Raw genomic sequence first — 264,048 nt, forward strand, 5'->3', positions numbered from 1 at the left:
CCTTGTGGCTAAGTTTGCCATTCATGGCTAGTCCCATTTTACAGATGGAAGAGGTAAGGCCCTGAGTGGTCAAAAAACTTGCAGTATGACCCAGTTGGCTGAGTCAGGACTTTAACCCAGACTGTTGGAGCCAGGGTCAGTCCTCTCACACTTGTGCCTTCCATTAACATCCATGGCCTTTAGACAGAGCAGGCTCCTGTTGTCCTCAGCTTCCCTGTGGCTGTACCCGACCTTCTACTCGTATTTACATCACCAAATCCCTGTTCCAATTACGACTGCTGTATAACTATACCGAAATTTAGTAGCATACAACAAAAGTGATCTTATTATATTTCACAGATTCCATGGGTCAGGAATTCAGTCAAGGCTTGACTGGGTGATTCTTCTGTTCTACGTGGTGTCAACTGAGGTTACTCAATGATATGCAGCTGGCAGATGGCCGATCCAGAGGCTGAAAGATGGCTCCATTCATGTGCCTGGTGCCTTGGTGGGGATGGCTGGTGGATGGGGCTCTGCTGGGACTTCTGACCACAGCGCCTCCACGTGGCTGTTCCAGCATGGTACCTCAGGGTATGAGACCTCTTCAATGGTAGCAGGCTCCTGACAGTAAGCATCCCCAAAAGAACCAGGCAGAGCTACCTGGTTTTCCTGGTCCAGGCTATAAGTCACTGAGTGTCACCTCTGTTATACTTTATAGAACAAACCAGTCACCAGCCCACCTAGTTTGGTGGGGAGGGGATATAGACATGCCCCTCACCAAAAGAAGTGTCAAAAATTGTGTGGTCGTTTTTCTTTAACTGCCACAACCCCTGAGGTAACTGTAAAGTTCAAGAGCACAACAATTTTATAAGATGGATTTATCCCGGAAGGGGCTGCTGCTTCTCAAAAGCTAGCCTCCCACCTAAATCCCACGGATCCTCAAAACCCAATTCTTTCATCTGCATTCTGTGCAAATAAGCCTCATTTGTCTTCGTGACCCGTGAGCATGCAGACCTAGAAAGACTTTTTTTTTTTTTTTTGGAATTCTGATTGGGAATTCTTCCAGGTCAGAACCAGCAATTCTTTAATTCTCCGACCGCCCAAAACAAGGCCTGTCTTACCAATCTGCATGCATCCACCATCACTGGGGACCTCATTGCCTGAGGCAAAGGTCCCCAACCTTTTTGGCACCAGGGAACTGTTTCGTGGAAGACAATTTTTCCATGGGGAGAATTGATTGTTTCAGGATGAAACAGTTCCACTCATCAGGCATTAGCTTCTCATAAGGAGCGCACAACCTAGATCCCTGACATGACTGAAGTTCACAACAGAGTGTGAGCTCCTGAGAGACTCGAATGCCACGGCTGATCTGACAGGAGGCAGAGGTCAGGCGGTAACGCTCTCTCGCCTGCTGCTCACCTCCCACCGTGCGGCGCAGTTCCCAGCAGGCCACGGGCTGGTACTGGTCCACGGCCCTGGGCTTGTGGAACCCTGGTAAGCCATCTAAAGTCAGGCAGAGAATCAAGCAGTGACCTAAGCTCACAACTCAGCCGCGGCACTTCTTCCTCACCTGGAATTCTGCCTCTTCACAAAAGCCCCATGACTGCTATTAGGTGGAGGTGCTTGTCATGCCTGAGATCCATCCTCTCCCCGTTCAGCCTCCAAGCCCTGATCCTCCCCTGAGGCGCCTCCATGCCCCAAGCTCAGGTCACGTGTTTCCAGTTGAACGGCCCCTCCTCCTGCCGCAGGGCAGTCACATGATCCAGGTGCCACCAATCAGAACCTCCCATTCCCCTGGTCTCCATGATTGGCTCAGAGATGGGCACATGACCTGGGCCAAGCCAATGGGACTCCTATTCAGGCCTTTTGTTGGAACTTCGGCAAAAAATCAGACTGAAGCCTACACAGGAGAAAGAAGGAAGGAGAGATTGTAAAAGAATAGGAGACAGCATTTATTGAGCACCTGCTATGTGCCCAGCACTGTTTTATTGGCAACATAGTTATTTCACTAGCATCACAGCCCCATGAAATACATAGTATTCTCTTTCTCTTTTCTTTTTTTTTTTTTTTTGGAAACGGAGTCTCACTGTGTCACCCAGGCTGGAGTGCAATGGCACAATCTTGGCTCACTGCAACCTCTGCCTCCTGAGTTCAAGCGATTCTCCTGCCTCAGCCTCTGAGTAGTTGGGATTACAGGTGCCCACCACCATGCCTGGCTAATGTTTGTATTTTTAGTAGAGATGGGGTTTCAGCATGTTGGTCAGGCTGGTCTCGCACTCCTGACCTCAGGTGATCCACCCACCTCGGCCTCCCAAAGTGCTGGGTTTACAGGCATGAGCCACCATGCCCAGCTGAGATGCATAGTATTATTAATCCCCACATTTCTAAATGGGAGAAAGGAGGTTCAAAGAGGTTAAGTGACTTGTCTGTGGTCACACAGGAAGAGGCAGAGCCATCACTCACATTCAGGCACTTGGTTCCAGAATAGTGTTCCAGATTTAACAAACCTTCAGGATACCTGGTTATGTTTTAGTTTCTGATTAGCAATAAATACTTTTTGGTATAAACGCATCCTATGCAATATTTGGGACGTTCTTACACTGAAAAAACTAGCTATTCATTGTTTTTCTGAAACTTACATTTAACTGGGTGTCCTGTATTTTATCCAGCAACCCAATTCCAGAGCCCATGGTCTTAACCACTATGCCCTACTGCCCATACAGATGCCATGAGAGACGTTGAATCCTGATTACATTGACCCAGCCCTGGATCCTGCTGTGCCTGAAGCCAGTAATGAGAGATGGCTTTCTGTCACTTGCATCTGAAGAGTTCTGACTGACATAGGGCTATGCCGAATTCAAATGAGCACTTTATTGAGCCCTACTGTGTAGTTGGGACCAAGGGGTGGGAGATACAGAGAAGGTAAAGGAGGAAGATTGCCATCCTCAAGGACTGGAGTGGGGCTGAGAAGACAGAACTCACATATCTGGAGGTGCTAAGTAGAGTGTGCCGCACACTGAGGCCTGAGCCACTGGCCGAGTGTGTTAGTGCTCTACTGCTGCATGGTAAATTATCACACACTTAGCAGTGGAAAACAGACCGAGACTCTGTTGTGCTGGGGTGGGAGCAGGAGACAGGCACAGGGAGGCTACAGAGAGAAAGAAAGGGCAAGGGAGGAAAGGAGAGAGGGGGCCAGCACCTGTGAAAAGAGGAAACGAAACAGGGCTGGTTGCTGCCTCCTGCTTCTTAAAGGAAACCACCTGCCCATTCAGGGCCCACCTCCCCAGCCCTCAGTCCTGTTACTGTGTGCAGTGGGTTCCACACCTGAAGGGGCTATATGACCCAGGCCTAATCAATCAGCATATTCCCTCCTCCTGGCCAGTGATTGGCTCAGGTTTGGTCATATGATCCAAATAGCCAATAAGCTTCAAGATGGGGACTCAAGTTGAAACTACTGGGGCGGAAATCTTTCTTTCCCTCTTAACACTGTGAGGACATAAGCCTGGAGCTGAAAGAATCCGTCTTGCCATCATAAGAGGAGAGTCCATCTGAGAATGTCAACACAGAGGAAGCACTGATAATGTCATCAGAGCGTCTGGATCCAGCCATACCTGAAGCTAATCCTAGCATTGGCGTTTTCAAAATGGTGAGCCAATTACCCCTTTTCTGCTTGAGCCAGTTGGTGTTGGGGTTTCTGTTACTAGTAGCCAGCAAAATATTTAGTCATGATTGAAAAAAAAAAAAAAAAAAAGGTGGATGCCAAAAACAAGGGGACCAGGCCCTGCAGGTAAATAGTGAGCAGGGTTGGTGAGACTGATAAGCACAGAGCCTGCAAAATGGAAACTGGGTCCAAGCCTCGTGGTGCCACTTGACAACCACTCCCTTTTACTCTCCCAAAAACCCAACATGACTTGTGATCTCAGTGTTTGAGCCAGGGAAAGAAAGAAAGAAGTAGGAGGGAGTCCCAAGATGAAATCGTTTGGAAATAGTCCCAGAGCATAATGAACTGACTAACACCTGTTTCTCCCCTGGAAGTCATCTAATGAAATTATTAGACCATCAATTTACCACCGTGATGGCCAAGAGTGCTCTCTAATGGGATAAACCATGACAACAAAGCCAGAATTCCACTTGGAATATGCCTTACACACCTTTATTTTATTTTGTTTTTTGTTTTTTGTTTTTTCTTCACTGCAACCTCCACCTCCCGGGTTCAAGCGATTCTCCTGCCTCAGACTCCTGAGTAGCTGGGATTACAGGTGTGCACCACCATGCCCAACTAATTTTTGTGGGTTTTCTTTTCTTTTTTTTTTTTTTTGTATTTTTAGTAGAGGTGGGGTTTTGCCATGTTAGCCAGGCTGGTCTCAAACTCCTGACCTCAGGTGATCTGCCTGCCTCAGCCTCCCAAAGTGCTGGGATTACAGGTGTGAGCCGCCATGCCTCGTCATTAAACACCTTCTTTAACAGGCCTTTACTTATGATTCTCTTTAAAGTTTGGACACAAATTGGCAGGAAGCTTTTAGAAATCATTTGCACTAATCTAAAAGGCAGTCATGGCTCAGAGAAAAAGAATCTCAGCTCCTCAAAGCCCGCTTAAGCTTCTGAGGCCTAATCAGACAGGCTCCTGATCATCTTTGCTGTGTGTTCACTGCCTGTCTGCTGGATGGTCAGAACCCTTCTCGTGTTTTGTGCACACATGGTGCTCAGGCACAGTGAGAGGAGAGCAAGAAGGGAAGGAGGAAGCTGGTGAGCCAACGTCCTGTAGTCATTGGGCTTTCACCAGCCAGCGCCCAATGCAGACCCACCTGCTGCCCCTACTGAGCCCAGCAAAAGGAACTGCCCTCGGCATGATCTTCCAAATGCTCATCCAATGATGTCACTGCTCTGGGCGCCCTTAGAATGTGGTCCATGCCCAGCACTGCGATCCCATCTGCTTTCCCACTCTCTTGCCCCCTGTATTAGTCAGAGTTCCCTAGAGGGACAGAACTAAGAGGATAGATACATATAAAGGGGAGTTTATCTTAAAGTATTAACTTACACGATCACAAGTTTCTACAATAGGCTGTCTGCAAGCTTAAGGAGCAAGGGGAGCTAGTCCGAGTCTCAAAACTGAAGAACTTGGAGCGTGATGTTCGAGGGCAAGAAGCATCCAGCACGGGAGAAAGATGTAGGCTGCGAGGCTAGGCCGATCTCACCTTTTCACGTTTTTCTGCCTGGCAACTGATTAGATGGTGCCCACCAGAATAAGGGTGGGTCTGCCTTCCCCAGCCCGCTGACTCAAATGTTCATCTCCTTTGGCGACACCCTCACAGACACACCCAGGATCAATACTTTGCCTCCTTCAATCCAATCAAGTTGACACTCAGTAGTAACTATCACACCCCCGTATTCTTGAAATAGCCTTTCTTGTTCCTGTAGTTCAGTTCATTCCCTTCTCAGGACCTCTGGCTGGCTGGTCATCCTACGATCTTCACATGGCAGTGTCAGGCCTCCCAGGCTACGGCTTCAGTGTCACCTAAAGGAGGCCCCCGACCACTGTGGCTAAAGAGCATCCTGTCCCATCAGAGCTCCTCTTGTTTCCTGTTGGCTGTCTGTCCGCCTCCACGAGGCATACTCTCTGTGGTGCAAAGAGCTCAACTACCCTGGTGATCACTGGATCCAAGGAGAAGCACAGATATAGCTGTCGGACACCTGAGTTAGCACCTGGTCCCCGGGCTCTGCAGAACACTGAAGAAAAGCCACTGGATTGGGACACGGAGCTGTCACTGAACTGAAAACCACTGAGGGCACAGGCTGAGGTCCGGTGGCCACGAGCAGCTGCAGTTGGTCAGTGTTCTCTGAGAACAGGGAAATCGCCCTGCTTGCCTGCCCGTGTGGATGGGCACTGGGCTTTCGGGATTCAACTTGGACTAGAATAGAAACTACGTTCTGACATCCTCACAGCTCTGTTCTTTGGGGTTTGGAGATTTGGGGTTTGTTTTCTGAGACAGGGTCTTGCTCTGTCACCCAGGCTGGAGTACAGTGCTGCAATCGCAGCTCACTGTGGCCTCAACCTCCCAGGCTCAAGGGATCCTCCTGTCTTAGCCTCCTGAGTAGTTAGAACCACAGGTGCACGCCACCACACCCAGCTAATTTTTAAAAAATTGTTTGTAGTCAGAATCTCACCATGTTGCCCAAGCTGGTCTCAAACTCCTGGACTCAAGCAACCCTCCTGCCTTGGCCTCCTCCCAAAGCGCTAGGATTAGAGGCGTGAGCCACCATGCCTGGCTCTTTCGGGTTTTGATAGGCATGCATTCTCAGCTTTAAAGGCACATACACACACTCATATTCACACACATATGTTCACACACATATACACATACATTCACATACACACATAAGGCTAAAGTTGTAAAAACCGACACGTTTGCCTCACAAACCTCACAGTCCACCCTTCAAAATACAGAGCTGCAAACACAAGCAGCATCGCCTCTGCACACGTGTACACGCATGCTCCACCCCAGCCGATTTTCCAGCTCCTGGGCAGCAGGACCCAGCGGGGTAACCCCCATGCCAGCTCAAGCGAAGCAGCAGCCGCCCAGGAGTTGGGCACAGAAGCAGCCAGATTCCTTCATTCCTGTGGGAGGGACTGCAACTGTCCCCCATCACCATTCCCCACCCTTCCTTGTCACAGAGCCATCTCTACCCACCACTAGAGTTCTGGGAGGGCACCCATCACCCTGCTGGGCAGCACATCTCCCCGCCTCCTACACAGCTGATTGCAGTCGGGTGACAAGGTTGTGGCCAAGGGGGTGAGGGTTAAGGTTAGGTCACCTCTTCCATGACCATGAGCCAGCATCTTCCAAGTGGACAAGACCTGCACACCAGTGGGGAAAGCAACCATTTGGAAGCCCAGGCCCTTGGGTGACCTTGCAAAACAAAGCCACCTGCCCACCCCGGCCCACCCAGTCACCTCAGAGTGGTGACAGGAGAGAAGACACGTTCCTGATTGAGCCAGATTTGGGGGCACCTGTTAGAGCAGCCCAGCTTGAACCTAGTGACAGATTATCCCCCATAAATCCGCACGTGACATTCCCTCTGAAAGCCTGAGCCTATCACGGGATAGGATGTGGCTGGGTCCTCAAGGCAGTTTTGTTCCCCATGAGCCCTTCTCCTGGGCATTTGCAGACTCGAGGGAAGGGCTCTTCTGCTCACCTGCAGCCATGGTGACAGGGGTGTTACGACGTCAGGAAGATGCCTTTCCTAAGGAGTGTGGGTTTCAGGCCGTCTGTTTGAGAAACAGGTAAGTGAGCCAACCGAGGCCCTATCCTAGCGGGCTCAGATGCCACTGCGGGGACAGGTCAGTGGCTGCCTGCAGCTGGAGTTGATCAGTTCAGCTCCAGTAGAGAATCCTCCCAGGCGAGAAGGTGGAGCTGGGCAGCCCGAGCGTGAGAAGGAGACCTCCAGCCTGGAGAAGGTTCCTGGAGGTGGGCAGGAAGGGCCTGGAGGAAGACCAGCTGCTCAGAGACCTGCTGGCCGTGGGAGACAGCAGAATCCTGGCAGCCCCAGCCGGGCCGCGTGGCAGATCCTGATGCCTTTAGAAGCTCCTGATGGGACAGGCCTGGTGGGGAGCTGGAAGAAGACGAGAAGGCACAGTGCAGCCCACGGCCATCTCAAAGATGAAAAGGCAGCTGGCCGGCAGGTGGTGGGTTTTTGAGAGTGATGCTCAGGCCAAGGAACGTCAAAAGCAGCCTCAGCACCACGTGCACTCAACTGGCTGTTGTTCCAGACCATCTGTTTCTCATTAATGAAGTTGTCCGGCAGGGCTTATTAATAAGGATGCGTGGGCTTATTCAGCCTGGGCCGTCTTGCTGGAACTAAAGAGCATACTGATTAAGGGGTAATGACTCCTCAGGCACTGTCAACATGAAGGGAATCTCCAAGCACCCAGTGAGAGGAGAGGACTTTGCAGGCCCCAGGCCCGACCTGAACCCTAAGGCCCACGGGCCACTCACAGGGGAGGACAATCCCAGCCCAAGTGCCATCAACCAGGGTTCCCTGCTGCTCCCAACAACCACCATCCACTTCTTCCTTGGCCAACAGGACCAGACTGTGTTTGCAAAGTGAGGTCAGCAGAATAGCAGCCCCTGAAGATACCCACATCCTAATCCCTGGAACCTATGAATGGGTTAGGTTACACGGCGCTGTGGGTTAGGTTACACGGCGCTGTGGGTTAGGTTACACGGCGCTGTGGGTTAGGTTACACGGCGCTGTGCGTTAGGTTACGTGGTGCTGTGAGTTGGATGTGGCTTGTCCATGCCAAAACTTATGTTGACATTGATACCCAATGTAGCAGTGTTGGGAGGGGTCAAATCCCTCCTGAATACATTAATGCCCTCTGTAGGGGGTGAGTTTTTGCAGTCACTTGTGCCTCGTGAGAACGGATTAGTTCCCAAGGGCGCGGTTGTTGAAGGGTCTGGTTTCCTCTCTCACCACGTGATCTCTGCATGCACCTGCTCCCCCTCCATGTTCTTCCCTGAGTGGAAGCAGAGTGAGGCCCTCACCAGATGCAGCTGCCCACTCTTGGACTTTTCAGCCACCAGAATCATGAACCAAATGAACCCCTTAATAATTAACTTATAAATCACCCAGCTTCAAGTGTTCTGTTACAGCAAAACAAAATGGACTAAGACGTGGTGAGAGGGAATGAGGGCTGCAGATGAAATTACGGTTGTTAATCAGCACATTTTTTTTTTTTTTTTTTGAGACAGAGTCTTGCTCTGTCGCCCAGGCTGGAGTACAGTGGCCGGATCTCAGCTCACTGTAAGCTCCACCTCCCCAGTTTACGCCATTCTCCTGCCTCAGCCTCCGGAGTAGCTGGGACTACAGGCGCCCGCCACCTCGCCCCGCTAGTTTTTTGTATTTTTTAGTAGAGACGGGGTTTCACCGTGTTAGCCAGGATGGTCTCGATCTCCTGACCTCGTGATCCGCCCGCCTCGGCCTCCCAAAGTGCTGGGATTACAGGCTTGAGCCACCGCGCCCGGCCTAATCAGCACATATTAAAATAAGGAGATTATCCTGACTTCCTCAAGTGGGCCTGCTGCAACCACAGGGCGTTCTTAAATGTGAACGTGGCAGGTGGGAGTGTCAGCGTCAGAGAGCTGCAGCGGAAGGAGGGTGTGAGCGGCCACTGCTGAAGACAACAGGACACCACCAGACAAGAAACACAGTGGCCTCTAGAAGCAGGAGAAGGCAAGGAAATGGATTCTCCCCTGCAGATTCCTGAAGGAACGCAGCCCTGCTGTCACCCTGATTTCAGCCCAGTGACACCCACAGCTGACTTCTGACCTCCAGGACTGTAATTGGGACTGTGTTAAGCCACTGCCTTTGTGGAAATTTGTTACAGCAGCTGTCAAACTGTCAGAAAGGGAACAGGTCCTGTTTGAAATACTCAAGACCCCCAGATGCCCTTGTAGCAAAGGCAGCCTCGTGTCCCCATGCTGGCTGGTGAGCCCCAGCAGATACTGCTGGCTTTCCAGAAAAGCCATCATTTTGTGGATAAAAAGGGACACACTCCAGAGATGCAGCTTTTTGCCTTTACCCAGCCCCCTTCTCACTCCCACCTTCTTCCTGCCTAGAGCACAGATGAAAGACTAGAGGTGGGGCAGCCACCCAGGGCCAAGATGATGACTGCCACATCCTGAGGACAGCAGAGTGCAACAGACAGGAGCCAGGACTGCTGCACTGTGGAGTCGCTGCCTGGCCCCCAGGAGAATGGACTGCCTCCAACTTCCTGTGACGTGAGAGCCGAAAACGCTGCTGGGCCAAGCCTGGATTCCATGGCATGCAGCCACACAACCAAGTGACATGCAGCTCTTGCGATGACAAGAAAGGAGCTGACGCCCAGAAACCTGGCTGGCGCGGGGTGTTGGGGAGTCTCAGGGTGGAGGGGGCCCAGGGTGCTGGCTTCACATGGAGCAGCGCTCGGCCAGTTGGTCACAAGGGAATGTGGGTAAGTACCAGGGCCCTGGGAAGTGCCCCCAACAATTCGAACCACACAACGCCAGGGCACAGCTGTTGGCGGGCGCACAAGCACCACCAGCCTCACACACGCAGATGCAGTCTCCCCCTTCGGAGAGAACTTTACACAAGCACACTGCACACGCATTGGGGGTGCACGCGCACACCTGTATATATTTATTGCATAAAATTCATCATAGCACTTTACCCCGTATTTTTATAATCCAAAAGGAAAACGATTCAAGAAAGGATTTCATTGTGCTCAGTTTCAAAATATACAAAAATGAACATCAGATTACAGATATAAGTTCATATGCTGAACTGAATGATACATACCAACTGCCTGGCTATGGAAACCCGTGACTCGACTTAGGGGTGGGGTGCTGATGACATGATCTCGACAGGAACCCCCTAGCGACTCTCAGGCGGAGGCAGCGCAGGGATACGGTTCCTGGTGAGGAGGACCCTCGGTGACCGCGCTGCCTGGGCTCACGGCTGGAGGGCGCACCCATGAGGAACACGGGTGGACACCCGCTGCTTCACACGCCTAAGTCACATTAGAAACATGTAACGCCATTCAGAGTCTGTGCAATAAAGAGATCCTGCATGAAATCCACTCGTTCCTTGGAGGGAAGCTGGCCCGGAAGTGCGCTCTAGTTGCACGGTCCTCCAGGGCCTACATTCCATCCATGACACAGACACACGAGCACCCAGACCGCTGGTCCTAACAGCAGCTGTGAAAAGTTGTGTCAAGTCACAGGGGTTCCTTTGTAACAGCTAAAACTCAAAAGTATGCTGGACCCTGAGGGAAAACAGGAGAGCCTGAGACGGGAAGGGAAGAAAGGGATTTGCACCCTCACAGAGCAAAATGGGACGACGGGAGGGGGAGGTCGAAGCCAAGACCTTGGCTCAGGAGTGTGTCTGTCCTCAGCACCAACCAGCCCCACCGTTCCCACTGCACTGTGTGTGCAAAGACACACACTCGCCACGGTGCCACATGTGCAGCCCAGACACTCCCTGTCTCTGAAGGCCAGAATCCCGCTCCAGCGCGTGGAAGATCCAGGTACCCACCAGATTTAACGACAAAACAGAGAAACGATCCCTCCCCAAGCCTACGGAACACTTGGTGCAAACAGCCTTTTACAACAGCTGTAGGTTTCTATGTAATTTCTTGAGCACACACAAGTAACAGTACACACAGGTACAGCTGAGTGACACGCCAGCCAGTCCGACTCAGAAGCCCTGCAGCTCAGGGATGTCCCGGTACAGATCCAGGGTCTCAGGGTTCGAGAAAGCACCTCCTTGCTCCACAGCTTTTCCAGCGATGATCTGTTTGACGGCAACTTCCACTTTCTTGCCATTGAGCGTATACTGAGAGGGAAAGGTAGAAAAACAAGAAACGGCATTTAAACCTGAAGCGGGGAGAATCCACAGCCCTGGGTATATCCAGGCCCCAAAGGCCCAGCTCCACCTGGAGCGCCAAGAGCAAATGGGTCTCAGCTCCAAGATGCCCCTCCTCCCACCAGGTCTGCAAACATGCACCGGAGTACGCTGAACTGACCACTGTCCCCTCTGTGTGTGGGGGATAAAACCTGTTCTGAAAGGCAATTTTTTTTTTTTTTTTTTGAGACGGAGTCTCGCTCTGTCGCCCAGGCTGGAGTGCAGTGGCCGGATCTCAGCTCACTGCAAGCTCCGCCTCCCGGGTTTACGCCATTCTCTCGCCTCAGCCTCCCGAGTAGCTGGGACTACAGGCGCCGCCACCTCGCCCCGCTAATTTTTTGTATTTTTTTTTTTAGTAGAGACGGGGTTTCACCGTGTTAGCCAGGATGGTCTCGATCTCCTGACCTCGTGATCCGCCCGTCTCGGCCTCCCAAAGTGCTGAAAGGCGATTTTGAGGCCCGGTGCTGAAACCCAACGCTAACCCCCTCCAAACCCCGCCCCCCGCCCCCACGCTGCCACTGGCATGGCTGTTGAGAAAGTGAGGCTATTTCAAAGATGCCCAGAGGTCACCACGAGCATGTTCATTTTTCTAACGCTGCACACTCCACTGGACCCCGTTGGGACCCGCCACGTGTCACATCCAAGATGGCCTCGAGAGGGCCCTCCAGACACCCCACTGACCGCAGCAGTGAATATTCCAGATGGGAATATACAAAGAGAGTGTCTCTCAGGGTTCAGGGTCTGCCTGACCAGGATAAAAATGCAGGCATAGATCATTCCTAAATCCCAGCAGGCACCCTGGGCAAGAAAGTTCTCAGGGAAGACGTGGCTTCTGCCACCCCATCTGGGCGATGCTGGGTGAATTCCTGCACCTGAGTTCATTTCCTTGAAGGAAACGGGGGGTGCCAGCACTGAGGCTGCAGGGCTGTGAGTCAGGGTGAATCAGTCAGGGCACGCACAGCTTCACAAGCGCCTAGCTACTATGTTTTATGATTTTACTTTTATTTATACTTTTTCATACTTCTCTATATATTTTATCACATGTTATTCTATGATAAAGACCAGTTATTGCCATGACTTCAGAAGTGGCCCAGCTTCCTAGAACTAGAGGCAAGAGCGTCCTCACAGTACCAAGGACTCCTCCTCCTCGGAGCCAGCCAGCTGCACGGGACGGTGCATTCCTTTTTCTCACAGTCGGGCCCTTTCCAAACACTCAGAGCTCCCTCTAAGATTCATGGCACATGTATTTCACCTTGAATCCAAATGAGCCCTTGGCAGTGTTGGTGTGTTGTGGGCTAGGAAACTTCAGGAGCAACAGAGCCCAGTAACGCTCCCCTGCCCGAGCCCTCGATCACTGGCGCATTTTTTTTTTTGACCTGAGATATAATTAAAATTCATTCACTTGAAAAATTCAGTCGACGTGTGAACTAATTAAGGATCTAAGAGTCGACTTCCTTCCGAGGGCCTGCCTGTCACTTCATGTGGTGTCGCTGGCCCTCCCACCGTGAGACGCAAACGTCTCGCCTGCTCTGTGCCCCGCTACACTTCACGCAGGGGTCCACGTGCAGCTCACAGGAGCTAATACCGCCACCTTCCACCCACTGGCCAAATACAGCAGCATCCTCTTAAAAGAAATCCTGCTACTGTTTCCTCTGGGGAGAGGGGAAAGGTAGAGGAAAGGGAAAGAGAAAGGAAGAAGCTGCCGTCCCCCTGCCCCCCAACCAGCTCCTGCACGAGGCCTCCCCAGGTAGACAGGAGCCCAGCAGCCTCCTGTCAGGAAGAGCCAGACATCCCAGCCATGACCCAAGCAAAGGCCAGCTGAACTTGGGACAGCCATGGCTGTCTGAGGGCTACAGGTGGGAAGCCCTCAAATGCCAGGAGTCCATTCCACTTGGCCATGACCCTCCCAGGGTCCCCAGGTCTTTATTCTGGGTGAGCAGAAGGCGGAGCTGACTATGGACACCACTTCCTTGGGCAGGACCCCTCATCTCTCTGGGTTTCCTCATCTGTAAGATGGGTGTGAGGAAGACAAGCTTGTCCCACCTCACTAGGCTCAGAGGACCAGCTCCCCACGCCCCATTCACTCACCAGACACCAAAAGCACCTGCCGTTTGCCAGGCAGTCAGCTGAGCTCCGAAGAAAAGGAGGTAAACCCACAAGGTTCCTGTCCTCAAGTGGCCTCTGCTCCACACAGAAAGATGTGAACATACACAAGAACTCACCCTCAGTCACCCCATGGCAAACACTGTCAAAGCTAAAGATGGAGGCCAGGACATTGTTCAAACAGGAAATGCAGGGAAAGCCTCTCTGACTTTTGCACAAGAGAGCAACTGAGATCAGGTGTGTGGAAGGGCTTTGCAGGGCATGCAGACCTATTCTGAATGAAGGCTGATGGGGAGCGGAGGTAGCACAGAAACCGAGGCATGGGGACTGCGTTCTGGGCACCCTGTGGCCCACGGCACCCACCAGGGAGGCTCTGTTGTCAACCCATCTTAGAGATGGGGAAACTGAGGCTTGGATGCTGAGTTGCCCAAAGTCATGCCTCAGGGGCAGAGGGGGGGCCAGGGCTAAGTGACAGAGCCCCTATGCATAAAGACCCTCAGAGGACCCGCTGTGAAGGCTGGCAGCAAGGACTGCGCCGGCCAGAGCCTCCCTAGTCCCCCAGGGCCGCTCACTCCATTAGTGCCGCATCACCACCCTGAGCTGTGGCGGGCAGGTGAGGGGCTCCTCTCCTCATGTCACAGGCCAGAGACAGGACCGGTCTTACTCAACACGAGGAGTGGGGCTGGCTCTGGGCCCAGATCTCTCCTGAGCACTCGCCAGGAACCCCTTAAATGCTGAAAATGACACTGGCTTCCCAGGGAACAGAAGCGGCAGTGTCTCTCCACGCAGAGACAGAGATGGGCCGCCACTTATTCCCACCGCTCGGATGCGCCTCAGGCTTAGGCTATTCTCGGGGTGGTGAGGGGAGGGTAGCCCACTCCCCACAAGCACCATGTGAAGGGTCAGACCTGCAACAGGCTCTCCTGCCTCAGCAAGGCCCTGGGACTTTGCAGATGAGACCTCAGTTGTCCTCTTCTGACCCTGAAGTGGGTCCAGTTCCCGAATGGGCAGGCTGGGGCCACGCCATGTCACCTCCCTGTGGATGCTGGGCCCCTCCCTAGCTCAGCAACAAAAGAGGTAAATCCTCTCCTAAGCCTGCCACGAGGGCTTGAAGATAAAAGGGCTTTCCAAAATCTGGAGGAACCCTCCCAAAGACTTCCCAAATGGACCCAGGAGAAGCCCCTATCTGGGGAGAAAAAGGGACCAGAACCCCGCTGGGAGCCCTGGCCGCAGGCCCACAAAAGCCAGGACGACCAGGGAAAGAAACGTGCTGAGTTTTCGCGCTTCAGAATAAATCGTTCCACTACCCTCGTGATCAGATATGGTTTGGTAATAACTGTTCTGGCAGCAAAAGACCCAAGTTCTTTTTCAATAATATAAAGCCAAGGGGACAAATTCAAATTCCAGTTCCCTAAAATGTTCCAGATGAGACAGCACTGATTCACCAAAGGAAAACCTTAGACCCACATCAGGAAAAGACAATAAGGGTCACTGATTCAAGAAGTACCTTCTTGGAGAGCACCAGCGTCCCCACAGAGAGCCACCAAGAGTCACCAACCAAAAAAAAAGAAAAAAAGATGAAAAAAGAGAGAAAGAAAAAGCCCCAAGCTGCAGGGCTTTTCCCACACAAAACCAGAACGCAAAGGAAACGTGTGGACACCACAAAAGGGAACCAACACTGCAGATGTGGACAGGCGCCAGCAGGAGGAGGAACAGGGTCCCGAGTGGGAGTCAGTGCAGATGTGGACAGGTGCTGGGAGGAGGAGGTATAAGGGTCCCGAGTGGGAGTCAGCGCAGATGTGGACAGGTGCCAGGAGGAACAGGGTCCCGAGTGGGAGTCAGCGCAGATGTGGACAGGCGCCGGGAGGAGGAGGAATAAGGGTCCCGAGTGGGAGTCAGCGCAGATGTGGACAGGCGCCAGGAGGAAGAGGAACAGGGTCCCGAGTGGGAGTCAGTGCAGATGTGGACAGGCGCCGGGAGGAGGAACAGGGATCCCGAGTGGGAGTCAGTGCAGATGTGGACAGGCGCCGGGAGGACGAGGAACAGGGTCCCGAGTGGGAGTCAGCACAGATGTGGACAGGCGCCGGGAGGAGGAGGAACAGGGTCCCGAGTGGGAGTCAGCGCAGATGTGGACAGGCGCCAGGAGGAGGAGGAACAAGGTCCCGAGTGGGAGTCAGCGCAGATGTGGACAGGCGCCGGGAGGAAGAGGAACAGGGTCCCGAGTGGGAGTCAGCGCAGATGTGGACAGTCGCTGGGAGGAGAAAGAACAGAGTCTCGAGTGGGAGTCAGCCTTCCAGGGATGGTCAGGGATTGCACGCCGTGGCTGTGCTACAAGCGCTCTTCCCAGCCCCCACTCCTGGACAGGTTGTTTTGAAGATGCTGAAATAACTTTTAAGGCGAAGAGAATGATCTATGGGTTTCAAAGTCAACGGCATCGCATATTTCAACATTCTCCAGGAAGCAGCGTCTCCTGGTAAACCCTGTCTCTGGTGATACCTCACAGACTCAGCCCTACTCTGGGCAACAACAAAGTCAGCTTCCCCTGGGAACCCAGTGAGTGTCTGCTCCCATCTTCTCCTTCATGAACAGCCATTCCGTAGGCTTCAAATACAGCCTGCCACTGTCTGTTTAAATTGTTGTGTGCATACACACACACACACACACACACACACATACACACACAGAACAGCTTCTGTCAGCTTGCAGGGCACCCGTTTTGTAAGCAATGCAAATGAAAGCTGTGATCCACTCTGGGTGAACCTCCTCCTCCATGACTTAGAATCGAAGCAGAGTGTACTGGGGCCAGGGGCTGGGGGATGACGACACAGCCTTCAGAAGACCTGCCTCTAAAAAGAGTCAAGTCTTGTATGTACCGGAAGAACTTAAAAGGCAAGAGCAACGCTTCCCAGCAGCACTTTAAAAAATTAAAATTGGCTGGGTAGAGTGGCACATGCCTGTAATCCCAGAGCTTTGGGAGGCTGAGGTGGGCGGATCACTTGAGGTAAGGAGTTTGAAACTAGCCTGTCCAACATGGCAAAACCTCCTCTCTACTAAGAATACAAAAATTAGCCAGCCATGCTGGCATGCGACTGCAGTCCCCGGTACCAGCTACTCAGGAGGCTGAGGCAGGAGAACTGCTTGAACCTGGGAAGCAGAGGTTGCAGTGAGCTGAGATTGAGCCATTGCATTCCAGCCTGGGTGACAGAGACTCAGTTTCAAAAAAATAAAATAAAAAATAAAAAGTTAAAATTAATGTTCTCATTAAAAATTTTGAGAATACACTAAAACCACAGGTTAGCAGGGAGAAGCCAGTTGGACCTGCAGGGCTGGGCCCCCTAACCCTCCGAACATGGGTACTTAGCAGAAGCTGCTTTAAATGCAGTCTTAGGAAGGGTAGGAAAAAGGATGGCAGGGAGAGGATGGCGTTGCTAGGCAACGTGGACAAACGATATATAAAGCACCAGCAAGCTGCTCAGATGTAAGCTCCCCTCAACGTGTGGGCTCGTGGGGCGATGGCTGCGGTCTCCTCGCTGGCGGGAGATGGCCATACCGGGATGCCCTTGGTTTCCAGGATGAGGCTGGGCACGTGTCGCGCAGACAAGCCCACGCGGATGGCGTCACGGATCCTCTTAACCAAGTCAGGCTGGAAGGCGTGCCCGGAAGCCATCTTCAGGAAGAGGATCACCCTCTCCTCCCTGTACTTGTTATACTGGGGGACACACAGGCTGTCCTCCACCTCCTCGAAGGATTCCACTGTGGAGACAGGGGAGGGGCGCACGTTCACACAGGGGGCCCCTCAGTGCGGGGTCGAGCCTCACAACAACCTGGCCGAGCAGGAGGGGCAAGCTGGGTGTCCCAGGCCCACCAGGGATGCCTGTGTTCTCCCAGCCCACCCAGGAGGAGTGTCCTGGAGGGACATTTGCTGAGGAAGCCATTTCACAAGTGGAAGAAAACCCATCACTGGGGAGGCAGACACAGCTTCAGCTTTGGCAGGATGGGTGATGTTCTACCAGGAGGCCAGATGTGGGCCTTACTTAATGAGAAGTTAATGCAAGATAAAAAAGAGGACCGGGCTTGGTGGCTCACGCCTGTAATCCCAGCACTCTGGGAGGCTGATGTGGGAGGATCACTTAAGTTCAGGAGATTGAGACCAGCCTGGACAACATAGGGAGACTTTGTCTCTACAAAAAATTAAAAACTAAGTTAGGCATGGTGGCACATGCCTGTAGACATAGCTACTTGGGAAGCTGAGGCAGGAGGATCGCCTGAGCCCAGGAGGTCGAGGCTGCAGTGAGCTATGGTTGCGCCACTGCCCCCCAGCCTGGACAACAGAGTGAGACCCTGTTGGCCTCCCAAAAATGGAGGCAGGTAGCCGGGCACATTGGCTCACACCTATAATTCCAGCACTTTGGGAGGCCGAAGTGGGTTGATTACTTGAGCTCAGGAGTAGACCAGCCTGGCCAACAGGGCAAAACCTCATCTCTACAAAAAATACAAAAATTAGCTGGGCATAGTGGTGCACGCCTGTAGACCCAGCTACTCGGGAGGCCAAGGTAAGAGGATTGCTTGAGCCCAGGAGGCGGAGGCTGCAGTGAGCTGAGATCACGCCACTGCACTCCAGCCTGTGTAAGAGAGTAAGACTCTGTCTCAAAAAAAAAAAAAAAAATTGAAGAAAAAAAAACTGGAGACACTCAGGGAGGGGAAGCACGTACCAATGTTATAGATTTCCGAGCTGCCGAACCGCACCCCATTGGGGTTGAGTGTGCCGTCACTGGAAAGAGACAAGAGGTCAGGGCCACACTGCAGCTCTGGAGTGAGGCAAGTCCCAGGGGTCCCATGGGAGGGCGGTCACCCCCTCTCCATTCCACATGGACACGTCATGGACACTCCCCTCCCCAGCTCCTTGCCCTGCCACCCGGCTCTTTCTCCCTCTCAGGTTAAAGCTCGACATCGAGGGAGGCACCTCTGTGCAGGAACATCTGTCACCTTGCTCCCTTCCCACCTGCACACGTGTCCCCCATTGCGGGTGTGGACACTGCTGTGCCTTTGCTGTGGGACCCCCACCCTGACACCCCCTACCTGAGAACCGCATCACAGGGCAGGGAAACGTGGATCATGCCCAGACCTAGCCCTTGGGAAGGAAGCTGGCACAGGGATGCCCCACCCCAGGAATGACACAGGAAGGGTCCAAGATGGGGGACAGTCAGCCACGTCGCAGACTGAGCAGAAAATGCTTCCTCGGAGGTGGTCTTCAGGCCCAGGGGCAGTGTGTGCTTGGGCACAGGGGTGGGGAAACATGGCGCACCAGCCAGTGGGTGTGAGAGGTGTGGACACCCTGATGCTGGAGTGGAGTGGGGTGCCCAGGAAGGCACTGACTTCTACAGAAAGCACCTCCTCCTCCACCCCCATGCCTCCAGAAGGTGAGGCTGCAGGGAAGAGAGGCCGACTCCGCAGCCCTTACCTCCGGCCAAGCATGATGATGCCCCCAGTCTTGGGGTTGATTCTGCAGTAGTCGCCATGAGCCCAGATACCTGCAAGGACAGCAGAGGTGCCCGGTCACCCCGAGAAGAAGGGGCCGTGACAGGCTGCGTGGACAGACTCTGGGTGCGGGTCCACAGACATAACTGGGGCCCAGAGGCAGGTCTGGCGTGGGGCTGGGGGCAGAAGGAAGCCAGACTGTTCCTGCTTCAAGGAACATGCCCTCTGGGGGACTGCTGCCTGGGCAGCTCTGACACAGCTGGCAAGGAGTAACGCAGCTCCTTGGGCACCAGCAAGGACCCGGGAATTCACAGAGGGCGGGACCAAGCTCAGCCAGGCCACTGGGGGTCAACAGGAGTGTCTGGAGACAACCCTGAGTGTAGCACAGGAAAGAATGAGCCACGTCTTGGGAAGCAAGAGTGGCCAGGGGCAGCGGCGGGCACAGAGTGTGCAGAGGTTGGGGCCAGATCTTGGAATGGAATACACAAGCCCATGACCAGGAAGGAGGCTACTGCACCAGTCCCAGTCACGCAGGCTTGAACCAAAGCATCAGCCACATGTGCAGAGAGCTGATTAGCAGGTAAAACCCAGGGGATGAAGGCGGGGGAAGAGGAAAGAGCCAGGGGTGACAGCAACACAGTGTCAGCAGGCCACATGAGTGGCCACGTGTGCAGCTGTTCAGAGAAGGCTCGCGCGCTGGGGTGGCGCCGTGAAGCTGATCGACCAAAGGGATCAAACCCCAGCTTTGGATGCAGCATCTGAGGAGAGAGGTTCCTTTGCCACATCCTCTACCCAGGCGCCAAACAGTGAAGAGAAGCCACGCATCTGAGAGTCACCAAGGGAGCAGTTAACCAGCTGGGGGCCTCCTGCTGCCGACACCCACGCCCAGCCCTTGATCAGCCACACTGAGGGGAACTGGCTGGCCGTAATCAAAAGTGCATCTCTGCCGCTTTGCAATGCCGGAAGTCATCTGCCTCAGCAGCAGGCTGGCCTCCTGCAATAACGCCCCAGAGATTTCCTGCGATCTGGGAAGGGAAAACAGTAAAGCGGCCAACTTCCGTGTCTTCACTGATGGGTGGCAGCCTCAAAAGGCATCTCACTCCCAAATCTCGACGTGTCTTCACTGACGAGCCGCAACCTCAGAAGGCATCTCCTCCCCTCCAAATCTCGAGACACTTCTCCAGCACTTCTCCACTCTGAGGCAAGCGCTAACCCAAACAGCTTATGACTCAACAGCTACCTAGTCTATTCACGCGTTCATGTGACATCATGGAGACACTGCCACAAGCCACAACCAAGCCTTCTACGGGAACGAAGGCCAAGGGGACTGTGCACGGTCCCTGGGAGGCAGCCGAAGAGAATGAAATGAGACCTAAGCTAGTTATTCCGATGCAAAAAAAGAGAATTGCAGGCCTTCAGGTCTTTCCTCCCACCTCCCCAAGCTAGAGAACGAAACCAATTCTTCTCATTGGACTTTTAAAAGATTCACATACACAAATAAGGAAAAACAAAAACAAACCCACTCCTAGGCTTGCAATTGATATGCCGGGTTCTGCAGGAACACATCTGCATGGCTACTCAGCAAACTGAGTTTATGAGCGGCAGCCCTGGAAGATGAGAGCTGCAAGCCTGTGCTGCTCACCTGGGAATCCTGCCTCACCCTGGAACTTTGGTGCCAGCAGCAACATATAGTCTTGTTTGCCTGGAGTCAGATCTCCCTTGAACTGGATGGGAAATTTCTGGGTTTTAGGGCCATTTGTAGTACTGTGCCCTAATTACTGAGACCCCGGAAATGCAGAGAAAAAGGAAGATGTAAATCCACCCTGAAGAAAAGTTCTTTTGTGGAAACTTCGCCCACTTTGATCCCTTGCAAAGCCTACCTGAGAGGAGGAATCCACTAGTGGCTGGCTCCAGGGCACCACAAAGGAAGTGGCGTGATGGCAAAATAAAGCTACAGAAGCAATGTCTTCCTTTCTACAGCGGACTGAACAGATTTAGATCATTCTCATTCTTCAAGGCACTGACTTCAGCTCTGAGTCTCCTGGGAGCTGAGGAGAAAGTGGAAATACGGTGGGAACAGGTGACTGCCGATAACAGACCAGGCCTGTTTGGAATGTGGCATCTGCAACGACCTAAATCTTAAGTCTCCTTTTACTTTCTTTTAAAATATTAAGTTTTTAAAAGTAACAAAAAGTGGCTAGGCATGGTGGCTCATGCCTATTAATCCCAGCACTTTGGGAGGCCGAGGTGGATGGATCACAAGATCAGGAGTTCGAGACCAGCCTGGCTAACATAGTGAAACCCCATCTCTACTAAAAATACAAAAATTAGCCAGGTGTGGTGGCGTGCACCTGTAATCCCAGCTACTCAGGAGGCTGAAGCAGGAGAAGCCGAGATCGTGCCACTGCACCCCAGCCCTGGGCAACAGAGTGAGACGCTGTCTCAAAAAAATAAAAAGCCATAAAGAAAACCAAAATGGACTCATCATCTCACCACTCATATAAGCCCTTATTCACACCCATTATTCATTTATTCACACAATCACACATATATACTTCCCTTTTAAAATTTACACAAGGCTGGGTGTGGTGGCTCATGCTAGTAATCCCGGCACTTGAGGAGGCCGAGGCGGGAAGATTGCTTGAGCTCCAGAGTTCGAGACCAGCCTGGGCAAAATAGAGAGACCTCATCTCTACAAAAAATACAAAAATTAACCAGGCATGGTAGCACACACCTGTAGTCCCAGCTACTTAGGAGGCTGAGGCAGGAGGACCCTTTGAGCCCTGGAGATCAAGGCTGCAGTGAGCCGAGATCACACCACTGCACTCCAGCCTGGGGCCAGACGGAGACCCTGTCTCTAAAATAAATAAATAAATAAATAAAAATAAAAATTTACACCAAAGGGATGCTATGTCCTCTGTTCTTAAACTCTCATTTTCACTTACTAAGTTCCTGGGTATCTTTCCATACCAGCACATGGCCTGTTTACATTTTCACCTGGCATCATTTTTTAAGGTAACAATGTCCATAAACTTACTCCCAGTTGTGGAAAGGAAGGCTTGCTTTTGTTGCTTGGTTTTGCCATCACGCCATTTCCTATACAGCCCAGGACTCTCTCAACGCTGGTGCTTGAGGAATGGTCTAAATGTAGCCTGTGTTCACCCTGTCCATGATAAACAGCTTCAGATCTCATTATCTGATCTGCCTTTGTCTTTCCATATTTATTCATCTCTCTCACCTACATCTAGGAAGTATCAGAGGAAGCGACCTGTAAAACTGACTTCATGATAGGATTATTTAAAGAGAAGCAAAATCTTACTCTAAAGGTAAGAGGACTACAAAAACAAAGCAATGATTTCAGCTCTGAGTTTCCTGGCAGCCAAGGCAAAAATGGAAATACAACACATCACAAAGTACTTGTCTTCTCCAAGAATGTCAGTTTCAAAGAGATTATCCTGAAATTAATCCTGAGAGACATCTATCACATGAACCCTTGCACATGTGACAAAAAAAAAAATGACAGAAAAGAGTTTTCAAAGAGCAATGTTACAGAAGATGAAGGGCAGTCATTTCTTAGATGGATCCTCAAGCTGAGATTCTAATCCTTTTGGCCTCTCCTCCCAAGGCAGGAGCTCCTGCCCTCCTCTTTAGGGTCATCTGAAGAGTGTTTCTCTACATCCACTCTTGCTTTTCTGCATTCGTCTGTCTACACAGCTGCTCACAGCAGGAGCCAAGGTGGGGCACAGGTGCAGCAGGTATGCAGTGGAGGCTGAGCCACCCCTGGGGGGATGCCCCACGCTGCTGCAGAAAGGCGCTATTCCAGGCACAATGGCTTTTACGGTGACACGAAAACACGCAAGGCAGGAAGGATCCCTGGCAAATCCTACCACTTGCCGCTTTCTGATTCTCCATACGTGGTCTGTGCTAAACCAGATTACCTTTTGAGAGACTACAGAAAGCAAGTACTGAGTATAAATAACTCTGGAACAGAAGGCTTGCTAAACGATGAATTATACAGCAGCAATAACTCGAGACTGCTTATGAAATAAGATTACAGGAAGGCAGGAATCAGTGCTTTAAATAAAAGACTTCCCTGCTTTGGGGCAAGGCACCACTCAAAAGATGACACCCAAGGGTGTCAGTCTATGTGAGAGTGACATGTCGGGTTGTAAATCCTTCCACCGCAAAAGCGCTCTTCCTCTAGCATCTCCATGAGGACTGGATGATGGTGAGAGACATGAAGGAAGAGACCCGAGCCAGACACCACTTCCACATGCCATTCCTCTTGAACAGGCAAGCATCACCCTGTTTCAGCGAATGGGCCCTGCACCCTCCACCCTCCCACATGCAAACCAGAGGCTCGCGCCAGCTCCCAGCAGCAGGGGCTGGAGCCAAGAGGCTCTGGGCAGAGGTAGCTGAGATTCAACTAAACCAGATTACAGTTGCACACGATAGCTTCAAGCTGAAGACAACAAGATATTGACCAAAAATTCATTATCGCCCCACTGGCAGAATGAGCTATAAGCAGCTTCTCCAAGCCCTGGTGGTGGGGGAAGGAAGACGGGAGGGGCAGGATGGGAGGGGAGGGACAAGGGTACAGAATTAGACATAGAAGGCCCAGGCAAGGCAGAGGCTAGGCAGCTCTTTCTGCATCTCTCCAACCGACCTGGGAATTTGGAGAAATACGCCTTCCTGTACTTGTTGCCATTCTCATCATTCCAGAAGTGTGTGGGCTGGCAAGGGATCGGCTTAGTACACACCAGCTCGCCGCTCTCTCCCCAGACCGCCTTTCCTGGTATGGGAGAATTAAAAATAAGCCCAACGCACACCACAGCCACACACCCTGGCTTGTCTCTCTCTCTTTCTTAAGCTATTTCTTATTATGCAATACTTCAGACAATTACAAAGGTACAGAGATGGTCCACACCCACACACCTGTCATGGTAGCCTAATAATGCATTCCTCCCAGATGGAGTCCCCTCCCTGTGTGCTCCCCAAAATTGCTATCTGGGATGTAGTGATTTGTTATTCCCATGTGTGTTAACATTTCGGCTCCATCCACACGCATCCCTGAATAGCATATGTCATCACTCTGCATGCCTCTGAACACATGCACACTGTCCTTCTGTGTCCCGCGTCTTCCTGTGCTCACTCAGCATGACATCTGGGTGGCTCGTTCGGGCTACTAGGACTCGCTGTGGTTCATTCATATTCACCACTTAGTCCTTCTCCACCTGTGATCACAGAGTTTCTTCCTCCCAAGGATGGACATTTCTATTGTTCCCAATTTTGTTTTCTGTTACGAATCATGGGGCTACAAACATTCTTGCATGTATCACAAGTAAGTCTTCCAGGAGTGGAATTCCCAGATCACAGGGCACGTATCCATCTTCAGCTTCACTGACTACTCCCACATTGCTCTGCAGAGCAGCTGCACTGAGCCCTGCTCACCCCTCCTAGCACAGCTGGATTTCTAGCTGCCAGGCCCGGAACACCGGGAGACTATTCCTTTAATGACCAGGTTCTCAGAAGCTCAGAGCTGGCGGCTGCCTGTGTATCCAGCACCAGGGTTCAGATGCAGGGCAGTGACCACCCACCTGCCCGCCATTCCTGAGCGCACAGGTCTCCACCTGTCCTCCAGCTCGACCCTGATCTCTCAGGGACTGGGGATCAGGAGCCCGGTGGGTGTTAAGCCAAGCTGCGGGGAAAGGACATCACAATGCAAGTGACGGGCCTCCCCTCCGAGGGCTGTTTTGGAGAACTCTCACCAAGCAAAGTGACACATCCGAGTGCTCCCAAGCTCCCAACTCATGCCTAATCACAGAAAGATAAACAGTTGGCGGAGCCATCACCTTCCTCGTTCCACGCCTCCACGGCCATGCCCAGGTTCCGGGCCTGAATCTCCCCTTTATACACAGGAAGAGAAAAATTGTGGCCCATGAAGCAGGAGATGATGTCGGTGCCTCCTGTAAGCAATGGCAAAGAGAGATTCAAACTTCAGAAGCCCAAGACAAATTGCATTAAATTAGTGAGCAACAAAGGAGAAAGTGCCAAGACGACAAGTATCTAGTCTCCCAGACACACACTGCGACATCCAGACAGGTGGGGCTTCTTTGCAGGGAGCAGTGGGAGGCGCGATACGGAATTTGGAATGAACCCCCCACATCTGGTATTTGACGTTTTGGCCGAGCCTTCCTGCTAGAGGATCCGCGAAGCGAATGACCTCCTGTGGTCATGCTGAAATTCAAGACTCAGGATGGTAGGAAATGGAAGCTTTGCCTGTGATAGCCACCTGGCAGGCACTGCCTAGGCAGACCCATGACATGGGAAGGCTTGAGTGCCATGGTTTACGTGGACTTAATGGTTGGAAAAACAGAAATGTGGCCGGGCGCAGTGGCTCACGCCTATAATCCTAGCACATTAGGAGGCCAAGGTGGGCGGATTGCGTGAGCTCAGGAGTTCGAGACAAGCCTGGGTGACATGGCGAGACCCCATCTCTACTAAAAATACAAAAAATTAGCCGGGCGTGGTGGCGCGTGCCTGTAAATCCACCTACTCAGGAGACTGAGGCACAAGAATCACTGGAACCCATGAGGCAGAGGTTGCAGTGAGCCAAGACTGTACCACTGCACTTCAGCCTGGGCGACAGAGCAAGATTCTGTCTCAAAAAAAAAAAGAAAGAAAAAAGAAAAAAAAGTTCCCAGCTCCAAGACCGTGGAGTGTGATTTTCTTTCTTTCTTCAGGCAGTGAATAAAATGTGATGTCTTCTCTGCCATTTCATGTCACTGACTGACGTGTCCCAAGAAAATGAGTGAGTCCCGTTCGTTTCTGCCACCATCGAGATCTGAGCAGGGCTCCTGACCTCCTGCTGCTCTCCCCGCTGGTGGGAATGTCTCAGACCCCCCATCTCAGGCTGAGGAACCAACGGTGGGGAGGAAGGTTGGGGGGTCGGCCTCAGGCTTCAGGCAAATGGCATCTCTTCAAGAGGTGCTTTGAGAGTATGTTTTTAAATCACAAGGAGAAAAATCAGAACTACAAATGTGTAAAACAAAAAAAATAAAAGTGACCCAGGCCAGGCACGGTGGCTCATGCCTGTAATCCCATCACTTTGGGAGGCCAAGGTGGGAGGATCACTTGAGCTTAAGAGTTCAAGAACAGCCCGGGCAACATGGTGGAACCCCATCTCTACAAAAAATAAAAAACACAGCTGAGCATGGTGGCATACACCTATGTTCCTAGCTATTCAGGAGGCTGAGGTGGGAGGATCACTTAAGCCTGGGAGGTGGAGGCTGCAGTGAGCCATGATCACGTCACTGTGCACTCCAGCCTGGGCAACAAAGCAAAACCCTGTCTTTAAAAAAAAAAAAACAAAAAGTGACTCAAAGATTTCTATGGGCAGCAAAGGAATCAACTCTTAAGTCACGTGAAGGGGGATTGAGGTGTGTACTCTAAACTACATCTGTGTAAAAAGGGGGTGCTCTCACCCCATTTACACACACTCGCAAACACACACTCAAGCACACACGCTCACCTACGCACAGAACATCTCTGAAGGAAATGACATCGGCTTCCCTGGGGAAGGAGGACGGCAGCAATGAGGGTACCTTTGTGAACTCTGAATTTTTTTTACCACGTGTAGGAACCATGTTCTAAAGCACGACTTTATGTTAAGAAAAAAGTTATGAGAAAAATGCACTTGGGGGCCAGACACAGTGGCTCACGCTTATAATCCCAGCACTTTGGGAGGCCAAGGTGGGTGGATCACCTGAGGTCAGGAGTTCGAGACCAGCCTGACCAACATGGTGAAACCCCATTTCTATTAAAAATATAGAAAAATTAGCTGAGCATGGTGGCACATGCCTGTAATCCCAGCTACGTGGGAGGTTGGGGCATGAGAACTGCTTGAACCCAGGGGGTAGAGGTTGCAGTGAGCTGAGATCGCACCCACTGCACTTCAACCTGGCTGACAGCGCTAGACTCTGTCTCAAAAAAAAAAAAATTTTTTTTTCACTTGGAATCTACATATAATACACCCATATTATACACCCGAGTGTGCATGTACACATCCATATATTCCTGTTTTTCACCTGCAAAAATGACCGCACCTTGTAATTCTGCAATCTGATTTTTTCACTCATCATGACCATGTTTCAATGTCCATCAGTGTATTTCTTCACTTCTAATGGCTGCATAAATTAAGAATGTGCCCTAAATTATTCAATCAATTTCCTTCTGCTGGGCATACAGGTAGCGTCTATTTTTTACTTATATAAACAATGTTGCAATATTTGTCCTTCCATACATTGGATTCTCACTATTTGCGGATTCTGTTTTTGGGAATTTGCCTACTCACTAAAATGTACGTGTAGCCTCCAGATCTATCATCTGGAGCTTCTGCAGTCACTCTCAGACACTGCAGAGCAGTGAAAACCCGAAGTCACCCAGGCACATTCCCACCGAGGTCACACGAGGCGATACAGCCTCCCTGCTTCGCTCTCACACGCAGGAGACCGGGGCAGGGTGGCTTAGGGTGCCCTGTTCCCGGGCTTGGCATCCCAGCTCTAGCATCTGACAGTGGGGTGGCCTTGGGCAAGTCACTGAATGCTTCTGAACTGCATTTTCTCTTTCCCAAGATAAAAAATATAGAACCTACCAAGATGTCTTGTTTTGGATTTTAAGACTATAATCGATGTGAGAGGTGTGTGTATATAAATGTATTTCCCCCAGGAGCAAGGGTTCCGTATGGGCTGACTCAGAGTTCACAGTGACTTCGCGGAGCATCACTGCCTCAGATAATGAGAAGGCACTGTGTGTACTGGCTGCCCAGCGGACCGTGTCCTTGGGATGAATCCAAGCACTGGGCAGAGGTGTGCATACTTATGGGGCCGACAGGGATGGCTGGAAGAACCGTCCCCCCGGGGCCGTACCTGAGATGGAGCCCAGGAGGATGCTGCTCTTGATGCACCTGTAGACATACTCGTAGCTCTGGGCTTTCAGTGGGGAGCCAGTGGACAGGATCGTGTGGAGCATCTGAAGACTGTGGGTTCCACTGGGGCGAAGAATCACCAAAAGATTAAAACTGGCCGGGCGCGGTGGCTCAAGCCTGTCATCCCAGCACTTTGGGAGGCCGAGACGGGTGGATCACGAGGTCAGGAGATCGAGACCATCCTGGCTAACACCGTGAAACCCCGTCTCTACTAAAAAATACAAAAAACTAGCCGGGCGAGGTGGCGGGCGCCTGTAGTCCCAGCTACTCGGGAGGCTGAGGCAGGAGAATGGCGTAAACCCGGGAGGCGGAGCTTGCAGTGAGCTGAGATCCGGCCACTGCACTCCAGCCTGGGCGATAGAGGGAGACTCCGTCTCAAAAAAAAAAAAAAAAAAAAAGATTAAAACTAAACCCAGTGCCTGAAGCCTCACGTGCAAGCAGGAAATAGGATGGATTTAATTTCCTTGATTGGCAGTACGGGGAATGAATATTAAAGAGGCACACTCACCCGGCTTCATGGCCTTCTCTTCCAGCACCGACAGCCACTTGGCCCCGGTTACCAGGACAGTGATGCTAGGGTGCAGGCGGGAAAGAAAACACCAGAAACTCTTCAAGGTTCTCGTACCAAAGCTTTCTAAAGTTAGTGATTTATTTCTGAAAAGTTTGCAAAACCCAAGAGAGAGCAGTTTTCTGGGTTGAACTCATACTTCGTGTTTACTCAAGTCTGAGTCACAGCACCTGCCTTGCTCACAGGCGCACCTGACTGCTCTTTATGCTGATTCCAGCACGCAGGGCCAGGTCCCTTTACCACGAGGCTTCACATACAACAGCAGCTCACCTGAACCCATTATCTTCCCAGCTGCAGAGTATTTTATCTTGGGGGACCAAAGGAGGCCATAAAATCAAGTCCCCTCAAATTCTATCCTCACACATTCATTCACCAATGAAGAGAGGGCTACAGAATTATTATAATTTTTTTTTTTTTAGACGGAACCTCCTTCTGTTGCCTAGGCTGGAGTGCAGTGGTGCAATCACAGCTCACTGCAGCGTCCAACTCCTGGGCTCAAGTGACTCTCCCACCTCAGCCTCCCAAGTAGCTAGAGCTACCAGTGTACGCCACCACGCCCAGCTAAGAGACAGGGTCTTGCTATGTTGCCAGGCTGGTCTTGAACTCCTGGGCTCAAGCGATCCTCCTGCTTTGGCCTCCCAAAGTGCTGGGACAAATTTTTTATTTGTTAAAACATGTGCCATACTTGAAACTCCACCCATCCCCTTTTCTTAAACAAGTTCACATGTTTATGAAACTCAGAAAAGTGCAGCTCTTCTTGAATGTTCAGAATCCACAGTTCTATGCATTTGTGCTCACAGAACGACACACGCTGCTGAATATACATCACTGCATTTTCAAGGGTAGCCCTAACATGCTATTTCCTTCCTCAGCTTTTCTTCCAGTCAGGTGGCCCTTCACATGTAAACTCAGTCGGCCCAACTAAAGAACATTGTTCTCTTCGGTGCCTAGAGGAGGCTGTGAGATTCAGACTCTTCTGGGTCACTCTGGGCAGTAGAACCTCACTCCTGCACATCCGGTGGAGAGACTCATCCCAAGGAAGACTGTCATGGCACTTGCTGTCTGAAGCCACGAGGCAACATGGCACAGAACATCCCGGATTTCAGGGCTGGCTGGGCTGGGCGTGGCTAAGGCAATGGCAGGGTGGGTCTCCCTCCACTCAAGGAGGCAGGTTACCATGGTCCTTCCACCTCCCACACCTTCATTCTCTTACTTCCCCAGACCCACCCTGCCACCAACAAAGCCACCACTGTACCCTAGAGATGGCTGGAGTTTTGGGGGAGGGAGACTAGCTCCTCCCACCGTCCCCCATGCTTCTTTCATAAACTCAGAGTTTGATTAACTACTTCAACATCACAGCCAAGGATTAAGGTGTCACTTCCTTTGCAAGTATCACTAACAGAGGATGGAGACCTCATGACTCTAATGGTGATCACCCGGCCCTGAGCAGCAGTGACTGCCTCCAGCTACAGGTACAAAGCTCTCCAATCAACAGGCACGCCCGAACAACACAGGGGTTTTGTGCAATCCCCCCACTGCCCACCTCCAGAAAACTCGAAGGCTCTCTGTGATTTTAAAGTGCATCTAGGTGCAGGCAAGACTCTGCAAACCCTGATCTTGGTGAGGCTCCGCCAGCACTCAGAGGTGGTGCTCTCCGGCCTGTGAGTCACAGCCCTGCTTGTCTGAAGAAACAGCAAAGTCCTCCATCTATCTACAGGGTGCACGTAAAACGGTTAGGAAATTCAATCCCATTCAGCTCTTGGAAGCACAGGAGCCCACCTGCAGGCACTCATGCCACGTCTTATTTCTAGCAAGTACTGTAGGGGTCGCTGCACAAAAGCATGAGACAGCGTCAGGGCTCTAAACCGTTGGGACCCAGTGCCCACAACTGCCCGGAGCCCTGCGCGGAGCCAAGTGTGGATCAGCCCACAGGCAGCCCCTCCAGGGTTGCCACTGCGCCTGTGGGCTCAGCAATCTCAGTCTCTCAGCTTCTACCCCTGCCCCTGCCCCTGCCCCTGCCCCTGCCCTGGCAATGCTCTCTTGGCTCAGGCACTACACTGCCCTTTTTTGTTGGTTTGTTTTGTTTCTGAGACGGAGTCTCTCTCTGTCACACAGGCTGGAGTATAGTGGGGCGATCTCAGCTCACTGCAACATCTGCCTCCAGGGTTCAAGTGATCCTCCTGCCTCAGCCTCCCAAGTAGCTGGGATTACAGGCCTGCACCACCACACCTGGCTAATTTTTTTTTTTTTGAGACAGAGTCTCGCTCTGTCGCCCAGGCTGGAGTGCAGTGGCCGGATCTCAGCTCACGGCAAGCGCCGCCTCCCGGGTTTACGCCATTCTCCTGCCTCAGCCTCCCGAGTAGCTGGGACTACAGGCACCAGCCACCTCACCCGGCTAGCTTTTTTTGTATTTTTTTAGTAGAGACGGGGTTTCACGGTGTTAGCCAGGATGGTCTCGAACTCCTGACCTCGTGATCCACCCGTCTCGGCCTCCCAAAGTGCTGGGATTACAGGCTTGAGCCACCGCGCCTGGCCATATTTTTTGTATTTTTAGTAGAGATGGGGTTTCACCATGTTGGCCAGGCTGGTCTCGAACTCCTGACATCATGATCCGCCCACCTCAGCCTTCCAAAGTGCTGGGATTACAGGCGTGAGCCACCGCACCCGGCCTACACTGCCCTTTTAATAACATGAACCAGATCAGTGTTCTCATGATTCAGTGTCCACTGCTGTTCCATTCCACTCGGGGAAAAACTCACCCTTCAAGCAGCCCCAAAAGTCCCCGCCCCTCCGACCCCCGCTCCTGCCCCCAGCCCCGCATCAACCCTTCACACTCAGGCCACAGGAGGCCCCTTCCAGCTTCCACAACACGTGGATCTTAGGCCCACCTCCTGGTGGTTCCCTCTGCCTGAAGCACACGTCCCCAGTTCTGCAAAAGTAGTTCCTGAACGTTCCAGCCTCAGCCCAAATGTCAAGACCTCTTGAGGACTCCCTGACCCCAGGTCTCTGACAGCACTCCTCAGAGCCCGAGGTTGGCCTCTTTTTACCTTCCCCCTCCCAGTACCAGCCCCATGAGGACAGAGCGTGCTGGCCCCTGGTCGCTGCTGTGTAGCCCCCAGGACCCAGCAGGGAGCTTGGTTCACAGCACGCAGTCCAGCACACACTGGGTGCAGATCCTGGCAAAGTGCTGTCCAACCCATGCACTTCCTTAGAAGGACAAGCCTGCTCACCCACAAGGCCCCGCCCTCTAGAACCACCTTAGACAATGGCCCCATTCAGAGACAGGCAAAACTGGGCAACCCAGACAACGTGCACGCCTGCCCCGCAACTAGCAAACTGGACAAAGTCCCCAGGGTCCTGGACCTAATTCTATCCAGAATAGCCCCCTCACTAGAACCCAGAAACACATCCCTGTGAAGAAGAAAATTCATCTTTTAAAATTATCTTGTCTGTGCCTACAAAATAAATGCTCTTTGATCAAAGGTGTCAATAAGTCTGGGAGCTGACATGCCAGTAATCAATAGAGATCTCAACCCACATTTACTAACAGACGTGGGTTTTAAGCAGAGGCACTGAGACAGCACCACGAGGACTGTGCCTGCCCTGCGCACCTCTTGCCACAAAACAGGGTTTGCCATGACTGCTTTCATCTGCTGCACAGCATTCAGTTTCCAGGAGGTGGACAGAACCGAGCTGAAGTGTCCTTCCCTCCCAGCACCAGCTCCCTCTCACTGCTGGTGGCGACCAGTGCAGTGGTTTAAGGCCCGCATCCTTCTGAGAGCCCCTCACCCGCAGCCCCTGCCCAGGTGCCGAGTCACACCTGCCTCGCCAAACTGCACAGGAAGCTCTCTCAGGCAAGGCAAAGGCCACTTCCAGAGGGAGCCCTGTGACAGCATGACCACACCTCAGTCAGCCTCAGTGCTCTGGCCAACCTAGGGCCCGTGATTATGGCACGGAACCAGCCACCATGCTGTGAACACTCACACATGTACACGTGCGCACAGGCACATGCACACATACACAAGGCACACATGCATCCACACATACAGCAAACATTCACAGCTGCGTGCATACACACACCCACCTATACATGCACACACATCCATGCACTCACTCGCACTCTCACATGTATGTGTACACACTCATGCACATATGCACTCCCACACTCCCTTTCACATGATCATGCTACATGCACACGCACACACACTTTCACATACACTTCTGCACACACGCAGACTCACACTCATGCACACACAGAGCAGGGTCTCCCTGGGACGCTTCATCCCTGGATCTCATTAGCACCGGGCCCCAATGATGTACATTTCTCTCTCCACCCCTCCTCCAGTAACCCCCGACCCAGTGCATGCCTCCCCAACACACCAATAAAAGTTTCTCCACCTGGAGCCCGGCTTAAGGGTAAAAGGGTAAAGATTCTAAAGCCATCTGAAGTTCCCAGGGATTTGATTAACCTTTTGCTAGAAACAATCTCATTAGGAAATAGCCTTCCTCACTAAGATTGTAAGCCAAATGTCAGGATTTAAATATTACCCAGACCAAGTTATAATTAAAATGTTAATGGCCAAGGATTCTAAAAACATGAGTGGCTCCTGTTCGCCCCATGAACAGATTCAGACACAGAGTAATTAGGACACTTCAGAGCATGGTTGTTTCTGGGCCCCTGGAGCTCTGGCGACTTCTATATTCTTATCTCTAGAAACTGTCATTAGGCCAAGGGTGACCAAGACCACTGTGGCCAGAACACGCTAGCCAGTTGTGATTAATTCATCAGCGAAGCGCTGAAGAGACTGGATCTCCTGATGCCTTCTAATCATGATGATGATGGGGGCGGGGGGCGGCAGCAGGGACCACTGCACCTATCCCCATTTGCATAATTCTCAGGCACCAGGAGGGTACCCAGTGTGTCTCTCCTAACTGGCTCCTGCCACTGCTCATGGGATTCCTGTCTACTGTCCAGCCAGGGCCACAGGAAAGAAGTGATCACCTCCAGGGGCCCCAGGAAGCACTCAGTGCAGTTATGACAAGGCGACCCTAGAAGACAGGTGGCTGCCAGCCCCAAGGGATGGCAGAGCTCTCCTTCTGCCAGTGGGTTCAGGAGAAAGGCGGCAGGAAATCCAAACACCACGCAGCCCCCCAGGCACAGGTTCTGCACCCACCCCTCACAAACTTATCCACACACCTCCCCTGTGCATTCAGCCTTCACCTCACTTCATCTCTGCTATGTTTTAGCTGTCCCCACCCAAATCTCATCTTGAACTGTAGCTCCTATAATCCCTGCGTGTGGTAGGAGGGACCTAGTGGGAGGTAACTGAATCATGGGGGCAGGTTTTTCCCGAGCTGCTCTCTTGATAGTGAATAAGTCTCACGAGATCTGATGGTTTTATAAAGGACAGTTCTCCTGCACACGCTCTGTTGCCTGTTGCCATGTAAGACATGCCTTTGCTCCTCATTCACTTTCCATCACGATTGTGAGGCCTCCCCAGCCACATGAAACTCTGGGTCCATTCAACCTCTTTTTCTTTATAAATCACCCACTGTCGGGTATTTCTTCATAGTAGTACGAAAATGGATGAATACAATCTCACTCCTGAGTCTGCAGAACCTGTGTGAAAAAGGACTCTAAGCGACCCTCAGTTTTCCTCCTTTTGCTGGGAAATGCCACAACTAGAGAAATAAGATCAATGCACAGCCCGATGACTGCAGCTGACAACACCATACTGTGTAAGTGCTAGAACTTTGATAAGAAAGTCCATTTCAGGTGCTCTCCTTGCTAAAAACAAAAAGGTAACTGTGTGAGGAGATGCAAATGCGAATTTGCCTGACTGCAGTACTCATTTCACTACGTGTATACACAGCAAAATACCATGCTGCGTGCCTTACGATACATACAATTTTTACTAAAAAGTAATCTTAAAAATAAAAATAGATTCTTAAAAGAAATGAGATCGCATGCTGCCCATAGGATTCTTCTCAGCCCTCACTCTGAAGGGAAGAGCCCTGGCCCTTGGCATCCCTCCCTTCTTAACAGTTTCACCTTCTGCTTCTGGCACCTCCCACACCCTCCTCTTGGAGAGGGGGCGTCCACAAAGGCAGAGCATTCTGGAGACTGCCCCGAAGGCAGGCACGACTCTGCATCTGATCCCAAGGAGCCTTCCTGGTGCTGCCTGTCCGTTGCTTTGAGCACGGCATCTTGGTACCTACCCTATCCTGTCCACCAGGTCCCAGAGCACGTTGGGCGTGGGCACCAGCGGGGAGCCATCATACAAGACCATGGCCGCTCCTGTGGCCAGAATGGACACCATCCAGTTCCACATCATCCAGCCGGCCTGCAAAGACAGGAGGGGTGCGGCTTCAGTGGGCGCTAGGCTGCTCCCCCAGCGCTGCCCGCTCAGCTTCCTATGTCCCTGGGAAACCACCTAAGATGGAGCCACAGGTTGGCGCTAACTGCCCATTTCAAACGCAGGACATTCTGGCCCAGCAACTCCACGTCTAAGAATGGATCGCACAGACATATTCACACATGTGCATGAAGACACGTCACAGAATGTCTGCTGCACCCTTACTGGTGACAGAGACAAAGCAATGTAGGTGTTATCAACACAAGAAAGGTCACAGGAGGTGCACACTTGCTACTGACACTCCTACACAGTCACCGAAGCCACATGAGACGTTCTGAACAGCACCTGCCCCCAGCAGTATGACGGCAGCCATTGCGCAGCCATGAAACAGAATGAGGTCCAGACTGACCCGGAACCATCCCCAAGACACTGTTCATCCATGATGAATGGTGCCAGGAACCTGCCTCCTGCCTGCCACAGCCTAGTGCTGTCCCCAATCATGTGGGCTATAGTGACCCAAAACCAATGTCCCCCAGAAGGCCCCCCCACACCGACTTCCCATGCACAAAGGCAGACGGCACAAGGACACAGCCAAAGGTCTCCATTTAGTTGAGTTGCTTTCTTCCTTTTTTTTTTTTGCCCCGAGACAAAGTCTCACTCTGTCACCTAGGCTGGAGTGCAGTGGCACAATCAGAGCTCACTACAGCCTCGACCTCCTAACCTCAGGTGATCCTCCTGCCTCAGCCTCCCATGTAGCTGGGACCACAGATGTGAGCCACCACACCCAGCTAATTTTTTTATTTTTTGTAGATGAGGTCTCACTTTGTTGTCCAGGCTAGTCTTGAACTCCTGGCCTCAAGGGATCCTCCTGCCTCAGCCTCACAAAGTGCCGGGATTACAGGCATGAGCCACTGCGCCTGGCCATTGAGCTGCTTTCTGAATAGGTCTTAATGTACTTGTTCAGTTTCTTTTATTAAGGAACTGTTCCCCAAAGAGGAAACCAGTGCCTGGAAGCCCCAAGCATTCCTGGCCACCTCATTGTCCAACAAAGCTGCTAAGAGTTGAGTCAAGGCCTGTTGGCCTTGTAATCCCAGCATTTTGCAGGGCAAGGTGGGAAGATCACTTGAGCTCAGGAGGTTGAGACCAGCCTGGGTAACTCAGTGAGACCTGGTCTCTATGGAAAAACAATTTTTTTTTTTTTTTTTTGAGATGGAGTCTCACTCTGTCACCTAGGCTGGAGTGCAGTGGCACAATCTCAGCTCACTGCAATCTCTGCCTCCTGGGTTCAAGCGATCCTCCCACCCCAGCCTCCCAAGTAGCTGGGATTACAGGTGTCCACCACTACACCTAGCTAACTTTTTTGTATTTTTAGTAGAGACAGGGTTTTACCATGTTGGCCAGGCTGGTCCTGAACTCCTGACCTCAAGTGATCTACCTACCTCATCCTCCCAAAGTGTTGGGATTACAGGCATGAGCCACCGTGCCTGGCCTCTAGAAAAAAAAATTTTTTTTAATTAGCCAGGCATGGTGGAGTGCACCTGTGGTCTCAGCTACTTGGAGGCTGAGGTGGGAGGATTACTTGAGCCCAGGAGTTTGAGGCTGCAGTGAGCCATGATCACCACTGCACACTAGCCTGAGCAACAGACTGAGACTCTGTCGAAATAAAAAAAGAAAGGCAAAGGGAAAATGGGAAAGGAAGGGAGGGGAAGGGAGGGGTAGGGAGGGGAAGGGAGGGGAAAGAAAGGGAAGGAAGGGGAAGGAAGGGAGGGGAAGGAAGGGAGGAAGGGAGGGTGGGTCACCGTACAGGCTGGGCCCAGGGCTGCAGGACATGAAACAACTGCCACCGAGGCTGCTGTTAGAACCCAGGTGGGGAAGCCGGGCGTGGTGGGGAGGCCGGGCGTGGTGGGGAGGCCGGGCGCGGTGGCTCACGCCTGTAAACCCAGCACTTTGGGAGGCCGAGGTGGGCAGATCGTGAGGTCAGGAAATCGAGACCATCCTGGCTAACACGGTGAAACCCCATCTCTACTAAAACTACAAAAAACTAGCTGGGCATGGTGGCGCACGCCTGTAGTCCCAGCTACTCAAGGCTGAGACAGAAGAATCGCTTGAACCCGGGAGGCGGAGATTTCAGTGAGCTGAGATCGAGCCACTGCACTCCAGCCTGGGCAATAAAGCTAGACTTCGTCTCAAAAACAAACAAACAAACAAACTCGGCACAGAAGCACCACTCAGGACCTGTAGCTAGATCATTCTGGAAGCTCTTGATGTGTTCAGTTCTCCTCTGGGGTAAAATACACTTGCTTTAACTTGTCCTAACCTTTTGTTTTTCAGTGCTCAGCAAGGGCAGGAAGCCCTCCAACACCTTGAGTTGAGTTCTGGTTTCATGGCATGGATTCCAAGCTGCGGAGGCAGGGTGGGTGGAAGAGCAGGCCCAACTCGACACCGTGTGCTGGGGAAACCCTCACCACGGTCCAGCACAGGCCGGCGCCCAGGGAAGCCTTTACCATGTGTCATGGGCTGGTGTCCGGGGAAGCCCCTACTGTGGTCCAGCACAGGCCAGCACCTCGGGGAAGCCCTTACCGTGGTGTAGCACAGGAGGATGTCACTGCTGGTCATGTTGCCGTGCAGCAGATGCTCTTTCAGATGCTGGATGAGGGTGCCCTGCAGGGGAGACACGAGGAGTGGGTGCTCTCTGTTAGGCGTACAGTACCAGGAACCTGGTACCTGGCCCACGCGCCGCTCAGATGCTGCCAGGAAGAAGCCCCAGCAGATTCCCATTTTCCTTCCTGGGAGAAGCAGACTTTGGAGGCTCCCCGCTCTCCCCTGTGATGAGCCACGCCCCCATATCCCTCTGCCCCGAGAGCTGAGCGTGGCTGGTAGTCTGGAGAGGAAAACCCTGACAATCCTGTCTGCCCTCAAGCTCTCAGTGCCCAAGACATCAAGGGTACCACGGAGGCCCACCCGTTTCAGGCAGAACAGAAGTGACCCTTACTGAGAAAAGAGTCAACGAGCAAAAGACCAGGGCCTAACCCTTGCAGGACAGGTGCTAGCCCAGCCTCATGGGGAACAGGGAACATGGGGTGAGGGGGATGTGGTGGGGGTGGTGCGCCGGCAACAGAGCAAGACTGTAGCTGGGACTCACATTGAAGATCGGGGTTCAGGAATGCCTCAGCTGAGCGGACAGCACAAGACCCTGCTTCTGGCTAAAACACCCAAGCAGACTCGCTCCCTCCCACCCACTATACACTATTACCTTCAATTTTGGTGCTTAATAGGCAATATATTTGCACGGTCCAGAACTCTGAGGCAGATACTATGAAAAGCTGTCCTCTCTCCCTGTCCTATACCCAGTTCTCCCCAGAGGCAGCCAGTCCTAGCAGTTTCCTGTGAATGTCTTTCTTGCTGATGCCAGTACATATTTATTAAGGCCATTTTGTTCATTGTGACCCAGTGTCCCACACTTTGCCTTTTCCACCCAACAGCATACCTGGGACATCTTCCTTGGCATGCCAGGAGCTCCCTCATGTCTGTTTACAACTATATGATCTTCCACTGCCCAGAACACACTTGTTCCAAGCAACTCTGTGTGTCCAGCAGGGGCAGGGAGGAGAGGAAGCCTCCCATCGCCAGACACAACAAAGACAGCAGACAGAGCCAGCAGCCCCTGCACCCGTCACTCCACACTCCCAGCCTCGGTTTGCCTATCTTTCCAGTGGATCTTGTACAAGATCCTGAGGACAGACGGGATGCTGCCCCTTCAGTGACCACTGCCCTTCAGTCTGGTCCACAGATGTGAGCCTCTGGCTCACGACAAAGGTGCTTCTGGTTGTGAAGGGCCTAGAAGGCTGAAGCAAGGACTTGTGTATTAAAACCCAGTCATGAAGGCCCTCATCATACCCAAGGGAAAAGCTTCCAAAAGCCAGTTGCAGGAGACGATCCCTTTAAGAGCTCAACAGGAACAATCCTATCCAACACAGGCTCCCATTCAGGAGCCAAAATTCCTATTCCAGAGTCCATCCCAAACAGGCAACCGCCACCTGGCCCACAAACAGCTGCAACTGAAGCCTCCAGAGACTGCCAGGCAGACGGGTAGATGCTGTCTGATATGGTTTGGCTCCATGTCCCCATCCAAATCTCAACTTGAATTGTATTCCCATAATTCCCACATGTTGTGGGAGGGACAAGGTGGGAGATAATTGAATCATGGGGGCAGTTTCTCCCATACTATTCTCAGTAGTGAATCAGTCTCATGAGATCTGATGGTCTGATAAGGGGAAACCCATTTCATTTGGTTCTCATTCTCTCTCTTTGCCTGCTGTCATCCATGTAAGATGTGACTTGCTCCTCCTCGCCTTCTGCCATGATTGTGAGGGCTCCCCAGCCACGTGGAACTGTTAAGTCTATTAAACCTTTCTTTTGTAAATTGCCCAGTCGCAGTATGTCTTTTTTTTTAGACAGAGTCTTGCTCTGTCACCACGCTGGCGTGCGGCAGTGCAATCTCAGCTCACTGCAACCTCCACCTCCCAGGTTCAAGTGATTCTCCAGCCTCAGCCTCCCGAGTAGCTGGGACTACAGACGCACACCACCAGGCCCAGCTAATTTTTTATTTCCAGTAGAGACGGGGTTTCACCATGTTGGCCAGGCTGGTCTTGATCTCTTGACCTCGTGATCTGCCCACCTTGGCCTCCCAAAGTGCTGGGATTATAAGCGTGAGCCACCATGCCCAGCCCTCAGTATGTCTTCATCAGCAGCATGAAAACAGACTAACACACTGCCCTTTTCTGCAGTCCCCCGAGACTGCCTCTAGGCTCTGGAAGCTGAGCCGCAGGGTGGAGTTTAACAAGAATCCCCAGTGAGGGTCAAGAGACAGCCTCCTCTTCCCTTCCCCAGGCACTCAAAAGCTTCTTAGAAAGTTCCATGGCACTCTGTTCTCATGGACAGTGGGTAGGCAATAATTTGGGGATGACAAACTTTTCAGGAACTGTCTCCATGAACTAAATCTTTCCACAAATCCACTTAAAGGACAGGGAACTCTGATTCTAAGAGCCTATGGCAAATCCCTCTCCCATTTTCTTTTTCACTTGAAATCAGCATTTAACTCTGCAGCTTCACCCACGTGGTCTGCTGAGAGTACAGCGGAGCTACAAGCCTGCATTCGTTCAGTGGTTCATTAGCCTCATTCTCTCAGATGGCACAAAACGAACAATGGGCCCTAATCCTCTCCCAATAATTTCTCTGTGTGAATCTTAACAAGTTACATCCATCGTTTTTCCCTTAATTCTTAAATATTTATGGTCAAGTCTGAATGCTTTCCCTGAGGGTAAGGCAGCATAAACGGCATGGTTTCCTGAGTCTCAGCGCCAGAGAGTAATTTCATGTGAAGGAAGAGAATGGGGAACCGCGTTCTGACACCCTTCATGGACTTAGGAAACACAAACCAACAAACCAGTAACATAACCCCCACCCCATTAAATCACGAAGATTATGAGCCCCTAGGACTCTGGCCTATGTTGCCTCACTGTTTTCAAGTTTGTGGTCAAGATAACTCTAGAAAACGAGCAACATGCTTAGTCACTTCTCCAGAGATGCAAGAGCCCAGTGAAGATGGAGTACATATAATTTTTCCTGATTTTTCCACACACTAAATATATCAGGCATGATCATTTTATGAGCAAGCTATATTATATCTAATACATTTTATGCCCCTCTTAAAAAAAATGACACACACTATGCAAAGAGCACTAAAAATAAAAGTACAGTTACACATTTCCATTTATCCTAAAATGTCTTGTTTGGCCACATACACCCGTCCCCGCCCTTGTCTGCAAGATTTCTAAAAATGCTCATCTCGGTGGCTTATTAACAGACCTGCACCCAGGTGCACGAGGGCTGCCCTTTCACAGGGAAAATGCGATTCCAGCTACACCTTAGACTGTGAACACACCCCAGCTGGCTTTCATAAAATCAGATTATTTGAGTGACAGGACAGCTCTTGGCCTACAAAGAGGCAACTTGGTTGAGCCAGTGTAACTGCCAGAAATAAGGCCTTTGCCCCCACCACTAACATCAGACCCTTGCTCCCACTCCCGGGTTTCTTGAGAATTAACCTGTGTGGACAGGCTCTTGGACCTTCGGATCTATTTCACAGCCTGCAACAAGACCTTCAGTGAATCCAGATCTAGGTGATGATGAAGCCACATTGACTCCTTTCCACATTCTGATGAAAAGACTCTGTAAAAAGCCTAATAGGGCTTTCAAATGATTCCAGTGTAAATGTTTCCTTTTTACAGAAGGGATTCGAACTGCTTCTAGGTAGAGGGAACATCTGTAAAAGCTAAATGAGCTAGAATAAAGGAACTTGTATATTTCCTTTTCAAACGCCACTGTCTAATCAAGCAAAGGTTTCTCCACTTGGAGAATTCTCTTCTTCTGAGTTTGCGGGGAAAAGTGGTGATCAGAAGGTTTGACCAAGATATGGTAGATTTTTCTCCTCCCTGTGGACTGAGCCAATTGAGAGGGAAATGGGGAAATGAGCTACGGGGAGAGCTGAAGAGCTGGCCCAGAGGAGAGCTAGAACAGCGTGAGGGTGACAGCCACAGCATGGAGCAAGCATCCTGACTCTCACAGACCGCCCCAGGAGAAGTCTGAGTGCAAGGTAAGGATTCAACAAGAAGCTCTCTTATCAAGCCCAGGGGCAGAGGAGGATCAGAGAAAGAAAGACGTGATAGCAGTTATTAGAAAAGAACTACATTCAGCTGGGCACAGTGGCTCACACCTGTAAATCCGGCACTTTGGGAGGCCGAGGAGGGCGGATCACAAGGTCAGGAGTTGGAGACCAGCCTGGCCAACATAGTGAAACCCTGTCTCTACTAAAAATACAAAAAAAAAACTTAGCCAGCCATGGTGGTGGGCACCTGTCATCCTAGCTACTCAGGACACTCAGGTAGGAGAATCACTTGAACCCGGGGGCAGAGGGTGCAGTGAGCCAAGATTGTGCCACTTCACTCCAGCCCAGGTGACAATGCTGGGACTCCATCTCAAAAAAAAAAAAAAAAAGCAAAGCACCACATTGACCCAGGCATGTCATTTCTGAAGACTGGCCTAGTGAAATCACAAACATGAAATACACTGACGTTGTGTCCCCCCACCCCCCGATAGATGCACGGAGAAGAAAACAACACCCATCTCCAGGGTGTTCCCACCAAAGCTGCACAACCTGGACCTAACCACGAGGACACACCAGTCAGACCCAAAGAGAGCCATTCTGCCAAACCAGGAGCCTGGGCTCTTCGAAAATGTCAGTGTCACGAAAGACGAAGAAGGCCGAGGAACTGCTTCAGACCCAAGGACATGCAGGAGACCTGACGACTGACGTGCCACCACCTGAGCTGCTAGCACACCACTGGGAAACTGGCGACCTGAGTGTGGACCACAGATTAGGGGACGGCACTGCACCAACGTCAACCTTCCTGAATTTGATGAGCATGCTACCCTTCTGTAAGAGAACGTTCTTGTTCTTGGGAGATACGTGCTGAAATATTACAGAGTGAAAGATCATTATGGCTCCAACGTACTCCAACTGGTTCAGCAAAAAGCAAACTAACAACGTGTGTATATATGCTGAGAGAGAGAAAGAAGGCAAAAGAAGCTGTCAGGACATGTTAAAAATTGATGTTGACATCAGGCACAGTGGCTCATGCCTATAATTCCAGCACTCAAGAGGCCAAGGCGAGAGGATCGCTTGAGCCCAAGAGTTCATGACCAGCCTGGAGAACATAGCAAGACCCCATTTCCACAAAAATAAAAAAGTAGCATGTGCCTGTAGTCCTATGTACTTGGAAGACTGAGGTGGGAGATTGCTTGGGCCCAGGAGGTAGAGGCTGCAGTGAGCCATGATCACACCACTGCACTCCAGTCTGGGCAACAAAGTGAGAAACTGTCTCAAAAAAAAAAAAAAAAAATGACATTGAAAATGTTAAAAACAGAATGTTAACAATGGAAGAATCCAGCTGAAGGGTACCATGGAGCTTACTATTCTTGCAACTTTTCTTTTTCTTTTTTTTTTTTTGAGACGGAGTCTCGCTCTGTCGCCCAGGCTGGAGTGCAATGGCCGGATCTCAGCTCACTGCAAGCCCCGCCTCCTGTGTTTACGCCATTCTCCTGCCTCAGCCTCCCGAGTAGCTGGGACTACAGGAGCCCGCCACGTCGCCCGGCTAGTTTTTTGTATTTTTTAGTAGAGACGGGGTTTCACCGTGTTAGCCAGGATGGTCTCGATCTCCTGACCTCGTGATCCGCCCGTCTCGGCCTCCCAAAGTGCTGGGATTACAGGCTTGAGCCACCGCGCCCGGCCATATTCTTGCAACTTTTCTATAGGTTCTCTAGGTATTTTATTTTTTTCAAAAATAAAAGGTTTGTTTGAGCCTGGTGGCTCACATCTGTAATCCCAGCACTTTCAGAGGCCAAAGCAAGTGGATTACATGAGCCCAGGGGTTTGAGACCAGCCTGGGTAACATGGCAAAACCCGATATCTACCAAAAAAAAAAAAAAAAAAAAAAACAAGTAGGGCACAGTGGCACATGCCTATAGTCCCAGCTGCGTGGGAGGCTGGGTGGGGAGGATTGCTTAAGCCCAGGAGGTGGAGGTTGCAATGAGCCAAGATCGCACCACTGCACTCCAGTCTGGGTGACAGATCAAGACTCCATCTCAGAAAAGTAAATAAACAAATAAATAAAAGGTTAAAAGTCACTAACCTATACGTATAAATTCTATTGCATAGTATTAACATATTATTTCAGGTGCTTTAATAAAGTTAGACTTTTGGTGAAATAAGAAATATTAAAAGCATGTGTCATGGGCTGAACTATGGACCCCCAAAATTCATATATTGAAGCTCTAATCCCCCGTATCTCAGAATGCGACTAAATGGGCCTTTAAAAGGTGACGGAATTTAAATGAGGCTGTCAGAGCAGGCCCAGATCCGATCTGACTGGGGTCCTCAGGAGAAGAAGCTTGGACACATAGAGGGGATGCCAGGGGTGTCACGTGAAAGACCACATGAGGACACAAGCCAAGGAGCGAGGCCTCAGACAAGAACACCCTGCGGCACCTTGGTGTCGAAGCCACACAGCCTGTGGCACTTGGTTACGGCAGCCCCGACAGACTCACAGCACAGGCAGGCTCTTTCTCAGTTAATTAGACGCTAATAACCACATAATAACCTAGTAACCTAGCCTTCCAATCACCTAACCAGTGGCTTTCAAATATTTCACCACAACCCACGGTCAGATGTAAGTTTTACAAGGCCCCCAGCACGTGCACACATCCACTCCACATAATGACAGCTTCACAAAACAACACCCATACCTCTTATGAGCCTATTCTCTGCTAACACGTTATTTTACTTTTATTTTTTGAGACAGGGTCTGGCTTTGTTGCCAGCTGGAGTGCAGTGGCACGATCTCAGCTCATTGCAACTCTGCCTCCTGGGTTCAGGCAATTGTCCCACTTCAGCCTCTCGAGTAGCTCAGACTACAGGCATGTGCCACCATGTCCAGCTCATTTTTGTATTTTTTAGTAGAAATGGGGTTTTGCCATATTGGCCAGGATGGTCTCAAACTCCTGGGCTCAAAGCAATCTGCCCGCCTCAGGTTCTCAAAGTGCTGGGGTTATAGGCGTGGGCCACTGCGCCTGGCACTGTGCTAATGTTATCTATTCTTGTCTATTCTGATTTGTTCTTTTTAAAATAGGTGGCAGGGCCCACCTATTGAGTTCATAATCCCCCAGCTGGTCTGGACCTGCAGGTTGAAATGTAGCTGGTTCAGCCAGCGCACCCCCCCGCCCCCAAGGCACGCCGCACTGTACAGTGACCTCCAAGCCTGTCACCATGGTGGTAGGTGCCATCCCAGTCCCTGAAGTGGCAGCTCTCCACTGCCCTGGGCCCAGTGCTGGATCTCCGCGCAGCACCCCACTTGGAGAGAAGCTGCACGTTGGACTCTCCGGGGATGGGGTGCAGCCTGACAACCCCAACGCTGCCGTCATCAGCTGGGAGACCCTGTTGGAGCAAACAGACAACAGGAGGCCCCTGCAGAGCTTTCCCCAGAGACCTACCCCAGCGGAATGCACCATGCATTTGGGTGCGCCCGTGGTGCCCGATGAAAACATGATGAACAGTGGGTGGCTGAAGGGCAGCTGCTCGAACTCCAGCTGCGGGGCCTGCTCGCTGGTGCCGGTGGCAAGAAAGTCGTCCAGAAACATGCTGTGGGCCGAAATGCAGGGAAACACACCATGAGCGTCCCAGGATGCTGGGCCGGACCCGCTGATTCCACCCACGCACTGCCCTCTGTTGCTACCCCAGAAAAGCCAGGATTCCAGGGGGATGGTGGCCTGATTTGGAAACTTTCTGGGACCAGCAGAGGAAGTCACATCTCAGAGATTCAAGCTAATTGAAGGAAAACTCATCGAACGAGTAAAGGTTTCAAGGTGCTTAATCAGCACTGCTGACAGGGCCAAGGGCTGTCTTTTAGAGAATCTTTTGTTTTCATAACCACCACGGAGAAGGATCACTTACAATGAACAAGCCATGTGTGTACCAACACTGCTGAAGGAGGCTTTGGAAATGGCCTTGAAGTCTTCTGAGCCCATGTCCTTTGTTTGCTGTTCATCACCTGATTGGCAAATGCTTTGTTTCCAATGATCGACCAAAAGGAAGCACTTACCAAGTGGGTCTGAATCAAGATGCTTCCCCCGTGGGGAGAAGGGAGAGGAGGAGATGCCAGATTAATGAGCCCTTCCTACAGATGTGGGGCCAATTTCCTAAACCACAGCTCAATGACAGAGAACCGCTCAGCAAATACCATGTGTTATCACTCACTTACTAGATCCTGAGGTTTACAATAGCAAGATACAAATATCTATCCAAAAACAAATAACATTCATCCCAGCTATTGACTGTCACCCAGGAAGTGTGCCTGGGCTTACCCCCAAAGCTGACATGCAGCATTGTTGTAGGTGGCCAAGAACCACCAAAGGGGGACACAAACAGGAGATTGGTTTTCTGCACTAGAAACAGCTGCAGAAGCCACAAGCCATCTTGGGAAAAGGTGGTTTTCTATTTTGAGATGCGCAGCACCACCCATCTGAAAACACTGGCTCTATACTCAAATGACAAATGGAACTGTCTTTCAGGGAAGGAGGTGGGAATCAGTGAAACGCAGCCTGCAACCATTTGCTAGGGACAGTTACTCTGAAATACAAATGCCATACATACTAAAATGAAGAATTTTGCTGTGCATCCTTAAAAGATAAAGGTTTCTCCTGGGGTTTAAAAAGGGCATCCAAAGTAATTCAACTCTAAGCAAGAAACAAACAAAGCCGTCTGCTCCAGCGTGTCAGGAAAACTATTCACTGAGGAACTTTACGGCCAATGAAAACTTGATCCCACCTCTACCTCCTGTAAGAATCCCATTATAAAGTGCCCAATCGAATCAGACACTTCACAGGGAGAAAAGCCTTTTCTTTCAAATGGCCCATAAATCACAGTACACAATGATTACCTTTGTTAAAGCTCTTCTAAGAATGAAAAGCCCACAGGGTGGCTCCCCCGACCCCCGTCAATTCTCCACAGATGGACACGTACCCTATTCTGCTTTATCTGTGGCATCCACAATCAAAGGATGGACTGCAGTGGGAGTCCAGCCCCTGGGGTATCAAGAGGGGGCTTCTGCCTTGTATCGGACTAAATGAAGTGGCTAACACGATTCTGCTGGATGCCTTCATTTTATATCAACTGCTGATGAATATTATTCAGAAAAAAATAAAAGCCGGGCCAACCAGGGGGCTGGTAAACCCCGTCTGGTTTTCCTCCTAGCCTCCATGCGTCATGGCCTGCATCCATACAGCTGGGGCGCTAAATCCGAGGTTGCATGAAATAAAGCTGGGCTCTGGCACCTGACTGTAATTTATTAAGGTGGGCAGGGTCCCACAGTCCACAGGGACAGGCACCTGGGCCTGCCTGTGAAGGATCCGCCCATCCTGACTCAGGTGCTTCAGGGGACATAGCCCACTGCAGCTGCACAATGACAGGCGGGATCACTCAGAGCTGACTGTGCACGCTTTGCAGAGCAGCGGCTGATTTAATCCTCCCAGCCAGCCTGAGAGGATGGTGCTGACAGAGTGTGGATGTTAGTAGTCCCCACCCTCATCTCATGTTGAAATGTAATCCTCAATCTGCAGGTGAGGCCTGGTGGGAGGTGTTTGCATCATGAGGGTGGATGCCTCGTCAATGGCACGGACTATCCCCTTGGTGATGAGTGGGTTCTCACTCTGAGTTCACACAAGACCTGGTCATTGAAAAGTGTGTGGCACCCCACCCACCGCCCCCTCCACTCCTGCTTTCCCATGTAAAGTGCCCGCTCCACTTCCCTTCCGCCATGTCACAAGCTCCATATGGCCTCCCCAGAAGCAAATGCCGGCACTATGCCTCTCGCACAGCCTATAGAACCGTGAGCCAATTAAACCTCTGTTTTTATAAATTACCCAGTCTCAGGTATTTCTTTATAGCAAGGCAAGAACGACTTAAAACAGGTACCATCTCATCTCCATTTTACAGATGGAGACACAAGGCTCAGAGAGATTACTTGCACAGGGTCACACAGCTGAGAACTGAACCTGACAAGTCGGATCTGAAGACCATGGCCCTCACCAAGCCATGGTCTTGTTTTCATAACCACCACGGAGAAGGATCACTTACAATGAACAAGCCATGTGTGTACCAACACTGCTGAAGGAGGCTTTGGAAATGGCCTTGAAGTCTTCTGAGCCCATGTCCTTTGTTTGCTGTTCATCACCTGATTGGCAAATGCTTTGTTTGCCTGCAGCACCCTTCAGGCTCCAGAATGTGCCCTGCACACACAGCTGTCCCTAGACCCTGCTCATACCTCAAAGCCACCCCCAGATGTCACCTCCCCAGATCCTCCAGAGAAACCACGAGGCCCTGCTGTCAACGCCTGGGCACATCTTGTCCCTCCCACACTCCCAGTGGTCACAGCTCATCCTTCCTGCACATGGGTCTTGCCTCTCCAACTAGACTGCAACTCCTGGAGGACAGGACACATGCTTTGTACCTCCCCCAGGAACACCCTGACAGATGGTAATAAGCCATGCACCAACTACCACTTGCTGGAACAAAAAGGCCTCCGCCATCTCCTCCTCTCTGCCACCTCTGGTCCCCGTGGCTGGCATGAAGACACTCTGCCATGTCTACGCAGCCCCTCCTCACCAGGCCTCAAGGAGCCACGTACGAGGTGCCCTCCAGTGGCCCAGGCCCGAGGTTCAAGGGAAAGCTTACCCCGTGGGGGTAAATGCCTGAGCTCAGAACCCTCTCCCCACAACTGTTTCAAGAAAAATTAAAGGAAGGTAACTCTAAGAACTTTGGGACAAATTCAACTTTGACTACACCATAATCCATTTCCTTAATCTCTATTCAAAATTATGATTCTTACAATTCTATTTGATACACAAAACATGTGGTTTATTCTTTTATAAATGTCAGAAAAGCCAAGGAAGAAAGATGTCATGAGCAATGGGGAACACATGCATGTCCTAAAAGGTGAAAAATACCTGTATCAGTGTTCACGTAAGCATAGCCATACATACACATGTACACATCCCTGTGCACCTGTGCGCATATGTACATGTGTAAATGCACATACATGTGTACACATGTGGATATGCATGTGCCTGTGTCGTGTGCATGCGTGTGCAGTGCATGCACCCACATGTACACATACATGTACACATGATTTCCGGTGCAGAATTTCTGTGGCCAATCTGGGAAGGTGGGCTTGGCCCCATCAGAGCCCCCTATACGAGGGACACCAGATCGGAAGAGTGAGGGTTCCTGGGACCTCTCTCTTCCGCCACTTATTCACTGTGTGGCCTTGGGGGATTTCCTCTGGGGCCTCAGGTGCCTCATCTACAAAATGACGCTTTTAACTAAAACTTCCTCCACTTCTAAAATTCTGAGTGACCCCAAGTGGAAGATCCAGGAGTCTACTTCCCCGCGGGAGCTCCAGTGGGTTCCACACAGACCTGTGGGTCAGAATACGGTACATTACCTGTTTGGAATCTTTGAAAGGTCTATCTTCTCTCTGGAGGACACGTAAGGAATCACTACCACTTTCTTCAAGTCTGGTAGGCCTGGAAGGAGCAGGAGGAGAAAACACAAGGTTACAGGACAAAGATGCTTGGCTGCTGATTTTTTTTCCCCCCCACAAAATACAACACCATCTGGGGCAGAGAATATAACACAATCTGGGGCAGAGACTACCCAGGCTGACTCCTGGCAGATTCTGATGCACCGGCACACACACCCGGCCATGCCGGCTGGGAGCTGGAAGGGCCACATACCTTTAACCACCTGCTGCAGCTTTTCCATGTGGTTGTGCTCTTTGCCATTATACACAACAGCCTCCACAGAGAAGATGAGCTTCGGCTGAATTTGAGAAAACCGGTCCAGCACGCCCTGAAAGCAGGAGGAGAAAGTCATCATTGATCATTCAAAAGGCAAAACCCAGCAGGCATGGTGGTGGGTGCCTGTAGTCCCAGCTACTCTGGAGGCTGAGGTGGGAGGATTGCTTGAGCCCAGGAGTTCAAGGTTGGAGTGAGCTACGCTTGCACCACTGCATTCCAGCCTGGGCACAGAGTGAGACCCTGTCTCTAAAAAAACAAAATGGCAAAAACCTTCAGTAGCCAATAGGACCACTGCATTTCACAGGCGAGAAAGGGCAACATCATCAGGTTGCATGGCCAGGTCCCTGTGTCCGCAGCACCCGCAGCCAATAAAGAAAGTTGATGAGGCTGGGCGCGCTGGCTCACACCTGTAATCCAAGCACTCTGAGAGGCCGAGGCAGGTGGATCACTTGAGGTCAGGAGTTCAAGACCAACCTGGCCAATGTGGTGAAACCCCATCTCTACTAAAAATACAAAACTTAGCCAGGCATGGTGGCACACGCCTGTGGCCCCAGCTACTTGTGAGGCTGAGGCAGAAGAATCGCTTGAACCTAGGAGATGGAGGTTGCAGTGAGCCGAGATCATGCCATTGCACTCCAGCCTGGGAACAGAGCGAGACTCTGTTTAAAAAAAAAAAAAAAAGGCAGGCACGGTGGCTCACGCCTGTAATCCCAGCACTTTGGGAGGCCAAGGCGGGCGGATCATGAGGTCAGGAGTTGGAGACCAGCCTGACCAACATGGTGAAACTCCATCTCTACTAAAAATACAAAATTACCCAGGCATGGTGGTGCACGCCTATAGTCCCAGCTACTCAGGAGGCTAAGGCAGGAGAATCGCTTGAACCCGGGAGGCAGAGTTTGCAGTGAACCGAGATAGTGCCACTGCACTCCACCCTGGGCAACAAAGCGAGACTCCATCTCAAAAAAAAAGTTGATCAAAGCACATCTTATATCTGAGAACAACCACCATGCCAAGGAAGGCATCAATATCAAGAAATACCAGAAGTATTTACAGACATATACTGAAATAGGAAGAGTATAGAGTGTGTATTTGCGCTACCAAAAAGATTCCCACTTCACAGAAAGAGCCTGTTAGCACAGCTCCTCTAGTGTATACAAAAGAAGATTCATCTTCCAAACAGGCAACAACAGCAAAGCAAAGTGGTCCCATATTTTTGTTCTCGGAATCTTCAATTAAAGAGGAACCCGAATCCTCCAAGCAGTGCATTTATGCCAACCAATGGCATAAGCCTACGCGTGCACACGCTAGTTAACGAGCCCCATCTTAAAAGGCAGGATCGCCACACCCATGTCTCCGGTCTGCACTGCACGTGGAGTCTGCAGTCCAGCCAAGGGCACTGCTTTCCTGAAAGACGGGATTCCTCCCATGCAGGCATGGCCTTGTTCCTAGAACTCATAATATTCACTGATACTCCTTGAGTGTTAGTCCAGATGATTAGTTAGTAACAGATTAAAGCACTCTCAGACAAGGCTTCTATTCACTTCCCTCCCAGCCATCCTCAAGGTTACACTGTCTTAAGAGACTGCCATCCACAAACACGGGTAGGCATCGCCCAGATGGCTGCTATTCCCTCACACATAAGCCTGATACAAGCAGTTCAAGACCAACACCTGGGCTGCCCCCCAGGGCACACACGGTGGCCCCAGAACCTCTGAGTAAGGACTTCACAGGACAGGGCTATCCACCTGGTAGCACCACCTACAGTGGGACTATTAAGTTAATTATGCTCATTAGGAGAACTAATTAATGGGTCAGGAGCGGCAGGCATTTGTTTTCAGAGCTGCCCCATGACTCTTAGCAGGGAAGCAGGGAAGCAGAAGCGCTGACTCTGCGGGAGTCTAAGGGGCAGGGTGTTGGGGGAGGGAGGCTGGACAGCTCAAAGTGTGGTCCCCAGGGCAGCCAGCGTCAGCCTCACCTGGAGCCCCAGACCTAATGAACTGGAAACTCTGCAGGGGGCCCAGCAATCTCTTCTCACCAGCCGTCCAGATGATCCTGAGGTGGGATAAGATTTGAGAATCTCTGGGCAAAGAGTTCTAGGATTGAAAGTTTATTCAACACTGTCCAGTTTCCCAAACTAGAAGCTAAATTAACAGAGAAGAGTAGGGAGTAGAAAGTATTTATTTATTCCATGTGCTACGTGCCAGGCACCGTGCCAGGGAACCAGACAGACATGGCTCCCACTCCCCGGAACATACGATCTATCAGAAACACAACAGGAAAACAATTGCAAATGTTATTGTTTTCCATTTCCAATGTTTTCAGTAAACTACACTCAAAATTAGGTAGCCAGGGAAAGAAAAAGAGAGAAGGAATTAAAGCCATAGGAAAAACTAATGATGGACTTGATCAGCAAAATCAAAAATCATTTTTCCAAAACAACCAGTAACGTAAGCCTCTTAGCAGGCACGGTAGCTCGCGCCTGTAATCCCAACACTTTGGGAGACGAGCTTGGACAGCTACAAAAAATTTTTTTTATTAAATTAGCAGGGCACCTGTAATCCCAGCTACGTGGGAGGCTGAGGTGGGAGGATTGCTTGAGCCCAGGAGTTCGAGGCTGCAGTGAACTATGTTCACACCACTGTACTCCAGCCTGGGCAACAGAGAAAGATCCTGTCTTAAAACAAAATAAAAGTAAGCTTCTTGAAACATATGATCAAGAAAAAGCCTAGTATTTTGGCCAGGCACAGTGGCTCATGCCTGTAATCCCAGCACTTTGGGAGGCCAAGGCAGGCAGATCACTTGAGATCAGGAGTTTGAGACCAGCCTAGCCAAAACTGAGAAACTCCATCTCTACTAAAAATATAAAAATTAGCCGGACATGGTGGCCCATGCCTATAATCCCAGCTACTCAGAAGGCTGAGGCAAGAGAATTGCTTGAGCCTGGGAGGCAGAGGTTGCAGTGAGCTGAGATCACACCACTAACTACACTCTGGCTTAGGTGACAGAGCAAGACTCCATCTCAAACAAACAAAAAGAATCTAACATTTCCAGTTACCCCTTGCAGAACACTTACTGTGTGTCAGGTGCTGCCCTAAGCGCTGGACCGATACTTGCTCATTTACTGCTCAGACTAACCTTGGACATAGGTGCCCTTATCACCCTCATATTGCAGATGAATAAACTGAAGCATGTGGCCTCTCAAAATTAGAAATCACACTTGACTACAGAAAAGATTCATGAGCCAGAAAGCAATGTTTAATAGATTTTGAAATCCAGATAGAATGGATGACTTCTCAAGAAAATATAAATTATCAAAATTTATTCAAAAAGCAGCACGACAGCTGAAGTGACAAAGATCTGCCTCCTCCAGGGACTCCAGGGTGGGCAGCTCTGCAGGCGAGCACCAAGTCTCCATAAGCTACAGCATCCCTTCTGTGTAAGCCATTACAGAAGGCAGAGAAAGACAGGAAACACACAAACCAAAAGAGGGAGAGATTACAGACCAACAGTATCAACTACAGCAAGAGACTAACGGAGGGGGAAATCGCAGGATTATCTTGGAAGCTTCTGATAAAAGGCAACGTGCTTTCCACCCATGCTTTAATCAGCTGGAAACTGAAGGAAACTTCCTCATTGACAACAGGGATCTGGCAGACACCTGACGGCACATATCGCACTTGGTAAAAGATGAGATGTCCAGTGAGAAAAGAACATGCAAGACACCCACCCCTAGCCCACCTGTACCTGTGCCAAACAACCCCACCTACGTCCCGGGGTGAGAACTAGAAATAGTTTGCCCCCTGCACACAACGGGAACAGTTGCACACAAAATCTGTGAAAATCTCCAGAAAAATCACTAGAACAAATCAAAGTTAGGCAAGATGGCCACATTTAACTCAATCCAGCAAAATAAACAGTGGTGTTAAACCCCAGCAATACAGTTTGAAAAGGTAATGAGGGTCAGGCGCAGTGGAAAGCCAAGGTGGGTGAATCCACTTGAGGATCAGGAGTTCAAGACCAGCCTGGCCAACATAGTGAAACCCCATCTATACTGAAAATACAAAAATTGGCCAGGTGTGGTGGTGCACGCCTGTAGTCTCAGCTACTTGGAAGGCTGAGGCAGGAGAATGACTTAAACCTGGGAGGCAGAGGTTGCAGTGAGCTGAGAGCACGCCACTGCACTCCAGCCTGGGTGACAGAGTGAGACTGTCTCAGGGAGAAAAAAAAAAAAAGGTAATGAGAAAAACAGAACGAAAGAATATAAGAAAGTCACTGAAGGATTTTTTTTTTTTTTTTTTTTTTTTTTTTTTTTTGGAGACTGTCACCCTGGCTAGAGTACAGTAGACAGATCACAGCTCACTCAGACTCAACCTCCCAGGCTCAGGATCAGGCTGTGCATCACCACACCCAGCTAATTTATTTCTTTTTTGTAGAGATGGAGTCTCGCCATGTTGCCCAGGCTGGTCTCAAACTCCCGAACTCAAGTGATCCTATCAGGCTCAGCCTCCCAAAGTGCTGGGATTACAGGTGTGAGCTACCAGGCCCGGCCCTTTAAAGAATATTTAATCTGGCCGGACGCAGTGGCTCATGCCTATAATCCCAGCACTTTGGGAGGCCGAGGCGGGCAGATCACGAGGTCAGAAGATCGAGACCATCCTGGCTAACACGGTGAAACCCCGTCTCTACTAAAAAATACAAAAAAAAATTAGCCGGGCACGGTGGCGGGCGCCTGTAGTCCCAGCTAACTCGGGAGGCTGAGGCAGGAGAATGGTGTGAACCCAGGAGGCAGAGCTTGCAGTGAGCTGAGATTGTGCCACTGCACTCCAGCCTGGGCGACAGAGCCAGACTCGGCCTCAAAAAAAAAAAAAGAATATTTAATCTGGGAGAGAGACAGAAGCAAACACTGGTTCGGAGCCACTTGTTGAAGGGTGTATACTGGATAGTAGAAAGGTGATTAAAGTTAAAAAAGAAAGAAAAGAAAAAGATAAAAAGGTGTATAGTGGAGAGAAGCAGAAACGAGACTGGTCTGAAGCTACTGCGACGGCAGGCGTGAGCGATGGCAGTGCCTAGCCGGGGTCACGGAGGAACTGAGGAACCGCTCAAATGTATGAAGGAGGACAGTGGAGAGAACCGCTCAATCAAATGTATGAAGGAGGACAGTGGAGAGGCGGCAAGAACAGCCGACGGTAGGGAAGGGAGTGAAAGGGTGTGGGGCACAGCTCGGGCTCCTGGCTTGGCGGGGATTACTGAGATGGGGCTCCCCCTGGGGACTTGTGAGCTCATCTGGGGCTCCCTGAGTCTTGAGAACTTCTGGCAGCCCCCACCATTGCCGACTGGACAGGAGGAAGGAAGGCTGCAAGTGCTCTCAGGATGCACAGTCACGACAAGAACAAGGAGTCTTCCTCCAGCCGAACACGTTGGCCACTGCAGAAGGCACAGGAGGAGGCGCAGACCAAGTCAAGCCTCTCTCTCTACTCCCGCCACTTCCTCTGCCCCTCAGCAAAGCTCAAGGCAGGCAGGTGGGCAGCAAGGGAATGAATGTGACGTTATTACAGAGACGCCCTTGGAGCCGCCCCAGTGCACCTTTTTTTGTTTTGTTTTGTTTTGTTTTTAAGTGAAACATTGGCCAACTTCAGCATCAGTTTAAAAAAAGTGCATGGGACATGCAATTAACAGGGACTTGGCCCCTGGCCTCACGACATTAGGCCTTTGGTCATCATCCACCTCCTCCCTCCTCCATTTCAAGGGTACCCCCAGTACCCCATCCTCGGTGACACTCTTGGTGGACAAAGACTATTTCCTACTTCTTCTTCTACTGCTCTAAACTGCTACACAGAGGTGGCTGCAGAAAGCCCCAAAATGGTGCCCCCCAGGAGCCCAGCAGCACCCGGGCGAGTCTGCAGGCAGGTGGCACCCCAGTCCCACTAGCATTTACTCCACAGGCCACAGGGCTGGCCCTCCTTGGGTCTGATGCTAACATACACCCTGCCCAAAACCACCAGAAGGCGAGTGATAATGTCCAGAAATGGCCCTTCCTGACACTAAGCCCTCCTGAGAATGCTACCCCTTCCTCCTCCCCAGCCACCTCTGATGGGCACGAGACCGGGACAGAAGCATCTGGGAGAGAAGCCTCCACCCCCTAGACCAGCACCTGGGCACTGGCACTGGAACAAGGCATCCAAACAGAAGCTCACCCCCAGCCAGGTGAGCCCCTCTTCCCCATTCTCAGTACCCAGATGCATCCCCCGAGAGCAAGTGCCTGCTCTTCCTGGAAAGATACCACATCCTGGCTAGATGTGCATGCACCTAAGTGCATGCAGAGCCATTTCTCAGACTCTTTCATGTCCTGCTGGGACTTGGGTGTCCCTCTGTTTACTTCTGAGGCTAGCTCTATGCAAATATCAAGGTAACACATTCAACCTACTCTAAGTCCATGGTCCTTACTCCTCCCTTTCCTGGCCACATGGCCCTGGACAAGGCATCCCTGCACCTGGCTCCCTCCAGCCCCAGTCACCCCTTATGCAAAGTGAGTCCCAACACTCCTGACACCCAAGCTCCCTCACCCACAGGTATGGGGCCTGTCCAGACCTTTGCTGTAGCGAACACACAACCCACGAATGGCATGTCTACACTGGCGCCCTCTCTGTGCCCAGGATTCTAAGATGGACTGAGAATCCTTGGTTTCGTGGGGAATAAATGATTGCCAGTATAACATATTGAGCATTTACTGAATGCTTACTATGTGCCAGGCCCCAGTTTGAGCTCGTTAGAGGCACTCACTGCCCTTCACAGCCTTAAGAGAGGGGCAATAAGGCCAGGCGCGGTGGCTCAAGCCTGTAATCCCAGCACTTTGGGAGGCCGAGACGGGTGGATCACGAGGTCAGGAGATCGAGACCATCCTGGCTAACACGGTGAAACCCCGTCTCTACTAAAAAATACAAAAAATTAGCCAGGCGTGGTGGCGGGTGCCTGTAGTCCCAGCTGCTCAGGAAGCTGAGGCACGAGAATGGCGTGGATCCAGGAGGCGGAGCTTACAGTGAGCCGAGATCACGCCACTGCACTCCAGCCTGGGCGAAAGAACGAGACTCCATCTCAAAAAAAAAAAAAAAAGAATAATCAGGTCCCACAGGGTAGGTGGGAGGGAGAAGAGGCTGTTCTGAATAGAGGACACAGAGATCAACACCGAGGAGCAGGTGGAGTGGGGCCCAGAGGAAGACCAGCCAGGAAGCCCAAGGCCAGGAAAGAAACAGAGGGAGCCAGCCTGGGAGAGCCCCGGAGGGCAGCAGAAAATGTCCACAAGGAAGCTGGGATCTCAGAGAACTAGCCCAGTACAGGGAAACCAGGATCTCAGGGTGAAAGGACTGAGCCTGCCAGTGATCTGGGGCTCAAATGCCACAGGACCCCAGGCACAGTGACAGTGATCAGGCTACAAAGACAAGTGTTTCCAAATCAGAGGTCTGGCCCCTAGCCCCATGAAATGACTCAGGAATCACAGCCTCCCTGAGGCTGTGTCCTCTGACACAGCTGAAGTTTTCCTGGCTGGACCAGCAGGGGTCAAGATCTTGAGCATCCAAAACCAGCTGTCAGCCTGTCCTGGCCCAGGAGAGCTGCTCGAGGATGGCTTTCATGTTGCAACAAAACAAACACACCTATGAACATGTGTCTGACCCGAATACGGTGCTTAGCAACCAATCAAGCATTGAAACCAACAGCCGGTGTTGAATCACGCTGACAGCCACCCAGAGCGAGCAAGAATGGCTGTCCTATTTACACACACACGCGCGCGCGCGCGCGCGCGCGGCCACCTGATGGCACTTCAGGAGGACAAGGCCTGCAGGCTACAGGCCAGGATCTCTGGTGTGTGGGGATCAGAGGGTGGCCTTCCCTGACATCTCTGAAAATGGCAAAGGCTCAAAGGTAAACAGTGAAACAAAAAACCCAAAGCCATCGAAAGACTCAGGACCTAGAGATCTTGCTGGGGTGGGAAAGGTTGGGAACGCTGACAACAGAGCACTTCCCCAACCTGGCGATGCCCTCTGAGCCCAAAAGCATTAGTAAGGCAAACCGAGATGCCCAGGCAGATAGCAGAGAGCGGGCAGAGGGAGGTGGGCAGTGGTGGGAGAGAGCCCGGAATGGGTGGAAATAAAGCACAGGGAGTGACGGAGGCCGGAAATTCGTTCCCCCAATGTCATCGAGGAAAGATGATGCCCCAGCACTCCCTGGACAGCCCACTGCGGCCTGTGGCTCTGCAGCAGACCATAGCCAGCCGGGGAGCTCTCAGCGGACAGGCGCCTGAACCCACGAGTCCAACGGTGCGACTCCAGCAACAGAGACTAGAAGTCAACGCAGGATTTGTAGGAGAGTGGCAATTTCCCTTTACAATATTCTCTGAGATTCAAAGAAACATAATTTCAAAGCAAGAGAAAACATGATTCCAAAGGGAAGACATTCACGTTTCATTGCAGTTTCTGAAGAGTGCCCCTTACTGAAAACGGGGCACCGTCTGAATTTTAACATGGTGACGCTGGAAATTAAAAATGGGACCTCCTTTTTAAGTAAACCGATGCAGGGAACTGTCCACGAGCCCAGAACCCATCAGCCTCGGCTCAGTTCCAGCCCCACCTCGTCAGCAACTCCAGGAATTCATCCCTGTTAGTTTTAGCCCCTGAACAAGGATGGTAAACAGAAAGTGAGCAGAGGCTTTGGCACGATTGACCTGTGCCAGGTCCTTACTCAGCTCCAACAGTGGGTGTCCAGGTGTCTGTGGGACCCAGCGCTGTGCCACATGGCATCCACGCAGGGCCTCCCACGCTGGGTGCGTGCGGCCAGGAGTGCTGCCCAATAATGCCTGCCATGAAGCCGCCAAATGCCGACAGACTCCCTGCCAACCGGCGGGATCTTGGTTCGAGTGCGAGTAACGCATGTCATACACACCCCCGTCTCCGGCAGGATGGAGACTATACCTCGGACACTAGCAAAATGAGGGACAGAGAGAAGCATCTCAGCAGGAGGGCGGGTGGCCTTGTTTTCTAACCTGAGAGGTAGCCGCGACGCCTGGGACTATTCTCTTCCCAGAGGCTGCGGGAGCCACGGGGTGAGCAGAGCCATGCTGCCATCTAGTGCGCCCAGCAGCTTGGCCAACACTTCCCGCTCCAGAGGCGGCTCAGGGAGGCTGTGATTCCAGAAAACCCTGGACCAACCCCAGCCAGGAAGCAGTGTCCCAGAGACCATGTTTGCTACAGAGCCATGCATCCCTCCTGGGCCCTGCCAGGATGGGCAGATCCTGCTGGACTGGAGTCTGCAGGGAGTGACACGCAAAGGACAACGACCCAGCAAGGCTGGATGCAGCTGTGAGACAGGCTGGGGTCCAGCCCCGCCACCGCAGCCACGCAGAGTCAGAGGCTCTCCCTCCCTCCGCCCCCTGGCCTCAGACACACCACCAAAGACACCATTCCAGGAGCTCTGCTATCACCTCTCCAGGGGGCTACATTCCAGCCCTGGGAGGCCATGATCACTCCCCTGCCACACATGGCTCTCCCAGCCTCTCACAACCCATTTACAAAACGTCAGTCATCATTTAACTAAAAACACACCCATCTCCCAACTAGTTAACAGTAGCTAACACTTACTGGGCTGGCCTGGAGGGTTACACCCTGTCCCCAGCTCCACACAAACGTGGCCCCTGCCATCTGCACGGGCTCCCTGCACTTGCACTAACATTGCTGCCGTTCACCCTCTGGGGACACCAGGGCGCTTGCCCAAGGACACTGATCAAGGAAGCTGCGTGGAGCAGAGGCAGCCAGCCTGCCCGGCCTTGAGCACACCTGGCCATCTGCCATCTCACCCTGGGGCCCTTCCCTCTGCCCTGGATAGCCTGGTTCAAGGTCAGCTGAGGGGTCTGAGTGTCCAGAAACCCCACCCCTCCAGACCCTCCCACAAGGACACCACTGGCCCCAGCAGCCTAGGCAGCCCCCACAGAGGGCCCTGGGGACAGGAGAGACCACAGGTTGAGTTTCTGTCTCAGGTCAGTCCCTGCTGACCTGGGGAGGTCCTGGGGTGAGATGGCCTGGGAAAGAACACAGGAAAGTTCTAGAAGGCAAGGCAATGCCATCCAGCCAGAGTCCGGATCTACAAGGTGGCCACGCCCTCCCTGAACCCAGCAGGGCTCCATGCTCAGCCCGGCTGGTGCCACAGCCTGACGCATGGCCGGCCAGTCTCACTCCTCCAGGCCTGTGTCTGATCTCTCCTTCCATGGTGTGGAGAAAGGAGACTCCTCCTGCAAAATCTTACTGGAAAAGCAAGCCTCTAAGTGGACATGATTTCTAAGCTCACACCCAAAAGCCTCCCCTGTGGACAAGCACAGACACCAAGTCCAGGCGCTGGGCTTTAAAGGGCCAGCAGCCATACTTGCAGCTGGTGCTGCTGACTGACGCAGAGCACAGGGCCTGGCCCAGAACAGAGGCAGCTGGCACCAGGAGAAGCAGTCAGGGACCCGGATGCTGCACGTCCTGTAACAGAGTCTCATGGCTCCTGAAGGTCCCTGACGTCCAAGGCTCTGCAGCCAGGAGAGGGCCCTGGCTGGGGAGTGGGGGCCCCAGGAAGACCCACTCTGCGGCTACTTCATTTGCTCTGTGGAGGGATTTAGAGGCCGAGGGGGCCACAGTGGGGATCAGCACATGCTTCCGGCCCTGCCTGGGCCACTCTGGGCAGCTGGACACACCCTGGGGCGGTTTGGGGACAGAGAGGCTGCCCTCCCAGAGTGCACACCCACACGGCACGAGCACAGGTCCAGAGGAAGGGGCTGGAAACAGCAGAAAGCAACACAAGGAGGTCCCGGGGAACACCTGCAAGCAAGACTTTGAGAACAAAAATCTAAAAAACTGTCCTCAGAGGACACACACTTAGCAAACCTCACGTGGTCACTAAGTCCCAGGTGAGGAAGACAGGGCTAGACCTCACTAGCCCTTAACAACACTGGCTGCTGCATAAGCCACCTGCCCAGGTCTTCCATGAGCACGGTGGGGAGCGGGCACACGTCAGGACTGCCTGAAAGGAAGAACGAGACACGTCTTTCTGGCTTCTTTCCCCACAGAGGCCGCTGCAACGCTACCTCCTCCTGCTAGGCTCACGCTGCTATCTGGCTCCCCTGGGAATTCAGCCCCTACAGCCCCTACCCAGGAAGCTCACAGGGCAAGGGGTGCCCCCTCTGCCACAGACCCTGACTCACATTCACACCAAAGTCTGGGGACGTGGAGCTCCAGATGGCGCCAATGCTTGCTGCAGCCAGCATGGCCTCAACAGCGTGCTCACTGTTGGGTAAATAACCTGTGGAGAAAACACAGGAAGAAGCCTTGGGTTCAGGGTATATGGGAGGCAGCAGACATCCAAAAGGTTGCTCTGAGAGCCAGGGTCAGAGTGGGAAGGGGGCTGGCTTTGAACTGCCTGAGGATCCTGACCACCATCCCCCACCCAGCTAAATCGCCTGCTGCCAGCCTGTCCACTCCCCACCATCCCCCTGCAATCCATTCTCCATGCTCTGATGACAGTGACCCTGTGGCCTCTCCTCCCTCTGCTCCCCCTCTCTCCCTGGGATCTGGTCACAGCAGCCTTCTTCCGACTCCTCAGTTGTCCTAATCGCCTCCTGCCTCAGGGCCTTTGCACAGCTGTCTGATCTGCTGAACACTCCTCCATGCACACCAGCAGTCTCCACTCAGTGTGCGCTCATCCTGCAGCTCTTCACTCAATTGAAACTTCCTCAGACCAGCCTTCTCCAAGGCCGTCTTGCCCCCAACCTGGTGAACTCAGGTCCCCCAACTAGTAACCTTCAAAGCACACTGTATTTCTCCTTCACCAAACTTAGCATAACTGCAAATGAATAATCACCTGTGTAACTGGTTGTTTAGTATCTGGTTCTCACATGAGGGCTGGGACTTTGTGTGTCTTGTTCTTTTCTTTACCAAATGCCTTTCACCATGCCCTGCACATCAAGGGTCCTCAGATATTTGCTGGCTGGCAGATGGATGGATGGACAGATGGATGGATGGATGGAAAGAAGAAAGGATGCATGGATGGATGGATGGATGATGCATGATGAATGGAGGATGGATGGATGAATGAATGGATGGATGACAGATGGAGAATGGATAAATGGATGGACAGATGGATGATGGGTGAATGGGTAGGTAGAGAGAAGAATGTATAGTTGGATGGATGGATAGTTGGATGGATGATGTATGAGGGATGATGAATGGAAGATGAATGGATGAATGGGTAGATAATGGGTGGAGGAGAGATGAGTGGATGGAGAGACGTATGACAGGTGAATGGGTAGGTAGAGAGAAGAATGTATAGACAGTTGGATGGATGCATGGATGGATAGTTGGATAGATGGACAGATGGATGGATAAGTGATGGATGATAAATGGAAGATGGATGGATGAATGGGTAGATAATGGGTGGATAGATGAGTGGATGGATAGATGGATGATGGATGGATGGGTAGGTGGAGAGAAGAATGTATAGACGGATGGATGGATACTTGGATGGATGATGTATGAGGGATGATGAATGGAGGATGGGTGGATGAATGGACAGATGACGAGTGGAGGATAGATATATGGATGGATAGATGGATAATGGGTAAATGGGTAGATGGAGAGAAGAATGTATAGATGGATGGATGGATGGATAGATGGATGGTTAGATAAATGATGGAGGAGGAATGACAAATGGAAGACAGATGGATGAATGCGTAGATGATGGGTGGAGGATAGATGAATGGATGGATAGATGGATGGATGACGGATGGATGGGTAGGTGGAGAGAAGGATGGATAGATGGATGGGCAGATGGATGGGTTGATGGAGAGCTGCACAGACAGGTGGACTGGTGGATCGTTGGTTGGATGGATAGAGAGGAGAGGGAATGAAGAACACAAGCAGTACTGTCAAGAGCCATATTCAAGCCCATAGAGGGCAGAGTCCTCAGGCCCTCCACCACCTAGCTGGCTGGCTTTTGTGACAACAGAGGCAGGGAATCCTCATGGCCACAGAAACTATGATCAATTGACCAGCTCACTCTACACATTCCAGAGGAAAGGACCTGTACAGTCAGGCAGAAGGCAGTCCCGAGACAAAGGGCCACGGCCAAGGCCTCATCAGAGCAAGGTGCAGCTGCCCAGGTGCGCCCGCAGCGGTCCCTGGTCGGCTGGCTCCCTTTGTCCCGCCTTCTCCCCCTGCAGTGGGTATTTCTGTTTGTCTACATTCACATGCGTCTCCCCTGCTGGGCCATAAGCATCCAAGGGGCAGGGGTCACACCACCATGGGGTTCCACCCACATCTGGCAGATGGATGGCGTTTACTGAGTTTGCCACAAAGATGAGACTTGGCTGTGAGTGTAAACTGAAGCATCTCAAGACTGTCACCCCCAGGGGCAGGGCAGGCCTCGGTGCCCAGGGGAGGCTGCTTAACCAGCTGACTCCGTGTGGCTGACAAGTGAGGAGGAGCTGGCCCTTCTCCCATGGCACATCAGACCCCAACCCTGGGGACCACTTCACAGACAAAGGAAAACGGACCTAGGCACAGCTTTAACTCCATCTTTCCAAGACTCTAAAGCATCCAACCCCATTTAATCCACAGAATCATTTTCTAGTGTTTTCTGGGAAACTCAAAGTCCCAAATCCTAGTAACTGTGATCAGGTCAAATTGGTATCCAACTGAGACCCATGAAACGGCTGGGGCACAAGGGACCAGCTCAACTCTGAAAAGTCCAGGGTGTCGCGGCCAGGTGTCTCCTCAAAGAAAGCACAGCCCAGAGGAACCCTGACTGTCCCCAATATAACCTGCTCTGTCTCTCCTTCACTCAGAAATGTTTGCTTCAAAAGCAGATTTTTGTTGTTGTTGTTGTTGAGATGGAGTCTCGCTCTGTTGCCCAGGCTGGAGTGCAGTGGCCGGATCTCGGCTCACTGCAAGCTCCGCCTCCCGGGTTTACGCCATTCTCCTGCCTCAGCCTCCCGAGTAGCTGGGACTACAGGCACCCGCCACCTTGCCCGACTAGTTTTTTTGTATTTTTTTAGTAGAGACGGGGTTTCACCGTGTTAGCCAGGATGGTCTCGATCTCCTGACCTCGTGATCCGCCCGTCTCGGCCTCCCAAAGTGCTGGGATTACAGATGTGAGCCACCGCGCCCGGCCCAAAAGAAGATTTCTTTAAATGAGAATTGGAAGGAAAAAAAAAAAAAAACTGGAGTTAGAACATTTTGCATTCCTTTGCAAGACCTTAAAAGTGTACAGATGGCTGGGCGCGGTGGCTCAAGCCTGTAATCCCAGCACTTTGGGAGGCCGAGGCGGGCGGATCACGAGGTCAGGAGATCGAGACCATCCTGGCTAACACGGTGAAACCCCGTCTCTACTAAAAAATACAAAAAAAAACTAGGCGGGCGAGGTGGCGGGCGCCTGTAGTCCCAGCTACTCGGGAGGCTGAGGCAGGAGAATGGCGTAAACCCGGGAGGCGGAGCTTGCAGTGAGCTGAGATCCGGCCACTGCACTCCAGCCCGGGCGACAGTGCGAGACTCCGTCTCAAAAAAAAAAAAAAGTGTACAGATTAAATCAGACCAAGAATAACCCAAAAAGTGAGGTTTCAGCCTCAAAAATGCCTGCTTTGTGACTAGACACAGCGGCTCACGCCTGTAATCCCAACACTTTAGGAGGCCAAGGCAGGAGGATCTCTTGAGCCCAGAAGTTTGAGACCAGCCTGGACAACATAGTGAGACCCTGTCTCTACGACAAATACAAAAATTAGCCAGGCATGGTGGCATGTGCCTCTAGTCCCAGCTACGCAGGAGGCTGAGGTGGGAGGAGCCCTTGAGACCAGGAGTTCAAGGCTGCAGTGAACCATGATCATGCCACTGCAGTCCAGCCTGGGCAACAGAGTGAGACCCTGTCTCAAAAAGAACAAAAAAAAAACAAGCCTGCTCTGATGATCAGCCCAATACCCATAATCATTCATTCAATAAACATTTCTTAGATGCTGCTGGGTGCCAGGCACTCTCTATGAAGTAAGATACAGCAGTGAGGAGAAAACAGAGCCCCTGCCCTCTAGTACCAAGGACACATGCACACAAACACACCAAGATCCCTGCAGTTTCAGGTGAGCCATGGGACTACGATGAAAGCAGGTGCAGGAAGAGTGGGATGCATTTTTCGAAGGCTGACCAGGAACGGCCTCTGAGGAGGTAACGTTTGAGCGGCAACCCCGACGAACCAGGGTAAACCCTGAGGATAGGCCAAAGGAGAACAGGCCGCCGCGGGCTGAGACAGGAGGCAGCTGGCATGCCCATCACTGGATTCCTTTCTAGTCAGCTATCAAAGGCTAAGCACTAACTCCATGCCCAGTCCTGTTACTCAAGGGGGAGGCGGGGCAGGGTAGTGGGGCCCGGCGCACAGGATTCTTGGTCCAGCCGCTTACTGCACTTATAGACAACAAGGCTGCCCAGCTCCTCCCGCCTCTTTGCAAACAAGCTGAACAGCAGTCTGCAGTAAGTTCCCTCGGGAGAGGCACACCTATGCCAAACACCAAGGCTCCAAAGCCCAAGCCCCTCCCCAGTGGCTTTTCCTGCCACCCAACTCCTGTGGTCCTTGTCCCATGATACGGAGGGGAAAGGGAGGGAGGTCGGGAGCCCCAACCACCAGGGCTGCACTGGAAGATAAATCTCCTTTGTCTACACCTGCTCATCCCCATGTACACACCTACCTGCATCTCAATTAACTAACAAGTTGCTTGGGGTAAAGAACGGGTCCATGCACAGGCCTTTACATTTTTTCCAGAAGTCAAGGTGAAAGGAAAATTGTAAGAAAAATACCTAAGTAGGACTGGGCGTGGTGGCTCACGCCTGTAATCGCAGCACTTTGGGAGGCCAGCAGGCGGATCACAAGGTCAGGAGATCGAGACCATCCTGGCTAACACAATGAAATCCCATCTCTACTAAAAATACCAAAAAAAAAAAAATTAGCCGGGCATGGTGGCGGGCACCTGTAATCCCAGCTACTCGGGAGGCTAAGACAGGAGAATGGCATGAACCCGGGAGGCGGAGGTTGCAGTGAGCCGAGATCGCGCCACGGCACTCCAGCCTGGGTGACAGAGCGAGACTCCATCTCAGAAAAAAAAAAAAAGAAAAGAAAAATACCTAAGTAGTTCTCGGTGGGAAATTCTCAGTTGCTATCCCAGGGAACAAAGGAGGGCCCCAGCCCAGAGCAGGAAGACAAGCCACACCTCAAGGTCTACAGATTCCAGCCCCTGCTCCTTCTAGAACAATCCCCGATTGGGGCCTGCTTTTCAGTCCTACTTCCCTTGCTTTATGGCTCAAGGCAGGAAGGGCGGTCAGAACGGACCAGCACCTCAGGAAACTAGGCAGAGCAGAAGAAGGTTGACGAGGCCTTTGGGATCAGACCGGGGCACCTGCTCCACCTCCTGCCCTCCATGTTCCACCCCACAGAGCTCATATAGACGCCTCCTGCTCGCTGCCTCCAGGCCTTTCACAGGCCATTTCTGCTGCCCGGACTGCCCTTTCCTGCCCTGCCCCACTGCAGGGCTAACTCCTAAATGCGGCTTCATTCCTCCAGCAAGCCCATATTGAACGCGCCTTCATTCCTCCAGCAAGCCCACATTGAATGCACTCCCTTGATGTTCTTGGAATTGTTTCAGGCTCTGGGACAAAGCAGGGAACAAAGCAAAGCAAATTCCTGACTTCGCAGAGCAGCATATTCTTTCAGCAATTTTCCTTCGTCTCTTTTTTTGCCTTGCATTTAGAGTCCAAGTCCCACGAGGTTCCATGTAACACAACATGACTCCACCTCATTCAAAAGTTGTCTTGACCTTCACACCACCCATTCTAGCTTGGTCTCCTCCCTCAAACCATCACCAGCACCCAAAATACTTACCAACGACCCGATCTCCTTTCTTCACACCCATTTTCCTCATTGCTGCTGCAAACAAAGCCACTTCTTGCCTCAGCTCTTCAAAAGTCACCTTCACAATTTCCTCTTTGCCTTCCCCTGGAAAGAGAAAAAGAGTAAATTGTACACAGACCACCGCAAAAAGAAAAGTTGCAAGCCAGACACTGAATGAAAAATCCCACCTATTTCAATGCAGGTTATTAATCCACACCCAGGGAAAACAGACGCAAGGAACACAAGCAAGATACAGGTCAACTTAACTTCACGCAGAAGAAAGGCTGTGTGAGAGCCAGCCGAGTAAATACACTAACACCATGCGCTGCACAAAGATTCTCTATTGGGCTGGGTGCAGGGGCTCATGCCTATGATCTCAGCACTTTGGGAGGCTGAGGTGGCAGGATTGCCTGAGCCGGGGAGTTTAAGACCAGCCCTGACAACAGAGTGAGACCTCCATCTCTACTGAAAATGTAAAAATGAGCCAGGCATGGTGGCACGCGTCGGTAGTCCCAGCTACTCGGGAGGCTGAGGTGAAGGATCACATGAGTCATGATTACACCACTGACCTCCAGTCTGGGCGACAGTGCAAGAACCTGTCTCTAAATAAATAAGATTTTCTACTGGGAATGCTTTTATTAACGGAAGAATCCTTTGATTATAATTGTAGGTTGTTTTTTTTTTAATAATTACAGATTCACACGAAGTTTCAAAGAAAGTACAGAGAGGTCCCATGACCCCTCACTCAGCTTCCCCAGTGGTTATATCCTCCATAGCTAGAGTACAACAGCAAAGACAGGAAACAGAAATGGATGCAACATGCGTGTGGTTCCACAAAAGAGACGTGGATACATCGTGCATGTGTGTGGTTCCACAAAACAGACGTGGATAGGCCGGGCACGGTGGCTCAAGCCTGTAATCCCAGCACTTTGGGAGGCTGAGACGGGCGGATCACGAGGTCAGGAGATCGAGACCATCCTGGCTAACACGGTGAAACTCCGTCTCTACTAAAAAATACAAAAAAAAAAATAGCCGGGCGAGGTGGCGGGCGCCTGTAGTCCCAGCTACTCGGGAGGCTGAGGCAGGAGAATGGCGTGAACCAGGGAGACGGAGCTTGCAGTGAGCTGAGATCCGGCCACTGCACTCCAGCCTGGGCGACAGAGCAAGACTACGTCTCAAAAAAAAAAACAAAAACAAAAAGAAAAAACAGACGTGGATGCAACGTGCATGTGTGTGGTTCCACAAAATAGACATGGATGTAACATGCATGTGTGTGGTTCCAGGAAACAGACATGGATGTAACATGCATGTGTGTGGTTTCACAAAACACATGTGGATGCAATGTGCATGTGTGTGTTTCCAGGAAACAGACGTGGATGCAACATACATGTGCATGGTTCCACGAAATAGATGTGGATGCAACGTACATGTGCGTGGTTACACGAAATAGATGTGGATGCAGTGTGCATGTGTGTGGTTTCACGAAACAGATGTGGATGCAATGTGCATGTGTGTGGTTCCAGGAAATAGACATGGATGCAAAATGCATGTGCGAGGTTCTTTGTCACCTTACGGAATTTCCTGCAACCACCACAATTGAGACATAGGACATTTCCACCACCCCAAGCCCTTCCCTCCTGTTGCCCCTGTATAGTCATCCCTGACCCCTACACCACCCTCACCCCGGGCAATCACTTACATATTCTCTAGTTCTATAATTCTATCATTTCAAGAATGTTATATAGGCTGACAGAGGGGCTCATGTCTATCATCCCTGCTCTCTGAGAGGTTAAGGCAGGAAGATCACATGAGGTTAGGAGTTCAAGACCAGCCTGGGTAAGATAGTGAGACTCTACAAAAAAATGTTAAAACTAAGGCTAGGCAGGGTAGCGAATGCCTGTTAATGCCAGCACTTTGGGAAGCCAAGCTGGGCAGGTTGCTTGAGTTCAGGAGTTCGAGACCAGCCTGGGCAACATAGTAAAACCTCGTCTCTACAAAAAATTTTTTAAAATATTAGCCGAGCATAGTGGTGCACACCTGTAGTCCTAGCTACTCAGGATACTGAAGTGGGAGGATCACCTGAGCTCAGGAGGTTGAGGCTGCCATGAGCTGAGATCATACCACTGCACTCCAACCTGGGCGACAGAGTAAGACCCTGTCTTGGAAAAAAAAAAAAAAAAATTAAAACTAGCCAGGCGTGGTGGTGTACACCTGTAGCCCTAGCTACTTGGGAGGTTGAGATGGGAGGATCACTTGAGCCCAGAAGTTTAAGGCTGCAGTGATCTATGTTCGTACCACTGCACTCCAGCCTGAGCAACAGAGTGAGACCCTGTCAAAAAGAAATAAAAGAAAGGAAAGAAAGGAAAGGAGGGAAGGAAGGGAGGGAGAAATGTTACATGAAACACAGAAAGTGATCTTTTTTTTTTTTTTTGTCTATTTGCCTAGAGTTGTAGGTGTGTGCCCTTTATCCTTTCTTTGCTGCCCTGGGGTAGCCTTTTCGTTACCTCTCCCACATTCGCAGCCCAGAAAACTTTCTATCGTGTGAAAATACTTGGTAAGCTGATAGCTACTCTTCAAAAGCGAAATGTGCTGCGCAGGCAGCTGTTCTAACAATCTCAACACGGATGGGCTAATGCATGTCATTTGCTCCACTCGCTGGAGCATGAAGGCAATTGTGCACATACATGTATCTTTTTAAATAGGGCATTGCATGGCCTCGACGGGGATTACCCACAGGAGAGATGAGTTCTGCTGAGAACGCCTGAGCATAGAGCAGAGCTCTGTGAGCACCTGTACCCAGCTGGGTGAGTAAGGAACAAGTCAGGAAAACATGCAGAAAACAAACACAATGATCTTAAAGCCCCCGAGCCAATAATCGGCTGCTCAGACCCCTGCTTAAGTAAGGGATGCGATTTATAAACTAACTGTGATCACTGGCTTGAGGGTCCTTATTCCCATTGCAATTATAAGGAAGGAAAGAGTTCATTAAAAGAAAGGGCTCTGCCAGGCATGGTGGCTTGCACCTGTAATCTCAACACTTTTGGAGGCTGAGGCAGGCGGATGACTTGAGGTCAGGAGTTAAAGACCAGCCTGGCCAACATGAGGAGAAACCCCATCTCGACTAAAACTAGAAAAATTAGCCGGTGTGGTGGCGTATGCGTGCAACCCTAGCTACTGGGGAGGCTAAGGTGGAAGGATCACTTGAACTGGGGAGGTGGAGATTGCAGTGAACCATGATCATGATACTGCACTCCAGCCTGGGTGACAGAGCAAGACTTCATCTTAAAAAAAAATAAAATAAAATAAAAAGGCCGTGTGCAGTGGCTTACACCTGTAATCCCAGCACTTTGGGAGGCCAAGGTGGGCGGATCACAAGGTCAGGAGATCAAAACCATCCTGGCTAACATGGTGAAACCCCATCTCTACTAAAAATACAAAAAATTAGCCAGGCGTGGTGGCGGGCACCTGTAGTTCCAGCTACTTGGGAGGCTGAGGCAGGAGAATGGTGTGAACCCAGGAGGCAGAGCTTGCAGTGAGCCAAGATCGTGCCACTGCACTCCAGCCTGGGAGACAGAGCGAGACTCCGTCTCAAAATAAATAAATAAATAAATAAATAACAACTTAAAAATAATTTAAAAAGGAAGGGGGCTCAAATATTTAAAAGGGAAGAGATGGTGGAAGTGAAGAGGAAAGACGCTAAGGTAAAAAGGGGTGGGGGTGTGAAACGGACACAGAATTATAACCCTGCCTCCCTAACCCACCCTCAAGACAGGGCTGGGTTTAAAAAAATAAAAGGCAACTGGCTGGGTTCAGCCAATACTGTATATAACTGAGAGGGAGAGAGACACCCCACCCAGTTCAGTCTCCACTCAGACACCTGTATTACAAGTTCTGGGAAGACTGGCTTATTTCATCACTGGGAATCAAGTCTATTTTTAGTTTTTTAGTGTGGGGTTTACATTTTTAGTTTTGGGTTTTGGGGCTTTTTCTTAAGAAGATTCACATTTGACTGTTCCCACTTTCCAGGAGAAACCAGGACCTCATGAAGCGTCTGAGACATTGGGTTAAAGCACACGCATTTAAAAGGACCAGGACAAGAAAAGAGACGCAGCGTCCTCGTTCTCCTCCTCAGGATTACGAAAGAGGTGACTGGGCTGGCACCCTAGGGAGGTTCCCACGTGCACTGCAGTGCCTGGGGCAGGCCAGGCTCATAGAAGCCTCTTAGGGATCAGTGAAATATGGTCTGTCCGTACTGTGGAAGATTATTAGGACATGAAAGGAATGAAATACTAATCCACGCTACAATGTGGATGAACCTTGGTAACACTGTGCTGAGCGAAAGCAGCCAATCACAAAAGGCCACGTATTGTATGATCCAATTATACAAAATGTCCAGAACACAGGGAAACCCATGAAAGAAAGCGGAGAGATGGGTGCCAGGAGCTGGCGGAGGCAGGAACAGGGAGTGACTGCTAAATGATACGGGGTTTCCTTTTGGAAAATGGAAATGTTCTGGAACTAAGGGTGGTGGCTGCACAACCTCTTGAAAATGCTAAAAACCACTGAGCTGTGTGCTTCAAAAGGGTATTTCTGTGGTATATGAATTATATGCCAATTGGAAGAAAAGAGCTGGCTGGGCATGGTGGCTAATGCCTGTAATCCTAGCACTTTGGGAGACCAAAGCGGGTGGATTGCTTGAGCCCAGGAGTTTGAGACCAGCCTGAGCAACATGGCAAAGCTTCATTTCTACAAAAAATCTTTTTTTTTTTTTTTTTTTTGAGACGGAGTCTTGCTCTGTCACCCAGGCTGGAGTGCAGTGGCCGGATCTCAGCTCACTGCAAGCTCCGCCTCCCGGGTTCACGCCATTCTCCTGCCTCAGCCTCCGGAGTAGCTGGGACTACAGGCGCCCGCCACCTCGCCCGGCTAATTTTTTGTATTTTTAGTAGAGACGGGGTTTCACCGTGTTAGCCAGGATGGTCTCGATCTCCTGACCTCGTGATCCGCCCGTCTCGGCCTCCCAAAGTGCTGGGATTACAGGCTTGAGCCACCGCGCCCGGCCCAAAAAATCTTAAAAAAAAAAAAAATTAGCCAGACACAGTGGTGCATGCCTGTGATCCCATCTACTCGGGAGGATCACTTGAGCCTGGGAAGTCGAGGCTGCAGTGAGCCACGATCGTGCCACTGCACTCCAGCCTAGGCAAGAGAGTAAGACCCTGTCTCAAAAGAAAAAAGAAAAAAAGGAAAAAAAAAATCTCTAACTCCCACCATTCCCCTTCCCAGAGCCTGGGTCCACTGACTCTCCCACCCGGGTCTGCCCCAGACTAATGTCTGAAGATTCCCATGGACAGGCTGAGGGCCTGCCTAGTTACACAGCCAGCACACTCCTGAAATAGTGGTGTAAACCAAGTCTTCTGAAACAGTGAGGGAACTCATTCGACTTAAAGAATTTAAAGAAATCCTGGAGGCAATGTTCTCACTCATCCATCTTTATGAAGCTGGGACTTAATATCACAGTTTTCCTGAAAGCCTGGTACCACTGGTGGACACATCCACAAGCCCCAGAATCTTGCCTCTAAGCCACCTCTGCCACTGTCAGAGGAGTGACCCTGGGGACACAGAGATGGAGCACGGAGCAGTCTCCAAAGTCTCGTTTCCCATGATGCAACCCCTTCCCATTCTCCACCCAGCAGCCAGGTCACCACAGGATCACCCAGCCCTTGCTCACAACCCTGAGGATGGCCCACTCCCTCTCACACCTCCCCACACTCCTGGACCCACAACCGAGGCCCCCCAGCTCAGCCTTCCTGGCTGTTCCCCACAGCCATAGAGCCTCCTCCAGCCCAGGGCCTTCTTCTGGTTGTTCCCTGTGCCTGGGAACATGACTTCTGCAGAGGTAGGAGGAGGAGATTCCAGGTACAGGGGTCAGCCAGAGGAAGGCTTCTTCTTCTTCTTCAAGTTCCGTCAACTCCTTCAAACAGGCTTTCCCTGGTAGCCCTGTCTAAAACAGCCCTGCACCCCACCCCATCATACCTTTTCCATCACGATGCTTATTCTTCCAAGCATATGTTTTCTTATTTATGGCTAAACCACCATGCTTTCCCCTCAGAACATGGGCCCCTCCCAGGGCAGGGAGCTTGTCTATCTTATTCAAGGTGCTGTCTTCCCAGCACCTTTCACAGAGGCTTTTTTTTTTTTTTTTTTTTTGAGATGGAGTCTCGCTCTGTCACCCAGGCTGGAGTGCAATGTCACAATCTCAGCTCACTGCAACCCCCGCCTCCCGGATTCAAGTGATTCTCCTGCCTCAGCCTCCCGAGTAGCTGGGACTATGGGTGCCCACCACCATACCTGGCTAATTTTTTGTATTTTTAGTAGAAACGGGGTTTCACTATGTTGGCCAGGCTGGTCTTGAACTCCTGACTTCAGGTGATCCGCCCGCCTTGGCCTCCCAAAGTGCTGGGATTACAGACGTGAGCCACTGCGCCCAGCCCTCAGGAGGCATTTAATACAGATTTGAGGAACGAATGGATGAACAGACAGGTAGGCACCCAAAGGGCAAGGGAGAGCCAGTCGGAGCCCTGACCCCAGACCACCCATCTACTCTGCCCTGTGTCAAGGCTGAGAACCAAGGAAGACAGCAGTGGAACACTGACCAGCCCAAATGGTATGTCAAGACTTTGCTCCATGGCTCTTCACCAGGAATGTGCATCAGAAGTACCCATGGGCTTTGAAAATACATGGAGGCCTGGGCCCCAACCCTGGAAGATGTGTTCCAGTAGGTCTCGGTGGGAACTGGACTGCCAGGATCTTTAACAACTGCACAGCGTCTTTTGGTCCTTCCCACAATGGCAGAAGGGAGGCCCTGCTCTGTAGCCTGGGCAGGGCCACTCACTGCCTGTTTCCAGTGGTTTAGTTTTTTATGCTGATCTAGGGAGTGAGGGAAGTTTCTTGGAAATTTAAGAAAACGGAAATTCATTTTCTGATGAGTATTTTACACCACGGTGAATTAATCTTTCTCTGGCTTCTAATAAAAATTGCCAACTCAGGCCAGGCATAGTGGCTGATACCTGTAATCCCAGCACTTTGGGAGGCTGAGGCGGGCGGATCACCTGAGGTCAGGAGTTCGAGACCAGCCTGGCCAACATGGTGAAACCCTGTCTCTACTAAAAATACAAAAATTAGCCGGGCCTAGTGGCGGGCACCAGTAATCCCAGCTACTCGGGAAGCTGAGGCAGAAGAATCACCTGAACCCAGGAAGCAGAGGTTGCAGCAAACCTAGATCACTGCACTCCAGCCTGGGCAACAGAGGAAGACTCCATCTCAAAAAAAAAAAAAAAAATTGCCAACTCGGAGACTCATTTTGGCATTTAATACAGATTGTCAACTGTTTCTGTGTACGTTGGCCTTATTTCCATGATTAGAATGTAATATTCTGGAGGCAGAACACGACTTCAGTTTATTTTTGAGTCTTACATCGCAAGATGTCTTAGACACAATGAGTGTTCAATAAGCTCTTGCTGAACATACAATTTAAAAATAATAATAGGCCAGGCGCGGTGGCTCAAGCCTGTAATCCCAGCACTTTGGGAGGCCGAGACGGGCGGATCATGAGGTCAGGAGATCGAGACCATCCTGGCTAACACGGTGAAACCCCGTCTCTACTAAAAAATACAAAAATCTAGCGGGGCGAGGTGGCAGGCGCCTGTAGTCCCAGCTACTCGGGAGGCTGAGGCAGGAGAATGGCGTGAACCCAGGAGGCGGAGCTTGCAGTGAGCCGAGATCCGGCCACCGCACTCCAGCCTGGGCGACAGAGCGAGACTCCGTCTCAAAAAATAAACAAATAAATAAAAATAAAAATACTAATAAATTGTTAAAAGCTGCACAGGAGCCGAGTACAGTGGCTCATGTCTGAAATGCCGACAGTCTGGGAAACCAAGATGAGAGCACTGCTTGAGCCCAAGATTTCAAAACCTGCCTGGGCAACATAGCAAGACCCTGGAAAAAAAAAAAAAAAAACAGAAAATCTGCCATGCATAGTGGTGTGTGTCTATAGTCCCAGCTACTCAGGAAGCTGAGGTGGGAGGATTGCTTGAGCCCGGGAGACTGAGGCTGCAGGGAGCCATCCATGATCATGCCAATGCACTCCAGCCTGGGCCACCACGCCGGGCCTCAACTTTATTTTAAAAGGAAAAGCCAATGGGAAGAGATTCTAGTTACAGTTTCATCACTAACTTTCTCTGTGACACAAGCTAGTTACTTGAGTATCTCCATTTTGCCCATAAAGCATGACCACACACTGGCCCTCTCCCCTCCCCAGCAAAAATAAAGTCAAGAGAAATCTTAATTATGTCAGAAAGGTGCCAAAATATGGTTTGGAAATCCTGTCTCTCCAACTATGTGGCACCGCATGCACGCACCCATCTAGAACTTCCACAGAGGAAACCTCGGGTCTCACCATCAGGACTCACTTGCAACGTAAAGGGCAACTCTGTCATTCTCTTTGTGCTGCAGGAGGTTTTCTGCATAGTTAAGCCGACTGCCTTTGAACCACTCGGGGACATCTGCGATTCCTTTCGATGTGTCCACAACCTGTAGAGAACAACACACCAAGACACACACAACATGAGTCCTACGCCACAAATCAGCAAAAGCGATTCTGCTTCCCGGGAAGCCAGCTCACTCATGGCCCAGAGCATTTTTAAATCATTTTATGGACTGAACTCTGAACTGGCTTAAAGGCTAGAAACTGAAAGTAGGGATTAATGCCAAGGGAAAACAACCATCCCCAGTAATGTATGTGTTCCACAAATATTCATTAAGCATCTACACAATGAGAGATCCTGAAGACAAAGACGCCGCCCAACACATCAGGCTCTGCCCAGACACACGGAAACCAGGAGAGCAAGCTCCGGGACCGGCTGCCCCTTGCCCACAACTTTTGGGAGTTTCAGCCTTTGCTTCCTTCCTTGGGGTGCTGGAACCTTGATTTTTATTGTCAAAGTCCCAAAAGATCAACATTTCAAAATGGTTTGCCCCAAACAGACAATAAATTTGACTTTGAACGGCAGGACTCCCTTTTCTCAGATATTTATTGATTTACAGTGTAAAGAGTTAAAAAGTTTTTTCTAAACTGCAGGTTAAAAAAATAACAAAACTCCAGCAGAGTGCAGTGGCTCATGCCTGTAATTCCAGCATTTTGGGAGGCTGAGGCAGGCAGATCACCTGAGGTCAGGAGTTTAAGACCAGCCTGGCCAACATGGTGAAACCCCGCCTCTACTAAAAATACAAAAATTAGCCAGGCGTGATGGCGGGCGCCTGTAATTCCAGCTACTTGGAGGCTGAGGCAAGAGAATCACCTGAACCCGGGAGGTGGAGGTTGCAGTGAGCCGAGATGCACTCCAGCCTGGGTGACAATGCAAGACTCGGTCTCAAAAAGAAAGAAAGAAAGAGAGAGAGAGAGAGAGAGAAGAAAGGAAGGAAGGAAGGAAGGAAGGAAGAGCCAGGCGTGGTGGCTCAAGCCTGTAATCCCAGCACTTTGGGAGGCCGAGACGGGCGGATCACGAGGTCAGGAGATTGAGACCATCCTGGCTAACACGGTGAAACCCCGTCTCTACTAAAAAATACAAAAAACTAGCCAGGGCCGGGCGCGGTGGCTCAAGCCTGTAATCCTAGCACTTTGGGAGGCCGAGACGGGCGGATCACGAGGTCAGGAGATTGAGACCATCCTGACTAACACGGTGAAACCCCGTCTCTACTAAAAACTACAAAAAACTAGCCGGGCGAGGTGGCGGCGCCTGTAGTCCCAGCTACTCGGGAGGCTGAGGCAGGAGAATGGCGTGAACCCGGGAGGCGGAGCTTGCAGTGAGCTGAGATCCGGCCACAGCACTCCAGCCTGGGTGACAGCGCGAGACTCCGTCTCAAAAAAAAAAAAAAAAAAAAACTAGCCGGGCGAGGTGGCGGGCGCCTGTAGTCCCAGCTACTCCGGAGGCTGAGGCAAGAGAATGGCGGGAACTCGGGAGGCGGAGCTTGCAGTGAGCTGAGATCTGGCCACTGCACTCCAGCCTGGGCGACAGAGCGAGACTCTGTCTCAGAAAAAAAAAAAAAAAGAAAGAAGAGAAAGAAGAGAAAGAAGAGAGAGAGAGAGAGACAGAAAGAAAGAAAGAAAGAAAGAAAGAAAGAAAGAAAGAAAGAAAGAAAGAAAGAAACTCCTAATAGTTTAAAAAACTATGGTCGGGCGCAGTGGCTCAAGCCTGTAATACCAGCACTTTGGGAGGCTGAGGTGGGCGGATCACAAGGTCAGGAGATTGAGACCAGCCTGGTCAACAGGCTGGACATGGTGGTGCGTGCCTGTAATCCCAGCTACTTGGGAGGGTGAGGCAGGAGAATTGCTAGAACCCGGGAGGCAGAGGTTGTACTAAGCTAAGATGGCCCCACTGCACTCCAGCCTGGGCAATAGAGCGAGACTCCATCTCAAAAAAAAAAAAAAAAAAACCTACAACAATGTAAATGTACTTAACATCACTGAAGTGTACAGTTTAAAATAGTTAAGATGGTTACATAAAAGTTTATGACATATGTACTTCAACATAATTAAATCTTTTTTTTTGAGAGTGTCTGTCTCTGTTGCCAAGGCTGGAGTGTGGCGCAATCACAGCTCATCACAGCCTCGACCTCCTGACTCAACCGATCCTCCCACCTCAGCCTCCTGAGTAGGTGGGACCACAGGCATACACCACCTTGCCCAGTTAATTTATTTTTCTGGAGACAGGATCTCGCTATATTGCCTAGCCTGCACTCAAACTCCTGGGCTCAAGGGATCCTCCCATCTTAGTCTGTCAGCTGCTGGGATTACAGGTGTGAACCACTGCATCCAGTCCCAAATATTCAAAAATTAAAAACAAACGAAAAAACTACTATTTAGGATCACTCAAGTTCCCAGGACAGGGCCTGGGGTCCCCACCCAACAGAGGATGAACGGGCTGTAAAGTTCTCAACGAGGTCTGTGATAATTTCATGCCAGTTCTCTAGGGCAATGACTTTTTCCTATCCGCATGAGGTTGTAAAAAGATACGATTCAGTATTCTCCAAAATTAGCATTTCACTTTGAAGCACGACCACAAAAAGAGATCACGTCCATGGAAAATCTCTTACTTACCTCATCATATGTGTGTGAGAAGACAATTCCACTGAACTTCCAGAACTCTGCCCAGAAGTCTGAATACGACTCAACGGACCAATGGTACAAGTCATCATAATTCTCTAAAAATGAAATAGCTCAGATTAACCTTAAAAGGGAAATCTTGGCGATGGACACACGTCAGGAGCCTCGGGCGTGTCCAAGTGAGCCAAATTAATCTGAGGAGAAATGGTCTGCGGGAGGAAGGAGCTTAATTTGTATTGATGCAAACCCAATCCCTCTAGTCCCCAAAAAGAACAAAAGCTGAGGCGGTGATGTTTTGATTCATCTTCAGTGATTTTATATCTTAACCACCATGCCTAAGAACACAGATTCTAGAGCCCGAATGCCCGGGTTCAAATCCTGATTCGGCCACTTATTTAGCTTTGTGACCTCAGGGGATAATGAATAGTCCCCCTCCAGCCACAGGGCTGTTGTGAGGATTTAAATGAGCACAGGTAGAAAGTCCTTAGAGCAGGGCCTTGGAAATTACCACAGTGGCATTAGGAGTTCGCCATTATTATACCACACAACCTTAGGAAATTTATAGTCAATACACTGGAAAACCCAGAAGTTCAAAACTGGTAGTCTGTTGATGACTTCTCAAGGCCAGTATAATGTTGGGGGGTGTTATTACTTATTTTGATTTTTGAATATGCAATATGTTCACAAGACTCAAAATTACAAAAGTGGAAAAAGTTATATGGAGGCCGGGCGCAGTGGCTCACGCCTGTAATCCCAGCACTTTGGGAGGCCGAGGCAGGTGGATCACGAGGTCAGGAGCTCAAGATCAGCCAGGCCAAGATAGTGAAACCCTGTCTCTACTAAAAATACAAAAAAAACTAGCTGAGCATGGTGGCGGGCGCCTGTAATCCCAGCTACTTGGGAGGCAGAGGCAGAGAATTGCTTAAACCTGGGAGGCGGGAGGATGAAGTGAGCCAAGATCGCACCACTGCACTCCAGTCTGAGCGACACAGCGAAACTCCATTTCCAAAAAAAAAAGTTGCCGGGCATGGTGGCTCATACCTGTAATCCCAGCACTTTGGGAGGCCGAGGCAGGCAGATCACCTGAGGTCAGGAGTTCAAGACCAGCCTGACCAACATGCAGGAACCCTGTCTCTACTAAAAATGCAAAATTAGCTGGGCATGGTGGCACATGCCTGTAATCCCACCTACTAGGGAGGCTGGGGCAGGAGATTCGCTTGAACCTGGGAGGTGGAGGTTGTGGTGAGCCGAGATCACACCATTGCACTCCAGCCTGGGCAACAAGAGCAAAACTCCATCTCAAAAAAAAAAAAAAAAGTTATATGGTAAAAGGTCTCCCTCCTTTTATTCCACAACAATCCTACTTTTTATGCCCAGGGGAGTTCCCCCTTGCAGATTCCACTCAGTTATACTCAAAACAGCTTTTCCCCACCATCAAGACATGAGCTGGAAACTTAATACAAAGAGATGTATTTAACTCCTAAACGAAATGTGACTTCACTGCAAAACTGACCCCAGCCTAGCTGAGGACTTTTTACCCACTCAACTGCATAGGATCCAAGTGGACTGGCCACAGTGAGCCAATCAGTCCTTAGAGATAGCAGAAATTTATCCTATCAGGGACCAAGGGAAGTCATACAGTGCTTCTGTTTCAAAGCACAACCTTGCTGGGGCTCCAGGAAGGCAGAGACTGGCAGGGATATAACAACATGTCAGGAAGATGGCCAACGAGGTATCACAAATGGGGAAAAAGGCAGAATACAACCACTGAGCTGAATTCTCTCACCGACATCAGTCAAGTCAAACGTGCCCATCCTCACTGTTCCCAGCCCCGGGGGGAAGAGAGAAGAGACACGATGCTTCCTTCAGCAGTGTCCCCTCTGACTGTGGTGGCCAGGAATGGTCCTCAGTTATGCTGGACTCAGAGGGATGACAAGAACTGGGGCAGAGACAGCTGAGGATCACTTTAGCCCAGAAGCTTGAAGCTGCAGTGAGCTATGATCCTGCCACTGCACTCCAGCCTGGGTGGGTGACAGAGTGAGACCCCATTTAAAAAAAAAAAAAAGTGAGGAGCGGTGGCTCATGCCTGTAATCCCAGTCCTTTAGGAGGCCGAGGTGGGTGGATCGTTTGAGGTAAGGAGTTTGAGACCAGCCGGACCAACATGTCGAAACCCCATCTCTACTAAATACAAAAAATTAGCTGGGTGTAGTGGCACATGCCTGTAATCCCAGCTACCCGGGAGGCTGAGGCAGGAGAATCTCTTGAACTCAGGAGGTAGAGGTTGCAGTGAGCCAAGATCATGCCACTGCACTCCAGCCTGGGCAACAAGAGCGAAACTCAGTCAACAGCAGCAGCAACAACAACAACAACAAAGCCTATCACAAAAGGTCATCAGGCCGGGCGCGGTGGCTCAAGCCTGTCATCCCAGCACTTTGGGAGGCCGAGACGGGCGGATCACGAGGTCAGGAGATCGAGACCATCCTGGCTAACACGGTGAAACCCCGTCTCTACTAAAAATACAAAAAACTAGCCAGGCGACGTGGCGGGCGCCTATAGTCCCAGCTACTTGGGAGGCTGAGGCAGGAGAATGGCGTAAACCTGGGGGGCGGAGCTTGCAGTGAGCTGAGATCCGGCCACTGCACTCCAGCCTGGGCAACAGAGCGAGACTCCGTCTCAGGAAAAAAAAAAAAGTTCATTCACCAACAGCATCGCTAAGGAAGTCAGACGCCACCAGCCCCATGAATCTGGAAGGATGCAGCCACAATGGCATCTTGACACCACAAGGACCCTGGGAGACGACAGCAAAAGTGGCCGACTTCACGTGGAAACTTTCCCACTGTCAGCAACTCAGCCCTCTCATCAAATGTGACTCTTGAGACACTCTCTTCTGCTCCCACGCTCCCCGCCTCTACGGGGAGGACGCTGCAACCACAAGCCCAGGTCTGATTTAGCCTGTGCGAGCTGTTCACACTTAGAAGCCTGTTCTTGCTTTTTGATGGACTACTTCGTGAATTTGCATCTCCACCTTGTGCAAGGATCATGCTCATTTTTCTACGTAGTATATGTGCTGCCAAAGCAAGCACATCAATCCATTTTTAAATGAAATTCCGGCTTCTCCTGAGAAAATTGAGTCCCTGACTGCGGTCGTCAGCCAATAATTGTCACCTCCAGGCATTCATGGCCCTCCATGGTCCCCTTCCCAACCTGAGAGGGCTGATCTGTGTCACCAACAGGGTACTGTGGAAGTCGTCAAATGTGACTTCCAAGGCCAGGTTGTAAGGGTCACTGCAGCCATGTGGCTCTCTTGGGTCACCTGCTCCGGGAGAAGCCAGTGAGGATGCTCACGCAGTCCTAGATGGCATATGGCAGACGCCTCCTGCACTACCTTGCTGCCACCACCAGCACTAACTTACCGCCATGTGAGTGACCTCTCGGGGATGGGTGCATTCCCACTGCTGCTCCTCAGGGATCCTGAGCCAGAACCACCCAAATAGCCACTCCCCAATCCTGACCCACAGAAACTGAGAGGTAATAAAGGTTTATTCTTGTTTTAAGTCACCAACTTTTGGGCTGATTTGTCACCAGCAACGGGTAACAAATGCATTGTCCACACCAAACAGTGACAATCGGCTAGAACTGGGAACAGCTGCCTCATCAGGCCCTCGGGCAAATGCCAGAGGCAATAACTAACCAGATGGCAGACTACAGCTCCACCGCCTACAGCTACAAAGTCTTAACTGAGACTTCGTGCCTTGGTTTGTTCAGCTGTGAAATGGGGCTACTACTACCCCCCACTTGGTAGGATTACCAAGAGGATTACATTAGCTGATACATATCAGGTGCCAGATGGAGCCTGGCATAGAGAGAGAGCTCACTAAATAGTAACTATTATTATATTGGGCACCTGTCTGGTCCCTACAGGCTTCTGAATTTTCAACCCTTCTTCCTCTCCACCTAGGAGAATCTTGGCCAGTCTATACCTTCAAATCTTAGCTGAAGATTTTATCTGCCTTTTTTTAATTATTCATTTTTTTAGAGACAGGGTCTTACTCTTCTGCCCAAGCTGGAGTGCAGTGGCATGATCATAGCTCACTGCATCCTCTAAGTCCTGGACTCAAGCAATCCTCCTGCCCCTGCTGCCCAAGTCACTGAGATGACAGGCTATCTGCCCTTCTAAACCGCATTCTCTGCTAAACCCAGCACACTGCTGTTGTGCTGGACCCCTATTAACTCCAATAGATGGCACCAGATTCCAGAGATCTGGAAGCAGTGAGCCAGACACAGGGTTTATTGGAAACTTACCTACAGGGATGGTTTGGGGGCAGCAGGCTGGACGGAGAACCACAAGTGCTTGTAAAATGCACGCAGTTTATACAGCACCTTCACTTAGCACGCTCCCCTAGCAACTTCCACCTGGCAACCTTCACTTATTCCAAAATAAAGGACCTCAGTCCCCCTGTAGAGCTTGCGTTCCATGGGGTGGGCCAGAGGTTCAGATGTTCCTTATAGACAAGGAATAAATCCGGGTTGGCCACTCTCAGATTCCTTCACTTGGAACTCTGAACATACATTCTTCTGAAGTTACAGCCATCAGGTGCATCTGCCATACAACAGTGCCGTACTCAGAATGTCAACACTAATGCCCCATTCGTGGAATGCCCAGTGTCCACTAACTTGTGGCACTATCTTCACGTGAGCTCTCTCCCCTAGCACCTGGAGCTATTTGAGAACAGGGCCCAAGCCTTCTATTTGTTGGCAAACTCCATCCCAGCCGCTTGCACAGAGAGCCGACATGCAGCTTGTGGTACACAGAAGGACACTTGGCATAGTCCTCCAAAAGAGCATGCCTTTGAAACTGGTGCCACCTCTCTGCCCCCTAATTACAGAGGGCTAGTACATGCAGCATGTCTGCCAGAGCTTGCTAGAGGCCTGGAATCACAGGCACATATGCCAGGCTGGAGCTGCACCCGACCCCAAGGAAGCCTGCATCAGAGGACCCCAGAGCCCCATGTGGGTGTGCAGGGAGTGCACAGGTGGGTTCGGCTGGAAGCAGTGACAGGAACCAACCAAGCTGCGGCTCTGGTAGTGGAAAAGACGGTAGGTAACCCTACCAGAGCCTCCCAAACTGCAGGGATAGAAACTTCCTGCCAACCTTGGTCTGGGAAGACTGGCTCACGGAGAGGCGGCCGGAGTGGGGAACGCCCCTCCCTTCCTCCCTGAAGGCTGAAGGGCTGGAGCAATGCCGCTGAGGATGTGTGCCTTGCTCTCTACTGACATCCAGTCCAAAGCATGGCCCCATACTGTACACAGGCTACAAGTGAGCCCCTGCTGGGACACAGAGAAGAGGATGCAAGTTCACGAGCACTGTCTTTAAGCAATAAGAATGCTCACAAATACACAAAACGGCAGGGCAGAATGAAAGCCCAAATTACATGTGCTTGGAGAGAAGAGGGAAGGCAGAAATATTCAAAGAGAATAATCAAAAAAAAGATTGAATTTGAGCTGGATCTTCAAGCGAAGCCCAAAGCGTCCGGGGCCAGGAATAAGAAAGGGGAGAGAGGTGGAAATCACCGTCAAGAGTGGTAAGAGGAGAAAAGGACAAAACCCGAGCTCTAAACGCCCTCCTCCAGACTAAAGGGAGGGGCCTCGCTCAGCTCGGACAATGCTCCGGACAATGCTGCCACGTTGGGAATGCAGACCCACCATGACAGGCCTTGGAATTCTCAGAAGTTGGAAAGCTTGCTTTTCATATGTGGTCTCCCAACTTTTATTTATTTGAAACAGAGTCTTACTCTGTCACCCAGGCTGCAGTGCAGTGGCGAGATCTCGGGCTCACTGCAACCTCCACCTCCTGGGCTCCAGCGACCCTGCCTTAGTGTCCAGAGTAGCTGGGATTACAGGCGCATGCCACAATGCCCAGATAATTTTTTGTATTTTTTGTAGAGATGGGGGTTTCACCATGTTGCCCAGGCTGGTCTCGAACTCCTAGGCTCAAAAGATCCACCCAGGCCGGGCGTGGCAGCTCACACCTGTAATCCCAGCACTTTGGGAGGCTGAGGTGGGTGGATCACGAGGTCAGGAGATCGAGACTATCCTGGCTAACACGGTGAAACTCCATCTCTACTAAAAATACAAAAAATTAGCCAGCGTGATGGTGGGCACCTATAGTCCCAGCTACTCAGGAGGCTGAGGCAGGAGAATGCTGGAAGGATGGCATGAACCCGGGAGGCGGAGCTTGCAGTGAGCGGAGATGGCACCACTGCACTCCAGCTGGGTGACAGAGCAAGACTCCGTCACAAAAAAAAAAAGAAAAAAAGATCCACCCACCTCAGCCTCCCCAAGTGCTAGGACTACAGGTGTGAGCCACCACGCCCAGCCCTCTCTCCTAACTTTTAAATGCAGGCAACTCAATAGTGTGTCTGCAGATGAGACCTGGCCCATGGGCCACCAGTCTGAGAGCCTTGAAGGACGGAAAGGAGCTCCACAGCCGTGCTTGGGCCCTCCCAGCACTTGCTCATGTTTACTCCACAACCCCGGGGGCCCAGGGCAGAGCTGAGCACTGGACATGACCATCTCCTGTCACCCGCACACCCACTCAATGACTCAGGTCCCGTTATGCCCATTTTACAGATGAAGAAACGAGGCATGGGGAGATCCAATGACTTCCTCCTGATCACAAAGCTGGTAAGTGGTAGAGCTAGTTCAAAATCCAGGTAGTCGGCCAGGCGCGGTGGCTCACACCTGTAATCCCAGCACTTTGGGAGACTGAGGCAGGTGGATCGCCTGAGGTCAGGAGTTCTAGACCAGCCTGGCCAACATGGTGAAACCCCGTCTCTACTAAAAATACAAAAGGCCGGGCGCGGTGGCTCAAGCCTGTAATCCCAGCACTTTGGGAGGCCGAGACGGGCGGATCACGAGGTCAGGAGATCGAGACCATCCTGGCTAACACGGTGAAACCCCGTCTCTACTAAAAAATACAAAAAACTAGCCGGGCGAGGTGGCAGGCGCCTGTAGTCCCAGCTACTCCGGAGGCTGAGGCAGGAGAATGGCGTGAACCCGGGAGGTGGAGCTTGCAGTGAGCTGAGATCCGGCCACTGCACTCCAGCCCGGGCGACAGAGCGAAACTCCATCTCAAAAAAAAAAAATTTAAAAAATAAATAAATAAAAATAAAAAAATTAGCCAGGCGTAGTGGCAGGCACCTGTAATCCCAGCTACTCAGGAGGCTGAGGCAGGAGAATTGCTTGAACCCAGGAGGCAGAGGTTGAAGTGAGCCGAGATTGCGACATCGCACTCCAGCCTGGGGCAGAAGAAATCTTTTTTCTTAAAAAAAAAAAAAAAGAGGCCGGGTGCGGTGGCTCAAGCCTGTAATCCCAGCACTTTGGGAGGCCGAGATGGGCGGATCACGAGGTCAGGAGATCGAGACCATCCTGGCTAACACAGTGAAACCCCGTCTCTACTAAAAAAATACAAAAAAAAAACTAGCCGGGCGAGGTGGCAGGCGCCTGTAGTCCCAGCTACTTGGGAGGCTGAGGCGAGAGAATGGCGTAAACCCGGGAGGCGGAGCTTGCAGTGAGCTGAGATCTGGCCACTGCACTCCAGCCTGGGCGACAGAGCGAGACTCCGTCTCAAAAAAAAAAAAAAGAAAAAAGAAATCCAAGTAGATTACAAATCCCTTCTCTTCAACACTTCCCATGGAGGAAGGTGGTTTCACCCATCTAACAGGGCTGCCCGTATCTGAAATTATTTCAGAACATCAGGGCTGGACAGGCACCAGACCAGCATTCTGTTATTGCTGGCAGAGGAAACAGATGGAATCAAGGCAAGGTGACACAGAGGAAGAACGTAATCCCACATGGCAGCCTCCTGCTTCTTCCAGGGGTCTCCAGGCTGCCCTAATCCAACACACAGTCATTTACCAACTGCTGGCGGGGGGAAGCCCCCAGGGCAACAGACTACACCTGTCTCCAAGGGAGAGCAAGGGAAGGAGAGAAACGGCTCAGGCTCAGCTTCGGTTAGCTTAGGAAACGACTCTGTGGAAGCTCCCCGCTGCTGTGGGGCCTGGAAGCTGCCAGGCAGCAGTCTGCAATTCTGTGGTCAACGAGGAACCACTGAGAATTTCTGAGCCAAGGAGTGACAAAGTAAGACCTGTGTGCTTCAAGATGACTCTGGTAACGCAAGCAGGATGCAAATGGGTGGAAAAGCAAGAAGCAGGAAAACCAACCACTGTTTGGAGAGGAGGAAAGGAGGCCCCAGAACCCCTGGCACTGGGCTGCAAAAGAGGAGATGTGAGAAAGCCATGGGGCTGTGGCAGAAGACTTCTGGTGTGGGCCAGGTGACTGGGGTGTCCATTCCTGCGAGCCTGAGCAAGAACAGGGATGCCACTGACAGAAACAAGGGAGTCCCTGCGCTGGCGGAGGGGTGAGGGGAGACCATGAGTTAAAAATCCCCTAGGGAGGCTGGTTGCGGTTGCTTATGCCTGTAATCCCAGCACTTTGGGAGGCCGAGGCGGTCAGATCACCTGAGGTCAGGAGTTCGAGACCAGCCTGACCAACATGGAGAAACCCCATCTCTACTAAAAATACAAAATTAGCCAGGCGTGGTGGCGCATGCCTGTCATCCCGGCTACTCGGGAGGCTGAGGCAGGAGAATCGCTTGAACCCGGGAGGTGGAGGTTGCAGTGAGCCGAGATCACGCCATTGCATTCCAGCCTGGGCAACAAGAGCAAAACTCCTCCTCAAAAAAAAAAAAAAAAATCCCCTACGAACACCCAGGGGAGACGGGGGTGGAGGGGTAGAGCTGGTAGTTGGGCAAGCCAGCTAGAGCTCAGGAAGAGCACCCGGAACAGTCACCCCAGGGAGAAGGGGCCTCTGCCCCACCCACACCCAGAGAGGTGGTTTCTGAAGCTCAAGGTGATGGGTGGAAAGAGAGTCTTTTACTAGGTTCTGTTTGGGGGCTGGGAGTGTAGACACGTGGACAGGGCCTCCTCCCTGGCCATCCTTCTAGGTGCTGGCCTCTAGCAGGGGCAGCTGGAGATGGGGGAGGTCGGGGGGCAGAGTGCACGGCACTGAGGACTGGCAAGGGACCCCCACAAACAGAGGAAGACTCCAAGTCAAAAGGCCCTATGTCCGGGTGAAGCCCCCACAGGCTGGAGGTCAAGACTCCAGTGAGCACCTCACAGGTAGGAAAGCCTAGCAGGGGACCACCCAGTCAACAGGCAGCTGGCCCTCGCGAGGGGTGACACTCCCGGGGAGAGGGTGACCCCTACATGCAGAGGAGACGCTGCACAGTCAGGAAGTGCCAGGAGGTGCTGTGGAGGGGTGATGTTCCCCAAGAGAGGGGGGAACCCCGCAGCCATAAGGCCTGCCGGCCATCAAGTGGCTCCTCTACCCTAGAAGCATGAAACTAGCCACCGGGAGACCACCCAACCACCCTGCACGGCCCCCGCCCATCCCCCGCAGGCCCGGCCGCGCGCCCGGCTCTCACCCAGCGCCAGGCCGCACCCGGCGCCCACAGCCGCCCGGAAGCGGTCCATCTGCGTGTTCTTCTTACTGTCAGGCTCCCACATCACCTGGCACTCCAGAATCTCTTCCCGCCCGGCGCGCTCCTCCTTGGACATGGCGGTGGCGGGTGGCCGGGACTGCGATGAGGGCTGGGGACCAGGGGCCGGGGACCTGGGTCCGGAGGAGGCGACGGTCTGGAGGGCCTGGCGGGCTGAGACGGCGACGGCGGCGGCGGAAAGCAACCGACTGAACTGCAGCCGCCGCCTCCGCGGGCCACTTGGCCCAGGCCCCGCCTCGCAGACCCCGCCCCGAATCCCCGCCCCTTTCCAGGCCCCGCCCCCCCGCCTGTAACCCTCCGCTGAGTGCAGCGCCACGCAAAGGAGTGCTCGCAGCCGCCGACTCGGGCGCCCGCGGTCCGGGGTCGTCGGGGTGAGGGGCGCGCACCCCCGTCCTCACCTGGGCCAAGGGAGCTGCCTTGGCCCCAGCTCCCCGACCTCATCTGGAGCTGGAGGACGTTAGGGCAGCCGCAGAAGCCAGGCGTCCGAGTCTGCTGGTTCCTACACGTGTACATCATTCATTCGCTATTTCTTCCTGCAGGTCCTTACTGAGCGCCTGCAGCATTCCGGGCACTTTGGGAGTTTTGCGGATACGGCAACGAACAAAGCAAAATTTTTGCCCTCTGTCAACAGGAGAGGAGGGGTACAGATGTGAGGAGGCCGGGAGACGATTAACAAATAAATACATCGTGTATTTACACCAGATAATGTCATAGTATAATACAATAATATACATAGTATGCCAATGGGTATCAAAATACACATTTGTGAAAGGAAAATAAATCGTGGGGCCCCACTACTAATCTACAGGGAAAGGTCTACCTGGGAACTGCCTAGGACCAACCCGCCTCCCATTCTATCAGTCACCCCCGGGCTGAGATAAATGCATACCTGATTGCCTCCTTTGAGAGGCTAATTAAAAACTCAAAAGAATGCAACCATTTGTCTCTTATCTACCTACGACCTGGAAGGTCCCCTCCCGCCTTTGTTTTTTTGTTTTTTTTTTCAACTTTTTTTTTTTTTTTTTTTTGAGTCTCACTCAGTCGCCCAGGCTGGAGTGCAGTGGCCCAATCTCAGCTCACTGTAACCTCTGCTTCCCGGGTTCAAGCGATTCTCCTCTCTCAGCCTCTTGAGTAGCTGGGATTACAGGCACCCGCCATCATGCCCAGCTACTTTTTGTTTTTTGGTTTTTGGTTTGTTTGTTTGTTTTTTTTTTTTTTTGAGACGGAGTCTCGCTCTGTCACCCTAGCTGGAGTGCACTGGCCAGATCTCAGCTCACTGCAAGCTCCGCCTCCCGGGTTCACGCCATTCTCCTGCCTCAGCCTCCCAAGTACCTGGGACTACAGGCGCCCGCCACCTCGCCCGGCTAGTTTTTTTTTTGTTTTTTTTGTTTTTTTTTTTTGTATTTTTTAGTAGAGACGGGGTTTCACCGTGTTAGCCAGGATGGTCTCGATCTCCTGACTTTGTGATCCGCCCGCCTCGGCCTCCCAAAGTGCTGGGATTACAGGCTTGAGCCACCGCGCCCGGCCTGTTTTTTTTTTGAGACGGAGTTTCGCTCTTGTTACCCAGGCTGGAGTGCAATTGCGAGATCTCGGCACACCGCAACCTCGGCCTCCCGGGTTAAAGCAATACTCCTGCCTCAGCCTCTCCAGTAGCTGGGATTACGGGCATGCGCCACCACGCCTGGCTAATTTTGTATTTATAGTAGAAATGGGGTTTCTCCATGTTGGTCAGGCTGATCTCCAACTCCCAGCCCCCAGGTGATCCCCCGGCCTCAGCCTCCCAAAGTGCTGGAATTACAGGAGTGAGCTACCGAACCCGGCTAATTTTTGCATTTTTGTAGAGATGGGATTTCACCATGTTGACCAGGCTGGGATTTCACCATGTTGGTCAGGCCTGAAGTCCTGACCTCAGGTGATCCGCCTGCCTTAGCCTCCCAAAGCGCTGGGATTACAGAAGTGAGCCTAGGTCTGAGAGCACCCCCTCCAGAGACTCCCTGATCTCCCAAAATTTGGTGGAGATCTAAAGTTTATTTTGCTGTACAACTCCTCTTTTCTTTGCAGTTTTACTTGCTTCCAACAAGGAAGGCAAGATTTCCTGTTTCCATGACAATGGAAGGCAGGTAACTCCTTTTTGGAGTTTGAGCTCACTTCCAACAGGGAAGATGAGGCCTTTTTTCCTGCTTCTAGGATGGTAGAGAGCAGTCTGCAGCCTAAGACCCATCCCCAGGTAAGTAACTGAATTGGGGTTTGTCTTGGCTAAAGTTATGGTTAACAACCAGCTGGTCTTAATGTCAGAGGCATTTGAACCAGAGCAACTCCATCTTGAGTAGGGACTGGGTAAAATGAGACTGAGATCTACTGGACTCCATTCCCAGATAGTTAAAGCATTCTAAGCCACATGATGAGATGGGAGGTCGGCACAAAATACAAGTCATAAACACCTTGCTGATAAAACAGTTTGCAATAAAAAAGCTGGCTAAAACCCTCCAAAACCAAGGTGGTGATGAAAGTGACCTCTACCTGACCTCACTACTACACTCCCATCAGTGCCCTGACAGTTTACAAATGCCATGGCAACATCCGGAAGTTACTCTATATGGTGTAAAAAGGGGAGGCATGAATAGGCCACCCCTTGTTTAGCATATCATCAAGAAATAACTATGAAAATGGGCAACCAGCAGCCCTCAGGGCTGCTCTATGGACAGAGCATTCTTTTATTCCTCTACTTTCCTAATAAACTTGCTTTTGCTTTAGTCTACAGACTCGCCTTGAATTCTTTCTTTCTTTTTTTTTGAGGCGGAGTCTCGCTCTGTCGCCCAGACTGGAGTGCAGTGGCGCAATCTCTGCTCACTGCAAGCTCCACCTCCCGGGTTCACGCCATTCTCCTGCCTCAGTCTCCCGAGTAGCTGGGACTACAGGCGCCCGCCACCTCGCCCGGCTAGTTTTTTGTATTTTTAGTGGAGATGGGGTTTCACCATGTTAGCCAGGATGGTCTCGATCTCCTGACCTCGTGATCCGCCCGTCTCGGCCTCCCAAAGTACTGGGATTACAGGCTTGAGCCACCGCGCCCGGCCGAATTCTTTCTTGCATGAGATCCAAAAACCCTCTCTTGGGGTCTGGGTCGGGACCACTTTCCTCTAACATTAATTTATCCTTACCATTAGAGTGCGTTCAGTGATCATATACGTTATGCCATTTTTTGTTTGCCTTAAATGCTTTTTTTGTTGTTTGTTTGTCTCTGTTTTTGTTGTTATTTTGGTCTTTTTCCCATTGGGTTTGATCAACTATCTGACTTGATCAAATCAAAAGGAAAGTTCCAAATTGCGGGGAATAAGGACTCTAAAGTGGCTAAATTCACACACACACACACACACACACACACACACACACACAGCCTGGTAGGGGAGGAAAACAACCAGCAAAAGAAAAAAGTTAAAAGAGGAAAGATGTTTGATTTTAACTACTAAAGGGGCTTTATTTACATAATAAGGCCACCTTTTTGCTAGCCAGGCCAAAGTGAAAGCAATGGCTGTTGCCCCAAGCTGCAGTTCCATAGCTAAGGCTCTGCCTGCTTTTTCCAACCACGACAGCCTAGATTTGGTTCCTAAATCAAGCCCTTTCTGGTTTGATTCTTGGTACTTCTGAAATAGCAGCAACTTCTCCTAAAAGAAATATAGTAATGAGATTTTAAAAGATTGTTTTAAAGGAGCTCAGTGGTTAAAAGTCAGCTTAATTAAAAGTTAACATCCAAGATGTGTGTGTGCATGTGCACATGTTTGTATTTAAAAGGCTGTCATGTTTTTGTTTTTGTTTTTGTTTTTCTCTCCTAGGACCCGATGCTTTTTTTTTGAGCAAAGGTTTTGTTTTGTTTTGTTTTCCTCAGTTGACTGAATTCTGTTTTCTTCATTAACAGCTATTGCAACAGATGCTACTCTGGGGTTTTGAAGAGTGTAGTTTAGATACTTAGAAATGTCTTTGTTGTCCAGGCACAGTGGCTCACACCTGTAATCCCAGCACTTTGGGAGGCTGAGGCGGATGGATCACGAGGTCAGAAGATCGAGACCATCCTGGCTAACACGGTGAAACCCCGTCTCTACTAAAAATACAAAATATTAGCCAGGCGTGGTGGTGGGCGCCTGTAGTCCCAGCTACTCAGGAGGCTGAGGCAGGAGAATGGCATAAACCCGGGAGGTGGAGCTTGCAGTGAGCCGAGATTGCGCTATTGCGCTACTGCACTCCAGCCTGGGTGAAAGAATGAGACTCCATCTCAAAAAAAAAAAAAAAAAAAAATTAAGTGCACTGTAAAAGCATCATATTGTCTAACTTCAAAATAATTCTCCCTTTTTGGAGACCCAGGATTCAGTGTGGGCTCTGCCCAGAGCTCAGAGATCCAGTTAAGAGGTAGGTAGTCCTAGTCAGGCACAGTGGCTCACGCCTGTGATCCCAGCACTTTGGGAGGCCAAGGCAGGCAGATCACCTGAGGTCAGGAGTTCGAGACCAGCCTGACCAACAATGAGAAACCCCGTTTCTACTAAAAATACAAAATTAGCTGGGCGTGGCGGCACATGCCTGTAATCCCAGCTACTCAGGAGGCTAAGGCAGAAGAATCACTTGAACACAGGAGGTGGAGGTTGTGTTGAGCTGAGATCGCACCATTGCACTCCAGCCTGGGCAACAAGAGGGAAATTCTGTCTTAAAAAAAAAAAAAAAAAAAAAAAAGAAGAAGAAGAAAAAGAAGAAGTCTGAAGTAATCTGTAATCTGTAATCTTTTTAACTTTTTGCTTAAAACATTGCTGATCTTTTTGTTTTTCTGAGTGAAGAAAACTTTTAAGCTATTTACAGCTTTTAATAATTGAGTATAGTATACTCCTATGAACAAAATTTGGAGCAAATTTGTTTCTCTCTACCTGATTTCTACAAAATTTTGGAAACTATTTGTGAGTATTCTTAACTTACAACAACACAGTTAATCGCATAAACACAATAAGAACCTGTTTTCATTTGTAACAGGACACAGTTGGAGAAACAAGGCTTTGACTGAAATGACGTGCTTTCCTTTAAGGGATCAACTTGACTTATGGAGCCAATAAAAGCCCCTTGGGAAAAGCTGGCCTCATACCTTTGCCTACACAGTCCCTGTACAGGATTCCTGACCTGTGGTAAGTAAAGAATGTCACTTTCTGACAGGTCCAGGAGCCCCAAGTTTATCTTGGAGCCTCAAGAGGAGAGGGATTCAACCACCTCATAGGTATTTGATGGTACAAATCCATGCCTGGACTCAGTTTTAAAAGGTCTCATCTGAGATTCCTTCTATGGAACAAAGTTCCATCAAAGCCAATTTAAAAGCCTATGTTAAAAAAAAATTATTCTTGCAGCATTGTATACAAATAATCAGGCCAAGTATAATAAAGCAAATAAGTCCTACCATTATTTGTCCTTAGTAAAAATGGGAAACTGGAGAGAGAAAAATTATGTTTCAAAAACTATAATACACCTGTTGTTAGATTCTAGTCTTGCCTAATGTTTTTCAATTTTTTTTTTTTTTTTTTTTTTTGAGACAGAGTCTTGCTCTGTCACCCAGGCTGGAGTGCGGTGGCCGGATCTCAGCTCACTGCAAGCTCCGCCTCCCGGGTTCACGCCATTCTCCTGCCTCAGCTTCCCGAGTAGCTGGGACTATAGGTGCCCGCCACCTCGCCCGGCTAGTTTTTTGTATTTTTAGTAGAGACGGGGTTTCACCGTGTTAGCCAGGATGGTCTCGATCTCCTGACCTCGCGATCTGCCCATCTCGGCCTCCCAAAGTGCTGGCATTACAGGCTTGAGCCACCGCGCCCGGCCTCAGTTTTTATTATTGTCTACAGTTTGGACCAAATTCTAGTTTTTCTTGACTACAAGCCTACAAAATAACATTTTCAATCTTTTTTTCTTCTTTTTTCCCATTTTTCCTAATTTGGAGTCACCAAAAACTAAGTTATGCTTTCATAAAGCCCTGCAAACTGAAGCTAGACAACTTAAACATCAGAAGAAAATAACAGCAACCTATTTACATACATAAGACATTTTCATACCTGCCTACTGATATACAGACTTCAGGGTAATGTGGCCTATATCGATTTTCCAGGATTATTCTTTGGTTTGTTATTGCTCTTCTCCCTTCCTTCCCCTATTTTCTCTTCAAAGGACATGAGACTTCACAACCTGCTAAAAATGAGCCTTCTTGGCCAGGCGCAGTGGCTCAAGCCTGTAATCCCAGCACTTTGGGAGGCCGAGACGGGTGGATCACGAGGTCAGCAGATCGAGACTATCCTGGCTAACACGGTGAAACCCCGTCTCTACTAAAAAATACAAAAAACTAGCCGGGCGAGGTGGCGGGCGCCTGTAGTCCCAGCTACTCGGGAGGCTGAGGCAGGAGAATGGCGTAAACCCGGGAGGCGGAGCTTGCAGTGAGCTGAGATCCGGCCACTGCACTCCAGTCTGGGCGACAGAGCAAGACTCCGTCTCAAAAAAAAAAAAAAAAAAAAAAAAAATGAGCCTTCTTAATAACTTGGGACCTACCTATCTAGGAGTAAACCATTCTAGTCATGAATTATCAGATGAAACCTGAGAGCAGAGACTCATTTTCTTCTAAAAATGCTCTCTCCAAAAGATTTTTAAAAAGAAAAGGGAAAATGTGACAGAAAAATAAATCTTGGGGTCCCCAAATCACTAAGCTAAAGGGAAAAGTCAAGCTGGGAACTGCTTAGGGCCAACCTGCCTCTCATTCTATTCAAAGTCACCCCACTGTTCACTGAGATAGATACATATCCGATTGCCTTCTTTGGAGAGGCTAGTCAGAAACTCAAAAGATTGCAAGAATTTGTCTCTTATCTACCTGTGACCCGGAAGGCCCCCTCTGGGCTTCAAGTCTTCCCACCTTTGCTTCCAGTTGTCCCACCTTTCCAGACAGAACCGGTGTTTTTGCATATGCTGACTGATGTCTCATGTCTCTCTAGAATGTATAAAACCAAACTGTGCTCTGACCACCTTGGGCACATGTTGTCAGGGCCTCCTGAGTCTGTGTCATGGGCACACATACTTAACCTTCGCAAAATTAACTTTCTAAATCAATTGAGACCTAAGATTTTCTGGGTTCACACATTATAGATAAATACATACTGTATATAATATTTGCATAATAAAAGATATTACGCTGGACACAGTGACTCACACCTGTAATCCTAGCCCTTTGGAAGGTCAAGGCAGGCAGATCACTTGAGATCAGGAGTTCAAAACCAGCCTGGCCAACATGGTGAAACCTCATCTCTATTAAAAATACAAAAAAATTAGCTGGGTGTGGTGGCACATGCCTGTAATCCCACCTACTTGGGAGGCTAAGGCAGGAGAATTGCTTGAACCCAGGAGGCAGAGGTTGCAGTGAGCCAAGATCATGCCACTGCACTCCAGCCTGGGCAATAGAGCGAGACTCTGTCTCAAAAAAAAAAAAAAAAAAAAAAAAAAACCAGAAACAAAAAATCAAACAGGTGTTAAGTGCTATGGAGAGAAAGTGAGGGAGACGCACAGAATGTGGGAGGAGGGGTGTTTCTCTTTAAATAGGGTTGTCGGCCGGGCGCGGTGGCTCAAGCCTGTAATCCCAGCACTTTGGGAGGCCGAGATGGGCGGATCACGAGGTCAGGAGATCGAGACCATCCTGGCTAATACGGTGAAACCCCGTCTCTACTAAAAAATACAAAAAACTAGCCGGGCGACGAGGCGGGCGCCTGTAGTCCCAGCTACTCGGGAGGCTGAGACAGGAGAATGGCATAAACCCGGGAGGCGGAGCTTGCAGTGAGCTGAGAGCCGGCCACTGCACTCCAGCCTGGGTGGCAGAGCAAGACTCCGTCTCAAAAAAATAAAAAATAAATAAATAAATAAATAAATAAATAAATAAATAGGGTTGTCAGGGAAGGTCCCCTTGAAAAGATGACTTCTACCAGTGACCTGAAGAAGGTGACAGGAGTGAGCAATTCAGTCTCCAGGCAGGGGGAACAGCCAGGGCTCAGACCTTGAGGCAGGAGAGTACTGGGGGTGCTTAGAGAACTTTGTAAGGAGGACACGGTTTTTGATGGGAGAGACCTGGGGTAGAAGATTAAGTCAGCAGAGGAAGGGGTGACAGCTCAGTTAGGTCCTGGAGCCCAGTGGAGACTTTGGCTTTTACCCTGGGTTAAGGTGAGACCACTGGAAGGTTTGGAGCGGAGAGGGACCTGCTGTGACTGTGGCTGTGATAGGAATGCCCCTGATGCTGAGTTGAGAATAGTCTTCAGGGGCAAAGTCAGGAGAAGTTATGCAAAAGATGATGGTGGCTGGACCAGGGTGGAGATGGAGAGAAGAAATGGACTTCAGGTATATTTTGGAGGTTTATTGATCACATCCCTACTGTGGGCTCCGTGTTAGAGACCATCCCACATTGTTTGTCTTCTTTTATCTCGCCACCCAATCAACTTCCCCAAAAATAGTTTTTTGCAGTGTTGGAGCTTAATTTGTTTTTACGTTTTAGAGACAGACGAGGTTTTGCTGTATTGCCCAGGCTGGAGTGCAGTGGCGCAATCATAGCTCACTACAACCTCGAACTCCTGGGCTGAAGCCGTCTTCCTGCCTCAGCCTTTGGAGTGGCTGGGATTACAGGATCGTGCCACCATGCCTGACCAGTATTGGAATTTTATGAAGTAACCTCCCACTTCCACCACCTAATTTTAAACAGCTTCCATCTCCTGATCACCACATATAAACAGAGATGCAAACCTAAAACAGGGTGCTTGCTATATAAACATGACTTCCAGGCCCCTCCCTGGCCTCCAAATTCGGGGCCACCACTGGCTGTTTGTCACCATGTTATTGCATTTGCGAGACATGAGTCCACATTTCCACCCAGAGGGAGATTCATCTTTGAGAGATCTACGTATTTGTGTTCATTCCTTTAACACCAGAATGCAGATTCCACAGGGGCAGGAGCCTTGTCTCGCTAGCGCACCACGCAGTCCCCAATGCCTGATCCACAGGAGGATTTCAAGAAACATTCATTCCCTCAGCGCGTGCCTAGCGGTTCCCCGCTGTGAGTTGGGCAAGGGGGACCCAGCTGTGTGAAGCACAGACCCAGCCCTCACGCATGTGGAAATCCACTTTGACCAGTGGGTTGACCAGTTTTCATGGGACAGGGAGAAGCCTGGATTTATATATCTGACAGCCACTTGATTCATTCCTAATTCCTCCAGCTTGGCCCACCCAACCAGACGCAGCACCTGTGAGGTAGCACAAGGCAGAGGTGAGCCACAGCCAGAATGACTGCAGACTTAGCCCTCACCCCCTGTGACACACTTCCAGACTCACACGGGCCTTTAGAGGTGTCTTTTTAAGCCCTACCTTGCTTCCTCTCCCATGTCCCTTTTTTTTTTTTTTTTTTTTTTGAGACAGAGTCTGGCTTTGTCTCCCAGGCTGGCATACAGTGGCGCAATCTCGGCTCACTGCAAACTCCGCATACTGGCATATATTGAAAGGGGATTCATGTAAAAGGCATGAGTATTTGGAAACAGCAAAGATATTTCCCAAAAAGGCCCAAATGGATAGTCTGGAAGAGGAATGGCACCCACAGTTGAGAGAGAAACCAGAAGTACCCGAGGATAGTCCATGTGCTCTGGACTTTTCTCCTCCCTTCGCAAAGCTTGATATCTCTTTGCACACATAAAAACAAAAGCCAAAGTGCTAAGAAGAAGCTGGAAAAATACAAAATTTCTATCTTAGGGAGAGAGTCAGTAAAGAAAATCAACATGGCGGGCACTGATGGCTGCCTGCTCAGTAAGAATCTCCCTGTCTTGCTTGCCAAAGAATCCCAACTTTGGAGTCCCTCCTAACAGGACTGTGTGCAGCCTCAGGGTCTGTATCCTGACTTAAGTTGAATTCTACACATTTTCATCACAGGCTTAAATGGTCATGAAAAATGAGCACTTTATATCAAAATAAGAGGTGGATTGGCTGTAATTGGAATAAATATGCCGTGATGTGATTGAATAAAATAAAATTTGTATGTACTGTATTGAAGAATGCACACCACATCAGAAAGAAGCCAATTTTTTTTTTTTTTTTTTTTTTGAGATGGGCAGATCACTTGAGGTCAGGAGTTTGAGACTGGCCTGACCAACATGATGAAACTCCGTCTCTACTAAAAATACAAAAATTAGCCAGGCGTGTTGGCTCGTGTCTGTAGTTCCAGCTACTCGGGAGGCAGAGACAGGAGAATCACTTGAACCTGGGAGGTGAAGGTTGCTGTGAGCCGAGATCATGCCATTGCACTCCAGCCTGGGCAACAAGAGCCAAACTCCATCTCAAAGAAAAAGACCCGTGCAAAGCTTCCTACTATGGCTTCCAGGGGGATCCGGGTGAGTGCTGCCAGCTTGGCCAATGAAACTCTGGAAATATCAGACAACGTGGGAGATTGGCCTCGGGGCGTCTACCACTTTGCCACTGATAGAAATGACTTCCGGAGGAACTTGATCCTCGATTTGGGACTCTTTGCTGCAGGAGTTTGGCTGGCCAGGGATTTAAGTGACATTGACCACATGGCACATCAGCCAGGGGTGTAGCCAGGTAGACAAATGGAATCCTGTGCTGATCCCGAATCTTCCAAAAACAGCCTACAATCTGTGGCCACCACAAGATGTGCCCTGATGGCAGCTGAAATTTGATTCAGATGGCCACTTTCCTTTTCCCTTTCCCTGCCTAGTTTCCTTCTGTCCCTTGAGTCCATGCAGAATTTCATTCTCTGGTCAGCAGAGAGGCTTAAGCTGAAGTATTGCCTCTGTTCTGTAAAGTTCTGTACATAGTTCCTAAGCTTCTGCAGGGGTTGATCCTTGCTCTTGGACTGAGAAATAACAATGCTGTTTTAACAAACACTTGAGATAAATATTGCACACAGTCATTTTATTATTTTAATAAGAAACTTTTGCTTACAAAAACAAGGTGTGAAAAGTCAAGATTCACAAAAATCGTAAAAACATGATTTATATTTCACACTTGAGAGACAAAAACAAGCCCCAAACATGGAAAAAAAAAAAAAAAGGTCAGCCTGGCCAACACAGTGAAACCCTGTCTCTACTAAAAATACGAAAATTAGCTGGGCCCGGTGGCGGGCGCCTGTAATCCCAGCTATTCAGGAGGCTGAGGCAGGACAATCGCTTGACCTGGGAGGCAGAGGGTGCAGTGAGCCAAGATTGCAGCTTTGCACTCCAGTCTGCACAACAAGAGCAAAACTCAGTCTCACCAAAAAAAGAAAAAAAAAGGAAAAAAAGTGGTCAAGGAAGGACCTCCCTAACGAAGTAACATGAGCTGACACCTCAATGAAGGGGCACATCCAGCCCACTGCTGATCTTCAGGAAAAGCCTTCCAGAGGGCATAGCAAACGCAAAGTTCCTGAGGCCTGCTTGGCACAGGCTTAATGACAGTGGCCATATGGGGCCTTGGGAGGCCATGGGATAAATACTTTGGGTTTTATTCAAAGTGTGATGAGAAGCCACTTGGAAGCTTTTGAGCGGGGAAGTGACATGACGTATATTTTGTTTTGTTTTGTTTTGTTTTGTTTTGTTTTGTTTTTTGAGACGGAGTCTTGCTCTGTCGCCCAGGCTGGAGTGCAGTGGCCGGATCTCAGCTCACTGCAAGCTCCGCCTCCCAGGTTTACGCCATTCTCCTGCCTCAGCCTCCCAAGTAGCTGGGACTACAGGCACCGCCACCTCGCCCGGCTAGTTTTTGTATTTTTTAGTAGAGACGGGGTTTCACTGTGTTCACCAGGATGGTCTCGAACTCCTGACCTCGTGATCCGCCCGTCTCGGCCTCCCAAAGTGCTGGGATTACAGGCTTGAGCCACCGCGCCCGGCCATGACGTATATTTTGAAAGGATTATTCATCTGTTGTGTGGCCATAGAGTGTGGTTGGGTTTGAGGGGTGAATGGAACAGTATAAAAAATAAATTTATGGGCTGGGCACAGTGGCTTATGCCTGTAATCCCAGCATGTTGGGAGACCGAGGCGGGCGGATCACAAGGTCAGGAGCTCAAGATCAGCCTAGCCAACATGGCAAAACCCAGTCTCTACTAAAAATACAAAAATCAGCCAGGCGTGGTGACAGTTGCCTGTAATCCCAGCTACTGGGAGGCTGAGGCAAGAGAATCACTTGAACCCGGGAGGCGCAGGTTGCAGTGAGCTGAGATCGTGCCATTGCACTCCAGCCTGGGCGATAAGAGCAAGACTCCATCTCAAAAAAAAAAAAAAAAATGTATGGCCAGGTGCAGTGGCACATGCCTGTAATCAGTGAGCCGAGATCCCACCATTGCACTCCACACTGGGCAACAAGGGTAAAACTCTATCTCAAAAAATTAATAAATAAATGTATATATTTACAACAGTGGCATATAGAGCTATAGATATAGCACTAGTTTCTCATAGGGCAAATAAAGGGACTGAATTTAGGGAGGGATTTCCAAGACACTAGTCATCCCCCATTAAGCTGGGCAGTGACTACTTGGTGTGCATTTATTATTTCATAAACTGTACATACATGTTATGTTCAGATAGCCCTATATCCCATAATGTAAATATATACATTTATTTTATATAAATATAAATCTGTGAATACCTCTACATACATAGAACTATTTTGGAAGGGAGAACCATCAGGATATGCTGCTGGATTCGATGAGTACTTGGAGTCAGACTAGATATGAACAAGTTCAAGCCTCTGATTTTACCCAAGTCATAACCAAAGCAACAGTGCAATGAGACAGAGGGAAAGACTGGAGGAACAGAGGGACAGGAAGCCACAGTATCTGCACAGACAGCAGCTGCCGACACAGTGGCCCCCTGAAGTCAGGCCAGAAGAGAGGGAAAGTGGTGATTCCAACTGCAGACGCAGCCAGGTCCCCTGAGTCCATCAGGCCCAAAGGGTTGCTTGAGGATTTCTTTTTCTGGCCTCCATGGTGTGGTTGCATCAACACTCCCCACATGGCCATGGGGCTGTGGATATTGAGTGGGTGCCAATTACTAAGTACAAGATGTGCCAGAGTTGATGTCTCAAGGTTGAGGTTCCCCACCTCTGCTCCAGCCCCGCAGAGGAGAAAATATGACCACACAACTTCAAACCCTCAACAGGAATAAAGAAAAGAAAATGATGGAATTGGCTGCATGCGGTGGCTCACGCCTGTAATCCCAGTGCTTTGGGAGGCAGAGCCTGGCAGATGACTTGAGCCCAGGAGTTCAAGACCAGACTGGGCAACATGGCAAAACCTGATCTCTACTAAAAAATTCAAAAATCAGTCAGGTGTGGTGGTGGGCACCTGTAATCCCAGCTACTCAAGAGGCTGAGGCAGGATAATTGCTTGAACCCAGGAAGCAGTTGCAGTGAGCCAAGATCGTGCACTTGCACTCAGCCTGGGCAACAAAACTGAAACTCCGTCTCAAAAAAAAAAAAGAATCCATACGTATTAGAAAAACATAAAGACAAACAAATAAATGCTTAACCATATTCAGGGAAATGGTTTCTTCTAGGGCAAATAAAAGAGCTGAATTTAGGGAGGGATTTCCAAGATACTTAATAGGTCATGCCCCATTAAGCGGTGTGGTGAGTACGTGGTCCACATTTATTATTCTGTAAACTGCACATGTATGTTATATTCAGTCTTTTTGTATGCTTTGTTCATCTCACAATTTAAAACAATAGGCCAGGCACAGTGGCTCATGCCTGTAATCCCAACACTTTGGAAGGCCGAGGCAGGCAGATCACTTGAGGTCAGGAGTTCGAGACCAGCCTGGCCAATATGGTGAAACCCCATCTCTACTAAAAATGCAAAAATTAGTGGAGTGTGGTGGCGGATGCCTGTAATCCCAGCTACTCAGGAGGCTGAGGCAGGAGAATTGCTTGAACCCAAGACACAGAGGCTGCAGTGAGCCGAGAACGCACACCACTGCACTCCAGCCTGGGCAACAGCGAGACTCTATCTCAAAAAAAAAAAAAAAAGATTAAAAAAAAAAAACAATTAATAAAAGCAGGGACCCAAGACTCTGGGTGAGTCTTACTTCACTAAGCCTAGGGTGAAAAATTGTCAACTGAAGTCCTCCAACATGGGAATGGCAAAGTATAGCATAATCCATACTGTACAATACTATGCACATCCACTAAAAACAATAACATTCACTTACAAACATTACAGTTCTCAAAGAGATTTTTTTTTTAATAGAGATAGGGGGCTGGGTGCAGTGGCTCACCCCTGTAATCCCAGCAATTTGGGAGGCTGAGGCAGGAGGATTGCTTGAGCCCAGGAGTTCAAGACAAGCCTGGGCAACATAGTGGGACTTTGTCTCAATAAAAAATAAAAAATTAGCCAGGTGTAGTGACATGTGCCTGTGGTCCTAGCTACTCAGGAGGCTGAGGTGGGAGGATCACTTGAGCCCAGGAGGTGGAGGCTGCAGTGAGCTATGATTATGCCACTGTACTCCAGCCTGGGTGACGCAGCAAGACCCTGTCTTGAAAAATATATAAATACATAAATAGAGACAGGGTCTCCCTATGTTGTCCAGAATGGTCTCAAACTCCTGGGCTCAAGTGATCCTCCTGCCTCAACCTCTCAAAGTGCTGGGATTACAGGTATGAGCCACCGTGCTCAGCCTCAAAGAGACTGTTGAAGAAGACAGAATAAATTGCAGAATGATATGTACAGTTGTAGAAAAATACATACAAGAAAACATTCGTGTTTAACAATTTCTCTGTTGACATATATATATATATATATATTTTTTTTTTTTTTTTTTTTTTTTGAGAGATGTGGTCTCGCTCTGTCGCCCAGGCTGGAGTGCAATGGCATGATCTCGGCTCACTGCAAGCTCTGTCTCCCAGTTTCATGCCATTCTCCTGCTTCAGTCTCCCGAGTAGCTGGGACTACAGGTGCCCACCACCACGCCTGGCTAATTTTTGTATTTTTAGTAGATATGTGGTTTCACTATGTTAGCCAGGATGGTCTCGATCCCCTGACCTCGTGATTTGACAGCCTTGGCCTCCCAAAGTGCTGGGATTACAGGTGTGAGCCACCGCGCCTGGCCTGACATATATATTTTTTTTCCATACATTAATGTATATGTGTAAAAAAAGAACTGGAAAGGGCTGGGCATGGTGGCTCAGGTCTGTAATCCCAGCACTTTGGGAGGCCAAGGTGGGAGGTCAGGAGTTCAAGACCAGCCTGATCAACATGGCAAAACCCAGTCTCTACTAAAAACACAAAAATTAGCTGGATGTGGTAGTACACACCTGTATTCCCAGCTACTCAGGAGGCTGAGGCAGAAGAATCACTTTTACTTGTGAGGCGGAGGTTGCAGTGAGCTGAGATCACACCACTGCATTGCAGCCTGGGCAACAGAGTGAGACTCCATCTCAAAAAAAAAAAAAAAGTCTATTATCTTTTATGTCAGAAAAAATTCGGATGATTGTATTCTTATTCATTGCATCTAAATCAAGAAGATTAAGTCATAAAATGCCATTTTTGGTAAGTTGGTAAATCTTGAAAATTCTGCTAAATCACTGAATTGATTATTTGGCAAATTGACTTTCAATGAATTGATTTTCGATGAATCGGCCCACTTCTGCTGGGATCACCTGACCCTGACTCAGCCAGTCAACAATAATTAAATGTTCCTCCCCCTCCACCCCCAGGCACTGTAAACACGATCTTGTTTTGCTTCTTTCAAGTGCAAGGCCAAATCATCCTGATTATTCATTTCAATGAAATTAATACAACGAAATTCATGAAAGCAGGGACCTTTCTCCTTGTATTCACATGTGGCAGGCACGCAATAGATATTTGTTACATGAATGCATCTTATGCTACAGCTCACAGGTATCTGCCACTGAGGGCTCATAGGAAATACTAGGAAGACACAGCTACATTTCTGTTACTCTCTGTATGACATCCTGTAATTCAACATCACCAACAACCAGGTGATATACCCTAAGAGGGGGTTTAGGCAGTACTAAAACGTATTAGCCTAAAGCTAATAGTGAAACAAAGGATCTCCCTAAACAGAAACTTCATTTAATCCTATAGAGACTCAGACCAGTCAAACAAGTCATCTGAAGCTTGCTAAGCTCTGCTCTCTTGCTTCTAATAGGGCAAGAAAAGGTGGCCAGATGAGGTGACACTCCAACTTCTGGCTTCTTTCTCCTCTTATGTAAGTGTGAAGTTCTCTCTTCAGTAGCCAGGCTTCCAGAGAAAAGGATCCTGAAAAAATACAAAGTCCCTAGTGTATTCAGCTGGCACATACAGTGAAGGGAGGGGGGATAGATGTTGTAATAAGATGCAAAGAAATCTTACTTGCGCGCACACACAAACGTCCCTTTCCTTTTTTGTACCACCTCTTATGCAGATAGTTAAAGGCCTCGAGAAGGCTGCTCCTAGATTAGGAGTCTTTCCCCGTCCCCATGTCATAGTACGTGGTTACAATTCAGAGGAGCGCCCAGATTCTCCACTCCATCACCCCATTGCACTTTCATCATCTGAAATGAAGCCCTTTATGTGCCTCCAAGAGCAAAGGCCCTAACAGCCGGGCTCTGGTCCCCGTGGTTCCCTTGGGGGTTCCCCAGCGCCTAGCACGAGGCGGGGCACTCTAGAGCACCAGCTCCAGAAACATTTCCAAAAAGATCGAAGGTGTTAAGGCTGCAGAATTTGCAGGTCTCTTCTGTCTATACTGTAAGTCGATATTGCGCATTTCTTTTGGACATTTTGGGCACTTTAAGCCTTTATTTTATTTTTATTAGTCTTCGTTTATTTATTTTATTTGTTTTCATGATTCGTTTGGTGGTGTTCCTTTTTAATTTTTAAATTTATTGATTTATTCTTTAGGGTGTCACGCAAAAGTCTGAATTTGCAGGAGCGGTCCTTAGTAGTAGGGGAAGACTCCTGGCAAAGCTGCCCGGCCTCGCTAGGTTCTCCTCCATTTGCCAGCACACGAGTCCTCTACGCCTCGCCCAAGTCAACCTCCCGGGCCTCCTGCGCGTCCCCGCCCCATCCCCTCCCAGGACCCTCCCTTCCGGCGACTCAACGCCCCGGCGGCGGAGGGATCTTGGACACACTCACGCGCCACACGCAGCCCGCGCGCTGATTGGCTGGCAGAGTACTGGGCCCACATCGGCCCAGACCTCCGCGTCGCGCAAGAGCGGCCTGAGCGCCAACCAATCGCGACGCGTTCCGGTTCATAGGCCACACCTCTCAGCCAGTCCTGAGGGAGAGCCGGAAAAGGGCGTGACCAATCGGAGCTGAGCAACGGGGCGGAGTCACCCTCCGACCAAAGCCGAGGTCGGGCGCTGTCACCTTGACAACCTGACCGGCCCCGGCGAGTCCGTCCTGCCTCACCGGCTCTGTTCCCCAACCTGAAACCACCGAGACTCCAGGACGTCACGACCTCTAGCTTGACGTCTGCGCTGCCAAAGAGGGGTTGTGCCTAAAGTGCCTGGGGGATGTTTATTCTTCCGTGTGTGTATTCAAATACGCAGATCAGCTCCTAGGATGAGTGCGTTGGGGAATGGGAGGGAACCGCACTAAGCCCAGTGGGAGAAAGTGAGCACGTTTGCAAGCTGAGTTAGTAATTAATGCCCTGATATAATAAAAGGGCCACAGAATAGTGGCTGGGGCTGCTTTTGATAGCTAGGATGGTCTGAGTTAAATTTGGGCTCTCTTGGCCCGGTGCGGTGGCTCACCTGAGGTCAGGAGTTCGAGACCAGCCTGGCCAACACGGTGAAACCCGTCTTTACTGAAAATACAAAAAATTAGCCGGGCGTGGTGTCGGGCACCTGTAATCCCAGCTACTCGAGAGGCTAAGGCAGGAGGAGAATCGCTTGAACCCGGGAGGCGGAGGTTGTAGTGAGCGGAGATCGTGCCATTGCACTCCAGCCTAGGCAACAAAAGTCGAAACTCTATCTCGAAAAATAAATAAATAAATAAATACAAAATTGGGATCTCTTACATATACCTTGTGGTCGGTAGCAGGTGGCATTTCCCCACCATCCCCTCTACTTGGCTATAGGGTGAGCAGAGGCAGGGAATGCCAGGCTGAATCCCCATAAATACAGAAGGGAGATATTTTTGTAGGGCAAGGACTAAATGCCATGTCTTCCTCCCTCTCCCTTTTCCAATGGGTCCAAACCAAATTTCTTATTACCCCTCCTGAACACAAAATGGATACGGGTAACTATCAGCTTTCCTCTTTAGGGCAGGGCCTGGATATATCCGTTGTGATTTGCCTGTTACTTAGGTTGGGCCACCTTGCGGTGAGATCTGATGAGCTGAGGAACCTTAGGAACAGACATGGTGACTCGTCAGATCTCATGACACCCATGAGCCAGGCAGGCATTTCGAGGCGGCATTGCATCTTGGAGCGTTTACATCCCTTCACTACAGTGTGCCCCAACTCCCCTGGGATAAAACCACAGAAAAATGACCACTTTTCCTTGTAGAAATTTAGTCTTTCAATCTGTCCAGAGCACTTCTTCTCTAAGCACCCAACCCAACTCAACCATCCACCCAAACTCAGAAGTTTAAAAAGAGGGCTGGGCCTCTAAAATTCTTTTTTTGTTGTTGTTTTTTAACTATAAGAAAAAAAGTAGGCCAGGCACAGTAGCTCATGCCTATAATTCCAGCACTTTGGGAGGCCGAGGTGTGCAGGTCACCTGAGGTCAGGAGTTCAACATCAGCCTGGCCAACATGGTGAAACGCCGTCTTTACTAAAAGTACAAAAATTAGCCAGATGTGGTGGCATGCGCCTATAATCCCAGCTACTCGGCAGGCTGAAGCAGGAGAATCACTTGAACCCAGAAGGCGGAGGTTGCAGTGAGTCAAGAGTGCGCCACTGCACTGCAGCCTGGGCAACAAAGCAAGACTCAGTCTCCAAAAAAAAAAAGTAAATATCAAGGTTGTATAAAAAGGACTGGGTGCGGTGACTCACGCCTGTAATCCCAGCACTTTGGGAGGCTGAGGCAGGTGGATCATGAGGTCAGGAGATCGAGACCATCCTGGCTGACACGGTGAAACCCCGTCTCTACCAAAAATACAAAAATTAGCCGGGCGTGGTGGCGGGTGCCTGTAGTCCTAGCTACTCGGGAGGCTGAGACAGGAGACTGGTGTGAACCTGGGAGGTGGAGCTTGCAGTGAGCCGAGATAGCACCACTGCACTCCAGCCTGGGCAACAGGGCGAGACTTTGTCTCAAAAAATAATAATAATAATAAATAAAATAAATGTAAAAACACGCATGTATGACTGATAATGCTAAAGTCAAATGATGGAGGAAAAGGATACTATAATCATATAACTCTAGAAAGGAAAAGGTAATTTAGCCTGAGCTCACAGCTTCCAGCTCTGGTAGGGCTTCATACAGATCCATTTCCTTTTCTATTATTTTTCCCCAGTTCTGTTCTTTTAAACATTTTCTTTTCCTTTTTTTTTTTTTTCAAGACGGAGTCTCACTCTGTTGCCCAGGCTGGAGAGCAGTGGTGTGATCTCAGCTCACTGCAACCTCTGCCTCCCAAGTTCAAGCTATTCTTTTGCCTCAGCTTCCCAAGTAGATGGGACTACAGGCATGCGCCATGAGACCCGGTTAATTTTTGTATTTTGAATACAAAACAGGGTTTCACTATGTTGGCCAGTCTGGTCTCAAACTCCTGACCTCGTGATCCGCCCACCTAGGCCTCCCAAAGTGCTGGGATTACAGGCGTGAGCCACTGCATCCGGCCTCTTTTAAACATTTTCTGAACTACAGATATGTATAGCATATTTATGTGTCAGTTATATATAGATTCTCAGCTTTCTAAAATCAGTTTTTTGTGTTTTGTTGTTTTTTTTTTTTGAGATGGACTCTTGCTCTTACCGCCCAGGCTGGAGTGCAATGGCGCAATCTTGGCTCACTACAACCTCCGCCTCCTGGGATCAAGTGATTCTCCTGCCTCAGCCTCCCGAGTAGCTGGGATTACAGGCACCTGCCACCACACCCAGCTAATTTTTGTATTTTTAGTAGAGACGGGGTTTCACCATGTTGGCCAGGCTGGTCTCAATTTCCTGACCTCATGATCCGCCCAACTCGGCTCCCAAAGTTCTGGGATTACAGGTGAGCCACCAAGTTCGGCAAATCAGATCTTTTTTTTTTTTTTTTTTTTTTTTGAGAGGGTCTCGCTCTGTCGCCCAGGCTGGAGTGCAGTGGCCGGATCTCGGCTCCTGCAAGCTCCGCCTCCGGGTTTACGCCATCCTGCCTCAGCCTCCCGAGTAGCTGGGACTACAGGCGCCCGCCATCTCGCCCGGCTAGTTTTGTATTTTTAGTAGAGACGGGGTTTCACCGTGTAGGCCAGGATGGTCTCGATCTCCTGACCTCGTGATCCACCCGCTCGGCCTCCCAAAGTGCTGGGATTACAGGCTTGAGCCACAGCGCCGGCCCAAATCAGATCTTTTTAATGATGGTATTATTTTTCAACCGACCCTTAAACAGAGACCTGCAACCACTGAACTAAAACCCTTTGACAAAATTTTTGATGCAGAAAAATAAATGTAAGAAAGATAATTTATTGTTATAATGTAGGGCAAATTGTAGGCACTCAATATTTAGTTATTGACAGATGCATTTTTCCATATAAGTCTGACAGGTCACAAGGGTTGGGAGGCAGTGAGGGAGAAAACATCATCTCAGCATTGATTGGGGGCTTTCTGACTTTTATCTGGACGTAAACAGGTTTGATCACTTCATCCCTCCTAAAGGTTCCATTTCTTAGTCAAAGTGGTTGACCCTTAGATGCTAATTTTACACTCTTATGTGATAAGTTCTTTGCAGTGGTGTTTTTAGCTAGTTCTGCTAATTTTCAATTTCACAGGCTGCATTTTGCATTTTCCCAAACCTTATGTTTTATGATTTAATCAATATCCAATCCATAGCCACCCTTTGATATTAAAGTCAGGTATAGATATAAGAATTAGAGGCCGGGCGCAGTGGCTCAAGCCTGTAATCCCAGCACTTTGGGAGGCCGAGACGGGCGGATCATGAAGTCAGGAGATCGAGACCATCCTGGCTAACACGGTGAAACCCCGTCTCTACTAAAAAATACAAAAAACTAGCCGGGCGAGGTGGCGGGCGCCCGTAGTCCCAGCTACTCAGGAGGCTGAGCCAGAAGAATGGCGTAAACCTGGGAGGCAGAGCTTGTAGTGAGCTGAGATCTGGCCACTGCACTCCAGCCTGGGCGGCAGAGCGAGACTCTGTCTCAAAAAAAAAAAAAGATATAAGAATTAGAAAAATGTTTAATTCACCAGTGATTGGAAGTAACTGGCATTATGTCTTTAGTAATTATAAGGATGAATGGCTAAGGATGACTGTTTTGAATATTAAATACAATAAGTTGAAACTTTATTATAAAATATCTTGTCTGGCCAGGTGCAGTGTGGCTCACACCTGTAATCCCCAGAGCTTTGGGAGGCTGAGGTCGGAGGATCACTTGAGCCCAGGAGTTCAAGATCAGCCTGAGTGACATAGCAAGACTCTGTCTCTGAAATAAATTTTAAAGTATATTTTAAAATTATCTTCCTGGGCCAGGTGTGGTGGCTCATACCTGTAATCCCACCACTTTGGGAGACCGAGGCAGACAGATCACTTGAGGCCAGGAGTTCAAGACTAGCCTGGCGAACATGGCGAAACCCCATCTCTACTAAAAATACAAAAAATTAAGTGGGTGTGGTGGCACACGCCTGTATCCCAGCTACTTGGGATGCTGAGGTGGAAGAATAGCTTGAACCCAGGAGGCAGAGTTTACAGTGCACCAAGATCACAGCACTGCACTCCAGTCTGGGCAGCAGAACAAGACCCTGTCTCAAAAAAAAAAAAAAAAAAAAAAACTTGGCCGGGCACAGTGGCTCACGCCTGTAATCTCAGCACTTTGGGAGGCTGAAGTGGGGGCGGATCATGAAGTCAGGAGTTCGAGACCAGCCTGACCAACATGGCGAAACCCCATCTCTGGCATGGTGGTGTGCGCCTGTAATCCCAGCTACTCAGGAGACTGAGGCAGGAGAATCACTTGAACCCGGGAGGCAGGGGTTGCAGTGAGCCAAGACTGCACCACTGCACTCCAGCCTGGGCGATAGAGCGAGACTCCATCTCAAAAAAAAACAAAACAAAAAAAACAACCAAAACAAAAACAAAAAAGACCCTGTCTCAAAAGAGTTCTAATCCCAGAATCGTCAATATGTGTTCAAGACTTGTAAACTTGCCTGTTGTGAGAAAATAATCTTTCTTTCCTTTTTTTTTTTTTTTTTTTGAGACAGAGTCTTGCTATGTCACCCAGGCTGGAGTGCAATGGTGTGATCACAGCTCATTGCAGCCTCTGCCTTCTGGGATCAAGGGTTCCTCCCACCTCAGCCTCTCAAGTAGCTGGGACCACAGGTGTGCACCACCATGCCTGGCTAATTTTTATCTTTTTATTTTTTGAGATGGAACCTTGCTCTGTTTCTTCTTTTTTTTTTTTTAGATGGAGTCTCGCTCTGCCACCCAGGCTGGAGGTGCAGTGGCACGATCTCGGCTCACTGCAAGCTCCACCTGCCGGGTTCACGCCATTCTCCTGCCTCAGCCTCCTGGGACTACAGGCGCCCACCACCACGCCCAGTTAATTTTTTCGTATTTTTAGTAGAGACAGGGTTTCACTGTGTTAGCCAGGATAGTTTCGATCTCCTGACCTCGTGATCTGCCCACCTCAGCCTCCCAAAGTGCTGGGATTACAGGCGTGAGCCACTGCACCCGGCCAAGACTCGCTCTTTCACCCAGGCTGCAGTGCAGTGTTGTGATCTTGGCTCATTACAGCCTCCACCTCATGGGTTCCAGCAATTCTCCTGCCTCAGCCTCCAGGTAGCTGGGATTACAGGCATGCGCAACCACGACTGACTAATTTTTGTATTTTTAGTAGAGAAGGGGATTTTACCATTTTGACCAAACTGGTCTCAAACTCCTGACCTCAGGTGATCGGCCCACCTCAACCTCCCAAAGTGCTGGGATTACAGGGGTGAGCCATCACGCCCAGCCATGCCTAGCTAATTAAAAAAAAAAAAAAATTTGGCAGAGATGAGGTCTCATTATCTTGCCCAGGCTGGTCTCGAACTCCTGGGCCTTGGCCTTCCAAAGTGCTGGGATTACAGGCATAAACCACTATGCCTGGCCAGAAAATAATCTTTAAAAAGTGTTTAAAGCCCCTCAGTCATAGCAGGAACTGTGCAGCAGTTCTGTGGGACAAGAAAACAAAGCCTGACTTGTTAGCACACCTCGAGATTCTGGGGTAGACATTGAGCTGCAGACGTTCAGCCAGCATTACTGCATGAGCCTGCACGCTTAGCCTCAGGAGAACACACACAATCTTCCTGCCATGCACACCATGAAGAGCCCCAAATCCCTGAGCCTGAAAGGACTTAGGCCCACCTAAAACAACTGCAGGATTAAATAATACCACACATTCTTATTTCACTGTGGCTACTAATGCTTCCCCTCACTGCCTCATAGCTGAAACACACAGCAAGTGGTTTTTTTTTTAACCCATCAAGCTCATCTACCAGACCAATGATATAAATGTGCATCTTCATTCAGTCACCATACAATTGATTTCAAATTTTCTGCATTAATAGAAGATGGATACAATGATTCCATATTTAACAGGCAGGGCACAGTGGCTTACACCTGCAATTCCAGAACTTTGGGAGACCAAGGCAGGAGGATCTCTTGAGGCCAGGAGTTCAAGGCTGCAGCGAGCTATTTATGTGCTACTGGGCTGGGCATGGTGGCTCACGCCTATAATCCTAGCACTTTGGGAGGCCAAGATGGGCGGATCACTTGAGGTCAGGAGTTTGAAACCAGCCTGGCCAACACAGTGAAACCCTATCTCTAATAAAAATACAAAAAAAATTAGCTGGGCGTGGTGATGGGTGCCTGTAATCCCAGCTACTTGGAAGGCTGAGGCAGGAGAATCGCTTGAACCCAGGAGGCAGAGGTTGCAGTGAGCCGAGATGGCGCCACTGCACTCCAGTCTGGGAAACAGAGTGAGTGAGACTCCATCTCAAAAAAAAAAAAAAAGGACTATTGCACTTAAGCCTGGGCAACAGAGCAAAATCCCATTTCTAAAAAAGAAAAAGAAATGAAATTCACAACCTAGTTCCTAAAGAATTAGAGGCAAAAATGAACATTGAATGTTTCACAATTTGCACTAAGTCCAACAACTTGCATAATAGTCGTAGAAACACAATGGGAACTAAAGGGTAAATAAGGTAATTTGGGAAGTGCAGCTGTTGATCACAACAAATTTACCAAGTGGGAAGAGGGTAAAGATGGAAAAACTCCCTATCAGGTACTGTGCTTATCACACAGGTGATGAAATAATCTCTACACAAAACCCCCAAGACACACAATTTACCTACATAACAAACCTGCACATGTATCCCTGAACCTAAAATAAAAGTTTAAAAAAAAACAATTTACCAACATCTTTAATGTCTCTCAATAAGGGAATGGTTAACTAAATTCTGGCATATCTGAAAAATAGGATATTATGTAGCCATTCAGAGAAACTAGGGTCTAGAGAAGTGCAGATGCTATTTGCATTTTTTTTTTTTTTTGAGATGGAGTCTCGATCTGTCACCCAGGCTGGAGTGCAGTGACACGATCTCGGCTCACTGCAAGTTCTGCCTCCTGGGTTCATGCCATTCTCCTGCCTCAGCCTCCCGAGTAGCTGGAACTACAGGCTCCTGCCACCACGCCTGGCTAATTTTTTGTATTTTTAGTAGAGACAAGGTTTCACCATGTTAGCCAGGATGGTCTCGATCTCCTGACCTCGTGATCCGTCCGCCTTGGCCTCCCAAAGTGCTGGGATTACAGGCATGAGACACCGCACCTGGCCAGCTATTTGCATTTTTAAAGTGATACACACAAAGGCGGGATGCTCACGCCTGCAATCCCATCTCTTTGCGAGGTCGAGGCAGGAGGATTGCTTTAGTCCAGGAATTCAAGACCAGCCTAGGCGACATAGTGAGACCCCTGTCTCTACAAAAAAGTTAAAACATTAGCCAGGTGTGACAGTGCACACCTGTAGTCCCACTCAGGAGACTAAGGTGGGAGGATTGTTGGAGCCCAAGAAGTCGAGGCCACAGTGAGCCATGATCACGCCACTGTACACTAGTCAAACATAGCCGGACTCTGTTCCAAAAAAAAAAAAAAAAAAAAAAGAGATACATACGTATTTGCTCATGGAGTCATCAAATATCCCTAACAGGGGCCACAAGATACTGGTAACAGGAGTTGCCTTAGGGCAGCAGAATGTATTGGTTGGGCACCAGGCAGGAGCTCCGTATTCATTCAACACCCAGATGTGGCTTTGAATTGTGTACTATGTGGTGAATTGCCTTTGCCAGCAGGGCTTCAGGACATGTGTCCTGAAACTTACTGAGGACCCCAGAGCTTTTGTTTCTGTGGGTTATATCTATCCATTAAAATTAGTAGCACAACTAGAAATAATTACCGAATTGTAAGTAAAACTAAGAAACCAAAAAATATGTATGTGTTAATTCAAAATAAAAAGGATAGGCCAGGCATGGTGGCTCACGCTTGTAATCCCAACACTTTGGGAGGCTGAGGCAGGTGGATCACCTGAGGTCAAGAGCTCAAGATCAGCCCAGCCAACATGAAGAAACCCACCTATACTAAAAATACAAAAATTAGCCTAGTGTGGTGGCACATGCCTGTAATCCCGGTTACTCGGGAGGCTGAGGCAGGAGAATCACTTGAATCCGGGAGGCAGAGGTTGCAGTGAGCCAAGATCACACCACTGCACTCCAGCCTGGACAACCCCACGAAACTCTGTTTCAAAAAATATATATAAAATAAAATAAATAAATAAATACATAAAATGAAATAACAAGGATAAACCCATTGCATGTGACCATAAACAACGTATTTGTTATGAAAAATAACTGTACTTTGAGGCGGGGCCTGGTGGCTCACACCTGTAATCCTAGCACTTTGGGAGGCCGAGGTAGGGGGGATCACCTGAAGTCGGGGGTTCGAGACCAGTCTGACCAACATGGAGAAACCCTGTCTCTACTAAAAATACAAAATTAGCCAGGCGTGGTGGCGCATGCCTGTAATCCCAGCTACTCAGGAGGCTGAGGCAGCAGAATAGCTTGAACCCACGAGGCAGAGGTTGCAGTGAGCCAAGATCATACCATTGCACTCCAGCCTGGGCAAAAAGAGCAAAACTTTGTCTCAAAAAAACAAACAAACAAAAAAACAAAAACAAAAAATAAAACCCACTATACTTTGAAAAAAAGTTAGGGTTAATGAGAATGGCATAGTCCTTTTTTTTTTTTTTTTTTGAGATGGAGTCTTGCTCTATCACTAGGCTGGAGTGCAGTGGCACAATCTCAGCTCACTGCTATCTCCAACTCCTGGGTTCAAGCGATTCTCCTGCCTCAGCCTCCTGAGCAGCTGGAACTATAGGCGTGCGCCACCACACCCAGCTAATTTTTGTATTTTCAGTAGAGATGGGGTTTCAGCATGTTGGCCAGGATGATCTCGATCTCTTGACCTTGTGATCCGCCTGCCTTGGCCTCCCAAAGTGCTGGGATTACAGGCATGAGCCACTGCACCCAGCCATTGTCCTACATTTTTGCAAATCTCTGATATGTAGCTAAAGAGAAGACAGCTGGACCCCCATCTCCGCTTTTGCGGGTTTTACATTCATTCTGTTGTGAGAGCACACATCTCATGGCCTCTAGAAAATTCCATTGTACATTCGTGAGAGAATGAAAGTGAAAAATATAAATAACCTGTTATGAATAGTATTTTATGTAACCAGAGGAACCCAGACCACACTTTGAGAACCACACACCTATGCAAATGAATGAGTGAAAAGATGAATGAATAAACGAACCCTTTTAAGCTTAACTCCATGTCTTCATGATTTTCCTATACTTAAAAAAAAAAAAAATTGGAATAACATTTAAATGATTTTCCACAACTCACACAGGGTGTGCAATATGAAGAAAGGATCTAAAAACAGAGGAGCAATTTTTCAGCCTTTCAAAATCGAAGTTGATGAGAGGAGAATTAGTCTACTTGTTTTATCTCATCCCAAGATGAGTAGCAAGAACAGTTTAACCCTGCCTGGTATGAGATCCTCAAGCCTCGTCAAACATAGCCTCTTTGCAGAGGGCAACTCGAGACCCCTGCAGGCCAAAAAGTGTCCAGAAAAGATCAATTCTAGCAAAGGTTCCCCTGAGATTGGTTTAACTGACTGAGAATGACCAAAGGCATGCATTTGAAAAAAAAACTATTAAAAGATAACTCTGTAAATCTTCACAATACAGAGGGAACCCCTGGACCTTGCACTCTCTGTGCAGTGCAGCAGAAAACAGAATTTGGAGTCAGAGTTGCTGGGTTTCAGTCCTGACTTCCATGATTCCTTATTAGCTGTTCCATTTTGGGCAGGTCACTTAACCTCTCTGAGCTTTATACAAAACAGAAATTTGGTTTTGGGTTTTTTTGTTTGTTTGTTTGTTTCTGAGATGGAATTGTGGAATTGTGCTCTGTCGCCCAGACTGGAGTGCAGTGGCACAATCTCAGCTCACTGCAACCTCCATCTCCCAGGTTCAAGTGATTCTCCTGCCGCAGCCTCCCAAGTAGCTGGGATTACAGGCGCCGGCCACTATGCCTGGCTAATTTTTCTATTTTTAGTAGAGATAGGGTTTTGTCATTTTGGCCAGGCTGGTCTCGAACCCCTGATCTCAGGTGATTTGCCCGCCTTGGCCTCCCAAAGTGCTGGGATTACAGGCATGAACCAAGGTCTGGCCTTGGATTTTATTCTATTCTATTTTATTTATTTTTATCTTTTGAGACGAAGTTTCGCTCTTGTTGCCCAGGCTGGAGTGCAATGGTGCGATCTCGGCTCACCGCAACCTCTGCCTCCCGGGTTCAAATGAGTCTCCTGCCTCAGATTTCCAAGTAGCTGGAATTACAGGCACGCACCACCACGCCCAGTTAATTTTGTATTCTTAGAAGAGATGGGGCTTCTCCACGTTGGTCAGGCTAGTCTCGAACTCCCGATTTCAGGTGATCCACCTGCCTTGGCCTCCCAAAGTGCTGGGATTATAGGTGTGAGCCAAGGCCTGGCCTTGGATTTTATTCTATTCTATTTTATTTATTTTTATTTTTACTTTTTGAGACAAAGTTTCGCTCTTGTCGCCCAGGCTGGAGTGCAATGGTGCGATCTCAACTCACCATAACCTCTGCCTCCCTGGTTCAAACAATTCTCCTGCCTCAGCTTCCCGAGTAGCCGGAATTACAGGCACGCACCACCATGCCCAGATAATTTTGTATTTTTAGTAGAGACGGGGTTTCTCCATGTTGGTCACGCTGGTCTCGAACTCCCGATCTCAGGTGATCCGCCTGCCTTGGCCTCCCAAAGTGCTGGGATTACAGGCGTGAACCACCACGCCTGGTGGATTTTATTTTTAATTCAAAATTAAGTATTTTGAAAGCCACAAGCATCTTAGTTTTAAGTTTGAGAATTCATTTCTTTTAGAATAGGTTTAATATAGTGTCAAACATCGGATGCTTTATTTTGAGCTTATAATTACTGCCATTTGAAGAAAAGGCATCCCACATCCCCTTCCCTTGTTTTTTGATGGAACGGAACTGTGAACTATTTTTTTTTTTTTTTTGAGATGGAGTCTCACTCTGTCACCCAGGCTAGAGCACAGTGGCACAACCTTGGCTCACTGCAAACTCTGCTCCCCCAGGCACAAGTGATCTTCTCCCCTCAGCCTCCCAAGTAGCTAGGAACACAGACGCACACCACCACGCCTGGCTAATTTTTGGTGTGTTGCCCAGGCTGGTCTTGAACTCCTGAGATCAAGTGATCCACTTGCCTTGGCCTCCCAAAGTGCTGGGATTACATGCATGAGCCACCGTGCCTAGCTAGAATTGTGAACTTCTACTGCTTAAGATCAGGGAGAAGTGATGCCACACTTCTGATTAGAAGCCTAAAAACCAGCACTTTTAGAAATTCCAAATGCACATACACACGTGTACTTACACTTTCTCACATAAATGCATGCTTGACACAAGTGTATACATGCACCAGTTTCTCTCTCTTTTTTTTTTTTGAGACGGAGTATTGCTCTGTTGCCCAGGCTGGAGTGCAGTGGTTTGATCTCGGCTCACTGCAACCTCCGCCTCCCGGGTTCAAGCGATTCTTCTGCCTCAGCCCCCCAAGTAGCTGGGACTACAGGCGCATGCTACCACAACCGGGTAATTTTTACATTTTTAGTAGAGATGGGGGTTTCACCATATTGGCCTGGCTGGTCTCGAACTCCTGACCTCGTGATCTGCCCGCCTCGGCCTCCCAAAGTGCTGGGATTATAGGCATGAACCACCGTGCCGGGCCACATGCACCAGTTTCTTTCCACTAATTAGATCATTTCCTGACGGATGGGACCTCCTCCAGGGGATTAAGGGAACATTTCATCTACTAAAGCTATGCCTAAATTAGTGTGTCCACAGGTGGCCCATCTGCTATCTGGGGGTGATTTAGGGACTAGATCAAATAAAGCCTTTTTGGCAGGGTGTGGTGGCTCATGCCTGTAATCCCAGCACTTTGGGAGGCCAAGGCAGATGGATCACCTGAGGTCAGGAGTTCAAGACCAGCCTGACCAACCAACATGGTGAAACCCTGTCTCTACTAAATACAAACAATTAGCTGGGCATGTGGCACATGCCTGTAATCCTAGCTACTCAGGAGGCTGAGGCCAGAGAATCACTTGAACCCAGGAAGCAGGGGTTGCAGTGAGCAAAGATTGTGCCATTGCACTCCAGCCTGGGCAACGACAGCGAAACTCTGTCTCAAAAAAACAAACAAAGCCTTTTGTCATTTGAATTTTTTCATATGAAGGCAACCATATGTCTTAGTAAGGTCAGGATGCTGTAATACAATACTATAGAGTAAATATTTATTTCACACAGTTCTGGAGGCTGAGAAGTTCAAGAGCAAGATACTGGCAAACTCAGTATTTGGCGATAGCCTTCTCCCTAGTTAAAAAACAGCCACCTTCTTATGTCTTCACATGGTGTAGTCAAGGGGTGTCTGGTCTTTTCCTCTCGTATAAGGCCACTAGTCCCATTATGGGGGTCCACCTTCAGGACCTCAACTAGACTAATCACCTCCCAAAGACTCTCTCAACTAGACTAATCACCTCCCAAAGACCCTCTCAATTAGACTAATCACCTCCCAAAGACGCTCTCAATTAGACTAATCACCTCCCAAAGACTCTTTCGTCTAGACTAATCACCTCCCAAAGACCCTCTCATCTAGACTAATCACCTCCCAAAGACTCTCTCATCTAGACTAATCACCTCCCAAAGACCCTCTCATCTAGACTAATCACCTCCCAAAGACTCTCTCATCTAGACTAATCACCTCCCAAAGACCCCATCTCCAAATACCATCACATTGGGAATTAGGGATTTAACATTTACATTTTGAGGGGCCACACACATTCATTCTGCAGCACTGTGACCAGCGCACAGAACCATTATACTACAAGGGACTTGCATGATGTTGAGTACTCAATCTCCCAATAGTCCCCTTTGTTAACATTGTGCTACCTGTTGTTTCACGGCCTGCGGTGGTTAAGATATATATAGATCATATTTGGAACTAATCCTAGCATTATCTACATTGAAGCCACCAATGTAATCAATGATGAGCAGTTACTAAATAAAAAATATAGATTGCCCGCCAAAAGAGTGAAACCCTGTCTCTACTAAAAAAAAAAAAAAAAAAAAAAAATAGACTGAGTGCGGTGGCTCATGACTGTAATCCCAGCATTTTGGGAGGCCAAGGTGGGGGATCACAAGGTCAGGAGTTTGAGTCCAGTCTGACCAACATGGTGAAATCCCTGTCTCTACCAAAAATACAGAAGTTAGCCAGGTGTGGTGGTGCATGCCTGTAATCCCAGCTACTTGGGAGGCTGAGGCAGGAGAATCACTTGAACCTGGGAGGCGGAGGTTACAGTGAACAGAGATCGTGCCATTGCACTCCAGCCTGGGCGATAAGAGCGAAACTCCATCTCAAAACAAAAAACAAAACACACATAAAAAAACTATAGATTACTTATTTCGTTAATTTTTTTTTTTTTTTTTTTTTTTTTTTTGAGGCGGAGTCTCGCTCTGTCGCCCATACTGGAGCACAGTGGCTGGATCTCAGCTCACTGCAAGCTCCGCCTCCGGGTTCACGCCATTCTCCTGCCTCAGCCTCCCGAGTAGCTGGGACTACAGGTGCCCGCCACCGCGCCCGGCTAGTTCTTTGTATTTTTTAGTAGAGACGGGGTTCCATGTTAGCCAGGATGGTCTCGATCTCCTGACCTCGTGATCCGCCCGTCTCGGCCTCCCAAAGTGCTGGGATTACAGGCTTGAGCCACCGCGCCCGGCCAATTTTTTGTTAATCATCATCGAAGATTTGACCATCGACCATTGACTTGGTTTGCCTTTCTTTGGGGCTTTAGAACAGGTGCTTTGGATATATACATGTTATCATTTTTCAGTGGTTATTTTGCTACTGTGAAGATCAAGTGTTGACTAATGTATGTAATTCATAAGAAGATTTCCACAGCTGTTTATTGAAATTCTGTTTACACTTGTCAGAAATAAGTATTTCTTTGTTTAATGAAAGATGGCTAGCTTTCGGTTGAGACCACACCTGACAGGCTGGACATGGTGGTTCACGTCTGTAATCCCAGTACTCTGGGAGGCTGAGGCAGGAGACTAGCGGCAACATAGCGAAATCCTGTCTCTGTCTTTTAAAAAATAAAAATGAGCCGGGCGCGGTGGCTCAAGCCTGTAATCCCAGCACTTTGGGAGGCCGAGACGGGCGGATCACAAGGTCAGGAGATCGAGACCACCCTGGCTAACACGGTGAAACCCCGTCTCTACTAAAAGAATACAAAAAACTAGCCGGGTGACGAGGCGGGCGCCTGTAGTCCCAGCTACTTGGGAGGCGGAGGCAGGAGAATGGCGTAAACCCGGGAGGCAGAGCTTGCAGTGAGCTGAGATCCGGCCACTGCACTCCAGCCTGGGCGACAGAGCCAGACTCCGTCTCAAAAAAAAAAATAAATAAATAAATAAATAAATAAATAAAAATAAAAATGAAAAATGGAAAAAAAGTAAAAAAGAAAAAAAGACGCCCAGCATGGTGGCTCACATCTGTAATCCCTAGGAGGCCAAGATGGGAGGATCACTTGAGTCCAGCAGTTGAAGACCAGCCTGGGCAACATAGTGAGACCCCATCTCTACAAAAAAATTAGAAAATTAGCCTGGTGTGATAGCACACACCTGTAATCCCATTTATGTGGGATACTGAGGTGGGAGGACTGTCTGAGCCTGGGAGGTCAAGGCTAAAGTGAGCTGTGATTGCACCACTGCACTCCAACCTGGGCAAGATCCGGTTTCAAAAAAATTCATATAGGCCGGGCGTGGTGGCTCAGCCTGTAATCCCAGCACTTTGGGAGGCCGAGACAGGCGGATCACGAGGTCAGGAGATCGAGACCATCCTGGCTAACACGGTGAAACCCCGTCTCTACTAAAAATACAAAAAAAACTAGCCGGGCGAGGTGGCGGGCGCCTGTAGTCCCAGCTACTCGGGAGGCTGAGGCAGGAGAATGGCGTAAACCTGGGAGACGGAGCTTGCAGTGAGCTGAGATCCGGCCACTGCACTCCAGTCCGGGCGACAAAGCGAGACTCCGCCTCAAAAAAAAAAAAAAAAAAATTCATATAAGAAGAGAAAAGAAAAAAAGACGATACCTATTAGTAAGTGAATATATGTTTTGGGTGAAAACAGCTGATCGTACCAACTATTGGTGAGGCTATGGAGGAACTGGAATTCTCACGCACAGTGGGTAGGAATGTAAAATGCTACAACCACTTTGGAAAACAAGGTGTTAAAAAATTAAACCTATATCTACAATATAATCCAACCATTCTGGTCCTAAGTATTTACCTGGGAGAAGTGAAAATTATGTTAATACTAAGTCCTATACGTAAGTGTTCATAGTTGCTTTATTTGTAATAGCCCTAAATAGGACACAACCAAAAAGTCCATCAACAGGTGAACAGCAAATTGTGGTACATCTATACAATGGAATACTATGCAGCAATAAAAAGGAGCAAACTATTGATAAGGGCAACAACTGGGATGGATTTCAAAATAATTATATTAAGTGAAAGAAGCTGGGGGGGTGGACATGGGGAGACACATGCTGTTTCATCCCATTTATATAAAATGCTAGAAAATGCAAACTAGGGCCAGGTGTGGTGGCTCATGCCTGTAGCCCCAGCACTTTGGGAGGCTGAGGTGGGCGGATCACAAAGTCAGGAGTTTAAGACTAGCCTGGCCAATATGGTGAAACCCTGTCTCTACTAAAAATACAAAAATTAGCTGGGTGTGGTGGCAGGCGCCTGTAGTCCCAGCTACTTGGGAGGCTGAGGCAGTATTGCTTGAACCTGGAGGTGGAGGTTGCAGTGAGCCAAGATTGCACCACTGCACTCCAGCCTGGGTGACAGGGCGAGACTCCATCTCAAAAAAAAAAAAAAAAGCAAACCAATGTCTAGTGACAGAGAGCAGCTCAAAGGTTGCCCAGGGATGGAGAGCAGTGAGAGGGACCCCAAAGGGCCCTGAGGTGATGGACATGTTTGCTATTTTGATGTGGCAAGCCTGATGTACATGGTGTACACATATTTCAAACGTTACCCAAGTTACACTCAAACGTGCAGTTGATTGTACGTCAGTTTTACATTGATAAAGCTGTTTTTTTGTTTTTTTTCTTTTTCTTTTTCTTTTTTTTTTTTTTTTTTTTGAGACGGAGTCTCGCTCTGTCGCCTAGGCTGGAGTGCAGTGGCCGGATCTCAGCTCACTGCAAACTCCGCCTCCCGGGTTTACGCCATTCTCTCGCCTCAGCCTCCCGAGTAGCTGGGACTACAGGCGCCCGCCATCTCGCCCGGCTAATTTTTTGTATTATTTTTTTTAGTAGAGACGGGGTTTCACCGTGTTAGCCAGGATGGTCTCGATCTCCTGACCTCGTGATCCGCCCGTCTCGGCCTCCCAAAGTGCTGGGATTACAGGCTTGAGCCACCGCGCCCGGCCTTCTTTTTCTTTCAGGAAAAAAAAAGGGGGGCTGGGAGCAGTGACTCACGCCTGTAATACCAACACTTTGGGAGGCTGAGGCAGGCAGATTACCTGAGGTTGGTAGTTCAAGACCAGCCTGACCAAGGTTGACAAACCCCATCTCTACTAAAAATACAAAATTAGCTGGGCATGGTGGCACATGCCTGTAATCCCAGCTACTTGGGAGGCTAAGGCAGGAGAATTGCTTGAACCCAGGAAGCCGAGGTTGCAGTGAGCTAAGATGGCACCGTTGTACTCCAGCCTGGGCAACAAGAGTGAAACTCTGCCTCAAACAAAACAAAACAAAAGAAAAACAGCCTGGGTGGTGGCTCACGCCTGTAATCCCAGCACTTTGGGAGGCCGAGGCGGGCAGATCATTCAAGGTCAGGGGCTCAAGACCAGCCTGGCCAACATTGTGAAAACCCATCTCTACCAAAACATACAAAAATTAGCTGGGCATGGCGGTGCATGCCTGTAATCTCAGCTACTAGGGAGGCTGAGGTGGCAGGGTTGCTTGAACCATGGAGATGGAGGTTGCAGTGAGGCGAGATCTCACTACTGCACTCTAGCCTGGGCAACAGAGTGAGACTCTGTCTCAAAATAAAATAAAATAAAATAAATACCCAGAAAAACAAAACAGTACAGGGGGCCTTAGTTAGAAATAGGAGTGTAAACCAAAAAGTGACTGGGGCAGGTCTCAATGGATTAGTGACTTATATTGCCAAGGGTGAGGCCGGGCCCAAGGAAAAGAAACACAAGTCACAGTAGGATCTGTGGCCTGTGCTGTCTCCGAAAAGGGTTTTGAGGACTTCAGTATTGTAAAGGGAGTGAGCAAGCAGGCGGGGAAGGACGGAGGAAAAATGTGGAGAATGGTAGGCAATGAGGCAGGGCTCAGAGTCTCGCTTGGCTTTGATGAGCACTCATGAATCTACATTTTACGTATTTATGTATGTTTTCATTTTTTTTTTTTTTTTTTTGAGATGGAGTCTGGCTCTGCCGCCCAGGCTGGAGTGCAGTGGCCGGCTCTCAGCTCACTGCAAGCTCCGCCTCCCGGGTTCACGCCATTCTCCTGTCTCAGCCTCCCGAGTAGCTGGGACTACAGGCGCCCGCCTCGTCTCCCGGCTAGTTTTTTGTATTTTTTAGTAGAGACGGGGTTTCACCGTATTAGCCAGGATGGTCTCGATCTCCTGACCTCGTGATCCGCCCGTCTCGGCCTCCCAAAGTGCTGGGATTACAGGCTTGAGCCACCGCGCCCGGCTGTTTTCATTTTTATTTATTTTTCTGAGACAGAGTCTCACTCTGTCGCCCAGGCTGGAGTGCAGTGGCGCCATCTCGGCTCACTGCAACCTCTGCCTCCTGAGCTCAAGGGATCCTTCTGCCTTAGCCTCCCAAAGTGCTGGGATTACAGGCGTGAGCCACTACAGCCAGCCCAAATCTACACTTTACACAAGATAAAGTAGGCAGCTATCTGTTTGGGACAAAGGAAGGAAGTTTGGGTTTGTTTTTTGTTTTGTTTTGTGACTCAGTTCCCAAGATTAACTTTGCCCTTGGCATAGTGAGTTTGAGGTCCTAAGATTCTATTTTTCCTTCATAGATGCAAAGGGGCTGGTAGCAATACTGCCAGCTGCCCCAAGGCTGCAGTGGGACTGGCAGAGGGCAGAAGGGTGGTGGGAGATGGTGAGGCTGTAGCTGGCCAGGCTTGGGCAGAGTTTCCGGCACCCTCTAGGGCTGAGGAACGCTGCCCTCAGCGACTTCTGCTGTGAGGTCTCATTCCTCTTGTCCTTGGCATTCCTCTTGATCCCCACCCTATAACCCACTCCCCTCCTCCTCCTCCGCCAACGGTGTTTAATTCGAATCTTGCTTTCAATGCGTTCTTACCAAATGATTACTTTTTGAGACAGGATCTCACTCTGTTGCCCAGGCTGGAATGCAGTGGGGCAATCATGGCTCACTGCAGCCTCAACCTCCTGGGCTCAAGGGATCCTCCCACGTCAGCCTTCTGAGTAGCTGGGACTACAGTCACAGGCACACGCCACGGCGCCCAACTAATTTATTTATTTTTCGTAGAAGCAGGGTCTCACTATGTTGCCCAGGCTGATCTCAAACTCCTGAACTCGAGTGATTCACCCGCCTTGACCTCCCAAAGTGCTGGGATGACAGGCGTGAACCACTGCACCCGGCCAAAAAATAATAATTTTGTTTGTTTTTGAGATGGAGTCTCACTCTGTCACCTAGGCTGGAGTGCAGTGGCGTGATTTCAGCTCACCGCAACTTCCGCCTTCTGGGTTCAAGCAATTCTCCTGCCTCAGCCTCCCAAGTAGCTGGGACTACATGCGTAGGCCACCATGCCTGGCTAACTGTATTTTTAGTAGAGATGGGGTTTCACTGTGTTAGCCAGGATGGTCTAGATCTCCTGACCTCGTGATCCGCCCGCCTCGGCCTCCCAAAGTGCTGGGATTACAGGCTTGAGCCACCGCGCCCAGCCTAAAATGATTACTTTAATAGCAGGTATTGACTTTACTCAAATGAGCTGTCCCCCTCATTCTGGTTTGCTTCTCACCCCACGCCGTTACTGTCACTACTACCTACTGCACGTCCTCCAGTGCCTCACTGCCTCCGCTCACCCGCCTGCTTTCCCAGTGACAGGCCACGCAGGCTGCCCCTGGATAACTTCACAATAACTAGCCTCAAATTGTCCCGGTATCGACCTATGTGAGACTGTCTTTGCATAAAAACCAGGAGCAGTACTCACGGGTCAGAAGTGTATTTAACTTGATTATACTACTGTTACATTTGCTCCTAAATGTTTACTGAGAATAGGATTTTTAGGGCTGGGCATGATGGCTCACGCCTGTTACCCAGCACTTTGGGAAGCCGAAACAGGCGCGTCACTGAGGTCAGGAGCTGGAGACCAGCCTGGCCAACATGGTGAAACCCCATCTCTACTAAAAATACAAAAATACAAAAAAAAAAACAAAACAAAAACAAAAATCTCTACCAAAAATACATGCTTGCTTGAGCCCAGGAGATGGAGGTTGCAGTGAGCTGAGATCTTGACACTGCACTCCAGCCTGGGTGAGACTGTATCAAAAAAAAAAAAAAAAAAGAAAAGGATTTTTAGGACCCGAGAAAGCAGCATGGGTACACGGGGTGGGGTGGAGGGGCGCACATCATTGTGCTAGGACTGTCAGATTTGGTAACTAAAAATACAGGAAACATGCTTACATTTGAATTTCAGATGAGCAGCCAACACTTCTACAGTATACTAAAACACCACTGGTTGCTTATCTGAAATTAAAATTTAACTGGGCATCCTGTATTTTATCTTGTAACCCTACCTCCAGCTGAACACATAAATTCAAAGTTTTATGACCCTTCTCAGATTGAGAAGAGAACCATAGAATCCTGGTTACATATCAAAACTGGGGAAACTCCACAGATGTTTGGTTAGAAGTGATGAAATATATTTTAAAAGTCCATACAACAAAATTACAATAAACATTTATTAAGCTGTAATTTTCACAATATTTTAATTCTGTTCTGAGATCTACAAATATCTCTACATAACACCAAAGCCAGTGATTTAATAAATAAGAGGAATGTATATATCGCTTTGCAAAAAAATATGCCTGATACATTTATCTCTATATATTTGTAGAATCAATTTCCCAAGGCTTATGAAACTAAAGTGCACACACACACACACACCATGTACACACACACACTATTTAAATCAAATTGATTTATATTAAGTGCCAAATTAAATGCTGTACAAAATTTATAACCAGATACACGAAATATGAAGTCGATCGTGATTCCACTGTTGATAATGGATACTATACCTCACAAGTGTGATTTCCAGTTAAGAAGAGGGAAACAATTGCTTCATTGGATTTTTAGTGTGTGCTAATTACCATCACCATCACAAGTTAATCAGTTTAATTACACGGTATTCAGAGATTAAACACATGCAGATATTAAATGGACACTACAATAAAACCTTTAAATCTGCAGAAAGACATTAGAACACATGGTCAATAACACCACTCGCTGCCACAGCTTTTCAGAAGACAAGGCAAATGGCAATCAGCGTTTTAAGCCACAAGAGAAAAACTGGTACTGGTGCACCTCCTACATATCAAGGAAAAGCAAAACACAGAATAATTTAATATGCTGAATAAAATTTGTTTACACCAGATACTATACATCATACTGATGATTGTCCAGTATGAATTTTAAGGGTATTGTGTTAGATTCTGCAAAATATATTCCTATTATTCACAAGTGAGGAGTCAAAGTCCAAGTATTCAAATAGCCATAAACAAAAATGTTGCAGAATGTATAGATCATTAAAAATAAAAAGTCAGGAATGGGGCAGCTGACCCCTTAGGAGCCTCAGGAATTCCTTTAACGCTAGATAGATGGCAAGAGCCGGCTTTTTGGTTAAGTCGGCCAGTTCGAAACCTGCTGGGGAGAGGTTATCAGGTGTCAGCTTGTAAGGCAGATGTCATTCATCAAAAGCATCTTAGGAAGTAGCGGTGATTGCAAAAATGAAGCAATTCAGGATTTCCACTAGTGACAAATTGCATTAACCATGTCTAGGCCATTTGACAGCTGTTCATTCTTAACTGCTCCATAAGCCTGCTGAATCACAGGGCCAGATGAGTGAGTAAGCTGCTCCCATCCTCTCTGCAAGGCAGCCCTCCCGGGCGTGTAAAAAGTCTTATTACAGTCTTCCTAATCACTGACCCAAACCTTTGTGTTCTTACTCAGTTCCCCAGAGGGGACCACACCACTTGGTTACCACCATCACAGTCATAAAGACATAGTCCCAGTTCCCTGACATCGCTGCCTCCCGACTCCTGCATGAGACAGGCTCTCATTTCTGGGGAAAGTGTATTAAACACCTTTCAAAGGCATTCATCTCCCCTTTGTGAATTAAGACACAGGCACGATTCACAAGGCCTGCTTCCCAGAAATTCTACTGCTGTGCTCTGTTACCGGAAATGATATGGGGGCTGAAACCCAAAGCAAAAGAAACCAAAGGGCGGGTAATGCCGATTGGTTTTGGAAAGTAAGTGTGTGTGTGTGTGTGTGTGTGTGTGTGTGTGTACGTGTATATATAAATATATATACACACACATTTTTTTTTTGAGACAGGGTCTCCCTCTGTCGCCTCGACTGGAGTACAGAGGTGTGATCTCAGCTCACTTCAACCTCTGCCTCCTGGGTTCATGCAATTCTCCCACCTCAGCCTCCTGAGTAGCTGGGACTACAGGAACCTGCCACCACACCCGGCTATTTTTTTTTTTTTTTTTTTTGGTAGAGACGGGATTTCACTATGTTGGCCAGGCTGGTCTCGAACTCCCGACCACAAGTGATCCACTGCCTTGGCCTCCCAAAGTGCTGGGATTACAGGCTTGAGCCACTGTACCTAGCCTGGAAAGTATATTTATGGAAGGTTTACACTCCACAAAAGCATCTTTGCTACGGTGTCAAGGAAGAGATCACTAAACCAACCCCAACACACCCATACAATTCCAGCAATCTAGAGATGGCTGGTCCTTTTCCTTTTCTGGATAATTTTCTGTTCTCAGTAAAACAAGTATTTATTATGATACTGAAACACTGGGACATTAACACTGATTAAGATCTTTTAAACACTGAGTCTTAATTATAACAGAACCAGTTTTCATGAGAATGCTTTTACATCACATTCAGTGAAGTGTTGCACTAATATATTCTACAGCCCTGAAGATATAAAAAAGGTTTTTCTCCAGGTATGAGATATGGTACAAAAATACATTTTTCCACATACAAAAGAGAGAAAAAAACAAAGAGATGAGGCAGGTGGCGAGGGGAGGCCCAATCCCAATACCCTACAAGCTTCCATGGAATGGAGAAGGAACCAAAAATCCCCAATTATTTTGGGGTAAGATGTGCCCCCAAAAAGGTAAAATATATGCAATAAAACCCAGGTTTATTTCAAATCTAGCATTTAGGATTTCTATCAGAATTTCAAATAAGGTTCTACCCTGAGGTGACACCTACTAACTGTAGGTTCTTTCATTAAAAATGAAGACATCTTTCACCAGAATGTATCAAGCTATAAAATTGGCTTCAGAGCCTACACTTAGCCAAAGTGGGAAAAAATAGTGCATATTTTCGACAGCAATTCTGAATTGATGCTTGAGGTCTCAATCCACCAGCACCCAGATAACATGTTACCTCCCTCAGTTGAATACAAGTTAAGATGATGATCTTATCGAGATCTCAATAGAGCACAGTGCCCTTCATGTTTCGGGTAAGACGGTGGAAGGAGGAATGAAGCGGGTATTACGCCCAGCCCAGTGACAGCTTAAGCCTTAACATGCGGGCATCTCACAATGACCACAAACAAGGGAGAGGCCAAGGCAGGGCCCGCGATCATTGGCTTTGTGCATAGAACGCCAGTTTTCCATGGGCCAATATGAGCAAAACTGTTTTAGTACCTAAACGTGATATAGCCAAATGCACAAAAGGAAAGAAGATGGAGATGACCTCCCAAGTTATTTACACCCTGTGCTAAAATAGATTCATCTACAAGTATCTAAATGACAAAACTAGAATGATTTCAACCCAGTAATCCTGTGTTCCAATGTGCATAGATAGAGATTTGATCCAGGCCGGGCGCGATGGCTCACGTCTGTAATCCCAGCACTTTGGGAGGATGAGGCAGGCAGATCACAAAGTCAGGAGATCAAGACCATCCTGGCTAACAAGGTGAAACCCCGTATTTTTTAAAAATACAAAAAATTAGCCGGGTGCAGTGGCGGGCGCCTTTAATCCCAGCTACTCAAGAGGCTGAGGCAGGAGAATGGCGTGAACCTGGGAGGCGGAGCTTGCAGATCACACCACTGCACTCTAGCCTGGGTGACAGAGCGAGACTCCATCTCAAAAAAAAAAAAAAAAAAAAAAAGATTTGATCCAGCAAATAATTTTTTTGAGATGGAGTCTCGCTCTGTTGCTGAGGCTGGAGTGTGGTGGCATGATCTCGCTCATTGCAACCTCTGCCTCCCAGGTTCAAGCGATTCTCCAGCCTCAGCCTCTCAAGTAGCTGGGATCACAGGCACCCACCACTAGGCTCGGCTAATTTTTGTATTTTTAGTAGAGACAGGGTTTCACTATGTTGGCCAGGCTGGTCTCGAACTCCTTACCTCCGGTGATCCGCCCGCCTTGGCCTCCCAAAGTGCTGGGATTACAGGGGTGAGCCACCATGCCCAGCCTGTTCCAGCAAATCTTAAATACCCATGCACATTGAATAGACATGCACCTGAAACAGGTACACGTTTCAGAAAGTGAATGGAACTCTCCAGGAGAGTTTGGGTCCCATCATGTGTACCTTAAAAACAGAAGTCTCATCAACATCCACAAAAACATCTGTATCTGTTTTCCAGATTCTTGCACCAAAAATAAAACTTCACAGGAACACTACACAAGAAGTGGTAGACCGCTAAATCTTCTCCAAACTGAGACCTGGACCATAAGGTCTTCGTTCTAGCAGGTCTGGCAGGGGTATCTACCAACCTGCACGCAGGGCACTGTGAGTGGGTTGCCAGGGCACATCTGTGGCCAGGTAAGGGCCACAGAGATAGTCATGATCCCCAGCAGCTTCAAAGCTGCAAAATGCTGGGCTTTTATTTTTTTTTTTAAGATGGAGTCTTGCTCTATTGCCTAGGCTGGAGTGCAGTGGCGTGATCTCAGCTCGCCGCAACCTCCGCCTCCCAGGTTCAAGCAATTCTCCTGCCTCAGCCTCCTGAGTAGCTGGGCTACAGGCACACACCACCACGCCGTTAATTTTTGTATTTTCAGTAGAGACAGGGTTTCACCATGTTGGCCAAGCTGGTCTCCAACTCCTGACCTCAGGTGATCCACACTCCTTGGCCTCCCAAAGTGCTGGGATTACAGGCGTCAGCCACTGCGCTTGGCCTAGGGCTTTTTTAAAAAACAAGTTCTAGCAAAGGGGCATTTCTACCAGCCCCTGAGCCACACCTTCTGAAACTCCCTTGCCCAGGATCCCCACAGCTGTCCACATCACATGTCCCACTCTGCCCACAGAGACTGCCTAAGAGGAGGACACAACAGATTTCAGATAAAAAGCACCTGTGTATCATAAATATTTCAGGAAAAATAATTCAGATCTTTTCAAAGGCTTGCTTATTGCTGCTAATTGTTCCTGAGACTCTTCCTAAGCAGCAATACACTTGAGAATGTTATTAGCTGCTACTGCTCGTTTTCCTTCTAATGTCCTGAGGAAACCAAAAGCAAAATGAAACAAAAAACTCCTCAAGGCTATAGCTTTTGTATACAGGTCTAGTGAGCAAACTGCAAATTGAGACAAGGAATAGATTCTGGAGCAATCTCCAATCCGTACACAGGTACTTCCTGGCATCAAATCCCCAGGACATTTCTTGGCCCCTAATTGCATTTTCCTTTTCAAAATGTTGAGGTTAAAATACATACAACCACAGAGGAGAGAAAATCTCAGGTCTAGAAATGGCGATGTCTTCATCTAGAAACAGGACTTGGCAGGGGTCTCTAGGATCCAACAGAGGTTGAGTTGCATCCTGCAGCCCAACTGTCCACATTTAGAAGTGACAACATTCATGAACTAAGTCAACATCCACCACAAATAACATGAAATAAAGCTCACAGTTGGGGAACATGAAAATAACGCACACAGAACTCACCCACCAATCCCCTAAGCTGCGAAAACAAACGCTTGCATTTCAACTTTTCTCAAATGTCAAATTAGCATATTCTTCCCCTCCATGTAAAGTTTTAATAAACTTGACTCAATCTGCCTTTATTAAAAAACCTTACAAAAGATGTATTTAAATGCTTGAAAAAATTAACTGTATGCTCTATGCACAGATAAATTTCTTACTGTACAGCTAAATATGGTTATATCCTTTGTTTAAAAAATATTTTTTTTCCCACTGATGACACTTCGTGTGTAGTTCCACGTCAATGATCTTTCCGCTCCTCTGGGAATGTGTCCTAAGAGCTGCCGGGTGGGTGGAAATAGCCTTACACAGCGCCACTTTCTTGCTCAGTCGTGTTTATTAAGATTGTTTGGGGTTTGGCTTTTTTTTCCTCCGTTTCCGTTTTCTGAGACAGCGTGCTGGTAACTGTGGACCCGCCCGGCCGGCTGACCTTCACTTGTCCTTGGAGCGGTCCAGGCTCTCGAGCACCCGGTTGAGACGGATGTTGAGCAGTCTGACCTGCTTCTCCAGGTGCTCCAGCTTCTCCTCCACGCTGGGGTTGCTGGGGTTGCTGGGGCCGCTGGGGCTGCTTCGCCAGTAGAAGCCCATGGGCCCAGTCATGAAGTAGACAGCCACCACGAAGCACAGCGGCAGCACGGCGTTCTCGGGCTCGCCCTCGTACTTGTGCAGGATGTACACGCAGGACATGGAAAACAGGACGACCCGCACAATCCAGAAGAAGCGGCCGAACACCACGTGCAGGACGCTGAAGGTGAAGCCCAGGGTCAGGGACAAGAACCAGTAGGCCAGGAGGACGACGCCGACCAGCAGGAGCGCGCGGGCCGGGCTGCTGGACACCGAGGCTGGGCTGAAATACTGGGACAGGTTGGAGACTGCAGGACAGAAAAGAGCAACAGGGCTGGTTACACAGGGGCCAGGGGTTTCTTGACAAGCTGGAGCTGGGTAGCTTAGCTGGCCTGCTGGGCTTAAAAGGCCTTTGCAACAACCCAAGGAACTCAAGGAAGTTCCTCTGTGAATAGTCACACTAAGCTCCGTGAAGACACACAGGGAAGCCTCTTTTTTTTTGAGACCGAGTCTTGCTCTGTTGCCCAGGCTGGAGTGCAATGGTGTAATCTCGGCTCACCGCAACCTCTGCCTCCTAGGTTCAAGCGATTCTCCTGTCTCAGCCTCCCGAGTAGCTGGGATTACAGGCATGCGCCACCACACCTGGCTAATTTTGTATTTTTAGTAGAGACGGGGTTTCTCCATGTTAGTCAGGCTGGTCTCGAACTCCTGACCTCAGGTGATCCACCCGCCTCGGCCTCCCAAAGTGCTAGGATTACAGGAGTGAGCCACCGCGCCCGGCCAGGGAAGCCCTTTAAGACGGCCTGCCATACTGAGTTTTAAAAATCCTCTCCATACACTGGTTTCTCTTCAACTCATATACATCTTTCACCTTTAGCCTGGGCAACATAGTGAGACCCTGGTATGGACTGGCTCTGTGCTCCCACACAAATCTCATCTTGAATTATAATTGTCATGTGTGAAGGAAGGAACCTCGTGGGGGGGTGACTGGGTCATGGGGGTGGTTTCCCCATGCTGTTTGTGATCGTGGGCGGGGGGTCTCATGAGATCTGATGGTATAAAAGTGTTTGGCAGCTGCCCCCTTTGCTCTCTCTCTCTCTCTCTCCTGCCGCCTTGTGAAGACGGTGCTTGCTTCTCCTTTGCCTTCTGCCATGATTATGTTTCCTGAGCTATGCAGAACTGTGAGTCAATTAAACCTCTTTTATTTCTATATTACCCACTCTCAGGTTTTTTGTTTGTTTGTTTGAGGCTGGAGTGCAGTGGCACAATCTTGGCTCATTGCAACCTCTGCCTCCCAGGTTCAAGCAATTCTCCTGCCTCAGTCTCCCAAGTAGCTGGACTTACAGGCACATGCCACCATACCCAGCTGATTTTTGTATTATTAGTAGAGATGAGGGTTCACTATGTTGGCCAGGCTGGTCTTGAACTCCTGACCTCAAGTGATCCACCTCCTCAGCCTCCCAAAGTGCTGGGATTACAGGCCTGAGCCACTGTGCCTGGCCTTGGGTATGTTTTTATAGCAGTGTGAAAACAGACTAATACAGACCCAATCTCTAGTGAACACAAATTTTTAAAAATTTAGACAGGCGTGATAGCACACTACTGAGTAGTCCCAGCTACTCAGGAGGCTGAGGTGGGAGGATCACTTGAGGCTGGGAGGTCAAGGCTGCAGTGAGCCAAAATGTGCCACTGCACTCCAGCCTGTTTGACAGAATAAGACTTTGTCTCAAAAAACAACTTTTGCCTTTTACTGAAATACCTCTGGCAGTGGGGCATAGCCTGCAAATGGTCCTTCAGTTTCCATAGTAACAAATGCCCTTCAGGCTGAGCACACAACCACCTAGGATTAAAGCATTTCCTAGCCTCTCTTGCAGCTACATAAGCAAGCTTTGGTCAAGGAGAGGTAAGTGGAAGTCTTTTGCAGTAGCTTCAGAGGGTTTTCCCTTAAAGTAGCAGGAATATGTCCTTTACCTCTTCTGCCTGCTGGAACATGGATACAATGGCTGGAATTGGAGCAGCCACTTTGGAACATGAGGTCGGGGAAGGCACTCAAGGAGGAACAATACAATGGAAGGTACTTTGGTCCAGAGCACCACATGCATCAGAGCCATCAAACCCGCCTCACCACCTCCCTGAGAACTTTTATATAAGAGGGAAATAAGCATCCATCTTGGTTAAGCCAATATTATGTTGGATTTCTGTTTCAGCCAAACCTGATCCTAACTGGTACCCACACATGAAGTTCCATCTCAAGAATGCAGTGAAATGTAAGAGTAGCATCTTCGGCCGGGCGCAGTGGCTCAAGCCTGTAATCCCAGCACTTTGGGAGGCCGAGACGGGCGGATCACAAGGTCAGGAGATCGAGACCATCCTGGCTAACACAGTGAAACCCCGTCTCTACTAAAAAAATACAAAAAAACTAGCCGGGCGAGGTGGCGGGCGCCTGTAGTCCCAGCTACTTGGGAGGCTGAGGCAGGAGAATGGCGTGAACCCGGAAGGCGGAGCTTGTAGTGAGCTGAGATCCGGCCACTGCACTCCAGCCTGGGCGACAGAGTGAGACTCCATCTCAAAAAAAAAAAAAAAAAAAAAAGAGTAGCATCTTCTGTGTGCCTGACTTAAGGAAATTCAAACAAAAAAGTTAAAAGAACAGAATATTCCTTTTGAAACCAACTAGGTTGAACAATTATTAAAAATGCTGTACGTTGCATTCTCCATTTACATACATTTTGGATTAACCCATTTGAAAGATGTACACATATTTCATCATGCATCGTCTAAGAATAAAGACATCATTCATCTCAAAACCATGATACTATCATCATTCTAAGAATATTAACAATTCCAGGCCGGGCGCGGTGGCTCATGCCAGCATTTGAGAGACCGAGGTGGGTGGATCACCTGAGATCAGGAGTTTGAGACTAGCCTGGCCAACATGGTGAAATCCCATCTCTACTAAAAACACAAAAATTAGCCAGGTGTGGTGGCACACGCCTGTAATCCTGGCTACTCAGGAGGCTGAGGCACGAGAATTGCTTGAACCCAGGAGGCAGAGGTTGCAGTGAGCCTAGATGGCGCCACTGCACTCCAGCCTGAGACAGAGTGAGGCTCTGTCTCAAAAAAAAAAATTAATTAATTAATTAACAATTACATATACTATCACTTGAATTTCCCAGTTATCCATGAATAGCTGTTCCCTCCCGACCCTCACCAGGACCCAGCAACAGTTCATGTTCTGCATTCGCCATCACTTTAGTCTGTTAATCCAGAAGAGATCCAAGACATTTTAGAAACACTGAAATTCTGGTCTAATTTTTCCAGGATGGTTTTCTTGCAGGAGGTCCCACATGCTGCAATTGTCTGTTTCCTCACAGTGTTGTTTAACAAGTCCAAGGAGAGCTATATCCTAAGCGTAATTTACACAAGCAGCTCTCAAACTTGTGTGATTCCTCCAGGAATCCCCTGGAGGGCTTAGGAAAATAGGTTGCTGGGCCCCACCCCTAGATCTGATTCAGTAGGTCCTGGATGGGTCGAAGAATCTGCAGCTTTTTTTGTTTTAGACAGGGTCTTGTTCTGTCACCCAGGCTGGAGTGTGACGGTGTGATCTCAGTTCACTGCAGTCTTGACCTTTCGGGCTCAAGCGATCCTCCCACCTCAGACTCCTGAGTAGCTAGGACTACAGGCGTGCGCCAACACAGCTGCCTAATTTTTGTTTTTTTTTTTTTTTTAGATGGAATCTCGCTCTGTCTCCCAGGCTGGAGTGCACTGGCCGGATCTCAGCTCACTGCAAGCTCCACCTCCTGGGTTTACGCCATTCTCCTGCCTCAGCCTCCCGGGTAGCTGGGACTACAGGCGCCCACCACCTCACCCGGCTAGTTTTTTGTATTTTTTAGTAGAGACGGGGTTTCACCGTGTTAGCCAGGATGGTCTCGATCTCCTGACCTCGTGATCCGCCCGTCTCGGCCTCCCAAAGTGCTGGGATTACAGGCTTGAGCCACCGCGCCCGGCCTAATACTTGTATTTTTTTATAGAGACAGTGACATGGTTTGGCTCTGTGTTCTCACCCAAATCTAATTTCAAACTGTAGTCCCCATGTGTGCGGGGAGGGACTTGGTAGGAGGTGATTGGATCATGGGGGTGGTTTCCTCCATGCTGTTCTCATGAAAGTGAGTCTCACGAGATGATGGTTTAAGTGTTTGGCAGTTTATCCCTTGCTCTTGCTTCCTCTCTCTCCTGCCGCCACGTAAGACGTGCCTTGCTTCCCCTTTGACTTCCGCCATGATTACAAGTTTCCTAAGGCCTCCCCAGCCATGTGGAACTGTGAGTCAATTAAACCTCTTTTATTTATAAATTACCCAGCCTCAGGCATTTCCTTATAGCAGTGTGGAAAGCAGCAAATACAGATAGGATCTCGCTATGTTGCCCAGGCTGGTCTTGAACTCCTGAGCTCAAACAACCTGCCTGCCTTGGCTTCCCAAAGTGATGGGATTACAGGCGTGAGGCACCATGCCCAGCCAAATCTGCACCTCTTACAGGTTTGCCAGGGAGGCTCCTGCTGCTGCTGATCTAAGGGTCACTTTGAGATCCACCAACTTAGGCGCGATGAACTCTATGCATTTGGGGACAGAGAGGACCAAGGGGAGAAGTGTGACACAACGATCTGGAGTGGGCAAGCGCAAATCCAGAGCAGGCCTGAGATGGAAAGCCTTGACCATGGAGCTCCTCCGGTCAATAACGACACCTACGGCGTGAATGTCTCATGGTTTCCCAGAATGATCAGACTCTGCACGGCTGGCCAGTGTCTAGAGTCCAACACTAAATAGCAGCCGTCTCTGGGACTAAAGGTTTGGGATCACCAGGACTCCCCAGAAGCCAGGGTGTGTTTCCTATACTGTGCCTTCCTGAGGCATCATGAGCATTTTGACTAAATGTGGTTGACTTGGGAGCTGACTTTCACACCTGTCCCCTGCAGACTGGAGGCTAAACCAGTGTTTCCCAAACCTCTCAGTCTCAAGACCTGTTTGCACTCTTCAGTATTATTGAAGCGTCCCCAGAGCTTTTGTTTATGTGGGTTCTACCTAACTGATATATTTACCATAGCAGAAAATTAGGTAGTTTTTAATTAGTTGTTAATTGTCTTTTAAATTTTATTTATTTTTCATTTACTTATTTGAGACAGAGTCTTGCTCTGTAGCCCAGGCTACACTGCAGTAGCATGATCTCAGCTCATTGCAACCTCTATCTCCTGGGCTCAAGCAGTTCTCTCACCTCAGCCTCCTGAGTAGCTGAGACTACAAGCATGCACCACCAAGCTAATGTTTTGATTTTTTGTAGAGACAGGGTCTCGCTATGTTGCCGAGGATGGTCTCAAACTCCTGGGCTTAAGCAATCTGTCTGCCTCAACCTCCCAAAGTGCTGGGATTACCAGCATGAGCCACTGTGCCCAGCCATTAATAATTTAAAAACATTGCTATCATTAACTCATCTTCAAATAACCCATTATAGATGCTAGGCTTTGAGTGTTTGCATCCCCCACAAAATTCCTATGTTGAAATCCTAACCCCAAAAGTGATGGTCTTAGGAGGTGGAGTCCTGGGGAGGTGATCAGGTCATGGGGGTGGAGCTCCCATGAATGAGTTTAGTGCCCTTATAAAGAGGTCCCAGATAACTGCTTTGTTCCTTCCACGTGAGACACAGTGAGGCATCGTCTACAAGAAAGGGCTCTCCTCACAGCCTGAATCTGCCAGCACCTTCCTCCTGGACTTCCCGCCTCCAAACTGTGAGAAATGAAAATGTCTGTTAGGCCAGGCACGGTGGCTCATGCCTGTAATCCCAGCTCTTTGGGAGGCCAAGGTGGGCAGATCATCTGAGGTCAGGAGTTTGAGACCAGCCTGACCAATATGGCAAAACCTCATCTCTACTAAAAAAACAAAAAAATTAGCCGGGCGTGGTGGCACATGCCTGTAATCCCAGCTACTCAGGAGGCTGAGGCAGGAGAATCACTGGAATCCGGGAGGCCGAGGTTGCAGTGAGCCGAGATTGCGCCACAGCACTCCAGCCTGTGGAACCGAGATTCCATCTCCAAAAAAAAAAAAAAAAAACTCGTTGTTAAGCCACACAGTCTATGGAATTTTGTTACAGCAGTCTGAACTGACTGAGACAATAGGTTAACACAAAATATTTTTCACGAAAAGCAACTGTTTCGAAAGCAGAACAAACCACAGTGAGAATAGTGGCAGTGTCCTGAATGTTTGTCCGTCTCTTTCCTATCCAGCTATTTAGAGGAGACCTGGTCCCCAAATCTGTTTTTGAGTTCAAAGGGACAGAACACCAGCCACGAATATGAGCCACGTTTGTCACCGACACTTTTCAAGTACTCACAGCAAAAAAGGCAAAAAAAAAAAAAAAAAGGTGGAATTAATATTGATATTTTGTTTAATCCAATATACCTAAAATGTCATCATCTTAACATAGCATCAATATATATGGAAGTATTAAAGTGCCCGCTAAATCCCTGACCTCAGAGACATGTTACTGGAGAAGAGCGGAACTGTCAAGTCACCCCTCCTAACCAAAAGGGTCTCAGGGACCTCCTGGGGTTCCTCAGCACATACTTTGAGAAGCATCATCATGTCATCAAGGGGCCAAGATAGGTGATCAGCCGGGAAAGATGCCCGGAGAGGAGAATGCCACCCCTGCCTTCCACCCCTCGGTGACTTCAGTGAAAGCTGTCCTTTCAACCAAGCAAGGGTGGTCCAAGGCAATGTCACTCCCCGAAGCCCTCAAAATCCTAAAGAGAACACGAGTAGCCCTGCATGTTCTGCCTCATGGCCAAGGGGTACCATCTGACTTCCCTAGCGCTGCCATGGCCAAGTAGCTAAAAAAAGAACAGAAGGCCGGGTGCAGTGGCTCACGTCTGTAATCTCAACACTTTGGGAGTCCAAGGTGGGTGGATCACCTGAGATCAGGAGTTCGAGACCAGCCTGGCCAACATGGTGAACCCCCACCTCTACCGAAAATACAAAAATTAGCCCAGTGTGGTGGTAGGTGCCTGTAATTCCAGCTACTTAGGAGGCTGAGGCCGGAGAATTGCTTGAACCTGGGAGGCAGAGGTTGCAGTGAGCTGAGATTGTACCACAGCACTCCAGTCTGGGGAACAGAGCAAGACTCCGTCTCAAAACAACAACAACGGCCGGGCGCGGTGGCTCAAGCCTGTAATCCCAGCACTTTGGGAGGCCGAGACGGGTGGATCACGAGGTCAGGAGATCGAGACCATCCTGGCTAACACGGTGAAACCCCGTCTCTACTAAAAATACAAAAAACTAGCCGGGCGAGGTGGCGGGCGCCTGTAGTCCCAGCTACTGGGGAGGCTGAGGCAGGAGAATGGCGTGAACCCAGGAGGCGGAGCTTGCAGTGAGCTGAGATCCGGCCACTGCACTCCAGCCCGGGCGACAGAGCAAGACTCGGTCTCAAAAAAAAAAAAAAAAAAAAAAAAAAAAACAACAACAACAACAACAACAACAACAACAAAATTAGCCAGATTTGGTGCATGAGCCTGTAATCCCAGCCACTCAGGAGGCTGGGGGAATAGAATCGCCTGAACCCAGGAGACGGAGGCCGCAGTGAGCCAAGACAGCGCCACTGCACTCCAGCCTGGACAACAGGGCAAGACTCCATCTCAAAAAAAAAGAACAGAAGTTTATTCTCTCAGTTTGTTTGGAGGCTGGAAGTCTACGAACAACGTGTCAGCAGGGCTGGCTCCGTCAGAGGCTCGAGGGCGAATCTGCCCAGGCCCCTCCTAGTGACTGCAGGTTGCTGGTGATCCTTGGCACTCCGTGACTGCCAGACATACTCCTCTCTCTACTCCGCCTTCACACGGCCTTCTCCCTGCGTGTGTCTGTGTCTAAATTTCCCCTTCATATAAGGACACCGGTCACACTGGATCTGGGACCCACCCTACTCCAGAGTATGACCTCATCTTAACAAACGACACCCACAATGACCCCATCTCCAAATAGCGTCCCATTCTGAGGTTCTGGGGGTTAGGACTTCAACAGATGAATATGGGGGGACACAATTCAACTCCTAACAGGCACCGTTCAAGCAAAGTGAATGTTTTGGTGGCCGACTTGTTCCTCAGCGTGGGCCAGGTTTACACCCGCACACCTGTCAAGTCCTGATGGCTGCGGCAGGGGAAGCTGGCTCTGGGTGCAGCTGGCCAGCCGGCCCTCAGTGTGGACAAGTGAAATTGGCAGGTCCCAGAAATGCACAATGATGTACATTTTGGAGGAGGGCCCCTTTGTAAGCCCCCAAGTGTTGACCATGGGCTGGGCGCCATCCAACCACCCTACACACACAGTCATCTAGTCTTCATGACTTGCAGATAGGGTAAACAGCATTTTCCACACACGGACTCCTTGCCCAGGGTCCCACAGCTAGGACAGGGCAGAGCTGGGATTTGGAACCAGGGGATCCAGTTTCTGGAGCCACACAGTCCCTGCCCTGTGCTGATGCATCACTGAAGCACGGTTCATCTTTTCCCCACTTTATTGGAAACTTTGTTGGAAGTGGCCTCAGCGGCTTCAGAGGAGTAAGCAACACGACAAAGACATGAACCTTAAATCCATCCTTCCAACTCCTGGACACATGCTTTGTGCCAGCAGATCTAGAATGGGGACAAAGGCTGTGCCATCTATCGTGTGCTGAGCCCTTGAAATGTGACAAGTCAGAACTGACGTGCGCTCTAAATGTCAAATAGAGACTGAGTCTCAAAGGCCTTAGTTACCCCAAAAAATGTGAGACACCTCGTAATTTTCTATTAATTATAAGTTGGGATGTTTTTAATATATTTGGTTAACTAAAATATCTTATTAAAATTAATTTCACCTGGGCATGGTGGCGCATGCCTGTAATGCCAGCACTCTGGGAGGCCAAGGCAGGCAGATCACTGGAGCTCAGGAGTTCAAGGCCACCCTGGGCAACATGGCAAAACCCCATCTCTACAAAAAATACAAACATTAGGTGGGGCACGGTGGCTCACGCCTGTAATCCCAGCACTTTGGGAGGCCGAGGCAGGTGGATCATGAGGTCAGGAGTTCGAGACTACCCTGGCCAAGATGGGGAAACCCCATCTCTACTAAAAAAAATTTAAAAATTAGCCAGGCACGGTGGCAGGAGCCTCTAATCCCAGCTACTTGAGAGGCTGAGGCACAAGAATGGCTTGAACCCAGGAGGTGGAGGTTGCAGTGGTGAGCCGAGATCGGCCACTGCATTCAAGGTGTCATGCCAGAGCAATACTCCATATCAAAAAAAAATAATAATAATAATAATACAAACATTAGCCAGACATGGTGGCGCACACCTGTGGTCCCAGCTAGTTGGGAAGCTGAGGTAGGAGAATCACCTGAGCCTGGGGTGGTGGAGGCTGCAGTGAGCTGGGATTGTGCCACTGCACTCTAGCCTGGGCAACAGGGCGAGACTCTATCTCAAAAAAAAAAAAAAAAAAGAGGCTGGGAGCAGTGGCTCATGCCTGTAATCCCAGCACTTTAGGAGGCCGAGGCAGGTGGATCACGAGGTCAGGAGCTCAAGACCAGCCTGGCCAACATAGTGAAACCCTGTCTCTACTAAAAATACAAAAAAATTAGCCAGGCGTGGTGGTGCACGCCTGTAATCCCAGCTACTCAGGAGGCTGGGGCAGGAGAATGGGGCGAGGTGGCACACGCCTGTAGTCCCAGCTACTCGGGAGGCTGGGGCAGGAGACTGGCATGAACCCGGGAGGTGGAGGTTGCAGTGAGCTGAGATCATGCCACTGCACTCCAGCTTGGGCAACAGAGTAAGACTTCGTCCCTCCTGCCCCCACCACCCCCCAAAAAAAAAGAAAAGAAAGAAAAATTAATTTCACCGTTTCTTTTTACCCTTTTGACCTGGTTACTAGAAAACTTCACGTCACCTGGGAGGCTCACATTCTTTTTCTATTAGACCACTCGGGGCTACGGAGTTCCCATTTTAACCAGAGACTAAAAAAAAAAACCACACTGAAGAAAGAAATTATATTGTGCTCACAGAAACCTTTTTTACCAGAATATCCAACGTTGGTGTGTGGCTTCCTGTAAAGCATTTTGCACTCAAACTTCTACGCATAAGACACGAATTCCAAAGGCCTTTGCATGCCTTGAACTTACGCATCAAACAGAACTAGAAAAGCTTCAACACGGAAGCAAGCTCGTTTCGCCTCCGGAACGCGCCAGCTGCTCTCCTGATGAATGCGGGCATTCAGGGCTTATGGATCCGCTGCGGATGCCTCTATTCTGGGCTTCTTCCATATGATTAGGAGGCTGTTCCTACTCTGTAGTTTTTCATTCCAAGCTGCGTGCGATTTTCTGCAATCAGGTTTGTTTCTCCAGGGTTCAATGGGTGGTGATGAAAACACGGAGAGTTTGACAATCCGGGCAGGTGGTGAATATGGAAGCTAAGAGGATTGCACGCAGTGGCTGCATCTGGGGGAGGGTGCGTTAACTCTGCCAAGTCCCAGGAGGGGCCATGAGTGGCCCCGGGGGACTGCCAGGTGCACAGTGTCCTCTGGCTATGCTGACGCCTCCAATTCTTTGAGCAGTGAGGTGACTGAGTTGGCATAAGGCCTCTTAAAGGCTGAACTCCGAGATGTTTGTGAATGGCCTGGGGTGTCAACAGGGTATGAACCAGTGTGCCCATCATGGCCAGTGGACCTCACTCCCCCATCTCTGATCAGTAAAATGGGGGTGTCAAGGACCGATGGGCAGTGCTGAGAGATTCCACATGTAACAGGGCTATGGTATAGTAGTTTCCCGTGGCTCCTGCAACAAACCACTACAAACTGGGCGGTTTACAACAGAAATTCATCCACTTGCGGTTCTGGAGGCCGGAAGTCTGAATCAAGGTCTCGGCGGGGCCACACTCCCTCTGAAAGCTTGAGGGAAGATCCTTCCTCGCCTCTTCTAGCTTCTGGTAGCCCCAGGTGTTCCTTGGCTTATGGCTCCGTCCCTTCAGTCCCTGTTTCTCACTTCCCAGGGCCATCTTCTCCCTATGTTTCTTGGTGCTTCTGTGTCCAAATTCCCCACTTCTTATAAGCACATCAATCATTAAATTGAGGGTCCACTCTAATCCAAGACGATCTCATTTAACTTGATCACATCTGCAGACCCCATTCCCAAACAAGGGCTCACTCACAGGTCCAGGGCTAGGACTGGAATACATATTCTTACTCTCGGGGAGCACATTTCAGCCCACATGACTGGCTAAGCAGCGGGCCCCACAGCCCTCCTGCTCTTATTTACCAAGAGTGGGCTGGGTGTGGTGGCTCACGCCTATAATCCCAGCACTTTGGGAGGCTGAAGCAGGAGAACGGTTTGAGCCCAAGAGTTTGAGAACAGCCTGGGCAACATGGTAAGACCCTGTCTCTACAGAAAATGTAAAAATTAGCCAGGCCTGGTGGCATGGGCCTGTGGTTCCAGCTACTCAGGAGGCTGAGGTGGGAGGATCACAAGCCCAGGAAGTTGAGGCTGTAGTGAGGCATGATTGAGCCACTACACTCCAGCCTGGGCAATAGAGTGAGATCCTAAACAAAAACAAGCAAAGGCCGGGCGCGGTGGCTCACGCCTGTAATCCCAGCACTTTGGGAGGCCGAGGCGGGTGGATCACGAGGTCAGGAGATCGAGACCATCTTGGCTAACATGGTGAAACCCCCTCTCTGCTAAAAATACAAAAAATTAGCCTGGCGTGGTGGTGGGTGCCTGTAGTCCCAGCTACTCGGGAGGCTGAGGCGTGAACCCAGGAGGCGGAGCTTGCAGTGAGCCAAGATAGCGCCACTGCACTCCAGCCTGGGCGACAGAGGGAGACTCCGTCTCAAAACAAACAAACAAACAAAAAGGGCCTCTTTGTGCCAGGTGCAGAGCTGGGGCCAGAGTGCAGCCCGGAGACGCCAGGCCTAGGCTGTTGACACAAATGATGTGGTTTATGACAACACTTGCATTCCCTCTGGGAGTCTAGAATTTTGACACATGTCAAGCAGAGGGTGATGACACGACCAGCCCCCAGTAAAAAGCCCGGGCACGGAGTCCTCGGTGGGCACCCTCTGCTGGGGGAATTAAGTGCGTCCCGTGTGACTCCCCAGGGAGAGGACTTTGAAGCTTGAGCCTGGCCTCTCCAGGACTTCACGCGCCTTTTCCCTTTGCTGATGGTGCTTGCGTCCTTCCGTCACAATAAATCACAGCCGTGAGGACAGCTATATGCTGAGTCCTGCCAGTGCTCCTAGGGAACTGGTGATCCTGTAAGTGGTCTTAGGAACCCTGCCACATGCAGCAACTGCAGACCTTCCCGTGAGACAGGTGGCAGCTGGGACCAGGGCGGTGGGGCTGGAAAGAGGCCAGCTGGGGGATTTCCTCTGGAAAGGCCCAGGGGAAGAGCGGCCTCCACCTTGTGGACGGAAGGAGAGCAGTGGAGCGGGGGCAGCTAGGAGATCCCTCCTTATCTGGCACACCACAGGGCATGGCAGAGAAAACGGGGAGGTGACTTCATCCTGAGAGCATGGGATGCCTCTGGAGCTCTTGAGGTGGTAAGGGACAAGGTCTCCTCTGGGTATAAAAGTTGCACACCCTGGGCGCTCTGCCCGAGTTAGCTCCTGTCACCCCCCGATGGAATGCAGGTGGAGGTGGGGCAAAGCCGCCTGGGAAGGGAGGTGTAAGGCTGGGGGCGGCACAGGCTGCAGGCCTGGACTAGAGGTGCCCCACTCAGTTACCAGGACCGTTGCTGCCTTGCCATCCGCCAAGACCAGTATCGGTGCCCAAACCCGCATGTAGAAAGGGAGGGGCTGTGCCCTGCCAATGTTCTCTTCCTGGCTATAAATGTGTGACTAGCATTGCACTATCAAACTGCACTACCCTCCTCCCCAGCCCACAAAAGCAGGGGAGCTCCCCTGGCAATTCTTGCCCCATGCGGTGGGTATGGCAGATGGGCTGGTGCAGCATCGGATGACACCTGCCCCCAGCCTGCCTTCCTGGATGGCAGAAGCTGGAGAGCTAAGAACCGCATTAGCCTGCCTCCCTCGCAGCTAGGGACTGCACAGAAAGTAAGTTCCGCCTTGCAGTTCCCCCATACACACACGACTTTGAAAATTAAGTGAAGTGTTGCAGCTGATATGCACGGTTCCAGAAACGGCAAGGGTCCCTGCACCTACATGCAAAGTCTAGTTGTTGTGGTGGCAGCAGTGGCTTCCTGGTCCTCAAATTATGCTACAGTTGTGTGACCTGGAACTCAATGGTCTCAACAGCTGCAACCCTGAACGGCCAGTTCGGCAGTGTCTGAGGCCATGCATCTCTCCCTCAGTCTTTCTGAAGATTCTTTTGAGTGTCTCTGTCTCCATGAAATCCCCTTCTGCCTAAATAACTAGTCATTTATTGCACGGATCCCAGTGAGCCAGAGCACTATACCTCTGGTCCATGTGTTTTGCCTAGGGACACATAAGTTGGCACTACCCAGTCAGTCGCACCTTACCCTAAATGGCATCTGGGAAATCTCAGCTTTGATGGGCCATGTGTTTTTTATTTTTATTATTATTTTAGAGGAGTCTTGCTCTGTCGTCCAATCTGGAGTACAGTGGCATGATCATAGCTCACTGCAGCCTCAAACTCCTGATCTCAGGCAATCCTCCTGCCTCAGCCTCCCGAGTGGCTGGGGACTACAGGTGCACACCACCACACCCAGCAATTTTTTGGTACTTTTTTTGTGGAGATGGGATCTCACCACATTGCCCAGGCTGGTCTTGAATTCTTGGGTTCAAGCAACCGTCCCACGTTGGTCTCCCAAAGCACTGGCGTTACAGGCATGAGCCGTGTGCCTGGCCTCTATATAAGACTATTAAAATAAAAAATGTTCACTCCTATCCTCACTGACCAGCCCTCCGCAACCTTCTCATGTATTACTCACGGTGAGTACCAGTTCCACGCTACCAGAACCACCAAAATAGAATGCCACTTTACGCGAATGCCACCCCCACACCTACCATCAAGTCCAAGAACATCCAAGAGCTCGGTCCACACTTTCCACAGTGTCTCCACGAACATATCCACTCCCAACACGAACCTCTCGGTCAGCCTGGCCAAGAACTGCAGAAACAAGAAAACAGTCATCACCCAATTTCTACTCACCACTCCGCTGTTTTCCTCCATCCGTCAAGCAGTGAACCGGGGAGCCCGGGAGTTTATACCTGGGAAGGGAAAAACCGCAAGTCCATGATGAATGCCACACACGCGGTCTACTGGCCCAGGGGAGTGACTTGAACTGGATACTGATGACAGCCCAACTGAGAAAATTGGTGAAAATGACCCCTTCCTTGGAAGGGCTGAACAAGGCACCTATGTAGGCTGGGACTCTGCAGGGCCACGTTACGCCACTTGCCATTGCTCTTGATGTCTTTCATGCTCCCTCTTGGGTCAGGGTCTCTGCTTTCTTCTGCCTGATTTCTCTCTTTTTTTGGGATGGAGTCTCGCTCTGTCACCCAGGTTGGAGTGCAGATCTCAGCTCACTGTAAGCTCCGCCTCCCGGATTCACGCCATTCTCCTGCCTCAGCCTCCTGAGTAGCTGGGACTACAGGCACCCGTCACCTCGCCCAGCTGCTTTTTTGTATTTTTTAGTAGAGACGGGGTTTCACCATGTTAGCCAGGATGGTCTCGATCTCCTGATCTCGTGATCCGCCCGTCTTGGCCTCCCAAAGCGCTGGGATTACAGACTTGAGCCACCACGCCTGGCCTTCTGCCTGATTTCTCTAAAGAGACAGAGTCTCGCTGTTGCCCAAGCTGGGGTGCAGTGGTGCAATGATAGCTCGCTGCAGCCTCAAACTCCCAGGCTCAAGCAATCCCGCCTCAGCTTCCCAAGTAGCTAGGGCTACAGGTGCAGCCACCACACCAGGCTTTATTATTATTATCGTTATTATTATTATTATTTTGCAGAGATGGGGTCTTGCTATATTGCCCAGGCTGGTCTCAAACTCTAAGCCTCAAGCGATCCTCCTGCCTGGCCCTCCCAAATTCCTGGGATTACAGGCGTGAAACACTGCACTGCACCCTGCAGATTTCTCATTTTTAAAGAGTGGAAGTTTCTGCTCCTAAGAAGCTGGTAATGATAGAGCCCCATGCTCTACCCAACTCCAAGGACCCTGGGCCTCTGAGGTCTTCATTTGCCCTCCGGTGACACAGGGCTAAAGAAACATGAATACAAGGCACAGCCTCATTTTAACTTTTTTTAAAAAAAAATAAGTGATATTGTATACATGTAGCATAAAACTTAAGCCTACCAACAGGTATTCAGTGGACAGTAAGCCTTCCCTCTCATTTCCTGCCAACCTGAATCCCCCTCCAGAGGAACCACTATGACCACTCCCTTGTGAACCCTTCCTTAGATGTGCCAGGTGAATAATGGCACGGACATATTCTTTCCACAATGGCAGCACAGGTGTACAGCTGAGCTGCTTTTCTCGTGCAACACTCTTATCTTGGAGGTCACTCACACTCAGAACACACAGAGCTGCCTCACCCTTTTTAAAAGATGGCACACCTGGAGCCAGGCCCCTACTCAGGGACACCTATGTGGTTTCCAGCCTTTGCTATTACAGGGGAAAAAACAGCGAGCCCACGATGAATGCCACCCAAGTGGTCTACTGGCCCAGGGGATGAACTTGAACTTGATACAAGTTGATGACAGCCCAACAACTGAGCAAAACTGAGTAAAACACACCTCTTCCCTTGTAAGGGCTGACCAAGGTATCTATGGGGGCTGGGATTCTGCAGGGCTGCAGCACAGAGTGCTGCCATAACAGAACCCACCCACATGGGCCACTTGGCTCATGTGTGAAGGGTAAATGCCTCTGTGAATTGGCGACAGATTTTTTTTTTTTTTTTTTTTAGACAGGGTCTTGCTCTGTCACCCAGGCTGGAGTGCAGTGGTATGATCTCGGCTCACTGCAGTCTCCACCTCCCAAGTTCACGCAATCCTCCCACCTCAGCCTCCCAAGTAGCTGGGACTACAGGCTTGCACCACCACACTCAGCTAAAATTTTTGTATTTTTAGTAGAGACAGGGTTTCACCATGTTGGCCAGGCTAGTCTTGAACTCCTGACCTCAGGTAATCTGCCCACCTCGGCCTCCCAAAGTGCTGGGATTATAGGTGTTGAGTCACCACACCCGGGCAGCTACAGTAGTTTTATTTTATTTTATTTTGAGTCTCACTTTGTCGCCAGGCTGGAGTGCAGTGGCACGATCTCAGCACACTGCAACCCCCGCCTCCTGGGTTCAAGCGATTCTCCTGCCTCAGCCTCTCCAGTAGCTGGGACTACAGGCATGCACCACCATACCCAGCTAATTTTGTATTTTTAGTAGAGATGGGGTTTCCCCCATGTTGGCCAGGATGGTCTCGATCTCTTGACCTCGTGATCCACCTGCCTCAGCTTCCCAAAGTGCTGGGATTACAGGCATGAGCCACCATGCCCAGCTAGCTACAGCATTTTAAACTGGATATCCTGACTGGATGGTTCCTACAGGACAGAGGAGATAAGAGCAGGGCTGAATCAGGAACTAGGAGAGTAGAAAATACCAATAACCTCAGAGGTAGCATTGTGGTTGAGAAAGCACAATCCAGGCTGTCGACTGCCTGGGTTCAAATCCCAGCTCTGCCTCTTACTAGCTGGGTTTCCATGAGCGTATTATATATATTCATAAGCTGTCTGGGGCTTCAGGGTTTCCACTAACAATGGAGATAACAGTACCTATTTCATCTGGTTATTGTGAGCTTTACATGGGATATTCACGTGAAATGCTTTGAGCACATGGTAAGTGTTCAAGACTCCTGTCGACATCCAATATTCTTCTTTTTTTGAGACATGGTCTCAGTCTGTCACCCAGGCTGGAGTGCACTGGCGCAATCTCAGCTTAAGGCAAACTCTGTCTCCTGAGTTCAAGCAATTCTCCTGCTTCAGCCTCCTGAGTAGCTGGAATTACAGGTGCCTGCCACCACACCTGGCTAATTTTTGTATTTTTAGTAGCGATGGGGTTTCACCATGTTGACCAGGCTGGTCTCGAACTCTTGACCTCAAGTGATACACCTGCCTAGGCCTCCCAAAGTGCTGGGACTACAAGCATGAGCCACCGTGCCCGGCCAATGTCCAATATATTTTTTTTTTTTGAGACGGAGTCTTGCTCTGTTGCCCAGGCTGGAGTGCAGTGGCCGGACCTCAGCTCACTGCAAGCTCCGCCTCCCGGGTTTACGCCATTCTCCTGCCTCAGCCTCCGGAGTAGCTGGGACTACAGGCGCCCGCCAACTCGCCCGGCTAGTTTTTTGTATTTTTTTAGTAGAGACGGGGTTTCACCGTGTTAGCCAGGATGGTCTCGATCTCCTGACCTCATGATCCGCCCGTCTCGGCCTCCCAAAGTGCTGGGATTACAGGCTTGAGCCACCGCGCCCGGCCCAATGTCCAATATTCTAACAGAAGCATTGACTTCACAATGTCCTATGAGGACACCAACATTTTAGCCCTAAAAAATAGTATAGAGGCTGGGCATGGTGGCTCACACCTATAATCCCAGCACTTTGGGAGGCTGAGGTGGGAAGATTGCTTTAGCCCAGGAGTTTGAGACCAGCCTGGGCAACAAAATGAGACCCTATCTCTAATTTACCTTAAGAAAAAATTTTAGACTGAGCGTGGTGGCTCACGCCTGTAATCTCAGCACTTTGGGAAGCCGAGGTGAGTAGATCACCCGAAGCCAGAAGTTCAAGACCAGCCTGGCCAATGTGGTGAAACCTTGTCTCTACTAAAAACAAAAAAAATTAGCTGGGCATGGTGGTGCATGCCTGTAATGCCAGCTACTTGGGAGGCTGATGCAGGAGAATTGCTTGAACCTGGGAGGCAGAGGTTGCAATGAGTCGAGATCGTGCCACTGCACTCCAGCCTGGGCAACAGAGGGAGACAGCATCTCAAAAAACAAAAAGAAGATGGTCGAGCACAGTGGCTCACGCCTGTAATCCCTGCACTTTGGGAGACCGAGGCAGGTGGATCACCTGAGGTCAGGAGTTCGAGCCCAGTCTGATTAACATGGTGAAACCCTTTCTCTAGTAAAAATACAAAAAAAATTAGCTGGGTGTAGTGGTGAGCATCTGTAATCCCAGCTACTTGGGAGGCTGAGGCAGGAGAATCGCTTGAATCTGGGAGGTGGAGGTTGCTATGAGTTGAGATCACGCCATTGCACTCCAATCTGGGCAACAGAGCGAGACTCTGTCTCAAAAAAAAAAAAAAAAAGGCCGGGTGTGGTGGCTCAAGCCTGTAATCTCAGCACTTTGGGAGGCCGAGACGGGCGGATCACGAGGTCAGGAGATCGAGACCATCCTGGCTAACACAGTGAAACCCCGTCTCTACTAAAAAATACAAAAAACTAGCCGGGCGAGGTGGCGGGCGCCTGTAGTCCCAGCTACTCGGGAGGCTGAGGCAGGAGAATGGCATAAAACCCGGGAGGCGGAGTTTGCAGTGAGCTGCGATCCGGCCACTGCACTCCAGCCTGGGTGACAGAGCAAGACTCCGTCTCAAAAAAAAAAAAAAAAAAAAAAAAAAAGATTTTCATAGGAGCGTGAACACTATGTGAACTGCATGCTCCTTGTGAGAACCTAATGCCTGACAATCTGTCACTGCCCCCCATCACTCCCAGACGGAACAGATGGAACCGTCTAGTTACAGGAAAACAAGCTCAGTGCTCCCACTGATTCTACATTATGGTGAGTTGTATAATTATTTCATTCTATATTACAATGTAATGATAATAGAAATAAAGTACACAATAAACATAATGTGCTTGAATCATCCCGAAACCATCCCCCCACCCAGTCCATGGAAAAACTGTCTTCACAAAACCGGTCCCTGCTGCCAAAAAGGTTGAGGATCGCTGCATTAGAGAGAAGAGGAGGGTGACTGCCCCTCCCTTGGGTGGGGGTAGGTGGGGGGATCTGGGAGGAGGGCCTACAGAAGACCAGCATAAATCAGAACCACAACCACGAAGAGGTCTTCCAGAGATTCCACGTCACGGCACACATCCCAGCTCAGTGGTTCTCAGAGTGTGGTGGTGCCCGGACTAGCAGCAGCATCACCCAGGAGCTTGCCAGAAATGCAGACTCTCAGGGCCCCACCCAGATCCACTGCCTCAGACTCTCCAGGGATGGAGCCCAGCAATCCGTTTCCACAGGCCTCCTGGTGATGCTGATGCACACTCCAGGTTGAGGACTTTGACTGAGAGAGGCAGTTGCACATGTTCCTTCAGAGCACCACTGCACTACAAAGCTGCAGGCAGGCCAGACATACGTGGACAATGGAAGAGACACATAAGACAGTGATCTGCTCATAGAATGGAGTCCGTATCCACAGCAACAAAAACAAAGGATGGACATATTCAGCAACATCAAGAAATAGCAGAAAGTAACAATAATGAGTAAATAGATTACAGAATGTATGCCCCCCCTTTTTTTTTTGAAGACAGGGTCTTGCCCTGTTGCCCAGCCTGGAGTACAGTGGGGTTAATTATGGCTCACTGCAGTTTCAAACTCCTGGGCTCAAGCAATCCTCCCACCTCAGCCTCCCATGTAGCTAGGACCACAGGCAGCTGCTACCATGCCCAGCTTTTCCTGTCACAATTTTTTTCTTTTTCCTGAGACAGAGTCTTGCTTTGTCACCTGGGCTACAGGGCATTAGTGCCATCTCAGCTCACTGCAACCTCCCCCTCCCAGGTTCAAGCGATTATCCTGCCCCAGCCTCCTGAGTAACTGGAATTACAGACACGCGCCACCAAGACTGGCTAGCTTTTGTAAAATAGTAGAGACAGGGTTTTGCCCTGTTGGCCAGGCTGGTTTTGAACTCCTAACCTTAGGTGATCTGCCTGCCTCAGTCTCCCAAAGTGCTGGAATTACAGGTGTGAGCCACCGCGCTCAACCTACAATTCTTTTTTTTTTTTTTGAGACAGAGTCTTGCTCTGTCGCCCAGGCTGGAGCGCAGTGGCCGGATCTCAGCTCGCTGCAAGCTCCACTTCCCGGGTTCCTGCTATTTTCCTGCCTCAGCCTCCCGAGTAGCTGGGACTACAGGCACCCGCCACCTCATCCAGCTAGTTTTTTGTATTTTTTAGTAGAGACGGGGTTTCATCGTGTTAGCCAGGATGGTCTCGATCTCCTGACCTCGTGATCCGCCCGTCTCGGCCTCCCAAAGTGCTGGGATTACAGGCTTGAGCCACTGCGCCTGGGCTACAATTCTTTAAAGTATGTGTGACTTGTATATGTTTGTCAATATACAGCAATTTTTTTTTGTGGGGGGGTGGGAGACAGAGTCTCACTCTGTCAGCCAGGCTAGAGTACAGTGGTATGACCTCGGCTCACTGCAACCTCTGCCTTGTGGATTCAAGCAATTCTCCTGCCTCAGCCTCTCAAGTAGCCGGGATTACAGGCATGTGCCACCATACTCGGCTAATTTTTATATTTTTAGTAGAGACAGGGTTTTGTCATGTTGGCCAAGCTGATCTCAAACTCCTGACCTCAGATGATCCATCCACCTTCCCAAAGTGCTGGGATTACAAGCGTGACCCACCGCGCCCAGACAGTATATAGCAATTTCTATAATTTGTTCAAATGGAGGGAAAAAGAAAGGCTTTTGTGAGAAAAGAATAGCAGGCCGGGCCGGGCGCGGTGGCTCAAGCCTGTAATCCCAGCACTTTGGGAGGCCGAGGCGGGCGGATCACGAGGTCAGGAGATCGAGACCATCCTGGCTAACACGGTGAAACCCCGTCTCTACTAAAAAATTCAAAAAAATTAACTGGGAGTGGTAGTGGGCGCCTATAGTCCCAGCTACTCGGGAGGCTGAGGCAGGAGAATGGCATGAACCCAGGAGGCAGAGCTTGCAGTGAGCCGAGATTGCGCCACTGCACTCCAACCTGGGTGACAGAGCGAGACTCCATCTCAAAAAAAAAAAAAGAAGAGAATACAGGCCTTTAAAATGCCACCAAGTGCCCAGGAAAGGGTGCGTGGAAGCAGTTATTTTGGGAGGAAGGGACATTCCTGTTCATACTGTTGAACCTTTCTGTGCCTCAGTTTTCTCCGCTGTGGGAGAAATGGGACTAAGAGCGGATTCAAGAGCAGAACCTGTAAAGACCTCAGCACAGCGCCCAGCACACGGCAGGTGCCCAGTGTGTCGGAGCGGCTGAGGTACTTGTTGGATTCATGGGCTGCAGGGTGGCAACCTGGAACTCCCTGCAAGCCAAGCAGTCACCTCCCATGTAACACAAGCTGACAGGCAGGTGCTCTGAAACCTGCCATGCCTGAGAAGCTGGCGTGCCCGAGCAGCTCCTGGAAGTGCTAAGAAAGGTGCAGGTCAGAGGTTCTTTCTCACGGTGGAAAGAACAGCACCTGTCCCCTCCTGAAAACTTGCCCTGGGCAGGAGAGGGTGAATTCAGGGAGGATCCCATCACCTGCCGTTTAACCATCTGGCTGGAGAAGTCGCTGTTCCCTGTGGGGCCGGCTCCGCCTGCTCTGGTGTGTAACACCCTGACCCACTTTGTGTGGATGGAGACACAGAAGCCCTCGGGGGAATGACAGGGGCTGAACTGTGTCCCCCGAAAGGCTTATGTGGAAGCCCTAAACCCCAGGATCTCAGAATGGGACTGTATTTGGAGACAGGGTCTTTACGGAAGTGATTGAGTTGAAATGAGATCTTAAAGGTGGGCCCTAATCCGATTTGATTGCTGTCCTTACGCAAGTAGGAGAGTAGGACCCAGATGTAGAGAGGAAAGACCACTTGAAGACACAGGGAGAGGGCAGCCATCTGCAAGCCAAGACAAGGGCCTCAGGAGAAAGCAACCCTGGCACCTCGAGCTCAGATTTCCAGCCTTCAGAATGGGAGAAAATGTATGTCTGCTGTTTAGGCGACTGGGTTGCACTGTACACAAACACTGGAGCTTACAGAGAAGCCCAAAGCCTGGAGGCGGTTCCATCAGAAATCGGGTGAAAATGCAAGCCTGAATTGTATCAGGCCTCTAGATTTTTTTTTTTTTTTTTTGAAACAGTCTTGCTCTGTCACCCAGGCTGGAGTGCAGTGGTGCGATCTCGGCTCACTGCAGCCTCCACTCCCTACCCCACGTGTTCAAGCAATTCTTGTGCCTCAGCCTCCTGAGTAGCTGGGATTACAGGCATAAGCCACTATACCTGGCTAACTTTTTGTACTTTTAGTAGAGATGGGGTTTCAACCATGTCGGCCAGACTGGTCTTGAACTCCTGACCTCAAGTGATCTGCCTGCCTCAGCCTCCCAAAGTACTAGGATTACAGACATGAGTCACCGTCCCTGGTCAGGCCTGTAGATCTAACCACTGGTTCTTGGGGATCTGGAACATGGGGCACAGGGAAATACCACCATGAAGATGCACCCGGCCAGATGCAGATGGCGGAGATGCTATGGGGTTAGACCCAGTTTCTCCACAGAATAAGATGGCATCCAAGAAAAAGCATGAGGTGGGGGCGTTAAAATTAAAAGCGATGTAAATCATGATGATTCACTGTACCATGGAAGTGATGGGATGATAACAGTCCTTAATTCTGTGTCTTCCTTCCCAAAACCCATCACCCAGTCTCATTATGAGAAAAACATCAGCCAAATTCCAATAGGGAGCATCCTACAAAATCCCTGACCGGCTGGGTGCAGTGGCTCACGCCTGTAATCCCAGCACTTTGGGAGGCCATGGCAGGCAGATCACTTGAGTTCAGGAGTTCAAGAGCAGCCTGGCCAACATGGTGAAACCTCTTGTCTCTACTAAAAACACAAAAATTAGCTGGGCATGATGGCGTGCAACTGTGGTCCCAGTTACTCAGGAGCTGAGGCAGGAGAACTGCCTGAACCTGGGAGGCAGAGGTTGCAGTGAGCAGAGATCACACCACTTCACTCCAGCCTGGGTGACAGAGGAAGATTCCGTCTGAAGAGAAGAGAAGAGAAGAGAAGAGAAGAGAAGAAACTCCTGATCAATGCTCCTGAAAACTGTCAAGGTCATCAGAAATAAGTAGAGCCTGAGAAACTCCCAGCCGAGAGGACCTCGGGAGACCTGAGGACCAAATGTTGGGTGGGATCCCAGATGGGATCCTGGGACAGAAAAGGGTGGTAGGAAAAACTACGGAAGTCTGAATTACAGACGTCAGCGAATAATTGATGTAACAATATTGGTTCATTAATAGAACATCAATATACAACTTTAATAATGGGGGAAATGGGGTGAGAGGTATATGGTGACTCCCTGTATTATCTTCACAATTTTTCCATAACTCTAAAAGAACAGACTATTTTTTAAACTCTACTCATAAAAAGAATAACATTAATTTTTTTTAAAAAAGGTTTAGGGCTGGGCATGATGGCTAACGCCTGTAATCCCAACATTTTGGGAGGCCAAGGCCAGAGGATCATTTGAGTCTGGGAGTTAGAGACTGGCCTGGGCAACATGGCGAGACACCATCTCTATAAAAAATTTAAAAGTTAGCTGGGCATGATGGCATGTACCTGTGGTTCCAGCTACTCAGCAGGAGGTTGGGGGAATCGTTGAACCTAGGAGGTTGAGGCTGCAGTGAGCTGTTCATGCCACTGCACTCCAGCCTGGGTGACAAAGCAAGACCTTGTCTCAAAAAAATAAAAATAAAAAATTAAAATTTAAAAAAGAGACTTAAAAGATACTTCATGTGTAGACTTTGTTTAGATCCAAAAGTGTTTTATAAAAAGACATTTTGGGTCAGGGAAATCAGAAAATGGACCTGCATTAGATGTTAAGGAATTATTATAAGCTGTGATGATGGTATTGTGGGGTTTGTTTGTTTTGTTTTGTTTTGTCTGGAGACAGAGAGATGTCTCGCTCTGTCACCCAAGCTGGAGTGCAATGGTGCGATCTAGCTCACTGCAACCTCCGCCTCCCGGGCTCAAGCGATTCTCCTGCCTCAGTCTCCTGAGTAGCTGGGATTACAGGTGAGTGCCACCACGCCCAGCTAATTTTTATATTTTTAGTAGAGACGGGGTTTCACCATGTTGGCCAAGCTAGTCTTAAACTTCTGACCTCTAGTGATCTGCCTGTCTTGGCCTCCCAAAGTGCTGGGATTACAGGCATGAGCCACCATGCCTGGCCGGTATTGTGGTTTTGATTTTCACAAAATTTTTATTGTTAAAGATGCTAACTGAAATATGCAAAGGTGAACTAATATCTTGGATCAGCTTTAAAATATTATTCCAGGCACCCCCCAAAAAAATTTAGGAAGGAAAGAAGTAACCAGAATGGCAGAAAGTTGCTACATGGGAAGACCTGGGTGAACGAGGGTTCACTCTACTCTCCCTACCTTTGGGTATGTTGGGCAGTTTTCAGAATGTAAAGTTGAACTCTGAGGACAAGGTGAGCAAACTGTGGATGCCTGAGGCCTCAGACAAACAAGGCCCAGCCATCGCCTCTGTGGGAGGGAACAAGATTGATTCAAGCCTGGGATTTCATCAGCCTTCTTCTTACAGCAGTCGGGTGGGGACATCCAACACCCGGGGACATCCAACACTGGGGTTGGGTGATAGTGGCCTTCCTGCATCCTCATCTCGCTTTACCTCCATCACCCTCAGGCACATACAAATGGGTCCTGTGGAAAATCAGGCCATGAGGGCAAAGGCATCTTGATAAGCAAGCCAGGGAGAGGGGGTGGGAGATTCTGCCATTCAGAGGTTCCCAAGCATCTGAAGAACACACAGAAATGCAAAGGCCAGATGAATGGAAAATGCTGGAACATACATACACACCACGTATGAACCACAGAGGGGAAAGGGTACCCCCAGCATGGCGAGCCTGCCCAGCCTCAACCCAGGGATCAAACTCAGCATCAACCAACAAGAAAGTGATGGCACAAACAGACACCACGAGCCGCGATGTGGTGCTGCCTCAGCAAGGACACATGGCGCCTTCTGTAGAATTCTTGCCATGAAAGCTAAGTCTGAGCCTAACCCGGAGGAAATAATCAGATAATACACACTGTGGGACATTTCAAAAGACAGTTCTGGACCGGGCGCGGTGGCTCATGCCTGTAATCCCAGCACTCTGGGAGGCCAAGGCAGGTGCATCACGAGGTCAGGAGATAGAGACCATCCTGGCTAACATGGTGAAACCCCGTCTCTACTAAAAATACAAAAAATTAGCCAGGCATGGTGGCGGGCGCCTGTAATCCCAGCTACTCGGGAGGCTGAGGCAGGAGAATGGCGTGAACCTGGGAGGTGGAGCTTGCAGTGAGCTGAGACTGCACCACTGCACTCGAGCCAGGGCGACAGAGCGAGACCCCATCTCAAACAAACAAACAAACAAAAAAAAAACCAGTTCTGGTCTGTCAAAACCACAGCGATACTACTTTACCTCTGCCAAGATGGCTAGAATCAAAAAGGTAGACCATAGCAAGTGCTGACAAGGATGTGGGGAAACGAGGCCCCTCCTACCTTGCTGGTAGGCAGGTAAAATGGTACATCTGCCTTGGAAATGGGTGACGGTTCCCCAAAGTGTTAAACAAAAAGTTCCTGTATGACCCAGCAACTGTACTCCTAGGTATGCAACACAAAATACTGGAAACATATGTCCACACAAATATTTGCACATGGATGTTCAGAGCAGCATCATTCACAACAGACAAAAAGTGACATAAACCCAAATGCCCATCAATTAATGATCGGGTAAATAAAAAGCCATAAAGAGGAATAAAGTACTGATCCTGCAATATGGATGAACCTTGAAAACATTAGGCTAAGTGAAAGAATTCAGACACAAAAGGCCAGATTGTACAGGACTCCATATATGAAAAGCCCACAGGAGTCTCAGTCACAGAGACAGAAAGCAGACTGGCAGTTGCTTAAGGCTGGGAGTTGGGGCAAAGGAAGAAAGTAGGGACTGCTAATGGGTACAGAGTTTCTTTTTGGGGTGATGCAAATGTTCTAAAATTGACTGTAGTGACAGCTGTACAGTGCTGTGAATATACTAAAAACCGCTGAGCTTTCAATGAATAAGTTGTATGGGATATGAATTACAGCTCAAAAAAAAAAAAAAAAAGACATTCAGTCTGTAGTCTTCAAAAATGTCGATGCTGTAAAAGTCCCTTACTGGGCCAGAGGCAGTGGCTCATGCCTATAATCCCAGCACTTTGGGAGGCCAAGGCGGGAGGACTGCATGAGCCCAGGAGTTAAGAGACCAGCCTAGGCAACACAGGGATTTCGAGGAGAAATCCTGTCTCTATGAAAAATACAAAATAAATAAATAAATAAATAAATAGGCATGGTGGCACACACTTGTAATCCCAGCTACTCAGGAGGTTAAGGTGGCAGGATCGCTGGAACCCAGGAAGCAGATGTTGCACTAAGCTGAGACTGTGCCACTGCACTCCATTCTGGGCTACAGAGTGAGAGCCTATCTAAAAACAAATTTGTAATTAAGTCCCTTCCTCCACCAAAAGTGAGGGAACTCTGACAGACTAGAGACATGAACACCAATGCATGAGCAGTCCTGAACTGGGGTGTGGATTTTTTTTTTTTTTTTTTTTTTTTTTTTTGAGACAGAGTCTTGCTCTGTCACCCAGGCTGGAGTGCAGTGGCGCAATCTCGGCTCACTGCAAGCTCCGCCTCCCGGGTTCCCGCCATTCTCCTGCCTCAGCCTCCGAGTAGCTGGGACTACAGGCGCCGCCACCACACCCGGCTAGTTTTTTCGTATTTTTAGTAGAGACGGGGTTTCACCGTGTTAGCCAGGAGGGTCTCGATCTCCTGACCTCGTGATCCACCCGCCTCGGCCTCCCAAAGTGCTGGAATTACAGGCTTGAGCCACCGCGCCCGGCCGGGGTGTGGATTTTTTATGCGCTATAAAGACAATTTGAATATGGACTGTATATTACAAAACACTGTACTATATTTAAGTTTCTTGGCTGAGACAATGGGATTGTGGTTCTGTAGGAAAAAGTATTAAGATGTCTGCAACTAACTTTCAAATGATCCTGCCAAAAACCAAAAATAAATGTGTGTGCGTGTGTGTATGCGTCTATGAGATGTGTTTGTAGAGAAAAAAGTTTGGGGGGAAATGTAAGAACTGGTGACTTTAGGGGAGACGTTTGCAGCTATTCCTTGTTCTGTTATTTCAGCATTTTGGTACTTTGAAAAATTTTGAACATAAAAAATTAGAGGAAACATTATCTTGACTGTGGTAATTTTTCACAAGTACGTATGTCAAAAGGTGTCAGCTTGTACACTTTAAATACGCAGTCTATTGAGGTGTAGTGTAATTATACCTCAAAAAAGCTGTTAAAATGTTGGTAGGGGAAAAAGGACTGGAAAGTGTCAAAGTTATTTTGCTCAAAATACTTTCCTGCAAACAGCAAAAAATGCAAGCCTCTTTATAAAAAAAAAAAAAAAACAAACAAACAAAAAAACAAAAGAACCCAACAGCTTAACAGAAGAATGGCAAAAAAAATTAGGGCAGTTCCCAGAAAACATCGAAGGATTCTGAATAAGGGAAAAGACCATCTGTCTCATACATAATAAAGCCAAAAGGTTTAATGAGGCCGGGTGCGGTGGCTCATGCCTGTAATCCGAGCACTTTGGGAGGCCAAGTCGGGTAGATCAGAAGGTCGCGAGTTCAAGACCAGCCTGGCCAACATGGTGAAAAATGCTCTCTACTAAAACTACAGAAATTAGCCGGGCGTGGTGGTGCACATCTGTAATCCCAGCTACTTGGGAGGATGAGGCAGGAGAATCACTTCAACACGGGAGGCAGAGGTTGTAGTGAGCTGAGGTCACACCACTGCACTCCAGCCTGGGCAACAGAGCAAGGCTCCGTCTCAAAAAAAAAAAAAAAAAAAAAACAACAACAGGTTTAATGAGCCACTTCATTGGAAAGGGCTTGGGAACTGGCCTTCACACATGTCTGGTGAGAGTGGAAACTGCTATCACGCGTTGAAGGACCATTTAGTAGTATCTTTGCAATATGAACAATGCATATAGAGCCCTTACTATGCAAGGGCTCAAGCAAACAGACTTAATTCACATGGGTAGACATCAACACAGTAGCGACCTTAGGGGGTTAGTAACCGCGTGGGAGCAGAAAGGGACTTCTGGAGGCCGGAACAATCCACTTTTAGATCTGCTAGTCAAGGAGTGTGTTCAGTGTGTGACGATTCATGATGCTATAGACTGATGTAAACAAAAAAAGTACATCAATGACATTTCAATTAAAAATGTAAAAGAGGCTCACGCCTGTAATCCCGGCACTTTGGGAGGCCGAGGCAGGTGGATCACTTGAGGTCAGGAGTTCGACACCAGCCTGACTAACATGGAGAAACCCTGTCTCTACTAAAAATTCAAAAGTAGCTGGGTGTGGAGGTGCACACCTGTCATCGCAGCTACTCAGGAGGCTGAGGAAGGAGAATTACTTGAAGCCAGGAGTCAGAGGTCGCAGTGAGCCGAGATCGTGCCATTGCACTCCAGCCTGGGCAACAAGAGTGAAACTCCATCTCAAAAAAAAAAAAAAAGTAAAAGAGCAGGGAGGACTAGCTCACCCCTGTAATCCCAGCACTTCGGGAGGCTGAGGTTGGGAGGACTACTTGAAGTGAGGAGTTCAAGGCTTCAGTGAGCTATGATTTTACCACTGCATTCCAGCCTGGGTGACAGAGCATGGACCTGTCTCTTATAAAACAAACAAACAAAAAAAACTTCTTTTTAAATGTACAGACCCTTTGACTCAGCAATTCCATTTCTAACAATTTACAGATGAACTTGTCTATGTGCACACAAAACAATACATATAGAAAGACCTAAACTGCAGCCATGTTTGGAGTGGCCTGAGACAGGACCAAATGTTAGCCACCAGGGGCAGGTTCAACGATGGCACATCCTTACAGTAATGTGTTCTTTGCAGCCCTTCACAAGGAGGAAGCAAAGTTTAGGTACTGATAAGGTCTGATCTTCCTGTTTTTTTTTTTTTTTTTTTTTTTGAGACAGAGTCTTGCTCTGTTGCCCAGGCTGGAGCGCAGTGGCATGATCTCCACTCACTGTAACCTCCACCTCCCAGGTTCAAGCGATTCTCCTGTCTCAGCCTCCCGAGTAGGTGGGACTACAGGCACATGCCACCATGCCTGGCTAATTTTTTTATTTTTAGTAGAGACAGGGTTTCACTATGGTGGCCAGGTTGGTCTTGAACTCTTGATCTCAGGTGATCTACCCACCTCGGCCTCCCAAAGTGCTGGGATTATAGGCGTGAGCCACTGTACGCAGTCCTCCAAATTTATTCATTTTTAAAAACAGGGGCTGGCGCAGTGGCTCACGCCTGTAATGCCAGCACTTTGGGAGGCTGAGGCAGGTAGATCACTGGAGGCCAGGAGTTAGAGACCAACCTGGGCAATATAGTGAAACCCCACCTCTACAAAAAATAAAAAACTTAGCAGGGCATGGTGGTGCACACCTGTAATCCCAGCTACTCGGGAGGTTGACGCAGGAGAACTGCTTGAACCCGGGAGGTGGAAGTTGCAGTGAGCCGAGATCTCGCCATCGCACTCCAGCCTGGGAGAAGAAGCAGGACTGCATCTCAAAAAAAAAAAAAAAAAAAAAAAGAAGCAAAGCAACTGGCCCAGGGTCACACAGCGAGTGAGAAACAGCTGGGATTCAAACTCATGTGTGTTCCCATGACATCCAAACAGGATGGTCACAGGTTTATTTCAGACAAGTCCTAGATTAGAATATGGGGGCCCAGGCACGGTGGCTCACGCCTGTAATCACAGCACTTTGGGAGGCCGAGGCGTGGATTATGAGGTCAGGAGTTCAAAACCAGCCTGGCCAACATGGTGAAAACCCCATCTCTACTAAAAACACAAAAATTAGCCAGGTGTGGTGGCACGCACACCTGTAATCCCAGCTACTCAGGAGGCTGAGGCAGTAGAACTGCTTGAACCTGGGAGGCAGAGGTTGCCATGAGCCAAGACTGCGCCACTGCATTGCAGCCTGGGCGATAAAGTAAGACTCCATCTCGGGAAAAAAAAAAAAAAGAATATATATATATATTTTTAAATACCATCAAACTTCACAACCCACAAAGCAGGTTTGGCTTTAATTAGTAAACCCAGGCATGCTGAAAACTACAGTTGCTAGCAGACCCAGTTTTCCTTTATTTAAAATTTACAAAACAGGCTGGGCATCGTGGCTTACACCTGTAATCCCAGCACTTCTGAGAGGCTGAGGCGGGCGGATCACTTGAGGTCAGGAGTTTGAGACCAGCCTGGCCAACATGGTGAAACCCTGTCTCTACCAAAAACATAAAAAATTAGCCAGATGTGGTGGTGCTCACTTGTAATCCTGGCTACTCAGGAGGCTGAGGCAGGAGAATCGCTTGAACCCAGGAGGCAGAGGTTGCAGTGAGCCAAGATTGTGCCAATGCACTCCAGCCTGGGTGACAGAATAAGACTCTGCCTCAAAAAATTAATTAATTAAATATAAAAAAAAAACATAAAATTAACAAAACAATATCCCCAAGCCTGGCCAATCTGGGCTACAGTCAGGGGGAAATAAAGTAAGTCAGGCCAGGTGCAATGGCTCACGCCTGTAATCCCAGCACTTTGGAAGGCCAAGGCAGGAGGATGACTCGAGGTCAGGAGTTCGAGACCAGCCTGGTCAACATGGTGAAACCTCATCTCTACTAAAAATACAAAACTTAGCCAGGCATGGTGGCGGGTGCCTGTAATCCCAATTACTTGGGAGTGTGAGGGGGGAGGATCACTTGAACCTGGGAGGTGGAGGTTGTAGTGAGACGAGGTCATGACACTGCACTCCAGCCTGAGCAACATTGGAGCCAGACCTCTGTCTCAAAAAAAAAACAAAAAACGGCCGGGTGTGGTGCCTCACGCCTGTAATCCCAACACTTTGGGAGGCCGAGGGGGGTGAATCACAAGGTCAGGGGATCGAGATCATCCTGGCTAACATGGTGAAACCCCGACTCTACTAAAAATGCAAAAAAATTAGCCGGGCATGGTGGTGGGCGCCTGTAGTCCCAGCTGCTCGGGAGGCTGAGGCAGGAGAATGGCGTGAACCCGGGAGGCGGAGCTTGCAGTGAGCCGAGATCACACCACTGCACTCCAGCCTGGGCAACAAAGCAAGACTCCGTCTCAAAAAAAAAAAAAAAAAAAAAAACAAGTCAGGTCAGCTTCTGAATGCTGCACTGACTCGGGGAACAGGGAAGGAGTCACAAGGCAGGAAAACAGGCGAGAGATACTAATGTGGGCTCCATGTCCACTCTGCCTAGGTTCACATTCTGGCTCTGCCACTCATCTGACCTGAAACCAGCCACTTCACTGCTGCGTCTCAGTTTCCTCATCTGTCAAATGGGAACAGTAATACTACCTACTGCACCAGATCATTCTAAGGATTATATAAGGTTATTCTATCTATAAAAGCACTTAGTAATCATTAGCATCTCCATTAAAGGTACAAACCCTGGTTTACTCCAGGAAGAGCTCTGATCCCCAGATTCACAGATGCTCTGCCAGAATAGACTGTCTTATTTAAGTCTTAAATATCCACTTATATTTCATGTTTGTTAGCCTTAGATTGTCACATGGAACTGCCATCAGTTGAGACATGGGGATCCTGTGGTCACCCTGCGTGAAAAAGACAGGTTTCTTTTTGCTCTAAAACAAGTGATTTCTGCCTTCAAATGGCTCCGGAACAGCATCAAGAGGAAGTAAGTGAGGCTCCCTGCGCTCACACCCCAGATCCCGCCCCCGCCAGACTCCAGGGCAACCTTTTCACATTCAGACGTTCAACCCTGCTTCCTTGCCACTCCTTGGTCACCTATAAAGCGTTCTCTCCCCTACACGTATGAAGACACAGACCCACCTGTGCAAGAGGTGCCCCTGCCCATAGGAGAGGTAAGTCAAAAGTTACCGTTTTCCTAACAAATTAACCTTTCATTTTATCCAGTAAGAACATCCAGTCAATCTTATTTGGGCCTTAATGTTCCTTTCTATTCCCCACTCCCTCTCAATGAGCAGAAAACTTTAATTTTTTAGCCATGATTCTGGGCCAGGAAGGTACCAACTATTCATAATGACAAGCTTGCAATGAAGGGGAATGATTACTATCCCTATTTAACAAATAAGGAAACTGAGGCTCAAAGAAGTAAAGTCACTTCCCCAAAGCCATCCTAACTGGTAGAGCTCCAACTTGGACCCAAGCTTCTGTGACTCCAAAACCCCAGGAAGGCTGGCAGCAAGCAAGACCTCCCTCCTCCCCAGGGAACAGCAAAGGAACCGCAATGCCACACACAACTGTCCCCAGGAACTTCCTCCTTCTCAGGAGCTCGTCGGCAGACTTTGGCCCGGAATGGCACCCCTATCCCACCTAGCTCCAGAGAGCAGGAATTGGGGAAAACTCCCTGTGCTCCTCCTGGGACTCAACACCCTTCCCAGGAGGCTGCAGGATCCTGGACCTCCCCAAACTAAACCAAAGGCTCCACGCGAAAAGCCCCGCACACAGTAGGTACTCGGGTTTCCCAAAGCAACCGAGCAAATCGTATTGCTTCCTTCTTTTTCTGTAACGTAAAAACAACTCCAAGTATCTTCAAAGCAGGAGAAGGAGTGGGGCAGAAGGTCCCAGGGGAAGTGGGTCGGGATGCGAGGCTAAGACAAACCCTGGGTAGCTGGGGAGGGCGCAGCCGCGTGGAGACCGAGAGCGCCAGCGCGCTGCCTGGCTCACAGTAGGAGCCATTCAAACGCGGTGAATGAATGAATGAGACGCGCGGCGGGCGTCAGCGCAGCCGGGAGAGACTCTGGCCGCGCCGACCGCGGGGGCAAGGTCCAAGGAGAAGCGCGGCGCAGAGAGGGCGGCCCGAGGCCCGGCCGCCCAGACCTACACTGGTCAGGCCCGGCGGGGACCGCAGGAGGCAGGCCCCGAGGCGCAGGCCGGACCCCCTTCCCGCGCGCCGGCCGGGCGGGCAGCCCCGGAGGCCGCGCTCCTCCCAGGCCGGCCCCGGCAGCCAGGTGCGCGGCGGCCGGGGCAAGGTGACCGCGGGCGCGGGCTCGGCGCCCACCTTCTGAGCGGCGCGCACGTTGTCCTCGCCGAACAGGCTGCTGACGCTCTGCGAGAAGGTGTTGACCGTGCGGCGGTAGCTGTTCTTCTCCGCGCCGCCGCGGCCCCGCGCCCCCTGCGCGCCCGGGGCCAGCAGCCCGAGCAGCAGCACCAGCAGCAGCAGCAGGAGCCCGGCCCGGGCCAGGGGCCCGCCTGAGGCGCGCGCGCCCATGCTCGGCCGGCGGGGTGCGGGGTCGCGGTGCGGGGTGATGGCCGTGCGCTGGGCCGCCGCGGGCTCCAGCTAGGGCAGGGTTGGCGCGCTCGGGGGCCGCGCGCCGCGCCTTTACCCACCGCCGCCGCCGCTGCTGCGCCACCCGCCCCGCCCCGCGCGCAAAGGCTCGACGGCCCAGCCCACGCCGCGCCCCGCCCCCTGCGCGGGACCAACGCGACCCGGCCCTGGGGCCCCGCGCCCGCCTCCCGGAAGCCTGCCCCGACCGGGTACGGCTTCTCATCAATTAAAACAAAAATTATCTTTTAACTTCTCCGTGGGAAAGCAACCCGTGCCTGTAAAACTTGCAACAGCTTCAACCAGGGAAGTGACCGCAACTGATTGGAAAACATGAAATAGACATATATGTAATCTCCCTGAATTTATTATAATGGTACCCCAAAATTGGCCCTCGTGGACGTCAGCTCATTCATTCTGAAAATTTTAAATAACAAGAAAGCATCAGGCATCCTCCTGCTCTTCCTGAATGAACTGTATTTCAGAGTCCCAAAATAGTAGGGGAGGGAAACTTTCTTTTAGCACAGTCCAGCTAATACATGAGGATGAATGAGAGAATCCGAAAATTATTTGGCACCCCTCAATGGAATGATAGATTCACGCGACGATCATGAGAAATGGGTAAAACCAAGAGGCGAGGGTTTGGCGGGGAACTTGAAAATGGAGGGGCCAAGCCGCGAAGTCCCGGCCCCGCCAATCAATCTTAGTGCCAGGAAGTACCAGCGCCACCTGCGATGGATTCTTGCCAAGACAAGTTGAGCATGAACCTGATGGGGCCTCTAGATCAAACCTACAGTTTACAGGAAATATGGCAGATAAGGAAAACTTAGAAGCAGCAGAAGCAACCAACCAACTCCAGTATGTGGGGCATTCTACGAGACAAACGACCCAGTTCGTTCAATAAATAAGCGGTATAAAAGGTGAGCGGAGAGGAGGGTAATTGGTTTTAAAGACTTAAGAGCCATAATAACCCATGCAACGCAAGGACCCTGTTTGCATCCTAAATCAAACAAATCAAGTCTAACCAACTTTCTTTTTAGACAACCAAGAAAATAAAACTCAATTTTTGCCAATCCAAAGAATAAAAAATGCTCTTATTTTTGAATTTGCATTTTCTGGATTCCTAGTAAGGTTTTCATAGATTTATTGGCCATTTGAATTACTTCTCTTTGAATTACGTATTCATATCCTTTGCAAATTTTTTCTGTGTTGTTTATCTTTTTAAAAACTTTTTTGTAGGCCGGGTGCGGTGGTTAACGTCTGTAATTCCGGCAGTTTGGGAGGCTGAGGCGGGCGATCTGAGGTCGGGAGTTCGAGACCAGCTTGACCAACATGGAGAAACCCCTGTCTCCACTAAGAATACAAAATGAGGCCAGGCGTGGTGGCTCACACTTGTAATTCCAGCACTTTGGGAGGCCAAGGCGGGTGGATCACAAGGTCAGGAGATCGAGACCATCCTGGCTAACATGCTGAAACCACGTCTCTACTAAAAATACAAAAAATTAGCCGGGCGTGGTAGCAGGCGCCTGTAGTCCTAGCTACATGGGATGCTGAGGCAGAAGAATGGCGTGAACCAGGAAGGCAGAGGTTGCAGTGAGCCGAGATCGTGCCACTGCACTCCAGCCTGGGCAACAGAGTGAGACTCCGTCTCAAAACAAAATAAAACAAATATATATATATATATAAAATGAGCCAGGTATGGTGGCGCCTGCTTGTAATCCCAGCTACTCGGGAGGCTGAGGCAGGAGAATCGCCTGAACCTGGGAGATGGAAGTTGCAGTGAGCCGAGACTGAGCCACTGCACTCCAGCCTGGGCAACAAGAGTGAAACTCTGTCTCAAAAACAAAACAAAAAAACCAACTTTTTTTATGCTGGATGTAGTGGCGCATGCCTGTTTTGGGAGGCCAAGGCAGGAGGATTGCTTGAACACAGGAGTTCGAGACCAGCCTGGCCAACATAGTGAGACCTATCTCTACAAAAAATAACAATAAACTTTTTAATTAAGGTATAATATACAGAAAAATACACAATCATATAAATTTTTATGAATTTTCACAAGCTGAATACACAAGGTAACTAGCACCCAGATGGATAAATGAAACATTACCAGTTTCCCCCAAAGCCTCCCTTTGTCCTCTCCCATTCACTAGGCTCTTCTTAAAATTTAGGGGATTCATGTGTTTGAAGTTTATGTAAGTGGAACCACACAGTACGACTCTGGGGGTTGGCTTCTTTTGTTCAACTTTATTTTTTATTTATTTTTTATTTTCTGAGACGGAGTCTTTACTCTATTGCCCAGCTGGAGTGCATTGGCATGATCTTGGCTTACTGCAATCTCTGCCTCCAGGTTCAAGCGATTCTCCTGCCTCAGACTTCCGCATAGCTGGGACTATAGGCATGTGCCACCACACCCGGCTAATGTTTGTATTTTTAGTGGAGACGGGTTTTGCCATGTTGGCTAGGCTGGTCTCAAACTTCTGACCTCAGGTGATCCGCCTGCCTTGGCCTCCCAAAGTGCTGGGATTACAGGCGTGAGCCACCACGCCTGGCTTTTGTTCAACTTTATATTTGTGAGATCCATCCATTCTGTTATGTACCTGCCTTCTTCTTGCTGTCTAGGATGGTCTATACCATCTGGAAGGTAATTCATTGATATATTACATTTTAGAAGGAAATACAGGCAAGTGTACTAATACCTACTTAACATTTTTTAAACGTTTCCTAAACTTTTAATTTATTTAAATAAACACATTTAAAAAAAGAAACTTTAGATCACTGTCATCCTAAGCAACAAAATCCATGAAAACACAGATTTGAGCCTGGTGCGGTGGCTCAGGTCCGTAATCTCATCGTTTTGAGAGGCCAAGGTGGGGGGATCACTTGATGTCAGGAGTTTGAGACCATTCTGGCCAACATGATGAAACCCCATCTCTACTAAAAATACAAAAATTAGATGGGCATGGTGGTGGGTGCCTGTAATCCCAGCTACTTGGAAGGCTGAGACAGGAGAATCGCTTGAACTCGAGAGGTGGAGGCTGCAGTGAGCCGAGATTGCTCCACTACACTCCAGCGTGGGCGTCAGAGGGAGACCTCTGTCTCAAAAAAACAAAAACAAGAAAACAAACAAAAACCCCACAGATTTGATACACTAATTATGATTTTTTAAAATGTCGTTAAGGCCTTCATGGTGGCTTATGCTTGTAATTCCAGCACTTTGGGAGGACAAGTGGATCCCTGGAGTCCAGGATTTTGAGACCAGTCTAGGCAACATAGGAAGACACCATCTCTATAAAAAATAGAAAAATTAGCCGGTCGTGGTAGTGTATCCCTGTAGTCCTAACTACTCAGGAGGCTGAGGTGGGAGGAGAGGTCAAGGCTGCAGTGAGTAGTGCTTGTACCACTGCACTCTGGCCTGGGCCACAGGGAGAGATCTTATCTCTTAAAAAAAAAAGGAGAGAGACCTTATCTCAAAAATAATAATAACAATAATGCATTGTTTCCCAGTGTGTTACAATATAATGTCTAATAGACAACTTTAATTTTTTTTTTTTTTGAGACAGAGTCTAGCTCTGTTGCCCAGTGCAATCTCGGCTCACTGCCAACCTCCACCTCCTGGGTTCAATCAGTTCTCTGCCTCAGCCTCCCGAGTAGCTGGGATTACAGACGCCTGCCACCACGCCTAGCTAATTTTTTTTTTTGTATTTTTAGTAGAGACGGCCGGGGCGGGGGGGTGTTCACCATCTTGGCCAGGCTGGTCTTGAACTCCTGACCTCGTAATCTATTCGTCTCGGCCTCCCAAAGTGCTGAGATTACAGGCGTGAGCCACCGCGCCCGTAGAGGCCTCCTTTTAGATCTTCCATCTGTCCCTGGGATGGAAATATTTGGTGCCTTTTTAAAACTACACGACTAATATGATTCTTGTAGGAATATCAGAAAATGCAGATGCGCAAACCAGGGTTGGGGGGAAGAAGTTTGGAGTATTGGGGGCGGGGTATATTTTAAAAAGTGGCAAAACACTTCCACTCCCAAGCAGCCAAATTAGTATCAGTAGATATAATTCATATTTCAACCCAGACTACCGCAAGCGAGAACAGCCCGGACTTAAATTTGGGCCTGGGCGGGGACCTCAGGCCCCGCCCACTTCTCTAAATAGCCCCGCCCCATGCCCGGCCCGGCTCCGCCTCTTCTCTCGCATGATTTCTTTTCCAACCCTGCCACTCATCGGCCAAGTCAGTTACAGCTCTCGCGATAACGTAACCCGGAAGTCTCACAGCCGGAGTTGGTGGTCCGGGACTCACGTGGGCTGGGTTTCGGGTGCTTTGGTGGTCCGGCCCGCTGGAGCGCTCACCCGGGCTTAGTCGCCATGGGGAAGCTGCGCCGGCGGTACAACATCAAGGGGCGCCAGCAGGCGGGTCCCGGCCCCTCGAAGGGCTCCCCCGAGCCGCCCCCCGTGCAGCTGGAACTAGAGGGTAAGACAACCCCGGACGGGGGCTGGATTTCGGGGATTTCCCAGGGCGGCCTGTGCCCTGCCTTCAGGACTCTGGGGTGGGGATCCCAGAGGGGTGGGATGGATCATCTGGAATAGGGGGAATGGGTCCCCCCATTCCAGATGATCCAAAGGAGAGGGGCTTAGTGACAGCCTAGTTTTAACAGTGTGTGGGGAATACCCGTGGTTTCTCTCGCCCTCAAATAGTAACATGGAGAATTTGGCAAGAAAAGTAAGAGTAGTTCCTTCGCTTCCCGTGACTTCGATTATAATCTCTTTATAATCTTCAGCGACCCCCAGATGTGTATTTTCAGCCCAGTCTTGTCTGCTCAGCTCCTGGCTGGCTGACATTTCTCTCAGACCCCTTTTTAGTAGTAGCCCTTATTACATGCCAGCCACTATTCTCGGCACTAGAGACATAACAGAAAGGTAGATTTTTAGAAAATCCCTGAGTTTACCTGCTGTATAGGAGGAGACAGGCAAAGAATAAACATATAGAAAATTCTGTGGATACCGTGAGCACATTAAACAGAAGAGGTCATTGGGTGGGTTGCAGCATCCCACAGAGTTGCTGGAGAAGACATCACTCTGTTAGAGTCAAGATCTGAAGGAGGCCTGAGTGACTGTCTGGAGATGAGAGAAAAAGCAGGGGGCCAGGGCAGGTCAGGCCTGGACTGGGGTCTTGGCGAGAACTGGGGCTTTTTCTCTATGGGAGAGGGCAGCCATGAGGGCAGAGGAGGACAGATGAGGGCTTATGTTTTAACAGCATCACTTTGGCTGCTGTGTTGAGAAAAACCAGTAGAGGTCAAAGGTAGAACCAGGATGGGGAGGAGGTGGAGGTGATGCTTGGACCAGGGGGCAGCAGTAGGAAGGTGAGAAATGGGTGGATTCAAGATGTGTTTTGAAGGCCAAGCAGGCAGTATCTGCTGGCTGACAGGGCTTGTGGACAAAAACAATGGCGGTGACAAAGAATGACTCCCAGGGGTTGAGTGGGTAGCTTGTGGGGAGGACCAAGAGCTCAGCTTTGGATGTGAGTAGTTTGGGGCCTGCTAGATATCCAGGCAGGGAGAGTAGGCGGGCAGCTGTTGACTCCGATACTCAAGAGATGCAAGTTCAGGTGGAGGTGTCCATTTTGGAATCAGACGTGTATATAGATACTTATTTAGTCAGAAGACTGAGGGTGTGAGTCCAGCCCTGGAGGAGAGGGAGATAAGGAGGCTGCGAGGGAGATGGAGTGGCCCGAAGGTGTGTGATGAGCTGCCAGAGTGTGATTGCCCTGGGACCAGGGAGGAGGACTCTCCCTGTGGGTCAGGTGCTGCTTCGGAATTGGGGAAGGGCGGAAGAACCACTGGATTTAACACCGGAAGGGCACTGAACACCTCAGTAGGGGTGCTTTTGGAGGAGGCTTGTGGTGAAGCAATTGTGTGGGTTCAAGGATGTCCCGTAGGCCCCTGAAACTAAACATGTTCCAAAATTGAACTCATCCAGCCACTTGTGTTAAGACCCCAAGGGCCAGGCTGATTTGGCCATTAAGAAAGATTCTAGAAACAGAAGGAGGGGTCACCAGGGGTGCTGGAGGAGTCTGCTTCCTTCCACCACCAATCAGCATTCTCTTCCACACATGTGTTGGACCTGGAAGGCAGTGAGGGTATAGGGAAGAATGTCAGAGTGGGAATCTGATAGTCTGAGTTCAGTCCTTGGAAGTTGCACAGATAGGCCGGGCATGGTGGCTCACACCTGTAATCCCAGCGTGTTGAGAGGCCGAGGCAGGCAGATCACTTGAGGTCAGGAGGTTGAGACCAACCTGACCGACATAGTGAAATCCCGTCTCTACTGAAATACAAAAACTAGCCAGATGTGTTGGTGGGCACCCGTAGTCCCAGCTACTCGGGAGGCTGAGGCAGGAGAATGGCTTGAACCCGGAGACAGAGGTTGCAGTGAACCAAGATTGTGCCACTGTACTCTAGCCTGGGTGAGAGAGTGAGACTCCATCTCAAAAAAAACAGAAGTTCCACAGACAGGCTGGGAGTTGAGGCAGATCCCCTAACATCTCTGTGCCTTCGTTTTGACGTCTGCAGAATGGGACCAGTAGCACACGTTTAAGCATCCTTAATCCAAAATACTCCAGAATTCTAAAGTTTTTGAGTGTCAACATGACATTTAAAGGAAATGCTCATTGGAGCTTCCAGATTTCAAATTTTTAGATTAGGGATGCTCAACCAGTAAATAGAATACAGATATTCCTAAATCTAAAACACATCTGGTCCCTACATTTCTGGGAAGGGATATTTAACCTGTGGTAGCTGTCCTACCTCCTGTCAGAGTTTTGGGGGTGGTAATTTGGGAAAATATGTTGGTGACCAAAACGAGAATGGTTTGAAAAGTAAAGAAAGGTTACAGGCCGGGCGCGGTGGCTCAAGCCTGTAATCCCAGCACTTTGGGAGGCCGAGACGGGCGGATCACGAGGTCAGGAGATCGAGACCATCCTGGCTAATACGGTGAAACCCTGTCTCTACTTAAAAAAATACAAAAAACTAGCCGGGCGACGAGGCGGGCGCCTGTAGTCCCAGCTACTCGGGAGGCTGAGGCAGGAGAATGGCGTCAACCCGGGAGGCGGAGCTTGCAGTGAGCTGAGATCCGGCCACTGCACTCCAGCCTGGGTGGCAGAGCAAGACTCCGTCTCAAAAAAAAAAAAAAAAAAAGAAAGGTTACAGAGGCGGGGTGTGTCCCGGGACAGGGGACAACTGTTATGATGGCAGTGACAATTCAGGATGGCACCTCAAAGACAGCTGTAGACACTGGACTGACACTTGGAACTGGACCATCTGAGCAGAGGGGCTGAGGTCTCTCAGACCCAGAGATTTGGGGAAAGTTGTTTCTCACATCAGAACAGGACATTTCCATGTATCCCTGCCTTTCTCAGGGCCTAGAGGAATCTCATAAGAACATGACTCAGATTGCCTTCTTTTATTTATTTATTTAAGATGGAGTCTTGCTCTGTCGCCAGGCTAGAGTGCAGTGGCGTAATCTCTTGACTTCAGGTGATCTGCCTGCCTCGGCCTCTCAAAGTGCTGGGATTACAGGCGTGAGCCACCGCACCCAGCCCACTGTACTTAATTAGGGTCACAAAACCTGTCCTCTTTGTAACATAAAGACATAGAAACCAAACAGTTAATCAAAGAATCAGATCCTCCCCACACAGGAACACCAGAGAGCAAACCCCAGCATCAGACGTCAGGCAGACACGGGTATTTGCCAAGGTTTGTCCTACCTAAGATTCTGCAATTGGTGGAGTTGAAGAGTGATATGATAACTGAATTTTTCTAAATTTGTCTAGATTGTATACGTTCAAACTATTATGTTTAGAAATAGATATGATGGAAACGTAGCCTAGTCCACTATACACTCTTTCTTTTTTTTTTTTTTTTGAAATAGAGCCTTATTCTGTCGCCCAGGCTGGAGTACAGTGGCATGATCTCTGCCCACTGCAACCTCCATCTCCCGGGTTCAAGCAGTTCTCGTGCCTCAGCCTCCCGTGTAGCTAGGATTATAGGTGCATGCCATCACACCTGTCTAGTTTTTGTATTTTTTGTAGAGACGGGGTTTTGCCATGTTGGCCAGGCTGGTCCCCAGCTCCTGGCCTCACTTCCCAAAGTGTTGGGATTGCAGGCGTGTGCCATCGCGCCCGGCCCCACTGTACACTCTTAAGAGAATATCAGGCCGGGCGTGGTGGCTCACGCCTGTAATCCCAGCACTTAGGGAGGCTGAGGTGGGTGGATCACTTGAGGTCAGAAGTTTGAGACCGCCTGGCTAACATGGTAAAACCCAATCTCTACTAAAAATACAAAAATTAGCTGAGCGTGGTGGTACATGCCTGTAATCTCACCTGCTCAGGAGGCTGAGGCAAGAAAATTGCTGGAACCTGGGAGGCAGAGGTTGCAGTGAGCTGAGATCGCACAACTGCACCCTAGTCTGGGTCACAAAGCGAGACTCTTTCTCAAAAAACAAAAAGATAGGCCGGGCGCAGTGGCTCAAGCCTGTAATCCCAGCACTTTGGGAGGCCGAGACGGGCGGATCATGAGGTCAGGAGATCGAGACCATCCTGGCTAACACGGTGAAACCCCGTCTCTACTAAAAACTACAAAAAACTAGCCGGGCGACGTGGCGGCGCCTGTAGTCCCAGCTACCCGGGAGGCTGAGACAGGAGAATGGCGTGAACCCAGGAGGCGGAGCTTGCAATGAGCTGAGATCTGGCCACAGCACTCCAGCCTGGGCGACAGAGCGAGACTCCGTCTCAAAAAAAAAAAAAAACAAAAACAAGAAACAAAAAGATAACATCATAGTATTGTTTTTCTTTTTTTGGGGGGAGGGCATTTTTTTTTTTTTTTTTTTTTTTGGAGACGGAGTCTCGCTCTGTCGCCCGGACTGGAGTGCAGTGGCCAGATCTCAGCTCACTGCAAGCTCCGCCTCCCGGGTTTACGCCATTCTCCTGCCTCAGCCTCCCGAGTAGCTGGGACTACAGGCGCCAGCCACCTCGCCCGGCTAGTTTTTTTTGTATTTTTAGTAGAGACGGGGTTTCAGCGTATTAGCCAGGATGGTCTCGATCTCCTGACCTCGTGATCCGCCCGTCTCGGCCTCCCAAAGTGCTGGGATTACAGGCTTGAGCCACCGCACAGAGTCTTGCTCTGTCGTCCAGGCTGGAGTGCAGTGGTGTGATCTCGGCTCACTGCAACCTCCACCTCCCAGATTCAAGAGATTCTCCTGCCTCAGCCTCCCAAATAGCTGGGATTACAGGTGCCCACCACCACGCCTGGCTAATTTTATATTTTTAGTAGAGACAGGGTTTCGCCATGTAGGCCAGGCTGGTCTGGAACTCATGACTTCAAGTGAGCCACCTGCCTCAGCCTCCTGAAGTGCTGGGATTACAGGTATGAGCCCCTGCGCCCAGCCTTGAGAACATCATAGTATTGTTATGAAAATAGATTTGACCTCACAGACTCCCCTGTTCCTGTGTCCAGGCTCTGGAGGCCCCCATGCAGGTCAGGGGGACTGTGGGAGGCAGGACCAGAGCCACCTCAAGGAGAATGGGGCCTTAATAATTGCGCTCTTTCAGACAAGGACACTTTGAAGGGAGTTGATGCAAGCAACGCGCTCGTTCTACCGGGGAAGAAGAAAAAGAAGACCAAAGCCCCTCCTCTGTCGAAGAAGGAGAAGAAGCCTCTGACCAAGAAGGAAAGGAAAGTGCTGCAGAAAATCTTAGAACAGAAGGAGAAAAAGAGCCAGGTACGCCCCACTCGGACAGAGTCTGCATGTGGCTACCCGGAATAGAGATGGGGGGTCTCTCTCCTCCTGAGGGGGTGTCTGTGGCGCAACTGATAGAACTTTCTGGAATGAGGAAAATTCCAGTGCATGCTCCAGTGCAGTAGCGACTAACCACATATTGCTGTTGAGCACTTGAAATGCAGCTACTATGGCAGAGGAACTGAACTGAACTATTCTGGAGATTGTCCAACTTTTTTCCTTAATTGTTTTTTCTTCTTTTTTTTAAAATTTACATTTAATTTTTTTTTCCTTTTTTGTTTTGTTCCCCCACCCCCCACACCTTTTCTGGCTCTACCAAACCTTAAATTTTTATTTTATTTTATTTTATTTTATTTTATGTTGAGATGGAGTCTTGGTCTGTTGCCCAGGCCGGAGTGCAGTGGTGCAGTCTTGGCTCACTGCAAGCTCTGCCTCCTGGGTTCAAGCGATTCTCCTGTCTCAGCCTCCTGTGTAGCTGAGATTACAGGTACATGCCACCATATCAGGCTTTTTTTTTTTTTTGTATTTTTAGTAGAGACGTGGTTTCAGCGTGTTAGCCAGGATGGTCTGGATCTCCTGACCTCGTGATCCGCCGTCTTGGCCTCCCAAAGTGTTGGGATTACAGGCGTGAGCCACCGCGCCCGGCCAACCTTAAATTTTTCATAGAGGAAAAAAGTTTGTCATGGGAAATTCAGACATATGCAAGAGTAAAGAGAACAGTATGATGAACTCCCATGTGCCCATCGCCAGCTCCAACATTGATCAGCCCCTGGTCAATCTTGGATTATCTCCACTGCTGGTCACTTTCCCACCCCTGGGTCATTTTGAAGCAAATCCCACGTACAATGAATCTGTGCTAGTTTCCTGGGGATGTCATACAAATGACCGCAAACTGAGGGGCTTAGGACAGTATAAATTTGTTCCTTCCCAGCTCGGGAGGCCAGAAGTCCGAGATGAAGGCATCGCCAGGGCTGTGCTCCTCACTGGGCTCAGGGGAGGGTAGTTCCTGGCCTCTTCCCGCTCCTGGCAGCTCCAGGCATTCCCTTGGTTTGTGGCTGCGTCACTCCAATCTCTGCCTCCGTGTTCCCTCAGCCTTTCCTCCGTGTGTCTCTTCGAAGGGTGCTTCTCATTGGATTTAGGTCGCACTCAGATACTCAGGATCATCTCGTCTCGAGATCCTTCACGTAGTTAACGTAATTACATCTACAAAACCTTTTTTCCAAATAGGGTCATGTTCGCAAGTTCCAGGATACAAACGCATCTTTGAGGGAGGCCGCCATTTAACCCACTATACATAGCATTTTATCCATAAATATTTCAATTTGTATCTCTATAAGTAGAGACTTTTAAAAATGACCAGAATACCATTAGCACTTCTAATCTTTTTTTTTTTTTTTTCTGAGACGGACTCTCGCTCTCTGTCATCCAGGCTGGATTATAGCGGCACAATCTCGGCTCACTGCCAGCTCTGCCTCCCAGCTTCATGCCATTCTGCCTCAGCCTTCCGAGGAGCTGGGACTACAGGCGCCCGCCACCACACCCAGCTAATTTTTTGTATTTTTATCAGAGACGTGGTTTCACCGTGTTAGCCAGGATGGTCTCGATCTCCTGACCTCGTGATCCACCCTCCTTGGCCTCCCAAAGTGCTGGAATTACAGGCGTAAGCCACCGCGCCCGGCCAACCTAATCTTTTATTTTAATATCAAACATCTAGCAAATGGTTAAATTTCCTGTTGTTTCGTGGATACTCCTCACCCATCTCTTGTTTTTTTTCCCATTGTAGTTTATTTGTTGTTTGTCTTACGGAATTTCCTACCTTCTGGATTTTAAATATTTTATTTTATTTTATTATTATTTTTTAAGACAGAGTTTCACTCTTGTTGCCCAGGCTGGAGTGCAATGGCGCAATCTCGGCTCACTGTGACCTCCGCCTCCCAGGTTCAAGGGATTCTCCTGCCTCAGCCTCCCGAGTAGCTGGGATTACAGACAAGCGCCACCATACCCGGCTAATTTTGTACTTTTAGTAGAGATGGGGTTTCTCCGCGTTGGTCAGGCTGGTCTTAAACTCCCAACCTCAAGTGATCCACCTGCCTCAGCCTCCCAGAGTGCTGCAATTATAGGTGTGAGCCACTACACCCAGCCTTAAAATTTTATTTTAAACATGCTCCTGTGCCGTCTCAGTTTTTTGTACATTAGTATTTGGATCTGTAGCAGTGACTCTCATCTGGGACAGTTTAGCGCCCTCCACCAGCCCCGGGGACATTTGGCATTGTCTTGAGACATTTTGGGCTGTGACAACTTGGGAGTGCTGCTGGCATCTGGCAGGTGGAGCCATGGGATGCTGTTAACAGCCTCCAATGCACAGAAAAACAAAAGCTTATTTGGCCTAACTGTCAATAGTGCTGAGATTGAGGAACCCCGACCTGGAGGCTTCATGAGAATCCAGTTTGACTTTTGGTGAGGCCCCTGCACGCAGGAGCTATGTCTTTATATCAGGAGGCTTGAGGGTCTCTCTCTAGCAGCCGTGAATGGGCAGTCCCTGGAGCCTTAGTAGGGGGAAGACTCACTAACCTGCGAGCGTGTTCTTTTTATTTTTTGGAGACAAGGTCTTGCTCTGTTGCCCAGGCTGGAGTGCAGTGGTATGATCTTAGCTCACTGCAACCTCTGCCTCCCAGGTTCAAGCGATTGTCCTGCCTCAGCCTCCCGGTTACCTGGTACCACAAGCATGCGCCATCACGCCTGGCTAATTTTTGTATTTTTAGTAGAGACATGGTTTCACCATGTTGGTCAGGTTGGTCTTGAACTCCTGACCTCAGGTGATCTGCCTGCCTCGGCCTCCTAAAGTGCTGAGTTTGCAGGCATGAGCCACTGTGCCTGGTCGGCATGTCCTTTTTAAATCCTATTTAGGATGCTTTCCCACTGTGCTATGCCTTGCTCTGTGTGTGTGTGGTGTGTGTGTGTGTAATACACACATAGAAGTGTGTATAAAACCTATATATACAATTACAAGAACAATAAAGGAAAAACTCATGAAACCCTCACCCAACTGAAAGAAGCCAACTGGGTACATCCCCTGCACACAGCATTGCTCAGGGTAGCTCAGGGACCAGTTCACACAAAGCCGCCTCCTTCCTCAGAGCTGCTAGGGAGCATTGCTGTACCTGACTGAGCTGTGCTTTATTCGTCTCCTGTTGATGGGCATCTGGTGGGCCATAATCTTCTACTGTGATACCCTGCTGCAAAGGACCTCATTTATACAACCCCAGATTCTGTAAAAGGGGTTTAAAAAGCCATGCCAAGCTTGCTGTGTCTGTTGATGGAGGAACACCATGCAGCAGTAGAATTACAATTTGACCTCTGATTTTGAAGACTCCAGTTGTTAATGATGCTGAAATTTTATTAGAGTCTCACTTCCCTTCTTAGGAGAGGGTCATGATGGCAAATACATAACCTATTCATTTCTTTTCCCAGCGAGCAGAGATGCTACAGAAGCTGAGTGAGGTCCAGGCTTCCGAAGCCGAGATGAGACTCTTTTATACCACCTCCAAGCTGGGCACTGGGGACCGCATGTACCACACCAAACAGTGAGTTGGCCAGTCCTTTCCTAACCCTGCCCTCCCTCCAGGGCCCCCTAGGGAGGGTGCACAGGTGATGGGGTCCTCTGGGGGTGGAGCATTTGAGAAAATACCTTTGTAGTGGCCTGAGTGGCTGATCATTGATTGTCATCCTAAATGCCTCTAGTGGGTAAAGGCCATAGATGCTGCTAAACCTTCTGCGACACACAGGACAGCAAAGTCTCTTGTTCCAGTGATGTTGGTGTTTTCCTGCAACGTAGAGTCCCATGTTACAGCTCCTCCAGCTTTTGTACAGCTGATTAGGCCAGAAATTGCCATTAGGTGGTCAAGGGCTGGATTTGGCCCATCAGTGGGTTTTGTTCGGTTTGTGTTGTGTGGTTTTTGTTTTTGTTTTTTGTTTTTTTTTTTGAGACGGAGTTTCGCTCTTGTTGCCCAGGCTGGAGAGCAATGGCGCAATCTCAGCTCACCGCAACCTCCGCCTCCCAGGTTCAAGCGATTCTCCTGCCTCAGCCTCCCGAATAGCTGGGATTACAGGCATGTGCCACCACACCCGGCTAATTTTGTATTTTTAGTAGAGACGGGGTTTCTCCATGTTGGCCAGGCTGGTCTCGAACTCCCAACCTCGGGTGATCTGCCCGCCTTGGCCTCCCAAAGTGCTGGGATTACAGGCGTGAGCCACCGTGCTGGCCGGTTTGTGTCGTGTTTTAAGGCATGAGTGCTGTTTGCCAATATGTTAGCTTCCCGGTGCTGCCATAACAAATTACTGCAAACAACGGTGGCTTAGAACAACCAAGCCGGAAGGGCGCCGTGGCTCACACCTGTAATCCTAGCACTTTGGGAGGCCAAGGCAGGCGGATCACCTGAGGTCAGGAGTTTGAGACCAGCATGGCCAACATGGTGAAACCCCGTCACCACTAAAAATACAAAAATTAGCTGGTCATGGTGGCTCATGCCTATGGTCCCAGCTACTCTGGCAGCTGAGGTGGGAGGATCACCTGAGCCTGGGAGGTTGAAGCGGCAGCGAGCCGTGATTGCACCACTGCACTCTGTCCTGGGTGACAAAGCGAATTCATGTTCCCACCTGGTCTTGACTACTTGGACGATCCGGCCACACCAGCAGTGTCCCCACCAAGCTGCTGACCCTTAAATGGCCCGTGTGCCCCTCCCACCCAGTCCCACCAGGCTCTGTGGTCTCACTCAGCCTGTGCTGCTCGTTTACATGAGGCCTGGCCTGTGCCTGTGAGCACTGTTCAGTTAGTGACTGTTTATCGAGTGCAGACTGTCCCAGGCTCTCTGCTAGGTCCTGGGGGTAGAGCAGTGCACAGAAATAAAGTCCTTTCTCTTAAGGAGCTTCCTAGGGTCATGGGGGGAGGTGTAATCATGGGAAGTCATCTGGTGAGTGCATCTGTGTCCCATGCTGGGAAGCACTGAACAGAAAATGAAGCAGGGAAGAGCGAGGTGGAGGGAGAAGGGAGAGGTGTGGGGTCTGTGTGTGGTCAGGGAGTCTCCCTGACAGCTGGCGCTTAAGCAGAGGCTTAAGTGGAGTGAGAGGAGCTATCTGTGGGAAGGGCATTTCAGGGAGTGGAACAGCAGGTGCAAAGGCCCTGAGGCAGAGAGGTGTGTGGCCCTGGAGTCCTGACCTCTGGGGATTGAGGTGGGGCCTCTGTGTCTGAAATCTCTGCTGTCTCAACAGGAAGCCTGATGAGGTGGTGGCCCCGGGCCAGGAGAAGATCAGCAGCCTCAGTGGTGCCCACCGGAAGCGTCGCCGCCAGCCCTCAGCTGAGGAGGAGGAGGAGGAAGGGGAGTCGGAGGAGTCGGAGCTGGAGGGGGAGTCAGAGCTGGACGAGGACCCAGCTGCTGAGCTGGCTGAGGCTGGTGCGGGGACCACCGTGGCACCTCTGCCGCCAACTCCAGCACCCAGCAGTCAGCCCGCGCCGGCTGGGATGCCTGTTCCTCCTCCTCCAGCTGCAGTACCCCCACCCAGGGCCCTGGCCAAGCCTGCTGTCTTCATCCCTGTGAACCGCTCCCCGGAATGCAGGTTTGCTACTCTGTGCAGAGGTTTGATCTCAGCTGACTGCAACCTCCGCCTCCTAGGCTCAAGTGATCCTCCTGCCTCACCCTCCCAAGGAGCCTGGGACTATGGACACGCGCTACTGTGCTTGGCTAACTTTGTATTTTTTTGTAGAGACAGGGTTTTGCCATGTTGCACAGGCTGGTCTTGAACTCCCATGCTCAGGCAGTCTGCCCACTTTGGCCTCCTAACGGGCTGGGATTACAGGCATGAGCACCACGCCCGACCTTCACCACTGTTTTAAACGTTTTTGTCCCTCTCCTATGAGCGCATGTGCAGAAGTTTCTTTTGAGCAGTATTTGCAGATGACGTCATAGCCATCTTTGGGTCATGAATTGAGTAGCTTTTAATCTTTTCTTTTCTTTTCTTTTCTTTTTTTTTTGAGACAGTGTCTTGTTCTGTCTGCCAGGCTGGAGTGCAGTGATGTGATCATAGTTCACTGCAGCCTCTACCTCGTGGGCTCAAGCAGTCCTCCCACCTCAGCCTCCTGAGTAGCTAGCACTACAGATATGTGCCATCATGCCTGGCTAACTTTTTTATTTTTATTTTTTTGTAGAGACAGAGTCTGGCTATGTTGCCCAGTCTGGTCTTGAATTTCTGGCCTCAAGCGATCCTCTGCCTTGGCCTCTCAAGTCGCTGGGATTACAGGTGTGAGCCATCATGCCTGGCCTCATATTTAAAAAAAAAAAAACAAATGGAGGCCAGGCGCAATGGCCCACACCTGTAATCCCAGCACTTTGAGGCCGAGGCAGGTGGATCACCTAAGGTCAGGAGTTTGACACCAGCCTGGCCAACGTGGTGAAACCCTGTCTACTAAAAATACAAAAATTAGCCTGGCATGGTGGTGGATGCCTGTAATCCCAGCTACTCGGGAGGCTGAGGCAGGAGAATCACTTGAACCCGGGAGGTGGAGGTTGCAGTGAGCCAAGATCACACTATTGCACTCTACCCTGGGCAACAAGAGTGAAACTCCGTCTCAAAAAGTAAATAAATACAACAAGTGGAATAGAATAGAATAGAAATAGAACAAAATTAAGAATATGAGCTTGTTGGCCAGGCATAGTGGCTCACGCCTGTAATCCCAGCACTTTGGAAGGTGAAAGCGGGCAGATCACCTGAGGTCAGGAGTTCAAGACCAGCCTGGCCAACATGGTGAAACCCCATCTCTACTAAGAGTAAACTACAAAAATTAGCCGGGCATAGTGGCATGTGCCTGTAATCCCAACTACTCAGGAGGCTGAGGCAGGAGAATCACTTGAACCCGGGAGGTGGAGGTTGCAGTGAGCCAAGATCACACTATTGCACTCTACCCTGGGCAACAAGAGTGAAACTCCGTCTCAAAAAGTAAATAAATACAACAAGTGGAATAGAATAGAATAGAAATAGAACAAAATTAAGAATATGAGCTTGTTGGCCAGGCATAGTGGCTCACGCCTGTAATCCCAGCACTTTGGAAGGTGAAAGCGGGCAGATCACCTGAGGTCAGGAGTTCAAGACCAGCCTGGCCAACATGGTGAAACCCCATCTCTACTAAAACTACAAAAATTAGCCGGGCATAGTGGCATGTGCCTGTAATCCCAACTACTCAGGAGGCTGAGGCAGGAGAATCACTTGAACCTGGGAGGCAGAGGTTGCAGTGAGCTGAGATCGCGCCACTGCATACGCATTAGGGTGAGCCATGTTTCACAGAACTGTTCTTTCCATATACGATACACATATGTGTCTGTTTGCGTACTGAGTCATGATATAAAATGTGTTTCTTTTCATGAGTCATAGGAAAAAATGTAGCAAGCACCTGCTCTGGAATATGTGCCTAGGAGAGGAACTGCAGGGCCACACATCCTTGACTTTGAGAAAATTTGCACCAGATTGTTTATCAAAGTGACCGTGCCATTAATTGAGACTCCCGCCAGCAACAGCTGAGGGTTCCCATATCTCTGAGAGACTGCTCTGCCCCAACCAAGCTGTGTCTGGTTCACACCATTCTCCTGCCTCAGCCTCCCGAGTAGCTGGGATTACAGGCACCCACCACCATGCCCGGCAAATTTTTTTATATTTTTAGTAGAAACGGGGTTTCACCACGTTAGCCAGGATGGTTTCTATCTCCTGACCTCGTAATCTGCCCACTTCGGCCTCCCAAAGTGCTGGGATTACAGGTGTGAGCCACCGCGCCCGGCCAGGAGACAGGATTTCACCATGTTGGTCAGGCCAGTCTCGAAGGATGTGATGATGTCAGGCCTGGTATCCCGAAGGATGTGGTCCCTGTCTCTGTCTCTGCTGGACCATGGCTCTTGGTCCCCTCCCCAGCTGTCAAGGCCTCCTTCCCCAGCAAGCACATCTGTTCAGCACCCACGTGCCTGGAGGTCACATCAGTGTCTGTAGTCTTGCTGCTGCCTAAGTGCTGACTTGCTCTCCTTCCAGGAAGAACGGCTGAAGCTCCCAATTCTCTCTGAAGAACAAGTGATCATGGAGGCTGTGGCCGAGCACCCCATTGTCATCGTGTGTGGTGAGACTGGCAGCGGGAAGACCACACAGGTGCCTCAGTTTCTCTATGAAGCAGGCTACAGCAGGTAGGGGCTGGACACAGGGTTCTCTCTAGGTCCCTCAGTGACACTGGAGATGCCCCAAAAGGTTGATAAGAGCCTGGGCTCCCTGGGATCTGATCCTGGATCTGCCCTGTGCATGCTGTGTGATTTCAGACAAGCTACTTAACCTCTCTGGGCCCCAGCTGTGAGATGGGAATAAAGGCACCTACTTCACAAGGTTGTCATGTGGATTAAGTGAGTGAACTTGGGTAGCACACTTCATCCCTGGCACATAGAGCTATGTGCTTACTATTTTCTTTTTTCCTTTTTTTTTTTTGAGACAGTGTCTCACCGTGTCACCCAGGCTGGAGTACAGTGGCACGATCTCAGCTCACTGCAAACTCCGCCTTCTGGGTTCACACCATTCTCCTGCCTCAGCCTCCCAAGTAGCTGTGATTACAGGTGCCCACCACCACGCCCGGCTAATTTTTTTGTATTTTTAGTAGAGATGGGGTTTCAGCACGTTAGCCAGGATGGTCTCGATCTCCTGACCTCATGATCCGCCCACGTCAGCCTCCCAAAGTGCTGGCATTACAGGCATGAACCACTGTGCCCGACCAAGAGACGGGGTTTCACCATGTTGGTCAGGCTGGTCTCGAACTCTTGACCTCAGGTGATCCACCCACCTTGGCCTCCGAAAGTGCTGAGATTACAGGCGTGAGCCACCGCGCCCGACCTGTGCTTACTGTTTTCACTGTGTAGCCTCCTGTGGGCACTTTTGACCCATGTATGTTGGGGTCCCCAAGATCATGTGCAGGTTCGATAATTGGGGACTTCTGGGACTCAGCTTGTTATCCTGTGCATGGCTATAGTATGTTACAGCAAAGGACGCGATTGGCAGAGGGCAGTGGCACCTGTGGTATTCGGGGGAAGCCCAGCTCCAGCTTCCAGAGTCCCCTCCTGGTGGACTCACACGGGATGCACTGAATTCTCCAGTAGCCACCTGTGGCCACACAGGAACTACCCTCCACCAGGGAAGCTTGTTAGAGATTCAAGGTTCACGGCTATTATTGGCCAGACAGCCTAAGCCCGCCCTGCCTGGCAGGAACAAAATCCTAGATGCCTAGAAGGAAAGCAGGTGTCCGGCATAAACCACCCTGTTTGCACAAACAGCCTTGGCACGGTGGGCCCGCACTTACAGGGAATGGAGGGAGCTCTCCTGTTGTGCAGGTTCAGGCACCCAGCGAGGGCCAGCCCTGTCAGCAGCCTTTCAAGGGAGAGCAGCCCCAGGCCTGTGGCATTAACATTCCCACAGAGCTGGGACCAGCCACCCATCGGCTTGGCGGGTTCCTGTGTCTGGAGGAGCTTGTGCTTGACTGGGGCAAACAGAGCTCCCAGCCTGGTTCCCCCAGGCCCCGTTCCTTCTAGTGGCTGCCTGGTGTCCGCTGCACCGTGAATGCTGAACCGTTTTCTGTGTGTTGTTGGCATTTGGGCTGTTCCCTTTGCTGTTAAAAGTAGTGCAACCTGGCCTTGTTTCCCATGGCCCCTGGGCGAGCACCAGGTCAGTGTGGCGAATCTTGCTGTGGAACTGCATGAGGCTTTGGGATGAGCAGGTGGGGCCACGCACTGTTGATGGCCATGTTCTTCCTCCCCCAGTGAAGACAGCATCATCGGTGTCACGGAGCCCCGCCGAGTGGCCGCCGTGGCCATGTCCCAGCGAGTGGCCAAGGAGATGAATCTGTCCCAGCGGTGAGGGCTCTACTTCCTGGGGGGAGCGATGGGGTGGTCCAGACCTCCAGGGACGCCCAGGAGGAGGTGAGCGGCGTCTGTGCTGAGGGTGCTGGGTGGAGTGTCACCTCTGCATGTAGCACTGGGAATCATTGTGGGAGACAGCTTTCCAGGACCTGCCCAAGCAGGCAGCCTTCAAGCAGGCCCTTGGCTTACATCCTGCACAGTGTGCAGAGGGGCAGAGTGGCCCATCCAGGGGCTCGAGAACAGAGCAGGGGGCCAGATGCAAGCAGTCACGGAGCTAGTACCTAGCATTGCCAGGTTAATGTAAAACTCAAGGTTCTAAAGTACAAAATCTTGGCAGAGTGCGGTGACTCACACCTGTAATCCCAGCACTTTGGGAGGCCGAGGCGGGCAGATCACCTGAGGTCGGGAGTTTGAGACCAGCCTGACCAACATGGAGAAACCCTGTCTCTACTGAAAATACAAAATGAGCCAGGCATGGTGGCACATGCCTGTAATCCCAGCTACTCGGGAGGTTGAGGCAGGAGAATGACTTGAACCTGGGAGGCAGAGGTTGCCGTGAGCCAAGATTGCATCATTGCACCCCAGCATGGGCGAAAAGAGTGAAATTCTATCTCAAAAAGAAAAGAAAAAAAAATCCGGCAGTAAGTCTATAGGACTTTCTTTGGAAAGCCACGTTGAATGGGCAGATACAGCACTTGCTTTGCAATGGCTGGGAGCATGTGTTTATAATGCAGATGCCCGTGTCTAACATGTCCAACATGGCCTAAAATCCAGAAGGCACAAAAGGGCACAGAGTGAGAGCCTGCCTCATCTGCCCACTCATCAGATGTTACTAGGCAGCATCTAGTGTGCCAGGCCTATCCTGGGCTCTCAGGATGTGGTGGTGGGCTGGACAGAGCCACGGCCCCCAGGTCAGCACGCTAGTCGGGGGTGGGCCGGACAGAGCCACCGGCCCCCAGGTCAGCACGCCAGTCGGGGGTGGGCCGGACAGAGCCACCGGCCCCCAGGTCAGCACGCCAGTCGGGGGACTTGGTGTCTTTGTCGGTTAGGCTGGGAGGACACTAAGGCAGGGATGGAATACTGGGGGCCCCTTCTCACCCAGTGCCCTGCCTCCTCCCCAGGAGCAGCCACCACTGCCCGTCTCCTGCACATCCTCCTGGACAATTCTGTGCATAGTCAGCATGCGTCTAGAAAAAACTGCCTCATCCTCTTTTTAACTTGTTAAATATTATGAAAATGTGAGAACTGGGCATGGTGGCTCATGCCTGTAATCCCAGGACTTTGGGAGGCCTTGGCGGGCAGATCACCAGAGGTTGGGAGTTCGTGGCTAGCCTGACAAACATGAAGAAAACCTGTCTCTACTAAAAATACAAAAAAATTAGCCAGATGTGGTGGTGCACACCAGTAATCCCAGCTATTCGGGAGGCTGAGGCAGAAGAATCGCTTGAACCTGGGAGGCAGAGGTTGCTGTGAGCTGAGATCACGCCATTGCACTCTAGCCTGGGCAACAAGAGTGAGACTCCCATCTCAAGAAAAAAATTGGGGGCATATGCATAAGTAGAAAGGATAGTATAATAAGCCCCCAGGTACCAAAGACCTCGTTATAATAATTGTCAACTCCTGCCCTACCCTGTTGGGTCTGTACTCTCCTCCCGGCCCCCGTCCCCACCACTGTTTAGAAGCAAATCATAGATACTTTATCCTCAATATTTTGCTGTACAGATCTGAGAGATAAGGACTAATTTTTTTTTTTTTTTGAGATGGAGTCTCGCTTTGTCACCTAGGCTAGAGTTCACTGGTGTGATCTTGGCTCACTGCAACCTTTGCCTCCAGGGTTCAAACAATTTTCCTGCCTCAGCCTCGCGAATAGCTGGAATTGCAGGTCCCAGCTAATTTTTGTGATTAGTGGAGACAGGGTTTCACCATATTGGCCAGGCTGGTCTTGAACTCCTGACCTCAGTTCATCCACCCATCTCGGCCTCCCAAAGTGCTGGGATTACAGGCGTGAGCCATTTTTTGTTTTTTTTTGAGATGGCTCTGTTGTCCAGGCTGCAGTGCAGTGATGCCATCTTGGCTCACTGCAGCCTCAACCTCTTGGGCACAAGTAATTCTCCCACCTTAGCCTCCTGAGTAGCTGGGACTGCAGGTGCGCACCACCACACCAGGCTAAGTTTTGAATTAAGACAAGGACTTTTTGTGAAACACACACAGCTACAGTATCCCATGACAGCTGCCAAGTCTGTGTAGTCTCCAGAACACACTCCAGCCCATGTGCAGGTCTCCCCGGCGTCTCCTGGTGTAGTCGCCATCCGAGGAGGGCTCTGGCCAAGGTGTTTGGGGCCTGGCTCCTCAGTTGCCCTCAACAGCTCCTTCCCTTCCCTTCAGAAAGCAGGATTTTGGAGGGGGAGAGTGGACTGGGGAGATGTCTGGGTCTTGTTTCGGGTGCTGGTGGGCCCTGCCCTCAAGCCGCCTGCCTGCTCCATGACCTGCCTTGTAGTGGCCCCGTGGTGACAGCCCCAGCCAGGCGTGGCTCTGCCCTAAACCGAACTCTGCCCACACAGGGTCGTCTCCTACCAGATCCGGTATGAAGGAAACGTGACAGAGGAGACCAGAATCAAGTTCATGACAGATGGTGTGCTGCTCAAAGAAATCCAGAAGGTTGGTTGCAGATCCTGGCTCACAGAGCAAGGCCAGTGGGCATGGGGGCGGGGTGCTAGGCATAGCACTCCCATGGTGCTGCTGTGTGACTTTGGGTGAAGTTACTGAACCTCTCCAAGCTCAGTTTCTTGATGAGTATGTTAGTGCATTCCTCAGAGAATCATTTTGAAGTGGAAGTTGTAGAATGCATGCTAACAGCTTAGCACAGTGGCCCGTACCTAGATGGTGCTCATGAAATGTGAACTTGTATTTTTATTATAACTGACTCACAGAGTTCACACCTTGCCCAGGATGTACTGAAAGCCTGTGGTGTGCAGGCTCTGCCCTGTGGTGGGCCCAGACACAGCCCCTTCTTGGGAGCTTCGAGTCCAGTTGCGTTTGGTGAGGGGCAGCACCAGACTCGGAGTGGGGTGCCAGCCTCAGGCTGGGAGACAGGGGAGCCGTTGGGCCTTGCGCTTGAGAAAGGGTGCGTCTTCATGGTCCCTGGCCACAGAAGCTGCGTCTCAAGTTCTTTCCGTTTGTAAATCGGAACCCGAGCTGCTGCCTCCCATCAGCGCACTTGGACCTTGGGGAGGCGCCCCACGCTTCCTAGGGAGCCGGCCATTTGATCAAGCGGATGGCACGCACGTCTGGAGAGCCTGCAGGGCCCGGGTGGGGGACTGCTGTGTGGTGAAGAAGCTGTGCTCCGTGCTGGCTGTGACATCCCCTTGGGCAGGGTCAGTCTCTCAGGGGGATGGCAAAGGTGATTCCAGCCCTCCTGGCTTGGAGGCCACTGGGGTGTCAGTGGATGCAGTTTGGGTCTGGGTGGCCCCTGTCTGTGTGGCACCTGCTGTCCAACTGCCCACGGCCCCACCCCCCATCTCATATCCATTTCCCACCTGCCCTCTCGCCCTGCGGGCATCTGAGTTGAGCAGCTCACCTCTGAAGAAGAGCAGCTGCCTTTCCTCTCACACTGTCTCTTCAAGTGGGAGTTCTGAGACGTGAAGCAGCCCTTGGGGCTTAGGCCAGGAGGGCAGGCCTCACCCCTGGACCTCCCCCCAGGACTTCCTGCTGCTGCGGTACAAGGTGGTGATCATTGACGAGGCCCACGAGAGAAGCGTGTACACGGATATCCTCATCGGTCTCCTGTCCCGCATTGTGACTCTCCGGGCCAAGGTAGCGCAGGAGGCAGGTGCTGGGGAGCCCCGAGCCCTGGGCCCCCCCAGCTCTGTCGGAGGCTTGGGCTCCCTTCACTTGTTCCCCGTTGTACCCTGGGCTGCTGCCATGAGCAGGTGCCCCAAGGACAAGGTCCTCTTGGGCCTAGGTCTAGGCCCTGTGCCAGGGCCGTGAATCTTGGAACAGCCCCGTATGATCCCTTCCCCACCGCTCCGGCACCAGCCTCATAAACTGGTGTCCTTCTCCGCACCCAAAGCAAGAGGCTCAGGTGAAATGTTGATGCCTGGCCAGGCACAATGGGGCCAGTTGATGAGGCCTCTGGGCCTCTGGGATCAGCAGAGCGGATGGGCCTGCCCGGCCAAGGGTCAGACTCCCGGAACTCTGAGAGGGGCTCCCCGGGGCCTCTTTCTCCATCTCCCTGCCCCAACCTGACACGGGCCTGCTGAGTGAAAGGTGCCACCCTGGGGCTGGGCTCCATGCAGTAGGCCTGTCCCACCCTCCCGGCCAGGAGAGAGGCCTGCTCTCCACATGTGCCACGAGCCTGGCCACGTTCAAGGCCCTGATAATCGACAGTGACCAAGACACCATCTTGTTCTAACAGTTCCTGCCCTCCTGGGGCTTCCACTTCAGCAAGGGTGGCAGGCAGGACGCAGACTCAGAGGATGTAAGCCAGTGAAGGACAAAACCGGGGGCAGTGGAGGGAGGATGTGGGGCTAGTGAGGGTTTCACCCGAAAGGTGACCTCTGAGCTTGAGTGGAGGACTGAGTGAGGGAGGGAGCGAGCAGTGTGCGTTGCAGAGCGAGGAGAAGTCTGACTGGAGGAGAGCAATGCAAAGGTCCTGAGGCAGGCATCTGTCCGGTGCCTTTTTTCTTTTGGTAACAAGCTTTATTGGGCTGTAATTCACGTTTCATATCATTCATCCATTCAGATGTACAATTCAATGGTTTTTAGTCCATTCACAGAGTGTGCAGCCATCACCACAGTTTTACGTTTCATCACTCATCAATCCCAAAAGAAACCCTAGGCCGGGCGCGGTGGCTCACGCCTGTAATCCCAGCACTTTGGGAGGCTGAGGTGGCTGGATCACTTGAGGTCAGGCGTTTGAGATCAGCCTGGCGAACATGGTGAAACCCTGTCTCTACTAAAAACACAAAAATTAGGCCTGGTGGCGGGCGCCTGTAATCCCAGCTACTCGGGAGGCTGAGGCAGGAGAATCACTTAATCCTAGCGGGTAGAGCTTACAGTGAGCCGAGATCGCGCCACTGCACTCCAGCCTGGGTGAGAGAGCAAGCCTTCATCTGAAAAACAGAAACAAAAAGAAACCCTGTGCCTTTTACGGTTTTTTGTGGTGGTGGTTTTTGTTTTGTTTTTTTTTTTTGAGGCAGGGTCTCATTGTCACCGAGGCTGGAGCGCAGTGGTGCAGTCACAGCTCACTGCAACCCCGACCTTCTGGGTTTAAGGAATCCTTTTGCCTCAGCCTCCCAAGAAGCTGGACCATGGTCACTCTGTGTGTAACCATTTGCAAATGATTTCCCACAGTGGCTGCAGAGTTCCATGGTACTTCCCCACCAGCCGTGTCAGAGCTTCCAGCTTCTCCACATCCTGCCAACACTTGTCATTTTCCATTTTTATTATTCTAGACATCCCTGTGGGTGGAAAGTGATATCTCACTGTGGTCTTGGTTTGTGTCATTAGGGAGTCTAGAGCAGCCAAGCAGCAAGGGTGAGGTGGAGTCAGGAAGGCACGGGGGTAGGGCAGAGAGGAACGGTCACTGTGGGACAAGAGAGGGGCCTGTGCTGGGTGCCATGCCTCCCACAGAGGTGCTCTGGCCACTCCTTAGCCTCTGGGTTTGGGGTTTCCTAGCAGCAGAGGCAGCAAGGGCTTGAAGCAGAGCTCACCATGAGGCCATCAGGCATTGCTGAGTGGCCTGGGGACCAGGGAGCTCCCTCCCACCCCCACAGACCTCCGAGAATCAGGCAGCTCCTCCCTGAGCCCCCAGAACAGACACCCGGTGAGTCAGGTGGGAGCTGGGTTGGGTGGGCCCCAGTCTCAGCCCACTTGCCTCATATTCCACCATCAAAGCCTGACTCTGAAAGACACCCTGGAACAAGCCACCGCCCTGGGAGCAGCAGGTCCCGCTACTGACACACTTTCTCCAAGGAGCCTTTGGCATCCAGAAAGGGGCAGAGGGTGGGGGCTGGAAACGGGGGGGCAGCAGGGCACCCTCATGCCGATTTCCCAGGCTTCAGACCCACCTGTAGTCTTGGGGCCGCAGTCACCAAGCCTGTCCTCCCGCAGAGGAACCTGCCACTCAAGCTGCTCATCATGTCGGCCACGCTGCGTGTGGAGGACTTCACCCAGAACCCGCGGCTCTTCACCAAGCCGCCCCCGGTCATCAAGGTAACACAGGGTCCCAGGTGCTCTGTGAGCTTGGACGGCACAAGGACGCCCTGGTGTCGGGAGCCTCCTGAGAGACCTCACTTGGTCACGTGGGGGATTGACAGCAGCTTGGAGGGGGTGTTGGAAACCTTGATTCAGAGTGATGGGGAAAGGGAAGGCAGCCCTGGGCCGAAGCTCGCCCCCCACCGCGCCTTCCTGGGCGCCCCACAGGTGGAATCCAGGCAGTTCCCAGTGACTGTGCATTTCAACAAGCGGACACCACTGGAAGACTACAGCGGCGAGTGCTTCCGGAAGATTTGCAAGATCCACCGGATGCTGCCCGCAGGTGAGGCCCTGGCCAGGTCAGGGGAAAGGAGCCGCCCTTCCTAAACCCTCGCTGAAGGCACAAGTGTGGGAGGGCCCATCTCTGAGTGGCTCAGAAAAGTCCCTTGTCCCTGCTAGGCCTCGGCTTCCTCACTTACTCCAGAGTGTTCACAACACATGTCCTGCCTTATTCCACTCAAAATACTATGAGGCTTCAGCAGCTACCCGATGGTGGAGTTTGCCATCTGTCCCCATCTGATAAGCAGAAAAACCCACAGGGCCCAGGCCGGTGCTGGCAGGTGACCATAGACACTGCAGGGGAACAGGCACATCCCCTCGAGAGTCACGGATACCCTTCACAGTTCTGCCTTGTCCCCATCACACCCACTCCGTTACTCACCTCATGTTACTGAAGTGGACGTGACCTTTCTGTGTGAATAGATTGTGATCACTTCTAGCCAGAGACTTTTTTTTGAGACAGAGTTTTACTTTTGTTGCCCAGGCGGGAGTGCAGTGGCGGATCTCGGCACACTGCAACCTCCGCCTCCTGGGTTCAAGCGATTCTCCTGCCTCAGCCTCCCAAGTAGTTGGGATTACAGGTGCACACTGCCACGCCCGGCTAATTTTTTGTATTTTAGTAGAGATGGGGTTTCATCATGTTGGCCAGGCTGGCCTCGAACTCCTGACCTCAGGTGATCTGCCTGCCTCAGCCTCCCAAAGTGCTGGAATTACAGGCGTGAGCCACCGCGCCCAGCCTAATCAGAGACTCTTGTGTGCCAAATGCGGGCCCAAGGCTGACTTTCTTCATGTTAGGGAGGCAAGGAGCCTGGGGGTGCTTCCCACCAAGCTTGAACTCCTCCTTCAAGGAAGCTGAGGTCACCGCTTCATGATACTCTGTCCTTGCTCTGCTTACAGCCTCTCGGGGCTCCCATCCATTCTCTGGGAGACTGGGGCTGGTGGGAGGCTAGGCGGAAGCTTGGGCAATGAGCCTTCCTGCAGCCTCGGGTCTCAGGGCAGCCACGGCACTGTCACAAGTGTGGTGTACAGGTTTTCACTTGAGCATGTGTCTCAGGGCTTTTGGGTCTGTGCCTGCGAGTGGCGCTGCTGGGCTGTGTGGTCGCTGTGTTTGTTGAACTCCCTGGCAACAGCTCCTTCAGTCTGGGGGTGCTGCCTCCCGCATTATCACTGGAGCCTCACCTCTCAGAGCAGGGCCTGGCAGGTGCCCATTGCTAAGCAAATGTTTGTGAGTGACTGATGGATAACAGAGGGGCCCGTTCTTTCCGCAGGCGGCATCCTGGTGTTCCTGACCGGGCAGGCTGAGGTGCACGCGCTGTGCCGCAGGCTCAGGAAGGCTTTCCCACCCTCCAGAGCCCGGCCACAAGGTAAAGAGGACGCCCCGACCCGCGCTCTGCCCTGAGCAGCTGGGCTTGGCCTCACACTCCCTGGCTGGGGTGCAGCTCCCGCCTCTGAGCTTCCCTCTGGGAGCATCAGCACCTTTGCCGTCCTCCACCTCACCCCCGAATAAATGGCCGTGCCTTGAACAACAAAGAGCAGTGTGCTAGCAACCATGCGGGCCACACATGCCTTTCTCTCCAACCTGCCCCTTTTCCAGAAAAGGATGATGATCAGAAAGACTCAGCGGAGGAAATGCGGAAGTTTAAGAAGTCGCGGGCCAGGGCCAAGAAGGCGCGGACCGAGGTACCTGGGGGGCTGGCAGGGACTCCTGAAGAGTAAGGCTGCGTTGTCCAGGATAGCAGCCACCAGCCCCATGTGGCTGCTTAGGTTTAAGTGTAATTGGAATAAAATGAAATTAAAAATCCAGTTCCCGGTCGGGCACAGTGGCTCATGCCTGTAATTCCAGCACTTTGGGAGGCCAAGGTGGGAGGATGGTTTAAGGCCTAGAGTTTGAGACCAGCCTGGGCAACATGGTGAGACCCTGTCTCTACAAAAAAATTTTTAGAATTAATCCAGTGTGGTGGCACATGCCTGTGGGCCTAGCTGCTCAGAGGCTGAGGCAGGAGAACCATCTGAGCCCAGGAGGTCAAGGCTGCAGTGAGCCGTGGTGGCCCCACTGCACTCCAGCCTGGGCAACAGAGTGAGACTCTGTCTCTGAAAAGGAAAAGAAGGCCAGGCATGGTGGCTATGCCTGTAATCCCAGCACTTTGGGAGATTTCAGATCACCTGAGGTCAGGAGTTCAAGTCCAACTTGACCAACATGGCGAAACCCTGTCTCTACTAAAAATACAAAATTAGCCAGGCATGGTGATGCATGCCTGTACTCCCAGCTACACTGGGATGGCTGGGCTGGGAGGTGCTTTCCTCTAGCCTCTGCATGAAGGCACCGTGAGTCTTGTGGTCCGTGACAGTAGCGTAAGCACTCAGCCGCCTCCAACTTGCCTGTTGCACTACTGATGTGTTAGGCAGTGATCCAAGTTCTTCACATGTGTTCACACAACCCTCCCACCAGCCTGAGAGACAAGGTCTGTGATAGTCCCCATTGTTTAGGTGGGGAAACTCAGACAGGAAGAGATAGTTATGTGGCCTGCCCCGGGTCACACGACCCGTGGGTGTGGACCGGGTCTTCCACATGAGGGCACCTGTCTTCCTGCACATGCCTCATCCTCACACCCAGGGTCCCTGCAGCCTGGGTGTCTATGTGTTCGCCGTAGGTGCTGCCCCAGATCAACTTGGATCATTACTCGGTGTTGCCGGCAGGTGAAGGCGATGAGGACAGGGAGGCAGAAGTGGACGAGGAAGAGGGGGCCTTGGACTCCGACCTCGATCTGGACTTGGGGGATGGCGGGCAAGATGGAGGTGTGTTCCTAGCCCCGCTTCGGCACGAGGAGGCCTGGAACATTTGCCATGCTGAATGTAATGGGGCCTGCCAACCCCTTTGCTGACAGGTGCAGGTCTCCAGGGCCCCAGAGTGTTGCCCAGCTCCGTGTGCTCGCAGGGGCCCCCGAATGCAGATGGACCCAGTGCCCTGCTGTGCCCAGCCAGGGGCTGAGTGGGGCAGCAGAGGGTACCCCAGTACTGGCTCAGCCTGAGCCTACCACAGTGCTGCCAGGACACGGGGAGCAGAGTCAGGCCCCCAGGATCCATGCCAGGGGTTTGGAGGAGGAGATTGTGCAGCACAGCAGGGGTTCAGATCCGGCTCAGGGCAGTAGAGACTAGAGAGCCCCTGGGAACCTCTCAGCAGTCCCCCCAGGTTTGGCCTGGCTGGTCCCAAGGGGAGCCACCTCAGCAGGGCAAAGAAAGGAGCTCTGGTGGAGCAGCCTACGGGTGCAGGGCAGCTGTGGTTGGCTCCTGCCTGTGAACATCTGTCCCAGCCCGGGTGCCAGTAACCTCTGCTTTCCCTCCAGGTGAGCAGCCGGACGCCTCCCTCCCACTCCACGTGCTCCCGCTGTACTCTCTGCTGGCCCCAGAAAAGCAAGCACAGGTAACCGTGCTGGGCCGGTGCCCAGCTTTTGGGGCACTTTTAAGGACATTGCAGTGAGGTTAGTCAAGCCCTTGGTCCTCTCCATCTGCTGTTTGCCCAGCATCCCCAGAGTTTTGAGGAATATTGAGGTAGTTTTGGAGAACAGGGAACACTCCTGCAAGGCACTGGGTCCCAGATGGGATGCCTTGTCCTTGCTACCTCTCCAGCACACTAGCCTGGCTGGCTTTGTCCTTGGACCTCCATTCTATGATTTCTTTCCTGATTCTGGTGTTTTCCTGCCATCCCCTCCCTGAATCCTAGGTCTTTAAGCCTCCACCGGAGGGGGCTCGGTTGTGTGTTGTGGCCACCAACGTTGCCGAGACGTCTCTTACCATCCCTGGCATCAAGTACGTGGTGGACTGTGGGAAGGTCAAGAAGCGTTACTACGACCGCGTCACCGGCGTATCCTCCTTCCGTGTCACCTGGGTCTCCCAGGCATCAGCTGACCAGCGAGCGGGCAGAGCAGGACGGACAGAGCCCGGCCACTGCTACAGGTGGGTTACCCAGGCTCCTCCTCAGGGACGTTGGTGCCGCCTTGCCAATAGCCACTGAGGAACAAGGGAAGGACACTGACCCCACCTCCATCTGTAGTGCGTCCCATGTCCTGCCGGGCCCTTGTGACTTTGGGGTGCTCCCCAGCCCTATTGCTGGCTTTCAGATATTCACAGTATTTCTTTTTTTTTTTTTCTTTTTTTTGAGATGAAGTTTCACTCGTCACCCAGACTGGAGTGCAATGGCGCGATCGCGGCTCACTGCAACCTCCACCTCCTAGGTTCAAGCAATTCTCCTGCCTCAGCCTCTTGAGTAGCTGGGACTACAGGTGCGTGCCACCACTCCCAGCTAATTTTTGTATTTTAATTTTATTTATTTATTTAAGTTTTTGTATTTTTAGTAGAGACAAGGGTTCAGCATGTTGGCCAGACTGGTCTTGAACTCCTGACCTCAGGTGATGCACCCGCCTCAGCCTCCCAAAGTGTTGGGATTCCAGACGTGAGCCACCGCGCCCGGCCTACTTGCACTCTTTCTTTTTTTTTCAAGACGGAGTCTCTCTCTCTCGCCCAGGCTGGAGTGCAGTAGCGCAATCTCAGCTCACTGCAAGCTCCACCTGCCGGGTTCACGCCATTCTCCTGCCTCAGCCTCCCGAGTAGCTGGGACTACAGGCGCCCGGCTAATTTTTTTATTTTTATTTTTTATTTTTATTTTTTGTTGAGACGGAGTCTTGCTCTGTCACCCGGGCTGGAGTGCAGTGGCCGGATCTCAGCTCACTACAAGCTCCGCCTCCCGGCTTTACGCCATTCTCCTGCCTCAGCCTCCGGAGTAGCTGGGACTACAGGCGCCCGCCACCTCGCCCGGCTAGTTTTTTGTATTTTTAGTAGAGACGGGGTTTCACCGTGTTAGCCAGGATGGTCTCGATCTCCTGACCTCGTGATCCGCCCATCTTGGCCTCCCAAAGTGCTGGGATTACAGGCGTGAGCCACCGTGCCCGGCCCACTGTTTCTTTATTCTGCTGCTGAGATCAGGGCCAGCTCTTGAGTGCTGTTTGTTTTGTTAACAGCTTGATCAGGATATAATTCACATACCATAAAGTGCATAATTTTAAAGCGTACAATCCAGGAGTTTTTAGGACAGTCACAGAGTTCTGCCACCATCACCACAATCAATGTCAGAACTTCACATCACCCCAAAAGGAAACCCCGTGGCCATTGCGGTCACCCCCCATTCTTCCCCGCCCCAGCCTGTGGCAAGCACCAGTCCACTAGTTTGTGTCTCTAGGGATGTGCCTGTTGAGGACAGTTCAGATAAATGCAATAAAGTCATACAGGGTGTCGCCCCTTGTGTCTGGCCTCTGCCGCTCAGCATGGTAAGTTTTCGAGGCTCACCATGGGTGGCCGGTGTCAGCACCCCGCTCCTGGCCATGGCTGAGTGATATCGCACCATATGGATGTGCCAAGCTTTGTTTGCCGGTTCATCAGCTGGTGGACGTTTGGTTGTTTTCACCTCGTGGCTATTGTGGATAGTGCTGCTCTGAACACTCAGGTACAAGGATGTGCTTGACTCCGTTTTCATTGCTCTTGCAGTGGAACCTAAGAGAACCGCTGTGCCGTACGGTAACTGGGTTTAACTTACCGAGGAACCACCAAACTGTTTTCCACAGCAGCTGCCCCATTTTACATGCCTACCAGCAGTGAATGAGGGTTTCAGTTTCTTCACATCCTCACCAACACTTTTTTATTTTTTTTTGAGATGGAGTCTTGCTCTGTCACCCAGGCTGGAGTGCAGTGGTGCAATCTCAGCTCACTGCCACCTCCGCCTCCCGGGTTCAAGCAGTTCTCCTGCTTCAGCCTCCCAAGTAGCTGGAGTGATAGGCATGCATCACCATGTCCATACAATTTTTTGGTTTGTTTGTTTTGTTTTGTTTTTTTTTGTTTGTTTGTTTTTTGAGGCGGAGTCTCGGTCTGTCGCCCGGACTGGAGTGCAGTGGCCGGATCTCAGCTCACTGCAAGCTCCGCCTCCCGAGTTCCCACCATTCTCCTGCCTCAGCCTCCCGAGTAGCTGGGACTACAGGCGCCCGCCACCTCGCCCGGCTAGTTTTTGTATTTTTAGTAGAGACGGGGTTTCACCGTATTAGCCAGGATGGTCTCGATCTCCTGACCTCGTGATCCGCCCATCTCGGCCTCCCAAAGTGCTGGGATTACAGGCTTGAGCCACCGCGCCCGGCCTGTTTTGTTTTTGAGACTGAGTCTCGCTGTTGTCAGCCTGGGCTAGAGTACAATGGCTCAATCTCAGCTCACTGCAACCTCCACCTCCAGGGTTCCAGCAATTCTCCTTCCCCAGCCTCCCAAGTAGCTGAGATTACAGGTACCTACCACCACGGGCAGCTAGTTTTTGTCTTTTTAGTAGAGATGGGATTTTACCCTATTGGCCAGGCTGGTCTCGAACTCCTGACCTCAGGTGATCCACCTGCCTCAGCCTCCCAAAGTGCTGGGATTACAGGCGTGAGCCATGGTGCCTGGCCAATTTTTAGATTTTTGGTAGAGACAGGGTTTCACCATGTTGGCCAGGTTGGTCACAAACACCTGCCTCGGCCTCCCAAAGTGCTGGGATTATAGGCATGAACCACCGCACCTGGCCAGCACCAACACTTATTTTTTTATTTTTTTATTTTTTTGAGGCGGAGTCTCGCTCTGTCGCCCGGACTGGAGTGCAGTGGCCGGATCTCAGCTCACTGCAAGCTCCGCCTCCCGGGTTCACGCCATTCTCCTGCCTCAGCCTCCCGAGTAGCTGGGACTACAGGCGCCCGCCACTTCGCCCGGCTAGTTTTTGTATTTTTAGTAGAGATGGGGTTTCACCGTGTTAGCCAGGATGGTCTCGATCTCCTGACCTCATGATCCGCCCGTCTCGGCCTCCCAAAGTGCTGGGATTACAGGCTTGAGCCACCGCGCCCGGCCCAACACTTATTTTTAATATTTTTGTTTTGCTGGGGTTTTTTCTGAGAGACAAGGTCTCCCTCTGTTGCTCAGGCTGGAGTTCAGTGGCACAAGTATAGCTCACTGCAGCCTCTGCCTTCTGGACTCAAGCATTCTTTCTGCCTCAGCTTGCCACGTAGCTGGGAGTAGAGGCACGTGGCACTGTGCCTGGCTTCAGGTGTTTTGTTTTGTTTTGTTTTGTTTTATTGTGTGACTATGTCCTGTCACACAGCCCTGCCGAGGTCCTGAGAACATGTGCCCCGACCTCCCCCACCCCCACTGTTATTTATACGAAAGCTGCAGTATTTTTGAGCCTAGCTCTCCTAGTGGGTGTGAAGTGGCACACATTGTGGCTTTGGTTTGTTTCCCTAATGATGGCCTCTTTTCTTTTTTTTTTTTTTTTTGAGACAGAGTCTCACTTTATCGCCCAGGCTGGAGTGCAGTGGCCGGATCTCAGCTCACTGCAAGGTCCGCCCCCGGGTTTTACGCCATTCTCCTGCCTCAGCCTCCCGAGTAGCTGGGACTGCAGGCGCCCGCCACCTCACTCGGCTAGTTTTTTGTATTTTTTTTTTAGTAGAGACGGGGTTTCACCGTGTTAGCCAGGATGGTCTCGATCTCCTGACCTCGTGATCCGCCTGTCTCGGCCTCCCAAAGTGCTGGGATTACAGGCTTGAGCCACCGCGCCCGGCCGGCCTCTTTTCATATGCTTACTGGCCCTTCATGCATCTTCCTAGGGAACTGCCTATTCAGACCTTTCACTCATTTTTTAATTAGGTTATTTGTCCTTTTGTTGTTGATCTGTAAGAGTTCTTTAGGTCAGGCACTGTGGCTCCTAGCACTTTGGGAGGCCAAGACGGGCAGATCACCCGGGCCAAGATCAGGAGTTCAAGACCACCCTGGCCAACGTAGTGAAACCCTGTCTCTACTAAAAATACAAAAATTAGCTGGGCATGGTGGCATGCACTTGTAATCCCAGCTACTTGGGAGGCTGAGGCAAGAGAATCACTTGAACCTGGGAGGCAGAGGTTGCAGTGAGCCAAGATCACACCCCTGCACTCCAGCTTGGGCGACAGAGCAAGACTTTGTCTCAAAAAAAAAAAAAAAAGGCCGGGCGCGGTGGCTCAAGCCTGTAATCCCAGCACTTTGGGAGGCCGAGACGGGTGGATCACAAGGTCAGGAGCTCGAGACCATCCTGGCTAACACGGTGAAACCCCGTCTCTACTAAAAAATACAAAAATCTAGCCGGGCGAGGTGGCGGGCACCTGTAGTCCCAGCTACTCGGGAGGCTGAGGCAGGAGAATGGCGTAAACCCGGGAGGCGGAGCTCGCAGTGAGCTGAGATCCGGCCACTGCACTCTAGCCTGGGCGACAGAGGGGGACTCCGTCTCAAAAAAAAAAAAACAAAAGTTCTTTGTATAACCTGGATATTAGATCCTAGTCAGATGTGTGTCATTGACAAATATTTTCTCCTAATCCATGTGCTGTAATTTGTGTGTGTGTGTGCGCGCGTGTATGCGCGTGTATGTAATAAATAGCTTTATTGCTGTTCCTTTTGTCAGGGCTACATGTTAATTACAAAAGTAGAAAATTTAGAAAATTTACAAAGAAAACCAGTAAGAAGTAACTGTTGTTAAAGTGTAGAGTGCTATGCACCATCCCCTGTTTTAAGTACTCTACAAGGAAAAATACCTTTTTTTTTGGTTTTGAGATGGGGTCTCGCTCTTTTGCCCAGGCTGGAGTACAGTGGTGCCATCTGGCTCACCGCAGCCTTCGCCTCCTGGGTTCAAGTGATTCTCCTGCCTCAGCCTGCCGAGTAGCTGGGACTACAGGTGCATGCCACCATGCCTGGCTAATTTTTGTATTTTTAGTAGAGATGGGATTTCCCCATGTTGGCCAGGCTGGTCTCGAACTCCTAACCTCAAGTGGTCCATCCACCCCAGCCTTCCAAAGGGCTGGGATTGCAGGCGTGGGCCACCACACCCAGCCCGTGGAATAATATCTAATTAATTTTCACCAATTCCCTACGAGGCAGCAGCAATTTGAGCTGCATTTCACAGGTGAGGAGAACGAGGCAGGAAGAGGTGAAGCACTGTGCCTGGTGTCAGGTCGGGATCCAGTCTCAGTGGCCGTGGCTGAGTTTTGCGTTTGTTGTCCTGGTTTCTCTCTGCCCAGTGTGTATTCATCTGTGGTTTTTGGTGTGAGTTTTGTGTTTATTTTCCCGGTTTCTCTCTGCTCAGGCTGTATTCATCTGCGGTTTTTGGTGATTTCGATCAGTTTCCTCCTCCAGAAATCACCCGGAGGCCTGTTGAAGATTTAATCCTTCAAATGAAGGCTCTCAACATTGAAAAGGTCAGTTGCTGCCCCCAGTCCCGCTCTGAGCCACCCCATTGGGCCACCTCCCTTTCCCTGAGGCAGGGAGCCCAGAGCTGGGCCTGCTGGTGTCTGGCCTGTGGCAGCCGCTTACACGACAGTGCATCAGTGGGTGCTCCTAGGGCTTTTGGACTCCTGCCACCGTTGCCTCCCTCATGCTGTGTCCCCTGTGGGCACCCAGGGGATGGCTGCCTAGAGTAGAGGCAGCAGGGTCCCGCACGCTGTTCGTGGACCATCTGTCCGTGGGGCGTGTAGAACATGCTGCTGGCTCTTCCTGGCTGCAGCCTTCTCTGACCCAGTCCTCCAGTGGAGGGGGGATCCCTCTAGGGTCACCTCCCCTCTCCCTGCTCCAGGGCCGGCTGAGCCAGGCAGTGCCCCGTGCCACGCTGCTTGCTGTCCTGTGGGCATTCAGATCACCATTTAACTGATGAGGAAACAGAGGCAGGGAAGTGAAGGTTTTTGTCTAGGGACACACATCTAATAAGCAGTAGAACCCACATGGTCTTCTAGTGCCTTTTAAACATCTGTGCTCACTGATTTTTCTGGATGTTAGTATGTTCAAAATTATAAAAACTTTAGATACTTGAGATCATCAGGGAGAAGGTGAAGCCTGTCCCACTGTCCACCGTTTGTGACCTGTGCCCCAGTTATGTTTTCAAACACATAACATCCTGTACTTTATTATTGTGGTTGTCTGAATATTGTGTGATATTTTACAGGCTACTTTGGGCTTTTTTCACCTAATAAAAATCATGGGTATGGGTGCTGGCCGGGCATGGTGGCTCACACCGGTAATCCCAGCACTTTGGGAGGCCGAGGCAGGTGGATTACTTGAGGTCAGGAATTCGAGACCAGCCTGGCCAACATGGTGAAACCCCGTCTCTACTAAAAATAAAAAAATAAAAAATATTAGCCAGGGAGGCTGGGCACGGTGGCTCACGCCTGTAATCCCAGCACTTTGGAAGGCCGAGGCAGGTGGATCACGAAGTCAGGAGTTCAAGACCAGCCTGGCCAACATGGTGAAACCCTGTCTGTAGTAAAGATATAAAAAATTAGCTGGGTGTGGTGGCACACACCTGTAATCCCAGCTACTCAGGAGGCTGAGGCAGGATAATCACTTGAACCCAGGAGGCAGAGGTTGCAGTGCGCTTAGATTGCACCACTGCACTCCAGCCTGGGCGACAGGGCAAGACTCCATCTCAGAAAAAAAAAAAAAGGGCCAGGCATGGTGACAGGCGCCTATAATCCCAGCTACTTGGGAGGCTGAGGCAGGAGAATCACTTGAGCCTGGGAGGCAGAGGTTACAATGAGCCAAGATCATGTCATTGCACTCCAGACTGGGAGACAGAGCAAGACTGTGTCTCCAAAAAAAAAGGGCTGGGTGCGGTAGCTCACAGCACTTTGGGAGGCCGAGGCGGGCAGATCACAATATCAGGAATTCGAGACCAGCCTGGCTAATATGGTGAAACCCCATCTCTACTAAAAATACAAAAATTAGACACTACAGGTGGTGGGCACCTGTAGTCCCAGCTACTTGGGAGGCTGAGGCAGGAGAATTGCTTGAACCCGAGAGGCAGCGGTTGCAGTGAGCTGAGACCGTGCCATTGCACTCCAGCCTGGACGACATAGCAAGACTCCATCTCAAAAAAACAAGAATAAAAGAAAAAGAAAAACATCATGGATGCCAAGTATGTGCTGGGCGCTCTGTATGTGTGACCTCAGGTTATCCTCCCAGCCACTCTAGGAGGGAGTTGCTAGTGTTATCGCCCCATTTTCCAGATGAGGAGCCTGAGGCACGGAGACAGGCCTGATTGTGGGTCACAGGGATAAAACGTGTCAGGGCTGGGCTGGGAGCTCAGTGTGGCTGGGAGCACTGTCTGGAGTGCCTCCCACAATGACATCACGTCCCCTCGGTAGGAACTCTGCAGTGGCTTCCCCTGGTCTTGAGTCAGCTCCAGAGCAGGTCCCCACCTGCCTTCCCCCAGTCCTGGGTTCCTAGCATTCCCGCCCTACCTGCGTGCCTGCTGTGGGCTCACCGCCCCGCCTCTAGCTTTATTGAGATAGAGTTGGCGCACCACACAGTCTCCCGTTGAAAGTGTGCGGGTCAGTAGTTTCCAGTGTGTTCACAAAGTTGTGCAAACACCACCATGGCCATTTTCATCACCCCAGAAAGAAAGCATGTCGCCTTCATCTGTCACCACCTCCCAGCTCCCTGGCCCCTGCGCCCACTCCTCTCTATGGATTTGCCAGTTTGGGACATTTCATGCAGATGGAATCCTGCAACATGTGGGCTTTGTGCCCGGCATCTTTCCCTGAGTGTGATGTTCTCAAGGTCCATCCGTGGTGTAGCGCATGATTATTTGTATGTCCTACAAGCATGAATTAAATAACACCTTGCTAAGGTTTATGCGGGGCTAGAATATTGAACGTAGCTGCTTCATTCCTTTTCGTGGCTGAATCATAGTCCATTTTATGGATGGACCACGTTTTGTTCATCCACTCCTCCATTGAGAGACACGTGGGTTGCTTCCGTCTTTTGGCTATTGTGATAAATTTATTCACATTATTATTATTATTATTATTATTATTATTATTATTTTGAGATGGAGTCTCACTCTGTCACCCAGGCTGGAATACAGTGGCGTGATCTCAGCTCACTGAAACCCCCACCTCTCAGGTTCAAGTGATTCTTCCGTCTCAGCTTCCCAAGTAGCTGGGACTACAGGCAAGCGCCACCACGCCCGGCTAATTTTTGTCTTTTTACTAGAGATGGGGGTTTCACCATATTGGTCAGGCTGGTCTCGAACTCCTGACCTCAGGTGATCTGCCCACCTCAGCCTCCCAAAGTGCTAGGATTACAGGCGTGAGCCACCGCACCTGGCCAATTTATTCATATTATGCCTCACTGACTACCTGTGGCCCCTCCTGGTCAAATGACGCTAAGTCCTCATGAGTGTAACAGCATGTTTAAAAACAAAAACCAAAAAAAGCACCCAGTGGAGGCAAAGCACAGCCCTCAGTGCCTAGCCAGTGCTTAGGATGTGTTTTTGAGTGAATGGATGATGTGAGTGAGTGAAGGAGGCTTTGGGGTTCCATTGGGACCTGGCCTTTGAGGGTGCCCCAGCCGCCTGTGTCCCCACTGGCATGAGCTGAACCCGGAGAGAGCGGGTGGGGGGAGTGCCTGCCACAGATGGAGCAGGAGCACCGGACTTGCTTCTTGGCATTCACCGTGTCCCTGCCATGTCTCCTTGTGTCTCGTGTCCCAGGTCATCAACTTCCCCTTTCCGACGCCCCCCTCCGTGGAGGCCCTTCTTGCTGCCGAGGAGCTGTTGATCGCACTGGGTGCCCTGCAACCGCCCCAGAAAGCAGAAAGGTAGGGCCAAGAGATGCAGGACCCAGTTCCTGTCCTGTTCGAGGCCCTCTCTCCCCTTTGCTGGGCCTGAGCCGCCTCAAGCGTGGGGCCTCCCAGCTCTGGCTCCAGAGCTCCTCTCAGAGCACCGCCACCATCACCTCCATCTCCAGGGTGAAGCAACTGCAGAAGAACCGGCTGAGCTGCCCCATCACTGCGCTGGGCCGGACCATGGCCACGTTCCCCGTGGCACCCCGCTACGCCAAGATGCTGGCGCTGAGCCGGCAACACGGCTGCCTGCCCTATGCCATCACCATCGTGGCCAGCATGACGGTGCGGGAGCTGTTTGAGGAGCTGGACAGGTGCGAGGTTAGCAGCTGGGTACTCAGGGCCAAGCTCAGTCCCGACAGGGGCTCCGATCTGAGAGCCGACCTGCACCCCGGCTTCCTAGGGAATCACTGGCTTGTTGGGTGGCCTCCTGCAAGACCCTCATTCTCTCTGAGCCCTTCTGTATTCTTTTTTTTTTTTTTTTTTTTTTTGAGACAGAGTCTCGCTCTGTCGCCCAGGCTGGAGTGCAGTGGCTGGATCTCAGCTCACTGCAAGCTCCGCCTCCCAGGTTCACGCCATTCTCCTGCCTCAGCCTCCTGAGTAGCTGGGACTACAGGCGCCTGCCACTGCGCCCGGCTAATTTTTTGTATTTTTAGTAGAGACGGGGTTTCACTGTGGTCTCGATCTCCTGACCTTGTGATCCGCCCGTCTCGGCCTCCCAAAGTGCTGGGATTACAAGCGTGAGCCACTGCGCCTGGCCCCTTCTGTATTCTGATCTCTGCAGTGGCCGTGTTGGTCCCTGTCTGCTGCCCCTTATACATCGCATGAAATAGACTAGGAGGTGGGGGGTCCCCCCCGATCATCAGAGGGTCATAGATTCCAGAAAAAGGACACTTTGAGTAAAACCATTTAAAACACAGACCAAAATAGGGAAAGGCAGTACCCTTGAAAAGTGCCACTAAGGCCAGGCGCGGTGGCTGACACCTGTAATCCCAGCACTTTGGGAGGCTGAGACTTGAGGTCAGGAGTTTGAGACTAGCCTGGACATGGTAAAACCCCGTCTGTATAAAAAAATACAAAAATTAGCCAGGTGTGGTGGCGCATGCCTGTAATCCCAGCTACTCGGGAGGCTGGGGCATGAGAATCATCTGAACCCAGGAGGTAGAGGGTTGTGGTGAGCTGAGATCGTACCACTGTGTTCCAGCCTAGGCAACAGTGAGACCCTTCTCTAAAAAAAGAAAAAGAAAAGTGACGCTAAGACTGTGAAAGTATGTTGAAAGTATGTTTAGTGCATTGTGTATTTAACAAAATTTACTTACAGATTATGACTACATGCTAATTCTTAGAATGAACAATTATTTAATGATTTCCTGGCATCCTGTGGCGTAGATCTGCCTTGGGCAGCTTGATGATAAAAGGGGTCATTTCTGCAGAAATCTCTGGAAGCAACTTGAGTTTCTCAAGGGCTTCGTAAGTCTTCCGCGTTCACATCATTCCTCCTGAAACAGCCTTTCACGCCATCAGTTTTGACCATCTCTGCCTCAGCTGTGAGCCAGGCTTCTGCTGCCACCATGTCTCGTCGACTGTGAATGGTGCAGCCAGGCCCACGATGTCACTTCGTTGACTCTGTGAGCGTCTGCATCTTGTGCAAAGCCTGCTGCTTGCTTCCCTTAGGGTCAGTCTGCCTGTGTTTGGACCATCTTGTCAGATGACAGAGCAGACACTAGTTGGGAAGGCAGTTAGGTAGACACTGGGGAATCTTTTGAGATTTGGATGGTTTTTCTTTGTTTATCCTCCTCCACCTCCCCTCCCCAGTCTCACCCACCCTAACCAGGAACTTTGCTTTAGGCCACGTCACTGCATGGGCCATTCCATACCGCAGCCACCAACCGCACGTGGTCTGAGCCTGTGAAATGTGACGATTACGGCAACAAACTGACTTAAAACCTTACTTATTTTTAATAGTTGAAATTTAAACAGCCACATGTGGCTAGTGGCCACCATATTGGCCAGTGCAGTTCCAGACCTTTCTCCGTGCTCTGCACGGACAGAGATTTACTTCCAGGAAATGAGACCAGCCTGGCCAACACGGTGAAACCCCGTCTCTACCAAAAATAAAAAACCAGGCGTGGTGGTGGATACCTGTAATCCCAGCTATTCGTCAGAATCCCTTGGGGAGAATAATAGGGTTCTCTGGAGAAACAAAGTAGTGTCCGCTTCAGTCGGGGTCTGAAGGCATAAGAACCAGGAGCGTCAAGGGCAGGGAAGACCCAGCTCGCGCAGTCAGCAGAGCCCGAAGTCACACCTCCTCTGCCTACTTGGGCCCTCAGTGGATCGGATGCGGCCCACACCCACACTGGTGACCGCTTTACGCTGGTCACCAATTCAAAGACACACCCAGAAATAAAGCTTAACCAGCTATCTGGACATCCCTTTGCCCAGTTAAGTGGACACAAAATTAACTCTCACATGTAAGGTCTTGAAGACCGAGGTGTCTTGGCCTCTGCCCAGATCCCCTGATCAGCATCTCCTGGTCCCAGCATCTCTAAGACTGCCTGCCCAATGCTGGTGTCAAGGCTCTATAGCATGGTGACGGAGAGCTCAGGTCTGGTTCAAATCTCCCTCTGCCATTCTGAGCTGTGTGGCCTTAGGCAAGTGACTGTACCACTCTGAGCTTCGTTTTCTCCATCTGGAAAATGGGGATGATGATGATGATGATGATGATGATAATTGGATTGCTGGTAGAATTAAATGAGTTAACACAAGCAAAGCTCTTTGAGCCGTGCCTGACACATATGTAAGTGTTAGTATTATTTTCAAGTTTGGAAGCCACTGACATCATTCATTTATCCAGTCCACCTTGGTGGCTATTTAAGCAGTTAGCAGAGGTTTTTTTTTTACATAAAAATGGTGCAGTGGCCGGGCGCGATGGCTCACGCCTGTAATTCCAGCACTCTGGGAGGCCGACATGGGTGGATCATGAGGTCAGGAGATTGAGACCATCCTGGCTAACACAGTGAAACCCTGTCTGTACTAAAAAAAATACAAAAAATTAGTCGGGCGTGGTGGTGGGCACCTGTAGTCCCAGCTACTTGGGAGGCTGAGGCAGGAGAATGGTGTGAACCTGGAAGGCAGAACTTGCATTGCGCCGAGATCGGGCCACTGCACTCCAGCCTGGGCGACAGAGTGAGACTCCGTCTCAAAAAAAAGAAAAAAAGCAACGGTGCAGCGGTGGCTGCCAATGGTGAATTTTGAGCTGGACCTTAATACCTTAATTACATTCATCGGTGACCCCACAAGGCCTCTGAGCCTGTCCTGATGAATAAAAGAGTTCCCCCCGCTGAGGCCCTGAGTGCAGCCGGGACCCCAGCCCGGACAGTATGTGTGTGTTTGCAGACCAGCAGCCAGTGATGAGGAGCTCGCCAGGCTGAAGAGCAAGCGGGCCCGGGTGGCCCAGATGAAGAGGACCTGGGCAGGGCAGGGGGCTTCTCTGAAGCTCGGCGACCTCATGGTGCTACTGGGTTAGTGCCCTGCCTGGTGGAGGGTGGCGGGGGGTCACCCAGGCATGGGATGGATCAGAGAGAGAGCATGCCCCCTCTTCGTCCCCTAGGTGCCGTGGGAGCCTGTGAGTATGCCGGCTGTACACCCCAGTTTTGCGAAGCCAACGGGCTGCGGTACAAAGCCATGATGGAGATCCGGCGCCTGCGGGGCCAGCTGACCAGCGCAGGTACGGCCCCGTGCTGGCATATGCTGCTGCACCCGGCAGGCACCCTGACCTGGGCACTTGAAATGTTTAAAAAAGTGATCCATAGAGTCCATGTTTGCACACTTGCTATGCACCAAAATGTTTTTATAACCCTAAATCAATACTTGGGGAGCTTTTCCAGGCACGAGGAAATGTGCACACGAGCAGGGCACTAACAGATTCCAGCTGCCAGCCTGCGCCTTCCCCCACCAGGTCGTCTCTCAGTTTCACCTTTTCCCTGGTGAACTCCTGCCATTTTCCATCACTGCTCTGGCCTGGACTCCCTTCCCTCCCACATGTCCCCCAGACCTTTCTCATGCAGAAGGATGAGGCCTTGCCCTGGACTCCACCTCAGCTCAGCAGCACAAATACTTCCTGCCACCAACACCCAGGGAAGCTTGAGAGGAAGGAAATGTCCTCCAACATATGCAAGAGGACCGTGCATAGAGAGGGCAGCCTGGACACTAGGTCTCTTCTGGGCAGGCCACATTCTTTTATCCAAGGCTAGTGGGGAATTTGCCTTCCATTCAAGGAGATCCCAGGGTTTGATGCCAGAATTGATGGCTCTCTTCCAGCCGATCCTTCTCCCAGCGCCAGGTGCATGGTGGTGGCCCTGTCACTGTGCTCTGTGTCCCTCTGGCTGTGGCTTGCCAGAACAGCCCCATTCCAGGTGCAGCAGCTCAGAATTGCAGTCAGCCTCCAGATAGTGCTGGTTACAGTGGCTTGGTGACATTAGACCTTTATTGTTGCAAGGAAGAGAAGCCACTGAGTCAGCAGCCCAGGGCGTTTCTCTGCTGCTATCCTCCTGCCATTCGCTGTGCCTTCCATCCTAAGGTCACCTCATGGGCTGAGGAGGTAGTTGGAGGCTTAGTCGCCTCTGCCTTCTAGGCAGGAGAAGGAAAGGACGAGGCCGGGGCACCCGCCGGCTGTCCTTTTCCTGTATTGAACGTTCCCAGGAATTCCAGCCGCAACTTCCTTCTTCACATCATGGACCAGAACTGAGTCTGAGGCCACCTGGGTGTCGGGGGAGGGCCGTCTCCTAGCAGAATGCTCTGCTGACCAGGCAGGATATGGGGCTTTGTTCCAAGGGAGAAGGAGGGGATGGAGGACGGCTGCAATCCTGCCTGCTGGAGGCTTTGGGTCCTGCTGGTGGCCTCTGGGGAGTGGCTGAGGCTAGAGCACTGAGCATGGTTGGGACTTTCTAGGAGGTCAGGGCAGAGCTGGCCCCAGGCCTCACCACCACCATCCTCACTCTTGGTTCTCCCCTCAGTCAATGCTGTGTGCCCAGAGGCTGAGCTCTTCGTGGATCCCAAGATGCGGCCGCCCACCGAGAGCCAGGTGACCTACCTGCGACAGATCATGACGGCCGGACTGGGGGACCATCTGGCCCGCAGGGTCCAGAGCGAGGAGCTGCTGGAGGACAAGTGGAGGAACGCCTACAAGGTGGGGCCCCCACCGTCTCCCTGCCCGGGTAGCTTGGGGCACGGTCGGGGCACCTGGCGAGGGGCAGGCAGGCTGGGCCCTCGGGGTCTTGGGGAGGCCTGCCCCCTCAGTTGTGGGTCCCCACCGAGGAACAAGTGGTGCTTGCACTAGAATCACGTCTTCCTTGGTTAGTTTCTCCCAGCTTTTTTTTTTAATAACAGTTTAATGGAGATAGAATTCACACAGCATTTAAACTCTTTTTGGGTTTTCTGTTTTTCTTAGAAACAGGGTCTCGCTCTGTTGCCCAGGATAGAGTGCAGTGGCACAGTCATAGCTCACTGGAGCCCCACATTCCCAGGCGCAAATAACGTTCTTGCCTCAGCCTCCTGAGTAGTTGGGACTCATTTTGTTGTTGTTGTTTTGTTTTTTGAGACGGAGCCTCACTCTGTTGCCCAGATTAGAGTGTAGTGGCGCAAACTCAGCTCACTGCAACCTCCACCTCCTGGATTCCAGCCATTTTCCTGCCTCAGCCTCCCAAGTAGCTGGGATTACGGGCATGTGCCACCATGGCCAGCTAATTTTTGTGTTTTTACTAGAGAAGGGGTTTCATCATTTTGGCCAGGCTGGTCTCAAACTCTTGGCCTCAAATGATCTGCCTGCCTCAGCCTCCCAAAACGCTGGGCTTACAGGCAGTGTTACCCAGGCTGGTCTTGAACTCCTGGCCTCTAGCAATCCTTCCACCTTGGCCTGCCAAAGTGTTGGGATTACAGGTGTGACCCACTGCATCTGGCCTGCATTTAAACCCATTTAAAGTGCTCAATTCAGTGGTTTTTAGTATTTTCACAGAGTTTTGCAACCATTAGCATAGTTAACTTTAGAACACTTTTATTACCCAACAAAGAAACCCCATACCTGTAAGCTGTGAGTCCCCAGTTCCCCTTCACTGCCATTTTCATGATCCTGCTTCCCGTCGGTGGATCTGCCTGTACTGGACATTTGGCATGAGTGGAATCTTAACATACGTGGCTTTTCGTGTCTGGCCTCTTTCACTTAGTTTGATGCTTTCAAGCCCCATCCATGCCATGGCGGGCGTGGGTGCTTCCTTTTTTGGGGGGGGGATGGAGTTTTGCTCTTGTTGCCCAAGCCAGAGTGCAATAGCATGATCTCGGCTCACTGCAACCTCCACCTCCCAGGTTCAAGCAGTTCTCCTGCCTCAGCCTCCCGAGTAGCTGGGATTACAGGTGTGCACCACCACGCCCAGCTAATTTTTTGTATTTTTAGTAGAAATGGGGTTTCACCAACATGGTGAAACCAGCCAGGATGGTCTCGAACTCTTGACCTCAGATGATCCACCCACCTTGGCCTCCCAAAGTGTTGGATTATAGGCATGAGCCACTGCACCTGGCCCTTCCTTCCTTTTCGTGGCTAGATCAGACTCCGGTGTGTAGATGGGCCGTGTTTCCTGGCAGATGGAACACTCTCCCACTTTTGTGGCTGGAGTGGATATTCAGTCTCCTGGGTTGAGAGTATGCAGAGACCCTGGGCTTGGGTTCCTTCCTGACCACATCACTCTCCATTCTCTGCAGACCCCTCTCCTCGACGACCCTGTCTTCATCCACCCCAGCTCCGTCCTTTTCAAAGAGCTCCCCGAGTTTGTGGTCTACCAGGAAATCGTGGAGACCACCAAGATGTACATGAAAGGTGCTGAGGCCTGGGGACAGCCCCTTGTCCCCGGTGGTGGCTCTGATGGGGGTGTGGCTGGGACCCTGGGGCAGAGACATGGGAGCCCCTCCCACGGAGGGTGCCGCTGTAACCCCAGCTTCCCCCCCCGGCCCCCAGGCGTCTCTAGCGTGGAGGTCCAGTGGATCCCGGCCCTGCTGCCCTCTTACTGCCAGTTTGACAAGCCCCTGGAGGAGCCAGCCCCTACCTACTGCCCCGAGCGGGGGCGGGTGCTGTGTCACCGAGCCAGCGTGTTCTGTGAGTTGGGGCGGTGTCCCAGGCAACCTGAGCCTCCCGCAGCCCTGGGCTTCTCGGACGCGTGGCCCTGTCCCCTACCCCTGGACGTGTGTGTCTTGGGTGGGGCAGGGATGGGACTCAGCGGTCAGCTACAAGAGGGTCCCTGGCGCACTGACTCCTGTCCTCCAGATCGCGTGGGCTGGCCGCTCCCCGCCATCGAGGTGGATTTTCCAGAGGGCATTGACCGCTACAAGCACTTTGCCCGGTTCCTGCTGGAAGGACAGGTAGGTGGCACAGCGGCTCCAGGCCCTCATCTCAGGTACCGTGGGCGGCAGCAGCCTGGGCCTCACCCCTTCCTGTGGTCTTTCATCAGGTCTTCCGCAAGCTGGCCTCATACCAGAGCTGTCTGCTGTCCAGCCCCAGCACCATGCTGAAGACGTGGGCCAGGTACTGCCTTCAGTGGGAGCCTTGCAGTGGGCAGGAGGGGTCAGAGGCCTGAATGACCTCCCCAGGGCTGCCGGGACAGAGCACCACACACGGGGAGGCTTAAAAGATCCGAAGCGCGTGCTCAGCTGTGAAGGCTGCAGGGCCACGCTCTGTGCAGCGGCTTTCGGGGAGGGTCCCTCTTACCTCTGCTGGCCTCCTGGGCTTGTGGCCACATCACTGCAGTCTCTGCCTCCATCTTCATGTGGCCTCTCTCTGTGTGTCTCTAGTCTCCCTCCCTGTGCTCTCTCCTTATAAGGAACCAGTCATTGGATTCAGGGTCCACCCTACTCCAGGGTGACCTCTCCTTAACTTAAAAGGTCATTTGCAATGACCCTCTTTCCATATAAGGTCACACGCTGATGTTCTTGGTGGGCATGAATCTGGGGTAGGGGAGACACTGGGCAGCTCCCCGAGAGCTGCCAGGTGTCAGTGGGAGGCATCCTGGCCCTGGGGACTTCCTCCCAGCAGAGCAGATCCCTGCCCCATCCCGCCCACCACCTCTGCTTCAGGGCTTACCCTTGCCCTCCACCTCCTCCTTCTGCTCTCCTCCTGCCTGTGGTCCAGACCCACAGACACCTCCCCCTTCCTGGGACTGGCGGAGCCTATGGTGCAGGGGCTTGGAGCACTGGAGGCAGACCTGAAGGTGCAGGCAGGTGCCAGGGACTCGATGGGGTGTGGGACACAGCACCTGCTGCTGGGCTGTCAGGAGCAGCGTCAGTCACCCAGCTCACATTTTCCAGTGCGGCCCTGTCCCAGGCATGTTCTCGGAGCTGGGATACAGACACGGTCTCTGTCCCACAGTGGCGTCGCTCAGCCCCAGAGGGACAGAGCAGGACATGAGTGAGGCCTCGATGGGCTTGGGGTGGAGTGCGACTGGGCTGGTCGGGGAGAGCCTCACTGGGCAGATTCAGAGGAGGCAGGGCTGGAGCTGGGCACAAATCTGGAGGAAGGTTCTAGATGAGACAAGTTGCATGCACAGAGCAGCCTTGGTGGGCAAGGAATGTGGACCAGAGGCAGCCAGGGTGGATGGGAGGAGGTGGGATCTAGAGCCTTCTGTCCCAGGATGATTAGGGGAAAGGGACCCTTTGCCTTCTCTTTTATTTTATTATTATTATTTATTTTTTAGAAGGCCTGTCTAGAGAATTTGGGTTTTTTTGCTTTTGAGGTTTGTTTGTTTGCTTGTTTGTTTGTTTGAGACAGAGTTTTATTCTTGTTGCCCAGGTTAGAGTGCAATGGCGCAATCTCTGCTCACTGCAGCCTCTACCTCCCGAGTTCAAGTGATTCTCCTGCCTCAGCCTCCTGAGTAGCTGGGATTACGGGCGCACGCCACCATGCCCGGCAAATATTTTTGGATTTTTAGTAGAGATAGGGTTTCACCATGTTAGCCAAGCTGGTCTCGAACTCCTGGCCTCAGGTGATCCACCTGCCTCAGCCTCCCAAAGTGCTGAGATTACAGGCGTGAGCCACCACGCCCAGCCAATTTGTTTCTTTTTGAGACAAGGTCTTGCCCTGTCACCCAGGCTGGAGTGCAGTGGTGTAATCATGGCTCACTACAGCCCCCAACTCCCGGGCTCAAGGGATCCTCCTACTTCAGCCCCCTGAGTAACTGGGGCTACAGGTGCATGTCACCATGCCCAGCCAGCTCTTCACCCTCCGGGGTGGGGCTGGTGGGGTGGTGATGCCTGCCCTGTTTTCAGGCGCCCAGCAGCAGCCAGTCTGTGCCCTGGCTGCCTGCCACCAACCTGCATCCCTGCCCCACAGGCTGCAGCCCCGGACGGAGAGCCTCCTGCGAGCCCTGGTTGCAGAGAACGCTGACTGCCGTGACGCCTTGCTGGCCACTTGGAAGAAAAACCCCAAATGTGAGTTTGACCAGGGCCAAGGGGTGGAAGTGGACGGGATGGGGTCACCGAAGCAGAGGCTTTGTGCTTTGTGCACAGTCAACTCTGGCTTGGCAGAGGGATCTGGCCCCATGGCTGCTGGCCAGCTTCCTGCCATCCCAGGAGAGTCCCTGGGCCCAGGGTCACCCTGACGCTATCCTCCTTCCCTCCCCTGCAGACCTGCTGGCCGAGTACTGTGAGTGGCTTCCACAGGCCATGCACCCTGATATCGAGAAAGCCTGGCCCCCCACCACTGACCAGTGACCGGACACCTGGCTGGAGGGCCAAGGACTGGAGAGCTGGCAGCAGCCTGTCACCCTGTGACCGTTACCACCTGGCATGGGCTTCATGGCCTGCTCTCAGGAAGCAGGTCAAACCCTGGGAACCCTCGTCCATGAGAACTCGATCCTGTATGAAGCGTGCTGCTGCCCGTGCCATCCGGCCTGGGGGTGACTTGTTCAACTGTTTATTACATGGTGGATGATGATTTCATCTCACATGCTGGACGCTGTTCTGTTCAGTGTGCTCTTTGGACTACATTAGTCCCCTGTGGAGCAGCAGGGCCGGAGGTCTCTGCAGTCCCTTCCCCGCCCGCCCTACCAGAAGGCCAAGGAGGCACGTGGAAGGCTTATCCTTCCTGCAATTCTTCCCTCTAGAGTCAGGGAGGGCCGCCCAGCCCTGGCCTCACAACCATCCCAGATGTTAGGTGAGCCACTGAGCTCTGCGTTGACCTTGAGGGGCCCGGCTCGGGGCCCCCAGGCTCCATGCCTTCTTGGGAGGGTGGACACCAGCACCTTTCCTGTGTTACGGCTGCAGGGAGTGGGCATCTCGTCTGCCTGTGGTCAGCTCTCAGATGGTAGGGAGCGGAGCTGACCTTGGCCGTGCTTAGTCACCACTGCCATGCCGCAGAGGATGGGCCTAGCTAGGCTGGGGCCACAGGACTATTCTGTTGGCCTTGAATGGGGACTGCAGAACCCTCAGTTTGTCTCCCTTGTTCCTCTGTGGCCGAGGTGGGAGGGGAAGGGTGGGGTAGATCCCCCAGCAAGAGAGACAGGAGCACCCCAGACAGGACCAAGGAGTCGGGAGGCCCCTGCCCTTCTGTCCTCCATGGTGAGGGTGCAGACGTCTCCCCAGAGCCCAGCGCTCGCAGGATGGATTCTGCTCCTGGCTTTGCTTCTGCGGCTTTGGTGGAGACCGTTATGGAATAAAATGTTCCTTGCACCCAGATTATTTTGTGGAATGCGCTTGGGGAAGGACACCCAGGTGGCGAGTGTGCTGTCGTGGGACGTGGCCTGGTGGCCGACCTGCCTTCCCAGTACTGCCATTTGCTCTAAGGAGACCGCTCCTCGCTGGGTTTACTTACCTCCCTGGCTGCTCTCGAAGCCCAAGCAGCTCCCTCTCCCCACCTGCCCCATAGCCGAGATGGCAGCCCGGCACTTCTCCCTCCAGGTTCCTCCCCAGGAGCCCAAGGCAGGGCCGTGAGCCAGGGCCCTGCAGACACGTTTGCTTAACCCGCCCAGTGATTAAGGAAGACTTGAATTCCTCACTAACATGTAGAATTGAGCTGTTTCCCACTCAAAAGTACTGACCTCCAGCTTTCCTGAAATCCCACCGCACATGGGCTGGCAATTCTGAGATGAAAGCGGAAGCCATCGTTCCCACCGCGGTCTCAGGCGCTGGGGCAGCCTCCTCAGGGACGCCCCTGCCTCCTTATCACGCTCCACGGCCACAGCAAAGCGTCCACAGTTGTAATTAGGCGATGCTTTTTTTAAAATGTTGCGTAATTAACATACCATAAAATTCACCATTTTAAGGTATACAGTTGCTTTTAGTATCTCACAGTTGTGCAACCATTACCATGACCTGATTCCAGAGCATTTTTATAGCCCTAAAAAGATACCCCGTACCCATCAGCAGTCTGCCCCATTTCTCCCAGTTTCCCCAGCTCCAGGCCCCACGAATGTACTTTCTGTCTCTGAATTTGCGCTTTCTGGACATTTATCTCTTTTGTTGCTTTTATTTATTTATTTTTGTTTTGGGTTTTTTGTTTGTTTGTTTTAGAAATGTACCATTTTATTACAAAGAGGCTCACAAAAATGAAAATAGTATCTCAAAAAGGAAACTAAACTAGCAACCTCCACCTGCAGAATTAGGAGAAGACGGGGGCAGGCAGTGTTTCTTGGCTCACTTGAGGCCAGTGGGAAGGTATGAAAACAGGCTGATGTTACATTAGGAGCCTGAAAAGAACAGGAAATCCTTGAAGACCCAGCTACCCCTTCTAGAATGTTCAATAAGGGCACCTTTCCAAAGCTATTAAGCAGGCACTTGGCGTTTCAGGATTTTGTCTTATGGTTGCATAAAAGTATCCTTTCACCCAGACCTGGCACCCTTTATGGTTCAAAGTTAAGAACTGGGAAGAGGCCGGGCGCGGTGGCTCAAGCCTGTAATCCCAGCACTTGGGAGGCCGAGACGGGCGGATCACGAGGTCAGGAGATCGAGACCATCCTGGCTAGCATGGTGAAACCCGTCTCTACTAAAAATACAAAAACTAGCCGGGCGAGGTGGCGGGCGCCTGTAGTCCCAGCTACTTGGGAGGCTGAGGCAGGAGAATGGCGTAAACCTGGGAGGTGGAGCTTGCAGTGAGCTGAGATCCGGCCACTGCACCCAGTCCGGGCGACAAAGCGAGACTCCGCCTCAAAAAAAAAAAAAAAAAAAAAAGAACTGGGAAGAATGGGTGGCACGGCAGCCCCTGGAAGAGCTCACCCAGCACAGCTGCCCTGCGCTCAGGGCGTTGGTTTCTGTCCCTGGGGATATTTATATTTAATAGATTTTTATATAAATACATAGAGAAATAGAAAATATAAAATCTGAGGGGTTGGGGGAGAAAGATGAGGGACTCAGCAGGAAGCCAGAGCTTGACAGGTCTGTTCAGGCCAACTTGACCTCCTCCTTGACCCCTTTGGCTTCTGGCTTCTCCTCCTTGGTTTTCTCCTTTTCTGTGACTTCTTTCTTCTCCTCTGGGTCTTTCTCTCTTTCATCCTCCGTTTTGACTCTCTTGGCTTTTTTGAAGTTGGAAGAGTTCTTGTGGCCCCCGTCTCCCTCCTCCTCAGAATCGGAGAACTCTTCCTCACAGGCAGTTCGTTTGTCAGAGGAGCAGATGGAGATGCGCTTGTCAGGGTCGTCTTCGTCCTCATCGCCACTCTCCTCAGGGATTGCATCCTCAGGAATCGCCTGCATTTGGACCCCAGGTGCATGCGGCAGCATTCTAAGGTTCTCAGACAGTCGCTGTTTGATCTTCTCCGGGTGCTCATTGGTGCTCTGGTTAGTCATATTGGAAGGACTGATGTGGAGTTTGAAATCTGGTCCAAAGTATTCAAAGTAGTCGTTGTATGGAAGCTCATTAGGGATCTCCGTATCCAGGGCCACAGCTGTCTCGTATGTCCAGCACCGGGCAACATTACAAATGGTGTAACAACCACCTCCCAGCATCAGCATAGGCAGGTTAAAGCTCTTGACAAGTTCCACACACGTGGCGTGCCCTTTGATGGTTAGACTGAAGCAACCTAACCCATCCCCAGACAGGGAGTCTGAGCCACACTGTAAGGCCACCGCACTAGGCTGGAACATCTCCATTACTTTGGACATGACTGGCTTGAAAATGGCCTCATAGGACTCGTCATCAATCCTGTCTCGGAGCGGGTAGTTAACAGCATACTTGCCTTTGCCAGCCCCGATATCCCGTAGGTCCCCAGTTCCTGGGAAGTACTCTCCATACTTATGAAAGGACACAGTCATGACCCAGTCTGTGGTCTAGAAGGCCTCTTCCACGCCGTCGCCATGGTGAATATCAGTGTCAATAGACAGCACCCTCTGGTGATACTTTAGCAGTTCCAGGATGGCCAAGACGACGTCATTGACGTAACAGAAGCCAGATGCCTCAGACTTCTTTGCACAGTGCAGGCCCCCAGCCCAATTCACAGCGATGTCCGTCTGCTGCTTATTAAGTGTCACAGCACTTGCCACAGAACCACCAGTAGACAACTGACAGAACTCAAACAGGCCATCGAATACCGGACAGTCCTCACCAATGTTGAATCTCTGCATCTGCCTGCTGTACTCCGACATGTTATCTGGACGGATGGAGCGCAAGAATTTAATGCAGTCATCGCTGTGATGACTGCACACAGCGATGTCATCTCCTCAGCATTGGCTTTGTAAGCGCGATGGATTTCCATTTTTCGGTAGAGACCATTGTTGGGCAGCAAATGATGAGTCATGTGGATTCGGTGAGGCTTCACTGGGTGGCTTGTCCGTAGTAGTAATTTCCAACATCCCCGTCGTAATAGTAACAGACTTTCCTCCGGGTACCCTGCTTCTGCGCCATCTTGCTCGCCTGCCATCCCTACCGTCAGTCCTCCCACCCGCTGCTCCGCTCCTTGTTTGTTTTTTTTGTTTTTTTGAGACAGAGTCTCGCTCTGTTACCAAGCTGGACTGCATTGGGGCAACCTCGGCTCACTGCACCCTCCGCCTCCCGGATTCAAGCGATTCTCTTGCTTCAGCCTCCCGAGTAGCCGGGACTACAGGCACGTGCCACCACACCCAACTAATTTTTATATTTTAAGTAGAGACGGGGTTTCACCATGTTGGCCAGGATGGTCTTGATCTCTTGACCTCGTGATCCACCCGCCTCCGCCTCCCAAAGTGCTGGGATTACAGGGGTGAGCCACCACGCCTGGTTTGTTGGTTGTTTTTTTGAAAGGATCTTACTCTGTCATTCAGGCTGGAGTGCAGTGGTGCGATCCTAGTTCACTGCAGCCTCCATCTCCTGGGTTCAAGTGATCCTTCTACCTCCCAAATAGCTGGGACTACAGGCACACTCCACCATACTGGGCTACAGTTTTCAGTAGAGCCAGGTCTTGCTATGTTGCCCAGGCTGGTCCTGAGCTCCTGAAGTACTGAATTCCTTCCTATGGCTGGATGATACCCCAGTGTATGGATAGGCCACATTTTTATTGGTTTCCATCTTTTGGCTATTGTGAATAGAGCTGCTGTGAACATTTATGTACAGGTTTTTGTGTGGATGTATATTTTCCATTCTCTTGGGTATATACCTAGGAGTAAAAAAAAAAAAACAAAAAACAAGAGCACCATTGTCTGGCCAATGTCATTTAGTTTTATTTGTTTATTTTTTTTTGAGACAAAGTCTCACTCTGTCACCAAGGCTGGAGTGGATTGATGCGATCTCAGCTTACTGCAACCTCTGCCTCCAGGGTTCAAGCGATTCTCCTGCCTCAGCCTCCTGAGTTACTGGGATTAAAGGCACGTGCCACCATGCCCAGCTAATTTTTGTAGAGACTATGTTTTTAGAGACAGGGTTTCGCCATGTTGGCCAGGCTGGTCTTGAATGCCTGACATCAGGTGATCCGTCCACCTCTGCCTCCCAAAGTGCTGGGATTACAGGCATGAGCCACTGTGCACAGCTATAGTTTTAGCTTTTACATTTAGATCTTATGCTGGGTATGGTGGCTCATGCCTGTAATCCCAACACTTCAGTATGCCAAGGGTGCAGATCATCTGAGGTCAGGAATTCGAGACCAGCCTGGCCAACATGGTGAAACCCTGTCTCCACTAAAAACACAAAAACTAGCCGGGCAAGGTGGCAGGTGCCTGTAATCCCAGCTACTTGGGAGGCTGAGGCAGGAAGAGGAGATTGCAATGAGCCGAGATCATGCCATTGCACTCCAGCCTGGGCAACGAAAGCAAAACTTCGTCTCAAGAAATAAAAATAAAAAATGGCCAGGCGTGGTGGCTAACCCCTGTGATCCCAGCACTTTGGGGGACCAAGGCAGGTGGATCATTTGAGGTCAGGAGTTTGAGATTAGCTTGACCTACATAGTGAAACCCCATCGCTACTGAAATACAAAAACTAGCCAGGCGTGGTGGTGAGCGCCTGTAATCCCAGCTTCTTGGGAGGCTGAGGCAGGAGGAGGAGGTTGCAGTAAGTTGAGATCGTGCCATTGCACTCCAGCCTGGGTGATGAGGGCAAAACTCCATCTCAAAAAAAAACAAAAAAAAACTTTCATCCAATTTGAATTAATTTCTGTGTATATGGTGTAAGTTAGGTGGTCAACATTCTTTTGCATGTGGCTCTCCAGTAGTCCCATCGCCATTTGTCAAAGAGGCAGTTCCTTCCCCCACTGAATGGTCTTGTGACCTAAAAGACCCTACTGTCTCTATGACAGTATCTGTCACCCAGGCTGGAGTGCAGTGGCACAATCACTGCAACCTCGACCACCCGGGATCAAGCAGTCCTCCCACCTCAGCTGGGACTGAGCTGAGGAGCTGGGACTACAAGCACATGCCATCACACTGAGCTAATTTTAAAATGTGTGGTAGAAAGGGTTTCACTATATTGCCCAGGCTGGTCTTTTTTGGAGATGACATCTCACTCTGTTGCCCAGGCTGGAGTGCAGTGGCACTATCTCGGCTCCCAGGTTCAAGTGATTCTCCTGCCTCAGCCTCCCGAGTAGCTGGGACTACAGGCGCCCACCCCCATGCCCGGCTAATTTTTGGTGGAGGTGGGGTTTCACCATGTTGCCCAGGATGGTCTCAAACTCCTGAGCTCAGGCAATCCACCTGCCTCAGCCTTCCAAAGTGCTAGGATTACAGGTGTGAGCCATTGGGCCCAGCCCCTGGATGGTCTTGAACTCCTTGGTTCAAGCAATCCTCCTGCGTTGGTCTCCCAAAGTGCGGGACACTGCACCTGGCCTGTCCCATTCTTTTTATCAGCTGCAGAACATTCCACAGTATGTAGCACTACCATTGTTTTTAAAATCAGTCCCAGCAATGAGTACTTCCTAACCTGCTACAATGAGCAAAGCTGTGTTGAGCATCTTCATAGATGCGTCATTTCATACCTGGATGTATATCTACAAGACAAATGCCAAGAAGTGGCATTGTCAGGTCGAGAGGCTTGGGGATTCTTCCTTTTGAAAAATGGTTAGGTCGCCGGGGCATGGTGGCTTACACCTGTAATGCCAGCATTTTGGGAGGCCCAGGTGGGCGGATCATTTGAGGTCAGGGGTTTGAGCCCAGCCTGACCAACATGGTGAAACCCCATCTCTATTAAAAATGCAAAAATTAGCCAGGCATGGTGGCAGTTGCCTGTAATCCCAGCTACTCAGGAGGCTGAGGCAGATCCAGCCTGGCGACAGAGTGAGACTCCATCTCAAAAAAAAAAAGAAATGGACGAACACTTCGGCATGCGAGCACCGCCTTTTTCTTGCTTTCCTGGACAACAAGAGTGAAACTCCATCTGAAAGAAAAAAAGAAAAAAGAAAAATGGTTAGGTTGTCCTCCGTGGAATTTGTGTCCCAGATCAGATCACGTCACCACCCTGCTTTATTTTTTGGTTTTTTGCTTTCTTTTTCTTTTTTTTTTTGAGACAGAGTTTTGCTCTTGTTGCCCAAGCAGGAGTGCAATGACATGATCTCAGCTCACTGCAACCTCCACCTCCCGGGTTCAAGTGATTCTCCTGTCTCAGCCTCCCAAGTAGCTGGGATTACAGGTGAGCACCACCACGCCTGGCTAATTTTTTGTATTTTAGTAGAAACAGGGTTTCGCCATGTTAGTCAGGCTGGTCTCGAACTCCTGACCTCAGGTGATATGGCCACCTAGGCCTCCTAAAGTGCTGGGATTACAGGCATGAGCTACCATGCCCGGCCACCATCCTGCTTTAAAGCCCTATAAAGAGTCTCCATTACCCAAGGGATCAAGGCCAACTCGAACGTGGCCTCCAAGACTGGATATGCACAAGCACTCCACTCACACCACACCCAAGGGCCAACCTGCCCTCCTTCCACCTTCCCCGAAGCAGGCCTGTTGGCCTTCGCAGGTGCCGTTCCCTCTCCCAGGGTGCTCTGAGCCTAACTCCTGCTCCCTCCGGCTTCTCACCTTCAGAGGCAAGCCCATCTGGACGCCTCCCCAGGGAGGGTGGCCTGCCTGCCACCCACTCTGGACAGCAAGCCCAGTGATAGCAGATCTTCTGTCTTGCTTACCATCCTGAGTACCCAAAACATGGGAGGGCAAATATTAAAAAGTAAATTGCAATGAATATTTATAAGAACACTGGAAAAAGCTTTCAAAATTAAACAAGGCCAGGCATGGTGGCTCATGCCTATAATCCCAGCACTTTGGGAGGCTGAGGCAGGTGGATCACTTGAAGCCAGGAGTTCAAGACCAGCCTGGCCAACATGGTGAAACCCTGTCTCTACTAAAAATACAAAAATTAGCCAGTGTGGTGGCAGGCGCCTGTAATCCCAGCTACTTGGGAGGCTGAGGCAGGAGAATCACTTGAACCTGGGAGACAGAAGTTGCAGTGAGCCAAGATCAAGCCACTGCTCTCCAGCCCGGGCGACAGAGTGAGATCCTGTCTCAAAAAACAAAGCAAAACAATGGCCGGGCGCGGTGGCTCAAGCCTGTAATCCCAGCACTTTGGGAGGCCGAGATGGGCGGATCACGAGGTCAGGAGATCGAGACCATCCTGGCTAACACGGTGTAAACCCCGTCTCTACTAAAAATACAAAAACTAGCCGGGCGAGGTGGCGGGCGCCTGTAGTCCCAGCTACTCGGGAGGCTGAGGCAGGAGAATGGCGTAAACCCGGGAGGCGGAGCTTGCAGTGAGCTGAGATCTGGCCACTGCACTCCAGTCCGGGCGACAGAGCGAGACTCCGCCTCAAAAAAAAAAAAAAAAAACAAAGCAAAACAAACAAAAACAAAGTTAAACAAACATCCCAGAAACTATAAAGGAAAGGGAAGACGTTTTACCTTATTGAAATCTTACATTGACTTAGTAAATTGTATAAACAAAGTTAGAAGATGAAAGAATAGATGAAAAATACTGCAAAACATGATAAACAGCATCGTGCTATTGGATGAGCTATTACAATTTGGTGAGAAAAACACAATGGGGAAAGGCCGTGAAGAAATTAGTTGCTACATCTAGGCCGGGGGCGGTGGCTCATTCCTGTAATCCCAGCACTTTGGGAGGCCAAGGCGGGCGGATCACAAGGTCAGACGAGGTCAGAAGTTTGAGATCAGCCAGGCCAACATGGTGAAACCCCATCTCTACTAAAAATGCAAAAATTAGCTGGGCGTGGTGGTGGGCGCCTGCAATCCCAGCTACTTGGGAGGCTGAGGCAGGAAAATCACTTGAAACCAGAAGGCAGAAGTTGCAGTGAGCCGAGATTGTGCCACTGCACTCTAGTCTGGGCAACAAGAGCAAAACTCCATCTCAAAAAAAGCAAAAAACAAAACAAAAACTACATCTAAGGTCGAGTGCAGTGGCTCATACCTGTCATCCCAGCACTTTAGGAGGCCGAGGCAAATAAATCACCTGAGGCCAGGAGTTTGAGACCAACGTGGCCAACATGGCGAAACACCATCTTGAATAAAAAAATACAAAAATTAGCCAGGCATAGTGGCACACACTGGTAATACCAGCTACTCGAGGGCCTGAGGGATGAGAATCATTTAAACCCAGGAAGTGAAGGTTGTGGAGATTTGAGATCGTGCCACTGCACTCCAGCCTGGATGACAGAGTGAGATTCCCATCTGGAAAACAAAAACAAAAACAAAACAAAACAAAAAACTGCATCTGCATGGCTGGTAGATACCTGAAAACATGCACACCCTAGAAAGTGGGCAGGAGAAAAGCAAAGAAATAATTCAGTTCTACTTCCTACCCAACAGATTTGGAAAAATTAGGAATCGTGGCCACACCCAATGCTGAAATTATAAGGAAAAGAGCACCTTCACACATTGTTAGAGAATATGTAAGTTGCCACAGCCCTTAGAAAAAATCCAGCAATATTTATTGCTTTTTTTTTTTAATGTATTTTTTCTGAGACAGAGTCTTGCTCTGTTGCCCAGGCTGGAGTATAGTGGCGCGATCTCTGCTCACTGCAACCTCTGCCTCCCGAGTTCAAGTGATTCTCCTGCCTCAGCCTCCCAAGTAGCTGGGACTACAAGTGTGCGCCGCCACACCCAGCTAATTTTTTGTATTTTTAGTAGAGATGAAGTTTCACCATGTTGGCTAGGCTGGTCTCAAACTCCTGACCTCAGGTGATCTGCCCACCTGGCCCTTCCAAAGTGCTGGGATTACAGGCATAAGCCACCACGCCTGGCCGAAACTCTAGCAATATGTAAAATAAACCAGGCATGGTGGTTTACGCCTGTAATCCCAGCACTTTGAAAGGCTGAGGTGAGAGAATCACTTAAGGTCAGGATTTCCGGACCAGCCTGGACAATATAGCGACACCCTTGTCTCTACAAAAAAGAAAAAGAAAAAAGAAAGAAAAGAAAAATGTTTGCTGGAGGTGGTGAAGTATACCTGTAGTCTCAGCTGCTGGGAGGCTGAGGTGGGAGGATCGCTTGAGCCCAGGATTTGGAGGCTGCAGTGAGCTATGATCGCACCACTGCATTCCAGCCTGGGCGACAGAGAAGTACGTTTTGAAAAGTGTCCATGCCCTTTGACCCTGCATTGCTCCCTGTGGAAATCTGTCCCATCGAGATACCGGCGTCAGAAGGCAAGGAAAGTGCATGTACCAGATGACTGACTACAACACTTCAGTGAGAGGAAACAAAATTACCCGAATCGCTAGGAGGAATGGTAATAAAGCATGCTACCCCTGCGTTAGGAAATACTATGCAACCACGTCCAGAATTTGTCCTGAACTCCATCATGCTGGCACCTCCTCTGCCGCACCTCTGGAGGAAGTCTCCATCAGCTCTCTGGGCGGTGGCTGCACCTCCTTCCCCGTCTCCCCACATCCACCCACGCCCAGGGTGTATTCTCCGCATGGCAGCCAGAGGGAGCCTTTTCAAACCTGAATCTGGTCCGGTTCCCCTGCGTCAGGCCTTCCAGTGTCTTCGAAGGTAAAGTTCATCCTCATTCACTAAGCTCCGGGGCAGGGCTTTCTTCCTGCCCCTTCAACACAGAGCGCCCTTTCTCCAGCCTCAGGGCCTTGGCACCTGCTGTTTCCTCCGCTCCACGCATTGTTTCTGCAGGGGCCTCCCCTGGCAGCTAATCTAAAGCAGCCTCCACTCATGCACCCCTGAGTTTCCATCTCATCGCTATTCTTGTCTTCATAAAACGTATCGCTACTTGCTTATTGTTAAGTCTCCGGGACTAGACTATAAAGTCCAAGAAGGCTGAGAAAGCTTGCCTAGGCTGTCTTATCCAGGGATACCAGAGAACGTACACTTTACCCGGCACACAGTAGGTGTCAACGCGTGCACAGAACCTGACATGAGGCCCCCAGGAGTTAATGAATGGTCAATTGCAGAACCTTTCTAAGGAATCCAGTGTTTTTCTATCTGTTTGATGAAACAAATAACTGTGAGTGTTCGTTTCAAATGGCATATTGCCGGCCCCGTGGCCGACCTACTGAAAGCGGATATCTGGTGGAGGGGCCCAAGGGATTTGTCATTGGGGCAGGGATGTACGCTGGAGCTTTCTTCGCAGGCAGGTTGATGGGGGCTCCCGGGGTCCTCTTCCCAATTTTCCTTTCTGTGTGACTGTAATTTGCAGGAAAAAGGCAGAAAGAAAATCCTGGAGATGCCGGGGATTGAACCCGGGGCCTCATACATGCAAAGCATGCGCTCTACCACTGAGCTACATCCCCTCGCCCTGCACACCTCATTTCTGGGAATGGTGATACAGACAGTGCCCTTCGCTCTGCTAGTTCAGGTGTCTTAGTTTCCGAACTTGCAGTGCCTCCAGCCCCTCAAAGGGGCCTCTGCCCGCCCTGGGAAAGCTCGGAGGCCAGGGGGCCCGGCACGGAGCCTGGATGACCCGCAAAGGGTAGGAACGACAGCCGGAGAACGCTACGGTCTTAGAGACTGAGCTGCAGAAAACCAGCTATGGCTTGTCCTGTGACCCGCAAAGGGCAGGAACGACAGCCGGAGAATGCTACGGTCTTAGAGACTGAGCTGCAGAAAACCGGGTATGGCTTGTCCTCGTTAGTATAGTGGTGAGTATCCCCGCCTGTCACGCGGGAGACCGGGGTTCGATTCCCCGACGGGGAGGCTGACAGAATTGACGTTTTGAAATACAGAAGGGGGAAACCTTGTTGGCCATGCTTTACATTGTTCCAAAATATACTGAGTAGGTACACGAGGATGTGCGCGTCCCAGGTGTGCCCACAACACTGTGAATTAGAGCCCTTTCGAGGATTTGTTGCCCTCCAAGGAGAGCTGGGGGGAAGAAAAAAGAGGGTGCTCAGCAGTGTGCACAATAGGTTCATTTTTATGTCAAAAAATTATAGATATGCACACAAATATGTGAGTATTTTCATGTTTCTGATTAGCATCATGGTAACAACAGCAGCAGCAGCCACCAACAATATACAGTTCTTAACATGTGCGGGGCAGTATTGGTAAACGCTTTAGTGTTCACGTATTACATCCTCAAGCATCCTACCAACGTGTACGTTTTCTCCACATCAGACAGACGAAATACAAGCACAGATAGAGGCTCCGTGGCCCGTCCAAGGGCTCATCAGTCACAATCAACTGTAGACATAGGGGGCCTTTGGGGAGAAGGACTCGGGTGGTGGATGGGAGTAACTCTTTGACTTTCCATTTCTGTACCTTTCTGGACTTTTGGAATTCTATTTTTTTCTCCCTTTTTTTTTCTTTCTTATTCGATTTTTTTCAGAATGATACGTAGAATTTTTAAAAGTCAGATATAACTACTTTTGAAAATAAATGCTTATTCCCCGACGTCTCAGAGAAGAATTACCAATTAGACAAAAAGTTTCCTCAGCAAGGCGACTTTTACTTTCTGCAGAAAGGGTGGTGCCCGTCAACAATTCTGCCACGAGCATACACAAAGTAAAAGAGACATAAGAATATTTATTCCTTATGCATGAGGTCCCTATTTGCTGTGTTTTGACTTCACTGACTAGAGCCAGACCTCACAATTTAAACTAAAACCCGATTAGCTAACAGTTCAAAACTTTTTTAAATACGTAAAGGCAGTGAGGAACAAAGGAAAAAAGGATGTTGCTTAGAAAGGACTTAGAAAAGTAATAATATTCCTAAATAAGGGAGGAGTGTAGGCTGCAAGCTGGGACATGCCTGGGTACGTCCAGCACGAATATTTTGACAAAGGTACAAGGACATAGAATATACTACGTACCTGTGAGCATGTTTAACATAGATACTAAAGTCAGAGTGTGTTTATTCTGTTACATTTGCTACCTAAGGCACCGAGCCCGGCCGTTTCCTTGACTTTTAAAATAAAAATTAAGTTGATGTCGTGGAACATGGACAATGGCTATTTCTTCCGGTAACTGAAGATTATTATTATTATTATTATTATTTTTATTTTTTATTTTTATTTTTTTTTTTGAGGCAGAGTCTCGCTCTGTCGCCGGGACTGGAGTGCAGTGGCCAGATCTCAGCTCACTGCAAGCTCCGCCTCCCGGGTTTACGCCATTCTCCTGCCTCAGCCTCCGAGTAGCTGGGACTACAGGCGCCGCCACCTCGCCCGGCTAGTTTTTGTATTTTTAGTAGAGACGGGGTTTCACCGTGTTAGCCAGGATGGTCTCGATCTCCTGACCTCGTGATCCGCCCGTCTCGGCCTCCCAAAGTGCTGGGATTACAGGCTTGAGCCACCGCGCCCGGCCAACTGAAGATTATTAAGAACATCAACAACTAGTGTTTCATGAGCAAGTTCTTTACCTTTACTGTTAATTAGTTCTCGCTCAGCCTAAAATTTTCCAAATGTATGAGACACCCTGAAGGCATATTTAGAGTCAGTATAGATGGTTCCTACCTGGTTCTGTAAATATTTTAGGGCCTAACTACGTGCGAATAACTTGCAAGCTTGAGCAGACCAACTATTTGGTAATCTTCCTGATTTTACTTTTTTTAATGTCTCTTTATCAATTACAGCATATCCATTATGTTGTGTCCTTTCAGTCATCTAGGAGGAGCCAGGGTGGTCTTAAACTCCTGAGCTCAAGCAATCCCTCCGCCTTAGCCTCCCAAAGTGCTAGGATTACAGGTGTGAGCCACCACCTCGCCCAGCCTAATTATCTTTATTATAGAAATAATTTTTTAATCACTAAGAAAAATTCAAAAATATCAATAGATCACAATCAACAGGTAATGAATTTACAGAAGAGGAAAAATGATTCATTAATAAAACTTACAGAAAAGGTTGGCCCTTAGAAGTATTTAAATAAACGGAAGTAAAACACAAGTTACTACTTTCAACCCATGATGTTGTGAAAGTTGTCAGAATCAAAATGAAGTCATGGATTTTAAGTAAATAAATAAAGGCCGGGCCGGTGGCTCACACCTGTAATCCCAGCACTTTGGGAGGCCGAGGCGGGCAGATCACGAGGTCAGGAGATCGAGACCATCCTGGCTAACACGGTGAAACCCCCGTCTCTACTAAAAATACAAAAAATTAGCCAGGCGTGGTGGCGGCCGCCTGTAGTCCCAGCTACTCGGGAGACTGAGGCAGGAGAATGGCGTGAACCTGGGAGGCGGAGCTTGCAGTGAGCTGCTGTCCGGCCGACGCGTCCTCCCGCAGGCCCTGGCGGGATCAACATTCCTGCCACGCCTCGCGCTGCTCAGTTGCGCCCAGGGGATGACCTTTTTCCTTTGCGCAGAGAAGGGGGCTTGAGAAACCTGAGCTCTGAGCTGGGTGGGATTCATTCATTCATGCATGCATGCATTCATTCATTCAGTCAGTCAATCAGTCAACAAATATTTGTCAAGCCCCTACAACATGCTAGGCACTCTTCTAGGTACTGAGGGACAGAGCGGTGCCCGAGGTAGACGAGGTTCCTGCTCCTCTTGCGTTTGTCATGCTAGCTGGGGAGACAGACAAGGAAAATGATAACGTTAACAATAAATAGTAAGTCCTGGGCCATGTCGGGAAATATGATCAGAGACGGCTTCTCGGAGGTCGTGGCCTTGCCAGACGAGAAGGCCACCGCAAGCGGTCCCTATTGAACCTGCCTTCTCAGCGTCAGTGCCAAAGACCCGGGGTGGCAAAATGATCAGGAGGATAAAAGAGTACCGTACACGCAACGGCTGCCGAAATAGCTCAGTTGGGAGAGCGTTAGACTGAAGATCTAAAGGTCCCTGGTTCGATCCCGGGTTTCGGCAGTTTCGCTTTTCTTTCCTGGAGCGGGGGGAAAAAGGAGGTGCATAGACGGAGCCGATTCTTTACAATTAATTAAACGCTTTTACTTTCTACATTTAAGAAAGCCCCGAGCAGTGTCCACGAGGAGCCGGAGGGGAAGGGAACTCCCCCGTCACTCACCGTATGGGTAAATCAAATAAGGTCAAGTTTTTCCCGTCTCCACCTTCTTCATGTCTCAAATGCATTTGCTGATGCGTGTTTGTTCATTTTTGCTTTCTGTTTTTTAATATCTGCTTTCTGAACTCTCGTGGCAAAATCAAAGACTGAGCAGGAAACGATCGCCTGAAAATGGCATGAAGTCAAGTCGGACCTGTTGTTTTGTGGGAAACAAAAGATATTTAATTCTTTGGAACCTGTTTAGGGAAAGCTAGGTTTCCTTTAAGACAGTGACCTGAAATCAGGCCCTCATGGGCGGTCCTCGTTAGTATAGTGGTGAGTATCCCCGCCTGTCACGCGGGAGACCGGGGTTCGATTCCCCGACGGGGAGGCTTTAGATGTTTTTACTGTTCCTCTGTATTTTTCCTCACTCTTCCTAAGAATAATAAACCCTGCAGGTTAACGGAAATCTGGTTCTGTGGTTGTCTGTGGCCTTGCTGCGTGTCACACGGTTACAGAAAAGCAAGAAAAAGGCAATGCTCGCATGCGGAAGTGTTCATCAATTTCTTTCTTTCTTTTTTTTTCTGAGATGGAGTCTCGCTCTGCCCCCAGGCTGGAGTGCAGTGGCGCAGTCTCCTCCTCCTCCTCCGTCTTCTGGGTTCAAGCGATTCTCCTTCCTCAGCCTCCCAAGTAGCTGGGATTACAGGCCCGTGCCACCAGGCCCGGCTAATTTTTGTATATTTAGTAGAGATGGGGTTTCACCGTTTTGAGACAGGGGTTTCACGCCTGTAATCCCAGAACTTTGGGAGGCCGAGGTGGGCAGATCAACTGAGGTCGGGAGTTCGAGACAAGACTGACCCACACGGAGAAACCCCATCTCGACTAAAAATACAAAATTAGCTGGGCTTGGTGGCGCGTGCCTATAATCCCAGCTACTGGGGAGGCTGAGGCAGGAGAATCGCTTGCACCTGGGAGGTGGAGGTTGCGGTGAGCCAAGATCACGCCATTGCACTCCAGCCTGGGCAACAAGAGCAAAACTCCGTCTCAAAAAAAAAAAAAGGAAGAGGAATTGGCGGCGGGGCACGGTGGCTCACGCCTGTAATCCCAGCACTTTGAGATGCTGAGGCGGGTGGATCACCTGAGGTCGGGAGTTTGAGAACAGCCTGACCAACATGGAGAAACTCCGTCTCTACCAAAAAATACAAAATTAGCTGGATACAAAATTAGCTGGGCGTGGTGGCGCATGCCTGTAATCCCAGCTACTTGGGAGGATGAGGCAGGAGAATTGCTTGAACCTGGCAGGCAGAGGTTGCAGTGAGCCGAGATCGCGCCATTGCACTCCAGCCTGGGCAACAAGAGCGACGCTCCGCCTCAAAAAATAAAGAAGAATTAGAAGATCTAAATAGCATTCTAGGCAGAGGAAACAGCAAGTGCAAAGGCCCTGAGCTGGGAAGAAACAGTGAGGAGGCTGGTGTGGCAGGAAGAGGAGAGGGAGGAGAGGGCAGCAGGAGGTGAAGTCAGAGCGGCCCTCAGAGGAGGGATTACATCGTACCTTGAAGGGATACAGAGGGCAGGAGGCATGGGTTTGATTCTGAGAGTTTCATGCAGAGAGAAATATTCGTTTGTTCTGAGCAGTGCCCTCTGGCAGCCAGGTGGGTGGGCACAAGAGGAAGCAGGGGCACCTGCGGACTGAATACAACCTGTGGGCTGGCTCCTCAACCACGTCCAAAATGATGCCCCCTATGGCGCCATCCTGCTCTTCTGCTGCCAGGGTCTCTCCCCCGTGGCTCCCACTTAGGCTGGGGGAATGAGGTCAGAGGATGGTTTTGCACGGTGGTCCCCATTCCTCACCTCTCCACTGCCCTCTTGCTCTCCCCCATCTCCCCAAAACGGGTCAGCAAAGCACCACACCGGGCTGAAAAGAAGAGGCAACTGCCCTCCAGTAGAGTTCTATGATAATAACACGTTTGTAACAGCCAGACCCACATTTCACAGTCCCTGCTTTCTTTTTTTTCTTTTTTTTTTTTTTTTGAGGCGGAGTCTCGCTCTGTTGCCCGGACTGGAGTGCAGTGGCCGGATCTCAGCTCACTGCAAGCTCCGCCTCCCGGGTTTACGCCATTCTCCTGCCTCAGCCTCCCGAGTAGCTGGGACTAACAGGCGCCCGCCATCTCGCCCGGCTAGTTTTTGTATTTTTAGTAGAGACGGGGTTTCACCGTGTTAGCCAGGATGGTCTCGATCTCCTGACCTCGTGATCCGCCCGTCTCGGCCTCCCAAAGTGCTGGGATTACAGGCTTGAGCCACCGCGCCCGGCCACAGTCCCTGCTTTGTATTTACTTACTTACTTACTTACTTATTTATGTATGTATGTATGTATGTATGTATGTATTTATTTATTTATTTGAGATGGAGTTTTGCTCTTGTTGCCCAGGCTGGAGTGCAGTAGTGCGACCTCGGCTCACTGTAACCTCCACCTCCTGTGTTCAAGAGATTCTCCTGCCTGAGTCTCCTGAGTAGCTGGGATTACAGGCGCGCGCCACCATGCCCCACTACTTTTTTGTGTTTTTAATAGAGACGGGGGTTTCCTCATGTTGGCCAGGCTGGTCTCCAACTTCTGACCTCAGGTGATCCACCCACCTCGGCCTCCCAAAGTGCAGGGATTACAGTTGTGAGCCACTGCGCCTGGCCTTATTTATTTATTTAATTTTGAGACAGGGTCTTGCTCTGTCGCCCAGGCTGGAGGGCAGTGGCACAATCTCAGCTCACTTTAGTCTTGACCTCCCAGACTCAAGAGATCCTCCTGCCTCAGTCTTCTGAGTGGTGGTGGGGTGGGGTGTCTCACTTTGTTTCCCTGGCAGGTCTTGAACGCCTGGGCTGAGGCAATCCTCCCACCTCGGCTTCCTAAAGCACTGGGATTACAGACCTGAGCCACTGCACACGGCCCAGAGCCTGTGCTTTCTACCAGGCACTATTATACATGTTTTATGTGTAACTCACTAAATTGTCACAACAACCAGATGAGGTAGGTACATTCAAATCTCTATTTCACACATGAGGCCCAGAGGTTAGATGCTGCAATCACAGCTGATGTGTCCAGCACTTCCTTCCCCAAGTCTACTAACTTTTCTGACAATTCTGCATGGCCTTTGGCTAGGAAGAGTCACAGGTGCCAGCACCGGTCAGGGAACTGTGGAGAACGAGGTGGCAGGACATTTTTGATGCCCGTTTTCCGTATCACAGTAAGTGTCTATTTCCAGCTAAGAAATGTCAAGGCTGATGGAAAGAGGTGTAGCCTTCAGTTTTCTTCCCTCTCCTAGCTTTTCACCCACTCTTTCCCCCAAGGAACGGCTTTGTGATGACCTGAAGGACACTAAACATTGTGGCTTCTCTCCCCTGGTGTGCTTAAGAAACTCTCTGGAAGAGAGAGAGGCAAATTCACAGTTAAAGAATGGATCTTAGGGCCGGGCACGGTGGCTCACCCCTGTAATCCCAGGACTTTGGGAGGCGGGGTGGGGGGTGCCGCGGGTCACGAGGTCAGGTGTTCAAGACCAGCCTGACCAACATGGTGAAACCCCATCTCTACTAAAAATGCAAAAATTAGCTGGGCATAGTGGTGCACTCCTGTAATCCCAGCTACTCAGGAGCCTGAGGCAGGAGAATTGCTTGAACCTGGGAGGTGGTGGCTGGCTGCACTGAGCCAAGATTCTGCCAGTGCACTCTAGCCTGAGCAACAGACTTAGTCTCAAAAAAAAAAAAAAAAAAAAAAAGTCTCTTTTCGGTGGGCAATTGTAAAGAGACTCCTTCCTCCGAGCCAAAGCCCTCGTTCCGGGAAGTGGATCTGTTTCATTTGTTTGCTCATTTTTATATTCAGAACGGTCTGTCTCCCAGGCTGGAGTGCTGTGGGGTGATCTTGACTTACTGCAACCACTGCTTGCTGGGCTCCAAAAATCCTCTCACCTTAACCTCCCGAGTAGCTGGGACAACAAGCGCTCGCCACCACATCTGGCTAATTTTTTGTATTTTTGATAGAGACGGGGTTCGCACCATGTTGGCCAGGCTGGTCTCAAACTCCTGACCTCAAGTGATCCGCCAACCTCAACCTCTCAAAGTGCTGGGATTACAGGCACGGCCATAATAGTTCTTTTGGGAGGAAAAAAAAGTCTTCCAGCTGATATGCAAACCTCAAAGTCACTGAAGGTTGGTATGATTTTAAAGGATGAGAAATCAGAGGTTTCTGGGTGAAGGTACAATCAAGCCAATACCCTTATTTATTGGAAAGAAATTCAATTTTCCTTCTCTTCTCTTCTCTTCTCTTTTGTCTGTGAAGAGGAACATTTAAGAACGGGTCAGTTTTCATTTGTTCCTTGGTTCCGGTATCTGCTAGAATTGTATTTGCGAGGTTATGAAGAGCTGACCTACTTGGGAAACATAAAACAATTTTGTTGTTGTTGTTGTGGTTTTGCTAAACTCTTAACACTCAGTTAAACACACACAAGTTTAATTTAGAAAATAACCTTGGCTGGGCTCAGTGGCTCACACCTGTAATCCCAGCACTTTGGGAGGCCGAGGCAAGTGGATCACCTGAGGTCAGGAGTTCGAGACCAGCCCAGCCAACATGCGGAAACCCCCATCTCTACTAAAAACACAGAAATTAGCAGGTGTGGTGGTGCACACCTGTAGTCCCAGCTACTCGGGAGGCCAAGGCACGAGAATCGCTTGGACCCACGAGGTGGAGGTTGCAGTGAGCCAAGATCAGGCCACTGCACTCCAGCCTGGGCGACAGAGTGAAACTCTGTCTCAAAACAAACCAACCAACCAGAAACTAAAAGCCTCTCGCACTCCCATGTGTATTGCAGCTTTATTCACAAGTGCCTAGATGTGGAATCCACCCAAGTGTCCGTCAACAGACACATGGATAGAGAAAATGTGGTGTACATACACAGTAGAATACTATTCGACCTTAAAAAAACACAAAACAGGCCGGGCGCGGTGGCTCAAGCCTGTAATCCCAGCACTTTGGTGAGGCCGAGACGGGCGGATCACGAGGTCAGGAGATCGAGACCATCCTGGCTAACACTGTGAAACCCCGTCTCTACTAAAAAATACAAAAAACTAGCCGGGCGAGATGGCGGGCGCCTGTAGTCCCAGCTACTCGGGAGGCTGAGCAGGAGAATGGCGTGAACCCGGGAGGCGGAGCTTGCAGTGAGCTGAGATCCGGCCACTGCACTCCAGCCCCGGCGACAGAGTGAGACTCCGTCTCAAAAAAAAAAAAAAAAAAAAAACACAAAACAAAATGAAATCCTGGCATTTTTCCTCTACAAAACAAAAACAAAAACATGGTTAAGTTTGGGGGACATTACATAAAGTGAAATAAGCCAAGCACAGAAAGATAAATACCGCATGATCTCACTTATTTGCGGAAGCTGAAATAGTTGGTCTCACAAATAGAGAGTAGAATAGTGGTTACCGCAGGTGGTGAAGGTGGGGGAGGTGGGAATAGCCAAAGGTGGGTTACTGGATACAAAAGTACAGCTAAATAGGAGAATAAGTTCCAGTGTCCCTATAGGGTGAATACAACAACTTATTTATGTTTTCAAATAGCTGGAAGCATAGATTTTTAATGTCTCCCAACTCAAAGAAATGATATATGTTTGAAGGGATGGATGTGGTCATTGTCCTGACTTGAACATCACAAATTGTGTACATAGATCACAACATCACACCACACTTCATAAATGTGCACAATTGTTATGTGTCAATTAAAACAGTAATAAAAGTCAAAAATAAAAATGAAACACGTGGAAACAGGAAAAAAAAAAGCCTTTAAGAACAGAGTATAACAAGGACTTCCAAAAGTAAGCACAGAAAGGGGAGGGGGATGTAGCTCAGTGGTAGAGCGCATGCTTTGCATGCATGAGGCCCCGGGTTCGATCCCCGGCATCTCCATTATAGTTTTGCTGATTTCTCTATTCATTTTGGTCCATAGCTCCTTATCATTAAACTGCCATGGATGTGATCATTATATGTATTATGATTCCGGGCACTACTTGGAGCTCAGATTTTCACACCAGGCGTGGTCTTCCCATTCTGAAATCTCTAATGTTTCAAATGCACATGAGCTAGAAGAGGCTGATGGGAGTAATCAGCAGAAAAGTGTTAAGGCAAAACCTGACTTGATGATTGAAACCACAGCAAACGTGAGCAGGAAGATCATCTGGGGAGTGTACACCACATCTCGTGCCACTGTGATTGCACTGCACTGGTCTCGAGGGCTGTTGACGCATTCCTGGCCATCCAGGGGGGCAAGTGTGTAAGTTGCTGGAAGGTCTGGGCCCCCCGTTTGCCATCTCACTCTTCTGCACTGCCACTAACCACCTCTTTTGCATGGGAGGAACCCAAAGGCAAACTCGTATCCCACCAGGGCTTTGCTCTCTGCTTCCTCAGCGACACTTCTCCATGCTGTAATGCACATGCAATTTACATTTATATTCATACACTGTGTTCCGTGGTGAGGAGACCTGCAAACCTACCCCAAAGGTCAAGGGAGCTGAGAGGCCAAAGAAAGGGGCTGACAAACCCAGTTTCTCAGGCAAAAACATTTATTAGGGACTTACCAACAGAAGCCATAGTCTCAGGATGATCATCAGAGGATATAAAGTTCACTGTGCCATAACCCCCAACCCAGGGCTTCTATACCATGGGGAAGGAATATTTAGGACAATTGAAGTCGACCCCTCAAGCAAAGGCAAGAATGTTATATGAATCTACATAAGAGCAGGATTTATGATCTAGGTTGTTCTGATCTAAGGGCAGAATTTATGGTAACAGTAAAGTAGAAATCTTAGAGGCCTTCCTGGAAGAGGCATTAATCAGAAGTTACCTTGGCAGATTAGCATCCAAGATGGAGTTGCTTTCACCTCCACTGTGTTTCTGTATCTTACCATTGAAAGCAAAAGATGGTGGCTCGGGCCTGTAATCCCAGCACTTTGGGAGGCGTGAGGCAGGAGTATTGCTTGAGCCCAGGAGTTTGAAAGCAGCCTGCGCAACAAAGGGAGATCTGTCTCAATAAAGAAAAGAAAAGGAAAGAAACAAAGGAAGAAAGAAGGAAAGAAAGACAGAAAAAAAAGAAAGATAGATTTACTTGCATGCATGATCTTTAGGCAAAAATAAATACATAAAAATAAATAAACAATATTTTTAAAATTTACCCAGGTCCCATCTGTCTAAATAATAATAAGAATGAAATGAGGGGTTCTGCTGCATTCTGTGGTACAGTTCTTTGCAATTATAATGAATTCCTCACCTGTTAACCCCGTTCTTTCATTTGACTTGACTTCCTGTTTTCAATGGTAAAAGCATCTAATCTTAGATCCAGAGCTCTCATTTTTGAGATGAGGAAACTGAAACTAGTGAACTGACTCACCAGTTAGGTGGTGACGCATTGGTGACAGCTTGTTTCTAATGAGCTTCAGGAAAGGTTATTTCTCCCTGAAAGTCAACAAGGTTTTAAGGGAAAAAACGTTGAAGATAATTTCTGAAGTCATCAGGACTAACACAAAACTTACATCTTCTGCAACTGCCCGAAGGTTTCTCCTTGCCCGCTGCCTAGACAGAGCCCACTTACTAAGACAGGGAAATTATGATCCGCCCACCTCAGCCTCCCCAAGCGCTGGGATTACAGGCGTGAGCCACCTTACCCTGGCATAATAGAGAACGTTTAATTCACACACAGCTGGCAGTGTGGGAGACGGGAGTTTTACTATTACTCAAATCAGTCTCCCTGAAAACTCAGGGATTGGAGTTTTGAAGGATAATTTGGTGGGTAGCGAGGTCGGGAAATCGGGAGTACTGATGGGTTGGGTTGGAGATGAAATCACAGAGTCGAAGCTGTCCTTTTGCCCTGAGTCAGTTCCTAGGTGGGGGCCACAAGACCAGATGAGCCAGTTTATCAATCTGGGCGGTGTCAGTTGTCCCAATGAGTGCAGAGTATGCAAAATATCTTAAGCACTGGTCTTAGGTTTTACAATAGTGATGTTTTATCCTCAGGAGCAATTTGGGCATGGACAGAATCTTGCAGTCTCCAGCTGCGTGACTCCTAAACCATAATTTCTAATCTTGTGACCAATTTGTTAGTCCTGCAAAGCGGTCTCGTACCCAGGCAGGAAGGGGGCTTGTTTTGGAAAAAGGCTGTTGTCACCTTTGTTTCAAAATTAAACTATAAACTAAGTTCCTCCAAAGTCAGTTCAGCCTACACCTAGGGATGAGCAAAGATGGTGGAGGTTAGGCGCAAGATGGCGTCAGTGAGGTCAGATCTCTTTCATTGTAATAATTTTCTGTTATGACTTTGGTAAAGGCAGTTTCACTGCTGTTTCGTTTCTTCTTTTGTTTATTTATTCATTTATTTTTCTTGAGACAGGGTCTGTTCCTGTTGCCCAGGCTGAGTGCTATAGTGCAATCACAGCTCACTGCAGCCTCAAACTCCTGGGCTCAAGCGATGCTCCCACATCATCCTCCCGAGCAGCTGGAACTACAGGCATGCACCACCGCCTGGCTAATTTTTGTTTTGGTAGAGACAGGGTTTCACCATGTAGCTCAGGCTGGTCTTTAACTCCTGGGCTGAAATGACCCTCTCACGCTGGCCTCCCAAAATGCTGGGATTACACGTGCAAGCCACCATGCCTGGCTATTTTTTTCAATTTTTTTTATTTTTATTTTTTATTTCTTACTATGACCCCCACTTATATGACATTACTTTGTACCTTATAATTAAATATTTCAGCCAGGCACATTGGCTCACGTCTGTATTCCCAGCCCTGTGGGAGGTCAGGGCAGGAGGATCACTTGAGCCCAGGAGTTCAAGACCAGTCTGGGCAACATGGTGAAACCTCTGTCTCTTATTTTATTTTTTGGAGACAGAGTCTCACTCTGTCACCCAGGCTGGGGTGCAGTCGCACGATCTCGACTCACTGCAACCTCTGCCTCTAGGGCTCAAGTGATTCTCCTGCCTCAGCCTCTAGAGTAGCTGGGACTACAGGCGTGAGCTACCGTGCCTGATAATGTTTGTATTTTTAGTGGAGATGGAGTTTCAGCACGTTGGCCAGGTTGGTCTCCAACTCCTGACCTCAGGTATCCACCTACCTCAGCCTCCTGAAGTGCAAAACCCTCCTCTCTACAAAAAAAGCAAAACTTAGGTGTGGTGGCACATACCTGTAGTCTTACCTACCCAGGAGGCTGAGGTGGGAGGATCACCAGAGCCTGAATGTCCAGGCTGCAGAGTGAGCCATGATGATACCACTGCATGACAGAGCGAGATACCGTTTCAAAAAACAAAGAAACAAAGCCAGATCTTTCTGCTAGTGCGTGACAAGGAAAAAAAATACCTCAAGGAGTTGTTATTGTTAAAGGCTAGTGTGAGGAACTGGAGCTTCCTAGAAATACTCTTTGAAAAAAGTGCTTTTTCAACTATTAAATTTTATTTTACACTTAAAGCTTATTATATGAGGTCACATGAGTAGTCAAATTCATAGAGACACAAAGTAGAATGGTGGATGCCAGGGGCTAGTGGGAGGAGAAATGGGGAGTTAGTTTATCATGGGGACAGAGTTTATTTTGCAAGATGAAAAGTTCCAGAAATGGATGGCGGTGATAGTGATGCACAACACTGAATGTACTTCATGCTACAAAAAATGTACACTTAAGAATGGTAAACTTTATGTGTATTTTACAATTTTAAGACAAAACCAAAACGACAAAAACAAAGCCCAATAGGTTAAATAACTTCCTAATGTTCCTAAATTAGGTAAATTTAGAGACTAGCTCTTAAGTCCGGTTTTGACTGCTGAGATGAATGGGCTAATTTTTTTTTTTTTTTGAGACGGAGTCTTGCTCTGTCACCCAGGCTGGAGTGCAGTGGCCGGATCTCAGCTCACTGCAAGCTCCGCCTCCCGGGTTCACGCCATTCTCCCGCCTCAGCCTCCGGAGTAGCTGGGACTACAGGCGCCCGCCACCTCGCCCGGCTAGTTTTTTGTATTTTTTGTAGAGACGGGGTTTCACCGTGTTAGCCAGGATGGTCTCGATCTCCTGACCTCGTGATCCACCCGTCTCGGCCTCCCAAAGTGCTGGGATTACAGGCTTGAGCCACCGCGCCCGGCCGAATGGGCTATTTTTAAGGTGCAGCAGTTTGTGTTTCACCACACAGTTATACAACATAAGTAGAAACAGGAAGAACACATTCCCTAAGGTTTTTTTTTTCTTCCTGTTTGCCAGGCCTTAACCTGCAGGCGTCCTTGACAACCTTTTCTGGTTATATAAGCGATGACAAAGCAAGGCAAACCCTTCCCACCACCTCTCTGACTCCACCCTTTTTCTTGGGGGAAACAAGTTTGTTGACCCTCACTCATGCTCTCAGACAGTTTCACGGGGCTGGATTAAATCACATACAAGGTGGTGACTTTCAGAAGGGGGAACTGAATCCTTAGGGGGAGGGGAGAAAGGAAGGCGGAAGAGCAGGCACCGATCCACCCCCGCACCGCCCAGCTGCAGCCCAGCACCCGGGCCCTTTGTGAGCTCAGCCCGTCACATGCTCCCTTCCGCCTGCCAATCCCGCCCTGTTGCTGGGCGTCTGTCCCTTCTCCATTGGTGCCAGCTCTGAAGCAATCTTTTCTGGGGCGCCTGCAAAGGACGGATCTGTGGGTGGAACGAACTGAAAACGGATCCAGTGACTCATCCCGATTCTCGCACATTCTAGCACATCACATTCTAGGTCAGCAGGGTTTAGGTTTTAAGAGCGTGACTTGATACCTGACTCCTGAGTCCAAGTGGGACATTTAGACTTTGGGAACCCTTTGGGAAAATAGAAAAGCCGTCGTTGCAACAACAAAAATCCTTTGGAGGACACAGTTTCTCAATTTCAGCACTATTAACATTTTGGGTAGGATAATTCTTTATTGTGGGGGGCTGTCCCTCATAGAATGTTTGGCAGCATCCCTGGTGTCTACTAAGAGTGCTAGTATCAGTAACAGCACCCCCTAACCTCCCCTGAGTTGTGACAACCAAGAATATCTGCAGATATTGCCAAATCTCCCCTGAAGGGCAAATCACTCCTTGTTGAGAACCATTGTTCTAGAGAACCATTGTGTTTTGGGAGGCCATTTTCTTTTCTTTCTCTGTCACCTCAGTGACCTTGGGAAAGGTATACTTCTGTTTGCTTCAATAACCATTTAAGTCAGGGAATGCTCGGGTGTTTTCAGTAATTTTTTTCTGCTAGAGACAACATTGGTTTCTCTTTGTAGCTAACCTTTGGCACATTACCCACCCTACCCTTATCCCCTCTTCTTCCTTTTTCCTCCTCCTGTCCTCCTCTCCCTCCCATCCCTCTGCAGTAAGGGCTGTTTTTTCTCTGTACCTTTTGGACTCTGAAAAAAGCTATGTCACAAAGCTGGTGACTCAGCCTTTAAACAACATGAATCACAAGGCTTGCAACAGAGTAACAGCCAAAAGCAACCAGGGCGTGGTTGAAAGCCAGGCCTCGTCACCTCACAAAGAATCTCAGCTTTTTATTCCTTTCAAAACTCCTTCCCAAAATCTAGGGGAAAAACAAAAAACAAAAACTTTGCAGAAATGTGTATTGGAACTCACTGGGGTTTCCTGCCAATCCTGGAAGATGACACTTATTATTCCTTTTAATTTCCCACTAACACATGAATTCATTCTCTTAAAAATGTTAAAAATTAGAGATGTCAAAGTCTATTTTGAATATTGCACAGATCTTGGATTTTCATAAATACACACAAACATGGGTTACCATAGAGAATACGTAGCAAGTTCATTTTGCTTTGATGCATATTTTAAGTGTGCCGTTTAAATAATGTAATGTTCATAACTTAAAACAAGAATGTAGTCTTTTCCTAATGGCAAAATATTTTTCAGTTGCTAGCCTCTTTTTTTCTCTTTTTGAAGCTTTCAAGGGTAGAAATCAAAATAGTCTCCCTACCTCCAATACATTTGTAGAAACAGGGACTATTTCTAGAAGACTCCAGAAGGAACAGTGACTGGGAAATTGAGGGCATGAAGGAGACTCTTCACTGTACACTTTAAAAAGACACATTTAAAAAATCTCACCATGTTCGTATATGTTAAAACACTTTAAAAATATAGTGAAGAAATGACACATAGGGATCATAAAATAGGTTGTGGTAAAAATTTAAAAACCTGGCTGGTGATGCTTTTCTCCCCACTTCTTTTATGAAAATAGAATTGCCCTGTAGAATTACATTTCATATTTGACACCCTACCCTGCCCTGAAATAGGACTGGGATTCTATTCCTGTCTTTTAAAACCTCCGGTTTAAATGGGTCCGATTATTGAATGGATCCTGATTACAATAATCGTACCCATTGAAACCAGAGAAATTTCCCAGGCCTCCCTGTTGGAACCAACTAGGACCTTTCCATACCCGGCCCTCAGAATAGACAGGAAGGTGAAAGAACAGTCTAGAAGGATGTCGTTCCCTCAGCCTTGGGTTCCAGCTAAAAAAAAAACTGTGTGGGGTTTCCGCCTCCCTTTTCCAAATTTAACCTGGACACCAGCTCCTCTGCAGTGTCTCCCCTCGAAAGTTCTCGAGCTTTCCCCAGCTTTAGGGCCGCGCCTGGCCTGAGATCTGCTGAGTCATTGTCCTTGACCCGCGGCCCGCAGCGCGGGAGGGGCGCGGCACCGGGGAGCCCCCGCGACCGCCCTGGGAAGCTCAGGAAGGCTGAGGGGGGCTGAGCAAAGGAAACCCCGTTATTATCTCAAATGTGATTCAAAAATAAAGACCCGTCCATCTCGCGGAGTGGGCCAGGGCGGGTCGCGAGGGAGGAGAGGGAGACCCCGACTCTGCGGGAGGCGCTCGGTCCGCGCCCCACGTCCGCCGAACGCCGAACCCCCCGAGGGGACCGCGGGGGCTGAGGGGAGGGGCCGCGGGGCCGCGGCTGAGGAACGCGGGCCACCCACCCGCTCCGGGCGCCGCGGACTCCGCACCGGGTTTTGGCGCCTCCCGCGGACGCCCCCCTCCTCTCGGCGAGCGCCTCCACGTCATGGTCGCAGCGCGCAGCGAGCGCCGTGATTCTTCCGCTTGGACGCTCAGGACGGCAGCCCGCTGCCCACCAGACTCGGTCCCAGAACCCCAGTCTCAGCAGGAGGACATTTTGGGACGGGACTTGGGTGACTCTAGGGCACTGGTTTTCTTTCCAGAGACCGGAACGGGCGAGCAAAAGTAGTCCCTTCTCGGCGATTCTGCGGAGGGATTTCCTTGGGGCGGTGAACGCCGATCACTATATAAGGACGCGCCGGGCGTGGCGCAGCTAGTTCCGTGGCAGCCGGGAGTTGGGACGCAGTTCTTGTTTGTGCGTTGGTGTCATCGCCATTTGGTGAGCAGCGGGCTGCTGGGCCGGCCAGGGCTTTCGTGGCTGCTGGGCCGCTCGGTGGGATGAGGGGAGGCCGACGCCGCGGGTCGAGAGACCACCGAAGGCTGTAGTCTGGGTCCGCGAGCAAAGTGGCCCTGAGCAGGGGGTGGGAGGGGAGCGTAGCAAAATGGCGGCTGTTGAATGGAAGACGCTTGTGAGGCGGGCTGTGAGGTCGTTGAAACAGGGTGGGGGGCATGGTGGGCGGCAAGAACCCAAGGCTTTGAGGTTTTCGCTAGTGCGGGAACGCTTTTATTCTGGTGAGGTGGGCTGGGGCACCATTTGGGGACCTTGATGTGAAGTCTGTCACTGACTGGAGAACTCGGTTTGTCGACTGTTGCGGGGGCGGCAGTTAATGGCGGCGTCACCTGTCAGTGCACCGGTAGCTTGAGCGCGCACCCTCACCGTGTCGTGACGTCATCCGTTCTGTTGGCTCATAATGTAGGGTGGGGCCACCTGCCAGTAGGTGTGCAGTAGGTTTTTTTCCGTCGCAGGACGCAGCGTTGGGGCCTAGGGTAGGCCCTCCTGAGTCGACAGGGGCCTGACCTCTGGTGAGGGGAGGGTTAAGTGAGGCGTCAGTTTCTTTGGTCAGTTCTATGTACCTATTAAGTAGCTGAAGTCTGGGTTTTAAACTATGCGTTCCGGGTCGGCGAGTGTATTTTGTGAAGTTTCTTAGGTACCTTTTAAATAGTAACCATTTAGGTGAATATAACATATAGTTTAAGTATTAGGAAGATTAGTACATTGCTAAATCCTGGTGGTGTTTGGCTTTTTTGTTAGACAATGCAGATCTTCGTGAAGACTCTGACTGGCAAGACCATCACCCTCGAGGTTGAGCCCAGTGACACCATTGAGAATGTCAAGGCAAAGATCCAGGATAAGGAAGGCATCCCTCCCGACCAACAGAGGCTGATCTTTGCTGGAAAGCAGCTGGAAGATGGGCGCACCCTGTCTGACTACAACATCCAGAAAGAGTCCACCCTGCACCTGGTGCTCCGCCTCAGAGGTGGGATGCAGATCTTCGTGAAGACCCTGACTGGCAAGACCATCACCCTCGAGGTCGAGCCCAGTGACACCATCGAGAATGTCAAGGCAAAGATCCAAGATAAGGAAGGCATCCCTCCTGACCAGCAGAGGTTGATCTTTGCCGGGAAACAGCTGGAAGATGGGCGCACCTGTCTGACTACAACATCCAGAAAGAGTCCACCCTGCACCTGGTGCTCCGTCTCAGAGGTGGGATGCAGATCTTCGTGAAGACCCTGACTGGCAAGACCATCACCCTCGAGGTCGAGCCCAGTGACACCATCGAGAATGTCAAGGCAAAAATCCAGGACAAGGAAGGCATCCCTCCTGACCAGCAGAGGTTGATCTTTGCCGGGAAACAGCTGGAAGATGGGCGTACCCTGTCTGACTACAACATCCAGAAAGAGTCCACCTTGCACCTGGTGCTCCGTCTCAGAGGTGGGATGCAGATCTTCGTGAAGACCCTGACTGGCAAGACCATCACCCTCGAGGTCGAGCCCAGTGACACCATCGAGAATGTCAAGGCAAAGATCCAGGATAAGGAAGGCATCCCTCCTGACCAGCAGAGGTTGATCTTTGCTGGAAAGCAGCTGGAAGATGGGCGTACCCTGTCTGACTACAACATCCAGAAAGAGTCCACCCTGCACCTGGTGCTCCGTCTCAGAGGTGGGATGCAGATCTTCGTGAAGACCCTGACTGGCAAGACCATCACCCTCGAGGTCGAGCCCAGCGCACCATTGAGAATGTCAAGGCAAAGATCCAAGACAAAGAAGGCATCCCTCCTGACCAGCAGAGGTTGATCTTTGCTGGGAAACAGCTGGAAGATGGACGCACCCTGTCTGACTACAACATCCAGAAAGAGTCCACTCTGCACTTGGTCCTGCGCTTGAGGGGGGGTGTCTAAGTTTCCCCTTTTAAGGTTTCAACAAATTTCATTGCACTTTTCTTTCAATAAAGTTGTTGCATTCCCAACTGGTGTGGTTTTTTAAAAGTTAAGGTTATTTTTCATTAGACTGGGGGAAGGGGATCAAGGTTTCCAGTCTACAGATGTTGCTGTGGTAACAGTGAAATGTCAATGAAGGGGTTGACCTTAATACAGTATGAACTGTAGAAGGGTGCAAATAAAAGCCAGCTTCAAGACCAGCTTGGCCAATGTGGTGAAACCCTATGTCTACTGAAAATACAGAAAGGCAGGTGTGGTGAGTGCCTGTGATTCCAGCTACATGGGAGGGTGAGGCAGGAGAACCCTTGAACCAATGAAGCGGAGGTTGCAGTGATCTGAGTGCCACTGTACTCCTGCTGGGGGAACAGCAAGACAAGTTGTTGGGAGATGGAAGTATTTTACATACGCAGATTTAACTTTAAAAATACTGGTTTGTGGGTGATGTGTGAGGTAAGAGAATGGGAGAATTACCGGAACACCAGGAAGGAGGAAGGAATTTTAAAAGGTGGGAGTGGTGGGAGGGTAACTATGAAAGGATGCTTTAAGTACATGAGTCTGTGTAAATGCACATTGAGCTGCGTAGATAGTCATGGGATGAAATTTTAAGAGGATGTGGCGGGTAAAGCATTAAAAGGCATAGCCACCAAGGTGTAGAAGAGGGATTACTGGTTAGAGAATGAGCTATTCCTTGAAACAATTCTTGCTGATAAAATGGCACATTTTATGTGACTATAGATGGAGGATTGGCACATAACCAGTGGGGGAAACAATTGACCTTTGGATTTGTCCCAAGTGTATAGTAGCATTTGCCCAATCGAAGGGTCCTGGTAAGGTGTTGACTAGAACCAAAGGTGGAAGTTGCAGGGAAACTGATTTAATACAAGAGGTGGACACCAGGCAGTCATCCAGAGGCCCTTTAAAGGTCTTGGAAGGTTTTTCCCAAGGAGAATCACTCCTTCCCCTCTCCCCTAAAGTTTTAGGGGATTCATGAACAACCTCTGCTGTAGAAGAATCTCACGTTTGCCGCAATTGTAAAGCAGCTAAGGGTGGCTTAAACCAGTTTTAGCTTTAGGGTTAGGGTTACTGGACTAAAATTTGAGAAATTTGTAAATCTTAAGGAAATCCTTTGTGAGTTTTCATTATGAGTGAATCTAATGTATAATAATTTCCATGACCCTCCCATGCAAGTGAGTACGTGAATCAGGAAACGTTACAAGAACCCAACAAACTCAACCACTACTGGGCAGGCGATCACTTCCAGTTAGTATGCAGATTTCTGTGTAATTTTAGTGCCCATTAAAATCTGGGTGACCTTAGTATAAGGAAGAAATACCTTGAATAGTGTCTTAAAGATGTACACTTGTTGTCAGGCATTGCAACGTTGATAAATCAGTGTCAAGTGCTCTTTGAAAGCTTCAAAGCTGCATCAAGTCAAGTGCAAGAAAGGCCGTGGCTGCTAAAGCTGTTGAAGATGTGGGATGTGGGAACTGGGTCATACTGGTGTTACAGCATTGTGCAGAGCTGGCAGGATCTTGGCATGAGTGAACATTAGTCTGTTTTAAGCTGTGCGAATGTTGTAGAGGTAAGGATGCTCACTTGAAAACTCACTGAAGAACACTTGGCTCCTTGAACTAAAGTGCTTCTATCAAGTTCAATGAGAAATTCCGAAATTACAAGCATAGGTACTAGAAAAGTTTTGAAAAGCAGTATAGAGCAACATAAGCACATTCATAAAATTAGTGATGTAGAAGGTGAAATTTCCATGTATTGTCACTCCCAGAGGAAAAAAAAACACATTTATTTACCCTTTTTAAAAATAGGGGATTTCAGGCCAGGTGCGGTGGCTCACGCCTGTAAGCCACTTTGGGAGGTTGAGGCGGGCGGATCACCTGAGGTCAGGAGTTAGAGATCATCCTGGCCAACAAGGCAAAACCCCATCTCTACTAAATATACAAAATATACAAAAAATAGCTGAGTGTGTTGGCAGGTGCCTGTAATCTCAGCTACTCAGGAGGCTGAGGCAGGAGAATCATTTGAACCCACGGTGTGGAGGTTGCAGTGAGCCGAGATTGTGTCACTGCATTCCAGCCTGGGCGACAGAGCCAGACTCAGTCTCAAAAAAAAAAAAAAAAAAAATAGAGGATTTCACTTGTTGCCTAGGTTGGTCTCAAACTCCTGCCTCAAGTGATTCTCCTGCCTCTGCCTCCCAAAGCGCTGAGATTACAGGTGTGAGGCACCACGCCAGGTCTTTAATTAGTTTGTAATTAAATACATACACATTTTGTGTGTGTGTGTGCAGGTTTATAAAGTCAAAGGTGATAATAACCCACTTAAATTCCCTACTCAATTTTACTTTCCAGGGATACTTTTCTTTTTTTGAGACAGAGTCTCGCTCTGTCCAGGCTGGAGTGCAGTGGTGCGATCTTGGCTCACTGCAAGCTCCGCCTCCCGGGTTCATGCCATTCTCCTGCCTCAGCCTCCCGAGTAGCTGGGACTACAGGCACCCGCCACCAGGCCCAGCTAATTTTTTCTGTTTTTAGTAGAGATGGGGTTTCACCGTGTTAGCTAGGATGGTCTCGAGCTCCTGACCTTGTGATCCACCCGCCTTGGCCTCCCAAAGTGCTGGGATTACAAGCATGAGCCACCATGCCCAGCCAGCACTTATTTTTGTAATTATTCATGATTACTGTATTACTGCCCTGTGATATTTCTCAATTTTTAAATTTTTCCAAAAAATCCTTAATGTGCATATTTTTGAATCAATGTGACTTTTTGAGGTGATGTCTTCATGTGTTTCAACTACTTAAAAACTTTTAAACAGTATATAACAAAAAATCTACATCCTGGCTAACACGGTGAAACCCCGTCTCGACTAAAAAATACAAAAAACTAGCCGGGCGAGGTGGCGGGCGCCTGTAGTCCCAGCTACTTGGGAGGCTGAGGCAGGAGAATGGCGTAAACCCGGGAGGCGGAACTTGCCGTGAGCTGAGATCGGGCCACTGCACTCCAGCCTGGGCGACAGAGCGAGACTCCGTCTCAAAAAGAAAAAAAAAAAAATCTTCCAGGCTGCTCACTGCTCACACCTGTAATCCTGTAATCCTAGCACTTTGGGAGACCGAGGTGGGCAGATCACCTGAGGTCAGGAGTTTGAGACCAGCCTGGCTAATATATATATATTGGCAAAACCTCATCTCTAATAAACATACAAAAATTAGCTGGATGTGGTGACGCACACCTGTAGTCCCAGCTACTCGGGAGGCTGAGGTGGGAGAATCACTTGAACCTGGGAGGTGGAGGTTGCAGTGAGCCAAGATCGTGCCACCACACTCCAGCCTGAGTGACAGAGTGAGACACGGTCTCCAAAAACAAACAAACGAACAAAAAAAAATCTTCCATCCTTGTCTCCCATCCACCCCTTCCCCCCAGCATGTACTTTCAGACTTTATGCATATATAGCGAGTACTGTATATACATAAATAATAACAAATGTTATATATAATATATGTAATTCCCCTTTATACGAAAGGTACACACTGGTCTGTACAGTCTGTTCTGCACTGCGCTATTTCACGTTATATTTTTATAGTTTGACAGAGTTCTAACATTTCTTTCTTTTTTTTTTTTTTTTTTAACAGAGTCTTGTTCCTGATTGTTAAATTTTAAAGCATCCCTAAGTTTGGTTTCACACTTGAATGAATACCATATAAGGATTCACTTACATAGATGTGGTTGCATGAATCTTAAGAACAAAATAACATTGTTTGTATTTATTTAAATTAGTGTTCCTTTTATAGTTTGCCTGAAGGCACAACAAAACCCTCACCAAGATACTACAATTGTGACTCCCATACAGGTATACTGTTTAGAGATTGGCAAGCGCCTTTTAATTTAAAGGAGTCAGCCAGCTTAGTGTGCAGTGTTTATTTCTGTCGGAAGAGGGAGCTTCAGGGACAGACTTTGGTTTAGTCATGAAGCCTGCAGCACTCCCAAGCGGTTGTGGTTGACCAAGCAATTTATGCTTTTACCTTTCTACTTCCAGAGGCTTGTTTACTTATCAGTAAGCATTAATTTACTATCCCCTCAGATGCCTTTTACTTTCTTCTTTTCTGCCTAGAATAAGCTGCTCTTCCAATTTTGCAGCTATATGTTTCCACCCCAGCTGGAATTTCTCCGTAACATCCATTGTAGCCATTCTTCAATCTAGAGCCTCTATTTCCTGTTGTAGCTGGTCAGGTCTAACCCCTCAAAATACTCTGCACCCTGCTTCCCTTATCTGCTGGCTACTTTTTCCCCCACATACACACTGCCATTTCCCACCCTTCACTCAGTTGTTCCCTGCCACCTCGACAAATTTAAGTCAATAAAATAGAGTAAGTGTTCCTGATTGTTAAATTGTAAAGCATCCCAAAGTGTGGTTTTACACTCGAATGAACACTATGTAAGGATTCCCTTACATAGATGAGGTTGCATGAGTCTTAAGAAAAAATAACATTATTTGTATTTATTTAAAGTACTGTCAAAATATAATGTCAAGATCTAATTCAAAGATTCCATAAAGCCTTCTTTGACTGCCCCAACTGAAGATTATCCATTTTCCCTGAAATCCCATCAACTTTTCTATTTTGTACAGAGGCTCATGAGACTCTGTCTGAAAAAAAAAAAAAATAGAAACAATCCAATGGCTTGCTTCTGTTTGATTTGCTAGTAAGCAAAAATTACACATGGTGACAGGAGTTATATGAGGCTGTCAGGTTGACTGGGAGGGGTTTGGGATCCTACTTGCGGATGGTCAGGAGAGGCTTTCAGGAAAGACACTATTTATATGAGACCTGGAAGATGGGCCTTAGCTTTGCAGAAGGTACCGAGTCAGGAAATACCACGGAGGCCCTGGGGCTGGAAGACTTGGGCGTATTTGAAGAACAGAAAGGAGACCAGCGTAACTGAGGTGGGAAAAGCAAGTGAAGAGATGGGGCTGGAGGGCTTTCAACAAATACCAAATGCTTGGTCTGGAGTGGGGCCCAGGCATCAGCATTTAAAAAAACTCTCCTAGGCCGGGCGCGGTGGCTCAAGCCTGTAATCCCAGCACTTTGGGAGGCCGAGACGGGCGGATCACGAGGTCAGGAGATCGAGACCATCCTGGCTAACACAGTGAAACCCCGTCTCTACTAAAAATACAAAAACTAGCCGGGCGAGGTGGCGGGCGCCTGTAGTCCCAGCTACTCGGGAGGCTGAGGCAGGAGAATGGCGTAAACCCGGGAGGCGGAGCTTGCAGTGAGCTGAGATCCGGCCACTGCACTCCAGTCCAGGCGACAGAGCGAGACTCCACCTCAAAAACAAACAAACAAAAAAAAAAACAAAAAAAAAACTCTCCTAGTGAAACTAATGTCCTGGGAACCACTGGCTTCAAATGTTGCTATCAGTAAATGGATGAAATACCTTTGAAATACTTTTTTTTTTTTTTAAAAAAAGAGTCTCACTCTGTTGCCCAGGCTGGAGTACAGTGGCATGATCTTGGCCCACTTCAACCTCTGCCTCCCAGGTTCACACGATTCTCTTGCTTCAGCCTCCCCAGTAGCTGGGATTACAGGTGCCTGTCACCACGCTTAGCTAATTTTTTTTTTTTCTTGTATTTTTAGTAGAGACAGGGTTACACCATGTTGGCCAGGCTGGTCTCGAACTCCCGACCTCAGGTGATCCACCCACCTCGGCCTCCCAAAGTGCTGCGATTACAGGTGTGAGCCACTGTGACCAGCTGAGTAAATGGGTTAAATATCTTTTAACTGAATTAATACAAGGTAATTGTATTGAGGAAGAGTGAGCTTCAGATACATTAATAAAATAAAAAATACAAAAATTAACTGGGAGTGGTGGTGTACACCTGTAGTCCCAGCTACTCAGGAGGCTGAGGTGGGAGGACTGTTTGAGCCTGGGAGGTGGAGGCTGTAGTGAACCATGCTTGCGCCACTACACTCCAGCCTGGGTGACACAGCAAGCCCCTGTCTCAAAAAAGAAAAAAGTTTCATCACTACTGGTTACTATTTGAGATCTTTTTTTTTTTTTTTCTGAGATGGAGTTGTGCTCTTGTTACCCAGGCTGGAGTGCAATGGTGCAATCTTGGCTTACCGCAACCTTTGCCTCCCAGGTTCAAGTGATTCGCCTGCCTCAGGCTCCGAGTAGTTGGGATAACAGGCATGCACCAACACGCCTAGCTAATTTTTTTTGGATTTTTAGTAGAGACAGGGTTTCTTCATGATGGTCAGGCTGGTCTCAAACTCCTGACCTCAGGTGATCCGCCTGCCTCGGCCTCCCAAAGTGCTGGGATTACACGTGTGAACCACCACACCCGGCTTGAGATCTTATTTTTAACAAATGTAGGTATCCATTTATGTATTTCTTTATTCATATTTTAGAGATAGTGTCTTGCTCTGTCACTCAGGCTAGAGTGCAATGGTGCAACCATAGCTCGCTGCAGCCTTGAATTCCTGGGCTCAAGCCATTCTCCCACCTCAGCCTCCCAAGCAGGGAGGACTACAGGTGTGCACCACCATGCCTAGCTACTTTTTTGATTTTTTTTGTTGTTGTTGTAGAGACAGAGTGTCACTATATTGCCCAGTCTGATCTTGAACTCCTGGCCTCAAGCAATCCTTGTGCCTCAGCCTCCCAAAGTACTGGGATTATAGGCATGAGCCACTGTGCCCAGCCCCTAGTTATTTATTTAATAAAAACTTTATTGAGACTCTACTGTATTAGGATACTTCCAGTGGAAGAAAATTCAACCCAATTGGCCTAAACAATAAGGAAATATATTGGCCGGGTGCGGTGGCTCAAGCCTGTAATCCCAGCACTTTGGGAGGCCGAGATGGGCGGATCACGAGGTCAGGAGATCGAGACCATCCTGGCTAACATGGTGAAACCCCATCTCTACTAAAAAATACAAAAAAAAAAACAAACTAGCCAGGCGAGGTGGCGGGTGCCTGTAGTCCCAGCTACTCGGGAGGCTGAGGCAGGAGAATGGCGTAAACCTGGGAGGCGGAGCTTGCAGTGAGCTGAGATCCGGCCACTGCACTCCAGCCTGGGTGACATAGTGAGACTCTGTCTAAAAAAAAATAAAAAAAAAAGAAAAGGAAATATATTGATATTATCTTCAGAGTAAGACATTCAGAGCTAGGGCTCTGGCCTCCTCTCTGTGTGGTCTTTTTTTCTCAGGTTGTCAGCAAGATGGCTGAGCAGTTCCCGACATCGCATGTAGACAATGCCCAGAGGAAGGGAAGGTGACATCTCTTTCCTGTGATTCCTGTTAGGAGCAAGAAAATCTTTCCCAGAAGTCCTCTTAGCGGACTTGCCAGCATTAGCCAGAATTGGATTACACGTTCATTGGGTTTTGTTTTGTTTTTGCTTTTTTTTTTTTTTTGAGATAAGATCTGGCTCTATTGCCCAGGCTGGAGTGCAGTGGTACTATCTTGGCTCACTGCAACTTCTGCGCTCAAGCAATTCTCCCACCTCAGCCTCCCAAATAGCTGGAACTATAAGCGTTCACCATCATGTCTAATTTTTTGTATTTTTTGTAGAGTTGGGATTTCCCCATGTTGGCCAGGCTGGTCTTGAACTCCTGAGCTCAAGTGATCCTCCCACCTTAGCCTCCTAAGTAATTAGGAAAATAGATGTGTGCCACCACACTTGGCTAATTTTTGTATTTTTTGTAGAGATGGGGGTTTCACCATGTTGCCCAGGCTGGTCTTGAACTTCTGGTCTCAAGTGATCTGTCCAACTCGGTCCCCCAAAGTGCTGGGATTACAGGTGTGGGCCACCGTACTCGGCCCATGATCATTCTTTTCAAATTTAAATTTTTTATTTTTTATTTTTTTTAACACCTGGTGCAGTGGCTCACGCCTGTAATCCCGGCACTTTGGGAGGCCGAGGTGGGCGGATCACCTGAGGTCAGGAGTTGGAGATCTCAGCCTGGCCAACGGTGAAATCCTGTCTCTACTAAAAATAGAAAAATTAGCCAGGTGTGGTGGTATGCACCTGTAATCCCAGCTACTTGGGAGGTTGAGGGAGGAGAATCGCTTGAATTCAGGAGGTGGAGGTTACAGTGAGCTGAGATTATGCCACTGCACTCCAGCCTGGGCGACAAAGTGAGACTCCATCTCAAAAACAAAATTTTTTTTTTTTTTTTTTTTTTACAAATGATGTCTCCCTCTGTCGCCCAGGCTGGAGTGCAGTGGCATAATCACAGCTCACTGCAGCCTAAACCTCCCTAGCTCAAGCCATCCTCTTGCCTCAGCCTCCCAAGTAGCTGGGATTACAGGTGCGCACCTCTAGGCTTGGCTCTTATTCTTTCTATTGTTTTTGAAACTATAAACCTATTTTTAAAAAATGTTTTGGGCCGGGCGCGGTGGCTCAAGCCTGTAATCCCAGCACTTTGGGAGGCCGAGACGGGCGGATCACGAGGTCAGGAGATCGAGACCATCCTGGCTAACACGGTGAAACCCCATCTCTACTAAAAAAATCTACAAAAATCTAGCCGGCGAGGTGGCGGGCGCCTGTAGTCCCAGCTACTCGGGAGGCTGAGGCAGGAGAATGGCGTAACCCGGAGGCGGAGCTTGCAGTGAGCTGAGATCCGGCCACTGTACTCCAGCCTGGGTGACAGAGCGAGACTCCGTCTCAAAAAAAAAAAAAAAAAAAAAAATGTTTTGGTTGTTTTTATTGCTGCTTTTCCTTTTAGGGTTAGAACACAAGTTTTGATGGGAACAGGTTAGGACACCTTCGTCTCTTCCATAGCGATGGTCATAGAGAAACAGGACATATTTATAAACTCTTTTTTTTTTTTTTTTTTTTTTTTGAGACGGGAGTCTCGCTCTGTCGCCCAGGCTGGAGTGCAGTGACCGGATCTCAGCTCACTGCAAGCTCCGCCTCCCGGGTTTACGCCATTCTCTCGCCTCAGCCTCCAAGTAGCTGGGACTACAGGCGCCCGCCATCTCGCCCGGCTAATTTGTTGTATTTTTTTTAGTAGAGACGGGGTTTCACCGTGTTAGCCAGGATGGTCTCGATCTCCTGACCTCGTGATCCGCCCGTCTCGGCCTCCCAAAGTGCTGGGATTACAGGCTTGAGCCACCGCGCCCGGCCATTTATAAACTCTTAAGTGATCTTAAAATGTGCAAAAGCTGCCGACCTCCTGGGAGTGAAGGGCAAAGCTCGTTAGCATCAACTGTGGCTGGGGAGCGACCATAGGCAAGAGGGAGGGGCAAGTGTGACTCCGTGCTGTGTGGGCCAGTGTTTAGGGGCCAGTGTGTCCCTGCAAGCGCATGGGACAGTGGTCTCTTCTGCACTGTGCGTGAGTCCTCGAGGAAGTCCACTTACCAGTTTCCCCTCGCTGGTATTTTTGGGAGTTTCTGAAGAATGCTTGTACTCTCCACAAATCTGTGATTGTCGTCATTTGTCACTCAGCCAGCTGGCTGCCTTGGGAGATTCTGCCCATGACCTCTTGACACCTTAGACTTGGCTTCTCTGGGCTGCCTCAGGGATCTGGCTCTTTCCTTAGGACAGCTAGACATGGGGGTAGTGAAAGGAAACGGCAACGCAGAGAAATCACAATTGTGTGCCGCAGATATTAATGCTCCAGGGTTCTGCTTCTTCCCTGGGGGATCTGATAGGTCATTCCTGTCCTTGGCCTAGAGTTGACATCCTTCCTTAGCTATATCCCCCAAAGCTGCAGCCAAACCTCACCCTCTTCTGTGGGGCCCAGTGTAAGGAGAAAAAAAATTTACCTGTTGGCCGGGCGCCGTGGCTCATGCCTGTAATCCCAGCACTTTGGGAGGCCGAGGTGGGCAGAACATGAGGTCAAGAGATCGAGACCATCCTGGCCAATCAACCCCGTCTCTACTAAAAATACAAAAATTAGCTGGGCGTAGTGGCGCATGCCTGTAGTCCCAGCTACTTGGGAGGCTGAGGCAGGAGAATCCCTTGAACCTGGGAGGAGGAGGTTGTAGTGAGCCGAGATCGCGCCACTGCACTCCAGCTTGGACGACAGAGCGAGACTCGGTCTAAAAAAAAAAAAAAAATTTACCTGCTACCCAGATGACATCATCATAACCTCCAGATGATGTTATTGCCATTCTGCCCACAATGAAGACAAAGCTAACGTTAGTTTGCAGGAATTTCAGCATATATATATATGCTGAATTTATATATATATAAATAAAACAGAGTTTCGTTCTTGTTGCCCAGGCTGGAGTGTAGCAGCGAGATCTCCGCTCACCGCAACTCTGCCTCCCAGGTTCAAGCGATTCTCATGCTTCAACCTCCCGAGTAGCTGGGATTACAGGTGTGTGCCACCACACCCAGCCAATTTTTGTATTTTTAGTACAGACGAGGTTTCACCATGTTGGCCAGACTGGTATTATTATCATTATTTTTTGAGACAGGGTCTCACTCTGTTGCCCAGCCCAGAGTGCAATGGTGAGATCATGGCTCCCTGCAGCCTTGACTTCCCCAGGCTCAAGTGATCCCCCCACCTCAGCCTCCCAAGTCGCTGGGACTAATAGGTGTGCACCACCATGCCCAGCCAATTTTTGTGTTTTTTTGTAGAGACAGGGTTTCACCATGTTGCCCAGGCTGGTCCCAAAGTCCTGGGCTAAAGTGATCCACCTGCCTCAGCCCCACAAAGTGCTGGGATGACAGGTGTCAGCCACTGCGCCTGGCCCTAACTTTTTTTTCTTTTGAGACGAAGTCTCGCTCTGTTGCCCAGGCTGGAGTGCAGTGGCACGATTTCAGCTCACTGCAAGCTCCACCTCCCAGGTTTACGCCATTCTCCTGCCTCAGCCTCCCAACACAGCGAAACTCCTTCTCTACTAAAAATACAAAAAATCAGCCGGGTGTGGTGGCGGGCGCCTGTAGTCCCAGCTATTGTATTTTTTGTAGAGATGGGGGTTTCACCATGTTGCCCAGGGTGGTCTGGAACTCCTGGTCTCAAGTGATCTGTCCAACTCAGTCCCCCAAAGTGCTGGGATGACAGGTGTGAGCCACCGTACTTGGCCCATGATCATTCTTTTTAAATTTTTAATAATTTTTTTTTTTTTTTTTTGAGACGGAGTCTCGCTCTGTCGCCCAGGCTGGAGTGCAGTGGCTGGATCTCAGCTCACTGCAAGCTCCGCCTCCCGGTTCATGCTGTTCTCCTGCCTCAGCCTCCAGAGCAGCTGGGACTACAGGTGCCCGCCACCTCGCCCGGCTAGTTTTTTGTATTTTTTTAGTAGAGACGGGGTTTCATCGTGTTAGCCAGGATGGTCTCGATCTCCTGACCTCGTGATCCACCCGTCTCGGCCTCCCAAAGTGCTGGGATTACAGGCTTGAGCCACCGCGCCCGGCCATAATAATTTTTTTTTTTTAACACCGGGTGCAGTGGCTCACACCTGTAATCCCAGTGCTTTGGGAGGTCTGTACTGTTTGAGATGGTAATCACTAATCACACATGGCTATTTAAATTTATCTTCTTCATTTTTATTTTTCAGAGATGAGGTCTTGCTATGTTGCTCAGGCTGGACTGTAGTGGCACAATCATAGCGCACTGCAGCCTCAACCTCCCAGCCTCAAGCGATCCTCCCACCTCAGCCTCCCAAGTTGCTGGGACTATAGGTGTGCAGCACCACAGCCAGCTAAATTTAAATTAATTAAAATTAAATAAAGTTAGTACCTCAGGTGTACTGGCCACATTTCAAGTGCTCAGTGGAAACACATGACTGGAGCCACTGTACTGGGTGGCGACACAGGCGACTTCCATCACTGCAGAAAGCTCTATCAGATGGTGCCAGTGTAGATGGACCACACTTCAGCTAGCAATCCCTTCCTGTTGGATCTTCAGCTTGCTTCCAGTATGGTGCTACTAAAACCACTGCAATGAAAGCTATTCTTTTTCTTTTTCTTTTTATTCTTTTTGAGATTGGGTCTCACTCTGTCTCCCAAGGTGGAGTGTAGTGGTGTGATCTTGGCTCACTGCAACATCCATCTCCTGGGTTCAAGCGATCCTCCCACTTCTTTCTCCCAAGTAGCTGGGACTACAGACATGCACCACCATGCCCAGCTAACTTTTGTATTTTGTGTAGAGATGAGGCTTCACCATGTTGCTCAGGCTGATCTCAAATGCCTGCCTGCCTTGGCCTCCCTAAGTGCTGGGATAATAGGCGTGAACCACATCACTCAGTCAAGGCTATTTCTTTTTTTAAAATTTAAACAGGGGCCATGATAAACTACTCTGTATCATTCCAGTTTTAGCATATGTGCTGCCAAAGTGAGCACAAGTATTTTATTTGTTATTGTTATTATTATTTTTTGAGACAAAGTCTTGCTCTGTCGCCCAGGCTGGAGAGCTGTGGCATGATCACAGCTCACTGCAGCCTCGACCTCCCGGGCTCAAGTGCTCCTCCTGCCTTAGCCTTCCAAGTAGATGGGACTATAGGCATGCACCACCATGCCTGGCTAAATTTTTGTATTTTTCGTAGAGATGGAGTAGCACTATGTTGCCCAGGCTGGTCTCAAACTCCGGAGCTCAAGTGATTGGCGCACCTCAGCCTCCCAAAGTGCTGGGATTACAGATGTGAGCCACTGCATCCGGCTGGCTATATTTATCCATAGATTTTTGCCTTTGTGTGCATATATATCTGAAAGATAACTTCTCAGAGCAAACTTGCTGGGTCAAAGGCCATATACATTTTAAATTTAGACAGGCTTTGTCAAATTCCCCTCCAAAGAGGTTACACAAATTTACCATTCTACCAACAGCAGTCAGCAGTGCCTGCTTCCCCACACCCTAACAACACAAGGAGCTTCTCACACTCTGATCTTTGCCTATTTATCTGCTAGGTGAATTAAAGTATCTCATGATAGTTTTTTTTTTTTTTTTTGGGATGGAGTTTCACTCTTGTTGCCCAGGCTGGAGTGCAATGGCATGATCTCGGCTCACTGCAACCTCTGCCTCCCGGATTCAAGTGATTCTCCTGCCTCAGCCTCCGGAGCAGCTGGGATTACAGGCGCCCACCATCATGCCCAACTAATTTTGTATTTTTAGAAGAGATGGGTCTTCTCCTTGTTGGTCAGGCTGGTCTTGAACTCCTAACCTCAGGTGATCCACCCGACGCGGCCTCCCAAAGTGCTAGGATTACAGGTATGAGCCATCGTGTGCGGTGATAGCTTTACCTTAAAAATTGTTCTGTGTTCCCTCACACAATAAGGACCTCATTGATTATTTCACTTGACAAAGTCACTTTCCACGTGGAAAACACTTCTTGAAGCCCTTGGGATCTCAGCTGGGGACGTGGGGACTTTGCCCTCCAGGAGGGCGTCTAATGTTTGTAATGATTGCCTCATCTGTCGTTTGCACTGAGTTCGTGTTGCTAATTATTAGCTATGGTGGATGCAGAGAGAAAGACGGAATTGGATGTGGAACGGCAGAAGCTATGACAAGCTGCAAGAGGGCCTGGCTGTCACTGTTTACAAAATTATAATGTTTCTCAAAGGTAATTTTGTTATAAAGTAATTGTGCAGTTTGTTCACTTAACTGTGCAGTTAGTTTATTTGTTCATTTAACAAATAAGGGACTGTAGAGATGGGGTCTTGCTATGTTGCCTGGGCTGATCTGGAACTCCCGGGCTCAAGTGATCCTCCTGTCTCGGCCTCCCAAAGTGCTGGGATGACAGGTGTGAGCTACTGCACCGGCCGGCAGGGCTGGTCTTTTTCACTTGCCCAACCTCAGTGGCTGATGTACTGATTTGCTCCTGGAATCTAAGATTCATGCAGCCACAGAGGGACAACCCTGGCGACTTAGCTGAAGTGTGTAACATTGAGAAGAATTATACCCGGGTGCAGTGGCTCACACCTGTAATCCCAGAACTTTGGGAGGCCGAGGTGGGCTGATCACAAGGTCAGGAGTTTGAGACCAACCTGCCCAACATGGTGAAACCTGGTCTCTACTAAAAATACAAAAATTAGCTGGGCATGATGGCGGGCACCTGTAATCCCAGCTACTTAGGAGGCTGAGGCAGGAGAATTGCTTGAATCCGGGAGGCAGGGGTTGTAGTGAGTTGAGATCGCACCACTGCACTCCAGTCTGAGAGACAGAGCATGACTCCGTCTCCAAAAAAAAAAAAAAAAAAAAGAAAAAGAAAGACTTATGGTGTGCCCATGCTCACAGCCGAAATCAGAAAACAACTCTAAAAAATAACCCTAAAAGTCCACCAGTGTAGGCCAGGCACAGTGGCTCACGCCTATAATCCCAGCACTTCGTTCTGCTACGCAGGCTGGAGTTCAGCGGCCCAGTCTAGGCTCACTGCAACCTCCACCTCCCGGGTTCAAGCAATTCTCTTGCCTTAGCCTCCCGAGTTGCTGGGATTACAGGTGCCTGCCACCACACCTGGCTAATTTTTGTATATTGAGTAGAGACGGGGTTTCACCATATTGGTCAGGCTGGTCTTGAACTCCTGACCTCAATCTATCCACCGGTCTCGGGCTCCCAAAGTGCTGGGATTACAGGCGTGAGCCACTGCACCCAACCAAGAACACTTTTTATATTTTATTTTCACATTGAAAATCAGTCACATTTGCTTCAGCCTCAAAGAGTGTGTTCATGTGAAATTAAATGAGTGGTGATAGCAAACTGCACTTTTTTCTAAACAGGAAATTTGTTAATGGGTATGGAGTTGTAGTTTTGCAAGATGAAAATGGGGACCGAGTTTCAGTTTGGGAAGATGAAACCATTCTGGAGATGAATGGCGGCAATGGTTGCATAGCAATGTGAATGCCCTTAGTGTCACACATACAAATGGATAGAATGGTTAAAAACTATGGGCATGGTGGTAAGACATGGAAAAGTATTTAGAAAGCAGGCAGAAACAGGAAGCAATTGTTGAGTCTTCCATTTGGGGGGCTTCTAAAATGTTCCCAGAAGGTGGAGCAGTGCCCCCTCCCAGCGTGGGGAGGTTTCTGTGCGTGCTCACGGGCACCACGCTGAATTAGGGCCTGGCAAGGGTCCTGGTGAAATGTTACTGAACCTAAATTGAGAGTCCATGGCCCAGAAGCCAGAGCATCTCTCAAGCATATGCAGGCTGTCTTGGCACCCCAGTTCTCTCCAAGGCCGCCACAAAAAACACAAGGCAGCCACAAGGGGGAGTGGGGAGGTGACTCACTCCTAGCCGGGTGCTGGCATCACCTAGGGGAAGTGGGCATGGAGTGTGGTACCTGCAGGTGGCACCACCGTTCCCCACTCCCTCCCTGCACCCCTCCATCTCATCTGTCCTTTAAAAATTGTGATAAAATACCCATAACATAGAACTCATCATTTAAAAAAATCACCATTTTAACCATTTTGAAGGGTACAGTTCAGTCGCATTTAGGACAATGTTATGCAACCACCTCCTCCATCTAGTTCCAGAACATTCCTTCACCCCCAAAGGAACCTCTGCACCCATTAGGAGTCATCTCCTATTTCCCCCTCTCCCCAGTCCCTGGCAAATACCAATCTGTTTTCTGTCTCTTTTTCTTTTGTTTTTTAGACAGGGTCTTGATCTGTCATCTGGACTGGAGTGTAGTGGTGCAATCATAGCTCACTGCAGCCTCAAATCCCTGGCCTCGAACAATCCTCCTGCCTCAGCCTCCCAAAGTGCAGAGATAACAGGCATGAGCCCCTCTGTGTTCTATCTATGGATGTGCTTACTCTGGAGATTTCCTATCAATGGAATCTTGCACTGTGTGGCGTTTTGTTTCTGGCTTCTCTCACTTTTTTTTTTCTTTTTTTTTTTTGAGACAGAGTCTTGCTCTGTCACCCAGACTGGAGTGCAGTGGTGTGATCTCAGCTCACTGCAGCCTCCGCCTCCTGGGTTCAAGTGATTCTCCTGCCTCAGCCACCCGAGTAGCTGGGACTACAGGCGCCTGCCACCATGCCTGGTTAATTTTTTTTGTATTTTTAGTAGAGATGGGGTTTCGCCATGTTGGTCAGGATAGTCTCGAACTCCTGATCTCAGGTGATCTGCCCACCTCAGCCTCCCAAAGTGCTGGGATTACAGGCATGAGCCATTGTACCTGGCCCTGACTTCTCTCACTCAGCATCATATTTTCAAGGTCCATCCATGGTGTAGTATGTATCAGTGTTTTAAAAAAAAAATTTTTTAAGAGGGGGTCTCTCTATGTTGGCCAGGCTGGTCTTGAACTCCGGACCTCAAGTGATCCTCCTGCTTCAGCCTCCCAAAGTGCTGAGATTAGAGGTGTAAGCCACCATGGCCAGCCAGTATTTCATTTCTTTTTATGGCTGAATCACATTCCACGGTATGGACAGACCACATTTTCTCATCCATTGATGGGTATTTGACTTGTCTCCCAAATCGTTTTTTACATGGTTAAAAATGAATGAGTATGATGTGATGTGTAGTTTTGCTTTTTGCTGTTATGAATATTGCTGCTATGAACAGGCACAGATAGGTATTTGAGTGCCTGTTTTCAGCTCTCTTGGATGTATACCTAGGAGTGGAATTGCTGGGTCATATGGTGATGCTATATATAACTTGATTCTTTTTTTTTGTTTCAATCAAGCAGACCGTGAACCAGAATAGGTTCAGAGAGACTCCCTGTACGTTAAACTTGTTGATGAACTGCCAAACTGTTTTCTTCCCCTTCCTTTCTGATTTTGATGAGCAAAACTTCTCAATATAGAGACTTTCAGCTCATCCTTGAATCTCCGCCACTCTCTGCAAAGCAGCCAGGGATTCCCTTAAAGCTTGCACACGACTCCTGCCTCATCCCTGCTTAAACCCCATTAATTGCTTCTTCCCAACGCACACACCAAAAATGCAACTTCCTCTGTGAAGGCTACAAGGCCCTACAGGACCAGGGCCTCCCCATCCTTGCCCCCCGACCACTCAGGTCTGAAGTCAAAGTCATTTCCTTGGAGACACTCCAAGACTATCCTATCTGTTGTTCCTCCCACAACGTCTCTGTCTTCTCCATGACTCTGATTTTGTTTTTCATCACACTCATCACAGCTGGAGCAGAAGGAAAGATAATACCTCACTGCAGACCACCAGGTCTAGCTGCCCTGGGCCCGTCCCTGGTGCCACCGTCTGTCTCACGGTCTGTGCTCCAACTGCCAAACCAGCTCCTACCACGGGCCTTTTGCACTTGCTGCCCACCCCTACCCAGACTACTCTGCTCTCATGGGTGACTTTTTCTCCGTTATTTGGTTTTGACTCAGATTTTACCCATCAAAGACGCCCTCTGTGGTAGGCTGAACAATGGCCCCTCCAAAGATGTCTGCATCCTAATTTTCTGGGACCTGTGACTGTGTTGCTTTGGGATTAAATCAAAGGTGCTGAGATTGGGAGATGACCTGGGGCTTACCTGGTGGGTTGATGTAACCACAAGGGTCCTTATGAGAGGGACACAGGAGTCAGTCTTGGGGAAGAAGGTGACATGGAGACAGAGGCAGCGGCTGGAGTGATGCGCTTTGTGGGCGGAGGAGGGGGCCATGAGCCAAGGAGTGCAGGCGACCTCTAGAAGCTGAAAAAGGTGAAGAAACGGATTGTCCCCTAGAGCTTCCAGAAGGGATGCAGCCCTGCAGACTCCTTGACTTTACCCTGGTGGAAACGTTTTGGACTTCTGACCTCCAGAAACGAAAGATAATGAGAAGATAATCAATTTGTGTTGTTTTAAGTCACGATATTCACGATTTGTTATAGTAGCTAACAGAAAGCTCCTTGACCAACCCAGGCCCCACCCCAGACAGTCTAAGCTGCTCCTTTCTTAGCCGTTCCCTTATTGTCCTCATTTCATTGTCGCTTGAGTATCCTACAAATGGAAGCTCAGAGCTAGTTCAGAGCATGTGTGTGTGTGTCTGTGTGTGTGGGTGTGTGTATATATATATAATATATATATATATATTTTTTTTTGAGATAGGGTCCCATTCTGTCCCCCAAGCTGGAGTGCAGTGGTGCAAGATAGGGTCCCACTCTGTCCCCCAAGCTGGAGTGCAGTGGTGCAATCACAGCTCACTGCAGCCTCAGCTGCCCTGGGCTCAAGTGACTCTCCAGCCTCAGCCTCCCCAGTGGCTGGGACCACAAGCACGTACCATCACACCTGGCTAATTTTTAACTATTTTGTAGAGATGAGGGTCTCACCCTGTTGTCCAGGCTGGTCTCAAACTCCTGGGCTCAAGCAATCTACCCACACATCAGCCTCCCAAAGTGTTGGGATTATATAGAGCCACCACACCCAGCAGTTTGCAAATTTTAAAACTTTCTGACTGTTGCCAATCTGTCCTCCAGAAACATATTGCCAATTCCCAGCTTTACCCACACCAAGGGAGACGTCGCTTCCCTCTACTGTTGGCATCGTGGCTACAGAAAACACTGCTGTCCTCCCTGAGGGCACCATTCCCTCCCTCCCCTTCCCTTGATCACCAGTTAAAGGATATGCAGCCTCAGTCTCCCAGGCTCTTGATATTTTCACGTACTATTCCCTCTGCCTGCAAATCTTTTCCCAGTTTTGAGTGGCAGGCCTATTTTGTCATTTCCAGGTTAGTTTAACTCAGAGAGGCCTTCCCTGGCCTCCCAACCTAAGGTTGCCATCAGGTCCTGCCTGATCCTACTATCTGTTTTACTTCTTTACTTAGCCCTTTTGGCTCCCTGGTATTTACTTAAGTCTCCAGCATTCTCCACAAGCAGGGGCCTTGTCTGTTTCACTGCTGTATCCCAGTGCCCAGAACAGTGCTTGACGATAGTAGGTGCTCAATAAATACATGTAGACTAAATAATGAATGAATAATAATATATCTTTTTCTATCTTGGTGAGCTATTCCTGTTACAGTTTTGAGTCTTGTTAACTTCCCAAAGCATCCTTCCTAACTTCAAACAATTCTTAATTAGTTCTCAAGATGGAGTAATAGGAATGGTAGTTGGGTAGGAACATAAACAAGTTTTCAAATGTCAACAATAGTTAATTTTTTAAATACAAGAAGAGACAAAAAGGTCACATATTGTATGACTTCATTTATGGGAAGTATCCAGAACAGGCAGACGCACAGAGACAGAAAGCAGACGAGTGGCTGCCAGAGGCTGAAGGAGGGGGAATGAGAAGGGAGTGTTTAATGGGTACAGGGTTTTTATTTTGGGGTGATAAAAATGTCTGGAACTAGGTAGAGGTGGTGGTTATACAACACTGTGAATATACTAAATGCCACTTTTTATTAATTTTTTTTCTTTTTTTTTTTTTTTTTTTTTTTTTTTTTTTTTTGAGACGGAGTCTCGCTCTGTCACCCAGGCTGGAGTGCAGTGGCGCGATCTCGGCTCACTGCAAGCTCCGCCTCCCGGGTTTACGCCATTCTCCTGCCTCAGCCTCCCGAGTAGCTGGGACTACAGGCGCCCGCCATCTCGCCCGGCTAATTTTTTGTATTTTTTTAGTAGAGACGGGGTTTCACCGTGTTAGCCAGGATGGTCTTGATCTCCTGACCTCGTGATCCACCCGTCTCGGCCTCCCAAAGTGCTGGGATTACAGGCTTGAGCCACCGCGCCCGGCCAATTTTTTTTTTCTTGAGGCAGGGTCTTGCTCTGTTGCCCAGGCTGGAGTGCAGTGGCATGATCTGGGCTCACTGAAGCCTCTGCCTCCCAGATTCAAGTGATTCTCCTGCCTCAGCCCCCCGAGTAGCTGGGATTACAGGCACCCACCATCATACCCAGCTAACTTTTGTATTTTTAGTAGAGACGGGTTTCACCACGTTGGCCAGGCTGGTGTTGAACCCCTGGGCTCGAGTGATCCTCCCACTTTGACTTCCCAAAGTGCTAGGATTGTAGGTTTGAGCCATTGCGTTCGGCCACTTTTTAATTTAATTTAATTTAATTTAATTTTTTTTCTTGAGGCAGGGTCTTGCTCTGTTGCACAGGCTGGAGTGCAGTGACGCCATCTCGGTTCACTGCAGCTTCAACCTCCTGAGCTCAAGTGATCCTCCTGCCTCAGCCTCAAGAGGAGTTGAGACTACAGGTGCATGCCACCATGCCTGGCTGATTTTTATATTTTTTTGGTACAGACGGCATCTTGCCATGTTGCCCAGGCTGGTCTCAAACTCTTGGCCTCGAGTGATCCTCCACCTTAGCCTCCCAAAGTGCTGGGATTATAGGCATGAGCCACTGCCTACTTTTTGTTTTTTGGAAGTAGCCCTCTGGACGGGTGTGAGATGGTATTTTACTGTGGTTTCAATTTGTATTTTTCTGGTTATGAGTGATGTTCGTCTTTTCATTTGCTTATTGGCCATTTGTATATCATCTTTGGAGACATGACTATTCAAGTCTTTTGCCCCCTCCTGCTTTTTCTTTCTTTTCTTTTTTTTTTTTTTGTGAGTCAGATTCTCTCGCTCTGTCGCCCAGGCTAGAGTACAGTGGTGTGATCTTGGCTCACTGCAACCTCCACCTCAGCCTCCTGGGTAGCTGGGACCACAGGCACACACCACCACACCCAGCTAATTTTCTTTGTATTTTTATAGAGATGGGACTTTCACTATGTTGTCCAGGCTGGTCTCAAACTCCTGGGCTCAAGCGATCCTCCCACCTCAGCCTCCCAGAGTGCTGGGATGAGAGGCGTGAGCCACCACACCTGCCCCCGCCATGTTGCTTTTTTGTTTTTTTTTTTTGAGATAGGGCCTTGCTTTGTCATCCAGGCTGGGGTGCAGTGGCTGCTCACGGCTCACTACAGCTTCAGTCTCCCAGGCTCAAGTGATCCTCCTGCCTCAGCCCGTAGCTGGGACTACAGCACTCACCACCACACCTGGCTAATTTTTTCATTTTTTGGAAAGATGGATTCTTGCTATGTTGCCCAGGCTGGTCTCGAACTCATA

The 264,048-nt window shown here is 49.9% G+C and overlaps 6 protein-coding genes, 5 non-coding genes and 2 pseudogenes across 13 annotated transcripts in view; 7 read left to right on the forward strand and 6 right to left on the reverse strand.

The window, feature by feature from the left end:
• Window positions 1-2,027, reverse strand: part of LOC117089191 (transmembrane protein 132B) — a 548,815-nt gene extending 546,788 nt beyond the window's left edge. The window contains exon 1 of the mRNA XM_033220123.1: window positions 1,550-2,027. The gene's annotated coding sequence lies outside the window, so the exon portion shown is untranslated. The remainder of the gene's footprint in view (window positions 1-1,549) is intronic.
• An 8,098-nt stretch (window positions 2,028-10,125) lies between these two features.
• AACS (acetoacetyl-CoA synthetase) lies at window positions 10,126-87,292 on the reverse strand. Its single transcript, XM_033220125.1, has 18 exons — window positions 86,966-87,292; window positions 77,475-77,578; window positions 74,788-74,908; window positions 66,314-66,427; window positions 60,606-60,703; window positions 49,316-49,430; window positions 49,024-49,105; window positions 45,017-45,164; window positions 37,490-37,570; window positions 34,773-34,897; window positions 28,490-28,558; window positions 27,927-28,048; window positions 24,852-24,965; window positions 23,666-23,791; window positions 18,983-19,052; window positions 18,234-18,292; window positions 17,072-17,274; window positions 10,126-11,349 (listed from the first exon to the last, which is right to left on the reverse strand). Exons 1-18 carry the CDS (start codon window positions 87,096-87,098, stop codon window positions 11,212-11,214), a joined length of 2,022 nt encoding a protein of 673 aa, XP_033076016.1. The 5' UTR covers window positions 87,099-87,292; the 3' UTR covers window positions 10,126-11,211.
• Window positions 87,293-97,425: 10,133 nt separating this feature from the next.
• LOC117090951 (mitochondrial import receptor subunit TOM6 homolog) lies at window positions 97,426-97,950 on the forward strand. The gene has a single exon (XM_033223508.1). The coding sequence runs from the start codon at window positions 97,426-97,428 to the stop codon at window positions 97,648-97,650; it is 225 nt and encodes a 74-aa protein (XP_033079399.1). The 3' UTR covers window positions 97,651-97,950.
• Window positions 97,951-124,799: 26,849 nt separating this feature from the next.
• On the reverse strand, window positions 124,800-164,136 carry BRI3BP (BRI3 binding protein). Its single transcript, XM_033220129.1, has 3 exons — window positions 163,778-164,136; window positions 144,672-144,774; window positions 124,800-130,947 (listed from the first exon to the last, which is right to left on the reverse strand). Exons 1-3 carry the CDS (start codon window positions 163,985-163,987, stop codon window positions 130,508-130,510), a joined length of 753 nt encoding a protein of 250 aa, XP_033076020.1. The 5' UTR covers window positions 163,988-164,136; the 3' UTR covers window positions 124,800-130,507.
• DHX37 (DEAH-box helicase 37) lies at window positions 162,480-213,694 on the forward strand. 3 transcript variants are annotated; one of them, XM_033220128.1, is made up of 27 exons: window positions 168,282-168,510; window positions 173,641-173,810; window positions 177,300-177,412; window positions 179,097-179,441; window positions 181,874-182,044; window positions 183,656-183,748; window positions 186,316-186,412; window positions 187,454-187,567; window positions 189,866-189,967; window positions 190,178-190,292; window positions 191,557-191,652; window positions 191,883-191,968; window positions 192,940-193,084; window positions 193,633-193,709; window positions 194,010-194,242; window positions 199,452-199,563; window positions 202,851-202,957; window positions 203,107-203,295; window positions 206,378-206,502; window positions 206,592-206,708; window positions 207,997-208,169; window positions 209,735-209,849; window positions 209,988-210,125; window positions 210,294-210,388; window positions 210,478-210,551; window positions 212,352-212,449; window positions 212,646-213,694. In XM_033220128.1, the coding sequence occupies exons 1-27, from the start codon at window positions 168,405-168,407 to the stop codon at window positions 212,729-212,731; spliced, it is 3,492 nt and encodes a 1,163-aa protein (XP_033076019.1). In that variant the 5' UTR covers window positions 168,282-168,404; the 3' UTR covers window positions 212,732-213,694. The 3 variants fall into 3 exon arrangements, with proteins under 3 accessions (XP_033076018.1, XP_033076019.1, XP_033076017.1); XM_033220127.1 differs by lacking the exons at window positions 168,282-168,510; window positions 212,352-212,449; window positions 212,646-213,694 and adding exons at window positions 162,480-162,617; window positions 211,155-211,756 and having other exon boundaries at window positions 181,896-182,044; XM_033220126.1 differs by lacking the exons at window positions 212,352-212,449; window positions 212,646-213,694 and adding an exon at window positions 211,155-211,756 and having other exon boundaries at window positions 168,296-168,510; window positions 181,896-182,044.
• A 1,502-nt stretch (window positions 213,695-215,196) lies between these two features.
• On the reverse strand, window positions 215,197-216,851 carry LOC117089195 (annotated as a pseudogene).
• Window positions 216,852-224,079: 7,228 nt separating this feature from the next.
• On the reverse strand, window positions 224,080-224,151 carry TRNAA-UGC. The gene has a single exon. It is a non-coding gene; the product is annotated as a tRNA-Ala (tRNA).
• A 331-nt stretch (window positions 224,152-224,482) lies between these two features.
• Window positions 224,483-224,554, forward strand: TRNAD-GUC. The gene has a single exon. It is a non-coding gene; the product is annotated as a tRNA-Asp (tRNA).
• A 3,026-nt stretch (window positions 224,555-227,580) lies between these two features.
• TRNAF-GAA lies at window positions 227,581-227,653 on the forward strand. Its single transcript has one exon. It is a non-coding gene; the product is annotated as a tRNA-Phe (tRNA).
• A 452-nt stretch (window positions 227,654-228,105) lies between these two features.
• TRNAD-GUC lies at window positions 228,106-228,177 on the forward strand. Its single transcript has one exon. It is a non-coding gene; the product is annotated as a tRNA-Asp (tRNA).
• A 5,480-nt stretch (window positions 228,178-233,657) lies between these two features.
• Window positions 233,658-233,729, forward strand: TRNAA-UGC. Its single transcript has one exon. It is a non-coding gene; the product is annotated as a tRNA-Ala (tRNA).
• A 6,803-nt stretch (window positions 233,730-240,532) lies between these two features.
• Window positions 240,533-243,217, forward strand: UBC (ubiquitin C). Its single transcript, XM_033220130.1, is given in 4 exon segments — window positions 240,533-241,189; window positions 242,003-242,396; window positions 242,399-242,974; window positions 242,977-243,217. Coding segments are annotated over 3 exon segments (1,140 nt in total). The 5' UTR covers window positions 240,533-241,189; window positions 242,003-242,005; the 3' UTR covers window positions 243,150-243,217.
• A 12,162-nt stretch (window positions 243,218-255,379) lies between these two features.
• Window positions 255,380-255,479, reverse strand: LOC117091196 (annotated as a pseudogene).
• Between the last annotated feature and the right edge of the window lie 8,569 nt (window positions 255,480-264,048).

The sequence above is a fragment of the Trachypithecus francoisi genome, unplaced genomic scaffold, assembly GCF_009764315.1.
Source record: "Trachypithecus francoisi isolate TF-2019V2 unplaced genomic scaffold, Tfra_2.0 Lachesis_group11, whole genome shotgun sequence".
Taxonomy (NCBI): Eukaryota; Metazoa; Chordata; class Mammalia; order Primates; family Cercopithecidae; genus Trachypithecus; species Trachypithecus francoisi.

Coding starts and splice junctions, on each gene's coding strand:
- AACS (XM_033220125.1), bottom strand. CDS start 87,098: ATGTCCAAGGAGGAGCGCGCCGGGCGGGAAGAGATTCTGGAGTGCCAG. Junction 66,428..74,787: donor AGTTGCCCTTTACGTTGCAA/GTGAGTCCTGAT, acceptor TTCTCTTTCCAG/GGGAAGGCAAAGAGGAAATT. Junction 28,049..28,489: donor AAGGCCATGAAGCCGGGTGA/GTGTGCCTCTTT, acceptor TCTTCGCCCCAG/TGGAACCCACAGTCTTCAGA.
- LOC117090951 (XM_033223508.1), top strand. CDS start 97,426: ATGGCTTCCAGGGGGATCCGGGTGAGTGCTGCCAGCTTGGCCAATGAA.
- BRI3BP (XM_033220129.1), bottom strand. CDS start 163,987: ATGGGCGCGCGCGCCTCAGGCGGGCCCCTGGCCCGGGCCGGGCTCCTG. Junction 144,775..163,777: donor ACGTGCGCGCCGCTCAGAAG/GTGGGCGCCGAG, acceptor TTGTTTCTGCAG/TTCTTGGCCAGGCTGACCGA. Junction 130,948..144,671: donor GGATGTTCTTGGACTTGATG/GTAGGTGTGGGG, acceptor TCTGTCCTGCAG/TCTCCAACCTGTCCCAGTAT.
- DHX37 (XM_033220128.1), top strand. CDS start 168,405: ATGGGGAAGCTGCGCCGGCGGTACAACATCAAGGGGCGCCAGCAGGCG. Junction 183,749..186,315: donor GAGATGAATCTGTCCCAGCG/GTGAGGGCTCTA, acceptor CTGCCCACACAG/GGTCGTCTCCTACCAGATCC. Junction 202,958..203,106: donor CCGCCCCAGAAAGCAGAAAG/GTAGGGCCAAGA, acceptor CTCCATCTCCAG/GGTGAAGCAACTGCAGAAGA.